The following is a 288358-nucleotide window of genomic DNA, read 5'->3' as shown; positions in this document are numbered from 1 at the left end:
ATACCAGAGATCAGTGAACAACCCTTATGCACCCACATATAACCCAGGATGGAGAAATCATCCAAACTTTTCATGGTCAAAGAACTTGAATGTAGGCGGTCCTAGCTTTAACCAGCAAAATCCAAGGCCTAACTCTGTGATAAATAATCCACTAGGCTTCAATAATAATTAGAAGAAACATAGTTCTCTAGAGAAAATCCTAGAAGTCCTGGTCAAATCCAATACTGACACCAATGTCACATTGAGCAATTTCATGCAAACCATGGGTCAACTCATAAATACTAACACCTAGGCCATTGCTCATTTGAAAATGCAAATGGATCAGCTAGTCTCTGCCATAAGGAGCAAGAATGAGGTAGGCTACCTAGCCAACCTGAGCCAAACCCAAGAAACCAAAGTGGTCCATGATCCCAACAAGGAAACTAAGTCAACCATGTGAATGCTATGCACACTTTAAGATCTGAAAAATAATTGGACAATAAGATAGGTATATCTGATGATAGAGAGAACTCATCTACTGAGTCACTTTATGAACAACCCACCATACAAACTCAAGCTCTTGAAACTAATAGTACACCAAGTGTAAAACCCACAATTCCTAGAGCTCTTTTTCCAAATTGACTAACATCTAATAAAAAATTAAAATATTTGGATAAAATTTTAGAGGTGTTTAAGTAAGTCCAAGTGAATATTTCTCTTCTAGATATGATTAAATAAGTTTCGATCTATGCTAAATTTTTAAAAGATCTCTGTATCAAGAAAAAGACCACTAATGTACCCAAGAGAGTATTTTTTAGCAATAAGTGTGAGCTCGTACTTGTCTAGTCATGTGCCAATAAAATATAAGGATCCAAGATCTTCGATAATTTTATGTGATATTGGAGAAATCCACATTGAGAAGACCTTGCTAGATTTAGGGACTAGTGTAAATTTTTTCTATTTTTAGTTTATAAGCAAATAGGATTGGGAGAACTACTATCAACAATGATCACGTTACAATTAGCAGATATATCTCTTAAGATGCCTAAGAAAATGGTAGAGGATGTTTTAATCAAGATTGGTAATTTTATCTTTTCTATTGACTTCATCATTTTAGAGATCGAACTAGTTGCGAATCTCAAGAATCATATCCCAATTATTTTAGGAAGACCATTCTTAGCTACTGTGAATGCTAAAATCAACTGCTAGAATAGACTTATAAAGCTATTTTTTGAAAATATGACTATTGAACTGAATATATTCAATCTAGAATAGAAATTCATCCAGTATGCTGATATAAATATAATTCAAAAAAAAATTTATGAACCCATTGACATTAGCAACGAGAAAGTTGACTTCGAGTCTAGTTTTGAAGGGCAACGTGGTGGGTGATGTGCATGCACTTTTAAGAATTTTTATAGTGAAACATATATAGATTAAATAATTTAATCTATAATGCATGTATAGATCAAATCTAAATCACCATACAGGATCTATGACATAAACTAATATACATGTATACACATCTGAAATCTAAAATTCAGTAAGTACAGGACATATCTAATCTATATTTAGATCATATCTAAATATTAATTGACTATAAAACTTTATACCAGAGCATGGGTAGCAGATCATGGTATCTAAAATTTATGATAGATAGTTCTTCATGATGCTTGGCAGCCACACACGCATCTGGCCTCTACAGGTATCCACACGAAGTCCTTGTGCTGACTGATCTCCCGAGAGTGCTAGCTTGCGAAGACACCATACATTGGCTAATTTGAGAGGAACATGATGAAAATAAAGAATAAAGAGATCCTCTCCCTTTCTTTCTAAATTCATGCATCTGATCTCTACAATAGAGATCAAGAGAAGAATCTTTTCTTCTTAATTTTTTATGCATAAGAGAGAACCTTTCTCTCTTCCTTTCACGTCCTTAAGAAAAACTTTTTTTCTTTGATTTTTCATGATAAAAATCAGATATAATCTAATTTTTTATACAAAAAATCATATAAAATCTTAAGATCTAGAAAAATTCAAAAGAAGGATCAAGAAAAGAACCGTTCTTCTCTCTTCTTCTTCCTTTTCTTCTTCGATCTAGAACTCTAGGAAGCCCCAAACATCCAACCAAATTTTTTTAATATTTTTTCTCTAAATATTTATATTAAAAATTAAATTTAATCTAATTTTTATTTTTTAAAAAAATTAAAAAAAAATTAAAAGAAGAACTTCTTCTTCTTCAAGGCTGCGCACAAGAAAGAAGATCCATCTTCTTCCTTGATCTAAAATTTCAAGAAGCCCTAAACCTCAATCAAATTTTTTTTAGTATTTTTTTTTTAAATATAAATATTAAAAATTAGATCTAATCTAATTTTTATTTTGAAAAAAAATAAAAAAAAATATGAAAGAAGAACTCCTTCTTCTTTGAGGCTGCGCACAAGAAAGAAGACCCTTCTTCTTCCTTGATCTTTCTCTCCTTGAGAAGAACATTTCTTCTCTAATTTTTTGCTGTATAGCCAGCAGAAAAGAATTTATTTGATGCCCAAAAATTAGTAGAAAAATCTCACAAAATCCTTTCAAGAAGGGAGGAGAAGAGGAGAGATGGTGTGTAGATGTTGGAGCGTCTAACTCTTGGATGCCCCTTCTATTTTTGGCGACAAGAAAGAGATGGAGAGATGCCCTATTTTTCACGAAAGAGAGGAGAGGGCACACCCCTCATTTGGGGCATGGGATCTCATGTTAAAAGTAATTGAGACATGGAGAATTAATAGCACATGGGTTGGTTCCAAGTTGGTTAGGTCCTATTCCAAATAGGATTCAAGATCTTTGTCAAATTCTAACTAATTCTTGGATCCAATCCTAACCAATTTAGGAATTAGTTATAATAAACTAACTAATTAGATCCTAACCTAATTAGGCCCTAATCTAAATTAGAATTAGTTAGATTAAAACCCCATTAATTTAGGAATTGATTCTTAATGGATATCAGGGAAGTTTTTTAGTAATAGGGCTTGATCAAATCAAGCCTATTATCAAATGGCATTTGATCAAATCAAAGCCTATTATCCAATAGGGTTAGATCCAATCCAAGCCTATATAAAATAATTTCATATTCATGCATCCCTAAGATCAATTGGAATAAGTCCTGTTATTCAATAGGGCTGCATCCAATTAATCCAAATCCAATCTAATTGAATCCAATTCAATTAGATCTAATCCAATCTCCATTGCTCAATCAAATTGAGCTAATTAATAATTATATTATTAATTAATTATTTTTTTAATTTACTAATCATTAGTAAATATTTATTACAACTTTTACATAAGATTAATCATCAATCAAATTGATAATTAAGTCCTTCTATGATTCATAATTATCGATCAGCCATTTGATTAGATAGGTACTTCCATGTGTGTAATCTCATAGGTTCAAACCTAAGCCGATAGCATAAGAATAATTTTTATAGTAATCGATGTAACCATCTAGCAATGGGACCCGATGTCTAGATAGGCCGAGTGTATGCCTAGCAACACTCTAGAACCTATGTGGATATAGTTACCATATAATTTATCCCTTTGACACTTGATGCTCAAAGATGACTTTGGATTAAACTCTGAACCCAAGAAGAGTGGTCCACATTGTGTCTCAATCTCAAAAATCCTGTGACTCTTCACTAGGACTACTTTGGTCAAAGTTTTGCTAAATTGAAACATAATGATGCATCATCTTCAATTTTACTTGGAGCGGTCAATCCCATCTTGACTCGCACTCAGACTTCATAAGTACTTGACTGTGCCCAAAAATCTTCCATCATCAAATTAAAAATTCAGATAGTCTGACATCAAAGCATAGTGAGTTTCTTGCAAGTCACTGAGACTGCTTCAAGTTCGAGGGACACATATACCCATATTCTATCAAAGCAATCTTTGACAGCAAAGTGCTCCGAAAGTGGTCATGCTCAGTGAAATATACTCCTATATATCACTCGTATACCATATCTGTATCACTACACGTCTTGATTAAGAAGACAACCAACTAATATGGCATACAACGACCTATACTTGATACAATTATCATCCTTGTGATAATTGTATCATTTGTTTGCGAGCAGGATTTAAGAATCACATGATAAATCTTTCTTTATCATTTTGGAAGTAGTTCTAAGGACTTCATCATAATATATGAGTTCTATTTTAAAAAATATATTTCTTATGATAAATCTGCTAGATAATATTTATCATTTTATAATTCATATACTTATATAGAGCACAATCATCTATAACCTTGATGATTGGCTTTAGGATATATTTTTCAACAACTCCAATTAGACTAAAGCTAATCAGATTGGTATCAAATATCCATCTTCCATTTTAGATCATCGAACTCATTAGATCTGATTGCTCTAGTCAATGGGTCAGTCAAGTTCTCTTTTCAGTCGATCTTCCTAAGTTCGACTTTATTTCGATCTTACTAAACAAGTTGACTACAATGCAGAAAATATTTGATTCTTAGATGGAGCATCAATTCTTCAGCTTGAGCTATAGCTCCAGTACTGCTGTCAATATAGAAAGACTGGACCATCAATGGAGGATGCCACTCTATGCTCGTTGATGAACTTCCATAACCAAATTACTTCTTTGCCAGCATCAAATGCTACAAAGAACTCCGTATCGCAAATAAAATTGGCTACTAACTATTGCATGGAATCTTTTTAGCATGTCGCTCATCATTTTAGAATAAAAATACAATTTGACATAACTTTATCATTTTCATCTGACTAAAAATTGGAATCAGTATTCTACAGGTTTTAAGTCAGATTCTCCATAAACAAGCCATTGGTCCTTAGTATTTCATAAATATTTAAGGATGGTTCTCATAACCTTCCAAATTTTTATGGAGAACAAAGATGACAACCAAGCTTTTATTTTCTATAATGTAAGGATGTCATTCTTGATTAAGAAAATTTCATCCAAACTGCACAAAGAATGATTTTACAGAACTATTAGCCCATTTGTACATTCAGGATTCTACTTTATTCTTAATGAAGCAATATATTCAAAATATATATTCTAACTCTGAGAAGCTTGATTCAATCTGAATGGACTTGAGGATTGCCACAAGGAAACCATTTCATCATAGTTAATACTATAACTTCAATGAAATCCTTTGACAATCAGATAGAATTAATAGGTCTCCACCTTTTCATCTGCATCTCTTATCCATCTAAAATCCACTCATACCTTATGAGTCTTATCCTTTCAGGTGAACCAACGAATGTCCATACATTGTTGATCTGTATGGACTTCATTTCAGATTTAATGGCTCCAAGCCACTTCTCAATGTTAGATCCCTGTATTACATCGGTATGGGAGATCAAATCTCTATCTGAAATTTAGAAACCAAAGTATCTGTTCGGCTGATATGGTACTCTACTATATCTATTCAAGGATACCTTTACATCATGTTTCGAATTTGATCTAATCAACTCTGGTTCTGTTGGTTTGTGTCAGAGTTGGTTCTTCTACCTATCAAGCTTCCTAAGCTTGCTCTTAATGGTATCAGTTTCTTCATCAAGAAATTTTTTTTCTAAAAAGAATGCCTTAAGATTTATGAACATCTCTTGTCCATCAGAAAGGTAGAAAAAATTTCTTTAAATAATATTTATCAGATCAAGATCCAAGATAATCGATTTGTGAATATTTCACACAAATTCGATACCCCAAATCCTAAGGTAAGAGAGTATCAAATTATCCAAGTTCATATCTCATATGGAGTTTTGGTGATCGATTTGCTCGAAACGTTCTCGAGCACATATCAAGTAATCTCTTAAACATGACCTCAAGCAGACCAGCAAACCCCATAGTGGACTGAACCATGTCTAACAAGATTCAATTCTCCTTGTCAGACATCTTTTTAAATAGTGATGTCTCAGGAGAGGTCCATTAAGAAAGAATTTAATTTTTTCCAAGATATGTCAAAACTTACTGTAAAGTTATTCACTTCATCAGTCAAACCGATAAGTTCTAACACTCTTTGCAGTTTATTTTTCTATCTCATTGCAGAATCATTTGAATATTTCAATTAATTTGGATTTATGCTTCATAAGCAAGACACACCTATACCAAGATAGGTCATCAGAGATTTAATAAAGTAGTAAAGCCCTCTTTTGACACTAATATTCATGAGTGTAAATGCATCAATATATACTAAACTCAGAATATCGCTGGCTTATTCATCCTTTTCAATAAATGGCGACTAAGTCAACTATACCAAAAGCATGCTTTAGTGACATTATCTAATCTAGGGTGCTAGTCAGATGTGTACATAAAACTAACAGGCTATGGTACTGAGTTTATATCATTTTCAATTGTCTACTCATTATTGTAGTATCATTCACAATGATATTACAATAATCATACTTATTGACACCATCAATAAGATTTGACAAAAGTAACAATCACTTAAAATGACATCTTTAGGGTTGAAAATAAGTTCGATGATTCCTAATGTAAAGACTAGAACAGACTTCCATGTCTTGCATTCAGGAGTCTCTTGTCATTTTCAAACCTTCTACTATCCTGAAGTTTTTTACAACTATTTGCAAATATGACTTATACTGTTGGTATTCTATACCCCGATAGCAGGATTATCAATAGAGAAACTTCAAAGAATTATTATATAGCTATCTTGACCAGTAACCATTTACTGATTTCTCTTTTAAGTCTATTTGGATTAGCCTGAGATTTCTTGATTAATTTGCTCAAAAACTATATTCAACTTCTGATATTGACTATTGAAGTTAGGTCTGATAATATTTTCACTATCTAGTAGTGAAAAGAGTGATTATTTTTTAGTCATTTTTAAAAAAAGAATAATTGACCTATTAGTATATGAATTATTTTAAGCTTAAAGATTTAGACTTTAGTCTAAAGATTCTCCCACTATTTTATATGAATTGGTAGCCTCTACCTCCAATCCAAGGAATTACTTTAATTCTTTAACGGGTGCTAAAATCCACACAGACTGTATTTAAGCCTGAGTGTGGCTCGGCCAACCTTAGTGCATCCATGGATAGGTTCACAATCAATTGTTTGTCCAAATAATTTTTAGCAATCAGATTTTGCCTCAGGCATCCCTACAGCAGGCGTGTGGTGCCTCCACTGAAAATCCTGGTTGGATCCAATCATTAATATGACAACATCAAGTGCATCCAATAAAATAAATATTCAGACTCGAATATGGCTCAACCAACCTGAGCATTGGTTTGAAGGTACAATAAGATGATCATATAATGAATGATAATTTCAATACGTAATAGACACCAGGCGTGTGGCATCTCCAATGCCTATTTGGGATATTGGACTCATTATCACGCACCTTAATGGGAGGCTATGATCTAGTTATCCCCATAACTAGCTCATTTTATGGATGTAATAATTTAGAGGATTTGGTTAATATATCTTAAAGGATATTAGTCGACCTATAAGTCATAATCCTCCCACTGACTTCATCAAGTAATGAGAAGAATTAGTGACTAGTGGATCCAACCGATATATTGTAGATCCTCCCACCAACTTTATCAAGTCATGAAAAGGATTAGAGATAAGTCAATCCAGGGTACGTAAATCAGTCATACTGATTAACCTTAACAATATGGGTCAACTCAAGTCACCTAGCAATCTAATCAGCCTAATGACTCGGGCTTAATCTTTGAGCTTGAATTAAGGTCCATTTCGTTTGATCAAAGATATGGACTTGATCAACTACAACTATTATTTTTGATCTAGAGTACCCTTGATCTAATTTAAGTCAACTATTGGTTAGATTGGATCAACTACTCTATTTAGTCCATTAAGTCTTTGATTCTAACTTTAGATCTAAAGCAATTAAAAAGACCTGATTTGAGTTATCCCATACCCCATGTTTTATACAATATCATTAGATCTTTAATCATAATTCTAGATCTAAAATATATTTCTTAATTCTTAATTAAGTATAACATAAACATGGGTTAAGGTTATGAAATAATTTCTTATGTAAACCTTTTACATTAAATCATAATTTTTTTTAGATCAAATCTAAATTTTTATGATTTTCAATCAAAATATTTTGGATGAATCAAGATTAGATGTAACTAGTTTCTTCACAACTTGTATCACATACAACAACACCTAGGGTTTCAAGATCTAGGATTTTGCAAGAAAGTAAATTTTTTCTTTTCACTTTCTTCTTTATGGGACCTCACAGTGGCACCTCTACACGCCATGAAGAGCACCCCATTGAATGGAAAGAGAGGGTCGTGTAATCCTACTTGCTCTTATGACCGGACGGCCTGGTGATTATCCAATCCGAGTACTTTGCTACTCAGAATATCTAATCTTATTCACATATCATATATGCAAAAATTTAGATCAAATCTGAATTGTATTAGATCTGATTTTATATTAGATCATATCAAAAATCAGATCATAACACATCTCATGCATTGCTAAATTTAGATTTCAATTCTACATGCATATATGTTCATGTCATAATGAACTTGACTCTGATACCATTTGAAGGGAAATATGATGGGTGATGTGCATGCATTTTTAAAAATTTTTATAGCAGAATATATATAGATTAAATAATTTAATCTATAATACATGTATAGATCAAATCTAAACCACTATATAGGATCTATGACTTGAACTAATATGCATGTATGCACATCTGAAATCTAAAATTCAACGAGTACAAGACATATCTAATCTATATTTGGATCATATTTAAATATTAATTAAATATAAAATTTTATACCTGAGTGTGGATAGTAGATCACTACATCCAAAATCCATAGTAGATGATTCTTTATGATGCTTGGCAGCTGCACACGCGTCCGGCCTCTATGGATATCCACATGAAGTCTTCATACTAATCGATCTTCCCAGGAGTGCTAGCTCACAAAAATACCATCCATTGACTGATTTAAGAGGAATATGATGGAAATAAATAATAAGAAGACCATCTCTCTTTCTTCCTAAATCCATGCATCTGATCTCTATAATAGAGATCAAGAGAAAAAATCCTTTCTTCTCAATTTTCCATGCATAAGAGAGAACTTTTCTCTCTTCCTTTTATGCCCTTAAGAAGAACTTTTTTTCTTTATTTTTTTATAATAAAAATTAAATCTAATCTAATTTTTTATGCAAAAAATTATATAAAATTTTGAGATCTAAAAAAATCCAAAAGAGGGATCCAAGAGAAGAACCATTTTTCTCTCTTCTTCTCCCTTTTCTTCTTCGATCTAGAATTTTAGAAAGCCCCAAACACCCAATCAAATTTTTTTAATATTTTTTATTTAAATTTTTATATTAAAAGTTATATCTAATTTAATTTTTATTTTAAAAAAATAAAAAAAATTTGAAAGAAGAACTCCTTCTTCAAGACTGCGCACAAGAAAGAAGATCCATCTTCTTCCTTGATCTAAAACTTTATGAAGCCCCAAATCCCAACCAAATTTTTTTGATATTTTTTCTCTAAATTTATATATTAAAAATTAGATCTAATTTAATTTTTATTTTGAAAAAAATAAAAAAAATCTAAAAGAAGAACTCCTTCTTCAAGGCTGCGCGCAAGAAAGAAGACCCTTCTTCTTCCTTGATCTTTCTCTCCTTGGGAAGAACTTTTTTTCTCTAATTTTTTGCTGTATAACCAGCAGAAAAGCCTCTATTTGATACCTAAAAATTAGTAAGAAACTCTCACAAAATCTTTTCATGAAGGGAGGAGAAGAGGAGAGATGGCGTGTAGATGTTGGGGCGTCCAACTCTTAGATGCCCCCTTCTATTTTTGGCAACAAGAAAGAGATGGAGAGACGCCCTATTTTTCACAGAAGAGAGGAGAGGGCACACCCCTCTTTCGAGGTGTGAGATCTCATGTTAGAAGGAATTGAGGCATGGAGAATTAATAGCACATGGGTTGGTTCCAAGTTGGTTAAGTCCTATTCCAAATAGGATTCAAGATCTTTGTCAAATTGTAACTAATTCTTGAATCCAATCCTAACTAATTTAGGAATTAGTCATAACAAACTAACTAATTAGATCCTAGCTCAATTAGGCCCTAATCCAATTGGGAATTAGTTAGATTAAAACTCCATTGATTCAGAAATTGATTCTTAATAGATATCTGGGAAGTTTTTTAATAATAAGGCTTGATCCAATCAAGCCTATTATCAAATGGCATTTGATCAAATCAAAGCTTGTTATCTAATAGGGTTTGATCCAATTCAAGCCTATATAAAGTAATTTTATAATTCATGCATCCCTAAGATCAATTAGAATAAGCCCTGTTATTCAATAGGGCTGTATCCAATTAATCCAAATCCAATCTAATTGAATTTAATTCAATTAGACCTAATTCAATCTCCATTGCTCAATCAAATTAAGCTAATTAATAATAATATTATTAATTAATTATTTTTTAAATTTACTAATCATTAGTAAATATTTATTGTGACTTTTATATAGGATTAATCATCAATCAAATTGATAATTAAACCTTTAAATGATTCATAATCATCGATCAGCCATTTGATCAGACAGATACTTTTATGTGTGTGACCCCATAGGTTCAAATCTAAGTCAGTAGCACAAGAGCATTTCTTGTACTAATCGATGTAACTATCTAGTAATGAGACCCGACGTTCGGATAGACCGAGTGTATGTCTAGCAACACTCTGGAGCCCATGTGGATATAGTTACTGTATAATTCATCCCTTTGACACTTGATGCTCAAGGATGACATTGGGTTAAATTGTCAACCCAAGAAGAGTGGTCCATATTATGTCTCAACCTTAAAAATTCTATAACTCCTCACTAGGACTACTTTGACCAAAATTTTGCTGAATTGAAATACAATGATGCATCATCTCCAATTTTACTTGGAGTGGTCAATTTCATCTTGACTCGCACTCAGACTTCACAGGTACTTGTCTGTACTCAGAAACCTTCCATCATCGAATTAAAAATTTGGATAGTTCAGTGCTAAATACAGTGAGTTACTTGTAAGTCATCGAGACAGCCTCAGATCTGAGGGACACATATACTCATATCCCATCAGAGCAACCCTTGACAGCAGAGTACACTGAAAGTGGTCCCACTCAATGAAATGTACTCCTACATATCACCAGTATGCCATACCCGTGTCACCACACATCTTAGTTAAGAAAACAACCAACTAATATGGCATACAACAATCTATACTCGATACAATTATCGTCCTTATGACAATTGTATCATTTGGTCGCGAGCAGGATTTAAGAACCACATGATAAATCCTCCTTTATCATTTTGGAAGTAGTTTTAAAGACTTCATCATAACATATGAGTTCTATTTTGGAAAATATATTCCTTATGATGAATCTGTCGGATAACATTTATCATGTTATAATTCATATACTTATATAAAGCACAATCATCTATAACCTCGATGATTGGCTTTAGAACACATTTCCTGATAAGTTTCTGGCCAATCAATGAACCTGAGGACATCAATGAAATTCTTATAGACAATAGAACTAGCCAAAGATAAGAGTCTCCTACTGAATCAATCATGAAAATGGTTAAACCATCATCCAAGCCATCAATAGAGGAAGCATCCAAATTAGAATTGAAATCCTTCCCCGAGCACCTTAAGTATGCATATTTGGGTCTAGCAAAAATCTTGCCTGTAATTATCGCATCTGACCTAAATCTTAAACAAGCAGAGGAGTTGTTAGCAATCCTAAGATAGAATCGTGAAGCAATAGGCTGGACCATGGCTGATATTAAGGAAATAATTCTTTCCATAGTTCAACACATGATACACCTAGAGGAAGAGGCCAAACCAACTAGAGATGCTCAGAGAAGACTTAACCCAGCCAAGAAGGATGTAGTCAAAAAAAAAATCTTAAAGTTACTTGATAATAGAATTATCTACCCTATCTCTGATAGCTCGTAGGTAAGTCTTGTACAAGTGGTACCTAAAAAGTCTGGGATAACAGTGGTTCAAAATAAAGTGAACGAACATATCCCAACTAGGACTCAAATAAGATGGAGGGTCTGTATAGACTATAGAAAACTGAATGCTGCAATAAGAAAAGACCACTTTTCATTGCCATTTATTGATCAAATGTTAGAAAAATTAATCAGACAAGAGTTCTACTATTTTCTTGATGGATATTCTGACTATAATCAGATCCCCATAGCCCTCGAGGATCAGAAAAAGACTACATTCACTTATCCATTTAGAACCTTCGCTTATAGGCGTATGCCCTTTGGATTATATAATGCACTGACAACCTTCCAGAGATACATGATTAGCATTTATTTTGATATGGTTGAATGATTTTTTGAGACTTTTATGGATAACTTTTCTAGCTTTAGCCCTACCTTCTTCAAATACTTAAATCATCTGAGATTAGTCCTAGAAAGATATAAGGAGAAGCACTTAGTTCTCAACTGAGAAAAATGCCAATTCATGGTTAGAGAAAGGATAGTTCTTGGCCATGTAATTTCAAAAAAAGAAATTGAAGTAGACAAAATCAAAGTAGACCTGATTACAGATCTTCCACCACCCAAGTCTGTCAAAGAAATATGTTCATTTTTAGGACATGCTGGATTTTATAGAAGATTCATTGCTAATTTCAGCAAAGTGGCTTACCCATTAACAAATCTGTTAGCAAAAGAAATCAAGTTTGAGTTCACTCTTGAATACCTAGAGTCTTTTGAATTTTTTAAAAAGGTACTCATTTCAGCTCTCATCATGCATCCTCCTGTCTGGTTTGAACCTTTTGAACTGATGTGAGATGCGTCTGATCATGCTGTGGGTGCAGTTTTAGATCAAAGAATTAATAAGCTTCCTAAAGTTATTTACTATGCGAGCAAAATATTAAATGATGCATAGCATAATTATACTACCACTGAAAAGGAGTTCCTGGCCATTGTTTTTGTCTTAGAAAAATTTAGATCCTATTTGGTTGGGTCACACACCATTGCCTATACTAATCACTCAGCTATTAGACTGTAAGAACCAGATCTAGAATTTCAGGGTTAGATCTTGAAACTTTTTCAAGATCAGACAGCGGAAGACTAAAATAAATCAAAATTTATTTTTTAAAATTAGAAAATCTCTAGATCTAAGATTCTATTACATGATTATTATATAGCATTAAATCAAAAATTAAAATATATAGAGCATGAACTACATGTTGATCATATCAACATGTTTTTATACTACATCTAATGTATGTATTAAACAATAGATCAGATCTATTACCTTGCTAGTTAGATATTCTAACCTTGCTGATCAGGGCTTGAGGATGATGTTGCAAACTGCACACATGTCTGATCTCTAGGAGTCATCCACATGAGCCTACGAATCTCGACCAGAAGTCCTGCTTCAGGAAATCAGCACAGTATGCTAGTACTGCGCTGATCCTTCTTCGATGCTTGATCAGGTGCCTCCTTCTTCTTGATTTGGGCTCTTCCAAAGATAAGAAGTAGGAGGAGGAGTTTTATATCTGGGATGCTCTCAGAAAACTCAAGATGGAGGAAGGGAAGAGATGAAACTAACAACCCTAGAAGAAGACCCTCTTCTTCTTCTCTTTACTCTCTCCTAGACACCCTATCTTGTGTCAATTATATCTCCATGACCCAAAAGTTTTTCTCTCTAATTTTTGGATGGCCTAAAGGACTCTCAAATCTATATAATCTATCAAAATTTTATAAATGAAATCATTTTATAGAGAGAGATATGATAGAATCCTTTCTAGGTCAAATACCTAGTCAAGGCTTATCCAAACATGGCAAGATATGGGGCACACAACTCTTGGGTGCCTCCTCCTTATTTTTGTCCATGGACCACCAACAAAGGGTTCACAATATGTGCCCTAAAAGTCATAAAAATCTCAAAAAAAATTTGTATAAATTTGGTGCAAAAATAAAATTGTTTTGGATTTCTAAAACTCTATCTCATAGAATTTGAAATCCAAACTTATTCCTACTTTGATTTGATCCACAACCACTTTCCATGTATGAAAGAAGAGAGAAAACCTTTTGGATATAGAAAAGACCTGGGAGAGGGCTTTTATTGAACAAAATAAGAGGGGATTGGTGTGGAATAAGAGAGAGGGCGGGGGGGGGGGGCTTATGTGGCGCAAGGTGGAATCCTAGTCTTACTAGGATTCTATCTTATGACTTGTTTTAATTTGATTTCTCAAACCAAATCAAATCAAAATTAGATCAACCCAATTAAAATAGGTCTTAATCTAATTAAGAATCTAATTTAATCAGATTAAATTAGATTTAAATTTTATTTAATTTTTTAATCAAATTAGAAATTAGGTTAACCCAAGTCCTAATTGAACTAGGACTAGTTTTTTCCTTGCACTTGGCATCCAATAAATCAATTGGACTTGATCCAATCAAGCCCAAATTAAATTTAATTAAATCATATTCAATTAGACTTAATCTCAACCCATTGGCTTAATCAAATTAAGTCAATTAGCAATCAAATTGCTAATCGATCCTCCTGCAACACTTGCACTAGATTAAATGTCAATCGTATTGATCATTTAACCCTAGAATGATTCTTAATCGTTGATCAACCATCCGATCGGATCATGAACTCTAATATGTGTGACCTCATAGGTCCGAACCTAAGTCAGTAGTATAGGAATAAATTTTTATACTAATCGAAGTGACGATCTAGCAATGGTACCCGATGACCGGATAGGTCGAATGTGTAGAATAACATCCTTAGAACCCATGTGGATATAGTTTTCATATAATTCATCCCCTTGACCAAAATGATCATAGGACACCTCAGAGTTCAACTGTCAACTCTGATCAGGTTGTCCACATTGTATTTCAAAATATCAAATCCATCTGATGGATTACCCTGGCCAAAGTTTTGCTAAATTGAAATACAGTGACTCATTCTTCTCCAACACTTGGAGTGGTCAATCCCATCTCGATCACACTCTGAATTTGTAAGTACTTGACTATACCCAGAAGCCTTTCATCATTGAATTAAAAATTCAGTTAGTCTAGTATCAAAGCATAGTGAGTTACTTGCAAGTCATTGAGGTGATCTCAGGTCTAAGGGACACTTATACCTATATCCCATCAGAGACATTCTCGACCGCAGAATGCTCTAGAGTTGGTCATGTTCAATGATGATGTACCCTTACATCTCACCTGTATGCCATACCAGTGTCTCCACACTCTTTGGTTAAGAGGACAACCAACCCATATGGCCTACAGCAACCTATGCTCGATAGAAGCTGTCGTCCTTATTAAGAGCCTATCATTTGGTCGTGAATAATTTTAAGGACTAATCGATAAATCCTCTCTTTATCGAATCTAAATAGTCCTAAGGACTTCATCATAACAATGGAGTTCATTAGAAGATGAAAGCTTATGATGAAAATATCAAATATATTTTATTTATTAACAAATCAATTACCATACTTGGTTGCTCAATCGTCAACAGCTTGACGATTGACTTTTGGGATATATTTCTCAACAACTCCCACTTGTCCTAAAGCTACTTGGCATAGTATCTAATACCCATCTTCGACTTGTGGTTGTCAAACTCCTTTATCGCCAGGGCTTTAATGAAGGGGTCGGTCAGGTTCTCCTTTCCATCGATCTTCTGAAGATCGACATCACCTCGATCCATAATCTCCCGAACCAAGTGGAAGCGGCACAAAATGTGCTTCGTCCGCTGGTGTGCTTTGGGTTCCTTCGCCTGAGCTATGGCACCAGTGCTGTCACAGTTGGGCAGGACTGGACCATCGAGAGAGGGTGCTACTCCAAGCTCAGTGATAAATTTTTTTAGCCACACAGCTTCCTTCGCGGCATCCGATGCTGCGATGTACTCTGCTTTACAAATAGAGTCTGCCACAGTATGCTATTTGAAACTCTTCCAACATATAGCTCTACCATTCAGAGTAAAGATATAACCCGACATGCTTCTACTGTCATCATGGTCATATTGAAAGCTGGAGTCTGTGAATCCCACAAGTTTTAGATTTGACTCGCCATAAACCAACTATTGATTTTTAGTATTTCTCAAATACTTAAGGATGGTTTTAACCACTTTTCAGTGGTTTTCTCCAGGATCAGATTGGTATCCACTCACTACTCCTAGTGAGTATACCACATCTGGTCTTGTACATGTCATGACGTACATGATAGATCCCATGATCGAAGCATATGGGACTCTATTCATACGCTCTCTCTCTTCAGGAGTTATCAGACAATCCTTCTTAGAGAAAAAATTTTCATGGCCTATCGGTAGATAGCCCTTCTTGGAATTCTCCATGCTGAACCTCTTCAGTACAGTGTCTATGTACGTGGACTGGGATAACCCAAGCATCTTTTTAGATCTATCTCTATAGATTTTCATCCCTAGGATGTAGGATGCTTCACCCAAGTCCTTCATGGAGAACTGTGATGACAATCAAACTTTTATTTCCTGTAGTACGGGGATGTCATTCTCGATTAAGAAAATATCATCCACATACAAGATAAGGAATACCACAACTAGACCATTTGCCCATTTATAGATGCAAGGCTCTTCTCTATTCTTAACGAAGCCATACATTTTGATCACCTTATCAAAATGCATGTTTCAACTTCGAGAAGCTTGCTTCAATCCATAAATAGATCTCTAAAGCTTGCACACCTTGGACTCATCTATGGATGTGAACCCTTCAGGTTGTATCATATACAGCTCTTTGGTCAGCTCTCCATTCAGGAAAGTTGTCTTTACATCCATTTGTCAGATTTTATAATCCAGATGGGCAGCTATTGCAAGCATTATCTGAATTGATTTGAGCATTGCCATAGGAAAAAATATCTCATCATAGTCAATACCATAATGTTGACGATACCCTTTGGCAATCAGACGGGCTTTATAGGTCTCCACCTTTTTATCTGCACCCCTTTTCCTTTTGAACACCCATTTACACTCAATGGGTTTAACCCCTTTAGGTGGGTCAACCAATGTCCATATATCGTTGACCTTCATGGACTCTATTTCGGATTTCATGGCTTCAAGCTATTTTTCAGAATCAGATCTCTGCATTGCATCCATATAGGTGATCGGATCCTCATCATTCTCATCAAGTTCGATGGGATCACCATCTCGAATCAAAAAATTATAGTATCTGTCTGACTGATGCGATACTCTATCGAATCGCCTTAATGGTGCAGGTACATTGGGCTCCAGATCTGATCTAATCAAATCCGACTTAGGTTCAGCTATTGGTGTCGGTCCTTCTACTTGTTGAACTTCATCAAGTTCAACCTTAGAGGCAACAGTTCCTTCACCAAGGAACTCTTTTTCTAAAAAAATTGTCTTAAGGCTGACGAACATCTTTTGTTCATCAGCATGGTAGAAAAAATATCTTTTGATCTCTTTGGGATACCCTATGAATGTGCATTTGTCAGACCTAGGTCCAAGTTTGTCTGTGACTAATCATTTGACATAGGTCGGGCACCCCCAGACCCTAAGGTGTGAAAGTGCTAGCTTATGTCCTATCCATATCTCATATGGAGTCTTAATTACAGACTTATTTGGAACCCTATTTAACAGATAACAGGCCAATTTGAGTGCATATTCCCAGAAGGATATCGGCAAGCTGGCAAAACCCATCATGGATCGGATCATGTCTAATAGAGTCCGATTTCTCCTTTCAGACACACCATTATGCTGTGGTATTCCTAGAGGAGTCCATTGGAAGAGAATCTCATTCTCTCCTAGATATGTGAGAAACTCACTAGAAAGATATTCCCCTCAGTCAGATTGAAGAGTTTTAATGCTCTTCCCAGTTTATTTTTCTACTTCACTTCGGAATTGTTTAAACATTTCAAATGAATCTGACTTATGTTTCATCAGATAGACATATCCATATCTGGATAGATCATCCGTGAAAGTTATAAAGTAGAAATATCTACCTCTAGCACTTGTGCTCATGGGCCCGCATACATCAGTATGTACTAGGCCCCAAGAGCTCAGTAGCTCTCTCACCTTTTTCAGTAAAAGGTGACTTGGTCATTTTACCAAGAAGACAGGACTCACAGGTTGGAAGTGATTCACAATCACTGACTTCGAGGATTCTCTCTTGAGTCAATCTGTTTATTCTGTTCTTGTTTATATGACCTAGCCTATAGTGCCATAAGTAGATATCTGACACACTATCTAATCTAGGGTGCTTGCCAATAGAATAGACTCTTATCGGGCTTGATCTTTCTGGTCTGGCCCCACATTGATGTCCCATCCTGAACTTGCACCTTCTTCACTTTTTTCTTCTTATTCTTCTTCTCTTTCTTAAAGGGTCGAGAACCAGAAGACGAACCTCCCACTAAGTTCACTGACTCTTTGTGGAGTTGGTGATCCTTCTCAAAGTTCTGAAGCAACCCCAGTAACCCGTGGTAGTTTACTTCAAGCTTTGTCATTCTATAATGAGTGAAAAATGGGAGATAAGACTTGGGCAGCGAGTTCAGTATTGCATCTTTCCCAAGCTGCTCATGCAAGAGAAAGTCAAGCTTGCTCAATCATTCCATCAGCTCGATCATGTACAATACATGATCAGTGATAGAGGCACCATCCTGCATTTTGGCATTCAAGATGGCACAACTAGTCTTGTGCCTCTCCACGTCATCGGGTGTGCCAAAGGCATCCTCCAACACTTGAAGCATGTCCTTTGGCTGAGCCATCTCGAATTTGTGACTGAACTCATCACTCATGGCAGCCAGCATGATACAGCGCACCATGGTCCGGTCACTAAGCCACTTCTGGTAAGTGTCTCTGACTGTTCCACGTGCATTGGCAGCTGGCTCCTCAGGTGCAGGATCCATTATCACATATAGGATTCATTCATGCTTCAGGACTATCTTCAACTTTCGGTACCAGCTATCGAAGTTGGATCCCACCAACTTATCATTGTCCAACAATGATTGGAGTGATAGGGAAGTGGCCATATCTGCTCAAAAAAAAAAAACCTTAACCTATTTAGTAATTGATTCATAAAACCTAAAGATTTGGACTTTAATCAAAAGGTTTCTCCCACTATTTTATTCGAATTGATAGCCTCTACCTCCAATTCGAGAAATTATCCTAATTTCTTAATGGGTACTAGAATCCACTTAGACTACACACAAGCCCAACTTTGGTTGGCCAATTCATGTACATCTAAGGGTAGGTTCATAACTAATTATTTCTCTAAATAATTTCTAGTAATTTTAATTTTGCCCCAGAAATCTAATCAGTAGGCTTTGGCCTCCACTGTAAGGATCCGGTTAGGTCCAACCATTAACATGACCATACTTGGTGCATCTAACCAACGAATGATTAAGCCCAACTTTAGTTGACTCACCTAATCACCATTAGAGAGATACTTTCAAGTCATCATATGATGAGTGATAATTTCATTAGTCAACAAGCATCAGGCCTTTGGGTCTGCAATGATTATTGAGTTAGTGGACTCATTATCAAACACCTTAATGGGAGGCTATGACTCAGTTATCTCCATAACTTTATCATTTTAAGAACCTAATAATTTTAGAAGATTTAAATGATTTAGAAGATGAGATCAGATGAACCAGCTTATCATGATCCTCCCACTGACTTCACCAAGTCAGCTTAAGGGAGACCATTAAAAGGGTTGGTCTAGGAGCACCTAAATCAGTCACACTTATTTACCTAGCTGACATGAGTCAGCTCGAATAGTCAAGTGATCTGATCAAAATATAATTTCATCAAGAGGCCAAGTAAGTTCGATCAGTGGGAGGGTCGGCCAAAGCTTGCCTTAGACACCATCAAAAATGGCCAGGTAAGCGGGCTCCCAATTAAAAACCATCGGTCTGGTTTACCTTAGATACCAACTAGTTTAATTAGTTTCGATTAGATCAACCTAACAGTTCGTGCTAGACCGTTTAGCCAAGAATCAAATCCATTTGGTTCTCGTTAAAGATATAGACTTGACCAACTACAACTATTGTAATTGATCTAGAGAATCTTTGACCTAATCTAAGACAACAATTGATTAGATTTAGTCAATTCTCTAATTAAGTACATCTTTAATCTAACCATAGGTCTAACCCAATTAATGGACCTAATTTCCACTAACCCATTAACCCAATGTGTTATGATTTCTGTCTTAGGTTCTTCAATTCACAATCCTAGAACCTAATCAAACAACTTCTTAATTCTTAATTAAGTTTTGGGCTGAGGGTTAGATTCGGCTTTTTGAAAATAATTTTTATGTTTGTAAAATAATTTTACAATATGGTTCTACCAATCATATTATATGTTTGATTCATAATCAAGATGCAAATGAAATAAATATGAAACTACTTTAGATCTAATCTAAACAAGTTCATGTAATTGAAATAATTTTAACTTTAAATAATTTTTTTGCACAAAAATTATTAATAAAAAGATTTTATTTTAGATTTAAATATCTTTTAAATCTAATAAATTATAAATTTAATCTAGATCATATCTAATAAATTTATGATTAAAGATAGATCTACACGAACTAGGATAACTTTTGCACTATAAGGGATAAACCTTACAGCAGGACAACCTTGTAGTTTGTGATTGATCTAAAATTTTAATTTTAGATTTAATAATTAGATTATAAATTATATCTAATCTAAGAGATAATCTAAGTATGTATAAATAATCATATAATAAACAACCTAGGCTCTGATACCAATTGTAAGAACCAGATCTAGGGTTTTAGGGTTAGATCTTAAAACTTTTTCAAGATTAGACAGCGGAAGACTAAAATAAATCAAAATTTATTTTTTAAAACTAAAAAATTCTTAGATCTAAGATTTTATTACATAATTATTACATAGCATTAAATCAAAAATTAAAATATATAGAGCATGAACTACATGTTGATCATATCAACATGTTTCTATACTATATCTAATGTATGTATTAAACAATAGATCAGATCTATTACCTTGCAAGTTAGATGTTCTAACCTTGCTAATCTGGGCTTGAGGATGATGTTGCAAACCGCATATATGTTCGGTCTCTAGGAGTCATCTCCACGAGCCCATGAATCCCGATCAGAAGTCCTCTTCAGGAAATCAACACAGTATGCTAGTACTGCGCTGATCCTTCTTCGATGGTTGATCAGATGCCTCATTCTTCTTGATTTGAGCTCTTCCAAAGATGAGAAGTAGGAGAAAGAGTTTTAGATCTGGGATGCTCTCAGAAAACTCAAGATGGAGGAAGGGAAGAGATGAAACTAACAACCCCAGAAGAAGACCCTCTTCTTCTTCTCTTTACTCTCTCCTAGACACCCTGTCTTGTGTCTATTATATCTCCACGACCCAAAGGTCTTTCTCTTTAATTTTTGGATACCCTAAAGGTATTTCAAGTATCTATAACCTATCAAAATTTTATAAAGAAACTCATTTCATAGAGAGATATATGATAGAGTCCTTGTCTAGGTCAAATACCTAGTCAAGGCTTATCCAAACATGGCAAGATAAGGGGCGCCCAACTCTTGGGTGCCTCTTCCTTATTATTATACATGGACCACCATCAAAGGGTGCACAATATGTTCCCTAAAATCTATAAAAATTTCAAAAAAAATTTGGATAAATTCGATGCAAAAAGGAAAGAGTTTTGGATTACTAAAACTCTGTCTCATAGAATTTGAAATCCAAACTTATTCCTACTTTGATTTGATCCACAACCACTTTCCATGTATGAAATAAGAGAGGAAACCTTTTGGATGTAGGAAAGACCTAGGAGAGGGCTTTTGTCACACAAAATAAGAAGAGAATGGTGTGGAATAAGAGAGAGGGCATGGGGGGGGGGCTTATGTGGCGCAAGGTGGAATCCTAGTCTTACTAGGATTCTATCTTATGACTTGTTTTAATTTGGTTTCTCAAACCAAATCAAACCAAAATTAGATCAACTCAATTAAAATAGGTCTTAACCTAATTGAAAACCTAATTTAATCAGATTAAATTAGATTTAAATCTTATTTAATTTTCTAATCAAATTAGAAATTAGGTTGACCCAAGTCCTAATTGAACTAGGACTAGTTTTTTCCTTACACTTGGCTTATCCAATAAACCAATTGGACTTGATCCAATCAAGCCCAAACCAACTATAATTAAATCATATTCAATTAGACTTAATCTCAGCCTATTGGCTAAATCAAATTAGGCTAATTAGGAATCGAATTACTAATCGATCCTCCTACAACACTTGCACTAGGTTAAATATCAATCATATTGATTATTTAACCCTAGAATGATTCTTAATCGTTGATTAACCATCCGATCGGATCATGAACTCTAATGTGTGTGACCTCATAGGTCCGAACCTATGTCGGTAGCATAGAAATAAATTTTTGTACCAATCAAAGTGACCATCTAGCAATGGTACCCGACGATCGGATAGGTCGAATGTGTAGAACAACATCCTTAGAACCCATGTGGATATAGTTTCCATATAATTCATCCCCTTGACCAAAATGATCATAGAACACCTCAGAGTTCAACTATCAACTCTGATTAGGTTGTCCATATTGTATTTCAAAATATCAAATCCATCTGATGGATTACCCTAGCCAAGGTTTTGCTAAATTGAAATACAATGACTCATTCTTCTCCAACTCTTAGAGTGGTCAATCCCATCTCGATCACACTCTGACTTCACAAGTACTTGACTATGCCCAGAAGCCTTCCGTTACTGAATTAAAAATTCTGTTAGTCTAGTACCAAAGCATAGTGAGTTGCTTGCAAGTCACTGAGGTGATTTCAGGTCTAAGAGACACTTATACCTATATCTCATTAGAGACATTCTCGACAGTAGAATGCTCTGGAGTTGGTCACGTTCCATGATGATGTACCCTTACATCTCACCTGTATGCCATATTAGTATCTCCACACTCTTTGGTTAAGAGGACAACCAACCCATATGGCCTACAGCGACCTATGCTCGATAGAAGCTGTCGTCCTTATTAACAACCTATCATTTGGTCGTGAATAATTTTAAGGACTAATCGATAAATCTTTTCTTTATCGAATCTAAATAGTCCTAAGAACTTCATCATAACAACGGAGTTCATTAGAAGATGAAAGCTTATGATGAAAATATCAAATATATTTTATTTATTAATAAATTAATTACCATACTTGGTTGCTCAACCGTTAATAGCTTGACAATTGGCTTTTGGAACATATTTTCCAACATAGACATCTCCTAGTAAAGAAAGATGCCAAGGCACGCTTAATACGATGGATCTTACTCCTTCAAGAATTTAACCTAGAAATCAAGGATAAAAAAGAAACAGAGAATGCAGTAGCTGATCCCTTGTCTCATATTATAGTCACACTATCTAGTGAACCACCTATCAATGAATTTTTTTCTTGATGAATAGCTCATGTTCGTGTCCACTGAACCATGGTATGCCGATATTGTCAACTATTTAGCCATTGATAAAGTCTCTTCTCACTAGACCACTCAGGAGACATAAATTTTTTGTCCAATTGAAGTATTTTATTTGGGATGATCTATACCTTTTTAAACAGTGTCCTGATCAAATCGTTAAAAGGTATGTTCCAGATAATGAGGTTAGAAGTATTTTATCTTTCTGTCATGACCAAGCATGTGGTGGTCACTTTGCATCCAAGAAAATAGCTACCAAAGTCCTCCATTATGAATTTTATTGGCCCAATTTATTTAAGAATGTACACGAGTACTATAGAAGTTGTGCTCAATGTCAACAAATGAGGTGAATCATTAAGAGAAACATGATACCTCTCAACCAAATCTTAGTGGTTGAAATTTTTGATGTGTGGGGGATCGATTTCATGGGTCCATTTCCAAACTTATTTCGAAATGAATATATTTTAGTAACTGTCGACTATGTCTCAAAGTGGGTAGAAGCTATTCCCTATAGATCCACAGATAACAAAGTGTTATAAAATTTTTGAAAGAAAATATTCTCTCATACTTCGGTACTCCTAGAGCAATCATTAGTGATTGGGGGATATATTTTTGCAACCAACCCTTTGCCATATTAATAAAAAAATATAGTGTCCCCCACAAGTTAGCCATACCTTATTACCCTCAAACTAGTGGACAAGAGAAGTGTCCAACAGACAGATTAAACAAATCCTAGAGAAAACTGTTAATGCCAATAGAAAGGACTGGTCCTTGAAACTAGTTGATGCACTATAGGAATGTCTCCCTATAAAATTATGTTTGAAAAATCTTGTCACTTGCCAATTGAGCTAGAGCATAAAGCCATGTGGGCCATTAAAAATTTAAATATGGACTTGGACATAGTCAAAAATCACAGGAAGCTTCAAATTAATGAATTAGAAGAACTTAGAAATAAAGCTTATAAGAATGCTAGGATGTACAAGGAATGAACCAAAATTTTCTATGATCAAGTAATTATGAGAAAATCTTTTACTTCTAAACAAAATTTTTTTTGTATAATTCTAGATTACACCCTTTTTCTAAAAAGCTTAGGTCTAGATGCACAGGTCCACTCTTTGTTAAAGAAGTCTTCTCACATGAAGCTATAGAAATTGAGAATCCAAGTAATGGTGCTGTGTTTAAAATTAATGGTCAAAGATTAAAATCATTCTTGAAACTGTCCAAAGAATCTATTGATGAAGCCATGGTTCTCTATGAACTAACTTATCTCAATTAATTTGCTTACAATATTTTGTCTGACTGAAGACATTAAACTTAATGCTTCTAGGAGGCAACCCAATTTCTTTAAACTAATATATTTTCTATTGAATAAATAGAGATATCAATCTTCAGACTTCGGACTTTTAAGCCAACATCATATCAGATCACCTTCAAAATAAGAACACATATTCATCAAGTGACATCTTTCATTTTCTTTCTCACAATGCATTGGAGATAATGATATTTAAGTTGGGGGTTGGAAAAATCTTCTAAAAATATTTTCAAAAAATTTTTAAAAAATATACCCCCCAAAAATCTTTGAAATTAAAAAAAATCTTTTAAAAAAAAATTGAATAAACTGTGAGTCAAGAAAGAGAATCTTGAGGAAAATAGACTAAAAAAAGAATAATAAGAGTTAGAGAATATTTTCTAATTACTATAGCGAGTTAAGGAGTAGATTAGTTGGGCAGACTTTTAGCGGCTTACTTAGATCACCTAAAGGCTATTAGCACTTTTAATTGCATATGCACACTGACAAGATAAAATAGGTACTGATTATAAGGCCAACTGAAGATTCAGTTATCATTTAAAATTGATGATTAATATACACTCCAATCAAAAGTTTGAATTTGAGGAAATAGCTACTTACCTAAAATAAAAGTGTAAAACACAGAGTATATATCACACCCTTGACCCGAGATCGCAAGCAAGAGGTCACGGTAATCGTCGCATACTTATGAAGAACTCTCTTCATAAGCATGCAAGGCATCTCATCATGATATCAAATGCATCGCAGCAGAAAAAAATTCAAATAATTATTATTCAACTTTAATTTAAATAACTAAATCAAATGTCTTACATCTAATAAAGTTCTACTAAAAATAAAATAATAGATCTAAGTTCAATGAAGTTGACAATACTAAATCTCGTCTCTAAAAGCTCTATCCAAATATTATTACCCACGCTCGCAATTAATTATCTGAATCTGAAAAATAAAAAGAAAGATAATGAGCTAGACAGCTCAGTAAGTAACAAATATTTCAACTAGATATTTTAGATATTATAGATATTATATAATTTTCAAGAATAATACTGTAAATAAACATAAAAATATATTTCATGCTAATTTAATGTAAATCCAATCTTTTCAAATATTCATATATAAGATAATCATAAATCTGATTCGAATCAAAACACTCATAACTCAACAGTCGTGACTATGACCAATGTTTAACTGCCATTGGCGGGGTCCATCGAATACCAGTGCATAACCCCCACTGGCAGGGTCCATTGAATACCAACGCACAACCTCCTGCCAGACCCCCACTGGCAGGGTCCACTAAATATTAGCACATAACCCCCACTAGTAGGGTCCACTGAGTACCAAGGTATAATCTCCATTGGTGGGGCCCACTGAAAATAGTTAGGCTGAGAGCATAAATTCGATCTGTATTAAAATACTTTTGTATCATAACATATCATAATTTTTACTGAGCATATGCATAATCAATAAATCATAGTATTTCAAAATCACTTTTTGCTCAAAATATAATTTCAAAAATCATGTATAATTTCAAAGAATAATTATTTATTTACAGAATAAATATAAAATATCTCGAGAAGATGATTCATTACTTATCTTTCATAGACCACTGAATGAACAGATCGACTAACTTCTAGAAGATTCTTCAGTGTCTATTATTTAAAATTATATTCTTGCAGTAATTTTAATTCAAAATTAAATCTAAACAAATCCCAAATCAAAATCTCACTTAAGATCAGATCCTTCACTAAGCTCGATCAAAATTATCAAAAGAAAGTCTTTCACTATGCTAATCTTAGAAAGATGACTTTGAGAGAGAAAAATCCATCAAGAGAGAGAAATAATCTAGAGAGAAAATTTTAGAGAGAAAGTAGAGAGAAAAAGTTCAATTCTAGAGAGAGAAAGCAATGGTTCAGGTTGAAGGGAGAGAGAAGAGAGAGAAACTTTCTCTCATATATTTTTTCTTTTTCCTTTTTTTCTTTTCTTTTTTTCTTTTTATTTTCTTTTTTCTTTTTTTTTTTTTTTTTTTTCTTTTTCTTTTCTTCCTTCTTCCCGTGGCTCTCTTTTGGGTGAAACAGGGGACCGAATGGTCCCCCCTTTTGACCAACTGATTAGGGCCGCAGCTGGCACGGTAGTGGCCGGTGGCAGGAGGACAACCCACCCATGGCCCGGAGGGACCAAAGCTGACGATCGGTGGTGACCACCGACGTCGAAAAATCAAAAAAAAGATGGGTGAACAGAGGATATTTTCCCAACAAAATCCAACGACTTCGGTCGCTGGCAATCATGCACATAGGTACGGAAAGAAAAGGAGAGAAGAGAGGGAGAGAAGCCAGGGCTTACCTTGAGCTCCGGTGATGTCTTCGATGAGAAATCAAGGTGAGCACAGTGGCAAGCTTCTGCGAGCAAATTTCGACGATCCTTGCCATTTCGCTTCGAGATTCTTTGGTGGGAAGAAGGGAGAAGGGTCTCCCCCTTAAATAGAGCTAGAGGAGAGGAGTTTGACTCCTTCCCATCGAGGTTTCCGACTCCGATTAGGAGTCGGTCGGGAGAAGAAGAAGACTCTCAGGAGTCTTCTTTGATTTTTTTTTTGTTGGGCTTTATGGGCTAGGTTTAAAGCCTACATGGGCTGGGTTCTACAGTATATATGGGTTGCCCTAAGCTTAGTAACTAGATCTCTGCACCTAAATCAAGTATGGAGGTTCGCGTCAAATGGTGAAGGGAAGGCCAGAATGCTCAGCACATAAAAAAAAAAGAGCAGTATGAAAGCTACCTTAGTTCATGAACTTTATTTAGGAGTATATAGAAAATTATTCAAAATAAGGTGATAAGAGAAGATATATTTATTCTTTACAAGCCAGCACTCAAATGCTAAGTTGATCATCACAAACACAAATGCTGTAGATCTTTCGATGTACTCTAAGAAAGTTTTTAATTATACTAACTACAAAATTTACTTCTAAAACTCAATATTTAATTAGTGATACTTGCTAAACTTTTTGACTTTCAATTTCAGATCTACTTTTGTAAAAGATGATCTTAATAAAATATTATTAAAAAAATTAATTAATTATATATATTGCATTGCTAAGGGACTAGCAATAGATAAGTTGGGAGGTGTGATAAGTGCATAAATTTGCCCATAGAAATATTAATTTATGGATCAAATTATCTTTATTTTTTTTAAAATTAATGCTTGTTCACATATTTTGCAGGAAAGAGGTGCAACAACATGAAGAGTCCGATCTACAGACTTAAAAAGATTAAATAGGATAAAAAATAAAGTTAAAATAGATTTAAATTCTAAGCTGAAAGCAAATTCGATCCAATTTACAAGCTAGTGGTCCATCATGGACCACTTAGTCTATAAAAAGATGGGTGAGCCACGTGAAAAGCAATATCTTAATGGCTCAGGGAGAGTTTTTGGTGGACTTCACTGATGAAAAGGTTGCCTGGGTCTTTAAATGAGTGATTTTGGTCCTTGACGCACGTGGATGTTGCTGGACGTGCTATGGACTCCATGGTGAAGAGAACAAGCGTGTGGATGCTGAATGGTGCGTGGACGCTGATGCGGCTTGATGCATGATCATAAAAGCAGGAAATGGATCTTATCAAGTTGAGGAGGATTTCAAACCAAAATCAATCGGGATTCCAACATTTTGAATGAGAGATATCCTTCTATTTTTGTTAATCCCATATCGACAAAACAAAAAATTCTCCCCATCCTAACATCTATAAATAAAGATCAATATCTTTACTCTAGAGATATCTCTCTCTTCACAACATTATTCTTGCAAGGGGTCAGCGTGACAGGCAGACATACTCACCTTTTAAATTTTTTTAGCCATCTTGTTTCTACTTTCTTCTACCCTTCCAACATACAAGAAAGAAAGCCAGCCAGAGGGAGGTCGGCCCCAAGCCAACAAAGGGAGAGAAGTTAGGATCTGTAAGAGGTTTATTTTATTTTTTGTTCCAACTCCAAGCCTTGTTAATGGCTTAGGAGTTAAAAATTTTATATCAAATTTTTTTCAGCAATAAATTAGTTTTTCTTTTTCTATTTCTGAAATTTTAATTTCTACAATAGAGTAGTTTAAATTTTTACATCTTTTAATTTTGTAATTTTTAATTTCTGCAAGTTAAATTTTAGTAAGTAGAATAAGATTTTATTTTATTTTTTTAAGATTTCAAATTAACTATGTCTTGCTAAGCAATCCTTCTAGAATTTGTGATGAAGCTAGACCATGAATAGAAGCCTTTTTCTTTAAATTTTTTTTTCAAGTTTTTAATTTTTAGAGTCTTTCTCCCTTCATCTCTCTTGCCAAAGAGTTGATGGGCTATCGTTGGATCAAAATCTCTTCATACTCCATGCTTGATTCGGTGCAAGAGGGGATAATTGGTAAAAGGCTCACAAATTTTTAAACCCTTTCTTCTCTTTCCATGTGGAAATCTTGATGGGTTATAGTTGGATTAGAATTCCTTCATAGCCCATACTTGGGTAACACAAGAGAAAAAGGAGAAAGAAAAAGTTTTTTAATTAAGGTGAAAGCGAAATGCTTGATGGATCATAGTTGAGTTAAATCTCTTCATGATCTATGCTTGTTTATGTTTTACACCTTAATCAAAGGACATTATAAGAGAAACCATAGAAAAGCTCTCTAATTCATTGGTCTAGTGGATTCAAAAGTCCTAGATTTTTTAGATTATTTAGCTTTATAATTAACTAATTTACTGCTTTGATAGTTAGTAATCTAATAAACAATCTCTCCTCTCTTTCTTTAAAGCTTACCTGAGCAAGTATTTGCATACAATTTAAAACCCAATTCCTTGTGGGATCGATCCGTACTCATCGGATGTGCTACATTGCATACCATATGCTTGCAGTAAATTTAAGAAATATCACATGCCTACCAACAAATATCTTTTATTGAGTAGGGTGGTAGAAGTAGTATCCTATACTTTTTTTGGGATAACCCATAAATCTGTATTTATCTGATCTAGCACTATGCTTATGTTCATCAATATTTTTCACATAAGCAGGGCAACCCTAAATCTTAAGATGTTTAAAACTAGGTCTCTTTAATTTTCATATCTTATATGGAGTGCTAGAAACAGACTTGGATGGCACTTTGCTCAAAACATATGCTACGGCCTCAAGAGATATCTCCAAAAGGAGATCGAAAGATCTGTGAAACACATCATGGACTGCACCACATCTAATAAGATGTGATTCCTTCTTTTCGCAATATCATTTAATTGTGGAGTGTAAGGAGGTGTCCACTGCAAGATTATACCATTTTATTTTAAATGATAGAGAAACTCACTAGTCAAGTATTCTACTCCTCGATCAGATCAAAGAGCTTTAATACTTTTACTAGTTTATTTTTTAACTATTGTTTGATACTTTTTAAATTTATCAAAGACTTTAGATTTATATTTCATTACATACACATATTCAAATCTAGACACATCATCAAAAAATATGATGAAGTAGGAGTATCCACCTCTGGCTTGAGTCGACATTGGACTACAAACATTAGTATGTATAAGGTCCAAGATGTCACTCGCCCTTTCTTCATGTCCAATAAATGGAGTTTTAGTCATTTTACTCATTAGACAAGATTTACAAGTTTCATATAATTCAAAATCATAAGGATCAAAAAATTTATCTATGTATAACTTGTTAATTCTGGACTCATTTATATGACCAAGTCGACAATGCCAGAGGTATGTGACATTCACATCCTCTCTCTTCTTTTTCTTCATATTATCAATAAGTGATAGAAATAGAAGATCATTATCAATAAAAGTATTTTCATAAAATTTATTAAAAAAATAGAGAGAACAGCCATTGTTCTTAGCTTTTATTTCAAAATCTTGTTCTAATAATAAGGGTACAGAAATAATATTTCTAACAACTTTAGAAAAATAATAATAGATCTTTAGTTTCAAAATTTTATCTACAGGCAACTTCAAAATCTTGGTTCCCATGACTTTGGCTTAAATTGACTCTCCACTAGCACCTAACATCTCAAAGTCATCTTTATTCAATCTCTTTATTTCCTACAAAGCTTACAACGATTTGCAAAGATGTGAGCCATAGGTGGTATCCAATATCCAAGAATCTAAATTTGAAGTTTTTAACGATAAGTTTGTCTGTATTATATATAATTTTTTAGCAATATTTGCTTGTTTTATAGTTACAAGGTATTCCTTGTAATTTCTCTTCCAATGCCCTTTCTTGCCATAGTGATAGCAAGTACCTTTGGTGGAGACCTTCTTCGCCTTCTTCTTGGAGATGCCAACCTTAGGATTCAATTTTTTCTTGAAACCCTTCTTATTTTTCTTCTTATTGATCTTATCAACAAGAAGAACTAGAGCCTTTTCACCTTTGAAATGTCTCTCTACTATTTTTAGTATATTAAGCAGTTCAGGCAGGTTGATATTAAGTTTGTTCATATGGTAATTAATAACAAACTGAGAGAAAAAATCAGGAAGAGACTACAGAATCAAATCTTGGCTAAGTTCACCATGTTGGGAATAGTATACCAAAGCCAATCATCAGCCTGTTGATGGTTATGCTCTTTCTTGTATTAGTATATGAATTATAAATTAATAAAAGTTATTTTGGTATTTTTCATCATAAATTATTTCATCTTCTAATGAACTCCTGTATTGTGGTGAAGTCCTTAGGACTATTTAGACTCGATAAAGGAGGATTTATCATTTAGTCCTTAAACCTGTTCACGATCAAATGATACGTCGTTACCAAGGATAACAATGTTTATCAAGCATAGGTCGTTGTGTGCCATATGGGTTGGTTGTCCTCTTAACCAAGGAGTGTGGAGACACTGGTATGGCATACAGGTGAGATGTAAGGGTACATCTGCACTGAACGTGACCGACTTCAGAGCTTTTTTGCTGTCAAGATTTGCTCCGATGGGATATGGGTATAATTGTCCCTCCGACCTGAGACCGCCATGGTGACTTGTAAGCAACTCACTGCACTTAGGCACTGGACTACCTGAATTTCTAATTCAGTGATGGAAGGCTGCTGGGTGTAGTCAAGTACTTGACTTGTCGGTGCGTGTGTCATGATGGGATTGACCACTCTAGTTCAGGAGCTATGTACAATCATGTTTTAATTTAGCAAAACCTTGGCTAGGGTAGTCCTAGTGAGGAGTCACAGGACTGTTTGAGTTGAGCACGATTCGGATGATCTGATCAGGGTTGACAGTTTAACCCTGAGTCATCCTAAACACAGGGGTCAAAAGGATGAATTATATAGCAACCATATTCACATAGATTTTGAGTGTTGCGATTGCGACTATTCGACCTATCCGGATATTGGGTACCATTGCTAGATGGTTACTTCGATTAGTACAGGAATTGGTTCATATGCTATCGGCTTAGGATCGAACCTGTGGGGTCACACACATTAGAGGTTTCTATTTGATCTGATGGCTGGTGAAGAGTCCTAAGTATCTGAGATTCTATGATCGAGAATCAAGATTCTCTGATCATGAGTTCCATACATTTTGGGTACCGGGGTCAAAAGTCCCACTGGTTTGGGACTTTTCGATCAGGATTTCATATCGATGAATTCTGATGCCCGATTGCCCATCGAATTTGGACTCAGTATTTATGAAAAATTTAATTAGTAATTTAATCACTAATTAACTTAATTTAATTGAGTAATTATTTTTAGATCAAGTCCAATTGAATTGGACTCAGTTGGGTTTGACCCGATTAGGTTAAGTGTTGACCTTATCGCTAAGGTGTTTTGGTCACTGATTTGATCAGGGGTTGGGCTTAGTCAATTCTTGATTTGATTAAGATTTTATTAAGCTTAATTAAGTCTAATTAAGTTAGGTTTAACTTAGTCTAATTATGCCTAACCTATTTTGATTAGGTTGGCTCAATTAGGTTCAAACCACCTTAACTAATCTCCCTGCGCCACCTCACTTCTCATGCGCCCATTTGAATTCACGAGAAACAACTTCTCATGAATTTTCTCCCACACAGAAGGCATCCCACGCCCATCCTTGTGCACCAATTATCTGGATAAAAATAAGTTAGTTGGCCATTCAAATTCAAAGGATGTTTGAATTTGAATGGGCAACCAACTAATCCATGTGCTACCCACCTTATCTTGTGCGCCCCTTGCTTTACACGAGAAAGAGTTTCTCGTGTAAACTCTCCACACACAAAGAATCCATGCCTCCTCTCTTCTCATGCCTAGAGTGGATAAGGATGAGTTGGTTTGCATTTGAATTCAAATTTGATTTGAATTCAAGTGTGCAACCACTTATCTTTATTCTTTCACGCGGATAAGACACATCTTGCACTATTTTAAAAGAGAAAGGGAGGTGGGGTGTGCGTAGAAATTTTTTGAGAGAGAATAGTGGGCGTGAAGAAGCCTTGTGCATGAGTAGGAAGTTTAAAAACTTTCAAGAGAAAAAGAAAGAAAAGAAACAAGAGTGGGCGCAGGGTTTTCAGTGAGTAACCTAGGGTTTTTGCCTAGGGTTCGGGAAGTGAGAAGGTGTGCTACGAGTGTTGTGAGCCCACCAAACTTTAGGGAGAGTTTCATCAACCACTCTACCATCTTTATTGATAATCTAGAGCATCTGAAGAGTTAGCAGACATCGATCGAAGGAGTTTGATCAGCATCGACGTCGAAAGGGCTCTACAACAAACTAGTATTCGTGAGGAGCCGATCAGATCGAGAGCTTCGTGTGGACGATCCGCAGAGGCCAAGCATACTATGTGACTGCATTGCAATGATCAGACCTTCTAGACGGTGATCAGATTACAGCGATCGACTACCTGCACGAAGGTAATATATTCTGAACACATAACAGTAAATTATTTACTGTAGAAGTTTGAATTTTAAATTCAAATGCATGCTATGTATCATATTTAGATTTTAGTATAGGATAAATACATATTAATTAATTAGATTAATTAATATTTTCTACTATAAAATTATAATTTTGAAAAAGTTTTAAAATTATCATTTTACCCCTGTACTGAAATTCACTTCAAATGGTATCAGAGCAGGTTCTAAAATATGATATACATTTGCATGCATAGATTAAGGTGTAATCTAAAAGTTTAAATTTGAAATTCAAAATTTAAAATTTAAAATTTGAAATTTGAAATTTAAAATTTAAAATTTGAAATTTGTTTGAAATTTCAAATTTGAAATTCAAAATTTGAAATTTGGTTGAAATTTGAAATTTGAAATTTGAAATTCAAAATTCAAAATTCAAAAATTAGAAATTCAAATTTCAAAATTTGTTTGAAATTTAAAATTTAAAATTTGAAATTTGAAATTTAAAATTTAAAATTTAAATTTTAAAATTAGTATATTTAGATATACTTGATCCAAGTAGTAAGTAGTCTAATTGGGTTGGTTGCCATGGTCATCCGGTCATAGGAGAAAAGAAGGGTTTAAAGGCCCTCTCCTCCTATTCGATGGGGTCTCCTATGACGGTAGGGGTGCCGATGCAATTATATCCCATAAAAATAAAGCAGCAAAAGGACTTAATTGTAAAGGTTCAATTGTAAAATTTATCATGAATGTGTTAAATTAGATCTAAAGGAATATTCATGATTTATTTTGATTGAGTTATTTTCTATTATGTAATTAGCAATAGGATTGCTGTTTATGAAATGTGCTGATCCGTTTGTGAAATAAGTCAACACATTTGGTGAACAAAAAATAAAATCTTTTAAATTTAAAAATTATTTTCGAAATACCAAACCCTGACCCATCAGCCCAAATACTTAATTAAAAGAATTAAGTATTGTCTAGTTGGTCTAGAATTATGAATTAAGACCTATTACAATTGCATAAACTTGTGGGTCAATGGGTTAGATGAATTAAGTCCATAATTGGGTTAGACCTAAGGTTAGCTTAAAGAAATGGACTAAATTAGAGTAATTGGTCAAATCTAATCAAAAGTTGAATTAGATTAGGTCAAGGATACTCTAGACTCAACTCCAATAGTTGTAGTTGAATGGGTCCATGTCTTTAACTAGACCAAGATGGACTTAATTCATGGCTACGCGGTGGAACCCTATTTACTAAGTTGATCAAATTAAAACTAATAAACCGGTTGGTGTCTAAGGTAAGTTCGACAGTTTGACCAGTGGTTCTTAAGTGGGAGCTACTCGCATTGATTCAATCTCTGATGAGTTAATGGCATATCTCCATCACTGATTCACTTACCTGGCCAACCAGGTGAGTTAGATTTTGATTAGATCACTTGGTGATTAGGGCTCACCCATGTCATTAGGTAAATCAGTGTGACTGATTTAGGTGCTCCTAATACCGGCTTTAATTAAATCTTTTTTAATCTGATTTGGTGAAGTCAGTGGGAGGATTAAAATTAGCTGGTTAATTTCTTCTTTTCTATCCTTTCATAAAAATCCTCAAAAATTATTAGGTCCCTAAAATGATTAAGTTATAGTGATAACTAAGTCATAGCCTTCCATTAAGTGAGTGATAATGAGTCCATTAGTTTAATAATCACTGGAGGCCTAAAGGCCTGGTGCTTATTGACTAATAGAATTATCATTCATAGTATGATTATTTGGTTGAGTCTTTCTGATGGTGGTCAGGTTGGCCGGCCAAAGTCGGACCTGATCATTTATTGGTCCGATTCACCAAATCAAGTCATGTTAATGGTTGGACCTAACCAGATCTTTTCAGTGGAGGCCAAAGCCTACTGATTAGGTTCTGGGGCAAAATTAATTACTAGAAGTTGTTCAGAGAAACAACTGGTTATGAACCTACCCATAGATGCACATGGGTTGACCAACCAAAGTTGGGCTCGTGTGTAGTCTGTGTGGATTCTAGTACCCACTAAGAAATTAAAGTAATTCCTCAAATTGGAGGTTGAGGCTACCAGTTCGTAAAAATACTGGAACAAACTTTAGACTAAAGTCCAAGTCTTTAGTATTAATTTATATACTAATAGAGGTCTGATTTTTCTTTATGCAGCTATGGCCACTACCCCATCGCTCCGATCATTATTAGGTAATGATAAGCTCATGGGACCTAATTTTGATAGCTGGTATCAAAAATTGAAAATCATCCTTGAGCATGAGCGGATCCTTTATGTAGTAACGGATCTGACACCTGAGGAGCCAGTCCTGAATTCTAGAGAGATGGTCTGAGATACTTACCTGAAGTGGCTCAATGATCGTACCACCATTCGGTATATAATGCTGGCGGCAATGAATGATGAGTTCAGCCACAGATTCGAGAATGTCCAGCTGCAGGAGATGCTTCAAATGTTGAACGACTCCTTTGGCACACCTGACGATGTTGAAAGGCACAAAACTAGTTGTGCCATTTTTAATACTCGGATGAGGGATGGGGCCTCAGTCATCGATCATGTATTGTACATGATCGAAATGATTGAGCACCTAAGTAAACTGGGCTTTTCCTTGCATGAGTAGCTTGGTAAAGATGAAATCCTTAATTCTTTGCCCAAGTCCTTCCTCTCCTTCCTTATTTTTGAATGACAAAGCCTGCAGTGAACTACCACGGCTTGTTGGGGTTGCTGCAGAACTTTGAGAAGGACCACCAGCTCCATAAGGAGTCGGTGAATGTTGTGGGAGGGTCTTCTTCTGGTCGTCGACCCTTTAAGAAAGGGAAGAAGAACAAGAAGAAGAAGAATAAGAAGGTGCAGTCGCATGCTGGGATGTCTGCACAGGGTCAGACCAAGAAGCGCAAGCCCGACCAGAGCCAGGCGGAGTGTTTCTTTTGCAAGAAGTAGGGGCACTGGAAGAGAAACTATCCTCTATACATTGCCTCCCTAGACCCGAACAAACCGAAGAAGAAGCAAGATAATTATATGATAACACCTTGCAACTTTTTCATTTGTGATACTACTGCCTGGGTATTAAATATTGGAAGCCCTTATCATATTTGCAATTCGATGCAGGGTCTACAGGTCAATAGGAGATTTGATGAAGGCCAGGGATTCCTAAACGTTGGAGATGGAAGCAAAGTTTCAGTTCTAGCTTTAGGAATCATGAACCTTGCAATCAATTCTCATAATATAATTTTGAGTGAATGTCACTATTGTTCAAGCTTTTTATTAAATATTATTTCTGTAGACCTTTTGGTCATGTACGATTATAATTTTTTAATAAAAAAAAAATATTTACAATATCATTTTGAATGATGTTACAATGTTTGTTGGATAACTAAATAATAGAATTTACTTACTATCACAGCCTGTTAATGTGGTTCAAACCTCCGGTAAACACCCTAGAATAGTTAATATGTCAGAAATCTATCTTTGGCACTGTAGGCTAGGTCATATCAATAAGAACCAGATAAACAGGTTAGCTCAAGAAGGAATTCTTGAAGTTGGTGATTGTGAATCACTTCCAACCTGTGAGTCCTGTCTTCTTGGGAAGATGACCAAGTCACCTTTTACTGGAAAAGATGAGAGAGCCAGTGAACTCTTGGGTCTGGTACATTCTGATGTATATGGACCCATGAGCTCAAATACAAGAGGTGGATATTTCTACTTCATAACCTTCACAGACGACCTATCTAGGTATGGGTATGTCTACTTAATGAAGCATAAGTTGGAGTCATTTGAAATGTTCAAACTATTCCAAAATGAGGTAGAAAAATAAACTGAGAAGTGTATTAAAACTCATCGATCTGATCGAGGAGGTAAATATCTTTTCAATGATTTTTTGATATATCTTGGGGAGAATGGACTTCTCTCTCAGTGGACTCCTCCTGGAACACCACAGCATAATGGTGTGTCTGAAAGGAGGAATCAAATCTTGTTGGACATGGTTCGATCCATGATGGGGTTTGCTAGTCTGTCGATCTTTCTCTGGGGATATGCGCTCGAATCGGCTTATTACCTTCTAAATAGGGTCTGAGTAAGTCTGTAACCAAAACGCCATATGAGATATGGATAGGACGTAAGCCAGTACTTTCGCACCTTAGAATTTGAGGGTGTCCGGCTTATGTTAAACGTTTAATTACGGACAAGCTTGGACCTAGGTCTGACAAGTGTAATTTCATAGGGTACCCAAAAGAGATCAAAGGGTATTATTTCTACCTAGCTGATGAGCAAAAGGTGTTTGTCAGACTTAAGGCAATCTTTTTGGAAAAGAAGTTCTTTGGTGAAGGGACTGTTGCCTCTAAGGTCGAACTTGAGGAAGTTTGACAGGTGGAAAAACCAACACAAGTTGCTGAACCTGAACCGGATTTGGTTAGATCAGATCCGGAGCCCATTGTTTCTGCACCCTTAAGGCGGTCCGGTAGAGTACCACGTCAACCGGATAGATACTATGATTTCTTGGTCTGGAACGGTGATCCTGTCGAACTTGATGAAAACGATGAGGATCCGATTACCTACATGGATGCAATGCAGAGACTTGACTCTAAGAAATGGCTAGAGGCCATGAAATCCAAAATGGAGTCCATGAAGGTCAATGATGTGTGGACATTGGTTGACCCACCCGAAAGAGTAAAACCCATAGGGTGTAAGTGGGTCTTCAAGAGGAAGAGGGGTGCAGACGAAAAGGTGGAAACCTATAAAGCCCATCTGGTTGCCAAGGGATATCGTCAACGTTATGGTATAGACTATGATAAGATGTTTTCTCCTATGGCAATGCTCAAATCCATTCAGATTATACTTGCGATAGCTGCCCATCTGGACTATGAAATCTGGTAGATGGATGTGAAGACAGCTTTTCTAAATAGAGAGCTGGACGAAGAGGTATATATGATACAACCTGAAGGATTCACATCCACAGATGAGTCTAAGGTGTGCAGGCTACAGAGGTCCATTTATGGACTTAAGCAGGCATCCCAGAGATGGAACATATATTTTGATAGGACGATCAAGATATATGGCTTCATTAAGAATGGAGAAGAGCCTTGCATTTATAAGTGGGATAATGGTCCAGTAGTGGTATTTCTTGTATTGTATGTGGATGACATTCTCTTAATCGGGAATGATGTCCCTGCATTACAGGGAATAAAGATTTGGCTGTCGTCACAATTCTCCATGAAGGATCTGTGAGAAGCTTCCTACATCCTAGGGATTAGGATCTATAGGGATAGATCTAAAAGGTTGCTTGGCTTATCCCAGTCCACGTACATTGATACTATGCTGAAGAGGTTCAACATGAAGAATTCCAAAAAAGGCTATCTACCGATAGGCCATGAAATTTCTCTCTCGAAGAGGGATTGTCTGACAACACCTTAAGAGAGAGGGCGTATGGGTAGAATTCCATATGCTTCGGCAGTGGGATCTATCATGTACGCCATGACATGTACACGACCAGATGTGGCATACTCACTAGGGTTAGTGAGTAGATACAAATCTGATCCAGGGGAGAATCACTGGAAGGTTGTTAAAATAATCTTGAAGTATTTGAGAAATACTAAGGACCAGTGGCTTGTTTATGGTGAATCGGACTTGAGACTTATAGGATTTACAGACTCTAGTTTCCAGTCTGATCATGATGACAGCAAGAGTGTGTCGGGATTTATTTTTATCCTTAATGGTGGGGCTGTCTGCTGGAAAAGTTTCAAGCAGCACACAGTGGCTGATTCAGTTTGTGAGGCAGAGTATGTCGTTGCATCAGATACTGCCAAAGAAGCAGTGTGGCTGAAAAAATTCATCACCGAGCTCAGAGTAGCACCCTCCCTTATTGGTCCAGTTCTGCTCTACTGTGACAACTCTGGAGCCATTGCTCCGGCGAAAAACCAAAGGCACACCAGCGGACGAAGCATATTCTGCACCACTACCATCTCATCCAAAAAATCGTGGATCAAGGTGACGTCGACCTTCTGAAGATCGATGGGAAGGAGAACCTGGCCGACCCATTCACTAAAGCCATTGTGGTGAAGGAGTTCGATGACTTCAAGTCAAAGATGGGTATTAGATACTGCACCGATTGGCTTTAGGCCAAGTGGGAGATTATTGGGAATAGTATCCCAAAGTCAATCATCAGCCTGTTGATGGTTGTGCTCTTTCTTGTATTAGTATATGAATTATAAATTAATAAAAGTTATTTTGATATTTTTCATCACAAATTATTTCATCTTCTAATGAACTCCTGTGTTATGGTGAAGTCCTTAGGACTATTTAGACTCGACAAAGGAGGATTTGTCGTTTAGTCCTTAAACCTGTTCGCAACCAAATGATACGTTGTTACCAAGGACAACAATGTTTATCAAGCATAGGTCGTTGTGTGCCATATGGGTTGGTTGTCCTCTTAACCAAGGAGTATAGAGACACTGGTATGGCATACAGGTGAGATGTAAAGGTACATCTACACTGAACGTGACCGACTTCGAGCCTTTTCTACTGTCAAGATTTGCTCCGATGGGATATGGGTATAACTGTCCCTCCGACCTGAGACCGCCACAGTGACTTGCAAGCAACTCACTGCACTTAGGCACTGGACTACCTGAATTTCTAATTCAGTGATGGAAGGCTGTTGGGTGTAGTCAAGTACTTGACTTGTCGGTGCTTGTGTCAAGATGAGATTGACCACTCCAGTTCAGGAGCTGTGTACAGTCATTTTTCAATTTAGCAAAACCTTGGTCAGGGTAGTCCTAGTTAGGAGTCACAGGACTGTTTGAGTTGAGCACAATTCAGATGATCTGATCAAGGTTGACAGTTTAACCCTGAATCATCCTAAACACAGGGGTCAAAAGGATGAATTATATAGTAACCATATTCATGTAGGTTTTGAGTGTTTCGATTGTGACTATTCGACCTATCTGGATGTCAGGTACCATTGCTAGATGGTCACTTCGATTAGTACAGGAATTGGTTCCTATGCTACCGGCTTAGGATCGAACCTGCGGGGTCACACACATTAGAGGTTCCTATCTGATCTGATGGTTAGTGAAGAGTCCTAAGTATCTAAGATTCTGTGATCGAGAATCAGGATTCTCTGATCACGAGTTTCACACATTTTGGGTACCGGGGTCAAAAGTCCCACTGGTTTGGGACTTTTCGATCAGGATTTTATATCGATGAATTCTGATGCTCGATTGTCCATTGGATTTAGACTCAATATTTATGAGAGGTTTAATTAGTGATTTGATCACTAATTAACTCAATTTGATTGAGTAATTATTTTTGGATCAAGTCCAATTGAATTGGATTCAGTTGGGTTTGACCCGATTAGGTTAAGTGTTAACCTAATCGCTAAGGTATTTTGGTCATTGATTTGATCGGAGGTTAGGCTTAGTCAATTCATGATTTGATTAGGATTTTATTGAGCCTAATTAAGCCTAATTAAGTTAGGTTTAACTTAATCTAATTGTGCCTAACCTATTTTGATTAGGTTGGCTTAATTAGGTTCAAACCACCTTAACTAATCTCCCTGCACCACCTCACTTCTCATGCGCCCATTTGAATTCACGAGAAACAACTTCTCATGAATTTTCTCCCATGCAGAAGGCATCCCATGTCCACCCTTGTGTGCCAATTATCTGGATAAAAATAAGTTAGTTGGCCATTCAAATTCAAAGGATGTTTGAATTTGAATGGGCAACCAACTAATCCATGCGCTACCCACCTTATCATGTGCACCCCTTGCTTTACACGAGAAAGAGTTTCTCGTGTAAACTCTCCACGCACAAAGAATCCATGCCTCCTCTCTTCTCATGCCCAGAGTGGATAAGGATGAGTTGGTTTGCATTTGAATTCAAATTCAATTTGAATTCAAATATGCAACCACTTATCTTTATCTTTTCATGCGGATAAGACACATCTTACGCTGTTTTAAAAGAGAAAGGGAGGTGGGGCGTGCGTAGAAATTTTTTGATAGAGAATAGTGGGCATGAGGAAGCCTTGTGTGTGAGTAGAAAGTTCAAAAACTTTCGAGAGAAAAAGAAAGAAAAGAAACAAGAGTGGATGTAGGGTTTTCAGTGAGTAACCTAGGATTTTTGCCTGGGGTTTGGGAAGTGAAGAGGTGAGCTACGAGTGTTGTGAGCCCACCAAACTTTAGGGAGAGCTTCATCAATCTCTCTACCATCTTTGCTGATGATTCAAAGCATTCGAGGAGTCGACAGACATCGATCGAAGGAGTTCGATCAGCATCGACCATCGAAAGGGCTCTACAATGAACTAGCATTCGTGAGGAGTTGATTAGATCGGAAGCTTCATGTGGATGATCCACAGAGGCCAGACACATTGCGTGGCTGTGTTGCAATGATCAGACCTTTCAGATAGTGATCAGATTGCAGTGATCGACTATCTGAATGAAGGTAATGTGTTCTGAACACATAACAGTAAATTATTTACTGTAGAACTTTGAATTTCAAATTCAAATGTATGCTATATATCATATTTAGATCCTAGTGTAGGATAAACACATGTTAATTAATTAGATTAATTAATATTTTTTACTATAAAATTATAATTTTTAAAAAATTTTAAAATTATCATTTTATCCCTGCACTGAAATTCACTTCACACCATCCATAACAAAATCCAACTATCTCAGACGAGTGATCAAATCAATCATCTTAAGGATATGAGTTTGCACAGACATGCCTTCTGTCATCCGGGCATGGAACACTACAAGAAAAGAATATTTTTGTGATAGAATTATTTATGATGTAAATATTTTCGTCACCACTAATTATATTTATGATAAAAAAAATTGATCGTAAATAATAGAATATTTATGATGAAAATAATTTTTCATCACAAATAGTTGCCTATTAGCGATAAAAAAATTATTTCATCATAAGTATATATTATTTATGATGAATAGTTTTATCATAAATATATATTATTTATTTTAATTTTAAATTTTTAAATATTCATGATAAAAATATTTTTATTATAAATAATTTAAATATTTATGATGAAAAATATTTTTCATCAAAAATAAGATTATTTCCAATGCAAATATTATCATCAATAATATTTAAAAAAATAAAAAATTTAAAAATTCAAAAATTATAAATTATTTGTGATGAAAATATGTCATCATAAATAATTGAGTATTTAAGATAAAAAAAATTTATCATAAATACTTGATTATTTATAATGAAAATATTTTCATCACAAATAGTTAAAAAAATTAAGAATTTAAAAAAATCAAAAATTACTCATTATTTATGATGAAATATTTTTTCATAAATAAAAACTTTTTATGATGAAAAAAAATTTATCATAAATACTTGATTATTTATGATGAAAATATTTTCATCACTAATAGTTAAAAAAATTAAAAATTTTAAAAAATAAAAATTACTCATTATTTGTGATAAATTTTTTTATCATAAATAAGTTATTTTTATGATGAAAAAAATATTCATCATAAATAGTCGATTATTTATGATGAAAATATTTTTATCACCAATATTTTAAAAAAATCAATAATTTAAAAAAATCAAAAGTTATTTATTATTTATGATAAAAAAATTTTCATCATAAATGATCGAGTATTTATGATGAAAATTTTATTTTCATCATAAATACTTTTATTTACGATGAAAATTTTTTTATCATCAATATATAGAAAAAATTAAAAATTTAAAAAAAATATAAAATTTAAATTTTTGATTTTTTGTAAGGTAACTGCATCTATTTTTTATAGTAGCTATATACATCTTTTGTTCTTTTATGTAGTAAAAAAGTAAATATGAGTTATCATCCAGACCAAACTTTTTGTTTAAAAAAATTATATGAAAGTGGACGATATTCATGGATTAGAATGAATAGATCTTTTTGAATGAAATAAGCTATATATTTATTTGCGATGTAAAATTTATCTGTTCATTGCTGTCACTATTACTAGTGATAGTAATAAATCTTTCTGATGGAGTGTTTGTCTTAAGCTACATAAAAGAAGCCTCTTTTATGCAGAAATCATATAGTTAAGCAGCGCATTCTAGCATAGCTTTCACGATCTCGAAAGATACTGTACTTTTTGCATCGATCGACGTTCAAATATATCTCGGTAGGAGTTTCAATCATGAGAAGATAAATAATACGAGCACTCATCTTTCTAGCAATGCAAAACATAAATATGAGCTTGTGCTTTATAATACAACTTGCACTACCTGAAGATCTACTTTGATTCTGGTTAATTGCTAGATCTTTGATGCTCACACAATTCTTCGTAAATTTTTCAAACCAATCCTCACATGCATGCAATATATGAGCTTTTGGACCTCTAACTTTCTATCCCAACCCTATCGTCTATATCTCAATCTTAATGGATTTCTCTCACGATCTCAAAATCATCGTGATATTCTCGTACTCTAACTTTTCGAATGAAAACTCCAAGAAGAAGACGAGCTCCTTGGAGATTGAAGATCTTAAAGCTATCGATCTCCCATAGTGCTTATTCCATTGCAGAAGCCGAAGAGCTGTTCTTATAATAATTATTAGCAATGTAAATTAAACTTTTCATCATAATTATATTTTTTATGCATGTAATTTTTTTAAAGAAAAAAGCTTTTTATGAAGGAAAAATCATAAATTAAATTTTTATGTAAAATTATTTTGATTAATAAAAAATTAATTTTTTTAATGAAATTATTTTGAAAAAATTTTTTATATCAAAATTTTTTTAGATTAAAGAAAATTAATTTTATTTTTCATCATGAATATTTTTTTAATGTTATTTTTTTTGTTAAATATTTTGAATAGAAAATTTTCTTAATGAAAAAAATTCAAAATTAATTTTTTATGAAATTATTATTGAAAAAATATTTAATTATTAGTGATGTAAAATAAATTTTCATTGTAAATAGAATTTAAATTTTTTATAAAATTTTTTATAAAAATATATTTGCAACATAAATTTATTTTTCATCGATAACCATATTTTAAAAATATTATTTTAATCAATTTTTTGAACAAAAAACTTGTTAATGAAAAGAAAAATTTATTAGCAATGAAAATGTGTTTTCATAAAAAAAACCATTTTAAAAATATTTTTTTTTATTTTTTGAAGAAAAAATTGTTAGAAGAAAAAATAATTTTTTGGACGGTATATATTAGTGATGGAAACTAGATTTTTGTTGTTAATAGACTTATTAACAATGAAATTTTTTTTCATCACCAATAATTTATTTTTGGATGAATTTTTTTTAAAAAAAATTTAGTGAAAAATTTTTTTGACAGAAATTATTGGTGATGAAAATAATTTTTCATCGTTAATAATTGTATTAGTGATGAAAATTTTTCATCGCTAATAGTTCTGTATTAATTGGAGATCAACTCAACATCCCTTCATACGAAATCCTCTTCCTCCCCCCTCTCTCTCCCCTCTCCCCTCTCAGACCGAGCTCTCCCTCTCCCCTCTCCCTCTCCAAGCTCTCCCCCGTCTCTTTCCACCGGTGAATGCATCTCCACCATCGCCACCGCCATTGCTGTCTGCACTGTTGTTATGGGCTTCTCCGACACCGTCGTTGCTGTCCGCCAGAGGTAAAGGTTCTTCCCATCCTTTTTTTTTCGATTGATCGGGTCACCAAGGGGCGGAGGGGGTTGCGGGAGTGAGGGTGGGCGGCCAGGGGCGACACAAGGTACAGGGGTTCGGGGTGTGGAGGGGGTTGTTGGGGTGGGGGTGGGCGATCGAGAGCGACATGGGGGTGGGGAGGGGGTCGGGGGTGGTCGAGGGCAACATGGGGGCGGGGAGGGGGCCGTGGGCGATTGGGGGCGACACGGGGGTGGTGAGAGGGTCGGCCGACGGAGGGGTTATAGGGTGGGGGTGGGCAATCGAGGGTGACACCGGGGCAATTAGGGGGCCATGGGCGGCCGAGGGCGACATGGGGTCGAGGAGGGGGTCAGTCGGTGGAGAGGGTTGCAGAGGTGGGGGTGGACGGTTGGGGGCAACATAAGGATGGGGATGGGGTCGGGGGGCAGCCGAGGGCGATACTGTTGGAATTCTAGATTTGGTGCATGCATATATATTTCAAAACTTTTATTTTCTAAATATCACTGTGGAGAATAAGATTAAAACATTTTTAATCTAAATTTTGCATACATAAAAATATAAAACCACATGGATTTATTTCATATGCAGAAATTGATATATGCTGAAATTCAGATTGTGATCAAATCACATACCTATTTTGCAATCTCTTTGTTCAAAACTAGATCTGAAAGAGATGAGTATCCACTTGGCTCTCTGTTAGCTGCACAAGTGTCCAACCTCTATGAGTATCCACTGAGGATTAGCCTGAAACAGTCCTCTATAATCTGAATTTTGATTCTCCAAAATTCAGCCTACTGAATCTGAACGAAGTCTGGATCGTGATCAGTACTTGATCTTTCTCTTTGATCTTCTTTTCTCCACTTTTCTAAAGTTTCTTTTTGCTATGTGCTGCTACCAGATGGTAGAAACCAGTAAGGAAGAGGCACTCAAACTCTTTTGGGTATGGAACTCCTTGGGATGTGCATCCTAAGGAAGGGATGTATAGAACACCCAAGAGAAGAGAAAGGGAGAGAAAGAGAGGATGTGGGGAGAGCCTTTGGGTGTGATGGGCTGCTAGTTTTGATGCTCTAGAGATCATAGGGGAGGTCCCTTTAAATAGGCATAAGGATTGAATTCTATTCAATCTCATAATATAAGTCTTGCTTGCATTAGGATTCTTATTAACTTAAGTTATCCAACTTACATTAGGAAGCCCATTAGGCACTAACTATTGGAGCCCTTGCACCCATAACTAGACACCATCTTTTGCACCCAAGAGACACCCCATATGAAAATCAAAGGTCTTCTAATTAATAGACATGCCCAAATTGATCAAATTAAAGTGGCGCCTCATAATAACTATCAAGGAGATTGATAAAGGACTTGCACCCTTAATTTATATGATCCGTAACCTTAGACACCCAACAATTAGAGTCTCATGAATCTTAATCATGTAGGTTATTTACAGGTAATTAAGTTAGAATTATCTTATCAAATAAGTAATCCCAATAAAAAGAAGAATTGGATCCAACCATGTGCTAGCAAGGTTACCATGAACCTAATGGGTTTCTTTAAACCCAATTGACACTTCATAAGCTCAATTTTTTATTCTAGGCCTAATCTCTTTTTTGTATGATCCCATAGGTTTAATTTTATTTGATAGTGAGATATACAATGATCTCTAATATTATATCATTGAAACTTGTTGGGTATAAAATACCCACAGCCGAAACCCTCAACGGAATCGACATCAGCACAGCTCTGCCCGGACTCCTACGGGAGCCGGGCTCCACCGCCGACAACAAGTGCAGCTCTGCCCGGACTCCTACGGGAGCCGGACTCCACCGTCGACAGCAAGTGCAGCTCCGCTCGGACTCCTACGGGAGCCGGGCTCCACCGCCGACAGCAAGTGCAGCTCCGCCCGGACTCCTACGGGAGCCGGGCTCCGCCGCCAACATCAGAACAGCTCCGCCCGGACTCCTACGGAGCCGGGCTCCGCTCTCAGTATCAACTGCTGGTAAGCTCCATCCGGACTCCTACCAGAGCCGGACTTCACCCTTAACTTTGATTGCAGCACAGCTCTGCCCGGACTCCTACGGGAGCCGGGCTCCACCGCCGACAGCAAGTGCAGCTCCGCCCGGACTCCTACGGGAGCCGGGCTCCACCGCCGACAGCAAGCACAGCTCTGCCCGGACTCCTACGGGAGCCGGGCTCCACCACCGACAGCAAGTGCAGCTCCGCCCGGACTCCTACGGGAGCGGGCTCCACCGCTGACAGCAAGTGCAGCTCCGCCCGGACTCCTACGGGAGCCGGGCTCCGCCGCCAACATCAGAACAGCTCCGCCCGGACTCCTACGGGAGTCGGGCTCTGCTCTCAGTATCAACTGCTGGTAAGCTCCATCCGGACTCCTACCAGAGCCGGACTTCACCCTTAACTTTGATTGCAGCACAGCTCTGCCCGGACTCCTACGGGAGCCGGGCTCCACCACCGACAGCAAGTACAGCTCCGCCCGGACTCCTACGGGAGCCGGGCTCCACCGCCGACAGCAAGTGCAGCTCTGCCCGGACTCCTACGGGAGCTGGGCTCCGCCGCCAACATCAAAACAGCTCCGCCCGGACTCCTACGGGAGCCGGGCTCCGCTCTCAGTATCAACTGCTGGTAAGCTCCGCCCGGACTCCTACGGGAGCCAGGCTCCACCGCCGACAGCAAGTGCAGCTCCGCCCGGACTCCTACGGGAGTCGGGCTCCACCGCCGACAGCAAGTGCAGCTCCGCCCGGACTCCTACGGGAGCCGGGCTCCGCCGCCAACATCAGAACAGCTCCGCCCGGACTCCTACGGGAGCCGGGCTCCGCTCTCAGTATCAACTGCTGGTAAGCTCCATCCGGACTCCTACCAGAGCCGGACTTCACCCTTAACTTTGATTGCAGCATAGCTCTGCCCGGACTCCTACGGGAGCTGGGCTCCACCGCCGACAGCAAGCGCAGCTCCGCCCGGACTCCTACGGGAGCCGGGCTCCACCGCCAACATCAGAACAGCTCCGCCCAGACTCCTACGGGAGCCGAGCTCCGCTCTCGGTACCAACCGCTGGAGGACTTCACCCGTGCTCTTAAGGGAGCCGAGCCTCATCTCTGACGCCAACGACTACAGTCGCAAGCAGACTCCGCCCGGACTCCTACGAGAGCCGGACTCTACCTGCAACTTCGGCTCCAAGAGGGTTCCGCCCGGACTCCCCCGGGAGTCGGGCTCCGCTCACGACCCCTACCGCCAGGAGGACCTCTCCCGAACCTCAACAGAAATCGGGCTCCGGTCATTGCCGAGCTTCAATCGACAGATCCACGCTCCCTGACAGGCCCTCAAAACGGCCACGACCCTGCTCCACTTCCTGTGGCGGACTCCGCGCAGTGCCATCATTCCCTGACAGGCCGCAGTAACCATAGCCACCCTGCTCCACTTCCTGTGGTGGACTCCGCACAGCTCCACTATCCCCTGGCAGGCCACAGTAACAGCCACGAACCTGCTCCACCTCCTGCGATGGATACCATGCGATTCTCCTATCCGCTGACAACGGACGCTGCTCCACCCCTCATAACAGATTCCACGTGACGGGCCGAGGTGATGGCCATGTGTCTGCTCCATTATCTTTCGCAATCAATTCCCCTGACCATGGGCGGCCCACTACCAGGCGGTTACAAACGTCGCCATCAATCTGTTGCCTCCTCCGTCTATAAAAGGGGGATCCAGATACGTTATTCTTTAAGCCCATTTTCCTTATCTCAAAACTCTGCTAAATTCTCCGTTCGAGCACTCCATTCTTGTTGAGGCAGAGAACTGACTTGAGCGTCGGAGGGTCTTGCCGGAGCAACCCCACCTCCGGTTTAGACTTCCCTTGCAGGTCCCGACGGGACTGCGGCTTCCCTGACTCCAGCTTCTCCGGTGCAAGCGAATTTTTGCACCAACAGGATTGGCGCTAGAGGAAGGGGGGCTTGTGTCTTCGCAGCACCCTTGTTCTTAAAGGAGTGTTCAACGGAGCTGCCTCCGACCGTCTCTCCGTCATCCACTCCTAATCCCCCCCCGCAAGATCGACACCCGATGCCTCCGTGCAGGGCGTCCACCCGACGGTCCACGGCCTTCGCGGCCAGATCTCAGGCTCTGACCTCCCCTCCCATTTCTTAGCCTCCTCCTCCCCCTCTGACGACGGCGGTCGGCGCGGAGCAGTTTGACTTGCTGGCGCAGCAGGTCAAAGGCCTCGTCGAAGCCGTACAAGCAATGCAGCAGCAGCCACCGCAGGCGTCGGCGCATCCGGAGGGGGCATCTCCGGAATGCCAGAACCCGGCGGCGGGGCGGGCCACCTGGGCCAGCCGCCCCATCCTTCCCGGGAAGGCGAATCCGAGGGTAGAGAGCCCTCAATCGGACCACGACTCCACCCCTGGAAGATCCCTGCCCCCGTTCTGCCAAAGGACCCTCGAGACTCGAAGTCGAGAGGATTTCCTGGACCGGAGGCTCCAGGAGATGAACCGACGGATCGAAGAACTCCGCCACGCGCCTCCCGCTTATGGTGAGGATATTTGCACTGACCCTCCCTTCTCCCAAATGATTATGCAGGAACCGATCCCGCCGAATTTCAAGCTTCCCCAGTTCGAAAGCTACGATGGGACGTCAGACCCGGTTGATCATCTGGAGGCCTTCCGAACGATGATGCTGCTTCACGGTGCCCCCGACGCCATCTTGTGCCGGGCTTTTTCGTCTACTTTGAAGGGAGCAGCAAGGAACTGGTACTCGGCCCTGAAGCCGGGTACCATATTCTCCTTCGATCAAATGAGCCACCAATTCGTGGCCCATTTTGTCAGCAGCCGACGTCCCCGGAAAGGTTCGGAGTCCCTCATCAACATCAAGCAGAGGGAAGGGGAGTCCATAGGGCCTACGTCAACCGCTTCAACATCGCGGCGTTGGAGGTCCGGAACTTGGACCAGTCAGTTGCCATGGCTGCCCTGAAAGGTGGCCTTCAGAAGAATGATCTCTTGTATTCCCTGGAGAAGAAGTACCCCAGGGATTTTGCTGATCTGCTGGCTCGGGCTGAAGGATACGCCCGAGCGAAAGAGGCCTTCAGAATGAAGGACGAAGAGACTGCGAAGGAGCGTCAGGCGGGAGATTCTGGTAAGCCCGCAGTTGAGAAGAGGCCAAAGGAAGTCCGACCTCCCCGTCAATCCCCTCCTGGACATAAGCGTGCCCATACTCCCCCCGAGCACACAGGCAGAGAAGCCCGGACAACAGGTTTCGGCAGGGTTCCTGTGTAGGATCTTCCAGATTTCACCAAATCTGGGGCGGAATAAATTTTATTTTTTTTTATCCTATACTATTTCAGATCTAATATGTTGGAGCATGATCCCGACTCCTCCCACGAACCTTGGGTGTAGCAAAACCAGCAACGAACAAATCTGGAGACTTCTGGACTCGATCGAAGGCCCTTGACGAAATCAGTCGGGTTGCTGTCTTCTTCGTCAGCCTTTCGTTCCAGATGAAGAACGCCTCTAAGATCATCTTTAAAAAATTTAAGATCTGGTACCCAACCAGATCAGGCCTGGGCCAAGATCTTTTAATTTGTAGATCTTAAATCAGGGTGTTCTAGATAGGAAAGAAGATAGATAGAACCAGACCTTACAGATCTGTCCTGCTACAGCCTTTCCTATAGATCTGTTGATGGAAATCTCACCTGCACCTCAAACGACCTCAGATCAACTCCAGATCTGAAAGAAACTTGTACCAACCTCGTAGCAAGAGATTTCAAGTCCTGGACCTGATGTTTGGATGGCTACAAGAGAGGGAGAGGCAATATGGTTGGCGGCACAAAGGGGGAGGGGCTCAAAACCCTAGCACCTCCCCTGCTTTTCCTGCCTTCTATGGACCTGGCGGCAAGAAACCCTAGGGTTTCTTGCTCCTGGGGCATGGAGAATAGCTGAAGAGAGAGGGAGAAGAGAGAGAGAGACTTGGGAGAAAGGGTTTTCATATTTTTTGGCTTAATCAAACCTATACAGTGCATGTATATATAAACATAGGGTCAAGTGACCCAAACCCAAAACTCCCTTGACCAACTCTATGGGAGATTAGGTTAACCCAAGCCCATGTACACCCATGACTCGACCTAATCTCACCTATCCTAGGCCCAGACCTGGCCCATAAAGAGTTGATCCCTTGAGGCCCACATAACCTAGACCTCAAGAACCCGAAAGGCCCACAGCCTTTCAACCTAGGGCCCAACTAGCCCTAGAGCCTCCATGAAGCCCTCATGAATGATGGACCTTGTGTAGGAACCAGATCTAGGGTTTCAGGATTAGATCTTGAAACTTTTTCAAGATCAGGCAGCGGAAGACTAAAATAAATCAAAATTTATTTTTTAAAACCAGAGAATCCCTAGATCTAAGATCCTATTACATGATTAATACATAGCATTAAATCAGAAATTAAAATATATAAATATAGCATGAACTACATGTTGATCATATCAACATGTTTCTATACTACATCTAATGTATGTATTAAACAATAGATCAAATCTATTACCTTGCAAGTTAGAAGTTCTAACCTCACTGATCTGGGCTTGAGGATGATGTTGTAAGCCGCATATGCATCTGGCCTCTAGGAGTCATCCACACGAGCCCACGAATCTCGATCAGAAGTCCTGCTTCAGAAAATCAGCACAGTATGCTAGTACTACGCTGATCCTTCTTTGATGGTTGATCAGGTGCCTCCTTCTTCTTGATTTGGACTCTTTCAAAGATGAAAAGTAGAAGGATGAGTTTCAGATCTGAGACACTCTCAGAAAACTCAAGATGGAGGGAGGAAAGATATGAAAATAAATAACCCTAGAAGAAGACACTCTTCTTCTTCTCGTTTCTCTCTCTAAACACCCTAACTTGTATCTTTTATATCTCCACACCCCAAAGGTTTTTCTCTCTAATTTTTGGATGGATAAAAGGTCTCTCAAAGCTCCATCTTCTCCAAAAATTTCATAAAGAAACTCATCTTATATAGAGAGATATGATAGAGTTCTTGTCTAGGTCAAATACCTAGTCAAGGCTTATCCAAACATGGCAAGTTAAGGGGCGCCCAACTCTTGAGCACCTCCTCCATATTTTCATACATGGATTACCAGTAAAGGGTACATAATGTGTACCCTAAAATCCATAAAAATTCCAAAAAAAATTTGAATAAATTTGGTGCAAAATTGAAAGAGTTTTGGATTTCTAAAACTCTATCTCATAGAATTTGAAATCCAAACTTATTCCTTTTTGATTTGATCCAAACTACCTTCCATGTAAGAAAGAAGAGATGAGACCTTTTGTGAACGTAGGAGAGACCTGGGAGAGGGCTTTTGTCACACAATATAAGAGGAGATTGGCATTGAATGAGAGAGAGGGCGTGGGGAAGGCTTATGTGGTGCAAGGTGGAATCCTAGTCTTACTAGGATTCTATCTTATGACTTGTTTTAATTTGGTTTCTCAAACCAAATCAAACTAAAATTAGATCAACCCAATTAAAAACCTAATTTAATCAGATTAAATTAGATTTAAATATGATTTAATTTTCTAATCAAATTAAAAATTAGATTGACCCAAGTCCTAATTGAACTAGGACTAGTTTTTTCCTTGCACTTGGCTTATCCAATAAATCAATTGGACTTGATCCAATCAAGTCCAAACCAAATCTAATTAAATCATATTTAATTATACTTAATCTCAGCTCATTGGCTTAATCAAATTAAGCCAATTAGTAATCGAATTGCTAATCGATCCTCCTGCAACACTTGCACTGGATTAAATGTCAATCGTATTGATCATTTAACCCTAGAACGATTCTTAATCGTTGATCAACCATCTGATCGGATCATGAACTCTAATGTGTGTGACCTCATAGGTCTGAACCTAAGTTGGTAGCACAGGAATAAATTCTGGTACCAATCGAAGTGACCATCTGGAATGGTACCCGACGATCGGATAGGTCGAACATGTAGAACAACATCCTTAGAACCCATGCGGATATAGTTTTCGTATAATTCATCCCCTTGACCAAAATGATCATAGGACTCCCCAGAGTTCAACTGTCAACTCTGATCAGGTTGTCCACATTGTATTTCAAAATATCAAATCCATCTGATGGATTACCCTGACCAAGATTTTGCTAAATTAAAATACAGCGACTCATTCTTCTCCAACTCTTGGAGTGGTCAATCCCATCTCGATCACACTCTGACTTCGCAAGTACTTGACTGTGCCCAGAAGCCTTCCATCCCTGAATTAGAAATTCAGTTAGTTCAGTACCAAAGCACAGTGAGTTGCTTGCAAGTCACTAAGGCGATCTCAGGTCTAAGGGACACTTATACCTATATTCCATCAAAGACATTCTCGACAGCAGAATGCTCTGGAGTTGGTCACGTTCAATGACGATGTACCCTTACATCTCACCTGTATGTCATACCAGTGTCTCCACACTCCTTGGTTAAGAGGACAACCAACCCATATGGCCTACAGCGACCTATGCTCGATAGAAGCTGTCATCCTTATTAACATCCTATCATTTGGTCGTGAACAGTTTTAAGGACTAATTGATAAATCTTCTCTTTATCGAATCTAAATAGTCCTAAGGACTTCATCATAACAACGGAGTTCATTAGAAGATGAAAGCTTATGATGAAAATGTCAAATATATTTTATTTATTAACAAATCAATTACAATACTTGGTTGCTCAACCGTCAACAGCTTGACGATTGGCTTTTTGGGACACATTTCCCAACAACTCCCACTTGTCCTAAAGCCACTCGACACAGTATCTAATACCCATCTTCAACTTGTGGTTGTCGAACTCCTTTATCGCCAGGGCTTTAGTGAAGGGGTCGGTCAGGTTCTCCTTTTCGTCGATCTTCTGAAGGTCGACGTCACCTTGATCCATGATCTCTCAGACCAGATGGAAGCGGCGCAAAATATGCTTCGTCTGCTGGTGTGCTTTGGGTTCCTTCGCTTGAGCTATGGCACTAGTGCTGTCGCAATAGAGTGGGACTGGACCATCGAGGGAGGGTGCTACTCCGAGCTCAGTGATAAATTTCCTCAGCCACATAGCTTCCTTCGCGGCATCCGATGCTGCGATGTACTCTACTTCAAAATAGAGTCTGCCACAGTATATTGCTTGAAACTCTTCCAGCAGATGGCTCCACCATTCAGAGTAAAGATATAACCCGACACGCTCCTGCTGTCATCATGGTCAGATTGGAAGCTAGAGTCTGTGAACCCCACAAGTTTCAGATCTGACTCGCCATAAACCAACCATTGGTCCTTAGTATTTCTCAAATACCTAAGGATGGCTTTAACCACTTTCCAGTGATTTTCTCCAGGATCAGATTGGTATCTACTCACTACTCCTAGTGAGTATGCCACATCTGGTCTTGTACATGTCATGGCGTACATGATAGATCCCATGGCTGAAGCATATGGGACTCTACTCATACGCTCTCTCTCTTCTGGAGTTATCAGATAATCCTTCTTAGAGAGAGAAATTCTTGGCCTATCGGTAGATAGCCCTTCTTGGAATTCTCCATGCTGAACCTCTTTAGCACAGTGTCTATGTACATGGACTGGGATAACCCAAGCATCCTTTTAGATCTATCCTTATAGATCTTCATCCCTAGGATGTAGGATGCTTCACCCAAGTTCTTCATGGAGAACTGTGATGACAACCAAACTTTTATTCCCTATAGTGCGGGGATGTCATTCCCGATTAAGAGAATGTCATCCACGTACAAGATAAGGAATACCACAACTGGACCATTTGCCCATTTATAGATGCAGGGCTCTTCTCCATTCTTAATGAAGCCATACGTTTTGATCACCTTATCAAAATGCATGTTCCAACTCCGAGAAGCTTTCTTCAATCCATAAATGGATCTCTGAAGCTTGTACACCTTGGACTCATCTATGGATGTAAACCCCTCAGGTTGTATCATATATACCTCTTCGGTCAGCTCTCCATTCAGGAAAGTTGTCTTTACATCCATCTGCCAAATCTCATAATCCAGATGGGCAGCTATTGCAAGCATTATCTGAATGGATTTGACCATTGTCACAGGAGAAAATGTCTCATCATAGTCAATACCATAACGTTGATGATACCCCTTGGCGACCAGACGAGCTTTATAGGTCTCCACCTTTCCGTCTGCGCCCCTCTTCCTTTTGAAGACCCATTTACACCCAATGGGTTTAACCCCTTCAGATGGGTCAACCAATGTCCATACATCGTTGACCTTCATGGACTCCATTTCGAATTTCATGGCTTCAAGCCATTTCTCAGAATCAGGTCTCTGCATTGCATCTATATAGGTGATCGGATCCTCATTATTCTCATCAAGTTTGATGGGATCACCGTCCCGGACCAAGAAACCGTAGTATCTATCCGGTTGACACGGTACTCTACCAGATCGCCTTAATGGTGCAGGTACATTGAGCTTCGGATCTGATCTAATCATATCCGACTCAGGTTCAGATATTGGTGTCGGTCTTTCTACCTGTTGAACTTCATCAAGTTCAAACTTAGAGGCAAGGGTTCCTTCACCAAGGAACTCCTTTTCTAAAAAGATTGCCTTAAGGCTGATGAACACCTTTTATTCATCAGCATGGTAGAAAAGATATCCTTTTGTCTCTTTGGGGTACCCTATGAAGGAGCATTTGTCAGACCTAGGTCCAAGTTTGTCTGTGACTAATCGTTTGATATAGGTCGGGCACCCCTAGACCCTAAGGTGTGAAAGTGCTGGCTTACGTCTCGTCCATATCTCATATGGAGTCTTAATTACAGACTTACTTGGAATCCTATTTAACAAATAACAGACCGATTCGAGTGCATATCCCCAGAAGGATATCGGCAAGCTAGCAAAACCCATCATAGATCGGACCATGTCTAACAGAGTCCGATTCCTCCTTTCAGACACACCACTATGCTGTGGTGTTCCTGGAGGAGTCCATTGGGAAAGAATTCCATTCTCTCCTAGATATGTGAGAAATTCATTAGAAAGGTATTCTCCTCCTCGATTAGATCAAAGAATTTTAATACTCTTCCCAGTTTGTTTTTCTACTTCACTTCGAAATCGTTTGAACATTTCAAATGAATCTGACTTATGTTTCATCAAATAGACATATCCATATCAGGATAGGTCATCTGTGAAAGTTATGAAGTAGAAATATCCACCTCTAGCACTGGTGCTCATAGGCCCGCATACATCAGTATGTACTAGGCCCAAGAGCTCAGTAGCTCTCTCACCTTTTTCAGTAAAAGGTGACTTGGTCATTTTGCCAAGTAGACAGGACTCACAGGTTGGAAGTGATTCACAATCACTGACTTTGAGGATTCCCTCTTGAGTCAACCTGTTTATTCTGTTCTTGTTTATATGACCTACCCTACAGTGCCATAAGTAGATATCTGACACACTATCTAATCTAGGGTGCTTGCCAGTTGAATAGACTCTGATCAGGCTTGATCTTTTTGGTCTGGCTCTGCACTGATGTCCCAACCTAAACTTGCACCTTCTTCACTTTCTTCTTCTTGTTCTTCTTTCCTTTCTTAAAAGGTCGAGAACCAGAAGACGAACCTCCCACTAAGTTCACCGACTCCTTGTGAAGTTGGTGATCCTTCTCAAAGTTCTGAAGCAACCCCAGTAACCTGTGGTAGTTCTCTTCAGGCTTTGTCATTCTATAATGAGTGAGGAATGGGAGATAAGACTTGGGCAGCGAGTTCAGTATTGCATCTTTTCCAAGCTACTCATGCAAGGGAAAGTCGAGCTTGCTCAATCGTTCCATCAGCTCGATCATGTACAATACATGATCAGTGACAGAGGCACCATCCTATATTTTGGCATTGAAGATGGCACTAGTCTTGTGCCTCTCCACATCATCAGGTGTGCCAAAGGCATCCTCCAACACTTGAAGCTTGTCCTTTGGCTGAGCTGTCTTGAATCTGCGACTGAACTCATCGCTCATAGCAGCCAGCATGGTACAGCACACCGTGGTTCGGTCATTGAGCCACTTCTGGTAAGTGTCTCTGACTGTTCCACGTGCATTGATAGCTGGCTCCTCAGGTGCAGGATCCATTATCACATATAGGATCCGTTCATGCTCCAGGACTATCTTCAACTTTCGGTACCAACGACCGAAGTTGGGTCCCACCAACTTATCATTGTCCAACAATGATCGGAGCGATAGGGAAGTGGCCATATTTGCACAAAGGAGAACCATAACCTAATTAGTAATTGATTCATTAAACCTAAAGATTTGGACTTTAATCAAAAGGTTTCTCCCACTATTTTATTCAAATTGGTAGCCTCTACCTCCAATTCGAGGAATTATCCTAATTCCTTAGTGGGTACTAGAATCCACTTAGACTGCATACAAGCCCAACTTTGGTTGGCCAACCCATGTACATCTAAGGGTAGGTTCATAACTAATTATTTCTCTAAATAATTTCTAATAATTTTAATTTTGCCCCAGAAACCTAATCAGTAGGCTTTGGCCTCCACTGTAAGGATCCGGTTAGGTCCAACCATTAACATGATCATACTTGGTGTATCTAACCAACGAATGATTAAACCCAACTTTGGTTGGCTCACCTAACCATCATTAGAGAGACACTTCCAAGTCATCATATGATGAGTGATAATTCTATTAGTCAACAAGCACCAGGCCTTTGGGTCTGCAATGATTATTGAGTTAATGGACTCATTATCAAACACCTTAATGGGAGGCTATGACTCAATTATCTCCATAACTTTATCATTTTAAGGACCTAATAATTTTAGAGAATTTAAATAATATAGAGGATGAGGTCAGATGAACCAGCTTATCATGATCCTCCCACTGACTTCACCAAGTCAGCTTAAGGGAGACCATTAAAAGGGCTGGTCTAGGAGCACCTAAATCAGTCACACTGATTTATCTAGCTAACATGGGTCAGCTCGAATAGTCAAGTAATCCGATCAAAATATAATTTCATCAAGAGGCCAGGTAAGTTCGATCAGTGGGAGGGTCTGCCAAAACTTGCCTTAGACACCATCAGAAATGGCCAGGTAAGCGGGCTCCCAATTAAAAACCACCGGTCTGGTTTACCTTAGACACCAACTGGTTTAATTAGTTTCGATTAGATCAATCTAACAGTTCGTGCTAGACCGCTTAGTCAAGAATCAAGTCCATTTGGTTCTCGTTAAAGACATGGACTTGACCAACTACAACTATTGTAATTGATCTAGAGAATTCTTGACCGAATCTAAGACAACAATTGATTAGATTTAGTCAATTCTCTAATTAAGTCCATCTTTAATCTAACCATAGGTCTAACCCAATTAATGGACCTAATTTTCACTAACCCATTAACCCAATGTGTTATGATTTCTGTCTTAGGTTCTTCAATTCACAATCCTAGAACCTAATCAAACAACTTCTTAATTCTTAATTAAGTTTTGGGCTGAGGGTTGGGTTCGGCTTTTCAAAAAATAATTTTCATATTTGTAAAATAATTTTACAATATGATTCTACCAACCATATTGCATGTTTGATTCATAATCAAGATACAAGTGAAATAAACATGAAACTACTTTCGATCTAATCTAAACAGGTTCATGTAATTGAAATAATTTCAACTTTAAACAATTTCTTTGCACAAAAATTATTAACAAAGAGATTTTATTTTAGATTTAAATATCTTTTAAATCTAATAAATCATAAATTTAATCTAGATCATATCTAACAAATTTATGATTAAAGATAGATCTACACAAACTAGGACAACCTTTGCACTGTAAGGGGTAAACCTTACAGCAGGACAACCTTGCAGTTTGTGATTGATCTAAAATTTTAATTTCAGATTTAATAATCAGATTATAAATTAGATCTAATCTAAGAAATAATCTAAGCATGTATAAATAATCATGTAATAAAGAACCTAGGCTCTGATACCAATTGTAGGAACCAGATCTAGGGTTTCAGGGTTAGATCTTGAAACTTTTTCAAGATCAGGCAGTGGAAGACTAAAATAAATCAAAATTTATTTTCTAAAATCAGAGAATTCCTAGATCTAAGATTCTATTATATGATTATTACATAGTATTAAATCAAAAATTAAAATATATAAATACAGCATGAACTACATGTTGATCATATCAACATGTTTCTATACTACATCTAATGTATGTATTAAATAATAGATCAGATCTATTACCTTGCAAGTTAGCCTGTCTAACCTCACTGATCCGGGCTTGAGGATGATGTTGCAAGCCGCACACATGTCTGGCCTCTAGGAGTCATCCACACGAGCCCACGAATCTCGATCAGAAGTCCTGCTTCAGGAAATCAGCACAGTATGCTAGTACTGCGCTGATCCTTCTTTGATGGTTGATCAGGTGCCTCCTTCTTTTTATTTGGACTCTTCCAAAGATGAAAAGTAGAAGGAGGAGTTTCAGATCTGTGATGCTTTCAGAAAACTCAAGATGGAGGGAGGAAAGATATGAAAATAAATAACCCTAGAAGAAGACCCTCTTCTTCTTCTCGTTTCTCTCTCTAGACACCCTAACTTGTGTCTTTTATATCTCCATGACCCAAAGGTCTTTCTCTTTGATTTTTGGATGAATCAAAGGTATCTCAAAGCTATATCTTATCCAAAAATTTTATAAAGAAATTCATCTTATATAGAGAGATATGATAGAGTCCTTGTCTAGGTCAAATACCTAGTCAAGGCTTATCCAAACATGGCAAGTTAAGGGGCGCCCAACTCTTGAGCACCTCCTCCATATTTTCATGTATGGATCACTATCAAAGGGTGCATAATATTTACCCTAAAATCCACAAAAATTTCAAAAAGAATTTGGATAAATTCGGTGCAAAATTGAAAGAGTTTTGGATTTCTAAAACTCTATCTCATAGAATTCGAAATCCAAACTTATTCCTTTTTGATTTGATCCAAACCACCTTCCATGTAAGAAAGAAGAGAGGAGACCTTTTGTGAACGTGGGAGAGACCTGGGAGAGGGCTTTTGTCATACAAAATAAGAGGAGATTGGCATTGAATGAGAGAGAGGGCGTGGGGAAGGCTTATGTGGTGCAAGGTGGAATCCTAGTCTTACTAGGATTCTATCTTATGACTTGTTTTAATTTGGTTTCTCAAACCAAATCAAACCAAAATTAGATCAACCCAATTAAAATAGATCTTAACCTAATTAAAAATCTAATTTAATCAGATTAAATTAGATTTAAATCTGATTTAATTTTCTAATCAAATTAGAAATTAGATTGACCTAAATCCTAGTTGAACTAGGACTAGTTTTTTCCTTGCACTTGGCTTATCCAATAAACCAATTGGACTTGATCCAATCAAGCCCAAATCAAATCTAATTAAATCATATTTAACTAGACTTAATCTCAGCCCATTGGCTTAATCAAATTAAGCCAATTAGCAATCGAATTGCTAATCGATCCTCCTGCAACACTTGCACTGGGTTAAATGTCAATCGTATTGATCATTTAACCCTAGAACGATTCTTAATCGTTGATCAACCATCCGATCGAATCATGAACTCTAATGTGTGTGACCTCATAGGTCCAAACCTATGTCGGTAGCATAGAAATAAATTTTGGTACCAATCGAAGTGACCATCTAGCAATGGTACCCGATGACCGGATAGGTCGAATGTGTAGAACAACATCCTTAGAATCCATATGGATATAGTTTTCATATAATTCATCCCCTTGACCAAAATGATCATAGGACACCCCAGAGTTCAACTGTCAACTCTGATCAGGTTGTCCACATTGTATTTCAAAATATCAAATCCATCTGATGGATTACCCTGGCCAAGGTTTTGCTAAATTGAAATACAGCGACTCATTCTTCTCCAACTCTTGGAGTGGTCAATCCCATCTCGATCACACTCTGACTTCGCAAGTACTTGACTGTGCCCAGAAGCCTTCAATCTCTGAATTAAAAATTCAGTTAGTCCAATACCAAAGCACAGTGAGTTGCTTGCAAGTCAATGAGGCGATCTCAGGTCTAAGGGACACTTATACCTATATCCCATCAAAGACATTCTCGACAGTAGAATGCTCTGGAGTTGGTCACGTTCAATGATAATATATCCTTACATCTCACCTGTATGCCATACCAGTGTCTCCACACTCCTTGGTTAAGAGGACAACCAACTCATATGGCCTACAGCGACCTATGCTCGATAGAAGCTGTCGTCCTTATTAACAGCCTATCATTTGGTCGTGAACAGTTTTAAGGACTAATCGATAAATCCTCTCTTTATCGAATCTAAATAGTCCTAAGGACTTCATCATAACAACGGAGTTCATTAGAAGATGAAAGCTTATGATGAAAATGCCAAATATATTTTATTTATTAACAAATCAATTACAATACTTGGTTGCTCAACCGTCAACAGCTTGATGATTGACTTTTTGGGACACATTTCCCAACACCTTGGCCTTAGCCTTGGTCCCCTGGGCCTTGGGCACACCACCTGGATCACAACAATCTCCACCTTGGTGTCCCAAGGCCTCAACCAGCTCCACTCTGTCCATCAGCCGAATCAGCTCAACACATCTCTAAAAGCTATCCCATGGAAGTACCTTCGTAAGTGCATCAGCTGGGTTCTCCTTGGTATGTACCTTTACCAGCTCCACCTCGCCATCCTCCACAAGCTCCCAGATCTGATGATATCGAATGTCGATGTGCTTTATCCTTGCATGATAGACTGGGTTCTGTGCTAATAGAAGTGCACTCTGGTTGTTCAAGTGCACTCTAATGGCCTCTTGAGAAAGGCCTATCTCCGTCAACAAACCCTTCAGCCAAATTGCCTCCTTAGTTGCTTTTGTCAGCTCGATGTACTCCACCTCTGTAGTGGATAGGATCGTGATAGGCTGCAGACTCGATCTCCAAGAAATAGGACCTCCATACAGGTTAAAGATGAAGCCTATCGTAGACCTCCGGGTATCCACATCTCCATCGAAGTCTGCATCTACATAACCACCAATCAGCCCTTGAGCCTCCCTGGACATGTCAGAGTATCCCACTGCACCTCCTCACTGTTCGTAGCAGATGCCAACTCCAACTGAACCCGCCAGGTATCTGAATATCCACTTCAGAGCTCTCCAGTGCTCCCTGCCAGGCTGCGCCATGAACCTGCTAACCTGACTCATTGCATGAGTGATGTCTGGCCTACAATAGACCATCGCATACATCAAGCTCCCAACTCCTGAAGTATAAGGAAACATCTCCATCTCCTGAGCCTCCACGTCAGTCTGTGGCACCATGGTCTTCGAGAGTCTGAAGTGACCGGCAAGTGGCAGCTCCACCGGCTTTGCTCCCTTCAACCCGAACCTCTCTAAGACCTTCTGTATGTAGCCCCCCTGAGATAGATGCAGCACCCTCTAGGCTCGGTCTCTGAAAATCTCCATGCCTAGGATCTTCCTTGCAGGGCCCAAATCCTTCATCTCAAACTCCCGAGATAAGGATGCCTTCAGATCCTGCACAACCTTCCTACTCTTGCATGCTATAAGCATGTCATCCACATATAAGAGTAGGAACACCCTAGAACCATCCTCAAGAGACTGAACATAAACATAGGGATCAAACTCACACCTGGAAAGTCCAATGCTGCGCACATAGGAGTCGAACCGCTTGTACCATTGCCTCGACGACTGCTTTAGCCCGTACAGCAACTTCTGCAACAAACAAACCTTTCCCTCTGATCCTGGATCCCTGAAACTGGGTGGCTGCTCCATGTAAATCCTCTCCTCCAAATGCCCATGGAGGAACACCATCTTGACATCCATCTGCTCCAGCTCTAAATCCTGAGCTGCTACAATGCTCAGCAACACTCTGATGGAAGTATGTCTGACGATGGGAGAGAAGACCTCGCTGAAGTCGATGCCTTCCTTCTGGAAGTATCCCTTGGCCACTAACCTCACCTTGAATCTGATACCTCCCTGCTCTGAAGGCCCTTCCTTACGACTGTAGACCCATTTACAGCCAATGGGCTTCTTCCTCTGTGGCAACTACACCAATCGCCACGTCTGGTTCTGGTGGAGAGACTGCATCTCCTCGGACATCGCCTGGACGAACCGCTCTCTATCCTAGCTCTCAATATCCTCCTGATATGTATATGGGTCTCCATTCACTATCATCAGGGCATATGACAGTGTCTCCTCGAAGCCATATCGGTCCGATTGCCTGATGGTCCTCTTGGGCTTGTGTAGGGCAACACCGATATCAGTCCTCAGTCTAGCTCGCTCCTGCTAGACCTCTTTGCCTCGATCATCCGTCTGAGTCCTCTCCACCTGTGGAGATACCTTAGGTAGGTTCTCCACCTGAATGTCATGTCCTCCCGTAGTACCTGCAAGAGGCAAAATCAAAGAGGTAAGCTATCCAGCAGCGCCCTGCTGGACCTCCTCCTGCTCCTGCTGCTCCTCCATGCCTGCTCACCTCCGTAGGATTGACTCCTCATCAAAAGTCACATTCTGACTAATGGTGACCTTCTTTTCCAAGGAATCCCACAGCCTGTATCCCTTAACTCCTCATGGATAGCCTAGAAACACTGTCTTGCGTGATCTGACGTCTAGCTTGCTCTGCTCACCAGCTCCAATGTGCACATAGGCCGTGCACCCAAATACCTGTAGATGGCCCAGCCCAACTGTCCTTCCAGACCACACCTCCTCTGGAAGCCTACCATCCAACTTGGTGTGAGGTGATCGATTGACCAAGTAACCCGCTGCGTCAACTGTGTCAATCCAGAACGCCTTTGGAAGCCCTGCCAGCATCCTCATGCATCATGCCTTTTCCAGAAGTGTTCTGTTCATTCTCTCGGCCATCCCATTCTGCTGTGGAGTCTCCTTAACTGAGAAGTATCTCCTGATCCCACACTCCTCACAGTAGTCCTGGAACTCTCTACTGGTGTACTCCCCGCCATTGTCTGACCTCAGATACTTCACACTCCTCCCCTGCTCCTTCTCCACCTCAGCTCTCTAGATCTTGAACTTGGTGAAGACCTCTGACTTCTCTCTCATGAAGTAAATCCAGAGTTTTCTTGAGAAATCATCAATCAGGGTCATGAAGTATCTGGCCCCATTCCTAGCTGAAACTGGGGCTGGTCCCCACACATCTGTGTGTACTAACTCCAGAGGGGCTGCACTGCGGGTTGTACTGATGTTGAACTGAACTCTCCTCTACTTTTCCATCTGGCAAGGCTCACAGATCTCCCCGGTAGCACCATCCTTCAGATCAAAGATGAGTCCTCTCCTGCTCAACTCCCTCAGCCCCTTGTCACCCATGTGGCCTAGGCGGTAGTGCCACATCCTGTAAGCCCTCTGCTGGTCCTGTGCTGCGGCTGCTGCATCAGACTCTTCGATCACCACAGATCTCTCCATGCGATAGAGGTTATTGTCCAACCTCCTGCCTCTCATCACCACCATAGCTCCATTGGAGATGTTTAATACTCCGCTTCTAGCCCTACTGCTGAAGCTATATCCACTACGCTCCAAGTAGCCTAGTGACACCAGATTCTTTTCTAGCTCTGGGACATGCTTTACATTTGTCAATATCCTCACAATCTCATCAAACACCCTCACCCTGACTGTCCCTATCCCAGCCACCTTGCAAGGATGATTGTCGCCTAGAGTCACTGATCCCTTATCTGTCTTGGTGTATGTCGCAAACCAAGACCTGTGTGGTGTGTAGTGATGTGAGCACGCAGAGTCTAGTGTCCACTCCTCTGTGTAATGCCTGTGACCATCTAATACCACAAGTGGATCATCCTCCACCTACTGCCCAGCAACTGCACTCACTGATTCTGAGCCACTTCTTTCTCCCTTCTTGCTCTTCCATAGTGGACATTCTCGCTTGAAGTGCCCGAACTCTTGCACTTGAAGCATTTCTTCTCTTTCTTTCCCTTCCTGGACTTGGACCGCCCCCTGGACTTGCTTCTACCTCTGCCTCTACCTGTCCTCTCCCCTACTGCCAAACCCTCCTGGGGAGCCCGATCTCTGGTCAACTTTTTCTTTTGCTCATTAGACCTCAGCACCGAGACCATGTCCTCATATTCCAGAGTCTCCTTGCCATAGAGCAGTATAGTCACCAAAGAGTCATATGATCCTGGCAGCGAACACAAAAGCAACAGGGACTTGTCCTCCTCATCCAGCTTCACCCTGATATTCATCAACTCCATGCACAACTGGTCGAACCTCTGAATTTAGCCAATCACATCAGATCCCTCCTGCATCCGAAGACTGTACAACCTCTTCTTCAGCATTAGCTTGTTGCACATATTCTTCCCCATATATATGGTGTGCAACTTTGACCAAAGGCCCTTCGGGGTCTTTTCTTCCAGCACCGAATACAACGCCACATCCGCCAAACATCCTCTGATCATCGAGCATGCTTTCTTCTCCAATGATGCCCACTGTCTATCTGTCATTCCCTCAGGCTTCTCATCCAAAGCTTGATCCAGATCTGCTTGCACCAGAAGATCCTCCACCTAGACTTTTCACATGAAAAAATTTTTCTTGCCATCAAACTTCTTAAAATCGACCTTCATATTGCTGCCCATGACTGGATCCAAGCCAAACAAGCAATATAAAATCAAGAAATGTAGAATATACCTTGATGGTACCTTGCTGAAAATTTTCAGCACTTGGGATCTTTAACTTCTCATGCTTGAAACCGCTTCCTCACCACCGTGGCTCTGATACCAACTATTGAAGCATGATCTTGGCTCCTCCCATGGATCTTGGGTGCAGCAGAACCAGCAACGAACAAATCTGGAGACTTCTGGACTTGATCGAAGGCCCTTGACGAAATCAGCCTGGTTGCTGTCTTCTTCATCAGCCTTTCGTTCCAGATGAAGAACGCCTCTAAGATCACCTCTAAAAAATCCAAGATCTAGTACCCAACTAGATCAGGCCTGGACTGAGGTCTTCTAATTTGTATATCTTGAATTGGGGTATTCTAGATAGGGAAGAAGGTAGATAGAACTAGACCTTACAGATCTGTCCTGCTGTAGCCTTTCCTGTAGATCTGTTGATGGAGATCTCACCCGCACCTCAAACGACCTCAGATCAACTCTAGATCTGAGAGAAACTTGTACCAACCTCATAGAAAGAGATTTCAAGTCTTAGATCTAATGTTTGGGTGGTTGCAAGAGAGGGAGAGGCAATATGGTTGGCGGCACAAAGGGGGAGGGGCTCAAAACCCTAGCGCCTCCCCTGCTTTTCCTACCTTCTATGGACCTGGCGGCAAGAAATCCTAGGGTTTCTTGCTCCCGGGGTATGAAAAATAGCTGAAGAGAGAGGAGAAGAGAGAGAAAGACTTGGGAGAAAAGGTTTTCATATTCCTTCGCTTAATCAAACCTATACAGTGCATGTATATATAAACACAGGGTCAAGTGACCCAAACCCAAAACTCCCTTGACCAACTCTATGGGAGATTAGGTTAACCCAAGCCCATGTACACCCATGACTCGACCTAATCTCACCTATCCTGGGCCCAGACCTGGCCCATAAAGAGTTGTTCCTTTGAGGCCCACATAACCTAGACCTCAAGAACCCGAAAGGCCCACAGCCTTTCAACCTAGGGCCCAACTAGTCCTAGAGCCTCCAGGAAGCCCTCATGAATGATGGACCTTGGCCTTAGCCTTGGTCCCCTGGGCCTTGGGCACACCACCTAGATCACAACATAATATTTATTAGATATAATTTTATTATCTGATATTTAAAATCTAAAATTAAATCTAAAAATATGAGAAATATAGACATACCTTAAGGGTAATCTAATTACCCTGTAGATGATCGCAGCACTGCATGAGGTTCTGATATAGCCACGCAAGTGCCTAGCCTCTACTAGTATCCACTCAGGTAGGATCTAGAATATCTTCTCCTCTCAATTCTATACTCCAAAAATTAGATCAATATCTGATTTGAAAGTACTTCAAAACTCCTTCTGAAGTTGGATCAGCAGCCTGTCGAAGATGTCCTGCAGCCTTCTGTTTCAGGCATCACCAATCCTTGTACCTTTGCCAGATTAATGTCCAACTTCTTGGACGTGAAGAGGGGAGAAAGGAGAGTAGGGAGGACATGGAGAAGAGGGGAGGGGGCAGCAGCTCATAGGTTTTTGCATAAAATAAGTTCTATCTCGAAACCCTAGGTGCAGCAGGGTTTATATAGATCCTGTATGCTGCGCAGTGCCACATCATTCGACCAATCAAAAAATTCCAATAAATTTTGAAAAAATTTTGATTGGTGGAGTGATGTCATTTGATCACATCAGATAAGAATCTCCATGCTCTCTTTTATGTTGGCACCAACATTGGATAAGCACAAATAAGGTGGCACCAAAGAGTCCAAGTTTATCAGAACTCTTTCGTTCTTATCCATTTGGGGCACCCACTTAAATCCAATTGAGCTCATGCCATAATCTGATTATGACACCCAATTTGAAGTGGTTTGGACTTGTGGACACTCTACAAAAATCCTCCAACGAATCCTCTTCAGTTTAAGACCCATATGTCAATTTTTTACAGATGTCCTAAAATGAAATTGACAGGTGCTAGAAATTAGCAGGTGTTGTCTTAAATTCATCTAATGAATTAAGACAAGCCTTTTTTGAGCTGGACAAGCTTCAATTAGACTGAGAGAAATCTTTCCAAGGTTCTCTGGATGAGCCAGATCACATTTGGCTCAGTAGAGACAGAAAAAATTACACGAGGAGAAAGTTAGGCTCAATCGAGTGCTAGCACGATTTCCTTGAACCTAATTGGATCTTATCCAAATCAATTTGGGTAGCCCAATTGATGACATCCAGATCCTAACCCTTATTTGTGTGACCCAATTAGGTTCAATTCTGTATGGTAATGAGATATGTCATGATCTCATCATCGACATCATCGAAACTCCTTTCGATGGACCAGAACTCTTCTGATTCAGACAATTAGAATGATCGATCATCAAAATCATTCTAATTACTTCCAAAATCCACCAGTGAAACCTAGCAGTATATGGTGGCAACCCATCAGAACTAAAGATGAACCTCTTGGTGCAGCTACCTGTGTGATTGAGTTTCTCTATCATGAGTCCCGACTGAATTAGGGTTAAGGTGAACTCGTCAAATCCAACATCAGTCATATGAATCAATCAATCGATCCGAGTCCGATGTGAAATCCAATGGAAAATTCTTTTCCATTATTTCACTCTGCCATGTCCATGGGCTTAAGGGCTCAATCTTTCGATCATCATAGGACTACTCCTTTTATCTATCGAGGTTGATAGATCCCATCTTGGGGCGATCTGGTTCCTATAATGGATATGCTACAGCCAACATACACCTTAGGGTTCCGAATGGCTAGGAGACCGAGTTATGATGTAGTCAAACTATAGCATACTCAAGGTGAACCGTCGATGTACCTCAGATCAAAAAACTAGACACACAACTGTAGCATCAAGCTAGTCATCGACGAGAAGGTAGACTTCCTTATGACTGCTCGAGGTGGTCACGCTCAGTACTCTCGTTCTCAACGAATACCTGTACTCTCGCTCCGATGTCTCCACACCGTAGACTCAAGACTCATCTATCCTAAGGAAGTGATCGTACACCAACCTTCCAGATCGATCACCATCCTCGTGATGATCCTATGATCAGGAGCAGTTTATGAGTTAGTTATGTAAATTCATGCCTTAAATTTTCAACTCTTGAAAATATGAATTTACATTCCCACTAACTCAAAGGATATATCACAGACACAATGTACACAATGTGATAGAAGAATAACCCTTTTATTCATTTCTAGTCAAAATTATAAATTTGTCCTTAGTTCTGTACAGGAATGTGTCAGCCGATTTGGCATCTAGGACACACATCTAACAAACTCCCACTTGACCTAATACCAATTGGCGACATATCTAAGTCCCATCTTCTTAAGGTGGGCTTCGATCTTCTATTGGCCCAATGGCTTAGTCAGTGGGTCTGCCACATTGTCTGTGGAGTCGACTCTCTTGACCTCAACATAACCTTTTTCCAGGTAATTACGGATCAGATGGAATCATCACTCGATGTGCTTGGACTTCTGGTGAGATCTTGGCTCCTTAGCTAGGGCTATGGCACCATTATTATCACAGTAAAGAGGAATGGCATCCGATGATATTACTCCAAGCTCTGCGGCAAACTTCTTGTACCAGAATGCCTCCTTTGCAGCTTTCGATGCAGCAATATACTCTGCCACCATGGTGGAATCTGCAATTACCGATTGCTTGGAACTCTTCCAGCTAACTGCACCACCATTACAAATTAACAGACTCCTAGATGTCGACTTTTGATCATCTATATCAGACATAAAGTCTGAGTTTGTAAATCTCTGAATCTGGAGTTCTCCATTCCCAAAGATTAGAAACATATCCTTAGTCCTTCTCAAGTACTTAAGGATACATTTCACAGAAGTCCAGTGCTCTTCGCCTAGATTCGACTGATATCTGCTTGTGACATTCACAGCATGGGCTATATCAGATCGTGTACATAGCATGGCATACATGAGGCTCCCTATTGTCGAAGCATAAGGGATCTTGCTCATGCGTTCAATCTCCTCAGGTGTGCTAGGGCACATCTTCTTGGAGAGATGAATGCCATGTCTAAAAGGCAATAAACCTCTTTTGGAGTTATCCATGCTAAACCTTTTTAGCATCTCCTCTATGTACATCTTCTGTGAAAGTCCTAGCATCCTATTTGGTCTATCTCTATAAACCTTAATACCCAGTATAAAAAATGCCTCTCCTAGATCTTTCATAGAGAACTCCTTAGACAACCATACTTTGACTGAGGTCAACATGGGAATGTCATTCCCAATTAGGAGGATGTCATCCACGTACAATACGAGGAAGACAACTGCGCTCCCACTGACCTTTTTGAACACACATGGTTCCTCATTCTTGATGAAACCAAATATTTTGATCACATCATTGAAATGAGTATTTCAACTCCGAGATGCTTGCTTAAGTCCATAAATGGACCTTTGCAGTTTGCAGACCTTGTGATCATCATCACTGGATGTGAAACCAAGCGGCTGTTCCATATGGATATCTTTCTCAAGATATCCATTTAAGAACGTCGTTTTCATATCCATCTGCCATAATTTATAATCAAAATAGGCTGCAACAGCAAGCAATGTGCGGATGGATTATAGCATGGCTACAGGCGAGAAGGTATCCTGATAGTCAATGCCTTTGCGCTGACTATAACCTTTCGCTATGATCCTAGCCTTGAATGTCTCCACATTTCTATCTGCACCTATCTTTCTCTTGAAGATCTATTTACACCCAATAGGTACAATACCTTCAGGTGGATCTACCAAGGTCCAGACTTGATTTGAGTGCATCGAGTCAATTTTTGATCTCATTACCTCTAACCATTTCTCGGAGTCGATATCTGATATCGCCTCATCATAGGTCTTGGGATCATCACCATGAACCCCATTTCTTGTGAGGAATATTTTCTCTACATTCTCTTATATGGTACCTAAGTACCTTTCAGGAGGATGGAAAATCCTAGTCGATCTACGAGGTGGAAGAGGTTGTGTTAGGATTGGTTCTGATTGATTAGGTTTCTCAGGTTCTTTAGCTCATTGCTCTTGGGAGACATTCTCCTTGAGCTTAATTATTCTTCCGATGCCACCATCTTGAATAAACTATTTTTCAAGAAAAATAGTATTTTGACTCACAATCACATTGTGATCTTTTGAAATATAAAAATAATATCCTAATGACTCTTTAGGATATCCTATGAACCAAGCTCTAAAAGACCTGAACTCTAACTTGTCCGTCTGCTATCTCTTGACATGAGCCGGACAACTCCAAATTCTGAGATGATTTAGACTTGGCTTCTTACCATGCCATATCTCATACGGTGTGGTAGGAACGATTTTAGAGGAAACCCTATTCAATACATAAATTGCTGTCATGAGACAATGTCCCCAAAAAAATTCTGAGAGGTCTGTGAAGCTCATCATGGAACGGACCATATCTAATAGGGTCCGATTTCTCTATTCTGAAACCCCGTTGAGTTGAGGCGTTCCAGGTGGAGTCCATTGAGAGACTATACCATTGTCCTTAAGATAGTCTAAAAATTTTTGACTAAGTTATTCACCTCCTCGATCTGATCGAAGAACCTTAATGGGCTTTCCTATTTGTTTTTCTACCTCATGTCTGAATTTTTTGAACCTTTCAAAGGCTTCAAACTTGTGTTTCATTAGAAACACATACCCGTACCTAGACATATCATCGGTAAAGGTAATGAAGTAGAGAAAATTGCCTCTAGCCGGTACATCAAATGGGCCACACACATCCGTATGTACTAGGGAAAGTAGGTCTGTGGCCTTTCCCCCATGTCCCACAAAAGGGAGCTTGGTCATTTTGCCTTGAAAGCATGATTCACAAACTGGATATGACTCGAAAGTCAACGGACTCAATAGTCTGAATTTCTTCAATTTGTTAACCCTATCTTCCGCTATATGACCTAGCCTTAGGTGCCATAAATACTTATCATTTAGACTATCTCTAGGCCTTTTAATTCCTATGGCATTCATATTTTGCTCAATATTAAAAACAGATATATCAATATGTAACTGATAGAGACCATTAATAATAAAACCATTTGTAACTTTATTATTTTCATAAAATATGTTACAATGGTCCTTATGAAAGCTAATCACATAGCCTTCTTGTGCTAAACATGGAATAGAAATCAAATTTCTGCTTGCTGCAGGCACATAATAACAGTCTCTTAAAACTAAATCTAATCCTAACGGTAATCGTAGAGGGTATGTTCTTACGGCTACAGCAGCAACTCTTACTCCATTCCCGACACGTAGGATCATCTTCCCATCCCTCAACCTCCTGCTCTCCTCAAGACCCTGCATTGACGTGCACAAATGAGCACTAGAACCAGAGTCAAGCATCCAACTGGATGCAGAAGAAACCATAAGATTAGATTTGATAATGACCATACCTCCAGAAGAACCATCCTTCTTGTTCTTTAGGGTGGACAGGTACTAAGGACAGTTTCGCTTCCAATGGCCTTCTGACTGATAGTGGAAACACTTTCTCTTTTCAGAAGCCTTCTTCTTCAGTCCTATCTTCTTGTTCTTGCCATCCACCTTCTGCTTCTTCACGGACTTCTTTTTCTTTCCAAAAGACTTTCTCTTGGAAGAAGTCCACTCCATAGTAAGAATTGAGCTTTTTGAACCTTTCATTGAAAGCTCAACCGTAACCAGCATATTCATTAACTCGGCCAAGGTACATTGCATCTTATGCATATGGAAGTTCATGATGAACTGACCATATGCATCGGACAAAGACTGAAGGATCATATCAATCTGAAAATCCTTGTCTAAGATGATATCGAGCTTCTCAAGCTCCTCAAGATCCTTAATCATTATCAAACAATGATCTTGGACTGACTGCCCATCATGCATCTTGGCCTTAAAAAGTCTTTGACAGACTTGATACTTGGCCGCGCGACTCTGTTCACCAAACAACTCTTGTAGGTGAGCCAATATTTGGTGGGTAGTCAAAATATTTTCATGTTGATGCTGCAAATCATCAGACATTGCACCCAATATGTAGTACGTATCTTTGTTATCATCCTTCGTCCACTTTTTAAGAGACACTCTCTGTTCAGTAGTCGGACGTGCTGGCATGGCAGGTGGGTCCTGGTCCAAGATATGAGTTAATTTTTTGAAATCTAGAATAATTCTATAGTTCCTCAACCAGTCCTTAAAATTTGATCCAGTCAGTCTATGAGTGTCTAGAATTTTGGTCAGGGGGTTTGAGGCAGACATGTTTTCTGTAGAGAGTCAAAAGTTTCTAGTTAGATTTTGTAATCAGACTCAACCAATTTGTTTAAGGTTTTTATTTTTAGATAAATTAAGCTTTCACTATTTTCTCAAATCCCTACACTCCCTTGGTAGAGATGTGAAAATCTCCATGATTAGTGATTTCTAGTGGATGGTGCAGTCTCACCGACTGGCTCATCACCTCACCTAACAGTTATTGGTGATGGGTCAACCGATGAGTGGACAACTCTTGTCCAATGATTCTCTAATCATGGTGCACCCAAAACTTGGTCTCTAATTCATGAAGCTCACCGTATCCAGGATATTGCTCCAATCCTTAGTTAAGCCAAACCCACCATTTGCATGAACTAGATTCCTGATTGGATCCCTCACCGTATCCAAAATATTGAGTCCAACCCATCCTCTAATCCATAGCATCCAATGCTTAATGGACATGGTTGCATCTTCTCAGTGTAACTAAGCCACTGTAACCAGTCGAGAACAATCAACCCTGAGAAGGGCCCGCACATCCACAATGGTGGAAGATCTAGACTTAATATTTTCTTAGGGAGATTTGATTTAGGTCTCTTTAAACTTGACTTGATATAGTCATAACAATTATGACTAACCTAGTGGCATGGGTCAGCTCGAATTGTTAGCCACCTCAAATCAGAACTGGGTCGACACATATGGCCAGGTAAGTGAGACCGATGGGAGGGATATGCCATTAACTTGACAAGAATGCATTCGACTTGAGTAGCTCCCAATTAAAAATTAGTCGTTTGCATCTGCCCAACTTACCTTAGACACCAAATTGTTGAACCAGAACTAATTGAGTTAGTCTACAATCCAAGCTCTAACCACTGAGCCAAATTAGGTCTTAACTTAATCAAGTCACATCTAAATGTGATTCGACCTTGACCCAGACTTAATCCTATTAGGTTGGTCAATTATTAGCTTTCATGATCTCACCTAACCAACTCTTGATTCGATTTGATCAATCGCTAGACCTAATTAAGCTACCCAAGCCCGAACCCAATCTTATGAAAATATCTTAGATCTAAAATTCTCAATTTTAGACCTAACATAATTTCATAAGCTCAATACATTAATTAAGTTTGGATAAATAAACAAAGCATATAAAATAAATCCTAGGGTTTCAGGATCTAGGATTTTGCAGAAAAGTAAGTTTTGATTTCTGATTAAGGATGAACGCACGGCACCCCTACATATCATATGACAATCCCATTGAATGAGAAGAGAGGGTCTTAAAACTCTACTTTATTCTTATGACCAGACGGTCATGAGGAACACCTTAATCAGAAATATAAATTTAACTACAAAACTAGTTAGATCTAAATTAACATATCACATATATAATTTAAGATCTAAATAATACATGCTTTGCATACATCTCATGTATCAAAAATTAATATAATTAATATACTCTCAGATCTGATACATCACATATAATATCTAAAAAATAGAATTTAAATTAAACTATTCAAAATAAAAATTATTCTAGACAAGTTACTAGAACAATTCTACAACTAGTCTAGGCATGCAACAGATCAATTTTATGATATAATTAAAATTTTATTTTCTATTTTTTGATCTGATTATAATAATTATAATATAAAAAAAATAGAGAATAAATTATATTTAATTCATATTTTAATCTCATTAAAATATAAAATTTAAGACTATTCATGGATTCAATTAATCCTAGTCTAGTTATGCATCTCATGCATGTTAGATCTTCTTAAATTTAATTTTAAATATTTTGATTTCAGATCCTATCATATCTGATGTGACATCTGAAATTATTTAATATTAAATAAATTAAAATTAAAATTAAATCTAAAATAGATCTAAAATAGAGCCAACAACCTGGCTCTGATACCACTTGAAGGAAAAACTACCTTTTTCCTATGTAGGATCTTCCAGATTTCACCAAATCTGGAATGAAATAAATTTTATTTTTTTTTATTCTATACTATTTTAGATCTAACATTTATTAGATCTAATTTTATTATCTGATATTTAAAATCTAAAATTAAATCTAAAAGTATGAGAAATATAGACATACCTTAAGGATAATCTAATTACCTTGTAGATGATCGCAGCACTGCCTGAGGTTCTGATGTTGCCACACAAGCACCTAGCCTCTACCAATATCTACTCAGGTAGGATCTAGAACATCTTCTCCTCACAATTCTATGCTCTAAAAATTAGATCAATATCTGATTTAGAAGTACTTCAGAACTCCTTCTGAAGTTGGAGCAGCAGCCTGTCGAAGATGTCCTGCAGCCTTCTGTTCCAGGCGTCACCACACCTTGTACCTTTGCCAGATGAACGTCCAACTTCTTGGATGTGAAGAGGGGAGAAAGGAGAGCAGGGAGAATGCAAAGAAGAGGGGAGGGATCAGCAGCTAATGGGTTTTTGAATAAAATAATTTCTATCTCGAAACCGTAGGTGTAGCAGGGTTTATATAGATCCTGTATGCTGCGCAGTGCCACATCATTTGACCAATCAAAAAATTCTAATAAATTTTGAAAAAAATTTGATTGGTGGAGTGATATCATCTGATCATATTAGATAAGAATCCCCATGCTCTCTCATATGTTGGCACCAACATTGGATAAGCACAAATAAGGTGGCGCCAAAGAGTCCAAGTTTATTAGGACTCTTTGGTTCTTATCCATTTGGGGTGCCCACTTAAATCCAATTGAGCTCACGCCATAATCTGATTATGACACCCAATTTGAAGTGGTTTGGACATGTGGACACTCCACAAAAATCCTCCAATGAATCCTCTTCAGTTTAAGACCCATATGTCAACTTTTGACAGATGTCTTAAAATGAAATTGGCAGGTGCTAAAAATTAGCAGGTATTGTCTTAAATTCATCTCATGAATTAAGACAAGCCTTTTCTGAGTTGGACAAGCTTTAATTAGAGTGAGAGAAACCTTCGCAAGGTTCTCTGGATGAGCCAGATCATATTTGGCTCAGTAGAGATAAAAAAGATTACATGAGGAGAAAGTTAGGCTCAATCGAGTGCTAGCACGATATCCTTGAACCTAATTGGATCTTATCCAAATTAATTGGGGTAGCCCAATTGATGACATCCAGACCCTAACCCTTATTTATGTGACCCAGTTAGGTTCAATTCTATATGGTAATGAGACATGCCGTGATCTCATCATCGACATCATCGAAACTCCTTTCGATGGACCAGAACTCTTCTGATTCAGACAATTAGAATGATCGATCATCAAAATCATTCTAATTGCTCCCCAAATCCATCAGTGACACCTAGCAGCATATGGTGGCAACCCATCAGAACTGAAGATGAACCTCTTGGTGCAGCTACCTATATGATTGAGTTTCTCTATCATGAGTCCCTACTGAATTAGGGTTAAGGTGAACTCGTTAAATCCAACATCAGTCATATGAATTAATCGATTGATCCGAGTCTGATTTCATGCATGTATTTCAAAATTTTTTCAAATAAATTATAATAAAAATTTGATAGATTAATCAAATTAATCTAATATGTATATTATTTAATCATCAAATCAAGCTACTCTAGGATCTATGATATGATATATTGCATATAAAATTTTAAAAATATTGAAGATAAAATCAGCATGCATGCATGTGAGCAGTAGATCATATGTACTTCTAATCTGAGTTCAAAACTTGATACCTAAGCATGGGTCGTCGATCACCATTGCTGAGAGATATGGTAGAGAGGGTCTTCACTAGTTGTTCACAGTGGCACACGCATCCGACCTCTATGAAAAACTCACTCGAAGCTTTGATCTGATCGATCCTTTCGGGAGTGCTAGCTCGCATGAAGACCTTCTTCTCGACTGCTCTGGATCTTTTTTCTAAATTACTCAAATTTTTTCAGAGATTGAAGATGGACTTCTAGAGGAGATGAAGATGTGAAAGAAAGATAGAGAAGAAAATAATTTTTTTCTTATTTTTTTCTCTTCCCAAATCCAAAGATATAAAATCTTAGAAAATAGATTTTGCACACACCCTAAGAAGAAAGACTCTCCTCTTCTTTTTCATGCCATGAACCCATGCCCAACTCCTTTCAACATGAAGGCCTCTCTCTTTGGTCTCTTACATGCATAAGAATGAAATAAAACTCTTTTTATTTCAACATGTGAAGAGGTGGGATGAAGAGTCCTAGAGATCATGGACTCTTGATGTGTTGTCATCCCTACTCAAAAATTCATGCCAAAATATGCCAAAAAAATATAGGATGTCCCTTTCCATATTTTTTTATGATAAATCAATTCTCTTAATCTCCCATAAAAAACCTCTCCAAAATGTTGCACATATAAAGAGAAAAAAATAAGTTGGTGTGGAGAGGTTGATTTGGATAAGAACAGATTCTCTTGATAAGAAATATTTTGAAATTTAATTTTAAAATCTTTCTTTTATTAAAACTAAATCAAATTTGGATGTGACATAGAGAAGGAGAAGAGCTCTTTGGTGTAAAAAAATCTCATGCAAAAATTATTTGTGCATGAGGATATATGGCATCAAAGTAGGAGGCACAGGGAGAAGAGTCCTATTCCAATAAGGACTCTTAATTTTCTTATTTGAATCCAAACCAAATCACACCTGGTTTAACCTAAATAAAATATATAAAATCTAATCTAATTAGATTTATAAATTATTAATCAAATTTTAATTAAATTAAAAATTGATTGAACTAAAATTCTAATCAAATCAGGGATAATTCTCCCTTAGCGATTAGGTCATCTCGTAACCTAACGGGTCAAACCTAATTGAATCTAATTCAATTAGATTTTATTTAATCTTCTTTGCTCAATTAAATTAAGTTAATTAAAAATCTAAATATAAATTAATCTTCTATTAATTCATTAATATTTGGTGAATTAATTTATTAAAATTTTTGCATAAGGTTAACCATCAATCGAATTGATGATTGAGCCCTTGAACGATTCTCAATCATTGATCAGCCACATGATTAGTCAGAAACTTCTTTTGAGTATGACCTCATAGGTTCGAATCTAAATTGATAGCATAAGAATAACTTTCTGAACCAATCAACATAACTATCTAGCAATGGTGATCCGATATCCAGATAGGTCGAATGAAAGTGATGCAATATTCAAAAACTATTGGCGTATAGTTACCGTATAATATATCCTTTTGATCTTAATGCTCAAGGATGACCTAGGATTTAACTATCAATCCTAGATAAATCATCTACATTATATTTCAATCTTTTTCAAATCCATTATATGGATTATCCGAGCTCAGATTTTACTAAATTGAAATATATTGATATATTAACTCCTACTAATTCAGAGGGGTCAATCCCATCTTGACTCACACACTGACTTGACAAGTAGTTGGTTGTACCCATAAATCTTCCATCATTGAATTAAAAACTCAGTTAGTCCGATATCAAAGTACAGTGAATTACTTGCAAGTCACCATGGTGATGTCAGGTAGGAGGGATACTTATACCCATACCCTTCGCGAGCTATCCTTGACAGTAGAGTGCTCTGTAATTGGTCACATTCAGTGACGATGTACTCCAATATCTCACCTGCATGTCATACTAGTATCTCCATACTATTTGATTATGAGGACAATCAATGTATATGACATACAACGATCTACACTTGATATCGCTATCATCCTAGTAATAGCATATCGTTTGGTCGCAAACCAGTTTAAGGATTACATGATAAATCCTTCTTTATTGATCAAAGTAATCCTAAGGACTTAATCACTACATAGGAGTTCATTAAAAGATGTAATCTTATGATAAATAAGGCTAAATAATTTTTATTATTTATTAATTCATAAATAATTATAATTAGCACAATCATCAAATGATTGACTTTAGGACACATTTCCCAATAACTCCCACTTGAACTAAAGCCAATCAGTATAGTATCATATACCCATCCTCGATTTATCATCTCAGAACTCTAAGATATTCGAGGCTTTAGTAAATGGGTTGGTCATGTTCTCCTTTCTATTGATTTTCTAAAGTTCGACATCACCTTAATAGATTTTTTGAATAAGGTGATAGCGATACAAAATACCTGGTAAGCTAATGGGACTTCAGCTCCTTGGCATAAGCTATGGCTCCAGTGCTGTACAATATAGCAGGACCATCATTAGAGGATGCCACTTCTAGCATGCCAGTGAACCTATACAATCACATAGCTTCCTTGTAAGCATCGAATGCTGCAATGCATTCTACCTCGCAATTTGAATTTGACTATATTGCTCTGCTTGAAACCTTTCCAACAGATTGCTCCATTATTTAGGATAAGGATGTATTCTGACATGTTCTTACTATTATTATATCCAACTAAAAATTGAAGTTATACTCTAAAATTTTTAAGTCAGATTCTTCACAACCGAGTCATCGGTCCTTATTATTTCTCAAATACTTAAGGATGACTTTCCAGTGATTCTCAACCGGATCTTACAGATATCCACACACTATCTTAACAAGTATACCATATCCAGTCTCATACATGGTGTACATGATAGAACAAATTTTAGTCATAAACACTCTATGTATGTTGGACTGAAAAAATCCAAGCAGCCTCTTAGATCTATATAAATCTTCATCCCTAGGATGAGAGGTGCCTTTTCCTAAGTCTTTTATGGAGAACAATGATAATAGTGAAACCTTTATTCCATGTAATGTAAGGAATGTCATTTTTGATTAAGAAAATTTCATTCATATACAAAATAAGAAATACACTCATAGAACTATTAACCCATTTGTATTTACAGGATTCTTCTTCATTCTCAATGAAGCCATGCATTTTGATCACTTATCAAAATGCATGTTCCAACTCCAAAATATTTAGCATTGCCTTAAAAAAAATATCTCATTATGGTCAATACCATAATATTCATGATATCTTTAAGCAACTAGATGAGCTTTGTAGGTCTCCACCTTCTCGTCTGCACTCTTTAATCCTATTGAAGATCTACTTACACCCTATGGGTTTTATCCCTTTGAGTGGATCAATGAGTGTCCGTACACCATTGACCTTTATAGACTCCATTTCAAATTTTTTGGCTCCAAGCCATTAATTAGAGTCGAACCTCTGCATCGCATCCATGTAGGTGATCAGATCCTTGTTGTTCTCATCGAGTTCTACAGCGATCATATTTCGGATCTAGATATCAAAATATCTATCCGATGGATGTGGTACTCTACCAGATTTTTTTAATGGTGCCTCTACAATGGGTTCTAGATATGATCTAATCAAATTCAGTTCTATAGATTCATTAGATTGATTCGGTTCTTCTACTTGTCGAACTTCATAAGTTTGACATTAAAAGTATCAATACCTTCACCAAGAAACTCTTTTTCTTAAAAGGAATGCTGAACAACTTTTGTTCTTTAGCAAGGTAGAAGATATATCCCCTAGATTCTTTGAGATACCCTACAAAATAATATATATAGGATCGAGATCCAAATTAATCGGTATATAAATGTTCGACATAAACTGAACACTCCCACATCCTAAGGTAAGAAAATATCGGCTTACACCAAGTCCACATCTCATATGAAGTCATTGTGACTGATTAGTTTGGAATCCAGTTTAGAACATGATAAGTAATCTCAAGAGCATAATCCTAAAATAAGACTGGCAGATTTGTAAACCCCATCATGGATCGAACTATGTCTAACAAAATCGATTTCAATAAGAAAGAATCCTATTCTCTTCTAGATATGTTAAAAATTCATCGAAAAGGCATTCTCCTCCTTGGTCTGATCGAAGAGTTTCAATACTCTTCCCAGTTTGTTTCTCTACCTTATTATGAAATTATTTGAATATTTCAAATAATCCAAATTTATAGCAAATATGTTCATAGATCTAATACATCAGTATGTATCAGATTCAAAATATCATTAGCTCGTTCACCTTTTCCAGCAAAAGATGACTTGGTCATCTTACTAAGGAGATAGGATTGGCAGATTGACAATGATTCATAATCATTGATTTTGAGAATTCTTTCTTATTGATGCTATTCTTATTTATATGACCGATCTTAAATTGCCAAAGGTAGGCTTCCATGACATTATCTATGCTAAGGAGTTTGTTTGTTATGTATAGTATACTAACAGGCTGTGTAAATATCATTTCTTAGTGGCCCACATGATTTTAATATCATTCATAATGATATCACAAAAATCATTAGATAATAGTGACAATCGCTAAAATGACATTGTTAGAATTGGAAATAGGCTCAAGAATTCCTAAAGTCAGGATTGAAACATAACTTTCATCTCCAATGTTCAGAAATCTCTTACGATTTTCAGTCTTTCTACTAATCTGAAATTATTGCAATAATTTGCATGGACTTTCGATATCCAATACTCAGATATTAGTGTCATGATAGAGAAATCATAAGGTGTTATCATATAAGTACCTTGTCCAGTAATCCTTTATTGATTTCTCTTCCTTAGCCTGTTCGGGTCAAGGAACTCTGCCAGACCAGATTAACTTTAGACTCTTTTGTCAGTTTGGGCTCATCAGCCCAAGCATGACTCTCTTATACTTTCTTTTTCTTTCTTAAAAGATTATTGTCCTACTGAAGACACATCTTGAGAGGTGCGAAAGTACTCTTTCAATATTTGAAAGATTTTCTCTCACTGAGCATCATCGAGTTTACAACTAAATTCATATTCTTTGCTTCTCTCAATAACACTACATAGTGATTTGATTATTCAGCCACTTCTGATAAGTGCCTTTGATCGCATCACATATGTTGGATGTGGGAATATCAGGTGCTGGATCTGTAATCATATATAGAATCCGTTCGTGCTCTAGAACTATTTGTAACTTCCAATACCATCTATCGAAGTTGGATCCTATAAATAAATCACTGTCAAATAGTGAATAGAGCAATGGATATTTAGCCATAATTGAAAGAAAAATATATGACCTCTATATTTATGAATTGATTAAGCCTAAAGACTTAGACTTTAGTCTAAAGGTTCTCCCACTATTTTAGTCGAATTGGTAGCCTCTACTTCCAATCTGAGGAATTATTTTAATTTCTTAGCGGGTACTAGAATCCACACAGACTACACATGAGCCCGACTTTGGCTAGCTCACCTATGTACATCTATGGGTAGGTTCTAAACGAATTATTTTACCAAATAATTTTTAGTAATTGATTTAGCCCTAGATAACTTTTTAGTTGACTTTGGTCTTCTCTGCAAGCCCTAGTTAGGTCCAACCATTAATATGTTCATACTTATGAATCTACCTACCAAATAATCAGGCTCAACTTTGACCGGCTAACCTGATCACTTGATAGAGAGACTCGACTAAGTCATCATATTATGAATGATAATTCCAATAGCAGATGAACACCAGATCTTTGGGCCTCCAATGATCATCATACTAATGGATCCATTATCATCTAACTTAATGGGATGCTATGATCTAGTTATCCCCATAACTAGCTCATTTTAGAGACTTAATAATTTAGAAGATTTAATTTATAAGTCAAGAGAAGAGAAGAGATCAATTAGTAAACCACAATCCTCCCACTAACTTCATCAAGTCATTGAATTGGATTAAGGTCATGCTGGTTGAACTGACATCTAGATCAGTCACACCGATCAACCTTAATGGCGTGGGTCAACTTGAATCACTTAGCAGTCTAATCAAGACATAATTCATCAAATTGGCTAGACAAGTGAGATTGATGGGATGGTCTGCTAAGCTTGCCTTAGACACCATCGAAATAATCAGGTAAGCCACTCCCAATTAAAAACCACCAATTAGAATATCGAGCTTACCTTAGATACCAATTGATTAATTAATTTTAATTTGACCAACCTAATGATTTGGATTCAACCACTGAGCCATAATCAAGATCTATTTGGTCTAAACAAAGATATGAACTTGACCATCTACAATAATTGTATTGATTCTAGAGAAATCTTGATTTAATCTAATTCAATATTTGATTAGATTTAATCAATTTCTCTAGTTAGTCTATTAATTCTTTGATTCTAACCTTAGATTTAACCTAATTAAAAGGACCTGATTTGAGCTAACCCATGACCCTATGTTTTATGCAATGTCATTAGATCTTTAATTCATAATTCTAGATCTAATTGATTCTATATACACTTAATTCTCAATTAAGTTTCAGCATTAATATGGGTTTAGGTTTAGGTTTGAAATAATTTCAATATTTTTATTTTGTCAACAATTTACAACAAATGTTATACAAAAATTTTTTATTTTGAAACTGGGTCGACTCAATCACCATTGAGCCGGCTATACAAGGGGCCTAGGTCAACTCAGTTCAAAATTGGATCGGCTTAATAATTATGCAAGCACGATTCAATAAGTTTCAGATCTAAAAATTCTTGCATACCATTAAAATAAAATTAATCATAATACTTTTAGATCATATCTAAAATTTTTATAATTCAAGATTTTATTTTTTTATGATTAAAATAATTTTAATCATATAGATTAGATACTTTATTTTTCATACAATTTTATATCACATACAACAAACTTAGGATTTCAAGATCTAGGACTTTGCAGAAAAATAAGTTCTTTCTTTTGTATTTTTCTTCATAGGATCTAATCATATGGCACTCCTACATGTCATAAGAGCACCCCACCGAATGGAAAGAGAGAGCCTTTAAACCCTTTTTTCTCCTATGACTGAACGGCCTGGCGATCAACCCAATCTAAGTATTTGCTAATCGAATTATCTAATCTAATCATATATCATATATGCATGAATTTATATCTAATCTAAATTATATCAGAGCTAATTATAATTTTAGATTACATCTTAATCAGATCATAAGCATCATATGCAACACATAAAATCAGATTTTATCAACAATCAGCATAAACTAGGATAACCTTTTCACTGTAAGGGATAAACCTTACAATAGGATAACCTTATATCAGTTTGTGTGATCAATAATTAATTAAATTTAAATTAAAATATCATATATTATATTTAAATAAAATTAAAATTAAAATTTAATATGCACATAAATCATGTCATAACGAACCTAGGCTTTGATATCACTGTTGGTTAACAAAGGCAATTTCATGCATGTATTTTGAAATTTTTTTAAATAAATTATAGTAAAAAATAAATAGATTAATCAAATTAATTTAATATGCATATGATCTAATCATCAAATCAGCCTACTCTAGAATATCTATGACATGATATGTTGCATATAAAATCTAAAAAGCACTAAAGATAAAATCAGCATGCATGCATGTGAGCAGTTGATTACATCTACTTCTAATCTGAGTCAGAACTTGATACCTGAGTGTGGATCAATGATCACCACTACTGAGAGACATAGTAGAGAGGGTCTTCATTGGTTGCTTGTAATCACACATGCATCCGGCCTCTACAAATAATCCACTTGAAGCCCTAATTTGATCAGTCTTCTCGGGAGTGCTAGCTCACGCAAAGATCTTCTTCTTGGCTAATCTAAATCATTTTATTAAATCTCTAGAATCTTTCTAGAGATTAAAGATGGGCTTCTGGAGGAGATAAAGTGGTGGAAGAAAGATAGAGAGGAAAATAATTTTTCTCTTATTTTTCTCTCTTCCCAAATCCAAAGGTATAAAATTCTAGAAAATAGATTTTGCAGACACCCCGAGAAGAAGGACTCTCCTCTTCTTTTTCACACCATGAACCCATGCCCAACTCCTTTCAACGTGAAGGCCTCTCTCTCAAGTCTCTTACATGCACAAGAATGAAATAAAACTCTTTTTATTTCAACATATAAGGAGGTGGGATGAAGAGCCCTAGAGATCATGGACTCTTGATGTGTTGTCACTCCTACTCAAAAATTCATACCAAAATATTCCAAAAAAATATGGGACACTTTCTTCCCAAACCCAAAGGTATAAAACCCTAGAAAATAGATTTTGCGCACACCCCAAGAAGAAGGACTCTCCTCTTCTTTTTCACACCATGAACCCATGCCCAACTCCTTTCAACATGAAGGCCTCTCTCTCAAGTCTCTTACATGCATAAGAATGAAATAAAACTCCTTTTATTTCAACATGCAAAGAGGTGGGATGAAGAGCCCTAGAGATCATGGACTCTTGATGTGTTGTCGCCCCTACTCAAAAATTCATACCAAAATATTCCAAAAAAATATGGGACACCATTTTCCATATTTTTTCATAATAATTTAGTTCTCCAAATAATCTCCCATAAAACATCTCCTCAAAATGTCACATATATAAGGAAAAAAAAAGTTGGCATGGAGAGGTTGATTTGGATAAGAACATACTCTCTTGATAAAGAATATTTTGAAATCTAATTTTAATTTTTTTTTATCAAAACTAAATCAAATTTGGAAGTGAGATAGAGAAGGAGAAGAACTCTTTGGCATGAAAAAATCTCACACAAAAACTATTTGTGCATGAGGATATATGGCATCAAAGTGAGAGGCGCATGGGAGAAGAGTCCTATTCCAATAAGGACTCTTAATTTCCTTATTTGAATCCAAACCAAATCACATCTGGTTTAACCCAAATAAAATATATAAAATCTAATCTAATTAGATTTATAAATTTTTAATCAAATTTTAATCAAATTAAAAATTAATTGAACCAAAGTTTTGATCAAATCAGAGATAATTCTCCCTTAGCGATTAGGTCATCTCATAACCTAATCGGGTCAAACCTAATTGAATCCAATTTAATTAGATTTTATTTAATCTTTACTAATTAATCTTTTATTAATTTACTAATACTTGATAAATTAATTTATTATAATTTTTACATAAGATTAACCATCAATTGAACTGACGATTGAGCCCTTGAATGATTGTCAATCATTGATTAGCCACATGATCAGTCAGAAATTTCTTTTGAGTGTGATCCCATAGGTTCGAACCTAAGCTGATAGGATAAGAATAACTTTCTGAATCAATCAATGTAACCATCTAGCAATGGTGACCTGACATTCTGATAGGTCGAATGAAGGCAAAACAACATTCAAGAACCTATTGGCATATGGTTACCGTATAATTCATCCCTTTGATCCTAATGCTCAAAGATGACCTAGGATTTAACTATCAATCCTAGATAAGTCATCCATATTATATTTTAATCTTTTTTAAATCCATCACATGAATTATCTGGGCTCAGATTTTGATAAATTGAAATACGTTGATACTTTAACTCCTACTAATTCGGAAGGATCAATCCCATCTTGACTCACGCATTGACTTGACAAGTACTTGACTCCATCCATAAATCTTTCATCACTGAATTAGAAACTCAGTTAGTCTGACATCAAAGTACAGTGAGTTGTTTGTAAGTCACCATAGTGATCTTAGATCGAAGGGACACTTATACCCATACCCTTCGTGAGCTACCCTTGACAGCAGAGTGCTCCACAGTTGGTCATGTTCAGTGACGATGTACTCTTGTATCTCATCTGCATGTCATATCAGTGTCTCCATACTATTTAATTATGAGGACAATCAACGGATATGGCATACAATGACCTACACTTGATATCACTTTCGTCCTAGTAATAGCATATCATTTGGTTGCGAACCAATTTAAGGATTATGTGATAAATCCTCCTTTATCGATCAAAATAATCCTAAGAATTTCATCACAATATAGAAGTTCATTAGAAGATATAACCTTGTAATGAATAGGGCCAAATAACTTTTATTATTCATCAATTTATATACAATTATAATTAGCACAATTATCAAACGATTGACTTTAGGATACATTTTCCAACACTCACAATCCACTAATGATATGTAGCAATATATAGTGGCAACCCAGCAGAATAAAAGGTGATGAATCTTTAAGTACAGTTAATGTATGATACAGTCCCTCTATTATGAGTCTCGATCAGATGGCAGGTCATGGATAAATCATCAAACCTCATCATCGATCATATAATACATTCAATTAGCTCGAGTCCATATATGATTCTCAAAAAAAAAAATTTCCATCAATCACATTGCTATGGCCATAGACTTAAGAACTCAGCTTTTTAAATTTCATAGGACTACTCCCCTCTGCTAGGGTCAATAGATTCCATCTAGGTATACACCCTACTCCTATAGTGGATCAATTGTCACCAACATTCACTACAAGGACTCACTGAGTCAATATTTATATATAGTTAAACTCCAGCTGCCACACTATGAGCAACTATAGCACCATAGGTCAAAAGACCAGTCATACTATTGCAGTATCGAGAAAGTCACTAACAGTGAGCAAACATCTATGTGACTTTTCGTGTTGGTCACACTCAGTTCTAGTTGTTCTCTAACAACCACCTGCACTCTCGCTCCAGTGTCACTATACTGTAGACTCGTGACTCATCTATCCGAAGAAAATGATTCATGCACTGGTCTATCTGGATCAATCACCATCCCCATGATGATCCTATGATCAGGAATAATTTAGGAATTAACCATCAATGACATATGTCTCAAATTCTCAACTCTTTGAGAATATGTGTCATCATCTTATTAATCTCTTGGATGATTTATGGACACATAAAATATGAATGGTATTATAAATATCCTTTAAGTACAAAATCATATCTTAATAATATGATATGCATCAGCTAAGATTAGCTTCTAGGGCATACATCTAACATCAATATGATATATTATCATATAATACTTATTGAGGAGCATCTGCTATGTAATGGTATGGATAAGAAGTATACTTGTTGGATATGGCATGGGGAGGGTGATCCGAATGAAGTTGTGCACGATGATGACAGTATTGAAGATGATAGTGATGCTGCTGAACCTGTCAAACATGATGGTATAGGAGAACTATTGGATGATTTACATCAGGGTGTTTGTTCAAATGTACGCATGAGTACTAGTGCATCTGAAGGCAATGCTGATCATAAACATAATATCCGGTTTGAGGTAGAAGGGACTTCTAAACAGTTTGTAAAGCTTGCAAGAGATGCACGAGAGCCACTCTATCCAAATTGTGCAAAATTTTTTGAGTTAGAGTTTTTGATAAAATTGCTTCATATTAAAATCGTGAACCGATGGAGTCAGAAGTCATTTGATCAAAATTTGATATTGATTAAAGCAACTCTTCCTGATGGAGAGAGACTTTCGAAATCATATTCTGAAGTAAAAATATACATACATAAATTAGAACTTAGCTATATTCATATATATGCTTGCAAAAATGATTGTATATTATTTTATAAGGATAGTAAACAGGTAATTAAATATCTAAAATGCAGTGAGCCTAGGTACAAAATTGATAACAAAAAAGGAAAGAAGATACCTTAAAAGATTTTGAGGTATTTTTTATTAATTTTAAGACTTCAAAGGTTGTATATGTCCACAAAGATAGCTGAAAAAATGAGATGGCATCATGAGCAATAGGTTCCAGAAGAGAACATACTTAGCCATCCGATCGACTCCATAGTGTGGAAAGACTTTGATGCAAAACATCCGCACTTTGCAAGTAACTCATGCAATATCCAGCTTGCTCTAGCGACAGATGGATTTAATCCCTTTGGTAATTTGAGTACTTCCTATAGCATGTGATCTGTGATGCTAATTGTATATAATGTGTCACTTTAGAAGTGCATGAAAGAACTATTTATTTTTATGTCACTATTGATTTCGGGTTCCAAAGCATCAGGTAATGAAATTGATGTATATCTACGATCATTAATCGATGATCTGAAGGAGCTATGGGAAAATGGAGTACAGACATACGATTCTGTGAGTCAAAAAAATTTTAAGTTGCATGCTTCGATTTTATGGATCATAAATAATTTTTCTGCATATAAAAATTTATCTGGATAGAGCACCAAAGGATATCTGGTATGTCCAATATGCAACAAGGATGCATCCTCCTTACATTTAAAGCATGGATGATAAATATGCTTCATGGGTCATTGATGGTTTCTACCTGATAATCATTCTTGGAGGAATGTTACAACCAATACTTTGATGATAAGTCTGACCGACGTCTGCCACCTAAAGAGTTAAGTGGAGTAGAAGTTTTAAAATAACTTGAATTCATTAGAAACATCTAATTTGAAAAAACATCGGATACTCACAAGTGAAAGCATACTGAAGCTGAGCTAAATTGGATGAAGCGAAGTATTTTTTTCAAACTACCGTATTGAAAATAGCTATTACTTCATCATAATCTAGATGTAATTCATATTGAAAAAAATATTTGTGATAATATCATCGGTATAGTATTGAACATCTCAAAAAAAATAAAAGATAGTACAAAAGCTCATCTTGATATGCAAAAAATGAGAATCTAGCCAGAGTTGCATTTAGTTCATCGAGGTGATAAATTTTTTATGCCACCTGCATGTTATTCGCTTTTTGGTAAGAAAAAGAAGAGTTTTTGTGGATGGTTCAAAATCATAAAATTTTTTGATGCATACACTTCCAACGTATCATGGTGTGTTAGCAACAATGATGGCAATATCTCTGGCATGAAAAGTCATGACTCCCATGTGATGATGCAACACTTGCTTCTTATGGTCATGCATAGCTATTTGGGTGGTGATGTTCTAACTGCATTGATTGAGTTGGGAGTGCTCTTTCAAGAACTGTGTCTCAAAAATTGAAAATTAACTTACTAGAAAAGTTTGAGAAGAATATCATGCTCATTCTTTGTAAGTTAGAAAAAAATATTCTATCATCATTTTTTGATGTTATGGTGTACCTGGCTATTCATCTTCCAAAAGAAGCTCTTTATGTACCCTAAAAATATATGTGCACAATAAAGCACGACCTGAAGGGACTATAGCGAAAGCATATGTAGCTACAGAGTGTGTCACATTCTGCTCGATATATCTTGACAATATTGAAATAAATATCAATCATATAGATCGTAATGCAGACCGTGAATGGGGTGACAATGAATCGATACTATTTATATTTAAACAAACGGTTCGACCCATTGGTGGAAGGAGATTTATAGACATGAATGAGCTATCCAAGGTGCACTTTTACATTCTAAATAACTGTGAAAAAATTAAAGATTTTATTGAGTAAATATCATTTTAGCATACTGTTTAATGTTCTAACCAATTTTTTCATATCGATGTAAAATTAAAAATTATGACTTGTTGTAGTGAGCATAAGAGTATACTATGCAGAGAGAATAATATGGATGCTGATGATCGACATAGGAGAAAATTTATAAAATAGTTTGGTGACCTTGTAAATTGTACTAGTAATACATTATTTTTAATAATTATAGAAAAAAATTATTGGAACCAATATAATTTTTTATATTATGGTGTAGATGAAATATAAGTATTTCAATAAAGAAGAGGATGCGACCGATGTGTTGTACAATTTAGCATGTGACTCCGATCGAAAGGTTAACCACTATGCATCCTGTATCATTGGAGGAATGAGATTTCACACAAGGGAGCTTGAGATGTAACAATAGATCTAGAATAGTGGGATTGCTACGATAGGATATGAAGGAGAAGAAGAGATTGAATATTATAATGTACTGATAGATATCATAGAACTAAAATATGGGTCCGATAATTATGTATTCTTATTTCAGTGTGAATGGTGGGATATTAGCAATAAAAAGATTGATATTCATATCGATCCACACTTTATCAGTGTAAACTTTGCACGAATATGATGCCAGAATGAGCCATATATATTAGCAACTCAAGCAAAATAAGTTATATATTTGAAAGATCTAAAGTATCGAGGTAATTGGCATGTCATATAAAAAATAACACCTAGAGACATATATGATATACCAATCCGACTAGAGATGGATAAAAATTCAGATTTACATAAAGAAGAAGCTTTTTAAGGGGAAGAACAAATATTAGCCGAGCTTCTTATTGATGAAGAACTTGTAACAGCTCCTTTGAATAGAGCTGATCTATCGTCCAACGATGTTGAAGCTGATTTTGTATTTAATCTTGGTGAGTCAGAGAGCAAAGATCAGTTCATAAATGATGATGAGATAGAAGACGATACATTAGTCGATTATTGTGATTCAGAGGAGGACCTACACATCGAGGAAGATACGAATATTGATGAGTAGATCAATATTCTTTATTCAATTTTCTCTTACAATAATGGTATGCGATATAATTCTATTCATTAGAATGTAATTTATTTTTTGCTATTATTATTTAATATTATATTCATTTATATGTCAAAAATTGTAAGTATGACATCAGGAGACAGACGATGACATTTGCATTCATAGTCTATCCTTAAGGCTGAGGCACCTTCACCCATTTCCACTGCCACATCAGCTCCGTCGCCAGAGGGTCCTGCATTGGCAGATCCCAGTGAGGCAGATTCGAGTGAGGTAAGTCTGAGTGAGGTGGATCCAAATGGTATTATTATACTTTTTATATAATAAAATTTATTTTTTTTTATTTAGATAGCTATCATACTAATGATTTATTTATTGTTGTTTCAGACCAGTCTCTATCGATGGTGAGACGAAGGTGAGATCCACCAAAGAACCTCACTCTAGAGTGTTGGAGATGCAAGCACCCAAGACAGCATCTCTATATTGAGAAACCATCTGGCTACACCAGGCCCATGATGGTGCGAGCCATGATAGACCAAGCTGGGCATCATATGCCGCAGTTATGCCCCTGTGATATTTTTCAATTGGCGTCACATTGTACGGGCTCAGAGAGAAATTTTTTACACCTAGTTATAGATAAAATAAATTATACTATGAATATTTAATTAGCATGATATTCTTCTAATATTTGTTATTGGTTTGGTATATTTGATATTATTGATTTTGAGGAGGATCAGGCATGATTAGCTGTGGATGCTCATTTATGTTTGCATTTCAAAGAGTATTGCCACTGCATCCATTAGCATTGGTAGCATGTGATGCAGGATCATGAGGTGGAGGCAGCATGGTAGTGGTCCTATGACAGTATCACTATGGATGATTGGGCTCTCATATGCCGACATTACGAGGATCTGGTATATCAGATTGCACATTCAAACTTCTTTTTTTAAGAGTTTAATGATTGAATCATTTATTCTTAAATTTAGTTTGTTACCTACTAATTTGACTGCTAACTGTACAGAGATGATGTATCCAAAATGCTGTGAATCGGGTGAGATTGACCTTTTCGCATTGTGGGGGTTTGAGGTCGTTCGCTCATCATATGGAGCAAATGGTAAGTAATTTTTAATTAATATATTTTAACTCTCTAACTATTTAAAAAATTTTTAATTAATTATTCTCAAATTATAGAGAGATGCAGAGAGTGACGAGCTTTCTGGTAGGATCGATATCTACCAACGGACCCACCAATGACAGTCAGGGGAGTAGACAATGGGGAGCCAAGAGCTTTTTGTAAATTTTTTCAATTATTTTTTTCATTCGTAGTTTGATTTTTAGTATGAAATTAAAATAGTTATAACTTTAATTTTCAAGATCATATGATAGGCATCAGATTCCAGCCTACCCTTGAGGGCTCAACCGCATCCACAGATGACGAGATTTGTGATCAGATGCTTGGTATAAGATCCTGTTATGTTAGAGGTCTAGGACATGGGATTAGTGCTCCCTCATCCTCACGCTCATCCAGGGCTGACATTCATGCTGCCAGTGATGCTCGACTAGCGGAGGTGCAGAGGCAGGCTACTGAGGATTGACAGTGGACTGAGCAGCGAGTTGGTGAGTTGGCTACATGCATCAATGAGTACCAGCTACTCCAGATTCAGATGATGGAGCAGATAGCGTAGATGGAGTGGATGATGCAGCAGCAGACCGATTCGAGCTCTTTCGAGCACTCTCCTTCCCCAGTTCGTTCCCCTTCTGTAGATGCCGATACTTGATAGCCTCTTTATGTAGCTTTTTATTTTTATTTTAGATCTCTTATAATTTTAATTTAATAAAATAAAATAATAAAATTTATTTATAGATTTATTATGTAAATTTTTTATTTTAATTTTATATATTTAATTTATAAAAAATATTATAAATATAAATTAAAAATATATATTCATAAATTATTTTTAAAATAATATGTGTAAATTTTTAGTAGTAGAATTATTTTTGATGAAATATTGGTCACCAAAAAATATATTGGCAATAAAAAAATTGATCATAAATAATTTTTTAATAAGTTTAAAATATTAAAATTTTATATTATATTAATAATGATAAAAATATTTTCATCATAAATAATAGATAATTTATTCAATAAGAATTTATGTTAAAAATTATCATATTTGTGATGAAGAATTTACATCGCTAATATTTTTTTAAATTGAATTTTATAAAATTTTTTAATTAAATTAATTATGATGAAAGTATTTCATCATAAATAATTATTTTTTATTAGCGATGTAATATTTCATCATAAATAATTTTTTTATCATTAAAATTTTTTATCATAAATAATTTTTGAAAAAAATATTTTTTAACAATGAAAAATTTTCATCGGTAATATCATTATTGGCGATGAAAATTTTTTTTCTTCATAAAAAATTATCAATGATGTTATTATTTGTGACTAAATATTATCGATGATAATTTCATCGCTAATAACTATTATCAATAAAAATTATTAGCGATGAATTTTTTACGTCGCTAATATCCTGTTCTATTGTAGTGGAACAACTGCTTAGATATCTTATATCTAGTAGTTCAACTTTATTTCTCATATAACTCCTTAAGATTAATGAGTATAAAAGGAACATCCATATTCTCTTGCTGCCTCTGAAGCTCGTTGTTTATCGAGACAAGCATGATGCACTTGATAGTGATACTGCCATCCTTCCACATCTTATATATGGCCATTTTCTCCTCAGATGCATCTTCTCCGATCGTATTGGGTGCAGGTGAATCCAGTATGTAGGAGACTTTCTCTTGTGTGATAACTATTCTCAGATTTCTCAACTAGTCCACATAGTTTGGTCCAATCAATTTGTTAGCATCTAGTATGCCTCGTAGTGATAGTGAGGATGCCATATATATAGTTAATCTATAATAACAAGAACACAATATAAGCAGACAGCTCATAATGACATGCACAATTAGATTAGAACTTTTATCTAATTATGTCTCCCACTATTTTAACGAATTTCATAGCCCTCAAGTATAAAAAATGAGAAATATCCTAATATTTCAAAGTGGGGTTGAGATCCCTATTCCTTACAAACACCTTGTGGATAGCACAACAAGTATTCATGAGTTCAAGAGTAGATAACTCTTTACCAATTGTACTTCATACAATTCTCAATATTTTTTTCTCTTGCCTTTAAATCACTCATAGTCTTATGGATAGCATAACAAACTATAGTGTTCTAGTTGAGTTATCCCTTTAATCCCATATAGTCATATTTAAACAATGCTGTCCTTATGGATAGCACAATAAAGCAATATCATTCAAATATGCCATAAGCATCAATATGCACTTAGTCAACATCATATAAATTTTTATAGTAAAATTTGTGGATAGCACAACAAGCTCACTAAGATCTTGACATACTCTATTGACCAAGCATGAAGCAAGGCCCTTGTAGTGTCACATCACTAATCAATCTATGTTCGAAACTCAATAAGACCAAATTGGCTAGGTCAGTAGATGGAAGGCTCCCTGTAGCTTTTTTTAGACACCAACAAAGTTGGCCAAGCCAGCATACAAACTTAATTAGAAACCACCTTTAATACTTACCTAGACACCAATTGATCAAATGAATTCGACATTTGATTTGAAAGTGAATCTCGACATTACAACTTAATATAATTTTTTAAAGAATCTTTGAACTGATCTCGACACATCCTAACTACTACATAAAATGTACTGTACAAATTATGTAATTCAACATGCTTTTACAAGTTATAATATCAATCATATTGACATGCCAAAAATCATAAAGGATGCACAAATGACTTAACATACATAAATAAGTTTAGTCAAAATTGAAACAAACCCTAATTGAATTAGGCATGCATTACACCCTTAATCAAAAATTGATTTAAGCATCAAAAAACCATGAGTAAATAAATTTTATATTATCACCAATTCAAAAATTTTAATAACTAAAATTTAAATCCATGGTTTAAATAAAGTCAAAATTAGTTTTTGTTTTTAAGATCGATGCTAGAAATCGATGCAATATTTTTGGCAAGATATGAACAAGAACAATTCTATATTATAACTTTTGCACTTGCTTGGTCGAATCTAATAAGGGTGGCTCTGATACCACTGTTGGATTTCAATCACACAATAGAAAATAAATTTTAAAATTTTTTTAAAATATGCATATCAAAAGCTTTAACAATTAAAACTGTCGAACCAAAATCCAAACTGTAGAATCACCTTGTAGATGTTGAACAAAACAAAATCAAGGATGCAATGAGATAGAAATTTATACTTTCTTCAATGAGTAGTATAATAAGATGGTGATCTCCATAAGACTCTAAAATAGAAGTTCTCTAATGGTGATCTACACGAAAGTTGGCCAAAGTCCTTCCTAACCGGTGCACTGCCACAGCTTCTTCTTCACAAGAATACTATCGACTTCAAACTCAAAGAATCAATACTCAATTGCCTTTGATTTTGCCACCAGGATCATGCCATGAGAATTCTTTCCAAAAGTCTCACAACTTAGGATTTAATTTTATACTCCAACACATGAAAAAATCAAACCATAGGACAAGATGGCAACACTTGCTATTTTTCTCACCACCCTTCTTACTATTTTTTCTCTCAATTTTTTCTTATCTTTTTCTCAAATTTTTTCTAGAGTTTTTTTTCCTTATCACACACCAAATAGCTCTAATTTTTATCTAAAATCCATCCCTTAGCCTATATGGGACTTCCTATATAAATAGGCCAAGAGGGGATGTGAAGAAGCACTAAGGGATGCCAACTCTTGGCACTCCAAGTCTTCACGCAGAGAATTTATTCTCTGTGATTTAAGTGATGCAGAAGAGTCTTCACATAGAAACACTCCTCCTCTTCTATGCCCCGTAAATCTCTCTTAAAAATTTAGCATGTAATAATTAGGAATCTGGAGAAAAATGAGGAGATGGATAAGATTCTTCATGAAGAAGAACTCTTCCACTTCTCAACATAATTAATGGTGGGCGGCATTTATTTTTGGATGTGAAACCTAGTGGGCATGGAGGTCTTCATCCACACTTGAAACACTTTCAAGTTGGATGAGAGTCCAATTAAAATAGACCCAATCAAATTAGGTCAAAGGCAATAGGTCAAGTTTAGCTCAAACACTTTGAGCGTAATCAAATTAGAAACTTGGGTTAACATAATATGCTAGCATATCAAATTAACTCTTAAAATATATATTAAATTTAAATTAAATCATATCAAGATCAAATCTTAAAGTGTGTGATCCATTGAGTTTCAAATCTAGCCAGCAGTGGACGTAAATGCTTGACCTAACCCTAATCCGATCAGATTAAGTCAGCTCAATAGTCTCAATCAACTAGGATTCTTTCTAATTAATTCTTGAATTAAATTTTTTTAATTTTGATAAGTTTACAAGTTAAGATTGATGTCTAGCAATATGTCATGACTATCCAAAAGATTTAAAATTTTAATAAAAAATTATCAAAATATCCTTCAGTGGTAAGTTATCGTGTAATTCAATCCTTCAGTCAAACAACATTTCGAATGAGCTGTGGGTATGAAATCATGTCAAATCTAATTACTTATCTATATATATCTTGATTAAAAAATATTAATTCAGTTGATGATATATTAATTTTTTTTTTAATTATCATCCTGCTTTGGCCAAAGACTTTTAGAATCATCGACCTATGAGATCATATAGGATGTTCGCTCCCCTTATTAAGAGTGATTGATCTGTTATTGATCACTCACAACCTTCATGAATACTTCATCACATCTAGAACATCTCACATAAGAATCAGAGAACCAAGTTAGCAAGTGAACCAAAATATAGATTTATATATACAAGGTACCATGATGATCTCAGATCAAAGAATCACTTGCACAACTCCTACTAGAGAATCATCAGCTGACATATAAATAAGACTCTATCAGATGTGCTCTCATAGGTCTATTTAGTGAACTCATTCTCTAATGAGTACCCACATCCTTGTATTAGTATCACCACACAAGTGGTTGTGAGATCAAGTACCCTCATCATTGAGCATACATAGGACATGCCAGTCTTACTGGTATCATTGATCTCCGACTAAATGAGCTAATGACTGAGAATATTTTAGGTCATAGCTATCAAGGATTTAGGTTGTTATAAAATATGTGCCAAAGCCAATCGTCAGCCAGTTAATGATTATGCTCATAATTATAATTGTATATGAATTTTTATTAATAAAAATTATTTAGTTTTTCCATCATATTTTATCCATCTTATTTGAACTCCTATGATTGTGATGAAATCTTTAAGACTATAATTAATCGATAAAGGAAGATTTATCATTCAGTCCTTAAAAGTGTTCGCGATCGAATGAATGCTGTTAATAAGACGATAGCAATATCGAGTATAGGTTGTTATATGCCATATGAGTTGGTTATTCTCTTAACCAAAGAGTGTGGAGATACTGTTATGGTATGCAGATGAAATGTAGGAGTACATTCACATCGAACGTGATCATTTATCGAGTATTTTACTGTCAAGAGTAGCTCATAAAGGGTATGGGTATAAGTGTCCCTCAGACTTGAGATCACCACGGTAACTTGTAAGCAACTCACTATACTTTAGTATCGGACCATCTGAGTTTCTAATTCCATGATGGAAAGTTACTGAATGCAATCAAGTACTTATCAAGTCGATGTGTGTCAAGATGGAATTGACCTCTCTAAATTAGTAGGAGATATGCATCAGTGTATTTTAATTTAGTAAAATCTTGGCTAGAGTAATAAAGGGAAGAAAATAGTTTCCCTCCAGAATGCCCAGGTTGTATCTAAATTTTTTTTTTAATATTCTACTTATTTAAGAATCAAATTCTTATCTGAATCACAGTAGAATCAGGGATCAAATCCTGAATTATCTAATATAAACCTTCACGGAAACCTAGATATGCAGACCCTCTACTTCGCATGTACGTCAGATGCCGTAGAAAAACAGAATGAACTCCAATCCAATTGGCTTCACAACTCAATCAATCGAGGGATAAGATGTGATGATGTGACACCTCATACCAATAGGTAGGATGCCCAAGAAGGATCCACACCCAAGAAGAGAAGGCGGCAACAAAGGGAGAGATATAGAAGATGAAGGACCTCTCTCTTCACACGCCTATCTCTCTTTCTTTCTCTCTTCTGTTAATTTGATTTATTTTCTATTCTATTCTCTTCTCTCATCTATAGGTAGAGATCCTCTCTATTTATAGATGATTCTCATGACCCAATGAGAGGAGGACTCTTTATTCAAATCTGATTAGAATTGGTTTAATACTCATGAAAGAAGGACTCCTACATGAGATATAATTGCTACCACTTATGACATCCACTTTGCACCCACTCCCATACCCACTTGGGACACCCCAAATAAGTATCAAACTAATTTTTGGTCATGCTTCATGAGTGAATATTCCCAGTGCAAGTAGGAATACTCATATCTCATCCAAAACAGGTTCGATTCGAAACCGAGTCGAAGCCATTTTGATATAATTTCGAAAGACTGTCAATCCTAAACTCTTTAGGACTTTTGTACCAAGTCTAACTTAGATTTTGAACCTATTTAAGTCTAATTAATTTAAATCTAATCTAAAATTAATTAGTACTTAAATCCAATTTTCATATATTCCATGGATCATAGATAAAAGTTGTTCATCTCCGGGATTGAACCTGAATCTCATGTGTAGTGCTAGCTAGATATAGTCAACTCTTCAATCTTGTTTGACCCATAACTCAATTCTCAATCAAGTTAGCTTATATGTTCAATCAAGTCAAGTACTTTCAGATTGGACATATAAACATAGGTCAATTCTTTCCTACTTTGTCTGACTTGTGTGCGTGACTCCATTGATTCAAACACTAAGCCGATAGCACAGGAACCAATTCCTACACTAATCGAGATACCATCTAGCAATGATTTTCGATGTCCAGATAGGTCAAATTATCACAAAAAAATATTTTAGAACCCATACTCATGGTTATCGTATAATTTATTCTTTTGACCCTGGATGATCTAGGATGGTCTCAGGTTAACTGTCAACCGAGATTGCTTCATCCACATTGAATTTCAACCTTTCAAATTTATCTCGTAGATTACCCTGGCCAAGGCTTTACTATATTGAAATACAGCGATATATCAACTTCAATAATTCAGAGGGGTCAATCCCATCTTGATCTACACACAGACTTCGCAAGTACTTGACTGTACCTAGTAGCCTTCCGTCACTGCATTAAAAATTCAGGTAGTTCGGCACCACAGCACAGTGAGTTACTTGCAAGTCACTATAGTGATCTCAAGTCTGAAGGATATTTATACCCATGTGTTTCACGAGCAGCTCTTGATAGCAGAATGCTCAGCAGGTGAGTCACTTGTTCAATGATAATATATCCTTATATCTCACCTGTATACCATACCAGTGTCACCACACTCTTTAGTTAAGAGGACAACCAACCCATATGGCACATAATGACCTTCACTCGATAAACATCATCATCCCGTAATGACGTATCATTTGGTCATGAATTTGTTTAAGAATATAATAAATTCTCTCTTTATCGTATACTAGCATAGTTTTAGGGATTTCATCACGGTACAAGAGTTCAAAGAAGATGTCACTTTGTGATGAAAAATATCAAAATAACTATTATTAAATAATCAATAATTTATATACAAAGATGAACTCAATCGTCACATGATTGGTTTTAAGACATAATTTTCAAGAACTCCCACTTGGACTAAAGCCAATCGGAGCAGTATCTTATACCCATCTTCCATTTGAAGTCATCGAACTCTTTGATCTCGAGAGCTTTAGTGAAGGGGTCGGCTAGGTTCTGCTTTTCGTCGATCTTCTGAAGCTCGACATCACCTCGGTTCACGATCTCTCAGACTAGGTGATAGCAGCACAGAACATGTTTAGTGCGATGGTGCGACTTAGGATCTTTTGCCTGAGCAATGACACTAGAGCTGCACAATACAGCAGAATGGGATCATCAATGGAAGGTACAACTTCCAGTTCGATAATGAACTTTCGCAACCACACCGCCTCCTTTGTAGCATCCGATGCAGCAATGTATTCCAATTTGCATACAAAATCGACCACAGTATGTTGCTTGAAACTTTTCCAGCAAATAGCTCATCTATTCAAGGTAGATACATAGCCCGACACGCTTCTACTGTCATCAAAATCTGACTGAAAATTGAAATCAGTATATCCCATAAGTTTCATATCAGAGTCTCCATAGATAAGCCATTGATCTTTAGTATTTCTCAAATACTTAAGAATTACTTTTGCAATCTTTCAATTCTTCTCATCTAGATCTGACTGGTACCTACTCACTACCCCTAGTGAATAGGCCACATCCGACCTTGTACATGTCATAACGTACATGATAGATCTCACTGTTGAAGCATATGGTATTCTACTCATGCACTCTCTCTCTTTAGGAGTTGTTGAACAATCCTTCTTGAAAAGAGTAATTTCATGACCTATCGAAAGATAGCCTTTCTTAGAATTATCCATGTTGAATCGTTTCAACAAGGTATCAATGTACGTGGATTGGGACAATCCAAGCAACTTTCTAGATCTATCCTTATAGATCTTCATCCCTAGGATGTAGAATGCTTCTCCCAAGTCCTTCATGGAGAACTGTGATAATAACCATAGCTTCACACTCTGCAAAGCCGAGATGTCATTTTCTAGTAACAGTATGTCATCTACATACAGCACAAGAAAAATGACCACAGAATCGCAAGCCCATTTGTAGGCGCAAGGCTCTTCTCCATTCCTAATGAAGCCATATGTTTTGATTACTTTATCAAAACACATATTACAACTCTTCGATGCCTGTTTAAGTCCATAAATTGATCTTTTCAGCCTGCAAACTTTCGACTCGTCTGTGGATGTGAACCCTTCAAGTTGTATCATATACACCTCTTCTTCCAACTCTCCATTAAGAAAAATAGTTTTGACATCCATCTGCTAGATCTTATAAACTAAGTGTGCAGCGACAGCAAGTATAATCCGGATGGACTTGAGCATTGCCATAGGAGAGAACGTCTCATCATAGTCAATTTCATAATGTTGACGGTAACTCTTAGCAACTAGACGGGCTTTATAGGTCTCACCTTCCTATCCGCTCCTCTTTTTTTTTGAAAATCTATTTACACCTTATGGATTTTATCCCTTCAGGCGGATCAACTAGTGTCCAGACACTATTGATCTCCATGGACTCCATCTCAGACTTCATGGCTCAAATCATTTTTGAGAGTCGGGCCTTTGCATGGCCTCCATATAGGTGATCGGATCCTCATCATTCTCATCAAGTTCAATAGTATCACCAATCCAGACCAAAAAATTATAGTATTTGTCTCGCTGATGCTGCACTCTATCGGATCTCCTTAATGGTACCTCTACTGGCTCTGAATTCGATTCACCAATCAAATCTAATTCTATATGTGTCGGTTCTTTTACCTCATGAACTTCATCAAGTTCAATTTTACAGGCATTAGCTCCTTCACCGAGGAACTCCTTTTTCAAAAAGACTTTCCGACTGCTAACAAACACCTTTTATTCTGTAGCGAGATAGAAGTAGTACCTTTTAGTTTCCTTTGGGTACTCTATGAAAAAGCATCTATCGAACTTTAGTCCAAGCTTATTTATCTTTAAACACTCGATATAAGATGGACACCTTCAAACCCTAAGATGTGAGAGCTCCGACTTACGCCCAGTCCATATCTCATATGGAGTTTTATCGACAGACTTGCTGGGCACCTTATTCAAAATATAGCAGGCAATCTCTAGAGCATATCCCCAAAAGGATATTGGTAGACTGAAAAAGCCTATCATGTATCGGACCATGTCTAACAAGGTTCGATTCCTCCTCTCGGACACACCATTATGTTGTAGTTTTCCCAGAGGGATCCATTATGAGAGAATCCCATTCTCTTCCAGATATGTCAGAAACTCGCTGGTGAGGTATCACCTCCCCAGTCTGACCAAAAGATCTTAATACTCTTTCTAGTTTGTTTCTCTACTTCAGTATGAAATCATTTGAACATTTCAAATGATTCTGACTTATGCTTCATAAGATAGACATACCCATACCTCGATAGATCATCTGTAAACGTAATGAAGTAGTAGTATCCTCCTCTGGCACTTATGTTCGTAGGCCCACATACATCAGTATGTATTAGACCTAGGACATCACTGGCTCTTTCACCTTTTTCTTTAAAAGGTGACTTAGTAATCTTACCAAGTAGACAAGATTCATAGGTAGGCAATGATTCACAATCACCTATCTCAAGAACACATTCCTTGATCAACCTGTCAATCCTATTCTTGTTCACATGACCAAGCCTACAATGCCAAAGGTAGGATTCACTGACATTATCTATTTTGGGGCATTTACTAGGTGTGTACATTACACTAATAGGCCATGATATTATGTATATACCATATTTTAATTGTCCATACATAATTATAGTATCATTCATAATGATATCGCAAAAATCATCTTTTATTATAAACTTGTAACCAAGTTTAGCCAAAAAGCCTACAAAGATGACATTCATCATAAAGGAGGGACAATAATGACAATCATCTAACATGACACTACTGGACTCGAAGACGAGCTGCAAAGTTCTCAAGGTCAGAATTGGAACAAGGCTTCCATCTCCAACATTAAGGGACCGCTCATCCTCTCAAAATTTTTTACTTACCTACAGTCCCTGCAATAAATTACATATATTAATAGGACTTTCGATATCTAATACCCAGGTAACAGTATCACAAATAGAGAAATTACAAAATTTTATCATATAAATACCTTGTGAAGCAACCACTTGCCTCTTTCTCTTGTTCTTAGGCCTGTTTGAGTCAAGGGTGGCTATATAAGCAGGACAATTCATTTTCCAATGATCCAGCTTCTTACAGAAGAAGTACTTTGCCTAGCTCTTGTCAACTTTTGATAGTTTGCTCTGCTTGAGATCGGTGGCATGAGATTTTTGTACCTTTTTCTTCTTTCCTCTCCTAGAGGATCGATGCCTTGCAGATGAACCTCCCACTAAATTCACTGGCTCCTTTTGATGCTGGTGATTTTTCTCAAAAGTCTGCAGTAACCCTAGCAAACCACGGTAGTTTACTGTAGGCTTTATCATTCTATAATGATTGAGAAAGAGTAGATAGGATTTCGATAGCAAATTGAGGATAGTATCCTTGCCTAACTGTTCATGCAACAGAAAGTCAAATTTGCTAAGGCATTCAATTTGCTCAATCATGTATAATATATGATCGATGACTGAAGCTCTCTCTCGCATACGGACATTGAACACTATGCAAGAGATTTTATGTCTCTTCACATCCTCAAGGGTGTCGAAGGACTCATTCAACATTTGAATCATCTCCTCAGGCTGCACATCCTCAAACTTATGACTAAGTCATCATTCATAACTACCCTCATCATGCAATGCACAGTCATGCAATCATTGAGCCACTTCATGTAAGTGTCTCTTGCAGCACGAGGAGCATTGGCTACAGGTTCTTCAGGTGCCTGATCCGTAAGGACATACAAAATTCTCTCATGCTCCAATATGATCTTCAACTTTCAATACCAGCTATCGAAGTTGGGTCTGGTGAGCTTGTCACTGTCCAACAGCGAACGGAGGGATAGTATGTTGGCCATAACTAAAAGGAGAAAATATTAGCCTATTAGTATATGAATTATTTTTTTTTTAATCTTAAAGATATAGACTTTAGTCTAAAGATCCTTCCACTATTTTTGCAAATTGGTAGCCTCTACCTCCAACTTGAGGGATTACATTAATTTCTCAGTGGGTACTAGAATCCACACAGACTGCATTCGGGTCCGAGTGTGGCTCGGCCAACCCTAGTGCATCTATAGATAGGTTCATAACTAATTATTTCTCCAAATAATTTTTAGCATTGGATTTTGCCTCAGACATCTCTTCAGCAGGCATGTGGCACCTCTTTTGAAAATCCTAGTTAGGTCCAACCATTAACATGACACATCAAGTGCATCCAACAAATGGATGTCCAGGCTCGAGTGTAGCTCAACCAACCTGAGCATTGATCTAAAGGTACATCATGATGGTCATATGATGAATGACAATTTCAATACTAATAGACACTAAGTGTATGGTGCCTCCAATGCCTATTTGGAATATTGGACTCATTATCACACACCTTAATGGGAGGCAATGATCAAGTTATCTCATAACTTTATCACTTTATGGACCTAATAATTTAGAAGATTTGATTTCATTGACCTGAGAATAAGAGAAGAAGTTGACTTGCAAGCTGCAAATCCTTCCACTGACTTCACCAAGTCATGTATAGGATTAAACACAAGCTGATCTCAAGATACCTAAATCAGTCACACTGATTCACCTTAATGGCATGGGTCTATACGAATCAACTAGTGACCTAATCAAAATATAATCTAACATATTGGTCAGGTCAGTGAGATCAGTGGGAGGGATCTGCCCTTAACTCACCATAGATGCATCTAGGTGAATAGCTCTCAATTAAAAACTACTTGATCGAATCTTCCAAACTTACCTTAGATACTAACTAGTTAATTAGTTTCGATTTGGCACACCATAAGATTTGGACTCAACCACGGAGCCATGATCATGGTCCATTTATTAGGATCAAATATGTGGACTTGATCAAACTTCAACTATTAAGATTGATTTAGAGAAATACTGATCTAATCTAATTCAATACTTGATTAGATTTAATCAATTTTTCTATTTGGTTCATATGTATTCCTAATCCTAGGTCTAACCTATTAAAAGGACCTGACCATGCTAACCCTTTGCTCATCATATTATATGGTGTCTTAATGATCTTCAATTCTCAATTCTAGATCATTCAAACTTAATTTAAAATTAAGTGTGTGAAACATATGTTTCAGTTTGTAGGACTATTCTACAAGAGTTTCAAATAAAGCATACTATATGTTTCAATATATGAAAATAAATTTTTATAATATATTTAATAATTAAATATATATAGGTATGATCTAAACTTCATTCGTACATCTCATGTATCATGATAACTTTTAGATCAATACCAATTACATCATATGTAATATATAATTCAGATCTAAAATAATTTTATATCAAAATTTTATCCTGTTATAATGAATCATAAATCATTTTTGATCAAATCTAAATATATTTATGATCAAAATAATATATAAAAGTCTGTTCACTTTTTTTCTTCATGAAACTGGATCACAACGACACCCCTACACATCATAAGAGAGCCCATCGAATAGGCAAAAGAGAAATTAATCTCTTCAATCTCTTATGATCGGATAGTCTAGTGATCTCATCAATCTGAGTACTAGGCTACAAAGATCTAAAATCTAATTTTATATATAATTACATCAACATGCAATTATTGATAAAACTATTTTATGTCTTGAACATATCCTTGATCTCATCAATTATGTTCTTCATCTAATCCAATTAGATTTGATGTATCATATACATCATATCAAATATAAAACTTATCTTATACTGATTATAAAATATTAATTTTAGATTTGATATCAAATAGTAAAATAATTAGATGCAAATATGAATGCATAAGAAATTAATTTCTGGTAAAATCTATTTTCGTGCAGTACTGAATTATGATAGGATTCAGATCTACATATGCATCGAAACAGATCTAATTTAAATCTAAAATAATCCTCACTTCATAAAAAAAATAACAAAATTAAAATTTTATTAAAATAGATTTAAAATAAATTTTTAATTCATATTGTTTTTTATTAAAAATCTGCAACAGCAGAATTCTGTTATAACAGATTTATAACAACCTCAATCAACCACTGATTAGGCACCTCTAATCCAATCAAAATTAGATAAAAAATTTTATATAAATAGATTTAGATGAGATTTAATGTCATATAATAAATTTTAATTATATCTTATATAAATAATTATAAAAAATTTAATTTTATATGTATATATTTCAAGCCTGCTCTGATACCAGTTGAAGGGAAAGAAAAATTTCCCTTCAGAATACCCAGGTTGCATCTAAAATTTTTTTCTAATATTCTACTTATTTAAAGATTAAATACTTATCTAAATTAAGTAGAACCAGAAATTAAATCTCAAATTATCTGATATAAACCTTCACATAGGCATGGATATGCAGACCCTCTACTTCGCATGCACGTGAGACGCCGCAAGAAAGTAGGATGCACTCCAATCCAATTGGCTTCGTAACTCAATCAATCGAGGGATAAGATGTGATGATGTGATATCTCACACCAGAAGATAGAATGCCCAAGAAGGATCCATGCCCAAGGAGAGGAGGCGGCAACAAAGAGAGAGATGTAGAAGATGAAGGACCTCTCTCTTCACATGCCTCTCTCTCTCTCTTTCTCTCTTCTCTCAATTTGATTTATTTGCTATTCTATTCTCTTTTCTCATCTATAGATAGAGACCCTCTCTATTTATAGATGATTCTCATGATCCAATGAGAGGAGGACTCTTTATTCAAATTTGATTTGAATTGGTCCAATACTCATGAAAGGACTCCTACATGAGATATAATTGCCATCACTTATGACATCTACTTTGTATCCACTTCCATATCCACTTGAGATGCCCCAAATAAGCACCAAACCAATTTTTGGTCATACATCATGAGTGGGTATTCCCAATGTAAGTAGGAATACTCATATCTCATCCAAAATAGGTTCGATTCGAATCCGATTCGAAGTCGGTTCGAAATAATTTCGAAAAACTATCAATCCTAAACTCTTTAGGACTTTTGTACCAAGTCTAACTTAAATTTTAGACCTATTTATGTCTAATTAATTTAAATCTAATCTATAATTAATTAGTACTTAAATTCAATCTTTCATATATTCCATGGACCATAAATAGAAATTGTTCATCCCCAGGATTGAACCTGAACCTCATGTGTAGTGCTAGCTAAACATAGTCAACTCTTCAATCTCATTTGACCCATAACTCAATTCTCAATCAAGTTAGCTTATATATTCAATCAAGTCAAGTACTTCCAGATTGGACATATAAACATAGGTCAATTCCTTCCTACTTTGTCTGACTTGTGTGCGTGACTCCATAGGTTCAAACATTAAGCCGATAGCAAAAGAACTAATTCCTACACTCATCGAGATACCATCTAGTAATGGTTCTCGATGTCTAGATAGGTCAAATTATCACAAAAAAATATTTCAGAACCCATACTTATGGTTACCGTATTATTTATCCTTTTGACCCTGGATGCTCTAGGATGGTCTCAGGTTAACTGTCAATCGAGATTGCTTCATCTACATTGTATTTCAATCTTTCAAATCCATCTCATGGATTACTCTAGACAAACTTTACTAAATTAAAATATAGTATACATCAACTCTAATAATCTGGAGGGGTCAATCCCATCTTGATCCACACATAGACTTCGTAAGTACTTGACTATACCCAGTAGCCTTCTGTCACTGTATTAAAAATTCAGATAGTTCGGCATCAAAGTAGAGTGAATTACTTGTAAGTCACTATGGTGATCTCAGGTCTGAAGGATATTTATACCCATATGTTTTGCGAGCAGCTTTTGATAGCAGAATACTCAGCAGGTGAGTCACTTATTCAGTGATGATATACTTTTACATCTCACCTATATGCCATACCAGTGTCATCACACTCTTTGGTTAAGAGAAAAACCAACCCATATGGCACACAACGACCTTCACTCGATAAACGTCATCGTCCCGTAATGACGTATCATTTGGTCGTAAACTTGTTTAAGAACTATATAATAAATTCTCTCTTTATCGTATACTAGCATAGTTCTAGAGACTTCATCATAGTACAAGAGTTCAAGGAAGATGTCACTTTGTGATGAAAAATATCAGAATAACTATTATTCAATAATCAATAATTCATATACAAAGATGAACTCAATCATTACACGATTGGTTTTAGGACACAATTCTTCACAAGTAATCCATGTGATGGATTTGAAAAGTTGAAATATAATATGATCAACTAAATTAGGGTTGACAGTCAAACCTTAAGTCACCTTGAGTATTAGGGTCAAAGGGATAAATTATATGATAACCATATGCCAGTAGGTTCTAGAATGTCACTTTGCAATCCTTCGACCTTCCCAAACATCGGATCCCATTGCTAGATGGTTACATCGATTAGTATAGAAATTATTCCTATGCTACTGGCTTAAGTTCGAACCTATGGGGTCACACACATTAGAAGATTCAGTCAGATTTGATGGCTGAGGAGTCCAATTTGATTGTGACTCTGGTGAGGAGTCCCACTAGGACAGGGACTCTGGAGGAGAGTCTCACTGGATTGGGACTCTACTATTAATAAAAAATTAATTAATAATTAAATTACTAATTGACTCAATTTGATTGAGCAAAGAGCTTTGGATCAAGTCTAATTGAATTAGATTTAGTTTGACTTAGATTGGGTTTGATTTGATCAGAACTTAGGCTCAGCTAATTCCTAGTTAGGTTAGGAATTTATTGAGATAATTAAGCTTCTAATTAGATTAGCTATATTTCTAACATTGGATTCAAATCAGATTTGATTTGATTAAGAATTAATTTGAAAATGAAGAGTCCAAGCCAGTAGGGACTCTATCTCTTTATCCTTGCACCACCCCTGGACCCATTCACCTAATCTCAATGCCATATTGGATTTGGCTTGAGATTTTTGGCATGATAAGAGTGAGCCCAGTAAGGGTAGACAACAATGCATGATGAGTCATGATCTTATTTTCTGCCACTTCGAATGCGATCCAAATTATAGATAAGGAGATAAGAAGGAAAGGGATTTTTCAAACTAGGAAAGATAGGAGGCACCAATTGATTTTTTTCTTAAATCTTTTGAGGAGTTTTTGGGTATGAGAGACTTTTGATCTCCTCCTCATGCCAACCAACATTTTTTAGAAATTTTTGGATGCCAAAAATTTAGGATTGGTGTGGAGATATGGGCGCCTCTCCTCTTGACCTAAACCCTAATCCCTTTCCTATATAAAGGGGTCTCCAATAGTGGATGCCTCATCCTAAAACCTTTGCTAGTTTATTTTTTCTCTAGAGCTTCTTCACCTCTCCTCTTCCTCCTTCAGATATTCTCTTCCTTTGAAAAATCCAGGGTCTTTAAAGAAGAAGAAAGAAGTCAGCCTCAAAGATCCTTGCAAGGTAGCACTTTCAAGGAGCCTGATCTGTGCCAGTCTTTGTGTGGACATTCTGTAGAGGTCGGATGACTTTGTATAGCTGCGAGCAACCAGAAGAGATTCTCTCCTATGTGAGTTATTTATGGAGATCAGCTTCCCACAATCAGGTAACAAGTTTTGAACTTGTTAGAGTAGTTTTTGTGGATCTAAGAGTTAGATCTAGAATTGCAGAATTGATCAAATCGATAGAAATTTTATTTTTAGATTTTATATGCATATTAAATTATATTATAGATCTTGGCATGGTAGTTTAGATTAGATCTTATGCATGTAAATTAGATTAAATAGTTTAATCTAATAGTTTCACTGCATAAAATTTTTAAATTGCATGTATAGTACTACCTAAGTGTTCTTCAATTGGTATCAAAGCCATGTTCCTCTATGATATGATTTAATATACTTTTAAATCTGATAATATATCTTTAGATCTGATTATTTGCTATTTAGATCAGATCTAAATATATTTTATTTTCAGATCTAATTTTTTATATATTAGATTAGATGATCTGAGAAGCAAAGTATTCGAATTAGGTAATCACCAGGCTGTCCGATCATAAGAGCAAATAGGATTATATGACCCTCTTCTCCCATTCAATGGGATGCTCTTATAGCATATAAGGATGCCACTATGTGGTCCCATGAAAAAGAAAGCAAAAAAAAAAAAACTTACTTTCTTGTAAAATCCTAGATCTTGAAACCTTAGGATTTGTTGTATGTGATGCAAGTTGCAAAGAAAATCAATAACATCTAATCTTGATAATCAAAATTATTTTGATTTAAAATCATAAAAATTTAGACATATTTTAAAAAAAATTTATAATTTAATGTAAAAAGTTTACATGAGAAATTATTTCAAAATCTAAACCATGTTGATGCTAAACTTAATTAAGAATTAAATATTGAATCGATTAGATCTAGAATTGTAATTTAAGATTTAATGACATTGCATAAAATATGGAGCATAGGTTAGCTCAAATCAGGTCTTCATAATTGGATTAGACCTAAGGTTAGAATCAAAGAGTTAATTGACTATGTAGAGAAATTGATTAAGTCTAACCAAATATTGAATTAGATTAAATCAAGATTTTTCTAATACAATAGTAGTAAATGGTTAAGTCCATGTCTTTGATTAGACTAAATGGACCTTGATTGTAGCTTAGTGGTTGAACTCAAATCATTAGGTTGGTCAAATCAAAACTAATTAACCAATTGGTATCTAAGGTAAGTTTGGCATTTCAACTGGTGGTTTTTAATTGGAAGTGGCTTATCTGACTATTTCGACGGTGTCTAAGGCAAGCTTAGCGGACACTCCCATCGATCTCACTTACTTGGCCAATTTGATGAATTATGTTTTGATTAGATCGCTAAATAATTCGAGTTGACCCATGTGTTGGGATGCGTAGGGGTTTCATGCATGCATTTTAAAAATTTTTCAGTAGAAGAATATTAAATTAAACTATTTAATCTATAAATACATGCATAAGATCTGATCTTAAAACTCCTACAAATAGATTGATGACATGAATTTATATGCACAAAAATCTAAATCTAAAATGACAAGCATGTGAACCAAAAATAGCATTTAGTAATAGATCTAATCTACCACTTCTAGGGTTCTGAACCCAATACCTAAGCATGGATAGTCAAACTTCATAATCGAGAATGTAGATCTAAAAGTCTTCTCTGGTTGCTCGTAGCTGCACAAGCATCCAGCCTCTACGGATGGTCCACACGAAGCCCCTCGAATCGATCAGCCCTCTGTAGGAGTGCTAGCTCGCGCAGTCGACTTCTGATGGTAGATCTGACTTGATCTCCTTCTTCGATTATCTCAAACCTTTTTGATGTCGAAGATGGATCAGAGGATGCTGGATGGTAGAGAAAAATCAAATGAAGACTCTATTCTCTTTGATTTTTTCCTTATCCAAAAACTTAGAATAGTTCTAGATCTCTCACCGGAGAGGAGAACGGTCCCCTCTTTTGTTCATGCCAAGGAAGAATGAAACCCACCCAAAGATCATGTCCCAAAGAAGAATTTTCACCCCACTTTCTCTTTGATATCTCACAGTGAAAAGCTCTCTTAGTTTGGCACACAAAAATATGGCTTTTTTATGATTGTCACACAAACTAGATAAGATAGGATAAGGGCTGGATTTTATTATAATTCAAATCATTTTAAATTTTAATTTAACTCTAACTTTTTCTCACCTTTGTCTAACTTAAAGAGAGACTTACCAAAAAAAAATTAGATATAAAAATCAATTAGAAAGACTTTTTTTTTTCTCATACACAATGGGTACCTTCAGAAGTTACTAACGTGTAGAAGGATATGGATAAGATTTTAAGTTGAAATTCAAACCACTTTGAATTCAAATCAAAACCAACCAATTTTTATCTTTAATGGATAAGAAAAGAAATATTATTTTTTGATTTTCTTATATACAAATTGATTTTATGTGGTGAGAAAAGGTGTGAGATAATTAGGGAGGTGCAAGGGAGAGAATCTCACTCATTTGGGACTCTAAGGTTTAACCAATTAGATTTCTTTCAAATCTAATCCAATTAAATTCAAATAAAATATGATAAATCTAATCTAATTAGGTTTCTATAATTTAATTAAATTTAATCAAATCAATAAATTAATTGAGCCATAGATCCGTTCAAATCAGGATTATTTCTTCCTTACCGATTAGGTCATCTCATAACCTAATCAGACTTGACCTGATTGAATCCAATTCAATCAAACTTGATCTAGACTTTAATGCTTAATTAGATTGAGCTAATTAGTGATCAAATCATTAATTAATCTTCCATTAATGATAGAGTCCAAGTCTAGTGGGACTCTTCTCTAGAGTCCCCATCCAGTGGAACTCTTCACCAGAGTCTCTGTCCACTGGAACTCTTCAGATTAGCCATGCAATCAGAGAGAAACTTCTAATGTGTAACTCCATAAGTTCGAACATAAATCAGTAGCATAGGAACTAATTTCTGTACCAATCAAAGTAACCATCTAGCAATGATACTCGACATCCGGATAGGTCAAATGTATGCAAAGCAACACTCAAGAACCTATGTGGATATAGTTACCATATAATTCATCTCTTTGACCCTTGATGTTAGGATGACTTAGAGTTTAAACTGTCAACTCTTAACAGTACATCCATTATGTGTCTCAATCTGATAAATTCTGTGACTCCTCACAAAGATTATCCTGGCCAAGGTCTTACTAAATTGAAACATAATGCATTCTCTCCAATCTCTTGGAGTGGTCAATTTCATCTTGACTCATGCACTGACTTCACAAGTACTTGACTGTGCCCATAAACCTTCCGATCCTGAATTAGAAATTCAGGTAGTCTGGTACCAAAGCACAGTGAGTTGCTTGCAAGTCACTATGGTGATCTCAGGTCGGAGAGACACTTATACACATATCCTTTCAGAGTGACTCTTGACAGCAGAGTGCTCTGGAGTTGGTCACGTTCAGTGAAATATACTCCTACATTTCACCTGCATGCCATACCAACATCTTTATGCTGCTTGGTTAAGAGGCCAACCAACCTATATGGCATACAACTACCTAAACTTGATATGTCTATCATCCTAGTAATAGCATATCATTTGGTCATGAACTCATTTAAAAACTAAACAATAAATTCTCCTTTATCGATTTAAAATAGTCTTAAGGACTTTCATCATAACACAGAAGTTTGATATAGAAGATGCACAAGCTTATGATGAAAATTATCAAATAAATATTTTATTAATTAATTCATATACAATTATATCAAATAGCACAACCATCAACAGACTGATGATTGGCTTTGGGATATATTTTCCAACAAATCCCACTTGTACTAAAGTCAGTCGGTACATTATTGTATACCCATCTTCATTTTATGATCTTCGAACTCCTTTACTGCAAGAGCTTTAGTTAATGGGTTGGTTAGGTTATCCTTTTCATCGATCTTCTGAAGGTCAACATCATCTCGATCCATGATCTCTCGGACATGATGGTAGCAATGCAGAATATGCTTTGTCCGCTAATGTGCCTTCGGCTTCTTTGCCTGAGCTATGGCTTCAATACTATCGCATAAAGTAGAAATGGACTATCGATGGAGGGTGCCACTTCAAGCTCGGTGATAAACTTCCTCAGCCATACAGCTTCTTTTACAGTATCGGATGTCACGATGTACTCCACCTCGCAAACAGAATCAACTATGACGTGCTGCTTAAAACTTTTCCAGCAGACAGCTCCACCATTTAGGATAAAGATGTATCCTGACACGCTTTTGCTATTATCACGATTTGACTGAAAATTGAAATTAGTGTATCCCATGAGGTTCAAGTCAGATTCTCTATAAACGAGTCACTGATTTTTGGTATTTCTCAAATTCTTAAGGATGCTTTTTGCAACCTTCCAATAATTCTCATGATTGGTATCTGCTTACTACTCCTAGTGAGTATGCCACATCCAGTCTTGTACATATCATGGTGTACATTATAAAATCTACTATCTAGGCATATGAAATTCTACTCATACGCTCTCTCTCTTAAGGAGTTGTCAGACAATCCTTCTTCGAGAGAGAAATTTCATGGCCTATCGAAAGATAGCCTTTTTTAGAATTCTTTATGTATGTTGATTGGGAGAGTCTGAGTAGCCTCTTAGATCTATCTCTATATATCTTCATCCCTAGGATGTAGGCTGCTTCTCTCAGATCCTTCATGGAGAATTGTGACGATAGCTACACTTTTATTCTCTATAATGTAGGGACATCATTCTCGATTAAGAGAATATCGTCCACATACAAAATAAGAAATATAATTACTGAACCATTAGCCCACTTATATATATAGGGTTTCTCTCTATTCTTAACGAAGCCATACATTCTGATCACCTTATCAAAATGTATGTTCTAACTCCGAGATGCTTGCTTCAATCCATAAATGGATCTTTGAAGCTTGCACCTTGGACTCGTCTGTAGATATAAACCCTTCAGGTTGCATCATATACACCTCTTCATTCAACTCTCCATTTAGAAAAGCTGTCTTCACATCCATTTGCCAGACTTTATAGTCTAGGTATGCGGCTATCGCAAGCATGATCTGAATGGACTTGAGCATTACCACAGGAGAGAACATCTCATCATAGTCAATACCATAACGTTGATGATACCTCTTAGCAACCAGATGGGCTTTATAGGTCTCAACCTTTCCATCTGCACCCCTTTTCCTTTTGAAGATCCACTTACACCCTATGGATTTTACCCCTTTAGGTGGATCAACCAATGTCCACACTTTGTTGATCTTCATGGACTCTATTTCGGATTTCATGACTTCAAGTCATTTCTCAGAGCCGGACCTCTGCATTATATCCATATAGGTGACTGGATTCTCATTGTTCTCATCGAGCTCAATAGGATCTCCATCTTGGATCAAGAAACCTAGGTATCTATCCGATTGATGTAGTATTCTACCGGATCGCCTTAAGGGTGTTTGTATATCGGGCTCTGGATTTGATCTTATTAAATTTGGATCAGATTCAGTTACTGTTGTTGGTTCTTCTACCTGTCAAACTTCATCAAGCTCAACTTTAGAGGCACTTGTTCCTTCACTAAGAAACTCTTTTTTCAAAAAATATGCTTTACTACTGATAAATACTTTTTGTTCAATAGGAAGGTAAAAGTAATATCCTCTCATTTCCTTGGGGTACCCTACTGTTGCTCCAAGATTGATTTTGATGATTACAAAGCAGATTGAAGGGATACAAAATTTTAAAATGAAAAAGTCCTTATGCTCTTCAAGGGCAAAATCATAATTTTACTAAAATCCTGATTTGATAGTACCATTTGGTAGAACAAATGATTTGAAATCTATTGGTGAAAATTTCATTGTGTTTGGACTTATATTTTTGAAGTTATGAAGGTTTGAAGTGCATGAGTCGACTCATGAGTCAACTCATGGCACTGTGAGCTGATTGGCACGCAAAAATTCTCCTTGGCACGCTAGTTTTCTGGCTTGGCACGACCTGTGAGTCGACTCATGAGTCGACCCACAAGGCATGAGTCGACTCATGAGTCGCCCCCTGCTAATTTGAGCCAAGAAATTCCAGAAAAGCATTCTCTGGTTTTTGCAACAGAGGTCGACTCATGAGTCGACCCCTGAAGCATGAGTCGACTCATGAGTCGACCCCTGCGACGGGAAATGTCAGCAACGGCTATTTTTTTGCCCATTTTAATTGCCATTTATGCTTCCTAAAAATCCTCTAACGGCTCTTTATCTGCCTAAATTATTTTCTCTTGCTTCTAATGCTACAAAATGCTTAATTTGATGAAAGAAATTGCAGATTAAATAGCGGATCAAATGTGAAATCAAACAAGAAGAGAAAGAGAGGAAAAAGAGAAGAACAGAAGAGAGGATCCAAAATTTGCAAGAAAAAGCCTGAGATCAACGAAATATCCATAGAGAAAAAGAGAGAGGATCCACAATATACCAGAGAGATTGTGAAAGAGAAAAGGAAGATCTTTCAAGGAGAGAATTCTTCACGCCTATCGTTTCAACCTTGATCTAGAGATCGTTCAAAGCTTTCAAGAGATCTTCAATCAACAATCAACCTCTTCTCAAGCGTTCAACCGTTCATTCATCTTGAGAAAATCTGAAAAAGGGGTTCTTCATTTGAGTAAAGCTTTTATTGTTATATTTGCTCATTTAAGGAGCTGTTATTGTATTCATCTGTGCTCTAAATATTCTTACTCTTTGTGAGTTTTTTGCTCTTGTTTTTGGAGGATTTCCAAAACAAGGAAAGGTTGATCCGAACCTGAAATCAGAGTGTTTTGGGTTTGCTTGTACCCGGGAAATAAGTGTTCTAGCTTGGGATAGCTAGGGTCGGAGTTTCCGACGTCTTGTATTCTAGCTTGGGATAGCTAGTGTCGGAGTTTCCGACGTTTTGTATTCGGGTTGAATACAAAGGATAGTGGATTGAAATTCCCAAGTGGGATCTTGGGGAGTGGATGTAGGTGCAAGGTTAGCACCGAACCACTATAAATCCTTGTGTTTGTGGTGTGCTTTATCGCTTTATCTTATTTCTTTATTATATCCTTGCAATACTACTTTAGGTAATTAATATTGATTTAAAGCCATTATTTTGTTCTTCATAAGTTATTTGTTGGGCTTAAAATTTTTAGAAACCCAATTCACCCCCCCCTCTTGGGTTGCATAGCTGGGCAACAAGTGGTATCAGAGCCAGTGCTCTAGCCCTTCTTTGATCTAACAATCAAAGAGCCAAAGATCTATGGCAACCCATGTTGGAACTTCTCTAGCCGAGGGGCAATCAACAAACCGACCTCCACTTTTCAATGGGTCTAATTACACCTATTGGAAAGCTCGGATGAAGATTTTTATACAAGCACTCGACTATGATATGTGGAGTATCATAGTGAATGGTCCTCACACACCCACCAAGATTATAGATGGTGAGGAGTCAACCAAACCCGAGAAAGAATGGGATGAGGTTGACAAGAAATTGGCACAATTAAATGCCAAAGCTATGAATGTTCTTTATTGTGCACTAGATGCTAGTGAATTTAATCGCATTTCTACTTGTGCATCTGCTAAAGAAATATGGAATAGGTTAGAAGTCACCCATGAGGGAACAAATCAAGTAAAAGAGTCTAAAATAAACATGCTTGTACATAAATATGAATTATTCAAAATAGAGCATGATGAGTCCATAACTGCTATGTTTACTCGTTTTACTGATATAATCAATGGTTTAAAGAGTCTTGGCAAATCTTATACTAACAGTGAACTTGTAAGGAAGATTCTCAGGTCACTGCCAAGAACTTGGGAAGCCAAGGTGACTGCCATCCAAGAAGCAAAGGACTTGAACACTCTACCTCTAGAAGAGCTTCTTGGATCCTTGATGACTCATGAACTTAGCATGATGCAACATCAAGAGGATGAAATCAAAAAGAAAAGAACCATTGCCCTCAAATCCACAACTTCACCTGATTATGAAATAGATGACTCTGAAGATGAAGATCAGGATGAGGAGATGGCTCTCATCACCCGGAAATTCAAGAAGTTTCTAAGAAAAAGGAAACAGGGGATGAGAAAGAAATTTACAAAAGGGGATCAAAGCATAGAAAAGGAGAAAGATCAAACCCCTATATGCTATGAGTGCAAGAAGCCAGGACATTTCAGATCCGAATGTCCTCAATTGAAGAAAGGTCCAAAGAAATTCAAAAAGAAGGCAATGATGGCGACCTGGAGTGCGAGTGATGACTCAAGCTCCGACGAGAAAATCTCAACCGAACAAGCCAATCTGTGCCTGATGGCACATGAAAATGAGGTAACTTCTGAATCCACTAGTGAATTTACTTTTGAAGAATTGCATGAAGCTTTCTATGATTCAATTGATGAATTAAAGAAACTAGGGAAGAAAAACAAAGAGCTGAAATTGGAAAATCAGTCCTTAGTGAAACAAGCTGAAATTCTTTCAATTGAAAAATTCACATTGATTCAAGAAAATCAAAACTTTAAGGATGAAATTAACAGGCTGAAATCTATGGTAGATAAGTTCACCTTAAGTTCAAACAAGCTAAATATGATCCTTGATAATCAGAAAGCTATATATGATAAGGCTGGACTTGGTTATAAACCCCTGAAGAAACAAAAATTTTTGAAGGATATTTATGCAAATTATCCAAGCAAAAAGCCTACAAATATTACTTGTTTTAAATGTGGAAGAATAGGACATAAATCATACACATGTCTTATTAACAAATATGCAAACACAAAGAAAATATGGGTTCCAAAAGGAACCATTCTGACTAACCTGAAAGGACCCAAGAAAGCTTGGGTACCTAAGACAGAAACTTGATCTGTGCTTGCAGGTGTGTCTAGCATCCCAAGAAGGAAACAGGAAATGGTATCTTGACAGCGGATGCTCGAGACACATGACTGGTGATGAATCACAATTCATCACACTTGATGCTAAGGATGGAGGGATGGTCACCTTTGGAGATAATGGCAAAGGAAAGATCATCGGGATAGGTAACATTGGTATCACTCCCTCCAAATACATTGAGAATGTTTTACTTGTTAAAGGTTTAAAGCATAACTTACTCAGCATTAGTCAATTCTGTGATAAAGGGTATAAAGTAAGTTTTGAATCATCTGTATGCATTGTGACGAGTCCTATTAACGATGGCATTAAATTTATAGGACATAGGCATGGCAATGTTTATATGGTAGACTTGAATGATTTAACTAAATTAGACATGCAATGCCTAGTTTCCTTAAATGCTAAAATAAATGAGACTAGTTGGCTGTGGCATCGTAGACTTGCACATATTAGCATGCATTCTCTTTCAAAATTAATCAAAAAGGATTTAGTTCTCGGTTTGCCAAAATTGAATTTTGAAAAGGATAAAATTTGTGATGCATGCCAATTAGGTAAACAAACTAGAGTATCATTTAAATCCAAAAATACTATTTCAACTTCTAGACCTTTAGAGCTCTTACATATGGATTTATTTGGACCAACTAAAACCACTAGTCTAGGAGGAAAATGATATGGATTTGTAATAATTGATGATTACTCTCGTTTTACTTGGGTTTTCTTTTTAGCTCACAAAAATGAAACTTTTCAAATTTTCACAAAATTTCATCGAAAAGTCACTAATGAAAAAGGGTTTTCAATTCAAAATATTAGAAGTGATCATGGAACAGAATTTGAAAATCATGACTTTGAAAATTTTTGTGATGAAAATGGAATTGGCCACAACTTCTCTGCTCCTAGGACACCCCAACAGAATGGGGTAGTTGAAAGAAAAAATAGAACCTTAGAAGAAATGGCCCGTACCATGCTCTGTGAAAGCAATCTTCCAAAATATTTTTGGGCGGAAGCTATTAACACAGCATGTTACATTTTAAATCGTGCTTTAGTAAGACAATTTTTAAAGAAAACCCCCTATGAACTTTGGAAAGGAAGAAAACCAAATATTGCCTATTTTCATATTTTTGGTTGCCGATGTTTTGTATTAAATAATGGCAAAGAAAAACTTGGTAAATTTGATGCAAAATCAGATGAAGCAATCCTTCTAGGTTACTCCTCCACTAGTAAAGCATTTAGAGTGTTCAACAAAAGAACCTTAGTAGTTGAGGAGTCCATACATGTTGTCTTTGATGAATCTAACGATCTTCCTTCAAGGAAGAATGAGGGTGTTGATGATGCAGATCCACTAATAGAAGGTATGAAGGAGATCACTCTGAAAGATTCAGCAACTCCAGAAGACAAGGATCAAGAAGATGAACAAAATGAGAAAGGTGAAGAAATTCAAGAACAACCTCAAGACTTTGCTAAGCTTATGCAGGGAGAGTTCGAGATGAGCATGATGGGAGAACTCACTTTCTTTCTCGGACTCCAAATCAAACAATCAAAAGAGAGAATCTCCATCACCCAAAGCAAGTACACCAAGGAACTACTCAAAAGATTTGGAATGGAGAACTGCAAACCTATTGGCACACCAATGAGTCCCTCAAGTAAGCTTGACAAGGATGATGAAGGTAAAAGCGTAGACTTAAAATACTATAGAGGTATGATTGGCTCATTATTATATTTAACTGCAAATAGGCCTGATATCATGTTTAGTGTTTGCTTATGTGCAAGATATCAATCTAATCCTAAGGAATCTCATTTGAATGCTGTTAAAAGAATCCTTAGATACTTAAATGGTACACAAACTATAGGGTTATGGTACTCTAAGGACTCACAAATTAATTTGTTAGGATATTCTGATGCTGATTTTGCTGGATGTAAATTAGATAGAAAAAGCACAAGTGGAACTTGCCAATTTCTTGGAGTTAACCTAATCTCATGGTTTAGCAAGAAACAAAATTCGGTGGCACTGTCTACGGCTGAGGCCGAATACATTGCAGCCGGAAGTTGTTGTGCTCAAATCTTGTGGATTAAGCAACAACTCGAAGATTTTGGAATCAAACTTAATGAAACACCAATAAAATATGATAATACAAGTGCTATAAATCTATCTAAAAATCCAATACAACACTCAAGATCTAAACATATTGAGATAAGACATCATTTCATAAGAGAACATGTTCAAAACAAAAATATAATTCTTGAATATGTTAGCACTGAAAATCAATTAGCCGATATCTTTACAAAGGCCCTTAGTGAGGATAGATTCTGTGAAATTAGGAGAAATCTAGGAATTCTAGATCCATTTGCCTAAACTTCTCTTAATTATTATCAAATATTCTTAGAGCTCAATTTCCAACAACTATCCTGGTTCCAAAAGCTCAATTTTATGACCCTAAAAACTTATCATTGAGCAAAATTCCTTCACTCAAAATTTCAAATTTTTCTGGAATTTATTCATATTTTTCCTGATTTTCTGAACTTCATGAGTCGACCCCCATGAGTCGACTCAATGGCAAACTTGTAAATCCCACCAACTTCCATCGGGTTCATTGTTTTTAAAACGGGAAACCCTGTTTATGAGACGACTCATCTTCTCGTCGTCTTCCTTCCGAAAGCCGTCCTCTCCAACTCTTTTTGCTCCAAATCCAAGGATCAATTCTGAGGCAATTCTCCCTCCTTCTCTCCACCAAAAATCGCCTCCTTGAAAAAGGATTTGTCTGTGCTTTCTCGCATTGCTTGGCGTGGTTGGAACGTGCCCTAGAACTTCACCGTTCATTCAAAATCTACTTCTTTTCTCCACCAAAATTCTTCTTTACTCTTTTGTGATCCCTCCTCCACTGAATTCAAGTCTTCTTGTCTGCTACTTTATTGGATATGGCTCCAAAGATGAAACTTCCCCAAAGGAGGAAATCAATCCGAGAGCCTGAGGAAATTATCCAAAAGAAAAGGCATGCTCAGTCTTCCACTGTTCCCAATCCAGTTTCAGTACCTGCTCAAGGTCCCTCTCAATCCTCCATAAGCCCCAGTGTAAATCTTCTTTCTGATAGAAAAGTAGAAATCGGAAAAATATAGATTTTCGGTTCTTTGAGAAAGAAGGCTTTACTTTTGCTACCAAGATCAAAAATCAAGGATGGGAACTTTATTGCTCTCTTAAGGAAGTCACCTATGTTGATCTAGTCAGAGAGTTCTACCAGAACCTACATTATGGAAACGGATCTGTGACTTCAACTGTAAAGGGGATTGACATCTGTTTGGATTCTAGGATATTGGGAGAAATACTTCAGTTGCCTAGTGAAGGATACTCATATATGGAACTCCCAATTAAAGAAGAAGGGATCAGAATTATCTTAGGAGAAGATTTTTCAGGAAATTTAAACAGATTGGAAGCAAAGCTATTATCCATTGAGATGAGGGTCCTGCATCAGATTGTGACAAAACTTTTCTTTCCTAGGAGTGGTAGACATGACTTACTATCTGGCAGAGATGTATGTGTCATGTTTCATATCATCACTCAGACCCCCCTAAACCTCCCTACACTTATGATAGAGGCCATGAGAGAAACTTTGAACAGATCCAAGGCACACTTGCCTTATGGTATGGCCCTTACTAGAGTATTTAGGAGGTTTGGAGTTAGCTGTGAGGGGGAGACACCTACCAAGCTCTCACATGTGGACACTTTCAACCAACACAGCCTGCACCGAATGGGAACTACAAAGACTGTTGGTGGTTGGATCAAGGGCTCTGAAGAAAGAGCTGAGGAGAGAGCTGAGGAAAGAGCTGAAGACAGAACTGAAGGCAGAGTAGAAGAAGAAGGTCCATCTTCTCCTGTACATGATTTCAGGGCAGCATCACCAGATACCCAGTTCATTCCTGATACTGAGGCTGGCCCTTCTGAGTTTACTAGGATGCCCACACCAGTGTATCAGCCAGAGAGCAGAGCACCTCCATCAGAGTTCAGACTGGCTGATGATCAGATCGAGCATATATCTCAGCGTGTGGCTTCTTTGTTGTCTAGCCAGTGGAGTAGTACTTCTTTTGCACCTGGAGCTACTTCTTCTGATCAGACCATTACTCCCCACATCTCCACTGTATTTCAGATGATTTCAGATCAGTCCGTCAGGATACAGCAGCTTGAGGATACAGTCTGGAGACTTACTGGCAGAGTTCTTGACTTGCAGGGGCAAGTTCTTGCATTGGCCCATCCCCAGCCACAGGAGTCTACTATTGAGGTCACAGACCTCACTGTAGAGGCTGGAAGGCTCAGAGGAGCATTAGAAGGTGGATATGAGCTACTGAGGAAAGAGATCAGAGGATCGAGTGAGCATGCTACCACCCAGTTCACTGCTCTACTTCAATCTGTTTCCAGAGCACTGAACGTACTTGATTCTATCAGACTCACCCTTTCTGTTCAGTCCCTAGTATCTCAGCGTTCTCAGCCTCCCAGTTCATCTCGTTCTCCTACTCGTGGCAGAGGCAGACGGGGTAGAGGACGCATTTCTGATCCATCATCTCCTCACCCTATATCTGATGACTCTGATCATTGACTTATCTAGATCTTAGGAGTTAGTATCTTGTTCTAGGATCTATACCTTGGGGCCATGTATTGACATTTAGCTGGTTGACTTTTATGTATTGAAATAATTATGATATTAATGGAATCATCTTTTACCTATATCTTTGTAATGATTATATTTTGGTTATATTTCAATCTCCGATACATCTGTTGAAATATTATCTTCTCCTTGTTGTTGTTTGCTGTTGATAATTGCTATATTAAGGGGGAGCAAATATTTATGAAAAACTCTAAAGAGGAAGAAATTAAAGAATATTTCAGAAAAAGAAAAGGAAGAGTTAACTATGTTTGATGATGTCAAAAAGGGGGAGAAATTAAAATTAAACAAAAATTGAAATTAGACAAAAAGCAAAACCCTAAATTATGAGAAAAAAGGGGAGAAATTAAATTAAAATAAATATTGAAGAAATTAAACAAATATTGAAGAAATTAAACAAATATTGGAGAAATTAGACAAAAACAAGGATTGAAAGATTAAACAAAACTTTGAGAAATTTTGGTATCAAAATTTGGTATCAGACAGAACTTTAACAAAAAGTTATCCATCAAAAGCAAAATCATGAGTACAATGCAAATAAGTATTTTTTTTATATATATAAGCTCTGATATTCAAACTTGCTTTTGAAATTTTACTCACCTTGATACATCAATAAGAAATTTGTTTTACTCTGATACATCCTACAATTTCTTTCAACTTGATCTGATACATGATAACATTTGATCCGATACAGTGTGAAGGTTTCTTTAATATATTATAACATTTGCTCTGATACTGTATGAAATTTTCTCTGATACATTAAAAATTTTCTTGCTCTGATACATTATAAAATCTTTTCTGATATCATTGTAAAAATTATTTTTGCTCTGATACATAGAAAAAGTTATTTATCTTCTCTTGCTCTGATATATCTTGAACTCAAAATGATCTAATACCCTTTTCAAATCTTTAAGAAAATGGACAAACTATTTTTGCATTTATATTACATGCTAAAAGAATCATACTCTTTTCAAGCATATACACCTATAATGGATTCTTTTGAAATTAATGCATTAACATAAATATTTTTGTTCATATGTTTTGTCATCATCAAAAAGGGGGAGATTGTTGCTCCAAGATTGATTTTGATGATTACAAAGCAGATTGAAGGGATACAAAATTTTAAAATGAAAAAGTCCTTATACTCTTCAAGGGCAAAATTGTAATTTCACTAAAATCCTGATTTGATAGTACCATTTGGTAGAACAAATGATTTGAAATCTATTGGTGAAAATTTCATTGTGTTTGGACTTATATTTTTGAAGTTATGAAGGTTTGAAGTGCATGAGTCGACTCATGAGTCAACTCATGGCACTGTGAGCTGATTGGCACGCAAAAATTCTCCTTGGCACGCTAGTTTTCTGGCTTGGCACGACCTGTGAGTCGACTCATGAGTCGACCCACAAGGCATGAGTCGACTCATGAGTCGACCCCTGCTAATTTGAGCCAAGAAATTCCAGAAAAGCATTCTCTGGTTTTTGCAACAGAGGTCGACTCATGAGTCGACCCCTGAAGCATGAGTCGACTCATGAGTCGACCCCTGCGACGGGAAATGTCAGCAACGGCTATTTTTTTGCCCATTTTAATTGCCATTTATGCTTCCTAAAAATCCTCTAACGGCTCTTTATCTGCCTAAATTGTTTTCTCTTGCTTCTAATGCTACAAAATGCTTAATTTGATGAAAGAAATTGCAGATTAAATAGCGGATCAAACGTGAAATCAAACAAGAAGAGAAAGAGAGGAAAAAGAGAAGAATAGAAGAGAGGATCCAAAATTTGCAAGAAAAAGCCTGAGATCAACGAAATATCCATAGAGAAAAAGAGAGAGGATCCACAATATACCAGAGAGATTGTGAAAGAGAAAAGGAAGATCTTTCAAGGAGAGAATTCTTCACGCCTATCGTTTCAACCTTGATCTAGAGATCGTTCAAAGCTTTCAAGAGATCTTCAATCAACAATCAACCTCTTCTCAAGCGTTCAACCGTTCATTCATCTTGAGAAAATCTGAAAAAGGGGTTCTTCATTTGAGTAAAGCTTTTATTGTTATATTTGCTCATTTAAGGAGCTGTTATTGTATTCATCTGTGCTCTAAATATTCTTACTCTTTGTGAGTTTTTTGCTCTTGTTTTTGGAGGATTTCCAAAACAAGGAAAGGTTGATCCGAACCTGAAATCGGAGTGTTTTGGGTTTGCTTGTACCCGGGAAATAAGTGTTCTAGCTTGGGATAGCTAGGGTCGGAGTTTCCGACGTCTTGTATTCTAGCTTGGGATAGCTAGTGTCGGAGTTTCCGACGTTTTATATTCGGGTTGAATACAAAGGATAGTGGATTGAAATTCCCAAGTGGGATCTTGGGGAGTGGATGTAGGTGCAAGGTTAGCACCGAACCACTATAAATCCTTGTGTTTGTGGTGTGCTTTATCGCTTTATCTTATTTCTTTATTATATCCTTGCAATACTACTTTAGGTAATTAATATTGATTTAAAGCCATTGTTTTGTTCTTCATAAGTTATTTGTTGGGCTTAAAATTTTTAGAAACCCAATTCACCCCCCCCTCTTGGGTTGCATAGCTGGGCAACACCTACAAAATTATACTTATTGGACCAAGGTCCGAGCTTGTCGGTTTGTAATTGTTTGATATAAGTCGGACACCCCCAGACCTTAAGATAAGTGAGGTTTGGCCTACGTTCTGACCATATCTCATATGGTGTTTTACTAACTGACTTGCTCGGAACATTATTGAGCACAAAACAAGCTATCTCAAGTGCATATCCTCAAAAAGAGATTAGTAGACTTGCAAACCCCATCATAGACCGAGCCATGTCCAATAAAGTTTGATTCCTTCTTTATAAGACACCATTATGCTGTGGTGTCCCTGGAGGAGTCCATTATGAGAAAATCCTATTCTTACCAAGATATGTTAGAAATTCACTGAAAAGGTATTCACCCCTTCGATCAGATCAAAAAGTCTTAATACTTTTTTTAGTTTGTTTCTCTACTTCATTACAAAATCATTTGAATATTTCAAATGATTCGGACTTGTGTTTCATCAAGTAGACATACCCATACCTAGATAGGTCGTCTGTGAATGTAATGAAATAGTTATACCCTCCTCTAGCACTAATGTTCATAGATCCACAAATATCACTATGTATTAGACCTAGAACTTCACTAGCTCATTCACCATTTTCAGTAAAAGGTGACTTAGCCATCTTTCTAAGAAGACAAGAGTCACAGGTCAGAAATGATTCACAATAATTGTGTTACTCCTTGAATTAATTTTGATGATTACAAAGTATTTGAGGGGGTTACTAATGATTTTGGCTTGAAAAAAGATTCATTGTATTTCAGAGGCAAAATAGTAATTTTACCAAGTTCTGATTCGGAAGCCTCAAGAGCAAGAACACAAGATTTGTAATCTATTGGAGGCAATTTTAATATTTTTGGATGTGTATTTTGAAAAAAAATTATATTTATAAATTTGAGTCGACCCCATGAGTCGACTCATGGCAAAAGAGGATAAACGGCACATTATTTTTAGCTGGCACATCCAATTGAGTCGACCCTTATGCATGAGTCGACCCTATGAGTCGACCTTTGTTGCTGTGCAAGCCAAAAATACAGAACTGTCAATTTCTATTCTGTGCCATATGAGCTGACCCCATGAGTCGACTCCTGTGACCCCATGAGTCGACTCATGAGCATGAGTCGACCCTATGAGTTGACCCCTGCAATGGAAAAGGTTTTGCAATGGCTAGTTTTTTGCTCGTTCTGGCTGCATTTAATATTCATTTAATATGCTCTAATGGCTCTATTTCAGTTCAGATTACTCTCCACCATTATTTAAAGTTATAAAAGACACTTAAAGGAGGGAATCAAGAATAAGAGAGTGGTTTTGAAAAGGATTCTTCAAGCATTCATTTCAGCCCTAACAAAAGAGTCCTCTTGAAGTTAAAGAAGCTTTTATTTCAAGTTCACCAATCCCTCAAGAGCTCATTCAAGTCTTCAACCACTTTGAGAAAAATCAGAAAAGCTTGCTTCTCTTTGTGTAAAGTATATTTAAAGCTTTATTTGCTTATTAAAGGAGTTACATCTATTTTTCTGTGTAATTAACTGCTATACTCTATTTTGAGTTGATAGTTTGTTTTGGAAGGGTTTCAAAACGTGGAAAGGTTAATCCGAACCTTAAATCGGATTGTATTGGGTTAGCTTATATCTGAAAAATAAGTGTTCTAGCTTGGAATAGCTAGAGTCAGAGGTTTCGATGTTGTATTTGGATTGAATACAGTTTAGTGGATTTGAATTTTCAAGTAGGAGCTTGGAGAGTGGATGTAGGTGCAAGGTTGGCACCGAACCACTATAAATCTTCTTGTTTGTGTTGTGCTTACTTACTCTCCTTTTAAATTTCTTTATCCTCTTGCATTCTTGCATCCAACTTCTATACCTTGCATAAATTATACTCTCCATACTTATCTTGGTCATTATTAAATATTCTTTATAGTTGTAAGTTAAGTTTAAATTTTTTAAAAACTCAATTCACCCCCCCTCTTGGGTTGCATAGCTGGGCAACAAGTGGTATCAGAGCTCGATGCTCTAGCCCTACTTTGATTTAACCATCAAAGAGCTAAAGATCTATGGCAACTCAAGTTGGTGCTTCATTAGCTAAGGGGCAGTCCACTAACCGACCTTCACTTTTCAATGGGTCAAACTATACCTATTGAAAAGCTCAGATAAAAATCTTTATTCAAGTACTTGACTATGATATGTAGAGTATCATAGTAAATAGACCACACACACCCACTAAAATAATTGATAGTGTGGAATCAACCAAACTCGAAAGAGAATGGGATGAGGTTGATAAGAAAATGGCTCAACTAAATGCAAAAGCCATAAATATTTTATATTGTGCTCTAGATGCTAATGAATTCAATCATATTTCAACATGCATGTCTGTTAAGAAAATCTGGGATAGATTAGAAGTAACTCATAAAGGAACTAACCAAGTGAAGGAATCAAAAATCAACATGCTTGTGCATAAATATGAATTTTTTAAAATAGAGCTTGATGAGTTAATAACTGAAATGTTTACTCATTTTACTGATATTATTAATGGTTTAAAAAGTCTTCGTAAGTCTTATTCTAATAATGACCTCGTGAGGAAGATTCTTAGGTTTTTATCAAGGACTTGGGAGGCCAAAGTGATCGCAATTCAAGAAGCCAAAGATCTGAACATCCTACCTTTGGAAGAGCTTCTAGGATCGCTGATGACTCATGAGCTGAGCATAAAACAACATCAAGAAGAAGATGTCAAAAAGAAGAGGATAATCGCCCTCAAATCAACTGCTCAACCTGATGAGGAAACTGATGATACAGAAAATGAAGAGCAAGATGAATAAATGGCTCTCATTACTAGAAGGTTTAAGAAGTTTTTGAAGAAAAGGAGACAAAGAATGAGGAAGAGGCCACCTACAAAAGGAGAACATAGCAAAGAGAAGAATAAAGACCAACCCCTTATTTGTTATGAATGCAAGAAACTGGAATACTTTAAGTCTGAATGCCCACAGCTGAAGAAGGGTTTCAAAAGGTACAAGAAGAAGGTCATGATGGCTACATGGAGCGAAAGCGATGAGTCAAGCTCCGAAGAAGAAGAATCAAATGAACAAGCCAACTTGTGCCTTATGGCACATAAAAATGAGGTAAATATTGAAATTCCTATTGACTTTACCTTTGAAGAACTTTATGAAGCTTTTTATGATCTAATTGATGAACTAAAGAAGCTAAGAGTAAAGAACAAAGAATTCAAGTCAAGAAATCAATCTTTACTAAAAGAAATTGAGAACATTTCAAATAAAAAATCTATCCCATCTCAAAAAAATTTGAATTTAAAGAATGAGATTGTCAAGTTGAAACCAATGGTTGAAAAATTTACTTTAAGCTCAAATAAACTTCACATGATATTTGATAATCAAAAAATTATTTATGATAAAGTCGGTCTTGGATATAACCTTTTAAAGAAATAAAAATTTTTGAAAAATATCTTTGTAAACTCATCATACAACAAGTTTTCAAATATAACTTACTTTAAATGTGGTAAAACATGACACAAATTCTACTCATATTTTTTTAAAAAATCTAAAAATTCTAATGTAAAGAAAATATGGGTTCCAAAAGGAACCATTATGACTAACCAAAAAGGATCCAAGAAAACTTGGGTACCTAAAGTCAAAACTTGATTCTTATGTGTAGGTGTGTCTAGCATATCAAGGAGCAAACCGAAAATGGTATCTTGATAGCGGGTGCTCAAGACACATGACTAGTGATGAATCCCAATTCATCACACTTGATGCTAAAAGTGGAGGGATGGTCACCTTTGGAGACAATGGCAAAGGAAAGATCATCGGTATAGGTAACATTGGTATCACTCCCTCCGAGTATATTGAAAATATTTTATTAGTAGACAGTTTAAAACATAATTTATTAAGCATCAGTTAATTTTGTGATAAAGGATACAAAGTCATTTTTGAATCTTCAGTTTGCATTGTAACTAGTCCTATTAATGAAGGCGTTAAATTTGTTGGGTATAGACATAGTAATATTTATATGGTAGATTTGAATGATCTTTCTAAAATAAACATGCAATGCCTAGTAGCCTTGAATGCCAAGATTAATGAGACTAGTTGGCTTTGGCATCGTAGACTTGCACATATTAGCATGCATTCTCTTTCAAAATTTATTAAAAAGGAATTAGTTATTGACTTATCCAAACTGAATTTTGAAAAGGATAGAATTTGTGATGCATGCGAAATGGGTAAACAAACTCGAGTCTCATTCAAATCTAAAAATATTGTTTCAACTTCTAGGCCATTAGAACTATTGCACATAGATTTATTTGGATCCACTAGAACTACTAGTCTAGGTGAAAAATGATATGGTTTCATAATTATTGATGATTTTTCTTGTTTTACATGGGTCTTTTTTTTGGCACATAAGGATGAAACTTTTCATATTTTCTCAAAATTTTATTGAAAAGTCACAAATGAAAAAGGATTTTCAATTCAAAATATTTGAAGTGATCATAGAATCAAATTTAAAAATCAAGATTTTGAAAAATTTTATAATGAAAAAGGTATTGACCATAACTTTTCAGTACCTAGGACACCCTAACAAAATGGGGTAGTAGAAAGAAAAAATAGAATTCTTGAAGAAATGGCCCGTACCATGCTATGTGAAAGCAACCTTCCAAGATATTTTTGGGCGAAAGCAATTAACATGGTATGTTACATATTAAATCATGCTTTAATCAGACAAATTTTAAAAAAAAACTCCCTATGAGCTTTGGAAAGGAAGAAAATCAAACATTGCATATTTTCATATTTTTAGTTGTCGATGTTTTGTTTTGAACAATGGTAAAGAAAGACTAGAAAAATTTGATGTAAAATATGATGAAGCAATTTTTCTTAGTTACTCCTCTTCTAGCAAAGCTTTTAGAGTTTTCAACAAAAGAACTTTAGTAGTAGAGGAGTCAATACATGTTGTTTTTGATAAAACTAACGATCTTCCTTCAAGGAAGAATGAAGGTATTGATGATGCAGATCCTCTTATAGAAGGAATAAAAGAGATCACTCTAAAAGACTCAACCATTCAAGATGATGAAGAATATGAAGACAAATAGGATGAGGAAGGTGAAGAATAACCTGCAGGTATAAATGATCTATCCAAAGAATGGAGGTATGATCACAATCACCCCAAGGAACTAATCATTGGTGATCCTACACATGGTGTAAGAACTCATTCTTCACTTAAAGATACATTCAATCATTTTACTTTTGTCTCTCATCTTGAACCTAAAACCATAGATGAAGCTGAAAAAGATTATAATTGGATAAATGCAATGCAAGAAGAACTTAATCAATTTAAAAAAAAATAATGTATGGACCTTAGTTTTAAGATCTAAAAATTATTCAATAATTGGTACAAAATGGGTATATAGGAATAAATTGGATGAACATGAAAATATGATAAGAAATAAAGCAAGATTAGTTATAAAAGGTTATAATCAAGAAGAAGGAATTGATTTTGATGAGACCTTTGCACCTATTGCTAGATTAGAAGCAATTAGACTTCTACTTGCATATGCTTGCTTTATGAATTTTAAGTTATTTCAAATGGATGTCAAAAGTGCTTTTCTAAATACATATATTACTGAAGAAGTTTATGTAGAACAACCTCCAGGTTTTGAAAATCATGCTTTTCCTAATCATATTTTTAAATTAAATAAAGCATTATATGGTTTGAAACAAGCACCTAGGGCTTGGTATGAAAGGCTAAGCAAATTTTTGCTCAATAATGATTTTTCAAGAGGAAATATAGACATAACTCTTTTTATTAAAAAAAATTAAGATGATATCTTAGTTATTCAAATATATGTCGATAACATTATTTTTGGATATACTAATGAGACTCTTTGTCAAGATTTTGCTAAGCTCATACAGGGAGAGTTCGAGATGAGCATGATGGGAGAACTTACATTCTTCCTCGGACTCTAAATCAAACAAACAAAGGAAGGAATCTCCATCATCCAAACCAAATATACAAGAGAACTACTCAAAAGATTTGGAATGGAGGGTTCCAAAGCAATTGGTACACCCATGAGCCCATCATGTAAGCTTGACAAGGACGAAGGAGGTAAAAATATAGATTTAAAATTTTATAGAGGCATGATTGGTTTTCTACTATATTTAACTGCTAGTAGACCAGATATTATGTTTGGTGTTTATCTTTGTACTTGCTTTCAATCAAATCCAAAAGAATCACATTTAAATGCTGTTAAAAAAATCTTTAGATACTTAAATGGTACACAAACTCTAGGACTATGATATTCTAAGGACTCATTAATTGACTTAATAGGTTATTTAGATGCAGATTTTGCTGGATGTAGATTAGATAGAAAAAGTACTAGCGGAACTTGCCAATTTTTTGGAGTTAACTTAATCTCTTAGTTTAGCAAGAAACAAAACTCGATAGCACTATCTATGGCCAAAGCCGAGTACATTGTAGTCAGAAGTTGTTGTACTCAAATCTTATGGATTAAGCAACAACTTGAGGACTTTGGCATCAAACTCAATGAAACTTCCATAAGATGTGATAACACTAGTGCTATAAACCTAACTAAAAATTTAATTCAGCATTCTAGATCAAAACATATTGAGATAAGACATCATTTCATAAGAGAATATGTCCAAAATAAAGATATAATTTTTGATTATATTTGTACTGAAAAATAATTGGCTGACATCTTTACCAAGGCCTTAAGTGAAGATAGATTTTATAAAATTAGGAAAGAACTAGGAATCCTTGATCCATCAACTTAAGTATCTCTCTGATTCCAATTCTTAATGCCAAAAATTTATTGAACCAATTTTTGAGAGCTCAAATTTTTTTTTGTTTTGAGCTCAAAAGCTCAAATTATCATTCACATGATCAATATTTGGGTAAACATCTTTCTCCTAAAGTTTCAATTTTTTTTCAAAATTATTTCATTATTTTTTAAATTTCTCTGTGCCATGAGTCGACCCCTAGGATCGACTCTAGGGCAAACTTATAATTATGTCAAAATTCTTCGAGCGCTCTCTTCTTATTGAGAATTTTTCCTTGAGCCGACCCAGCTCTCCACCTTCTTCCTCCCTCTGAACCTAAGGCTCTCCATCTCTTCTCCCTCAAACCTAGATTACTCTCAAATCTTTTCTCTCACTCATTTTCATCCTTCAAATCAACCATTTAGGAACCAAGTTCCTTTCCTCTCCCTTCTTTATTTGGGACGGTTCGAGCTTGCCCTAGACTCTATCCGTCTTCTCCAAATTAGCACATCACCTCTCCGAAATCTTTGCCTTTCCACTAGAATCTTTTCCTCTCTCCCTCACATTTAGTCTCCAAAGCTCTGTGCAAGTCCTTCTTGTGCAAATGGCTCCCAAAATGAAGCTTCCACAGAGGAGAAAATCTATTTGCGGGTTGGAAGAGAGTGTGCGCAGAAAGAGATTAGCAGCCAAACCCTCTCCTGCTCCAATTCCTGCTCCAGATCCTGCTTCAGCTTCAACTCAGTCTCCAATCAGCCCAGACAAGGTACCCCTCTCTGATAGAAAAGGGGAACCCAGAAAAAATATTGATTTCAAGTCTTTTGAAAAAGAAGGGTTCACTATTGGATCAAAGATTAAGGACCAAGGATGAAAATTTTACTGCTCTTTAAAAGAAAATACATATGTTGATCTAGTCAGAGAATTTTATCTAAATTTGGGGTATAGCAATGAAACAATAAAATCTACAGTAAAGGGTGTAGATATTAGCCTAGATCCAGTGCTTTTGGGACAGATCCTACATTTGTCTTGTGAAGGGTATACCAACATGGAACTCCCTATTAAAGAAGAAGGAATCAATGTTATCTTAGGGAGAACCTTTACTGGAAATCTAAATAAATTAGAGGCAAAGATTCTTTCTATTGAGATGAGGCTGTTACATTACATGGTAACCAAATTATTCTTCCCTAGAAGTGGTAGACAAGATCTTCTTTTTGGTAGGGACATCTGTATTATATACCATGTGTTCACACAAACCCCCCTGAACCTCCCTGCATTGATGTTTGAGGCTGTGAGAGAGACCTTGAACAGGTCTAAGGCACACTTGCCTTTTGGTATGGCTCTCACCTTAGTTTTTAGGAGGTTCGAAGTTAGTTTTGAGGGGGAGGCAGTTGCTAGACTATCTCACTCTGACACTATCAACCGCCACACACTGCATCGTATGGGATTTTCTAAGACTGATGGTGGTTGGACAAAAGGTGTGGAAGAGAGAGTTGAGGATAGAGCAGAGGACGAAGGACCATCCTCACCTCTTCGTGATCACAGAGCAGCATCTTCAGATATTCAGTTTGTATCTGATCATGAGACTGGCCCTTCAGAGTCTGTTAGGAGGTATACTTCATCTCCACAGTCAGAGAGCAGGGCACATCCTTCAGAGCTCAGATTGGTAGATGATCAGATTGAGATGATGTCCCAACGTGTAGCCTCCATTCTATCTCAGCAGTTTGCCACTTCAGTCTTTGCATAGAGATCGATATCCCAGATTGACTCAGACCAAACTCTGATCCCTCATATTTTTACTATTTTTCAGATGCTCACTAATCAGTCGGTACGTATTGAACAGCTTGAGGGATGTATTCTGAGATTGATAGGTAGAGTTTTGGATTTACAGGGATATGTATTAGCTTTAGCCCATCCTCAGCCGCATGAGGACATCACAGAGGTCTCAGACCTATCTGCAGAGGCGGCTAGACTTCGAGGAGTCTTAGAGAGTGGTTTTGACTTCTTGAGGAGAGAGATCAGGGGATCTAGTGAGAATGCTTCTACTCAGTTCAGTGCCCTGATGCAGTCTGTTTCGAGAGCTTTGGATCTTTTGGACACCGTCAGACTTTCTCTTATTGCACAGTTCGTAGCTTCTCAGGCTCCAGGATCTTCTCACCCCTCTACCCATGCTGGTACCTCTACCCGTGGCTGAGGCAGATGTGGTTGAGATCGTGCTCGTGGACTTGATCCTACATCTCCTCACCCCATCTCTGATTCTTCAGACATTGATCCATCCAGCCATGACATCTATTAGATCTAGATTAGTTAGACTTCTAAGTCTAGGATCTATCTTTTGGCCTTTGTACTTTGTTAGCTGATTGACTCTTAGATAGTTTCTATCCATGACTTTTGTATTAACTCATATGTATTGAAACATCTATGTATTCAGTCACTTTTTGAATATATATATGTGCTTTGACTTTCAATGAATGTTTATGATTGAAATCAAATTGAATTGTTTTAATTATGAGATATAAAAAATAACTCATATTAGTGCTGAGAAATACTATGAATTGCAATATCTTCTAGATGAGCAAGTTGATATATCCTTTATGTTTGCTATATTGAGGGGGAGTAGAGAAATAAAAAATCAACGAAGGGGGCTAAAGAAGTAAAATATGGTATCAAAAAGGAGGAGTAAAGAAAATATATCCTTTTTGTCATCTTTCTTTTCTTTTCTCTATCCTTAAAATCCCTTAAGATCTTAATTGATGCTATCAAAAAGGAGAAGTAAAAAAAATTTGTCCTATCAAGATTCCTTAAAAGGAAGAGTAGAGAATTTTAATTGATGCTGTAAAAAAGAGGAAGTAGAGAATCAAAATCGAGATTGAGCAATAAGCAATAAAGAAATGAGCAATAAGCAAAATTGTTAAGCAAATGTGTCAAAGAACCAAAATCATCAGCTCCTTTTTTATCTAATTTTCAAAGCAAATGAACTTATAAGTAAATTTCAAATTGATCTTCAAACTGCTTATGATGTATTTCATTCAAATACTTGGCTATGATATTAAAGTGATGCATCTTCATAAATTTAAAATTCATATTCAATGCTTTATATATGCTTTTGCTCAAGTATTTTGTCATCATCAAAAAGGGGAAGATTATTGCTCCTTGAATTGATTTTGATGATTACAAAGTATTTGAGGAGGTTACTAATGATTTTGGCTTGAAAAAAGATTCATTGTATTTCAGGGGAAAAATCATAATTTGTAATCTATTGGAGGAAATTTCAATATTTTTGGATGTGTATTTTGAAAGAAAATCATGTTTATAAATTTGAGTCGACCCCATGAGTCGACTCATGGCAAAAGAGGCTGAACAGCATGTTATTTTTAGCTGGCACACCCAATTGAGTCGACCCCAAGAGTCGACTCCTGTGCATGAGTCGACCCTATGAGTCGACCTCTATTGCTGTGCAAGCCAAAAATACAAAACTGTCAATTTTTATTCTGTACCATATGAGCTGACCCCATGAGTCGACCCCTGTGACCCCATGAGTCGACTCATGAGCATGAGTCGACCTTATGAGTCGACCCCCACGACAGAAAAGTTCTGCAACGGCTAGTTTTTTGCTTGTTCTGGCTACATTTAATGCCCATTTAATGTGCTCTAACGGCTCTATTTCAGTCCAGATTACTCTCCACCATTATTTGAAGTTATAAAAGGCACTTAAAGGAGGAAATCAAGAATAAAAGAGTGGTTTTGAAAAGGATTCTTCAAGCATTCATTTCAGTCCTAACAAAAGAGTCCTCTTGAAGTTAAAGAAGCTTTTATTTCAAGTTCACCAACCCCTTAAGAGCTCATTCAAGTCTTCAACCACCTTGAGGGAAATCAAAAAAGCTTGCTTCTCTTTGTGTAAAGTGTATTTAAAGCTTTATTTGCTCATTAAAGAAACTACATCTATTTTTTCATGTAATTAACTGCTATACTCTATTTTGAGTTGATAGTTTATTTTGGAAGGGTTCCAAAATGTGGAAAGGTTAATTCGAACCTTGAATTGAATTATATTGGGTTGGCTTGTACCCAAAAAATAAGTGTTCTAACTTGAAATAGCTAGAGTCGGAGGTTCCGACGTTATATTCGAGTTGAATACAGTTTAGTAAATTTGAATTCTCAAGTAGAAGCTTGAAGAGTAGATATAGGTGCAAGGTTATCACTGAACCACTATAAATCTTCTTGTTTGTGTTGTGCTTACTTGCTCTCCTTTTAAATTTCTTTATCCTCTTGTATTCTTGCATCCAACTTCTACACCTTGCATAAATTATACTCTCCATACTTATCTTGCTCATTGTTAAATATTCTTCATACTTACAAGTTAAGTTTAAATTTTTCAAAAATTCAATTCACCCCCCTCTCTTGGGTTGCATAGCTAGGCAACACATTGATATTGAGGATACCCTCTTATGCTAACCTGTTTATCCTGCTTTTGTTAATATGATCGAGCCTGCAATGCCAAAGGTAGGTATCTGTGATATTATCTAACTTTGAACGTTTATTTGGAGTGCACATTACACTCATAAGCTGTGACAATACATAGATGTCATTTCTTAATTATCCTCGCAATATTGTAACATCATTCATAATGATATCACAATAATCATGCTTTATTGATAAATTATAACCATCTTTCGTCAAAAGATCAATAGAGATTATATTTATCAAGAAAGATAGATAATAGTGACAATCACTTAAAATGATACTATTAGACTTGAAAACAAGCTCGACGACTCCTAAAGCTCGGGTTGGAACTTGACTTCCATCTCCCATATTTAAGAATCTCTCGTCATTCTTAAATTTTCTACTAACTTGAAGTCCTTGCAACGAATTGCATATGTGAATTGGACTTTCGGTATCCAATACCTTGATAGTAGTGTCACATATAGAAAAATTACAAGATGTTATCATATAAGCACCTTGATCAGCAACTAATTGCTTGTTTCTCTTTAGCCTATTTGGGTCATAGTCTGCTTGACTCGATTCAGTCCTAAATTTTTTAGCTAGATTGGGCTCAAGACCATTATTCAACTTTCGATATTGGCTATCGAAGTTGGGTCCAATAAGATCATCACTGTCAAACAATGAGTAGAGCGATAAATTACTAGCCATTTCTAAAAAGATAAGAAAAACACAGACCTAATTAGTATATGAATTAATCAAGCCTAAAGACATAGACTTTGGTCTAAAGATTCTTCCATTATTTTATACGAATTGATAGCCTCTACCTCCAATTCAAAGAATTACATTAATTTCTTAGTGGGTACTAGAATCCACACAGACTGCATATAGGTTCGAGTATGGCTCAGCCAACCCATATGCATCTATTGGTAGGTTCTTAATCAATTATCTTTTTAAATAATTTTTAGTAATTAGTTTTGCCTCAGATTTTATTTCAGTAGGCTATGGGCCTCTACTGAAAGTCTTGGTTAGGTCCAACCATTAACATGAATCTACTCTGTGATACTAACTAATGAATAATCAAGTTCGAGTATAGCTCGACCAACCCAACCATTCATCAGATAGTACAATAGAGTCATCATATGATGAATAATAATTTCATCATTTAGAGAAACACCAGACGGATGGCGCTTGCAATGTCAATCAGAAATAATGGATCTATTATCATTCACCTTAATGGGAGACTATGATCTAGTTATCATCATAACTAGCTCATTTTATGGACCTAATAATTTAGAAGATTTGATTAATATAATTTATCAGAATTAAATACATAGACCAACTAATCTCAATCCTCTCACTGACTTCACCAAGTTGATCAGTGTGCACTAGAAACAAGACAGTCCAATTGACAAGTCATCAATCCTCCCACTGACTTCACCGAGTCATGTCAAGGATAAAGACAAGTTAAACTAGAGGCACCTAAATCAGTCAAACTAATTTTCTAGTAAGCATGAGTCAACCCTAGTCATTAAGCGATCTGATCAAAACTTGATTCACCATGTTGGCCAGAAAAGTGAGATTGGTGGGAGGAATATGCCATTAACTCATCATAGACTCAATCTATACGAGTAGCTCCCAATTAATAACCATCGATCAAGAGTGTCAAACTTACCTTAGACACCAACTGATTAATCGAGTTTAATTGAATCTACTTATGGATTTGGGTTCGATCGCTAAGCTCATGATCAAAGTCCATTTGGGTCTAATCAAAGACATAGACTCGACCAACTACAACTATTGTATTGGCTCTAGAAAAATTTTGATTTAATCTAATTTCTCTTTTTAATCCATTTGATCTTTGATTCTAATCCTAGGTCTAACCCAATTAGGAGGATCTGATCAAGCTAACCCATCACTCATGTTTTATGTGAATGACATTATATCTTTAATTCATAATTCTAGATCTAATAGGTTCAACTTAATTCTCAATTAAGTTTGAGGCTGTGGGTTGGGGTTCGATATTTAAAAATAGTTTCAAATTTTTTAAAATATTTTTGTAATTAATTTTATGCCCAATTATTTAGATTTGAAACTTGAATCGGCTCACCTCTGGAATGAACCTACTCATCACAATGGGTCGACTAAGTTCTAAGACTTAGTTGACTCATTCATAATAAATTATTAATCATAATTTTTAACCTGTAACAATGAGTCAGCTCAATAGAAATTGAGCTGAGGAACCAGGGTCCTGAGTCGACCCAAATAACGCTGAGTTGACTCAACAGGCGAACTACAATAATTACATTAATTTCAAATCAAAGTAATTCTATATAAATAGTAATAAAATCAATCATAAATTATTTTAGAACTATTCTAAATATGTTCATGATTCTAAATTTTATTTGTAAAGATTAGATGCAGCTACTTTTCATACAATGTATTACATACACAATCTTAAAATTTTGAGGAAAATAATATTTTTTTTTTGCATTCATCTTTATGTGATATAGTCATAGTGGCATCCTTACACATCATAAGAGGATCCAATTGAATGAGAAAAAGAGAGATCTAATCTCTAGTACCTCCTATGACCGGACAGTCTGGTGACAAACCCGATCCGATTGTTTCGCTACTCAGATCATTTAATCTAAATAATTTAGATCTAATATAAATTATTTTAGATCTAATTATTATATTTTATTCATACTAAAATCGAATAATAATTATCATAAATAAATTTTATATACATCAAATTAAAATTAGATTTTATAAAGATCAGTACAAACTAGGACAACTTTTGTACTTAAGGGGTAAACCTTACAGCAGGACAACCTTATATCAATTTGTACGATCAGATATATAACTAATTTTAAATATAAATATCATATATCAAATCTAAACTAAATTAAATTATAGATCTAAATACATATAATATCATGTCATATCGAATCGTGGCACTGATACCACTGTTGGGATGCACAGGGATTTCATGCATGCATTTAAAAAAATTTTTAGTAAAAGAATATTAAATTAAACTATTTAATTTATAAATATATATATAAGATCTAATCTTAAAACTCCTATAAATAGATCGATGACATAAATTTATTTGCATAAAAATCTGAATCTAAAATGACAATCATATGAACCAAAAATAGTATTTAGTAATAGATATAATCTACCACTTCTAGGGTTTCAAACCCAATACCTGAGCATGGATAGTCAAACTATATGAGTGAGAATATAGATTTGAAAGTCCTCTCTGGTTGCTCACAGCCGCATAAGCATCCGGCCTCTACGGATGGTCCACACAAAGCCCCTCGAACCGATCAGCCCTCTACGGGAGGCTAGATCGTGCAGTCAGCTTCTGATGGTGGATCTGACTTCATCTCCTTCTTTGATTGCCTCGAACCTTTCTGATGTCAAAGATAGATCAGAGGAGGATGCTGGATGGTGAAGAAAAATCAGATAAAGACTCTCTTTTCTTTGGTTTTTTTCTCATCTAAAAATCTAGAACAGTTCTAGGTCTTTCACCCGAAAGGAGAATGGTCTCCTTTTTTGTTCACACCAAAGAAGAATGAAACCCTCCCAAAGCTCACATCCCAAAGAAGAATTTTTATGCCACTTTCTCTCTGGTATCTCACAGTGAAAATCTATCTTAGTTTGGCACACAAAAATATGGCCTTTTTATGATTGTCACACAAACCAGATAAGATAAGAAAAGGGCTGGAGTTTGTTGCAATTCAAATCATTTTGATTTTTAATTTAACTTTAATATTTTATCACCCTTATATAACTTAAAGAGAGACTTACCAAAAAAAATTAGGCCTAAAAATCAATTAGAAAGACTTCTTTTTCTCAGACACAATGGGCACCATCAGAAGCTACCAACGTGTGAAAGGATATGGATAAGATTTTAAGTTGAAATTCAAACTAATTTGAATTTAAATCAAAACTAATCAATTTCTATCCTTAATGGATGACAAAATAAAAATTATTTTATAATTTTCTCACATACAAACTAATTTTATACGATGAGAAAAGGTGTGAGATAATTTGGATGGTGCAAGGGAGAGAATCTCACTCATTTGGGACTCTAGGGTTTAACCAATTGGATTTTTTTCAAACCCAATCCAATTAGATCCAAATAAAATATAACAAACCTAATCTAATTAGGCTCTTATAATCTCAATTAAATTTGATCAAATTAATAAATTAATTGAGCCATAGATCCAATCAAATCAGGATCATTTCTCCCTTACCGATTATGTCATCTCATAACCTAATCAGACTTGACCTGATTGAATCCAATTCAATCAAACTTGATCCAGACTTTAATACTCAATCAAATTAAACTAAGTAGTAATCTAATCACTAATTAATCTTCTATTAATGATAGAGTTTAAGTCTAGTGGGACTCTTCTCTAGAGTCTCCATCTAATGGGACTCTTCAGTAAAGTCCTCGTCTAATGGGACTCTTCACCAGAGTCCCCATCCATTGGGACTCTTCAAATTAGCCATGTGATCAGAGAGAAAATTCTAATGTGTGTGACCCCATAGATTCAAATCTAAGTCGATAGCACAGAAACTGATTCCTATACCAATTGGAGTAACCATCTAGCAATGGTACCCGACGTCCGGATAGGTCGAATATATGTAAAGTAACACTCAAGAATCTATTTAGATATAGTTACCATGTAATTCATCCCTTTGACCCTTGATGCTAGGATGATTTAGAGTTTAAACTATCAACTCTTAACAGTACATCCATTATGTGTCTCAACCTGATAAATCCTGTGACTCTTCACAAAGATTGCCCTGGCTAAGGTCATACTAAATTGAAATACAAAGCATTCTCTCCAATCTCTTGGAGTGGTCAATTCCATCTTGACTCATGCACCGACTTCACAAATACTTGATTGTACCCAAAAATCTTTCGATCTTGAATTAAAAATTCAAGTAGTCCGATATCAAAGTACAGTGAGTTACTTGCAAGGCACTATGGTGATCTCAGGTCTGAGAGACACTTATGTCCATATCCTTTCAGAGTGAATCTTAATAGCAAAGTGCTCTGGAGTTGATCACATTCAGTAAAATATACTCCTACATTTCACTTGCATGCCATACCACCGTCTCCACGCTCCTTGGTTAAGAGGCCAACCAACCTATATGGCACACAACGACCTACACTTGATATGTTTATCGTCCTAGTAATAGCATTTTATTTGATCGCGAACTCATTTAAGGACTAAACAATAAATTCTTCTCTATCGATTTAAAATAGTCCTAAGGATTTTCATCATAACACAGAAGTTAGATGTAGAAGATGTACAAGCTTATGATAAAAATTATCAAAAAAATATTTTATTAATTAATTCATATATAATTACATCAAATAGCACAACCATCAATAGACTGACGATTGACTTTGGGATATATTTTCTAACACCATGCCATTAAGGTTGATCAGTGTAACTGATCTAGGTGCCATTTCAATCAGTATGACCCTAATTTGATTCAATGACTTGGTGAAGTTAGTGGAAGGATTGTGGTTTGCTGATTAATATTTTCTCTTCTCTTCTTTTAATTCATAATTAAATCCTCTAAATTACTAGGTCCTTTAAATGAGATAATTATGGTGATAACTAGATCACAGCCTCCTATTAAGGTGAATAGTAATGGATCCATTATTTCTGATTGACATTGTAGGCATCATTGTTTGGTGTCTCTCTGAATGATGGAATTTGAAGAAAAAATAGGTAGTTCAAAGCATGTATTTTTAAAATTTATAGTGAAATAATAAAAGATTAAATATTCTAATTTTTTAAATATATCTTAGATCAGATCTAAACTACCATTAAGAATCTATAATATAAAGAATTTATATATAAAATCTAAAATAAAATAAAAAACTACATCGATCACATCGATGCCCTAAATTTGATCGAACCCTTAGATTATGTCGGTAAAGTTCAGAACTCATCATCTTTTCATGGATTGATAATTTTTACTACTGATAAGTATGGCATGAAGCTCTCACTGATGTTGAGCAGTCGCACAAGCATCCGGCCTCTACGGATGGTCCACACGAAGCCCCTCGGACCGATCAGCCCTCCACAGGAGTGCTAGCTTGTGCAGTCAACTTCTGATGACAGATCTGACTTGATCTCCTTCTTCGATCATCTCAAATATTTTTGATGTCAAAGATGGATCAGAGAAGGATACTGGATGATGGAAAAAATTTAGATGAAGACTCTTTTCTCTTTGGTTTTTTTCTCACCTAAAAATCTAGAACAATTCTAGGTCTCTCACCCAAGAGGAGAACGGTCTCCTCTTTTGTTCACGCCAAAGAGGAAGGAAACCCACCCAATCCTCAGATTCCAAAGAAGTATTTTTAACCCTATTTCTTTTTGATATCTCATGGTGAAGAGCTCTCTTTTTTTGACATATAAAATTATGGCCTTTTTACGATTGTCGTACAAACTAGATAAAACAGGATAAGGGTTGGAGTTTGTTGTAATTCAAACTCTTTTGAATTTTAATTTGACTTCACCTTTTTCACACCCTTATCTAACTTAAAGAGAAACTTACTAAAGAAAATTGGGTATAAAAATTAGTTGGAAAGACCTCCTTTTCTCATACACAATAGACTCCTTTAAAAGCAGCCAACGTGTGGAAGGATATGGATAAGGCTTTAAGTTGAAATTCAAACTAATTTGATTTCAAATCAAAACCAACCAATTTCTATCCTTAAGAAGTGACAAAAGAAAGATTATTTTTTTTTTTCTCATATACAAACTGATTTTGTGTGGTGAGAAAAGATGTGAGACAATTTAGGTGGCACAAGGGATAGAGTCCTACTCATTTGGGACTCTAGGGTTTAACCAATTGGATTTCTTTCAAACCCAATCCAATTAGACTCAAATAAAATATGGTGAATCTAATCTAATTAGAATCTTATAATCTTAATTAAATTTGATTAAATCAATAAATTAATTGAGCCATAGATCTGATCAAATCAGGATCATTTCTCCCTTACCGATTAGGTCATCTCATCACCTAATCAGACTTGATTTGATTGAATCAAATTCAATCAGATTTGATCCAGACTTTAATGCTCAATCAAATTGAGCTAATTAATATTTTAATTACTAATTAATCTTTCATTAAAGATAGAGTCTAAGTCTAGTTGGACTCTTCTCTAGAGTTCCCGTCCAGTGGGACTCTTCAGCAGAGTCTCCATCCAGTGAGACTCTTCACCAGAGTCCCTGTTGATTGGGACTCTTCAGATAAGCCATGTGATCTGAGGGAAACTTCTAATGTGTGTGACCCCATAGGTTTGAACCTAAGCCGGTAGCACAGAAACTGATTTCTGTACCAATCAGAGTAACTATCTAGCAATGGTACCCGATGTTCGGATAGGCTGAAAGTATACTAAGCAACACTCAAGAATCTATTTGAATATAGTTACCATATAATTCATCTCTTTGATCCAAATACTCAAGGTGACCTAGGATTTAACTTCTAACCCTGATATAGTCATCCATATTGTATTTTAATTTTTAAAATCCATCACGTGGATTACTCCAGCCAAGATTTTACTGAATTGAAACACACTGATACCTTAACTCCTTATTTGGAGGGGTCAATTCCATCTTGACTCACACACCGACTTCACAAGTATTTGACTATGCCAAAAAAATTTTTATCACTGAATTAGAAATTTAAGTAGTCCGACACCAAAGCATAGTGAGTTGCTTGCAAATAACCATGATGATCTTAGGTCGGAGGGATACTTATACCTATATCCCTACAGAGTGACTCTTGACAGCAGAGTGCTTTGGAGTTGGTCACATTCAGTGAAATGTTCTCCTATATTTCACCTGCATGCCATACCAGCATCTCCACACTCCTTAGTTAAGGGGATAACCAACCTATATGGCACACAATGACCTACACTTGATATGTCTATCGTCTTAGTAATAGCATATCATTTGATCGCAAACTCATTTAAGGACTAAACGATATATCCTCCTATATCGAATCAAATAGTCCTAAGGACTTCATCACATAACAGGAGTTCAAAATGAGATGTACACAGTGATGAAAAATCAAATAATATTTATTAATTTAATAATTCATATATAGTTACAATAATAAGCACCACCGTCAATAGGCTGATGATGGCTTTGGGACATAATTTTTAATAACTCTCACTTAGACTAAAGTCAATCGGTGCAGTATCGTATACCTATATTTGATTTGTAATCTTCGAACTTCTTGATGTCGAAGGCTTTAGTAAATGAGTAGGCTAGGTTCTCCTTCCCATCGATCTTTTAAAGCTCGACGTCACCTCGATCCATGATCTCTCAGACCAGGTGGTAGCTATTAGATGTGTGCCCTAGATGCCAGATTGGCTGACACATTCCTGTACAAATATAAGGGCAAATTTATAATTTTGACTATAAATGAATAAAAGGGTTATTCTACTATCACATTGTGTACATTATGTCTGTAATACATCCTTTGAGTTAGTAGGAATGTTAATTCATATTTTCAAGAGTTGAAAATTTAAGGCATGAATTTACATAACCTACTCATAAACAGCTCCTGACCATAGGATCTGTTAGATGTGTGCCCTAGATGCCAGATTGGCTGACACATTTCTGTACAAATCTAAGGGCAAATTTATAATTTTGACTATAAATCAATAAATGGGTTAATCTTCTATCACATTGTGTACATTGTGTCTATGATACATCCTTTGAGTTAGTAGAAATATCAATTCATATTTTCAAAAGTTAAAAATTTAAGGCATGAATTTATATAACTAACTCATAAACAGCTCCTGACCATAGGATCATCATAAGGATGGTGATTGATTCGGAAGGTTGGTATACGATCGCTTCCTTAGGGTAGATGTGTCTTGAGCTATGGTGTGGAGACACCGAAGTGAGAGTACAGGTATTCATTGAGAATGAGAGTATTGAGCGTGACCATATCGAGCAGTCATAAGGAAGTCTACCTTCTCATCGATGACTAGCTCGATGCTGCAGTTGTGTGTCTAGTTCTTTGACCTGAGGTGCATCGACAGTTTACCTTGAGTGTGTTATAGTTTGACTACACCATAACTCGATCTTCTAGCCATTCGAAACCCTGAGGTGTATGTTGGCTGTAGCGTATTCATTGTAGGAACTAGGTCGCACCAAAATAGAATCTATCAACCTCGGTAGATGAGAGGAGTAGTCCTATGATGATCGAAAGATCGAGTCCTTAAGCCCATGGCCATGACAGAGTGAAATAATAGAAAAAAATTTTTCATTAGGGTTTCACATCGGACTCGAATCGATCGATTGATTCATATGACTGATGTTGAGTTTGACGAGTTCACCTGAACCCTAATTCAGTCGGGACTCATGATAGAGGAACTCAATCACACAGGTAGCTGCATCGAGAGGTTCATCTTCAGTTCTGATGGGTTGCCACCATATACTGCTAGGTGTCACTGGTGGATTTTTAGAGCAATTAGAATGATATTGATGATCGATCATTTTAATTGTCTGAATCAAAAGAGTTCTGGTCCATCGAAAGGAGTTTCGATGATGTCGATGATGAGATCACGATATGTCTCATTACCATATAGAATTGAACCTAACTGGATCACACAGATAAGGGTTAGGATCTGGATGTCATCAATTGGGCTAACCCAATTGATTTGGATAAGATCCAATTAGGTTCAAGGAAATCGTGCTAGCACATGATTAAGCCTAACTTTCTCCTCGTGTAATCTTTTTTATCTCTACTGAGCCAAATGTGATTTGACTCATTCAAAAAATCTTGAGAAGGTTTTTCTCAGTCTAAATAAAATTTGTCCAGCTCAGAAAAGGCTTGTCTTAATTCATGAGATGAATTTAAGACAAGCACCTGCTAATTTCTATCACCTGCCAATTTCATTTTAGGACATCTGTCAAATGTTGATATATGGGTCTGAAACTAAAGAGAGCTCATTGGAGGATTTTTGTGGAGTGTCCACATGCCAAAACCACATTGAATTGGGTGCCATAATCAGATTATAGCATGAGCCCAATTGGATTAAAATGGGCGCCCCAAATAGATAAGAATGAAAGAGTCCTGATTAACATGGACTCTTTGGCGCCACCTTGCATGTGCTTATCTAAAGTTGGCACCAACATAAAAGAGAGGGTAGGGGTTCTTATCTGATGTGCTCAAATGATATCACTCCACCAATCAAAATTTTTTTAGAATTTATTAAAATTTTTTGATTGGTCTAATGATGTGGCACTGCACAGCATATAGGGTCTATAAAATCCCTGTCTGCACCTAGGGTTTGAAGTCTCTGCTCAATACCCAGTCAAAACGAGAATTATCTCTGCTTCTCTACATCCTCCCTACTCTCCTCTCTCCCCTCTTCACGTCCAAGGAGTTGGACATCCATCTGGCAAAGGTCCAAGGCATGGTGATGCCTGGAACAGGAAGGCTGCAGGACATCTTCGACAGGCTGCTGCTCCAACTTCAGAAGGAGTTCTGAAGCACTTCCAAATCAGATAGAGATCTAATTTTTGGAGCATAGATTTGTGAGGAGAAGATGTTCTAGGTGCTGCTTGAGTGTATTCTGGTAGAGGCTAGGTGCTTGCGTGGCTACATCAGAACCTCGGGCTGTGCTGAGATCATCTACAGGGTAATTAGATTACCCTTGAGGTATTACTTATTTTCTCATCCCTTTTAGATTTATTTTAGACTTAATATTAGATATGAAGATTAGATATAGAGACTTAGATCTGAAATAAATATAGGATAATTTTTTTTCAAATTATTTCATCCCAAATTTGATGAAATCTGAAAGATCCTACAAAAGAAAAAGGTGATTTTTCCTTCAACTGGTATCAGAGCCAGGTTGATGGCTCATTTTAGATCTAATTTAGATCTGATTTTAATTTTAATTTATCTAATATTAAAATATTTCAGATGTCACATCAGATATTATAGGATTTGAAATTAAAATATTTAAAATTAAATCTAAGAAGATCTAACATGCATGAGATACATGACTAGACTAGGATTAGTTGAATCCATGAATAGTCTTAAGTTTTATATTTTAATGAGATTAAAATATGAATTAAATTTAATTTATTCTCTATTTTTTTGATATTATAAGTATTATAATCTAATCAAAAAATAAAAAAAAAATTAATTATTCTATAAAATTGATCTGTTGCATGCCTAGACTGGTTGTAGAATTTTCCAGTAACTTGTCTAGAATAGATTTAATTTTGAATAGTTTAATTTAAATTTTATTTTTTAGATATTACATATGATGTATCAGATCTGAAAGTATGTTAATTAGATCAATTTTTGATACATAAGATGTATGCAAAGCATGTATTACTTAGATCTTAAAATGTATATGTGATATGTTAATTTAGATCTAACTAGTTTTGTAGTTAAATTTATATTTCTGGTTAAGGTGTTCCTCATGGCTGTCCGATCATAAAAATAAAGTAGGGTTTAAAGGCCCTCTTCTCCTATTCAATAGGGTGTTCTTATGATGTGTAGGGGTGCCGCGTCTTCATCCTTAATCAGAAATCAAAACTTACTTTTTTACAAAACCCTAGATCCTAAAATCTTAGGATTTATTTTATATATTTTGTTTATGAATCCAAACTTAATTAATAAATTAAGCTTATAAAATTAAGTTAGGTCTAAAATTGAGAATTTCAGATCTAAGTTATTTTCATAAAATTGGGTTCGGGCTTGGGTAGCTCAATTAGGTCTAGCGATTGATCAAACCGAATCAAGAGTTGGTTAGGTGGGATCATGAAAGCTAATAATTGACCAACCTAATAGGATAAAGTCTGGGCCAAGATCGAATCACATTTAGATGTGACTCGATCAAGTTAAGACCTAATTTGGCTCAGTGGTTAGATCCTGGATTGTAGGCTAACCCAATTAGTTCTGGTTCGATAATTTGGTGTCTAAGATAAGTTGGGCAGATTCGATCGATTGGTTTTTAATTAGGAGCTACTCGACTCGAATGCGTTCTTGTCGAGTTAATGGTATATCCCTCCCATCGGTCTCACTTACCTGGCCATATGTGTCGACTCAGTTCTGATTAGAGGTGGCTAATAATTCGAGCTAACCCATGCCACTAGGTTAGTCATAATTGTTATGACTATATCAAGTCAAGTTTAATGAGACCTAAATCAAATCTTCCTAAAAAAATATTAAGTCTAGATCTTCCACCATTATGGATGTGCGCGCCCTTCCCGGGGTTAATTATTCTCGACTAGTTACAGTGGCTCAGTTGCATCGAAAAGATGCAACCTTGTCCATTAGGCATTGAATCTATGGATTAGAGGAGGGTTGGGCTCAATATTTCGGATACGTTGAGGGACCCAATCAGGAATCTAGTTCGTGCAAATGGTGGGTTTGGCTTAACTAAGGATTGGAGTAATATTCCGGATATGGTGAGCTTTATGAATTAGAGACCAAGTTTTGGGTGCACCATGATTAAAGAATCATTGGACAAGAGTTGTCCACTCATTGGTTGACCCATCACCAATAACTGTTAGGTGAGGTGATGAGCCAGTCGGTGAGATCGCACCACCTACTAAAAATCACTGATCACAGAGATTTTCATATCTCTACCAAGGGAGTGTAAGGATCTGAGAAAATAGTGGGAGCCTAATTTGTTTAAAAATGAAACTCCTAAACAAATTGGTTAAGTCTGATTACAAAATTAAACTAGAAACTTTCGACTCTCTACAGGAAACATGTCTACCTCCAACCCCCTGACCAAAATATCGAACACCCACAGATTGACTGGATCCAATTTCAAAGACTGGTTGAGGAACTACAAAATTATTTTGAATTTTAAAAAATTGACTCATGTCTTGGACCAGGACCCACCTGCCATTGCAGCACGTCCGACTGCTGAACAGAGAGCATCTCTGGAAAAGTAGACGGATGATGATAACAAAGAAAGGTACTACATATTGGGTGCAATGTCTGATGACTTACGGTGCCAACATGAGAACATTTTGACTACCCACCAAATGTTGGCTCACCTACAAGAGTTGTTTGGTGAACAGAGTCGCACGGCCAAGTATCAAGTCTGTCAAAGACTTTTTAAGGCTAAAATACATGATGGACAATCAGTCCAAGATCATTGTTTGACAATGATCAAAGATCTTGAGGAGCTTGAGAAGCTCGGTATCATCTTAGACAAAGATTTTTAAATTGATGTGATCCTTCAGTCCTTGTCTGATGTATATGGTTAGTTCATTATGAACTTCCATATGCATAAGATGCAGTATACCTTAGCCGAGTTAATGAACATGCTGGTTACGACTGAGCTTTCTATGAAGGATTTAAAAGGCTCAGTTCTTACTGTGGAGCGGACTTCTTCCAAGAGAAAGTCTTTTGAAAAAAAAAGAAGTCTGCAAAGAAGCAGAAGGTGGATGGCAAGAAGAAAAAGATAGAACCGAAGAAGAAGGCTGCTGATAAGGGAAAATATTTTCACTGCCAATCAGATGGCCATTGGAAGCGGAACTATCCTCAGTACCTGGCCACCTTGAAGAACAAGAAGGATGGTCCTTCTGGAGGTATGCTCATTTTAGAATCTAACCTTACGGTTTCTTCTGGATCCAGTTGGGTGCTTGACTCTGGTTCTAGTGCTCATTTGTGCACTTCTATGCAAGGTCATAAGGAGAGCAGAGGCTGAGGGATGGGGAGATGATCCTACGCATCGAAAATGGAGCAAGAATTGCTGCTGTGGCCGTGGGAACCTATCCTCTGCGATTACCATTAGGATTAGATTTATTTCTTAAAGATTGTTATTATGTGCTTGCAGCAAGTAGGAATTTGATTTTTGTTTCATGTTTAGCACAAGAAGGCTATGTGATTAGTTTTCATAAGGACTATTGTAATATTTTTTATGAAAATAATAAAGTTGTAGATGATTTTCTTATTAACGGTCTCTATAAGCTATATATTGATGTATCTGTATTTAATATCGAGCAAAATATGAATGCCATAGAAATTAAAAGGCCTAGAGATAGTCTAAATGATAGGTATCTGTGGCACCTAAGGCTAGGTCATATAGTGGAAGACAGGGTTAACAAATTGAAAAAATTCGGGCTATTGAGTCTGTTGACTTTCGAGTCATATCCAGTTTGTGAATCATGCCTTCAAGGCAAAATGACCAAGCTTCCTTTTGTGGGACATAGGGAAAGGGCCACAAACCTACTTGCCCTAGTACATACGGATGTGTGCGGCCCATTTGATGTGCCGGCTAGAGGCAACTACGTCTACTTCATTATCTTTACCGATGATATATCTAGGTACGGGTATGTGTTTCTAATGAAACATAGTCTGAAGCTTTTGAAAGGTTCAAAGAATTCAGACATAAGGTAGAAAAACAAACAGAAAAGCCTATTAAGGTTCTTCGATCAGATCGAGAAGGTGAATACCTTAGTTGAAATTTCCTAGACTATCTTAAGGACAATGGTATAGTCTCTCAATGGACTCCACCTGGAATGTCTCAACTTAACGGAATTTCAGAATGGAGAAATCGGACCCTATTAGATATGGTCTGTTCCATGATGAGCTTCACAAACCTCCCTAAATTTTTTTGGAGATATTGTCTCGTGATAGCAATTTATGTATTGAATAGGGTTTTCTCTAAAATTGTTCCTACCACACCGTATAAGATATGGCATGGTAAGAAGCCAAATCTGAATCATCTCAGAATTTGGGGTTGTCCGGCTCATGTCAAGAGACAACAGGCAGACAAGTTAGAGTTCAAGTCTTTTAAAGCTTGATTCATAGGATATCCTAAAGAGTCATTAGGATACTATTTTTATATTTCAGAAGAGCACAATGTAATTATGAGTCGAAATGCTATTTTTCTTGAAAAATAATTTATTCAAGATGGTGGCATCGAAAAAATAATTAAGCTCAAGGAGAATGTCTCCCAAGAGCAATGAGCTAAAGAACCTGAGGAACCTAATCAAATCAGAACCAGTATTAACACAACCTCTTCCACCTCGTAGATCGACTAGGGTTTTCCATCCTCCTGAAAGGTACTTAGGTACAATACAAGAGGATGTAGAGAAAATATTTCTCACGGGAAATGGGATTCATGGTGATGATCCCAAGACCTATGATGAGGCGATATCAGATATCGACTCCGAGAAATGGTTAGAGGCAATGAGATTAGAAATTAACTCGATGCACTCAAACCAAATCTAGACCTTGGTAGATCCACCTGAAGGTATTGTAGCTATTGGGTGTAAATGGATCTTCAAGAGAAAGATAGGTGCAGATGGGAATGTGGAGATATTCAAGGCTAGGCTCATAGTGAAAGGTTATAGTCAGCGTGAAGGCATTGACTATCAGGATACCTTTTCGCCCGTAGCCATGCTAAAATACTTCCGCACATTGCTTACTGTTGCAGCTATTTCGATTATGAAATATGGTAGATGGACATGAAAACGGCGTTCTTAAATGGATATCTTGAAGAAGATATCTATATGAAACAGCTACTTGGTTTCACATCCAGTGACAATGATCATAGGATCTACAAGCTACAAAAGTCTATTTATGGACTTAAGCAAGCATCTCGAAGTTGGAATACTCATTTCAATGATGTGATCAAAATGTTTGGTTTCATCAAGAATGAGGAGGTGAAGGAGGAAAATCACTTTTCCTCGTAGGATCTTCCAGATTTCACCAAATCTGGGGTAGAATAAATTTAAAAATTTTTTATCCTACATGTATTTCAAATCTAAATCTCTAGATCTAATCTTATTATCTGATATTTCAAATCTAAAATTAAATCTAAAACTATGATGAAAGAAGAAATACCTCAAGGGTAATCTGATTACCCTGTAGATGATCTCTGTATAGCCCGAGGTTTTGATGTAGCCACGCAAGTGCCTGGCCTCTACTGGTATCTACTTAGATAGGACCTAGAACATCTTCTCCTTATAAATCTATGCTTCAAAAATTAGATCTAAATCTGATTAGGAAGATCTTCAAAAGTCTTCCTGAAGTTAGAGCAGCAGCTTGTCGAAGAAGTCCTGCAGCCTTCTGTTCCAGGCGTCACCACGCCTTGGATCTTTGCCAGATGGATGTCCAACTCTTTGGATGTGAAGTGGGGAGGAAGGAGAGAAGGGAGGATGTAGAGAAGAGGGGAGGGGGTAGTAGCTATTGGGTTTTGTACATAAAATAATTTCTTCCTCGAAACCCTAGGCGCAGTAGGGTTTATATAGACCCTGTATGCTGCGCAGTGCCACATCATTCAACCATAAAAAAATTCCAATAAATTTTGAAAAAAAATTTGATTGGTGGAGTGATATTATTTGATCATATCTGATAAGAACCCCACCTTATCTCCAAAAGATGGCACCAACATTGGATAAGCACAAATAGAGGTGGCACCCAAGAGATTAAATTGATCAAGACTCTCCAATCCTTATCCACTTGGGGCGCCCACTTTAATCCAATTGGGCTCACACCATAATATGATTATGGCACCCAATTTGATATGGCTTGGCTTATGGACACTCCACAAAAATTCTCCAATGAGCCCTCTTCAGTTTAAGACCCATATGTCAACTTTTGACAGATGTCCTAAAATAAAATTGGCATGTGCTAGGAATTAGCAGGTGTTGTCTTAAATTCATCTCATAAATTAAGACAAGCCTTTTTTGATCTGGACAAGCTTCATTTAAACTGAGAGAAATCTTCCTAAAGTTCTTTGGATAAGTCAAATCATATTTGACTCAGTAGAGATAGAAAAGACTACACGAGGAGAAAGTTAGGCTCAATCGTGTGCTAGCATGATTTCTTTGAACCTAATTGGATCTTATCCAAATCAATTGGGGTAGCTCAATTGATGACATCCAGATCCTAACCCTTTTTTGTGTGACTCAGTTAGATTCAATTCTATATGGTAATGAGATATGTCGTGATCTCATCATCGACATCATCGAAACTCCTTTCGATGGATCAGAACTCTTCTGATTCAGACAATTAGAATGATCGATCATCAATATCATTCTAATTGCTCCTAAAATCTACTAGTGACATCTAGCAGTATGTGGTGTAACCCATCAGAACTGAAGATGAACCTCTCGGTGCAGCTACCTGTGTGATTGAGTTCCTCTATCATGAGTCTCGACTGAATTAGGATTAAGGTGAACTCATCAAACCCAACATCAGTCATATGAATCAATCGATCGATCCAAGTCCGATGTGAAACCCTAATGAAAAGCTCTTTTTCATTATTTCACTTTGCCATGGCCATAGGCTTAAGGACTCAATCTTTCAATTATCATAGGACTACTCTTCTCATCTATCGAGGTTGATAGATCTCATCTTGGTGCGATCTAGTTCCTACAATGAATATGCTACAACCAACATACATCTCAAGGTTTCAAATGGCTAGGAGACTGAGTTATGGTGTAGTCAAATTATAACACACTCAAGGTAAACTGTCGATGCACCTCAGGTCAAAGAACTAGACACACAACTGCAGCATCGAGCTAGTCATCGATGAGAAGGTAGACTTCCTTATGACTGCTCGATATGGTCACGCTCAGTACTCTCATTCATAACGAATACCTATACTCTCACTCCAATGTCTCCATACCAAAGACTCAAGATACATCTATCCTAAGAAAGCAATCGTACACCAACCTTTCGGATCGATCACCATCCTCGTGATGATCCTATGGTCAGGAGCTGTTTGAGTTAGTTATGTAAATTTATGCCTTAAATTTTTAACTCTTGAAAATATGAATTTACATTCCTACTAACTCAAAAGATGTATCACAAACACAATGTACACAATGTGATGAAGAATAATCCTTTTATTCATTTATAGTCAAAATTATAAATTTGCCCTTAGATCTGTACAGGAATGTATCAGCCGATCTGGCATCTAGGGCACACATCTAACAGGAGGAACCATGTGTGTTCAAAAAGGTCAGTGGGAGTGCGGTTGTCTTCCTCATATCGTATGTAGATGACATCCTCCTAATTGGGAATGACATTCCCATGTTGACCTCAGTCAAATTATGGTTGTCTAAGGAGTTCTCTATGAAAGATCTAGGAGAGGCATCTTTTATACTGGGTATTAAGGTTTATAGAGATAGACCAAATAGGATGCTCGAACTTTCATGGAAGATATACATAGAAGAGGTGCTGAAAAGGTTTGGCATGAAAAACTTTAAAAGAGGTTTATTACCTTTTAGACATGGCATTCATCTCTCCAAGAAGATGTGCGCATACCTAAGGAGATTGAACGCAAAAGCAAGATCCCTTATGCTTTGGCAATAGGGAGCCTCATGTATGTCATGCTATGTACACAACCTGATATAGCCCATGCTATGAGTGTCATAAGTAGATATAAGTCAAATCCAGATGAAGAGCACTGGACTTCTGTGAAATATATCCTTAAGTACTTGAGAAGGATAAGGATATATTTCTAGTCTTTGAGAATGGGGAACTCCAGATTCAGGGATATATAGACTCAGACTTTATGTCTGATATAGATGATCGAAAGTCGATATTTGGGAGTCTGTTCATTTGCAATGGTGGTGTAGTCAGCTGGAAGAGTTCCAAGCAGATGGTGATTGCTGATTCCACCATGGAGGCAGAGTACATTGCTATATCGAAAGCTGCGAAGGAGGTATTCTGGTACAAGAAGTTTGCCGTAGAGCTTGGAGTGATGTCATCGGATGCCATACCTCTTTACTGTGACAATAATGGCGTCATAGCCCTAGCTAAAGAGCCAAGGTCTCACCAGAAGTCCAAACACATCGAGCGGCGATTCCATCTGATCTGTGATTACCTCGAAAAGGGTTATGTCGAGATTAAGAGAGTCAACTCCATAGACAATGTGGTAGACCCACTGATAAAGCCATTAGTCCAGCAGAAGATCGAAGCCCACCTTGAGAAGATGGGACTTAGATATGTAGCCAATTGGTGTTAGATCAAGTGGGATACATCCTTTGTGTACATTATGTCTGTGATACATCCTTTGAGTTAGTAAGAATGTCAATTCATATTTTCAAAAGTTGAAAATTTAAGGCATGAATTTATATAACTAACTCAAAAATAGCTCCGACCATAGGATCATCATGAGGATGGTGATCGATCCGAAAGGTTGGTGTACGATCGCTTCCTTAGGGTAGATGTGTCTTGAGTCTATGGTGTGGAGACACTGAAGTGAGAGTACAGGTATTCGTTGAGAACGAGAGTACTGAGCATGACCATATCGAGCAGTCATAAGGAAGTCTACCTTCTCATCGATGACTAGCTTGATGCTGCAGTTGTGTGTCTAGTTCTTTGATCTAAGGTGCATCGATAGTTCACCTTGAGTGCGTTATAGTTTGACTACACCATAACTTGATCTCTTAGCCATTTGAAACCCTGAGGTGTATGTTGATTGTAGCATATTCATTGTAGGAACTAGGTCGCACCAAGATGGGATCTATCAACCTCGGTAGATGAGAGGAGTAGCTTATGATGATTGAAAGATCGAGTCCTTAAGCCCATGGCCATGGCAGAGTAAATAATAGAAAAAGTATTTTCCATTGGAGTTTCACATCTGACTCGGATTGATCGATTGATTCATATGACTGATGTTAGATTTGACGAGTTTACCTTAACCCTAATTCAGTCGAGACTCATGACAGAGGAACTCAATCACACAGGTAGCTACACCAAGAGGTTTATCTTCAGTTCTGATGGGTTGCCACCATATACTGCTAGGTATCACTGATGGATTTTGAGAGCAATTAGAATGATATTGATGATCGATCATTCTAATTGTCTGAATCAAAAGAGTTCTGGTCCATCGAAAAGAGTTTCGATGATGTCGATGATGAGATCACAACATGTCTCATTACCAGACAGAATTGAATCTAACTGGGTCACACAAACAAGGGTTAGGGTCTGGATGTCATCAATTGGGCTAACCCAATTGATTTGGATAAGTTCCAATTAGGTTCAAGGAAATCGTGCTAGCACACGATTGAGTCTAACTTTCTCCTCGTGTAATCTTTTCTGTCTCTACTGAGCCAAATATGATTTGACTCATCCAGAGAACCTTGAAAAGATTTCTCTTAGTCTAAATGAAACTTGTCCAGCTCAGAAAAGGCTTGTCTTAATTCATGAGATGAATTTAAGACAAGCACCTACTAATTCCTGTCACCTGCCAATTTTATTTTAGGACATCTATCAAATGTTGACATATGGGTCTTAAACTGAAGAGAGCTCATTAGAGGATTTTTGTGGAGTTTTCACAAGCCAAAACCACATTAAATTGGGTGCCATAATCAGATTATGGCTTGAGCCCAATTGGATTAAAGTGGGTGCCCCAAATGGATAAGAATGAAAGAGTCCTGATTAATATGGACTCTTTGGCGCCACTTTGCTTGTGCTTATCTAAAGTTGGAACCAACATAAGAGAGAGGGTGGGAGTTCTTATTTGTTGTGATCAGATGATATCACTCCATGAATCAAAATTTTTTTAGAATTTATTAGAATTTTTTGATTGGTTGAATGATGTGGCACTGCACAGCATACAGGGTCTATAAAATCCCTATCTACACCTAGGGTTTGCAAGTTTCTACTCAATACCCAGACAAAATGAGAATCCTCTCCTCTTCTCTATGTCTTCCCTACTCTCCTCTCTCCCCTCTTCACATCCAAGGAGTTGAACATCCATCTGGCAAAGGTCCAAGGCGTGGTGACATTTGGAACAGGAAGGCTGCAGGACATCTTCGACAGGCTGCTGCTCCAACTTCAGAAGGAGTTCTGAAGTACTTTCAAATCAGATAGAGATCTAATTTTTGGAGCATAGATTTGTAATGAGAAGATGTTCTTGGTCCTTCCTAAGTAGATATCAGTAGAGGTCAGGCACTTGCGTGGCTACATCAGAACTTTGGGCTGTGCTGAGATCATCTACAGGGTAATCAGATTACCCTTGAGGTATTACTTGTCTCCTTATCCCTTTTAGATTTATTTTAGACTTAATATTAGATATAAAAATTAGATTAGAGACTTAGATCTAAAATAAATATAGAATAAATTTTTTTAAAATTATTCCACCCCAGATTTGATGAAATCTAGAAGATCCTACAAAGGAAAAAGGCGGTTTTTCCTTCAGGATCATCATGAGGATGACGATCGATTTGGAAGGTTGGTGTATGATCGCTTTCTTAGGATAGATGTGTCTTGAGTCTGCAGTGTAGAGACACCAGAATGAGAGTACATGTATTCATTGAGAATGAGAGTACTGAGCGTGACCACCTCGAGCAGTCATAAGGAAGTCTACCTTCTCGTCGATGACTAGCTCGATGCTGTAGCTGTGTGTCTAGTTCTTTGACCTGAGGTGCATCGATACTTCACCTTGAGTGTGTTATTGTTTGACTACACCATAACTCAATCTCCTAGCCATTCAAAATCCTAAGGTGTATGTTGGCTGTAGCATATTCATTATAGGAACCAGATTGCACCAAGATGGGATCTATCAACCTTGGTACATGAGAGGAGTAGTCCTATGATGATCGAAAGATTGAGTCCTTAAGCCCATGGCCATGATAGAGTGAAATAATGGAAAAGAGTTTTTCATTAAGGTTTCACATCGAATTTAGATCAATCGATTGATTCATATGACTGATGTTGGGTTTGACGAGTTCACCATAACCCTAATTCAGTCGGGACTCATGATAGAGGAACTCAATCACACAGGTAGCTGCATCAAGAGGTTTGTCTTCATTTCTGATGGGTTGCCACCATATACTGCTAGGTATCACTGGTGGATTTTGAGAGCAATTAGAATGATCTTGATGATCGATCATTCTAATTGTCTGAATCAGAAGAGTTTTGATCCATCGAAAAGAGTTTCGATGATGTCGATGATGAGATCATGACATGTCTCATTACCATATGAAAATGAACTTAACTGGATCATACAAATAAGAGTTAGGGTCTGGATGTCATCAATTGAGCTAGCCCAGTTCGATTGATTTGGATTAGATCCAATAGGATCAAGAAAATCGTGCTAGCACACGATTGAGCCTAACTTTCTCCTCGTATAATCTTTTCTATCTCGACTGAGCCAAATATGATTGACTCATCTAGAGAACCTTGAGAAGATTTCTCACAGTTTGATTGGAGTCAGTCCAGCTTAGAAAAGATTTGTCTTAATTCATGAGATAAATTTAAGACAACACCTGCTAATTCTTGTCACCTACCATTTTCATTTTAGGACATTGGTCAAACGTTAACCCATGGACCTTGGACTGAAGGCCACTTGGCAAGAGGTCATTGGAGATTTTTTGTGGAGTGTCCACCTGCTAAATTGGGCCTCAAAGTGGGTGCCATATTCATATTGGGCATGCACCCCAAGTGGATAAGGATAGAGTCCCATGAGATGAGGACTCTGATCCCTTGATCAACTTGGACTATGGGGCACAAATCTCACTATGCTTATCCAATGTTGGTGCCAACAGTAGGAGAGATTGTGGGGATTTTTATTTGATATGATCAGATGACATCACTCCACTAATTAGAATTTTTTCAAAATTAATTGGAATTTTTTGATTGGTCGAATGATGTGGCACTGCATGGCGCAGCAGGGTCTATTTAAACCCTGTCTGCGCCTAGGGTTAAGAGACTCTGTGCAATAACCAGCAAAAGCTTGAATCCTCTCCACTTCTCCATGCCCCCTATACTCATTTCTCTCCCCTCTTCACATCCAAGAGGTTGGGCATCCATCTGGTGCTTGTCCAAGGCATGGTGGCTTCCTGATTAGAAGGCTGCAGAGATTTATCGAGAAGCTGCTGCTCTAGCTTCAGAAGATCTTTTGAAGATCTTTCAGATCAGATCTAGATCTAATTTTTGGAGCAAAGATTCATGAGGAGATGATGATCTAGATCTTACTTGAGTGGATACTGATAGAGGCCAGGCGACTGCGTGGCTATTTTAGAACCTCGGGCATTGCTGCGATCATCTACAGGGTAATCTAGTTACCCTAGAGGTATTTCTCTATTTCTCATATTTTTAGATTTAATTTTAGATTTAATATCAGATAATAGAAATTAGATCTAATAGATCTTAGATCTAAAATATCATAGGATAATTTTTTTTTTAAAATATTCCGCCCCATATCTCATTAGATCTGGAAGATCTTATAAGAAAAAAATTGATTTTTCCTTCAACTGGTATCAGAGCCAGATTGATGGCTCTATTTCAGATCTAATTTAGATCTAATTTTTATTTTTATTTATCTGATATTAATAGATTTTAGATGTCACATCAGATGTGATAGGATCTGAAATCAAAAAAAATTTAAAATTAAATCTAAATAGATCTAACATGTATGAGATACATGACTAGACTAGGAGTAGTTTGATCTATGAATAGTCTTATAGTTTTATATTTTAATATGATTAAAATATAAATTAGATATAATTTATTTTTTATTTTTTGATATTATAAATATTATATTCAGATCAAAAAATAGAAAATAAAATTTTAATTAATATATAAGATTGATCTATTGCATGCCTAGACTAGTTGTAGAATTATTCTAGTAACTGTCTAGAATAGATTTTATATTGAATAGTTCAATTTAAATCTTATTTTTTAGATATTATATGTGATGTATCAGATCTGAAAGCATGCTAATTAGATCAAATTTTAATACATGAGATGTATGCAAAGCATGTATAAGTTAGATCTAAAATTATATATGTGATATGTAACTTAGATCTAACTAGTTTTGTAGTTAAATTAATATTTTTGATTAAGGTGTTCCTCATGGCCGTCTGGTCATAAGAATAAAGTAGGATTTTAGACCCTATCCTCCCATTCAATAGGATGTTCTTATGGCATGTAGGGGTGCTATGCATTCATCCTTAATCAAAAATTAAAATTTATTTTTCTATAAAACCCTAGATCCTGAAACCCTAAGATTTATTTACATGTTTTGTTTATGAACCCAAGACTTAATTAATGAATTAAGCTTATGAAATTAAATTAGGTCTAAAATTGAGAATTTTAGATCTAAGTCATTTTCATAAAATTGGGTTCGGGCTTGGGTAGCTCAATTAGGTCTAGCGGTTGATCAAATCGAATCAAAAGTTGGTTAGGTGGGATCATGAAAGCTAATAATTGACCAGCCTAATAGGATTAAGTCTAGGTCAAGGTCGAATCATATTTAGATGTGACTCATCAAGTTAAGACCTAATTTGGCTCAGTGGTTAGAACCTGGATTGTAGACTAACCCAATTGGTTCTGGTTCGATAATTTGATGTCTAAGGTAAGTTGGACAGATATGACCGAATGATTTTTAATTGAGAGCTACTCGACTCGAATGCGTTCTTTTTGAGTTAATGGCATATCCCTTCCATCGATCTCACTTATCTGGCCATATGTGTCGACCCAGTTCTGATTTGAGGTGGCTAAAAATTCAAGCTAACCCATGTCACTAGGTTAGTCATAATTGTTATGACTATGTCAAGTCAAGTTTAATGAGACCTAAATCAAATCTTCCTAAGAAAATATTAAGTCTTAGGTCTTCCACCATTATGGATGTGCGGGCCCTTTTCGGGGTTGATTATTCTCGACTGGTTACAGTGGCTCAATTGCATCGAAAGATGCAACTATGTCCATTAGACAGTGGATGCTACAGATTAGAGGATGGGTTGTGCTCAATATTCTGGATACATGAGGGACTCAATTAGGAATCTATTTCGTGCAAATGGTGGGTCTGACTTAACTAAGGATTGGGGTAATATTCTGGACACGGTGAGCTTCATGAATTAGAGACCAAGTTTTGGGTGCACCATGATTAGAGAATCATTGGACAAGAATTGTCCACTCATCGATTGATCCATCACCAATAATTGTTAGGTGAGGTGATGAGCTAGTCAGTGAGACCGCACCACCCACTAGAAATCACTAATCACGGTGATTTTCACATCTCTACCTAGGGAGTGTAGGGATCTGAGAAAATAATGGGAGCCTAATTTGTTTAAAAATAAAATACTAAATAAATTGGTTAAGTCTGATTATAAAATCTAACTAGAAACTTTTGACTCTCTACAAGAAACATGTCTGCGTCCAACCCCCTGACCAAAATACTAGACATCCACAGATTAACTGGACCTAATTTCAGGGACTGATTGACGAACTACAGAATTATTCTGGGTTTCGAAAAACTGACACATGTCTTGGATCAGGACCCACCTACCATACCAGCACGTCCGACTGCTAAACAGAGAGTGTCTCTGAAAAAGTGGACGGATGACGATAACAAAGCCAGGTACTACATGTTGGGTGCCATGTCTGATGACTTGCAGCACCAGCATGAGAATATTATGACTACCTGCCAAATGTTGGCTCACCTACAAAAGTTGTTTGGTGAACAAAGTCGCACAGCCAAGTATCAAGTCTGCCAAAGACTTTTTAAGGCTAAAATACGTGATGGGCAGTCGGTCCAAGATCATTGTTTGTCAATGATCAAAGACCTTGAGGAGCTTGAGAAGCTCGATGTCATCTTAGACAGGGATTTTCAGATTGATGTGATCCTTCAGTCTTTGTCTGATGCATATGGTCAGTTCATCATGAACTTTCATATGCATAAGATGCAGTGTACCTTGGCTGAGTTAATGAACATGTTGGTTACGGCTGAGCTTTCTTTAAAGGATTCAAAAGGCTCAGTCCTTACTGTGGAGCAAACTTCTTCTAAGAGAAAGTCTTTTGGAAAGAAGAAGATCTGTGAAGAAGCAGAAGGTGGATGGGAAGAAGAAGAAGACGGAATCGAAGAAGAAGGCTGCTGAAAAGGAAAAATATTTTCACTGCAATTCAGACGGCCATTGGAAGCGAAACTGTCCTTAGTACCTGGCCACCCTGAAGAACAAGAAGGATGGTCCTTCTGGAGGTATGCTCATTATAGATCTAATCTTACGATTTCCTCTGCATCCAGTTGGGTACTTGACTTTGGTTCTAGTGCTCATTTGTGCACTTCTATGCAAGGTCTTGAGGAGAGCAAGAGGCTTAGGGATGGGGATATGATCCTACGCATCGGAAATGGAGTAAGAGTTGCTGCTGTGGCCGTGGAAACCTATCCTCTGAGATTACCGTTAGGATTAGATTTAGTTCTTAGAGACTGTTATTATGTGCCTGCAGCAAGCAAAAATTTGATTTCTATTTCATGTTTAGCACAAGAAGGCTATAAGATTAGCTTTCATAAGAACCATTGTAACATATTTTATGAGAATAATAAAGTTGCAAATAGTTTTTTTATTAATGGTCTCTATCAGCTACATATTGATGTATCTGTATTTCATATCGAGCAAAATGTAAATGCCATGGGAATTAAAAGGCCTAGAGATAGTCTAAATGATAGGTATCTATGGCACCTAAGGCTAGGTCATATAGCGAAAGACAAGGTTAACAAATTGGAGAAATCCAGACTATTGAGTCCGTTGACTTTCGAGTTATATCCAGTTTGTGAATCATGCCTTCAAGACAAAATGATCAAGCTCCCTTTTGTAGGACATAGGAAAAGGGCCACAGACCTACTTGCCCTAGTACATATGGATGTATGCGGCCCATTTGATATGCCGGCTAGAGGCAACTATATCTATTTCATTACCTTTACTGATGATATGTCTAGGTACGGGTATGTGTTTCTAATGAAACACAAGTCTGAAGCCTTTGAAAAGTTCAAAGAATTCAGACATGAGGTAGAAAAACAAACAAAAAGCCCATTAAGGTTCTTCGATCAAATTGAGGAGGTGAATACCTTAGTCGAGAGTTTCTAGACTATCTTAAGGATAATGGCATAGTCTCTCAATGGACTTCACCTGGAATGCCACAACTCAATGGAATTTCAGAACGGAGGAACCAGACCCTATTAGATATGGTCCATTCTATGATGAACTTCACAGACCTCCCTGAGTTTCTTTGGAGACACTGTCTCATAACAGCAATGTATGTATTGAAAAGGGTTCCCTCTAAAACTGTTCCTACCACACCGTATGAGATATGGCATGGTAAGAAACCAAGTCTTAGTCATCTCAGAATTTGGGATTGTCCGGCTCATGTCAAAAGACAGCAGGTGGACAAGTTAGAGTTCAGGTCTTTTAGAGCTCGGTTCATAGGATATCCTAAAGAGTCATTAGGATACTATTTCAATATTTCGAAAGATCACAATGTGATTGTGAATCAACATGCTATTTTTCTTGAAAAATAGTTTATTCAAGATGGTGGCATCGGAAGAATAATTAAGCTCAAGGAGAATGTCTCCCAAGAGCAACGAGCTAAAGAACCTGAGGAATCAAATCAATTAGAACCAGTCCTAACACAACCTCTTCCACCTCGTAGATCGACTAGAATTTTTTGTCTTCCTGAAAGGTACTTAGGTACTATACAAGCAGAAGTAGAGGAAATGTTCCTCATGGGAAATGGGGCTCATGGTGATGACCCCAAGACCAATGATGAGGTGATATCAGATATTGACTTTGAAAAATGGTTAGAGGCAATGAGATCAGAAATTAACTCGATGCACTCAAACCAAGTCTGAACCTTGATAGATCCACCTGAAGGTATTATACCTATTAGGTGTAAATGGATCTTCAAGAGAAAGATAGGTGCAGAAAGGAATGTGGAGATATTCAAGGCTGGACTCGTAGCGAAAAGTTATAGTCAGTGCGAAGGCATTGACTATCAGGATACCTTTTCGCCCGTAGCTAAGCTAAAATCTATCCTCACATTACTTGCTGTTGCAGCCTATTTCGATTAGGAAAATATGGCAGATGGATGTGAAAATGGCATTCTTAAATGGATATCTTAAGAAAGATATCTATATGGAACAACCGCTTGGTTTCACATCCAGTGATGATGATCACAAGATCTGCAAGCTGCAAAGGTCTATTTATGGACTTAAGTAAGCATCTCAGAGCTAAAATACTCATTTCAATGATATGATCAAAATGTTTGGTTTCATCAAGAATGAGAAGGAACCATGTGTGTTCAAGAAGGTCAGTGGGAGCGCAGTTGTCTTTCTCGTATTGTATGTAGATGACATCCTCCTGATTGGGAATGATATTTTCATGTTGACCTCAGTCAAAATATGGTTGTCTAAGGAGTTCTCTATGAAAGATCTAGGAGAGACATCCTTTATACTGGGTATTAAGGTCTATAGAGATAGAACAAATAGGATGCTGGGACTTTCACAGAAGATGTACATAGAGGAGGTGCTAAAAAGGTTTAGCATGAAAAACTCCAAAAGAGATTTAGTACCTTTTAGACATGGCATTCATCTCTCTAGGAAGATGTGCCCTAGCATACCTGAGGAGATTGAACGTATGAGCAAGATCCCTTATGCTTCGGCAATAGGAAGCCTCATGTATGCCATGCTATGTACACGACCTGATATAGCCCATGCTGTGAGTGTCACAAGCAGATATCAGTCAAATCCAGGCGAAGAGCACTGGACTTTTGTGAAATGTATCCTTAAGTACTTGAGAAGGACTAAGGATATGTTTATAGTCTTTGAGAATGGAGAACTCCAGGATCAGAAATTTACAGACTCAGACTTTATGTCTAATATAGATGATCGAAAGTCAACATCTGAAAGTCTGTTCATTTACAATGGCGGTGCAGTTAGCTGGAAAAGTTTCAAGCAAATGATAATTGCTGATTCCACCATGGAGGTAGAGTATATTACTGCATCGGAAGCTGTGAAAGAGGCATTCTGGTACAAGAAGTTTGTCGCAGAGCTTGGAGTGATGTCATCAGATGCCATCCCTCTTTACTGCAACAATAATGGCACCATAGCCCTGGCTAAAGAGCCAAGGTCTCACTAGAAGTCCAAGCATATCGAGTGGCGATTTCATCTGATCCGTGATTACCTCGAAGAAGGTTATGTCGAGGTTAAGAGAGTCGACTTCACAGATAATGTGGCAGACCCACTGACAAAGCCATTAGGCCAGTAGAAGATCGAAGCCCACCTTGAGAAGATGGGACTTAGATATGTACCTAATTGGCGTTAGGTTAAGTGGAAGTTTGTTAGATGTGTGCCCTAGATGCCAGATTGGCTGACACATTCCTGTACAAATGTAAGGGCAAATTTATAATTTTGACTATAAATGAATAAAAGGGTTATTCTACTATTACATTGTGTACATTATGTCTGTGATACATCCTTTGAGTTAATAGGAATATTAATTCATATTTTCAAGAGTTGAAAATTTAAGACATGAATTTACATAACTAACTCATAAACAACTCCTAACCATAGGATCATCATGTGGATGATGATCGATCCGAAAGGTTGGTGTACGATCATTTTCTTAGGATAGATGTGTCTTGAGTCTACGGTGTGGAGACACCAGAGTGAGAGTACAGATATTCATTGAGAATGAGAGTACTGAGCGTGACCACCTCAAGCAGTCATAAGGAAGTCTACCTTCTCATCGATGACTAGCTCGATGCTGCAGCTGTGTGTCTAGTTCTTTGACCTGAGGTGTATCGACAGTTCACTTTGAGTGATTTATAGTTTGACTATATCATAACTCGATCTCCTAGCCATTCGAAATCCTGAGGTGTATGTTGGCTATAGCATATTCATTGTAGGAACCAGATTGCACCAAGATGGGATCTATCAACCTCGGTAGATGAGAGGAGTAGTCCTATGATGATCGAAAGATCGAGTCCTTAAGTCCATGGCCATGGTAGAGTGAAATAATGAAAAAGAGTTTTTTATTAAGGTTTCACATCGAATTTGGATCGATCGATTGATTCATATGACTGATGTTGGGTTTGACGAGTTCACCTTAACTTTAACTCAGTCGGGACTCATGATAGAGGAACTCAATCACATAGGTAGCTGCACCGAGAGGTTCATCTTCATTTCTAATGGGTTGCCACCATATACTGCTAGGTGTCACCGATAGATTTTGAAAGCAATTAGAATGATCTTGATGATTGATCATTCTAATTGTCTGAATCTGAAGAGTTCTGGTCCATCGAAAGGAGTTTCGATGATGTCGATGATGAGATCACGACATGTCTCATTACCATACAGAAATGAACCTAACTGGATCATACAAATAAGAGTTAGAGTCTAGATATTATCAATTGAGCTAGCCCAGTTCGATTGATTTGGATTAGATCCAATTAGGTTCAAGAAAATCGTGCTAGCACACGATTGAGCCTAACTTTCTCCTCGTGTAATCTTTTCTATCTCGATTGAGCCAAATGTGATTTGACTCACTTAGAGAATTTTTAGAAGATTTCTCATAGTCTGACTGGAGTCAATCTAGCTCAGAAAAGATTTATCTTAATTCATGAGATGAATCTAAGACAACACCTGCTAATTTCTGTCACCTGCCATTTTTGTTTTAGGACATTGGTCAAACGTTACCCATGGACCTTGGACTGAAGGCCACTTGGCAAGAGATCATTAGAGATTTTTTATGGAGTGTCCACCTGCTAAATTGGGCATCAAAGTGGGCACCATATTCAAATTGAGCGTGCGCCCCAAGTGGATAAGGATAAAGTCCCATGAGATGAGGACTCTGATCCCTTGATCAACTTAGACTGTGGAGCGCAAATCTCACTGTGCTTATCCAGTGTTGGCACCAACAGAAAGAGGAATTGTGAGAATTCTTATTTGATATAATCAGATGATATCACTCCATCAATCAAAATTTTTTCAGAATTAATTAGAATTTTTTGATTGGCCGAATGATGTGGCACTGCATGGTGCAGTAGGGTCTATTTAAACCCTGTCTGCGCCGAGGGTTAAGAGACTCTGTACAATAACCAGTAAAAGCCTAAATCCTTTCCACTTCTCCATGCCCCCTCTACTCCTTTCCCTTCCCTCTTCATGTCCAAGAGGTTGGGCATCCATCTGGTGCTTGTCCAAGGCATGGTGGCTTCCTGATTAGAAGGCTGTAAAGATTTGTCGAGAAGCTGCTGCTCCAGCTTTAGAAGATCTTTTGAAGATCTTCCAGATCAGATGCAGATCTGATTTTTTGAGCAAAGATTCACGAGGAGAAGATGATCCAGATCCTACTTGAGTAGATATCCGTAGAGGCCAGATGACTGTGTGACTATTTTAGAACCTCGGACCATTGCTGTGATCATCTACAGGGTAATCTAGTTACCCTAGAGGTATTTCTCTATTCCTCATGTTTTCAAATATAATTTTAGATTTAATATCAGATAATAAGAATTAGATCTAATAGATCTTAGATCTAAAATATTATAGGATAATTTTTTTTTTAAAATATTTTGCCCCAGATCTCATTAGATCTGTAAAATCCTATAAGGAAAAGCTGATTTTTCCTTCAGTAGCGGTGCAAAATGTACTTGGTCTGCTGATTTGACTTCAGTTCCTTTGCTTGAGCAATAGCACCAGTACTATCATAGTATAACAAGATGGGGCCATTAAGGATGGGTGCCACTCCGAGCTCATTGGTAAACTTTCATAGCCACACAGCTTTCTTCATAGCATCGGATGCCGTGATATATTCTGCGTCACAAGTAGAGTCGGCCACAGTGTGCTGCTTGAAACTTTTTCAGTAGATTGCTCCACCATTCACGGTATAAATATATCTCAACATGCCTTTGCTGTTATCATGATCTGACTAAAAATTAGAGTCTGTAAACCCCACAAATTTTAGGTCAGATTCTCCATAGATAAACTACTGATCCTTAGTATTTTTCAAATACTTAAGGATGGTCTTTACGACCTTCTAATGATTCTCACTTAGATCGGATTGGTATCTGCTTACTACTCTGAATGAGTATGTCAAATCCGATCGCATACATATCATGACGTATATAATAGATCCTACTGTCGAAGCATATAAAATTCTACTCATATGCTCTCTCTCTTGAGAAATTGTCGGACAATCACTCTTTAAGAGAGAAATTCTTTGGCCTATCGGAAGATAGACTTTCTTGAAATTCTTCATGCTAAACTTTTTTAGAACAGTATCAATATACGTTGACTAGGATAATCCAAGCAACCTTTTAGATCTATCTCTATAGATCTTCATCCCAAAGATGAAGGATGCTTCTCTTAAGTCTTTCATGGAGAACTGTGATGACAACCAAACTTTTATTCCCTGTAATGTAGGGATGTCATTCTTGATTAAGAGAATATCATCGACATACAAAATAAGAAATACTACCACAGAGTTATTAACCCATTTGTATATGCAGGGTTCCTCTCCATTCTTAATAAAGCCATACGTTCTGATCACTTTATCAAAATGCATGTTCCAACTCCGAGATGCCTGCTTTAGTCCATAGATGGACCTTTGAAGCTTGCACACCTTAGACTCATCTGTGGATATGAAATCTTCAGATTGTATCATATATACCTTTTCTTCTAACTCTCTATTTAAGAAGGCTATTTTCACATCTATTTGCCAAATTTCATAGTCTAGATATGCTGTTAAGCATAATCCGAATAGACTTGAACATTACCACAGGAGAAAGCATCTCGTCATAGTTAATGCCATAATTCTGATGGTAACCCTTGGCAACCAGATGGGCTTTATAGGTCTCCATCTTTCCATCTGTGCCCTCTTCTTTTTGAAGATCCACTTACACCCTATAGATTTTTTTCCTTCAGGTGGGTCAACCAATATCCATACGTTGTTGATTTTCATGGACTTTATTTCAGATTTCATAGCTTCCAGCCACTTATCGGAGTCAGACCTCTGCATCGCATCCATATAGATGATCGGATCCTCATTATTCTCATCGAGTTCAATTGGATCCCCATTCCGGACTAAGAAACCATAGTATCTATCCGATTGATGCGGTACTCTACCAGATTTCTTTAAAGATATTTCTATAATAGATTCTAAATTGATCTAATCAAGTCCGACTTTATGAATTTATTAGATTGTGTCAGTTCTTTTACCAATCGAACTTCATCAAGTTCAATCTTTGAGACATTAATTCCTTTACCAAAGAACTCCTTTTCTAAAAAGATAGCCCTATTACTGACGAACACCTTCTGTTTGTCAGTAAGGTAGAAGTAATATCCCTTGGTCTCTTTAGGGTACCCTATAAATAGATATTTGTCAGACCTAGGTCCAAACTTGTCAGTTTTCAATCGTTTGACATAAGCCGGACATCTCCAAATCTTTAGGTGAGAGAGTGCTGGCTTACGCCCTGTCCACATCTCATGTGGTGTTTTACTTACAAACTTACTCGAAACTTTATTTAAAATATAACAAGCCAACTCGAGTGTGTATCTCCAAAAAAAAATCGATAGACTTGCAAAGCCCATCATGGACCGAATCCTGTCTAACAGGGTTCGATTCTTTCTTTTTGATACACCATTATGCTGTGGTGTTTCAAAAGGGGTCCATTATGAGAGAATCTCATTCTCTTCTAAGTATGTCAGAAACTCACTAGAGAGGTATTCTCCTCCTTGGTCGGATCAAAGAATTTTAATACTCTTTTCAATTTATTTCTCTACTTCATTACAGAATCATTTGAGCATTTCAAATGATTCTGACTTATGTGTCATTAAGTAGACGTGCCCATACCTCGATAGGTCATCTATAAATATAATAAAATAATAATATCCACCTCTGACACTAGTGTTCATAGGTCTATTATACATCAGTATGCATCAGACTTAGAACTTCACTGGCCCACTAACCTTTTCCAGTAAAAAGTGATATGGTTATTTTTTCAAGAAGACATGACTCATAGGTTGGGAGTAATTCACAATCACTGACTTCGAAGATTTCCTCTTGTATCAACCTGTTTATTCTATTCTTATTAACATGACTTAACCTACAATGCCAAAGGTAGATATCAGAGACATCACTAATTTTAGAGTGTTTGTTGGATGTGTACATTACACTAACAAATTATGATAATACGCACATACCATTGTTCAGTTGTCCATTCATCACATTAACACCATTTATAATGATATTAAAATTATTTTTTTATTAAAATTTTATAACCGTACATGGCTAAAAGGCTTACAGAAATAATATTCAATAAAAAGGAAGGACAAAAGTGACATTTATTTAGAACAATTACATTAGACTTGAATACAATCTTAATAGTCCCTAACACTAGAACTGGAACTGGTCTTTCATCTCCAACATTAAGGAATCTTTCACCTTCTTCAAATCTCTTACTGACCTGCAGACCCTGCAATGAATTGCAAATATTAAAAAGACTTTCAGTATCTAATACCCAGATAGTGGAATCACAAATTGAGAAATTACAAGGTGTTATCATATAATTACTTTGTCCAGCAACAACTTACTTCTTTCTCGATCTGTTCAGATCCAGAGAGGCAATGTATTGAGGATAATTTTTTTTTAGTACCCCTGCTTCTTGTAGTAGAAGCATTCCGTCTGACTTTGATCAGACTTGAGTTTCTTGGTCTGACTGGGCTTGGGTGCCCTAGCACTTTGCACCCTTTTCTTGTTCTTCTTGTTCTTCTTTCTTTTCTTAAAAGATCAACATCCAGAAGAAGACCCTCCCACAATATTCACCGACTCCTTTTGGAGCTGGTGATCTTTCTCAAGGTTTTGCAGTAACCCCAGCAAACCGTGGTAGTTAACTGTAGGCTTTGTCATTCGAAAATGAGTAAGAAAAAGGAGGTAGGACTTGGACAGAGAGTTCAGAATGCATCTTTTTCCAACTACTCATGTAGAAAAAAGTTGAGCTTGCTTAGGCACTCAATCATCTCGATCATGTACAATACATGATCAGTGACTAATGCTCTTTCCCTCATTCAAGCATTGAAGATAGCATAACTAGTCTTGTGTCTCTCAACATCATCGGATGTGCCAAAAGACTCGTTCAACATTTGTAACATATCCTGTGGCTGAGCATTCTCGAAACGATGGCTAAGCTCATCATTAATCGCCACTAGTATAATACAATGAACCATAGTTTGATCGTTGGGTCACTTCTGATAAGTGTCTCGATCGTGCTAGCACATTCAGAGCTGGTTCCTTGGGTGTCGGATCTGTCAATACATACAAGATCCATTCGTGTTCTAGGACTATTTTGAGCTTTCGATACCAGCTATTGAAATTTTGTCCCATCAATTTATCACTATCTAATAGTGATCGGAGTGACAAGGTGGTGGCCATAGCTGCAAAAGAAAAACTAGAACCTAATTAGTATATGAATTGATTAAGCCTAAAGATATAGATTTTAGTCTAAAGGTTATTCCACTACTTTATTCAAATTGATAGCCTCTACCTTCAATTCGAGGAATTACACTAATTTCTTAGTGGATACTAGAATCCACATGGACTGCACATGGGCCCGAGTGTGGCTCGACCAATTTTTGTGTACCCATGGATAGGTTCTTAATCAATTATTTTATGAAATAATTTTTAGTATTCAATTTTGCCCCAGACACCTCTTAAGCAGGCGTGTGGCTCCTCCACTGAAGGTTCTGATTAGGTCCAATCATTAATATGCTAGAATTTAGTGTATCTAACAAATGAGCGATCAGGCTCGAGTGTGACTCAGCCAACCTGACCATCATCAGAAAGACACAACTAAAATAACATATTATGAATGATAATTCCGACAGTCAGATGAGCACCAGGCGTGTGGCACCTCTAATGATCATCTAAACCATTAGACTCATTATCACCCAACTTAATGGGAGGTTATGATCTAGATATCACCATAACTATTTCATTTTAGGGAGCTAATAATTTTAGAAGATTTAATTAGTTAAATTTAGAGATGAGATGAGACTTGACCAGTTAATCTTAATCCTCCCACTGACTTCACCAAATTAGATTTAGGAAGATCAGGCATAAGCTGGTTTAGCCAACCAATCATGAATCCTCCTACTGGCTTCACCAAGTCATAAAGAGGACTCAAGATAAGTTGAACTAGGGATACCCAAATCAGTCATATTGATTTTCTAGTTAGCATGGGTCAACTCCAATCATTAAATGATCTAATAAAAATATGATTCACTATATTGGCCAGATAAGTGAGATCGATGGGAGAGATATGCTATTAACTCAACATAACTCAATCTATGTGAGTAGCTCTCAATTAATGACCATCGATCAAAGCTACCTTACTTACCTTGGACACTAACTGATTAGTCATTTTCAATTTGATCAACTTATAGACTTGGATTTGACCATGGAGCTACGATCAAAATCCATATTGGTCTAATCAAAGATATGGACTTGACTAACTACAACTATTGAAATTGATCAAGAGAAAAAATTGATCCAATCAGAATTAACTTTTAATTAGATTTGATCAATTACTAACATAGTCTATTATCAATGATTTCTAACCCTAAGTCTAACCCAATTAAATGGACTTGACTCGAGCTAACCCATTAACCCATGAGTTATGAAATTAATGCCTTAGATCTTTGATTCTCAAATCTAGATTGCTTAATTCTCAATTAAGTTTTGGGCTGATATGGGTTCGGGTTCGGTGTTTGAAAATAGTTTTTAATTTTATAAAATATTATTACAATCAATCATCTAATAATCAAAACTTTAATTTTAGATCTAATATATATTATTTTAGATCTAAAATAAAATTTTAAATTTTTTTTTATTGTTCATTATCATGAAAAAGATCGTACAGCACCCCTATACGCCATAGGAGATCCCATCGAATGAGTAAATAGGATAGTGAAATCCTGATTTTTTCTATGATCGGACGGTTATGAGGATCTATCCAATCAGATTACTATACTACTCAGATTCAAAATTAACTATTTAGATCTAATCTAAATAATTAAAATTAGATTATATGCAAAAAAATTTATGTCATAAGAAACCTGGCTCTGATACCATTTGAAGAAAAAAAGGATAGTTCAAAGTATGTATTTTTAAAATTTTACAGTAGAATAATAAAATAATTAAATATTTTAATCTTCTAAATATATCTTAGATCAGATCTAAACTATTATTAAAGATCTATGACTTAAAAAATTTACATATAAAATCTGAAATAAAATAAAAAATTATATTGATCACATCAATGCTCTGAATTTGATCTAACCCTTAGATTATATCGGTAGAGTTTAGAACTCATCACCTTTTCATGGGTTGATGATCTCCGCTATTGGTAAGCATGGTATGAAGCTCTCGCTGATGTTGAGCAGTCGCACAAGTGTTCGACCTCTACGGATAGTCCACACGAAGCCCCTCAGATCGATCAGCCCTCCATGGGAGTGCTAGCTCATGCAGTCGACTTCTGATGGCAGATCTAACTTGATCTTCTTTTTTGATCACCTCAAACCTTTTTGATATTGAAGATGGATCAAAAAAGGGTGCTGGATAGTGGAGAAAATTTAGATGAAGACTCTCTTCTCTTTAGTTTTTTTCTCACCCAAAAATCTAAAATAGTTTTAGGTCTCTCACCCAAGAGGAGAATGGTCTCCTCTTTTGTTTACACCAAGAAGGAAGAAAACCCACCCAATCCTCACATCTCAAAGAAGTTTTTTTGACTCTATTTCTCTCTATTATCTTATGGTGAAGAGCTCTCTTTTCTTGGCATACAAAATTGTAGCCTTTTTATGGTTGTCGTACAAACCAAATAAAATAGGATAAGGACTGGAGTTTATTACAATTCAAACTCTTTTGAATTTTAATTTGACTCTAACTTTTTCTCACCTTATCTAACATAAAGAGGGACTTATTAAAAAAAATTGTGCATAAAAATCAATTGGGAAGACCTTTTTTCTTGTACATAATAGACCCCTTCAAAAGCAGCCAACATGTGGAAGGATATGGATAAGGTTTTAAGTTAAAATTTAAACTAATTTGAATTTAAATCAAAACCAACCAATTCTTATCCTTAATGAGTGACAAAAGAAGGATTATTTTCTAATTTTTTCATGTATAAACTGATTTTGTACTGTGAGAAAAGGCATGAGATAATTTAGGTGGCGCAAGGGATAAAGTCCTACTCATTTGGGACTCTGGGGTTTAACAAATTAGATTTCTTTCAAACCCAATCCAATTAGATCCAAATAAAATATAATGAACCTAATCTAATTAGACTCTTATAATTTTAATTAAATTTGATCAAATCAAATAAATTAATTGAGCTATAGATCCAATCAAATCAAGATCATTTCTCCCTTATCGATTAGGTCATCTCATAACCTAATCAGACTTGACTTGGTTGAATCAAATTCAATCAGACTTGATCCAAACTTTAATGCTCAATCAAATTGATCTAATTAATGATCTAATCACTAATTAATATTCTATAAAAATAAAGTCCAAGTCTAGTGGGACTCTTCTCTAGAGTCCCCATCCAATGGGACTCTTCACAGAGTCTTTGTCCAGTGGGACTCTTCAACAGAGTTTTCATCTAGTGGGACTCTTAAGATAAGCCATGTGATTGGAGAGAAACTTCTAATGTGTGTGATCTCATAGGTTCGAACCTAAGCCGGTAGCACAGGAACTGATTTCTGTACTAATCGAAGTAACCATCTAACAATGGTACCCGATATCTAGATAGGCAGAAAGTATGCTAAGCAACACTCAAGAACCTATTTGAATATAATTATCATATAATTTTTTTTTTGACCCAAATGCTTAAGATGACCTAGAATTTAACTGCCAACCCTGATATGGTCATCCATATTGTATTTCAATTTTCAAAATCCATCACATGGATTACCCCGGCCAAGGTTTTAATGACCTGAAACACACTAATACATTAACTCTTACTTATTCGGAGGGGTCAATTCTATCTTGACTCACACACCAACTTCACAAGTATTTGACTATGCCCAGAAACCTTTCATCATCGAATTAAAAATTTAGATAGTCTGGCACCAAAGCATAGTGAGTTGCTTGCAAGTCACTGTGGTGATCTCAGATCGGAAGGACACTTATACCTATCCCTTTAGAGTGACTCTTGATAGCAGAGTGCTCCAGAGTTGGTCACGTTTAGTGAAATGTACTCCTATATTTCACCTGCATGCCATACCGGTATCTCCATGCTCATTGGTTAAGAGGACAACCAACCTATATAGCACACAACGACCTACACTTGATATACCTATCATCCTAGTAATAGCATATCATTTGGTCGTGAACTCATTTAAAGACTTAACAATATATCCTCGTATAACGAATCAAATAGTCCTAAGGACTTCATCACATAATAGGAGTTCAAAATGAGATGTACACAGTGATGAAAAATCAAATAATATTTATTAATTTAATAATTCATATACAATTACAATAATAAGCACAACCGTCAATAAGCACAACCATCAACAGGCTGATGATTGGCTTTGGGATATAATTCTCAACAGAATTATCATTCATCATATGATGACCCTGATGTACTATCTGATGAATGGTTGGATTGGCCAAGCCATACTCGGGCAAGATCATTCATTAATTAGAATCATTTAGTAGGTTCATGTTAATGGTTTGACCTAATCGAGATTTTTAGTGGAGGCCCATCACCTACTGAAATAAAATTTGAGATGAAATTAATTACTAAAAATTATTTAGAGAAATAATTAGTTAGAAACCTACCCATAGATGCATATGGGTTGATCGAGCTGTTGGTGAATGTAGGCGATTTCATGCATGTATTTTGAAATTTTTTTGAATAAATTACAGCGAAAGATAGTTAGATTAATCAAATTAATCTAATATGCATATGATCTAATTATCAAATCAACCTACTCTAGGATCTACGACATGATATAATTGCATACAAAATTTGAAAAATACTAAAAATAAAATTAGCATGCATGCATAAGAGCAGTAGATCACATCTACTTCTAGTCTGAGTTCAAAACTCGATACCTTTGCACGGGTCGATGATCGCTGCTGCTGAGAGACATGATAAAGGAGATCTTTACTAGTTTCTCACAGCCACACATACATCTGACCTCTACAACAAATCTACCTAAAGCTCTGATCTGATCGTTCTTCTCGAGAGTGCTAGCTCACGCAAAGACCATCTTCTTGACTGATCTGGATCTTTTTTTCAAATCTCTAGAACCTTTCTAGAGATTGAAGATGGAGTTCTGAGGAGATGAAGAGGTAGAAGAAAGATGGAGAAAAAAACTATTTTTTCTCTTGTTTTTCTCTCTTCCCAAAATATAAGGTAGAAACCCCAGAAATCAGCTTTTGTGCTAACCCAAAGAGAAAGGACTCATGCAAAAACTATTTGTGCATGAGAATATATGGCGTCAAAGTGGGAGGTGCATGGGAGAAGAGTCCTATTCCAATAAGGACTCTTAATTTTCTTATTTGAATCTAAACCAAATCACATCTGGTTTAGTCTAAATAAAATATATGATATCTAATCTAATTAGGTTCATAAATTTTTAATCAAATCTCAATTAGATTAGAAATTGATTGAATCAAAATTCTGATCAAATTAGAGATAATTCTCTATGAGGGATTAGGTCATCTCATAACCTAATATGGTCAAACTTAATTGAATCTAACTCAATTAGATTTTATTTAATCCTCTTTGCTCAATCAAATTGAGCTAATTAGCAATCTAATTATTCAATAATCTTTCATTAATTCACTAACACTTGATAAATTAATTTAGTATAATTTTGCATAAGGTTAACCATCAATCAAATTGATGATTAAGCCCTAAAATAATTCTCAATCATTGATCAGCTATATGATCAGTCAGAATTTTTTTTTGAGCGTGACCCCATAAGTTCAAACCTAAGCCAGTAGCACAGGAATAATTTTCTAAACCAATCAATGTAACCATCTAGTAATGGTGGCCCGACGGCCGGATAGGTCGAATGAAGGCAAAGCAACATTCAAGAACCTATTGATGTATGGTTACCATATAATTCATCCATTTGACCCTAATGCTCGAGGATGACCTAGGATTTAACTATCAATCCTAGATAAGTCATCCACATTATATTTTAATTTTTTTTAAATCCATCACATAGATTATTCGGGTCTAGATTTTGTTAAATTGAAATACATTGATACATTAACTCCTACAAATTTAGAGGGATCAATCCCATCTTGACTCACGCACCTGACAAGTATTTGACTGCACTCAGAAATCTTTTATCACTGAATTAGAAATTCAATTAGTCCGACACCAAAGTATAGTGAGTTGCTTGAAAGTCACTGTACTAATCTCAGATCGGAGGGACACTTATACCCATACCATTCGCGAGCTACTCTTGACAGCAGAGTGCTCCGCAGTTGGTCATGTTCCATAACGATGTACTCCTACATCTCACTTGTATGCCATACCAGTGTCTTTACACCATTTGATTATGAGAACAACCAACATATATGGCGCACAATGACCTACATTTGATATCGCTATCATCCTAGTAATATTATATCGTTTGGTCATGAACCAATTTAAAGATTATGCGATAAATCCTTCTTTATCGATCAAAGTAGTTCTAAGGACTTCATCACAATATAGGAGTTCATTAGAAGATGTAATCTTATGATGAAAAAGATTAAATAACTTTTATTATTGATCAATTCATATACATTTATAATTAGCACAATCGTCAAACGATTGGCTTTAAGACAAATTTTCCAACAACTCCCACTTAGACTAAAGTCAATTAGTATAGTATCATATACCCAATTTTGATTTATCATCTCAAAACTCCTAAATATTGAGGCTTTAGTAAATGGGTTGGTCAAGTTTTCTTTTCCATTGACCTTCTAAAGATTGACATTACCTTAACAGATTTTTTGAATAAGGTGGTAGTAATGTAAAACACCTAGTAAGCTAATGAAACTTCGGCTTCTTGGCATGAGCTATGGCTCCGATGCTGTACAATATAGCAGGACCATCATCGAAGGGTGTCACTCCTAACTTGCCAGTAAATTTGTACAATTACGTAGCTTTTTTGCAAGTACCGAATGCTACAATGCATTCTGCCTCATAATTTGAATTTAGCTATATTGCTTTGCTTGGAACCTTTCTAGCAGATTGCTCCATTATTTAGGGTAAGAATATATTTTGACATGTTCTTGCTACTATTATATCCAACTAAAAATTAAAGTCATACTCTATAAGTTTTAAGTTGGATTCTTTATAATTGAACCATTGATCTTTAGTATTTCTCAAATACTTAAGGATGATCTTCCTGTGATTCTAACTTGGATCTTGCAATTCTCCACTCACTACCCTAGTGAGTATACCATATCCAGTCTCATATATGGTATACATGATAGAAAAAATTCTACTCATAAACACTCTATGTACGTTAGACTGAAAAAACTCAAGTAGCCTCTTAGATCTATCTTTATAGATCTTTATCCCTAGGATGAGGATGCTTTTCCTAAAGTCCTTTATGGAGAATAATAAAAATAGCAAAATCTTTATTCCTTGTAATATAAAAAATATCATTTTTGATTAAGAAAATTTTATTTACATACAAAATAAGAAATACCCTTATGAAACTATTAATCCATTTGTATTTGCAATGTTTTTCTTCATTCTCAATGAAATCTTGCATTTTGATCACTTATCAAAATATATGTTCCAACTCTGAAATATTTAGCATTGCCACAGGAGAAAATATCTCATTCTGATCAATACCATAATATTGACAATATCCTTAGGTAACCAAATGAGCTTTATAGGTCTCCACCATCTCGTCTGTGCTTTCTGATCTTATTGAAGATCCATTTATACCCTATTAGTTTTATCCCTTTGAGTGAATCAATGAGTGTCCATACACCATTGACCTTCATGGACTCAATTTTAGACTTTATGGCTCCAAGCCATTAATCGAAGTCAGACCTCTGTATGGCATTCATGTAGGCGATCAAATCCTTGTTGTTCTCATCGAGTTCAATAGAATCACATCCCAGACCTAGATACCGAAGTATCTATCCGACGGATGCGGTATTCTACTAGATCTCTTTAATGGTGCCTTTACACTGGATTTCAAATTTAATCTAATCAAATCTACTTTTATGGGTTCATCAAATTGTGTCAGTTCTTCTATCTATCGAACTTCATAAGTTCTACATTAAAGATATCAGTACCTTCACTAAGGTACTTTTTTTCTAAAAGCAATGCCGAATAACTCTTATTCTTTAGCATGGTAGAAGTTATATCCCCTAGATTTTTTGGAATATCCTATAAAATAATACATATAGGATCGAGATCCAAGCTAATTAGTCTATAATTACTTGGCATAAACTAAATACTCTCAAACCCTAAGGTAAGAGAATATTAGCTTATGCCTAGTCCATATCTCATATGGAGTCCTTGCAACTGATTAATTTGGAATTCAGTTCAGAATATGACAAGTAGTCTCAAAAGCATAACTTTACGAGGAGACTGGTAGACTTGTAAACTTCATTATGAATCGAATTATGTCTAACAAAGTCGATTCCAACAAGAGAGAATCCTTATTCTCTTCTAGATATGTCAAAAACCTCACTGAAATGGTATTCTCCTCTTTGGTCTGATCGAAGAGTTTCATTGCTCTTCCTAATTTATTTCTCTACCTTATGATGGAATCATTTGAATATTTTAAATAATCTAAATTTATGATAAATATGTTCATAGATCCAATACATTAGTATGCATCAGACTCATAATATCATTGGCTTGTTTATTTTTTCTAGCAAAAGATGATTTGATAATCTTACTAAGGAGATAGGATTGATAGATTGACAATGATTCACAATCATTAACTTCAAGAATTATCCTGTTGATCCTATTCTTGCTTAATAATTGAGCCTAAACTGCCAAAGGTGGGCTTCTTGGACATAATCTACTTTAGGAGTTTGATTGTTATGTACTATACACTAACAGGCTATAATTATTTGTAAATACCATTTCTTAATTATCCACATGATTTTGACATCATTCATAATGATATCACAAAAATCATTAGATAATAGCGATAATCACTCAAATGATATTGGTAGAATTGAAAATAAGCTCGATGATTCCTAAAATCAGGATTGGAATATGATTTCTATTTCCAACATTTAGAAACCTCTTGCTGTTTCCAATCTTTCTACTAATCTGAAGTCATTGCAACAATTTACATGGACTTTCAATATTCAATACTGAGATAGTAGTATCATAGATAAAGAAATTACAAGGTATTATCATACAAGTATCTTGTCCAGCAATCCTTTACTGATTTCTCTTTCTGAGCCTGTTCGGATCAAGGAACTCTGCCAAACTAGGTTAACCTTAGACTCTTTTGTCAGTTCAAACTCATTAGCCCAAGCACGACTATTTTGTACCTCCTTTTTCTTTTCTTTCTCAAAGAATTGTTGCTCCACTAAAGACACATCTTCAGAGGTGCAAAAAGAACTCCTTCAATATTTAAAAGATTTCCTTCCACTGAGCATCAATGAATTTACAACTAAAATCGTGTTCTTTGCTGCTTTCAAAATACAACACAAGGTGATATAATCATTTGGCCACATTTGATAAGTGCCTTTGATCGCATCATATGTGTTGGACGTGAGAACTTCAGGTGCTGGATGCATAATCACATGTAGGATCTATTTGTGCTCTAGAACTATTTGCAACTTTCGATACTATCTATCGAAGTTGAGTCCTATAAATAAGTCACTGTCCAGCAGTGAATGGAGCAACAGACATCTAGCCATAACTGAAAGAAAAATTCAAGATCTCTATGTTTATGAATTGATTGAGCCTAAAGATTTAGACTTTAGTCTAAAGGTTCTCTCACTATTTTATATGAATTGGTAGCTTTTACCTTCAATTCGAAGAACTACCTTAATTCCTTAGTGAGTACTACAATCCATACAGACTGCATACAGACCTGAGGATGGCTCGATCAATCCATATGCATCTATGGGTAGGTTCTCAATCAATTATTTCTCTAAATAATTTTTAATAATTAATTTAGTCCTAAATTTTATTTTAGTAGGTGATGGGCTACCGCTGAAAGTTTTAGTTAGGTCAAACCATTAACATAAACCTACTCAGTGATTCTAACTAATAAATGATCAGACCCGAGGATGGCTTGGTCAATCCAACTCTCATTAGATAGTACAATAGTGTTATCATATGATGAACAATAATTTCATCATTCAAGAGAACACCAGATGGATGGCACCTGCAATGTCCATCAAAAATAATAGACCTATTACCATTCAACTTAATGGGAGACTATGGTCCAGTTATCCCCTAACTAACTCATTTTATGGACCTAATAATTTAAAAAATTTAATTTATGTATTAAGAGAAGAGAAGAGATCAACCAGTAAATCACAATCCTTCTACTGATGTTACCAAGCTATTGAATTGGATTAAGATCATGCTGGTTAAACTGGCACCTAGATCAGTCACACTGATCAACCTTAATGACATGGGTCAACTCGAATCACTTAGCGGTCTAATCAAGATATAATCCATCAAATTAATCAAATAAGTGAGATCGATGGGAGGGTCTACTAAGCTTGCCTTAGACACCATCAAAATGGCCAAATAAGTCACTCCTAATTAAAAATCACCGATCGAAATGCCAAACTTACCTTAGACACCAATTGGTTAATTAATTTTGATTTGACCAACCTAATGATTCGGGTTCAACCATTAAGCCTCAATCAAGATTCATTTGGTCTAATCAAAGACATAGATTTGACCATCTATAATTATTGTATTGGTTCTAGAGACACTCTGATTTAATCTAATTCAACATTAAGTTAGATTTAATCAATTTTTTTAGTTAGTCCACTAACTCTTTGATTCTAACCTTAGGTCTAACCCAATTAAGAAGATCTGATTTAAGCAAACTCATACCCTCATATTTTATGCAATGTTATTAGATCTTAAATCACAATTCTAGATCTAATCGATTCTACACATAATTCTCAATTAAGTTTCAGCATTAACAAAGATTTAGGTTTAAGTTTAAAATAATTTTAATCTTTTCATTTTGTAAACAATTTACAACAAATATTATGCAAAAATTTTTTGTTTTGAAACTAGGTCGACTCAATCAACATTGAGCCGGCTACACAAGGAGACTGGGTCAACTCAGTTCAAAACAGAGTCAGCTCAGTGATTGTGCAAGCACTTCTCAAAGAGTTTCAGATCTGAAAAAAATCTTGCATAATACTAAAATAAAATTAATCATAAACACCTTTTAGATCATATCTAAAACTTTTATGATTTGAAATTTTATTTTCTCATGATTAAAATAATTTTAATCATATAGATTAGATACTTTATTTTTCATACAACTTTGTATCACATACAACAAATCTAGGGTTTCAAAATCTAGGGTTTTGTAAAAAAGTAAGTTCTTTCTTTCACGTTCTTCTTTATGGGATCTACTCACATGGCACCCCTACATACTATAAGAGCATACCATCAAATGAGAAGAGAGGGCTTTTAAACCCTTCTTGCTCCTATGACCAGACGGTCTGGTTATCAACCCAATCTAAGTACTAGCTAATCGGATCATCTAATCTAATCATATATCACATATGCATGAATTTAGATCTAATCTAAATTACATCAGATCTAATTACAACATTAGATCACATCTAAATTAAATTATAAATATCACATATATGACATAAAATTAAATTTTATCAAGGATTAGCACAAACTAGGATAACCTTTTCACTGTAAGGGGTAAACCCTACAGTAGGACAACCTTATGTCAGTTTGCGCAATCAACCAATAATTAAATTTAGATTAAAATATCATATATCAGATCTAAATAAAATTAAAATTCAAATTTAATATGCACATAAATCATGTCATAATAAATCTGGCTCTGATACCACTATTGGTGAACATAGGCAATTTTATGCATGTATTTCAAAATTTTTTTGAATAAATTATAGTAAAAGATAATTAGATTAATCAAATTAATTTCATATACATATAATCTAATGATCAAATCAATCTACTCTAAAATTTATGATATGATATGTTGCATATAAAATCTAAAAAATACTGAAGATAAAATCAGCATGCATGCATGTGAGTAGTAGATCACATCTACTTCTAATCTGAGTTCAGAACTCGATATCTTTGCATGAGTTGATGATCACCACTACTGAGAGATATGGTGAAGGAGATCCTTGATGGTTGCTCACAGCCACACATGCGCCTAGCCTCTATGAAAAATCCACTCGAAGCCTCGATCTAATCGATCTTCTCGGGAGTGCTAGCTCGCATGAAGACCTTCTTCTTTATTGATTTGGATCTTTTCTTCAAATCTTGAAATCTTTTTAAAGATTGAAGATTGACTTCTAGAAAAGATAAATAGGTGGAAGAAAGATGGAGAGGAAAACTATTTTCTCTCTTATTTTTCTTTCTTCTCAAAACCTAAGGTAGAAACCCTAGAAATCAGCTTTTGCACTAACCCAAAGAGAGAGGACACTCCTCCTCTTTTTCACGCCATGAAACTATGCCCCAAAACCTCCTCACATAGAGGACTCCTTCTCTACTATCTTACACATACAAAAGAAACAAATAAAGTCCTTTTTATAGGTGTGCAATAAGGTTGGGATGAGGAGTCCTAGAAATCTTGGACTCTTTTAAGAGATGTCGCCTCCTCACAATTCCACATCCAAAATATGTCCAAAAAATATGGGATGCCCCTTCCCATATTTTTTTGTGATAAATCAATTCTCCAACAAATGTTTTGTAAAATATCTCCTCAAAATGTCACATACATAAGGAGAAAAAAATAAGTTGGCATAAAGGGGTTGTAGATAATGTCAAACATTATCTTTAAGGTATCCAATTTCAAATCTGATTTGAACATACCAAATAAAATCAGATCCTCCCTAAATTTGGATGTAACATAGAGAAGAGAAAGAAATATTTGGCATAAAAAATATCATATAAAAACTATTTTTGCATGAGAATATATGGTGTTAAAGTGGGAGGCACATGGGAGAAGAGTCCTATTCCAATAAGGACTCTTAATTTCTTTATTTGAATCCAAACCAAATCATATCTGGTTTAATTCAAATAAAATATATAAAATCTAATCTAATTAGATTTATAAATTTTTAATCAATTTTTAATTAAATTAAAAATTGATTGAACCAAAATCTTGATCAAATCAGGGATAATTCTCCCTTAGCGATTAAGTCATCACATAACCTAATCAGGTCAAACCTAATTGAATCCAATTCAATTAGATTTTATTTAATCTTTTTTACTCAATCAAATTAAGCTAATCAATAATCTAATTAGTAATTAATTTTTTATTAATTTACTAATAATAGATGAATTAATTTATTATCACTTTTGCATAAGGTTAACCATCAATCGAATTGACGATTAAGCCCTTGAATGATTCTCAATCGTTGATCAGCCACATGATTAGTCAGAAACTTCTTTTGAGTGTGACTCTATAGGTTCAAACCTAAGTTAGTAACACAAAAATAACTTTTTGAGCTAATTGATGTAACCATCTAGCAATAGTGACCCGACGTCCCAATAGGTTGAATGAAGGCGAAGCAACATTCAAGAACCTATTGGCATATGGTTATCGTATAATTTATTCTTTTGACCCTAATGCTGGAAGATGAACTAGGATTTAACTATCAATCCTAGATATGCCATCCATATTATATTTTAATCTTTTTTTAAATCTATCATATGAATTATTCGGGCTCAGATTTTGCTAAATTGAAATATATTGATACATTAACTCCTACTAATTCGGAGAGGTCAATCCCATCTTGACTTACATACCGACATGACAGGTACTTGACTACACTCACAAACCTTTCATCATTGAATTAAAAATTCAGTTAGTCCGATACTAAAGTACAGTGAATTGCTTGCAGGTCACTATGATAATCTTAGATCAAAGGGATACTTATATCCATACCCTTCACAAGCTACCCTTGACAGTATAGTGCACCGTAGTTGGTCATGTTCAGTGATGATATTTTTTTACATCTCATCTGCATGCTATACCAGTGTCTCCATATTATTTAGTTATGAGAATAACTAACGCATATGACATACGACAACCTACACTTGATATCACTATCGTCCTAGTAATAGCGTATCGTTTGGTCGCGAACCAATTTAAGGACTACGTGATAAATCCTTCTTTATCGATCAAAGTAGTCCTAAAGACTTTATCATAATGTAGGAGTTCATTAGAAGATATAATCTTGTGATGAAAAAGATCAAATAACTTTTATTATTGATCAATTCATATACATTTATAATTAGCACAATCGTCAAACGATTGGCTTTAGGATATATTTTCCAACACGAGCCATACTCGAACCTTTGTGCAGTCTATGTGGATTCTAGTACTCATTAAAGAATTATGGTAATTCCTCAAATTGGAGGTAGAAGCTACCAATTCGTATAAAATAGTGGGAGAACCTTTAGACTAAAATCTATATCTTTAGGCTTAATTAATTCATATACTGATTAGATTTTGATTTTTTTTTTATGCAGATATGACCTCAAACTTGTCGCTCTGATCACTATTGGATAGTGAAAAATTAACAGGATCAAATTTTGATAACTGGTATCAAAAACTTAAAATCATCTTAGAGCACGAGCGGATCTTGTATATTATCATAGATCCAGCACCTGGGGAGCCTGCTCTCAATGCTCGTAGCACGATTCGAGATACTTATTTGAAGCTGCTCAATGACTGCACCATAGTTCGTTGTATAATATGGGTTTCAATAAATGACGAGTTTAGTCAAAAGTTCGAAGAGGCTTAGTTAGAGGACAAGCTCAAGGTGTTGAGAGAGTCCTTTGGTACTCCCAATGATATTGAGCGGCACAAGACTAGTTGTACCATTTTCAATGCTCAGATGAGGGAGAGAGTATCGATCATGGATCATGTATTATCATGATCGAACAGATTGAGCGACTGAGCAAGCTCGACTTCTCCTTGCACGAACAGCTGGGGAAGGATGTGATTCTGAACTCCCTACCCAAATCCTACCTATTGTTTCTCAATCATTTTAAAATGAGGAAGCATGTAGTCAATTATCATAGTCTGTTGGGATTGCTACAGACTTTTGAGAATTATCATCAGCTCCACAAAGAGATGGTAAATATAGTGAGAGGATCTTCTTTGGATGGATGTCGTCCCTTTAAGAAAGAAAAAAAGAAGAAAAATAAAAAATGCAAAGTGTTGGGAGCCAGACACAAAAGCCCAAGTTCAAGGCTGACCAGAGTCAGATAGAGTACTTCTATTGTAGGAAGTAGGATCACTGGAAGAGGAACTGTTCTCAATATATAGCTTTGCTTGACCCGAACAAGCCAAAGAAGAAGAAGCAATCGGTTGCTGAACAAGGTAATTATATGATAACACCTTGTAACTTCTCTATATTTTATACAATGATCTGGGTATTGGACAGCGATAGCCCTATTAACATATACAATTCATTGTAGGATCTTCAGATCAGTAGGAGATTTGGAGATTGAAAGATTCCTGAACATTGGAGATGAAAGATCAATTTCAGTTCTAGCTTTAGGAATTATCAAGCTTGTATTCGAGTCTCATTTTATTATTCTAAATGAATATCATTATTGTCCCAATTTTTTTTTAAATATTATTTTTATAGGCTTTTTAGCCAAATAAAATTATGAAATATCAATAATTTTTTTTTTTGTAATATCATTTTGAATGGTGTTACTATAATGTGTGGATAGTTGAACAATGGTATCTATGTTGTATTAGGCCTAATGTAATGTATATTTCTAATAAATATCCTAGGATAATCGATGTCACAGATGCCTATCTTTGGCATTGTAGGCTAGGTCATATTAACAAGAATAGGATGAACAGGTTAGCTTAAGAAAAAATTTTTGATGACAATAATTATAAATTATTGCCAATCTATGAGTCCTGCTTACTCGAAAAAATGACCAAATCACCTTTTACTGGAAAAGATAAATGTGCCAGTGATATTCTGGGTCTAGTACATGCTGATGTATGTAGACCCATAAGCACAAATACCAGAGGAGGATATAGCTATTTCATTATATTCACAAATGATCTATCTAGGTATGGGTATGTCTACATGATGAAATACAAGTCCGAATCATTTGAAATATTCAAATGATTCCACAATGAAGTAGAGAAACAAACTGAAAAAAGTATTAAAACTCTTTCGTCTGATCGAGGAGGTGAATACCTTTTCAGTAAATTTTTGATATATCTAGGAGAGAATATGATTCTCTCACAATAGACCCCTCCAGGGACACCACAGTATAATGACATCTCAAAAAAGAAAAATCAAATCTTGTTGGACATGGTTCGATCTATGATGGGGTTTGCAAGTCTATGGATCTTCTTTTGGAGATATGCACTTGAGACAGCCTGTCTTGTGCTCAATAATATTCTGAGCAAGTCAGTTAGTAAAACACCATATGAGATATAGTCAGAGCGTAGGCTGAACCTCACTTACTTTAAGGTCTGGGGGTGTCTGGCTTATATTAAATGATTACAAACTGACAAGCTTGGACCTAAGTTCGATAAGTAAAATTTCATAGGGTACCCCAAAAAAAATGAGGGGATATTACTTTTACCTACTTGCTAAATAAAAGGTATTTGTCAGCAGTAAGATACACTTTTTAAAAAAGAAGTTCCTAAGTGAAGGACTAAGTGCCTCTAAAATCGAACTTGATGAAGTTCGATAGGTAGAAGAACCAACACCAGTGACTGAATTTGAACCATGATAAGATCAAATCTGGAGCCCAATATACAAATATCCTTAAGACGATCTAGTAGAGTACCGTATCAGTCGGATAAATACTTAGGTTTCTTGATCCGAGATGGGATCCTGTTGGGCTCGATGAGAACAATGAGGATCCAATCACCTATGTGGATGCAATGCAGAGGTCTGACTCTAAGAAATATCTTGAAGCCATGAAATCTGAATTGGAGTCCATGAAGATCAACAATGTATAGACATTAGTTGATCTACCTGAAGGGATAAACCCATAGGGTATAAATAGGTCTTCAAAAGAAAAAGGGGCACAGATGGAAAGGTGAAGACCTATAAAGTCCATCTGATTGCAAAGGGGTATTATTAGTATTATGGTATTGACTATAACGAGATATTTTCTTCGATGGCAATGCTCAAATCTATTCAGATTATGCTTGCAATAGCGGCACACATGGACTATGAAGTCTGGCAAATGGATGTGAAGACATCTTTTTTAAATGAAGAGTTAAATGAAAAAGTGTATATGATACAACCTAAAAGGTTCACATCCACAGATGAGTCTAAGGTGTGCAAGCTTTAGAGATCCATTTATGGATAGAAGCAAGCATCTCAGAGTTGGAACATACATTTTGATAAGATAATCAGAACATATGACTTCATTAGAAATAAAGAGGCACCTTGTATATATAAGTGGGCTAATGGTTCAATAATTATATTTCTTATTTTATATGTGGACAACATTCTCTTAATCAAGAATGATGTCCCTGTATTACAGAAAATAAAAGTATGGCTATCATCGTAATTCTTCATAAAGAGTTTGGAAGAAGTAGCCCACATCCTAGGGATAAAAATTTATAGGGATAGATCTAAGAGGCTGCTAAAGCTCTCTCAATCTACGTATATAGATACCATGCTGAAATAGTTTAGCATGAAAAATTTCAAAAAAGGCAGTCTTCTGATAGACCATGAAATTTTTCTCTCAAAAAAAGATTATTCGACAACCTCTCAAGAGAGAGAGTGTGTGAGTAGAGTTTCATATGCTTCGGTAGTAGGTTCTATAATGTACACCATGATATGTACAAGATCAGATGTGGCATACTCACTAGGAGTAGTGAGCAGATACCAGTTTGATCCAGAAGAGAACCACTGAAAGTCGTAAAGACCATTCTTAAGTATTTAAGAAATACTAAGGACCAGTGGCTTATATATAGTGAAACTAACTTGAAATTAGTGGGGTTCACCAACTCTAGCTTTCAGTCAGACTATGATGATAGTAAGAGCGTGTCAGATTATATTTTTATCCTAAATAGTGAAGTAATCTATTGAAAAAATTTCAAGCAGCACACCATGGCCGACTCTATTTGTGAGGCAGAGTATGTCACGACATCTGATGCTGTGAAGGAAGCTGTATGGTTATGAAAGTTTATCGATGAGCTCGAAGTGGCACCCTCTGTCGATGGCTCTATCTTGTTATACTGCAACAGCATTGGAGCCATGGCTCAAGCCAAGGAGTCGAAGTCCCATCAGCATACCAAACATATTCTGCACCGCTACCACTTTATCCGAGAGATCGTGGATCGAGGTAATGCCAACCTTTAGAAGATCGACGGAAAAGAGAACCTAGCCGACCCATTTACTAAACCTCTCAGAATTAAGGAGTTTGATGATCACAAGTCGAAGATGGGTATTCAATACAATATCGATTCATTATAGTCCAAGTGGGAGTTATTGAAAAATATGTCCCAAAGCCGATCATCAGCTTGTTGACGATTATGCTCATAATTGTAATTGTATATGAATTTTTATTAATAAAAATTATTTATTTTTTTATCATATTTTATCCATCTTATTTGAACTCTTATGATTTTAATGAAGTTCTTCGGACTATAATTAATCAATAAAGGAAGATTTGTCATTTAGTCCTTAAAAGTATTCACGATCAAATGATAAGCTGTTAATAGGATGATAGCAATATTGAGTATAGATCATTGTATGCCATATGAGTTTGTTATCCTCTTAATCAAGGAGTGTAGAGATACTATTATGGCATGCAGACAGAATGTAGGAGTACATTCACATTGAACGTGATCATTTGTTGAGCATTCTACTATCAAGAGTAGCTTATGAAGAGTATGGGTATAAGTGTCCCTCAGACCTGAAATCACAATGATGATTTGTAAGCAACTCACTATACTTTAGTATTGACCTATCTGAGTTTCTTATTCAATGACAGAAGATTATTGCGTACAGTCAAGTACTTATCAAGTCGGTGTGTGAGTCAAGATGGTATTGACCCCCTTGAATTAGTAGGAGATATGTATCAATATATTTTAATTGAGTAAAATCTTGGTCAGAATAATCTATGTGATGGATTTGAAAGGTTAAAATATAATATAGTCAATTAAATTAGGGTTGACAGTCAAACCCTAGGTCTTTTTGAGCATTAAGGCCAAAGGGATGAATTATACGGTGACCATACACCAATAGGTTCTAGAATGTTGCTTTGCAATCCTTCGATCTATCCAGACATCGGGTTCCATTGCTAGATGGTCACATCGATTAGTATAAAAAATTATTCCTATGCTACTAACTTAAGTTAAAATCTATGGGGTCACACACATTAGAAGATTCGATCAATCTGATGGCTGAAGAGTCCAATTTGATTGTGACTCTAGTGAGGAGTCCCACTAGGACTAAGATTCTAGAGGAGAGTCCCACTAGACTGGGACACTATTATTAATTGAAAATTAATTAATAATTATATTATTAATTGACTTAATTTGATTGAGTAAAGAGATTTGGATCAGATCTAATTAAACTAGATTCAGTTTGATTTAGATTGCGTTTGATTTGATCAAGCCTGATTACAAAAAAAATTTGATCTTGATTCAATCAGAACTTGGACTCAGCTAATTTCTAATTGGATTAAAAATCTATTGAAATAATTTAGCTCCTAATTAGATTAGATTTATTTCTATCATTGAGCTTGAATCAGATTTGATTTGGTTTAGAATTAATTTGAAAATTAAGAGTCCAAGCTAGTAGGGACTCTATCTCTTTATCCTTATGCCACCCTTGGACCCATGCACCTAATCTCGATGCCAAATTGGATTTGGCTTGAGATTTTTAGCATGATGAGAGTGGGCTCAGTAAGGGTGGATGGCAATGCATGGTGAGTTAAGATCTTATTTTTTGCCTAATTCGAATGCGATTCGAATTAGAGATAAGAAGATAAGAAGGAAAGGGATTTTTTTAACTAAGAAAGATGGGAGGCATCAATTAATTTTTTTCTTAAATATTTTGAGGAGTTTTTAGACATGAGAGACTCCTAATCTCCTCCTCATGCCAACCAACATTTTTTGAAAATTTTTGGATGCCAAAAATTTGGGATTGGCATGGAGATATGGGCGCCCCTCCTTTTAACCTAAACCCTAATCCCTTTCCTATGTAAAGGGGTCCCTAATAGTGGATGCCCCATCTTGAATCCTTTGCTAGTTTATTTTTTTTCTAGAGCTCCTTCTCCTCTCTTCTTCCTCCTTTAGATATTCTCTTCCTTTGGAGTGTCCAAACTCTTTGAAGAAGAAGGGAGAAATCATCCTCAAATATCCATGCAAGCTAGCACTTCCAAGGAACTTGATCTGTGCCGATCATCATGTGGATATTCTGTAGAGGCCGGATGACTTCGTGTGGCTGTGAGAAATTAGAAGAGACTCTCTCCTACATAAGTTATTTGTGGAGATAAGCTTTCCACAATCATGTAGCAAGTTTGGAACTTGTTAGAGTAGTTTTTATGAATTTTAGAGTTAGATCTAGAATTGCAGCATCGATCAGATCGATGCAAGTTTTATTTTCAGATCTCATGTGTGTATTAAGTCATATTATAGGTCTTGATATGGCAGTCTAAATTAGATTATATATATATAAATTAGATCAAATAATTTAATTTAATAGTTTCACTGTATAAAATTTTTAAATTGCATGCATAACACTACCGTTGTTTCCTTCAATTGGTATTAGAGTCATGTTCCTTTATGATATGATTTAATTTATTTTTGGATTTGATAATATATCTTCAGATCTGATTATTTGCTATTTAGATTAGATCTAAACATATTTTATTTTTAGATCTAATTTTTTATATGTTAGATTAGATGATCTGAGTAGCAAAGTACTCGGATTGGAAAATCATCAGACCGTCCGATCATAAGAGCAAGTAGGGTTACATGATCCTCTACTCCCATTCAATGGGGTGCTCTTATGGCATGTAGGGGTGCCACTATGAGTTTTCATGAAAAAAGTGAAAAGAAAAAAACTTACTTTCTTGCAAAATTCTAGATCTTGAAATCCTAAGATTTGTTGTATGTGATGTAAGTTGCAAAAAAAATTAGTTATATCTAATCTTGATAATCAAAATTATTTTGATTTAAAATCATGAAAATTTTGATATGATCTAAAAAGATTTTATGATTTAATGTAAAAAATTTATATGAGAAATTATTTCAAAATCTAAACCATGTTGATGCTAAACTTAATTAAGAATTAAGTATTGAATCGATTAGATCTAGATTGTGATTTAAGATCTAATGACATTACATAAAACATGAGGTATGAGTTAGCTCAAATCAGATCCTCTTAATTGGGTTAGGCCAAAGGTTAAAATCGAAGAGTTAATTGATTATCTAGAGAAATTGATTAAGTCTAACCAAATATTGAATTAGATTAAATTAGAATTTTTCTAATACAATAGTTGTAGATGGTCAAGTCCATATCTTTGGGTAGATCAAATGGACCTTAATTGTGGCTCAGTGGTTGAATCTGATGTTAGAAAACTCGCTATGATTTCGTACGTGTAGTTCAAAATTTTTTCTAGACATCTATGTAATAAAAATAAATAAATAAAAATAATTTTAATTTATTTATGTACTAGATCAGATCTAAAAATCATAGTAAAGATCTTGATACAAACATATACCCATGATCCAATATCTAAAATAGAAAAAATAAATCATTAGAAAAATAAAATAGAGATCGAATCTCCATACCTCGGATCCTGCGGATGTCTCAAGTTCTGATTATAGCTGCGCACGTGTCCGACCTCTACTGATATCCACATGAAGCTATCTGATTGGAGCATCAAGATCATCGGTGTGCTAGCACCTTTCAGATCTTGCTCCTCATCCATGGATCTTGATCTCTTCTTCCAAATCTTGAAGAAGCAGATCGCTGCACGAACTCTTTTGTGCAGATCCGATGGGATCTTAACTAGATCACCATGCAGAGTTGAAGAACCATTCTTCTTCTCTTTTTCTCTCTCTTTTTCTCTCTTAGATTTGATCTCTATCAGATCTGGGCATGGACATGAAGTGGAGAAGAAAAGAAGAGGCATTGGGGAGGAGAGAAAGATGTAAGAAAGAAGCCTCTCGCATCTAACTTATGCCACCTCCCTTCACGCATCCTCTTTTAATTTTTTGTCACACCACATTTCAAATCCCATGCACAACTCCTTCTTAACACCCAAGAGATCTCATCTCTTTTAGTCCAAGGCATTCAAAAATAAATCAAAGGATAGATGTGCATTGAGACAAGGGAAGAAAGAAGGAGAGATGTCTCCCGCCAATAATTAGTGCACACCCTCATTCTCTAATTTTTTTATCACATAAAAAAATATTTTTATATCTCAATCTGAGATATTTCTATCTTATTTTGAATTAAATTCAAATAGAAAAAAATTTAGATGAAAAAGACTTCAAGATAAGGCGGGGCACCAACTATTGGCACCCCGCTCCTTTCACGCGCGTGAAGAAAGAAGGATGAAAAAAATAATACTCTTCTTCTCTTTTTGGCATGATTTTGGGAGAAAAAGTTCAAATAACTTGGGATCTTCGAGTCATGGCTTATCTGGTTCAAATAGAGCCTCAATCGGGTTCAAATCGAGTCCGAAACGAGCTAAATTCGAAAAGACTGTCAAGTCTGATCTAATCAGGCTTGAAATTCAAATCTGATTTGGATAATTGAATCAAATTAATACTAAATTAAATTAAATCTAATTAAATTAAATTTGATTTAAATTAATTAAAACTTAATTCATAATTTAATCAATTCAAAAAAAATTACAACACTTGCAATTACGTCCCTGCGCTAATAGTTAGCAGCTGTCAAAACTATAACGCTTACAAATTTGCAATTTCTAAAATTCAAACTATCAATCCAATTGATAATTCAAATATAATCTAAACCATTGATCAGGTCAAGCTCCTTTTGTATGTAACCCCTTAGGTTCTATTCTATCTGGTAGTGAGACATACTGTGATCTCCATCACAGTATCATCGAAACTCTTTTCGATGGGTTAAAACAATTCTAACCCAACAGAATAGAAAAGTGAACCCCTAGATACAGTTATCATATGATACAAGCCCTCTATCAAGAGTCCCGACTTGATGGAGGTCATGGAGAACTCATCAAATCTCATCATCAGTCATATGCTAGATTGGCTCGACTCAAGTTTATTTGTGAATCTCGTAAAAAAAATTTTCTTATATACACACTTACTCTGACCAAAGATTTTTCTGAACTCAGTCTTACAAATTGTATAAGACTTCTCCTTTTTTATCAAGGTTGATAGATTCTATCTAAGTATATCCTACTCCAACAACAAACCTGAACCTACATAGCCAACATACACAGCAAGGACCCATATGGCTAGGGACCAAGGGAATGTATAGTCAAACTATATAGCTTCGCTGCGAATAGCCAACATACCATAGGTCAAAATATCAGTCACACCACTGCAGCATCAAAAAAATTACTAACGAGTGAGTAGACATCCAAGTAGTTTCTCGTATTCATCATGCTCAGTGCAAGTTATTCTCTAACAACCACCTGCACTCTCACCCCAGTGTCTCTACACCACAGACTCGAGACTCATCTATCCTAAAAGGAGGTGATCTGTGCACCGATCTCGAATAGATTGATCACTATCCTTCATGATAATCCTTTGATCGAAAGTATTTAGAAATTAACCACTAATGATGTATGTCTCAAATTTTCAATACCTTAAAAATATATAAAATCATCTTTATTAATTTCTAAGATAAATCATGGATACATAAATATGATTGGTTATTAAGACTGTCCAACAAGTACAAAACATGTCTTAGAGAAAAGTATGTGCCAGTCAAGATTGACTTCTAAGGCTCACATCCAACAAACTCCTACTTGCACTAAAGCCAATCTGCCATATACCTGAGCTCCATCTTCTGAAGACATGCTTTGGTGTTGAGCTGGCTAAGTGACTTGGGCCTACCACTATCATGTGGAGTCTACTCTCTTCACCTCCATATATTTTTACTTGAGGTAATCACGTATATCCCTGCTCTATGTGCATGGACTTCTGGTGAGACCTTATCTCGTTAGCAAAGGCTATGGATCATTATCTTTACAATACAATGTCATAGCATCTAATGGTATGACATATAGTTCCGCAACTATCATAAGAATCAGAACATATCCTACACATCTACAGCATATTCAGCTTCCTTTGGTCGATTGCCTGGAACCCTTCTATCATATCGAACCAACATAACTTTAGAATATATGCTGATGTAGACATTCTATCATCAGCATCAGTATATCTTCCCACTCTTAGCTCTAATCCTTATTCAAAGATGAGGAATAATCCCTTAGTGCTTCTCAAATACTTAGGGATATTTTCACAGCAATCCAATGCTTCTAGCCTGGATTTGACTAATATCTACTCATGACTTTCACAGCAAGATATACAAAGTCAAGTACATAGCATGGCATACACTTATGCCTAAGAGGATATTGGATCCCTCTTAAAAGTTTCAGTGCTGAACTCTTTTAGCACCTCTTCTATGTACTTATATGTAAAAACCAAACATCTTTTTAGGATTTATCTCTATAGACCTTTTATTCCCAGAATGTTTGACCTAGGTCTTTGAAAAAAAAAATTTATATATAACCACATCATAACCGATGTCAGCATGGGACCCTCCTACTGACCTTCATGTAACTACATGATTCCTCATGTCGCATCGTTGTAGGTTTTGGGATCATCTCTATATTCCCAATCTCCCTTGAGAAATACTTTTTCTGAATCCTTTGTAAGAATACTAAGTACCTTTCTAAAGGATAGGAGATCCTACTAGATCTATGAGGTGAAAAAAGTACTACATATACTAGCTCATCTTAAATAGGTGGTACAGGTCCTGTGACTCATTATTCTTAAGAGATTTCTTTTTGATTTCATCCTCCCACTATTTTCAAGAAAATAGTATGATTGCTCACAATCACATTATGAACCATTGGAAAGAGAAAGTGATAACTCAAACACCTTTTGGGATATCTTATAAATGAGTTCTCATAGACCTATCCTCTAACTTGTCCACCATATCATATCTCATATGGTACGGTGAAACCAATTTTAGAGGAAACCTAATTTAAATTTCAAAAATTAAATATTGCTCCTAAAGAAACAATAATTAAATTAGTGATATTCATGATGGACCGGACCATATCTCATATAGTGCCATTATTCCTCACATATACATTGTTGAGCTGAGATGTACAAGGAGAATTCCATCATGAAACTATGCCATTCTTTCTAGATAATCAATAAATTTTCTATTTGGTATTGCATCCTCGATCCATTTGAAGTACCTTTAGAAATTTTTTGATTTATCTTTTCTACTTCATATTTGAATTCTTTGAATCTTTCAAAATCTTTCAGATTGGTATCTCACATCCATACCTATACCATGATGCTCATCGATAAAGGTGATGAAGTAGTGACAACCTCCTAGTCTGGCTCATCAAATGAGCCATACACATCATATATGTACTAGGACAAGTATCTCAGTTGTCCTAATCTTTTAACTCATAAAGGACAACTTGGTCATTATCCTCAAAGAGATAATTTACAGACTAAATATGACTTAACAGTCAATGACCCAAAATCCCATTTTGTCCAGTCGGCAAATTATTTTTTTCATACATAATCTAGCCAAAATAACTATCTATATACTTCAGGTTATCTAGTTCTGAATCTCTCAGACTCAATGGCATTCACTATTTTGCTCAAATAATTTTTACAAATGCATCACATCATGTAAATGATAGAAATTAAATCTAAACGATAATCACCGAGATTAGGTGCTTACAGCTTCAGTACAACTTTTGCATAATTGCTGACTCAAAAAAGTCACTTCACCTTTCCTCGGTCCTCTTCCTTCCTTAGACCTTATATTAAAGTGTGTAATATGCACTAGAGTCTAATGAAAATGAGAAAACTAAAAGATTAATTTTGAGCAATTCGATATACTTTCCAAAAATATGTCAATATTTCTTTAGGTTCTCCAGGTATGTACCTCTGAACTTTTCAAGGTCCCTTAGTTACCAGCATATCAACTAATTCAGTTAAGGTGCTATAATATTTATTCATATAATAGTTTCACAAACTATCTGTATGAATTAAAAATTACAAGATCAAATCCATTAGTAATTTTCTATGCATGGTTATGTTGAGCTTTTCAAGCTCTTTAATGTCCTTGATCATCGATCATGGACAAACTGCCCATCACGCATCTCATGCATTATGTGACTCTGATCATCTTGCAACTATTGCAGATGAATCAGCATGTCATTGACAGTCTATATGTCCTTATGCACATATTGGATCTCATCGACTATGGAATCCAATTTATAGCACCTAACCTAATTGTCAATGTCCAACCATTTATCAAGTATAGCTCATTGATTACGGATTGGATAGCTGATGATATTGGGTCAACCTGATCAAGAACATGGTTTAATTTCTAAAAGCTAAGAACTATTCTTAGATTTTGAGCTAGAATATGTAATTAATTTCGATTAAGTGATAGATATCTAAGATTCGAGCTAGAGTGTTGGAAGCTGAAAGAATTGATCACAGAGAGTAAAGATTTAATTAGATGATTGTACTTATAATAGTTTATTCTAGGGATTTTAAAAATAAATAAAAAAGCTTCCACTAATTTTTCAAATCTCTCACACTCCTCAGGTAGAGAAATAAAAATCCTAACATGATAAATGATTCTAGTGGGTGCTGCGGTCCCATCGATGTTTGACACCTCACCTAACAGTCATTGGTGATATGTATATCAATGCATGGACAACTCTTTATCTAGATACTTCTCTAAGCATATTGCAGCGACTTGGTCTCTCAGTCCTGTGGCCTCATCTAACAGTTATTAGCATATTCCTTAGTTAAGTCCTACCCACCGTTCACCAGCGAGAGCAAAGCCATCATTGGGTCCCTCACCTAATAGTTATTGGGCCCAACCCCATCTTTACCTCAGGGCATCTAATGCCAATAGAGTGGTTGTGCCTTTTCGATACAACCGAACCACTGTAACCAGCCGAGAATGATCAACATCAGAAAAGGCATCCGCATCTTTACAATGGTGGAAGACCAGTAGACTTAATATTTAGTAAGGAGATTTGGGTTCAGGTCTCTTCTAATTAGTCACATATATCTGATGTAATGACTAATCTGGTTTAGGTCAACACATTTCACGTCTGACCAACCTAGTCGGCATGGGTGAACTCGGATCAACAAGGAACCTAATGCAAAACATAATCTACCAAAATGGTCAGGTAAGTAAAAATGAGTGGGGTCTCCTCGTTGCTTTCCTTAGACACCAATGAATTAGCCAGATCAAACAATAAAACTAATTAAATAACCACCATCTAATACTTAACTTAGATACCAAATTGGTTTATTAGAATTAATTAAGTTAACCTATAGACCCAGGCTCGAATCGCTGAGCTAAATTCGATCTTGACTTAATCAATTCACATCACATGTGAATCAATTTGACCAACTACAAGTAAATTCAATTTTGAGCCCCTTTGACCTAATCCCAATCAACTCTTGATTAGCTTTGATCAACTACTCAAAATAAAAAAAGGTTCTAACTTGATCTAATCAATGATCATAGTTGTAGTTTAGTCTCTAAACCTAATTTGTTCAACCCATACCCGAAGCCCATGTTTTATACATTGAAATTTAGATCTTAAGTTCATAATTTTAGATCTTATAATTTTAAATCTTAATTCTTAATTAAGTACATTATGTACATAGATTTGGGTTTAGATCTAAAAATATTTTCTAATCAAAATCATTTATATTGTATCCCATACAATATGATTGTTTGCATAGTCGAATCGATTCATCCTGTTACATGAATCGATTTGTCACAGTGAGTCAGCACACACTGAGACAAATAGAAATCTATAGACCTATAATGTGCAATTGAGTCGGTTCATCAGCAAATGAGCCGATCTATTAGGGTCTTGAGTCAACTCCAACAAAAATGAGTCAACCCACCAAGCACTCAAGTCGACCCAATTAAAAATTGAGCCGACTCCACAGGCATACCAGTCATAGTTTCATGCTCTCATGCAAGCAAAACCTAGGGTTTTGGATCTAGGGTTTTGCAGAAATTAAGTTTTAGATCATGTATCAAACAATATATCAAATATAATATTTTAATGATCTAAAATATATAAAAATATATGCATAATCTAATTTAAATTAAAAAATATAATAATTATAATTTTTTATTTACTATTCATCTACATAGAAAATATCACAGTCGGCATCCCTACATGTCATAAGAGACAACCCATCGAATGGGCAAGAGAGGAACTTTGATCTCTTCATCATCTTATGACCGGACGGCTATGGTGACTATCCTAATTCGATTATTAAGCTACTAAAAATTTAATCTAATATATCACATATGTAATCAATTAAAAAATCATATCAAAATATCTTTCACATGTCAAATAATGAACCATAACTTTGAATCTATGCATGTAAGAAAATTTCAGCAATCATACTAGATCCAAATTACATCCTAATTAAAATTTTCAGTTCTAAAATCAATTTCAGATCTGAATAACTCATGATTTATTTTAGATTTAAAATAATTTCAAATCCAAAATAAACCTGTAATCATGTTACAGCATGCAAAAAATTCAGATCTAACTTTAATCGACGTTCTACATCATTCTAGGACAACCGTTAACATAACAGAGGTTATGCTAGGGAAACCTTATTTTAGAATGATATGATTATCTTATTAACCTTTAGATCTAATTTCTACAAACCAGATATCAGATCTAGGGAGGTTTCATATTCATATCAGAATCTGGCTCCGATACCAGTGTTAGAAAACTCACTACAGTTTCGTACGTGTAGTTCAAAATTTTTTTTAGACATCTATGTAGCAAAAATAAATAAATTAAAATAATTTTAATTTATTCATGTATCAAATCAGATCTAAAAATTATAGTAAAGATTTTGATATGAATATATACCCATGATCTGATATCTGAAATAGAAAAATAAATTGTTAGAAAAATAAAATGGAGATCGAATCTCCATACCTCAGATCCTGCAGATGTCTTGGGTTCTGATCATAGCCGTGCATGCACTTGGCCTCTGCTGGTATCCACATGGAGCCACCTAATTAGAGCACCAAGATTATCGATGTGCTAGCACCTTACAGATCTTGCTCCTTATCTGTGGATCTTGATCTCTTCTTCTAGATTTTGAAGAAGTAGATCATGGTGCGAACTCTTTTGTACAGATCCGACGGGATCTAAATCAGATCACCATGAAGAGAAGAAGAATCCTTCTTCTTCTCTTCTTCTCTCTCTTTTTCTTTCTTAGATTTGATCTGTATCAGATCTGGGCATGGACATGAAGTGGAGAAGGAAGGAAGAGGCATTAGGGAGGTGAGAAAGATGTAAGAAAGAAACCTCTCGCATCTAACGCATGCCACCTCCCTTCATGTGTCCTCTTTTAAGTTTTTATCACACCACATCTCAAATCCTACACACAACTCCTTCTTAATGCCCAAGAGATCTCATCTCTTTTAATAAGAATAGATGTGCGTTGAGATAAGGGAAGAAAGAAGGAGAGATGTCTCACGCCAACAATTAGCGCACGCCCTCTTTCTCTAATATTTTTATCGTACAAAATAATACTTTCATACCCCAATCTGAGAGATTTCTATCTTATTTTGAATCAAATTCAAATAGAAAAAAATTTGGATGAAAAAGACTTCCAGATAAGGTGGGGTGCCAATAGCTCCTTTCATACGCGTGAAGAAAGAAGAACGAGAAAAATAATGCCCCACTTTCTTTTTTGGTATAATTTCTAGAAATAGAGTTTTAGAGAACTTGGGTTCTCTAAATCATAGTTCATCTAGTTTAAATAGAGCCTCAATCAGGTTCAAATCAAGTCCGAAATGAGTTGAATTCGAAAAGGCTGTCAAGCATGATCCAATCAGGCTTGAAATCCAAATCTGATTATAATTGAACCCAATTAACATTAAATTAAATTAAGTATAATAAACTAAATCTAATTTAAGTTAATTAAAATTTAATTAATAATTTAATTAGTCCAAATTGTAACACTTGCAATTAAGTCCCCGCACTAACAATTAGCAGTCGCAAAAACTGTAACGCTTATAAATTAGCAGTTTCTAAAATTCAAACTATCAATCTAATTGATAATTCAAATATAATCTAAGCTATTGATCAGGTCAAGCTCTTTTTGCGTATGACCCCTCAGAGTATATTCTATTTGATAGTGAGACATACCGTGATCTCCATCACAGCATCATCGAAACTCTTTTCGATGGGCTGAAATGATTCCAACTCACCTCAACAAAGATCGTTGATCCAAAAATGATCTTAGTGAGTTCTCATGATCCACCAATGACGTCTAGCAACATGTAGTGATAATCCAGCAGAATAAAAAAGTAAACCCCTTGGTGCAGTTATCATGTGATACAATCCCTCTATAGAGAGTCCCGACTTCATGGAGGTCATGGAGAACTCGTCAAACTCCATCATTTGTCATATGCTAGATTGGCTCGACTCGAGTTTATTTATGAATTCCATGAAAACTCTTTTCTAGTATTCATACTTACTCTGACCATAAATTTTTTTGAACTCAGTCTTACGATTTGCATAGAACTTCTCCTTTTTTATCAAGGTCGATAGATTCCATCTAGGTGTATCTTACTCCAAACAGCAAACTTGAACCTATATAGCCAACATACACAGTAAAGACCCATATGGCTAGGGATCGAGAAAATGTGCAGTCAAACTATATAGCCCCATTGCGAATAGCCAACACACCACAGGTCAAAGGATCAGTCACACCACTGCAGTATCGAGAAAACCACTGATGAGTGAATAGACATCCAAGTGATTTCTCGTGTTGGTCACACTTAGTGCAAGTTATTCTCTAACAACCACCTGCACTCTCACCCTAGTATCTCTATACCACAGACTCAAGACTCATCTGTCCTAAAGGGAGGTGATCCATGCACCGATCTCGAATGGATTGATCACTATCCTCAGTGACAATCCTTCGATCGGGAGTATTTAAAAATTAACAACTAATGATGTATGTCTTAAATTTTCAAGACCTTGAGAATATACAAAATGATCTTTGTTAATTTTTAGGATAAATCAGGGACACAAACATGATTGGTTTTTAAGATTGTCCAACAAGTACAAAACATACCCTAAAGAAAAATATGTGTCAGCCAAGATTGGCTTCTAGGGCAGACATTCAACACCTGAATCATTAAGTTGGTCAAATCATAACTAATTAACTAATTAGTATCTAAGATAAGTTTGGCATTTCGACCGATGGTTTTTAATTGGAAGTGGCTTACCTGGTCATTTCGATGGTGTCTAAGGCAAGCTTAGCAGACCCTCCCATCGATCTCACTTACCTGATCAATTTGATGAATTATATTTTGATTAAATCGCTAAGTGCTTTGAATTGACCCATGCCATTAAAGTTGATCAGTGTGACTGATCTGTGTGCCATTTCAATCAGCATGACCCTAATCTGATTCAATAACTTGATGAAGCCAGTGGGAGGATTATAGTTTGCTGATTAATATCTTGTCTTCTCTTTTCTTAATTTATAATTAAATCCACTAAATTATTAGGTCTCTTAAATGAGATAGTTATGGTGATAACTAGATTATAGCCTCCCATTAAGGTGAATGGTAATGGGTCCATTATTTTTGATTGATATTGCAGGTGCCATCCGTATGGTGTCTCTTTGAATGATGAAATTATCATTCATCATATGATGACTCTGATGTACTATCTGATGAATGGTTGGATTAGTCGAGCCATACTCAGGTCTAATCATTCATTAGTTAGAATCATTAAGTAGGTTCATGTTAATGGTTTGACCTAATCAGGACTTTCAGTGAAGGCATATCACCTATTAAAATAAAATTTGGGATAAAATTAATTACTAAAAATTATTTAAAAAAATAATTGATTGAGAATCTATCCATAGATGCAATGGGTTGGTCGAGCAATACTTTGGCCTATATGCAGTCTGTGTGGATTCTAGTACCCACTAAAGAATTAAGATTATTCTTCAAATTGGAGGTAGAGGCTGCCAATCATATAAAATAGTGAGAGAACCTTTAGACTAAAATTCATATCTTTAGACTTAATTAATTCATATACTAATTAGGTTTTAATTTTTTTTTTGTGCAGATATGGCCTCAAAATTGTCGCTCTGATCATTATTGGATAGTGAAAAATTAATGGGACCAAATTTTGATAACTGATATCAAAAACTTAAAATGATCCTGAAGCACGAGTGGATCTTGTATGTTATTATAGATCCAGTACCTAAGGAGCCTGCTCCCAATGCTCGTGGCATAGTTCGAGATACTTATTTGAAGTGACTCAACGACCGTACTATAGTTTGTTGTATAATGCGGGCTTCAATGTATGACGAGTTCAGTCAAAAGTTCGAAGAGACTCAGCCAAAGGATATGCTCAAGGTGTTGAGAGAGTCCTTTGGTACTCCCAATGATATTGAGCGACACAAGACTAGTTGTACCATTTTCAATACTCGAATGAGGGAGAGAGCATCGGTCACAGATCATGTATTGTACATGATCGAACAGATCGAGCAACTGAGCAAACTCGACCTCTTTGTTAGGAATTATATCCTAAAACCAATCATGTGATGATTGAGTTCATCCTTATATATAAATTATTGATTATTGAATAAAATTTTTTTTGATATTTTTCATCACAAAGTTACATCTACCATAAACTCTTGTACTGTGATGAAGTCTTTAGAACTATGCTAGTGTGTGATAAAGAGAGAATTTATCATATAGTTCTTAAACATGTTCGCAACCAAATGATATGTCATTACAGGATGATGATGTTTATCAAGTAATAGTCATTGTGTGCCATATGGGTTGGTTGTCCTCTTAATCAAGGAGTGTGGTGACACTAGTATGGCATACAGGTGAGATGTAGGGATACATCGTCACTGAATAAGTGACTTACCTACTGAGCTTTTTGCTGCCAAGAGCTGCTCATATAATACATGGGTATAAGTATCCTTCAGATCTGAGATCACCATAGCAACTTGCAAGCAACTCACTGTGCTTTGGTGCCAGACTATCTGAATTTCTAATGCAGTGACAAAAGGCTACTGGGTAGAGTCAAGTACTTGCAAAGTCTTTGTATGGATCAAGATGAGATTGATCCCTCTAGATTATTGAAGTTGATGTATCGCTGTATTTTAATTTAGCAAAATCTTGGTCAGGGTAATACATGAGATGAATTTGAAAGGTTGAAATACAATACAGATGAAGCAATCTCAGTTGACAGTTAATCTGAGACCATCCTAGAGCATTAAGGGTCAAAAAGAAGAATTATGCGGTAACCATATATATGGTGAAAGGAATATGCCCTATAAGCCAATCAAAATGTATAATTTGATGGATATTCTTTTGTCTCCCGACAACTCATGTACTGATGTTTTAAATAAATAAAGGCATTTAGTTCATCATATGCTGTGTCTTATTTTTTGATTATGATGAATCCCATAAATTAGGGCTATAGTTTTAGGGTTATGATGCGATCATACCAGTGAGACATAAAATCTTAAAATCCTAATTTTAAATATTCCTAGTCAATGGAACATTGAGTAGGAGATCAATATTTTTGGTAAGACTGGTACATCCTGTGTATGCTCGGTGGAAAGGGTAATTGATATCATAATTACTTATGTATGACACTAATATAAGGATGTAAGTGCTCATTAGAGAATGAGCTCACTGAATTGATCCAATTAAAGAACATCTGATGGAGTCTTATCTACATGTCAATAGATGTTTCTCATAGTGGAAATTGTGCATGTAAATCTTTTGACCTGAGACTGCCATAGAATCTTATAAGCATGAATCCATATTTTGGATCATACTCATTCATGATTTAATCATGTACGGGGTGTTCTGGATATGGTGGATTACTTATGAAGGTTTTGAGTAGGTCAATATGGAAACGATCACTCCTAGTAAGAAGAGATCGCATCCTATCTGCTTCGATCGAATAATGATTCAAGAAGACTTTGATCAGAGCATTATGAAAAATTAAAAATAGTTTTTAATATTTTATAAATCGAATCATTATTATCTAATTGAGAAAAATATGGATATAAAATTAGATTTGATATTTTTTCATACCCAAACTTATATTCGAGATGCAGGATGATCGTAAGATCAAGTTGCACGATAATTTTCCACTGAAGGGTATTTTTGGTATTTTCATCAAAATTCTATATCTTCCAAGTAGACATAATACATTGCTAGATGTCAATCATGTCTTGTGAGTTTGATCAAATTAAAGAGTTTAATTTGATCGTTAATTAGAAGCTATTCTGATTGATCGAAACGGGTCAGCTTGATTTGACCTAAATCGGCTCGATTATGTTCTAACCAAATTAGGTTAAATTGCACTTGGACACACTGTTGGCTAGATGTGGAACCCAATGGGTCACCCACAAAGAGAATTGATCATGGGTTTAATTTGATTAAACCATGTTTGCAAGTTGAACATGCTAGCACATGTTGCAAACCCTAGCATCTAGATTCTAATTGTATTCGAATCAGGTTCCGATTTGGGCTAATTTAGAACCAATTTGAGCCAAATTAGATTTGGTCTTGAAATGAGTTTGAAGTATTCTGATTGGGCTTGCTGTTGGGTGCCAAAAACCAGGGAACCACATGCCTAAGAGTCTCTCTCTTGGCGTGTGGATTTAAATCCATGTGCATGTGCCACATGGTGCATGGATGGGAATTGGCGCCCCCTTGACTTGGTCTTATCTATTTTCTCTATGGCTTTTATTCTACGAAAGGTTTTCAAAACTCTTAGGAGGTGCCTAAGAGTCCTTCTGAGTATTAAACTCTTTGTAGAATAGTTAGGAGAAGAGATAAGGATGAAGCCATGCGCCACCCTTTGGAAGCGTCCCTTGGACCAAGTCAAATCTCAAGGTTGTTTTGACTTGTTCTATGCCCCTTATCTCTTGCACCCTTCCTGAAGTTGGCACCCTCTATCTTGGCCATTGGATGGGCTTCCTTCTAGATCCAAAGGCATGGGTTGATGGTGGCAAAAAGAGAAGCATTGCGACTTCTCATGTGAACACCGTAAGTTGAGTTCGAAGAGTCCTTCTGAAATAAGGCACCTCTTCAACCCAACTTTGATATCCACATGGCTTTTTCTCATCAAATGGGGTGTGAGAAATTGAGAGGAGGCTTGAGATGAGGTGTGAGCAGGCATGAGATGCTTGGTTTGCACCTCTACATGCAATATAAATAGGGGTGCACGCCAAGGAGTCATTGCTCATTCCAAACTCTTCCTTCTTTCTTACAATAGGCTCATCTTGTCCAATTCTCTTTATTCTTTTTCTCTAGCCTAGACAAGGTTTTGATAAAGGACAAGAAGTCTTCCAAAAGGCTTAGAGAATTATAATAAAAATTAAGGTGACAAGGAGCAAGAAAGGAAGGCAAGAAAAGGTCCAACAGGGTGACAGCAAAGCCAAGAAAGGAGGTTCTGCCCAAATAGCATTTAAATTTTGATAAATTAGAATTTAGTTGCAGAGAATTTTTAAATAGGTGCTAGTGGGTTGATCGAGTCCTCGTGTGGATCAACGTTGGAGGGTGAACACGTGGGCACCTGGTGGAAACCCTGACGGACTGCTGCCGGCGATCGAGCACAAATTAGGGTTTAGCGATAAGAGGTATGTTTCTATGCCTTATATTATGATATTAATGCATATTATATGGTTTAAATTCTGATAAGGTGATCTTGGAGTTAGGTTTTGGTTTTATGATTTCATAATAATTGCCTTGAAATTCATGCTTCCGCCTTGACACCAAACCTCACAGTGGTATCAGAGCGACCTTGTTAGAATTAAATCATATGATGATATGTTAATGATTTAATGGCAATATTATAAATATGATATGATCATAATTTATAATTTTTATATGATATTAATATGATGAGATCATATTCATTATTTCATAATTAAATTATGATGTATATAATTATGAAATGTTGCCCTGTCATATTGAATTGTGTTCACTATGATGCTAATTTTTTTTATTCATGTATTTAGTATGATATAGAAATTAAATATGCATTGAGACCTGAAAAGCCCTCTGTAAAATGATATTAAGTTGTAGTGTAATTAACCAATAGCAGAACCAGTCCAGATATCTAATTGATCAATCAGAGTCTAAGAAAGTGGTTCATGATTGGTAAAGAGAATGTGGTTTCTAATTGGTTTCGTTGTCTGATCTGGCTAATTTATTGGTGTCTAAGAAAAGCAACGGGGGGACCCCCATCTCTCTCCCACTTACTTGGCTGATTAGATTAATTTAATTCTTGGCTGGGATGCTTGGTGTTATATTCACTACATTATCTCCTTCCTTCATGCTAGGACATTATTATGTCACGAACCATATTAGGTTTGTTGTATAACGACAAGATCGATTATGGAAACTGACATAATATTGTTCTGGTGCATCGAGATGCTTACAGTATTTTTGAGTATAATGCTTTGTTATGTAACCACAAGAGCATTTATATTCTATTTTGACTATATTGAAATGAATGGTCCTACTTAACTAAAATATTATGGTTTGTTGTGTAAACACATGGCTATTAATGTTTTAGAGGCCAGGGTTTTTATTGAGAATTGCATGAGATACAATTGGAAAGAGTTTCCTACCTTTAAACTTATAAAAGATTTATTATGCAACCACAAGATCTTTTATAAGGAATTAAGATCTCAATCCCACTAAGAAAATCAATCAGGGTTTTCTCGAACATCATACTAGAGGGTTATGATGTCTGATAAAATAGTGGGAGACATAATTAAATTAAAGTCCTAATTTAATTATGCATATCATCTTGAGTTGTTTGCTTATGTAATGTTCTTTATTATGTAGATTAATGGCTTCATCACTTTCACTTCGCTCCATTTTGGATACAAATAAATTGACTGGTCCCAACTATGTGGACTAGTTGAGAAATCTTAAAATAGTACTTAGTCAAGAAAAGCTTTCTTACATCCTTGATACCCCTGACATTGAGCCAGTTGGGGAGGATGCCACAGAGGAAGAAAAAGCCACATATAGGATGTGGCAAAATGATTCTTTAACTGTCAAGTGTATTATACTTGCCTCTATGACAAATAAGTTGCAGAGGCAGCATGATAGCATGGACACTCATTCCATATTGCTCAATTTAAAAGAGCTTTATGGGAAATAGAGTAGGACTGCTAGATATGAGATATCTAAGCAGTTATTTCATGCCAGAATGGCAGAGGGGTCATCCGTACAAGACCATATTTTGATGGTTATTGACCTGATCACTCGATTAGGTCAATTAGGTTTTGTTATGGATGGGGAGTTGAGTCAGGATCTAATCCTGCAATCACTCCCAGAATCATTTTCTCAGTTTGTCGTAAACTATCGCATGAACAAACTAAATTCTTCCTTGCCTGAGCTGTTAAATATGCTCAAGACAGTAGAGAGCCATATCAAGAAGGATAAGGCTCCTCTTCTTCTTGTGGATGGGATCTCCAAGAAGAAGGCAGGCAAAAAGGGTTCTAAAAGGAGGCTGAACCCTAAAGGTGGTATAAATAAGAGGAAGAAAGGAAAGAAGACCTTTAGACAGTCGACCTGCTTTCACTGTGGCAAGGCAAGTCATTGGAAAAGGAATTGCAAGGTTTACCTTGCAACAATAAAGACTGGTGCAAATAATGCACTAAAAGGTATGTATGAGATACATACAATATTATCATTGAGTTCTTTCATTTCAAACTCTTGGGTATTGGATACCGCCTGTGGTTTTCATATCTGCAAATCATTGCAGGGGCTGCAGAAAATTAGAAGTTTGAGGAAGGGAGACTTTGAGCTCTACGGTGCTAAAGGAGAGTCCATCCAAGCAAAAGCCGTCGGGACAAATTGTTGGGAATAGTGTCCCAAAGCCAATCATCAGCCTGTTGACGGTTGTGCTCATTTTTATATTTGTACATGAATTATGAATTAATAAAAATTATTTTGATATTTTTCATCACAAAATGTTTCATCTTCTATTGAACTCCTATGTTGTGGTGAAGTCCTTAGGACTATTTAGACTCGACAAAGGAGGATTTGTCGTTTAGTCCTTAAATTTGTTCGCGACCAAATGATACATTGTTACCAAGGATGACAATGTTTATCAAGCATAGGTCATTGTGTGCCATATAGGTTGGTTGTCCTCTTAACCAATGAGTGTGGAGACACTGGTATGGCATACAGGTGAGATGTAAGGGTACATCTACACTGAACGTGACCGACTCTGGAGCTATTTTTGCTGTCAAGATTTGCTCCGATGGAATATGGGTATAAATATCCCTCCGACCTGAGACCGCCACGGTGACTTGCAAGCAACTCACTACACTTAGGCACTGGACTACCTGAATTTCTAGTTCAGTGACGGAAGGCTGCTGAGTGTAGTCAAGTACTTGGCTTGTCGGTGCGTGTGTCAAGATGGGATTGACCACTCCAGTTTAGGAGTTGTGTATAGTCATATTTCAATTTAGCAAAACCTTGGCCAGGGTAGTCTTTGTGAGGAGTCACAAGACTATTTGAGTTGAGCACGATTCGGATGATCTGATCAGGGTTGACAGTTTAACCCTAAATCATCCGAAACACAAGGGTCAAAAGGATGAATTATACAATAACCATATTCATGTAGGTTCTGAGTGTTGCGATCGACTCTTCGACCTATCCAGACATCGGGTACTATTGCTAGATGGTCACTTCGATTAGTACAGGAATTGATTCCTGTGCTACCGGCTTAGGTTCAACTTGCGGGGTCACACACATTAGAGGTTCCTATCTAATCTGATGGCTGATGTAGAATCCTACATGTTTGAGACTCAGTGATCAAGAATCAGGATTCTCTGATCACGAGTTCCACACATTATGGGTACCGGGGTCAAGAGTCCCACTGGTTGGGACTTTTCGATCAGGGTTACATATCGATGAATTCTGATGTCCGATTGCCCATCAGATTTGGACTCAATATTTATGAGAGGTTTAATTAGTGATTTAATTGCTAATTAACTCAATTTGATTAAGTAATTATTTTTGGATCAAGTTCAATTGAATTGGATTCAGTTGGGTTTGACCCGATTAGGTCAAGAGTTGACCTAATCGTCGAGATGGTTTGGTCCCTAATTTGATCAGGGGTTGGGCTTAGTCAATTTCTGATTTGATTAAAATTTTATTGAGCCTAGTTAAGTCTAATTAAGTTAGATTTAAATTAGTCTAATTGGACCTAACTTATTTGGTTCAATTAGGTTGGTTTAAATAATTAAACCACCTTGACCCAATCTCCATGCGCCACCTCACTTCCATTGCACCCATTTGAATTCATAAGAAGAAACTTCTCATGAATTTTTTTCTAATGCCAAGCCCTCTCCACGCCCCACTTTAATGTGCCATTTGAATGGATAAGGATGATTGGTTGGCCATTCAAATTCAAAATAAAGTTTGAATTTGAATGGGCAATCAATCTTTGCACCTTATCTCTTTTTTTACGCCCCATTTATTACATGAGAAAAGGTTTCTCATGAAATCACTCCATGCATAATTTAAGCCATGCCTCATGCCTTTAGTGGATAAGGGATGAGTTGGTGTCCATTTGAATTCAAAATTTATTTGAATTCAAATGTGCAATTACTCATCTTTATCCTTTCTTTTGGATAAGATGTTTGACGTGGTTATAAAAGGAGGAGATGAGTGGGGCATGCAGGAAGAAAAATATTTTTGGAGAAAAATTTTGGGGCGTGAGAAGTCTTATGCGTGAGAAGGAAGTCCATATCTTTCAAAGAGAAAAAGAGAGAAAAGAAAGAAAAGTGGGTGCAAGGTTTCTGGTGAGTTCCCTAGAGTTTTAGCCTGGGGTTCGGGAAGTGAGAAAGTGAGCTACGAGTGTTGTGAGCCCACAAAATCTCAGGGAGATCTTCAACATCCTCTCAAGCATGTCTGTTGATAATCTAGAGTATCCGAAGAATCGACAGACATCGATCGAAGGAGTTCGATCAGCATCGACCGTCAAAAGGGCTCCACAACGAGCTAGCACTCATGAGGAGTCGATCAGATCGGGAGCTTCATGTGGACGATCCATAGAGATCAGGCACACTGTGTGGCTGCATCGTGATGATCAGACTCTCCCGATGATGATCAAATTACGACGATCTACTATCCGCACAAAGGTATTGTGTTCTGAACACATTACAGTAAAGTGTTTACTGTTCGAATTTGAATTTCAAATTTAAATGCATGCATACTATATATCATATTTAGATCTTAATGTAGGATAAATTTATATTAATTAATTATATTAATTAATATTTTTTCACTATAAAATCATAATTTTGAAAAAGTTTTAAAATTATCATTTTACCCCTGCACTGAATTTTCCCACAAATGGTATCAGAGCGGGTTCTTAGATATGATATATATATTTGCATGCGTAGATTAAGTTGTAATCTAAAAGTTTAAATTTAAAATTCAAAAATTTGAAATTTTGAATTTTGAAAGTTGTTCGAAATTCAAAATTCAAAAATTTGAAATTCAAAATTTGAAATTTGAATTTTGAAATTTGAAAGTTGTTCAAAATTCAAAATTCAAAAATTTAAAATTCAAAATTCAAAATTTGAATTTTGAAATTTGAAATTCAAAATTCAAAATTCAAAAATTTGAAATTCAAAATTTGAAATTTAAAATTTAAAATTTGGTTGAAATTTCAAATTTGAAATTCAAAATTTAAAATTCAAAATTTGAAATTCAAAATTTGAAATTCAAAAATTTGAAATTTGAAATTTGAAATTTAGTTAAAATTTAAAATTTAAAATTTAAAATTTAAAATTTGAAATTTAAATTTTGAAATTGGTATATTTAGATATACTTGATCCAAGTAGCAAGTAATCGAATTGGGTTGGTTGCCATGGCCGTCCGGTCATAGGAGAAAAGCAGGGTTTAAAGGCCCTCTCCTCCCATTCGATGGGGTCTCCTATGGCGGTAGGGGTGCCACTGTAATTATATTCCATGCGGATGAAGCAGCGAAAGAAATTAATTGTAAAGGTTCAATTATGAAATTTATCATGAATGTGTTAGATTAGATCTAAAGAAATATTCATGATTTATTTTGATTGAGTTATTTTCTATTATGTAATTAGCAATAGGATTGCTATTTATGAAATGTGCATATCTATTTATGAAATGAGTCAACATATTTGGTGAACAGAAAATAAAACCTTTCAAATTTGAAAATTATTTTTGAAATGCCAAATCCTGACCCATCAGCCCAAATACTTAATTAAAAGAATTAAGTATTGTCTAGTAGGTCTAGAATTATGAATTAAGACCTAAGACAATTGCATAAACTTGTGGGTCAATGGGTTAGATGGATTAGGTCCATAATTGGGTTAGACCTAAGGTTAGCTTAAAGAAATAGACTAAATTAGAGTAATTGGTCAAATCTAATCAAAAGTTGAATTCGATTAGGTCAAGGATACTCTAGACTCAACTCCAATAGTTGTAGTTGAATGGGTCCATATCTTTAACTAGACCAAGATGGACTTAATTCATGGCTACGTGGTGGAACCCTATTTACTAAGTTGATCAAATTAAAACTAATGAACCAGTTGGTGTCTAAAGTAAGTTTGGCAGTTTGACCAGTGATTTTTAAGCGGGAGCTACTCGCAGTGATTCGATCTCTGACGAGTTAATGGCTTATCCCCACCACTGATCTCACTTACCTAGCCAACCTGGTGAATTAGGTTTTGATTAGATCACTTGGTGATTAGGGCTCACCCATGTCATTAGGTAAATCAGTTTGACTGATTTAGGTGTTCCTAATTTCAGCTTTAAGTAAATCGTTTTTAATCTGACTTGGTGAAGTCAGTGGGAGGATTGAAATTGGCTGGATATTTTCTTCTCATCTATTCTTTAATAAAATTCTCAAAAATTATTAGATCCTAAAAATGATTAAGTTATAGTGATAACTAAGTCATAGCCTCCCATTGAGTGATAATGAGTCCATTAGTTTAATAATCATTGGAGGCCCAAAGGCCTGGTGCTTATTGACTAATGGAATTATCATTCATAATATGATAATTTGGTTTGAGTCTTTCTGATGGTGGTCAGGTTGGCCGACCAAAGTCGGGCCTGATCATTTATTGGTCCGATTCATCAAATCAAATCATGTTAATGGTTGGACCTAACCAGATCTTTTCAGTGGAGGTCAAAGCCTACTGATTAGGTTCTGGGGCAAAATCAATTACTAGAAGTTGTTTAGAGAAACAACTGGTTATGAACCTACCCATAGATGCACATGGGTTAACCAACCAAAATTGGGCTCGTGTGTAGTCTGTGTGGATTCTAGTACCCACTAAAAAATTAAAGTAATTCCTCAAATTGGAGGTTGAGGCTACCAATTCACTAAAATACTGAGAAAAACTTTAGACAAAAGTCCAAGTCTTTAGTATTTATAATTTATGTACTAATAGAGGTCTGGTTTTCCTTTATGTTGCTATGGCCACTACCCTGTCCCTCCGGTCATTATTAGATAATGACAAGCTCATGGGACCTAATGTTGATAGCTGGTATCAAAAATTAAAAATCATCCTTGAGCATGAGCGGATCCTTTATGTAGTAACGGATCCGACACCTGAGGAGCCAGCCTTGAACATTAGAGGGACGGTCTGAGACACTTATCAGAAGTGGCTCAACGACCGCACCACCGTTTGGTGCATTATGCTGGCGGCAATGAATGATGAGTTCAGCCGCAGGTTTGAGAACGTCCGGCCACAGGAGAAGCTTCAAATATTGAACGACTCCTTTGGCACGCTTGACGACGTTGAAAGGCACAAAACTAGTTGTGCCATTTTCAATGCTCAGATGAGGGATGGAGCCTCAGTCACTGATCATGTACTGTACATGATCGAAATGATTGAGCGTCTAACTAAACTGGGCTTTTCCCTACACGAGCAGCTCGGTAAGGATGCGATCCTTAATTCATTGCCCAAGTCCTTCCTCCCCTTCCTTACTCATTTTCGGATGACAAAGCCTGCAGTGAACTACCACGGTTTGTTGGGGTTGCTGTAGAACTTTGAGAAGGATCACCAGCTCCATAAGGAGTTGGTGAATGTTGTGGGAGGGTCTTCTTCTGGTCGTCGACTCTTTAGGAAAGGGAAGAAGAAGAACAAGAAAAGAATAAGAAGGTGCAGCTGCATGCTGGGACGTCTGCACAGGGTCAAACCAAGAAGTGCAAGCCCGACCAGAGCCAGGCGGAGTGCTTCTTTTGCAAGAAGTAGGGGCACTGGAAGAGGAACTGTCTTCTATACATTGCCTCCCTAGACCCGAACAGGTCGAAGAAGAAGCAAGGTACTTATATGATAACACCTTGCAACTTTTTTCATTTGTGATACTACTGCCTGGGTATTGGATATCGAAAGCCCTTATCATATTTGCAATTCGATGCAGGGTCTGCAGGTCAGTAGGAGATTTGATGAAGGCGATAGATTCCTGAATGTTGGAGATGGAAGCAAAGTTCCAGTTCTAGCATTAGGAATGATGAACCTTGTAATCAATTCTCAAAATATAATTCTGAGTGAATGTCACTATTGTCCAAGCTTTTTATTAAATATTATTTCTGTAGGCCTTTTGGCCATGAACGGTTATCAATTTTTAATAAAAGGAAACGTTTGCAATATCATTTTGAATGGTGTTACAACGTTTGTTGGACAACTTAATAATGGAATTTACTTTCTATCACAACCTGTTAATGTGGTTCAAACCTCCGATAAATGCCCTAGAATAGATAATGTGTCAGAAATCTACCTTTGGCACTGTAGGCTAGGTCATATCAATAAGAACAGGATAAACAGGTTGGCTCAAGAAGGAATTCTTGAAGTAGGTGATTGTGAATCACTTCCAACCTGTGAATCCTGTGTCACGCCTTCGATTCGAGATTTGAATCGAGGGTCATGGCAACTGTCGCATACTCATAGAAAATTTTTTTCATAAGCATGCAAGACATCTCATCATGATATCTTACACATAAAGTTAAATTATTTTTTAAATTATTAACAAATCAAACCTTAATTCAAATAACAAATCAAAACTCAGTGTCCAAAAGAAAAATAATTGTCTGACAAAGTCAACACTAAAAAAATAAAAGTCTTGAATCAATTTTGAGAAAATTCTAAATCAATGAGCTAACTCCATCTCTAATCGCTCTCTCAACCGAAATCTCGCATTACGCTAATTTTCTTGATCTGTAAGAAAAATATAAAAACTCATCATGAGCTAAACAGCCCAGTAAGCAGTGTATACCTTTAACTAAATAAATCAGGCAAATAATACTATACATATCGATTTACTGATAATAACAAAATCAATATGTAATTTCATAAAATCATAATCATACTATCAATCATATATAAAATTCAATTCATCATAATTTTAAATTATGTTTATCATCTTAAATTCATCAATTTCTTAAGTTCTTCTTACCAACCATGACTATGACCACATTATCCCTGTGGCAGGGTCATAATACCGCGTATCTGCTTGCGGTGGGCTGTGAATCATCTGGCAGCCAAGTCCTTTGGAACCGCTGGTCTCGCTGATGGTTTGTCACTAGTCTCTCTGGTGACATGTCGCTGGTCTCGCTGGCGACATAAACCCTCAGGACAGTCAATTGCCAATGTATATGCCCCCATTGGCGGGGTCCTTAATACAGTCAGGTTGTCAATTTCATATTGTCTTTCAATTCATATATTATTTTCAAAAATAATATAAATAAATAATATTCAAGTCAAATCAATCATATCATTCTTTATGATCATACATCATCATAATAATTTTTTCAACAAATAACTTCAATCATAAATAGTTTCTACAATTAACTTTAATCATAAATAATTTCAACAATTATTTCAATAAATAATTTCAATCACAAGCATACATAAATTTATTTAATTCAGAATTTATAATTTACTAGATAAATTCTGTAAAAGTAAACACTACTTACCTCAAAAGAAAATCTAAACTAAAAATTCTAAAAATCTTAAAAATCCTTCTCTGAACCTGATACGTCAAATATCATATTTTTAATCAAAATTTTATCAAATTAAAAATAATTAAATTTTATTAAAATCTAATATCTCCACATGGATCAACTTGACGACAACATCCAGGATTTTCGGACTAATCCATTGAAACCCTCCTTATATTTCTTTTAATTATTATTATTATATTATTATTACTTATTTATTTATTTATTTATTTATTTATTTTTATTTTCTTCTTTTTCTTCTTTTTCTTTTCTCTTTTTCTTCTTTTTCTTCTGTTTTTCTTCTCGGGCTCCTTCCAGGCTGGAACAGGGGACGGCAGGGCCCTTCCTTGGCCGGGCCATTCAGGCCGCGGCCGTCACGATGGAGGCCGGTGATAGAGGGGGGCCACTCCCCCGATTATGGAGAGGCATGGCCGGCGGTCGATTGCGATCGTCGGTGCCAAAAAATCCAAGGGAAAAGAGGCCAAAATAGGGGTCTCTTTTCTGACCAAGAATCGACGACACCCGTCACTGGCAGTCACGCACAAAGGCATGGGAAGAAGGGGAAAGAAGAGAGGAAGAGAAGGAGAACTCACTTCGGCCTCCGATGACCCCACCGACGAGCAATCACGACGAGAATGAGATGAGTGTCTGCGACTCCAATCAAAAAATTAGGGAGAAAGAGAGGGGTAGCGGTCCGGTGATTGGCTTCTAAGGAGGGGGAGGGTCTTTTTATAGAGCGCCCTAGGTCTCTGGGAGGTCCTAGGACTCCTGATTCTGAGGTTTGATCGGAGAAGAATACCACCTACTGCTCTTTCTGTATTCTGACACTTCGGGAGAAATACTGGTCAAAGAATTCATCTCGAAATCTCTTCCAAGTGAGTGGTATCCTATCGTGCTCATATTTTTGTTCCAGTATATGCCACCAATTGTATGCCTCGCCTTGTAACAGATATGCTGTGAAGCAGATCTTTTCTTCATCATGGCATTCTTGCACAGCGAATGCCTTCTCCATTTCCATAATCCAGTTATCTGCTTCCAGTGGCTCAATGGTCCCTTTGAAGGCTGGAGGGGCTAGCTTCTTAAATTCGACGATATTGTTTCTCTGCATCGGATGTTCTTCATGTCCAGGTGTCGGTAGAAAATACTGACGTGGCTGTGCATGTTGTTGTTGAAGTAACTGTTGCTGTATTTGAACTACTCTGATCAGAGTTTGCATTAGTTGAGTCATATTCGGCTCCTCTTGTACTGTCGGAGTATTTTTGGTAGGATCAAGGATTCCCTCATGCTGAGTTGTGCCGCTATTTAATTGGGGAGTGTTATCGTCAAGTGGATTTGATGTCTCTCCTACCGCTCCTTGAGTATTCTTCGCTCGTCGTGGAGGCATATTGACCTATGATAAATTTGAGATAATAACTTATCCTTAATAAGGTTATAAACTTACTCGAGACAGGTCAGATCATAATCATCATAACTAACCTTTCAATTTCCTAATATCTACCCATCACTCGCTCACTCTATTCTACATGTCTTTATCTATCTACTTATGCTCTGATACCATATTAATTGTCACACCCCTGACCCGAGATTTGAATCGAGGGTCATGGCAACCGCCGCATACTCATAGAAAATTTTTCTCATAAGTATGCAAGGCATCTCATCATGATATCTTACACATAAAGTTAAATTATTTTTTAAATTATTAACAAATCAAATCTTAATTCAAATAACAAATCAAAACTCAGTGTCCAAAAGAAAAATAATTGTCTGATAAAGTCAACACTAAAAAAATAAAACTCTTGAATCAATTTTGAGTAAATCCTAAATCAATGAGCTAACTCCATCTCTAATCACTCTCCCAACTAAAATTCTGTATCACGCTAATTTTTTGGATCTATAAGAAAAACATAAAAACTCATCATGAGCTAAACAGCCCAGTAAGCATTGTATACCTTTAACTGAATAAATCAGGAAAATAATACTATACATATCGATTTACTGATAATAACAAAATCAATATGTAATTTTATGAAATCATAATCATACTGTCAATCATATATAAAATTTAATTCATCATAATTTTAAATTATGCTTATCATCTTAAATTCATCAATTTATTAAGTTCTTCTTACCAACCATAACTATGACCACATTATCCCTGTGGCAGGGTCATAATACCGCGTATCTGCATGCGGTGGGCTACGAATCATCTGACAGCCAATTCCTTTAGAATCACTGGTCTCGCTGGCGGTTTGTCGCTGGTCTCTCTGGTGACATGTCGCTGGTCTCGCTGGTGACATAAACCCTTAGGACAATCAATTGCCAACGTATATGCCCCCATTGGCGGGGTCCTTAACACAGTCAGGTTGTCAATTTCATATTGTCTTCTAATTCATATATTATTTTTAAAAATAATATAAATAAATGATATTCGAGTTAAATCAATCATATCATTCTTTATGATCATACATCATCATAATAATTTTTTCAACAAATAACTTCAATCATAAATAATTTCTATAATTAACTTTAATCATAAATAATTTTAATAATTATTTCAATAAATAATTTCAATCACAAGCATGCATATATTTATTTAATTCAAAATTTATAATTTACTAGATAAATTCAGTAAAAGTAAACACTACTTACCTCAAAAAAAATCCAAACTAGAAATTCTAGAAATCTTGAAAATCTTTCTCTGAACCTGATACGTCAAATATCATATTTTTAATCAAAATTTTATCGAATTAAAAATAATTAAAATTTATTAAAATCTAATATCCCCACATGGATCAACTTGACGACAGCATCCAGGAATTTCGGACTAATCCATAGAAACCCTCCTTATATTTCTTTTAATTATTATTATATTATTATTATTACTTTTTTTTATTTATTATTTTTTTCTTTTCTTCTTTTTCTTCTTTTTCTTTTCTCTTTTTCTTCTTTTTCTTCTTTTTCTTCTGTTTTTCTTCTCGGGCTCCTTCCAGGCCGGAACAGGGGATGGCAGGGCCCTTCCTTGGTCGGGCCGTTCAGGCCGCGGCCGTCATGGTGGAGGCCGGTGGTAGAGGGGGGCAACTCCCCCGGTTATGGAGAGGCATGGTCAGTGGTCGATTGTGATCACCGGGACCGAAAAATCCAAGGGAAAAGAGGCCAAAATAGGGGTCTCTTTTCCGATCAAAAATCGACGACACCCATCACCGGCAGTCGCGCACAAAGGCATGGGAAGAAGGGGAAAGAAGAGAGGAAGAGAAGGAGAACTCACTTTGGCCTCCGGTGACCCCACCGACGAGCAATCACGGCAAGAACAAGATGAGTGTCCGCGGCTCCAATCGGGAAATTAGGGAGAAAGAGAGGGGTAGCGGTCTGGTGATCGGCTTCTAAGGAGGGGGAGGGTCTTTTTATAGAGCGCCCTAGGTCTCCGGGAGGTCCTAGGACTCCCGATTCTGAGGTTTGATCAGAGAAGAAGACTCCTATCGGAAGTCTTCTTCCCGATCCCCTATTTCTCTCTTTGTTTTTTTTTTTTTTTTGGGCTTGGCTTGGGTCTCGACAGTATGGGCTTGGGCTTTGGGCTATAACATCCTATCTTCTTGGTAAAATGACCAAATCACCTTTTATTGGAAAAGGTGAGCTAGCCAGTGAACTCTTGGGTCTGGTACATTCTGATGTATGTGGACCCATGAGCTCAAGTGCAAGAGGTGGATATTTCTACTTCATAACCTTCACAGATGATCTATCGAGGTATGGGTATGTCTATTTAATAAAGCATAAATCGGAGTCGTTTGAAATGTTCAAACTATTTCGAAATGAGGTAGAAAAATAAATTGGGAAGTGTATTAAAACTCTTCGATCTGATCGAGGAGGTGAATATCTTTCCAATGATTTTCTGACATATCTTAGGGAGAATGGGATTCTCTCTCAATGGACTCCTCCTGGAACACCACAACATAATGGTGTATCTGAAAGGAAGAATCAAACCTTGTTGGACATGGTTCGATCCATGATGGGGTTTGCTGGTCTGTCGATCTCCCTCTGGGGATATGCACTCGAATCGGCTTGTTATCTTCTAAATAGAGTTTCGAGTAAATCTGTAACCAAAATGCCATATGAGATATGGATAGGATGTAAGCCAACACTCTCTCACCTTAGGGTTTGGAGGTGTCTGGCTTATGTTAAATGTTTAATTACGAACAAGCTTGGACCTAGGTCTGACAAGTGTAATTTTATAGGGTATCCAAAAGAGACCAAAGGGTATTACTTCTACCTAGCTGATGAGCAAAAAATATTTGTCAGCCTTAAGGCAATCTTTTTGAAAAAGGAGTTCCTTGGTGAAGGGACTGTTGCCTCTATGGTCGAATTTGATGAAGTTCGACAGATGAAAAAGTCGACACAAGTTGCTGAACCTGAACCGAATTTGGTTAGATCAGATCTGGAGCCCATTGTTCAAGCACCCTTAAGGCGATCTGGTAGAGTACCACGTCAATCGGATAGATACTATGGTTTGTTGGTCCAAGACGACGATCCTATCGAACTTGATGAAAACAATGAGGATCCGATCACCTACATGGATGCAATGCAGAGACCCGACTCTGAGAAATGGCTAGAGGTCATGAAATCCGAAATAGAGTCCATGAAGGTCAACGATGTGTGGACATTGGTTGACTCATCCAAAGGAGTAAAACCCATAGGGTGTAAATGGGTCTTCAAGAGGAAGAGAGGCACAGACGGAAAGGTGGAAACCTATAAAGCTCATTTGGTTTCCAAGGGATATCATCAACGTTATGGTATAGACTATGACGAGATATTTTCTCCTGTGGTAATGCTCAAATCCATTCGGATTATGCTTGCGATAGCTGCCCATCTGGACTATGAAATCTGGTAGATGGATGTGAAGACAGCTTTCCTAAATGGAAAGCTGGACGAAGTGGTGTATATGATACAACCTGAAGGATTCACATCCACAGATGAGTCTAAGGTGTGCAGACTACAGAGGTCCATTTATGGACTTAAGCAGGCATCTTGGAGTTGGAACATACATTTTGATAGGACGATCAAGACGTATGGCTTCGTTAAGAATGGAGAAGAGCCCTGCATTTATAAGTGGGCTAATGGTTCAGTAGTAGTATTTCTTGTATTGTATGTGGATGACATTCTCTTAATCGGGAATGATGTCCCTGCATTACGGAGAATAAAGATTTGGCTATCGTCACAGTTCTCCATGAAGGATCTGGGAGAACTTCCTACATCCTAGGGATGAGGATCTATAGGGATAGATCTAAAAGGTTGCTTGGTTTATCTCAGTCCATGTACATTGATATTATGCTGAAGAGGTTCAGCATGGAGAATTCCAAGAAAGGCTATCTTCCGATAGGCCATAGAATTTCTCTCTCAAAGAGGGATTGTCCGTCAACACCTCAAGAGAGAGAGCGTATGGGTAGGATTCCATATGCTTCGACAGTGGGATCTATCATGTACGCCATGACATGTACACGACCAGATGTGGCATACTCACTAGGGGTAGTGAGTAGATACCAATCTGATCCAGGGGAGAATCACTGGAAGGTTGTTAAAACCATCCTGAAATATTTAAGAAATACTAAGGATCAGTGGCTTGTTTATGGTGAATCGGACTTGAGACTTATAGGGTTTACAAATCCTAGTTTCCAGTCTGATCACGATGACAGCAAAAGTATGTCAGGATTTATTTTTACCCTTAATGGTGGGGCTATCTGCTGGAAAAGTTCCAAGCAGCACACAGTGGCTGTTGCCCAGCTATGCAACCCAAGAGGGGGGGTGAATTGGGTTTCTAAAAATTTTAAGCCCAACAAATAACTTATGAAGAACAAAACAATGGCTTTAAATCAATATTAATTATCTAAAGTAGTATTGCAAGGATATAATAAAGAAATAAGATAAAGCGATAAAGCACACCACAAACACAAGGATTTATAGTGGTTCGGTGCTAACCTTGCACCTACATCCACTCCCCAAGATCCCACTTGGGAATTTCAATCCACTATCCTTTGTATTCAACCCGAATACAAAACGTCGGAAACTCCGACACTAGCTATCCCAAGCTAGAATACAAGACGTCGGAAACTCCGACCCTAGCTATCCCAAGCTAGAACACTTGTTTCCCAGGTACAAGCAAACCCAAAACACTCCGATTTCAGGTTCGGATCAACCTTTCCTTGTTTTGGAAATCCTCCAAAAACAAGAGCAAAAACTCACAAGGAGTAAGAATATTTAGAGCACAGATGAATACAATAACAGCTCCTTAAATGAGCAAATATAACAATAAAAGCTTTACTCAAATGAAGAACCCCTTTTTCAGATTTTCTCAAGATGAATGAACGGTTGAACGCTTGAGAAGAGGTTGATTGTTGATTGAAGATCTCTTGAAAGCTTTGAACGATCTCTAGATCAAGGTTGAAAACAATCGACTTGAAAGATTCTCTCTTTGAATGCTCTTGCTTTTCTTTTTCACAAACTCTCTTGAATATTGTGGATCCTCTCTCTTCTTCTTGAATATTTCGTTGATCTCAGATTTAGGATCCTCTCTTCTCTTTTGATCTCACGTTTGATCTCCCGATTTCCACACTTTTTCTTTGCAATTTGATCTGCTATTTAATCTGCAATTTCCTTTCACCATTTTAAGCATTTTATGGCATTAGTAGCAAGAGAAAAAATTTAGGCAGATAAAGAGCCGTTAGAGGATTTTTAGGAAGCATAAATGGCAATTAAAACGGGCAAAAAAATAGCCGTTGCTGACATTTCCCGTCGCAGGGGTCGATTCATGAGTCGACTCATGCATCAGGAGTCGACTCATGAGTCGACTTCTGTTGCAAAGACCAGAAACTTGGATTTCTGGATTTTTTGGCCCAAATCAGCAGAGGTCGACTAATGAGTCGACTCATGCCTTGTGGGTCGACTCATGAGTCGACTCACAGGTCGTGCCAAGCCAAAAATCCAGCGTGCCATGAGAATTTTTTGCGTGCCATTCAGCTCATAGTGCCATGAGTTGACTCATGAGTCGACTCATGCACTTCAAACCTTCATAACTTCAAAAATATAAGTCCAAACACAATGAAATTTTCACCAATAGATTTCAAATCATTTGTTCTACCAAATGGTACTATCAAATCAGGATTTTAGTGAAATTACGATTTTGCCCTTGAAGAGCATAAGGACTTTTTCAATTGTTTGTATCCCTTCAATCTGCTTTGTAATCATCAAAATCAATCTAGGAGCAACAATCTCCCCCTTTTTGATGATGACAAAACATATGAACAAAAATATTTATGTTAATGCATTAATTTCAAAAGAATCCATTATAGGTGTATATGCTTGAAAAGTGTATGATTCTTTTGGCATGTAATATAAATGCAAAAATAGTTTGTCCATTTTCTTAAAGATTTGAAAAGGGTATTAGATCATTTTGAGTTCAAGATATATCAGAGCAAGAGAAGATAAATAACTTTTTCTATGTATCAGAGCAAAAATAATTTTTACAATGATATCAGAAAAGATTTTATAATGTATCAGAGCAAGAAAATTTTTAATGTATCAGAGAAAATTTCATACAGTATCAGAGCAAATGTTATAATATATTAGAGAAACCTTCACACTGTATCGGATCAAATGTTATCATGTATCAGATCAAGTAGAAAGAAATTGTAGGATGTATCAGAGTAAAACAAATTTCTTATTGATGTATCAAGGTGAGTAAAATTTCAAAAGCAAGTTTGAATATCAGAGCATATATATAAAAAATACTTATTTGCATTGTACTCATGATTTTGCTTTTGATGGATTAAAGTTCTGTCTGATACCAAATTTCTCTGTCTGATACCAAATTTCGATACCAAAATTTCTCAAAGTTTTGTTTAATCTTTTAATCCTTGTTTTTGTCTAATTTCTCCAATATTTGTTTTAATTTAATTTCTCCCCTTTTTCTCATAATTTAGGGTTTTGCTTTTTGTCTAATTTCAATTTTTGTTTAATTTTAATTTCTCCCCTTTTTGACATCATCAAACATAGTTAACTCTTCCTTTTCTTTTTTTGAAATATTCTTTAATTTCTTCCTCTTTAGAGTTTTTCACAAATATTTGCTCCCCCTTAATATAGCAATTATCAACAGCAAACAACAACAAGGAGAAGATAATATTTCAACAGATGTATCGGAGATTGAAATATAACCAAAATATAATCATTACAAAGATATAGGTAAAAGATGATTCCATTAATATCATAATTGTTTCAATACATAAAAGTCAACCAGCTAAATGTCAATACATGGCCCCAAGGTATAGATCTTAGAACAAGATACTAACTCCTAAGATCTAGATAAGTCAATGATCAAGATAAATCATGGATCGGAGTCATCAGATATGGTATGAGAAGATGATGGATCAGAAGTGCGTCCTCTACCCCGTCTGCCTCTGCCACGAGTAGGAGAACGAGATGAACTTGGAGGCTGAGAACGCTGAGATACTAGGGCTGATACCATGAGTCTGATAGAATCAAGTACGTTCAGTGCTCTGGAAACAGATTGAAGTAGAGCAGTGAACTGGGTGGTAGCATGCTCACTCGATCCTCTGATCTCTTTCCTCAGTAGCTCATATCCACCTTCTAATGCTCCTCTGAGCCTTCCAGCCTCTGCAGTGAGGTCTGTGACCTCAATAGTAGACTCCTGTGGCTAGGGATGGGCCAATGCAAGGACTTGCCCCTGCAAGTCAAGAACTCTGCCAGTAAGTCTCCAACGGTATCCTCAAGCTGCTGTATCCTGACGGACTGATCTGAAATCATCTGAAATACAGTGGAGATGTGGGGAGTAATGGTCTGATCAGAAGAAGTAGCTCCAGGTGCAAAAGAAGTACTACTCCACTGGCTAGACAACAAAGAAGCCACACGCTGAGATATATGCTCGATCTGATCGTCAGCCAGTCTGAACTCTGAATGAGGTGCTCTGCTCTCTGGCTGATACACTGGTGTGGGCATCCTAGTAAACTCAGAAGGGCCAGCCTCAGTATCATGAATGAACTGGGTATCTGGTGAAGCTGCCCTGAAATCATGTACAGGAGAAGATGGACCTTCTTCTTCTATTCTGCCTTCAGTTCTGTCTTCAGCTCTTTCCTCAGCTCTCTCCTCAGCTCTTTCTTCAGAGCCCTTGATCCAACCACCAACAGTCTTTGTAATTCCCATTCGGTGTAGGCTGTGTTGGTTGAAAGTGTCCACATGTGAGAGCTTGGTAGGTGTCTCCCCCTCACAGCTAACTCCAAACCTCCTAAAAACTCTAGTAAGGGCCATACCATAAGGCAAGTGTGCCTTGGATCTGTTCAAAGTTTCTCTCATGGCCTCTATCATAAGTGTAGGGAGGTTTAGGGGGGTCTGAGTGATGATATGAAACATGACACATACATCTCTGCCAGATAGTAAGTCATGTCTACCACTCCTAGGAAAGAATAGTTTTGTCACAATCTGATGCAGGACCCTCATCTCAATGGACAGTAGCTTTGCTTCCAATTTGTTTAAACTTCCTGAAAAATCTTCTCCTAAGATAATTCTGATCCCTTCTTCTTTAATTGGGAGTTCCATATATGAGTATCCTTCACTAGGCAACTGAAGTATCTCTCCCAATATCCTAGAATCCAAACAGATGTCAATCCCCTTTACAGTTGAAGTCACAGATCCGTTTCCATAATTTAGGTTCTGATAGAACTCTCTGACTAGATCAACAAAGGTGACTTCCTTAAGAGAGCAATAAAGTTCCCATCCTTGATTTTTGATCTTGTAGCAAAAGTAAAGCCTTCTTTCTCAAAGAACCGAAAATCTATATTTTTCCCGGTTTCTACTTTTCTATCAGAAAGAAGATTTACACTGGGGCTTATGGAGGGTTGAGAGGGACCTTGAGCAGGTACTGAAACTGGATTGGGAACAGTGGAAGACTGAGCATGCCTTTTCTTTCGGACAATTTTCTCAGGCTCTCGGATTGATTTCCTTCTTTGGGGAAGTTTCATCTTTGGAGCCATATCCAATAAGGTAGCAGACAAGAAGACTTGAATTCAGTGGAGGAGGGATCACAAAAGAGTAAAGAAGAATTTTGGTGGAGAAAAGAAGTGGATTTTGAATGAACGGTGAAGTTCTAGGGCACGTTCCACCCGCGCCTATCACTGCGAGAAAGCACAGAAAAATCCTTTTCAAGGAGGCGATTTTTGGTGGAGAGGAGGAGGGAGAATTGCCTCAGAATTGATCCTTGGATTTGGAGCAAAAAGAGTTGGAGAGGACGGCTTTCGGAAGGAAGACGACGAGAAGATGAGTCGTCTCATAAACAAGGTTTCCCGTTTTAAAAACAATGAACCCGATGGAAGTTGGTGGGATTTACAAGTTTGCCATTGAGTCGACTCATGGGGGTCGACTCATGAAGTTCAGAAAATCAGGAAAAATGCAAATAAATTCCAAAAAAATTCAAAATTTTGGGAGAAGGAATTTTGCTCAATGATAAGTTTTTAGAGTGATAAAATTAAGCTTTTGGAACCAGGATAGTTGTTGGAAATTGAGCTCTAAGAATATTTGATAATAATTAAGAGAAGTTTAGGCAAATGGATCTAGAATTCCTAGATTTCTCCTAATTTCACAGAATCTATCCTCACTAAGGGCCTTTGTAAAGATATCGGCTAATTGATTTTCAGTGCTAACATATTCAAGAATTATATTTTTGTTTTGAACATGTTCTCTTATGAAATGATGTCTTATCTCAATATGTTTAGATCTTGAGTGTTGTATTGGATTTTTAGATAGATTTATAGCACTTGTATTATCACATTTTATTGGTGTTTCATTAAGTTTGATTCCAAAATCTTCGAGTTGTTGCTTAATCCACAAGATTTGAGCACAACAACTTCCGGCTGCAATGTATTCGGCCTCAGCCATAGACAGTGCCACCGAATTTTGTTTCTTGCTAAACCATGAGATTAGGTTAACTCCAAGAAATTGGCAAGTTCCACTTGTGCTTTTTCTATCTAATTTACATCCAGCAAAATCAGCATCAGAATATCCTAACAAATTAATTTGTGAGTCCTTAGAGTACCATAACCCTATAGTTTGTGTACTATTTAAGTATCTAAGGATTCTTTTAACAGCATTCAAATGAGATTCCTTAGGATTAGATTGATATCTTGCACATAAGCAAACACTAAACATGATATCAGGCCTACTTGCAGTTAAATATAATAATGAGCCAATCATACCTCTATAGTATTTTAAGTCTACGCTTTTACCTTCATCATCCTTGTCAAGCTTACTTGAGGGACTCATTGGTGTGCCAATAGGTTTGCAGTTCTCCATTCCAAATCTTTTGAGTAGTTCCTTGGTGTACTTGCTTTGGGTGATGGAGATTCCCTCTTTTGATTGTTTGATTTGGAGTCCGAGAAAGAAAGTGAGTTCTCCCATCATGCTCATCTCGAACTCTCCCTGCATAAGCTTAGCAAAGTCTTGACAAAGGGATTCATTAGTAGACCCAAAAATTATGTCATCAACATAAATTTGTATAATTAGCATATCATTTTGGTTTCTTCTAATAAATAGGGTTGTGTCTACATTGCCTCTTGAGAAACCATTATTTAGTAGAAATTTGCTTAGCCTTTCATACCATGCTCTAGGTGCTTGTTTTAGACCATATAAAGCTTTATTTAATCTAAAGACATGATTGGGAAAAGCATGATTTTAAATCCAGGGGGTTGTTCTACATATACTTCTTCAGAAATATATCCATTTAAAAATGCACTTTTAACATCCATTTGAAATAGTTTGAATTTCATAAAGCAAGCATAAGCAAGTAGAAGTCTAATGGCTTCTAATCTAGCAACAGGTGCAAAGGTTTCATCAAAATCAATTCCTTCTTCTTGATTATATCCCTTAGCAACCAGTCTTGCTTTATTTCTAATTACATTTCCATGCTCATCTAATTTGTTTTTAAAGACCCATTTTGTGCCAATTATTGAATAATCTTTAGGTCTTTTCACTAAGGTCCAAACATTATTTCTTTCAAATTGACTGAGTTCTTCTTGCATAGCATTAATCCAGTTATGATCATTTTCAGCTTCTTCAAAAGTTTTAGGTTCAAGTTGAGATACAAAAGCACAATGATTAAGTACATCTCTAAGTGAAGAACGTGTTTTTACCCCATGCATAGGATCACCGATAATTAATTCCTTAGGGTGGTTGTGAACATACCTCCATTCCTTGGGTAAGTCATTTGTACCTTGAGGTTGTTCTTGAATTTCTTCACCTTTCTCATTTTGTTCATCTTCTTGATCCTTGTCTTCTGGAGTTGCTGAATCTTTCAGAGTGATCTCCTTCATACCTTCTATTAGTGGATCTGCATCATCAACACCCTCATTCTTCCTTGAAGGAAGATCGTTAGATTCATCAAAGATAACATGTATGGACTCCTCAACTACTAAGGTTCTTTTGTTGAACACTCTAAATGCTTTACTAGTGGAGGAGTAACCTAGAAGGATTGCTTCATCTGATTTTGCATCAAATTTACCAAGTTTTTCTTTGCCATTATTTAATACAAAACATCGGCAACCAAAAACATGAAAATAGGCAATATTTGGTTTTCTTCCTTTCCAAAGTTCATAGGGGGTTTTCTTTAAACATTGTCTTATTAAAGCACGATTTAAAATGTAACATGCTGTGTTAATAGCTTCCGCCCAAAAATATTTTGGAAGGTTGCTTTCACAGAGCATGGTACGGGCCATTTCTTCTAAGGTTCTATTTTTCCTTTCAACTACCCCATTCTGTTGGGGTGTCCTAGGAGCAGAGAAGTTGTGGCCAATTCCATTTTCATCACAAAAATTTTCAAAGTCATGATTTTCAAATTCTGTTCCATGATCACTTCTAATATTTTGAATTGAAAACCCTTTTTCATTAGTGACTTTTCGATGAAATTTCGTGAAAATTTGAAAAGTTTCATTTTTGTGAGCTAAAAAGAAAATCCAAGTAAAACGAGAGTAATCATCAATTAATACAAATCCATATCGTTTTCCTCCTAGACTAGTGGTTTTAGTTGGTCCAAATAAATCCATATGTAAGAGCTCTAAAGGTCTAGAAGTTGAAATAGTATTTTTGGATTTAAATGATACTCTAGTTTGTTTACCTAATTGGCATGCATCACAAATTCTATCCTTTTCAAAATTCAATTTTGGCAAACCGAGAACTAAATCCTTTTTGATTAATTTTGAAAGAGAATGCATGCTAATATGTGCAAGTCTACGATGCCACAGCCAACTAGTCTCATTTATTTTAGCATTTAAGGAAACTAGGCATTGCATGTCTAATTTAGTTAAATCATTCAAGTCTACCATATAAACATTGCCATGCCTATGTCCTATAAATTTAATGCCATCGTTAATAGGACTCGTCATAATGCATACAGATGATTCAAAACTTACTTTATACCCTTTATCACAGAATTGACTAATGCTAAGTAAGTTATGCTTTAAACCTTTAACAAGTAAAACATTCTCAATGTATTTGGAGGGAGTGATACCAATGTTACCTATCCCGATGATCTTTCCTTTGCCATTATCTCCAAAGGTGACCATCCCTCCATCCTTAGCATCAAGCGTGATGAATTGTGATTCATCACCAGTCATGTGTCTCGAGCATCCGCTGTCAAGATACCATTTCCTGTTTCCTTCTTGGGATGCTAGACACACCTGCAAGCACAGATCAAGTTTCTGTCTTAGGTACCCAAGCTTTCTTGGGTCCTTTCAGGTTAGTCAGAATGGTTCCTTTTGGAACCCATATTTTCTTTGTGTTTGCATATTTGTTAATAAGACATGTGTATGATTTATGTCCTATTCTTCCATATTTAAAACAAGTAATATTTGTAGGCTTTTTGCTTGAATAATTTGCATAAATATCCTTCAAAAATTTTTGTTTCTTCAGGGGTTTATAACCAAGTCCAGCCTTATCATATATAGCTTTCTGATTATCAAGGATCATATTTAGCTTGTTTGAACTTAAGGTGAACTTATCTACTATAGATTTCAGCCTGTTAATTTCATCCTTAAAGTTTTGATTTTCTTGAATCAATGTGAATTTTTCAATTGAAAGAATTTCAGCTTGATTCACTAAGGACTGATTTTTCAATTTCAGCTCTTTGTTTTTCTTCCCTAGTTTCTTTAATTCATCAATTGAATCATAGAAAGCTTCATGCAATTCTTCAAAAGTAAATTCACTAGTGGATTCAGAAGTTACCTCATTTTCATGTGCCATCAGGCACAGATTGGCTTGTTCGGTTGAGGTTTCCTCGTCGGAGCTTGAGTCATCACTCGCACTCCAGGTCGCCATCATTGCCTTCTTTTTGAATTTCTTTGGACCTTTCTTCAATTGAGGACATTCGGATCTGAAATGTCCTGGCTTCTTGCACTCGTAGCATATAGGGGTTTGATCTTTCTCCTTTTCTATGCTTTGATCCCTTTTGTAAATTTCTTTCTCATCCCCTGTTTCCTTTTTCTTAGAAACTTCTTAATTTCCGGGTGATGAGAGCCATCTCCTCATCCTGATCTTCATCTTCAGAGTCATCTGTTTCATAATCAGGTGAAGTTGTGGATTTGAGGGCAATGGTTCTTTTCTTTTTGATTTCATCCTCTTGATGTTGCATCATGCTAAGTTCATGAGTCATCAAGGATCCAAGAAGCTCTTCTAGAGGTAGAGTGTTCAAGTCCTTTGCTTCTTGGATGGCAGTCACCTTGGCTTCCCAAGTTCTTGGCAGTGACCTGAGAATCTTCCTTACAAGTTCACTGTTAGTATAAGATTTGCCAAGACTCTTTAAACCATTGATTATATCAGTAAAACGAGTAAACATAGCAGTTATGGACTCATCATGCTCTATTTTGAACAATTCATATTTATGTACAAGCATGTTTATTTTAGACTCTTTTACTTGATTTGTTCCCTCATGGGTGACTTCTAACCTATTCCATATTTCTTTAGCAGATGCACAAGTAGAAATGCGATTAAATTCACTAGCATCTAGTGCACAATAAAGAACATTCATAGCTTTGGCATTTAATTGTGCCAATTTCTTGTCAACCTCATCCCATTCTTTCTCGGGTTTGGTTGACTCCTCACCATCTATAATCTTGGTGGGTGTGTGAGGACCATTCACTATGATACTCCACATATCATAGTCGAGTGCTTGTATGAAAATCTTCATCCGAGCTTTCCAATAGGTGTAATTAGACCCATTGAAAAGTGGAGGTCGGTTTGTTGATTGCCCCTCAGCTAGAGAAGTTCCAACATGGGTTGCCATAGATCTTTGGCTCTTTGATTGTTAGATCAAAGAAGGGCTAGAGCACTGGCTCTGATACCACTTGTTGCCCAGCTATGCAACCCAAGAGGGGGGGTGAATTGGGTTTTTAAAAATTTTAAGCCCAACAAATAACTTATGAAGAACAAAACAATGGCTTTAAATCAATATTAATTATCTAAAGTAGTATTGCAAGGATATAATAAAGAAATAAGATAAAGCGATAAAGCACACCACAAACACAAGGATTTATAGTGGTTCGGTGCTAACCTTGCACCTACATCCACTCCCCAAGATCCCACTTGGGAATTTCAATCCACTATCCTTTGTATTCAACCCGAATACAAAACGTCGGAAACTCCGACACTAGCTATCCCAAGCTAGAATACAAGACGTCGGAAACTCCGACCCTAGCTATCCCAAGCTAGAACACTTGTTTCCCGGGTACAAGCAAACCCAAAAACTCCGATTTCAGGTTCGGATCAACCTTTCCTTGTTTTGGAAATCCTCCAAAAATAAGAGCAAAAACTCACAAGGAGTAAGAATATTTAGAGCACAGATGAATACAATAACAGCTCCTTAAATGAGCAAATATAACAATAAAAGCTTTACTCAAATGAAGAACCCCTTTTTCAGATTTTCTCAAGATGAATGAACGGTTGAACGCTTGAGAAGAGGTTGATTGTTGATTGAAGATCTCTTGAAAGCTTTGAACGATCTCTAGATCAAGGTTGAAAACAATCGACTTGAAAGATTCTCTCTTTGAATGCTCTTGCTTTTCTTTTTCACAAACTCTCTTGAATATTGTGGATCCTCTCTCTTCTTCTTGAATATTTCGTTGATCTCAGATTTAGGATCCTCTCTTCTCTTTTGATCTCACGTTTGATCTCCCGATTTCCACACTTTTTCTTTGCAATTTGATCTGCTATTTAATCTGCAATTTCCTTTCACCATTTTAAGCATTTTATGGCATTAGTAGCAAGAGAAAACAATTTAGGCAGATAAAGAGCCGTTAGAGGATTTTTAGGAAGCATAAATGGCAATTAAAATGGGCAAAAAAATAGCCGTTGCTGACATTTCCCGTCGCAGGGGTCGACTCATGAGTCGACTCATGCATCAGGAGTCGACTCATGAGTCGACTTCTGTTGCAAAGACCAGAAACTTGGATTTCTGGATTTTTTGGCCCAAATCAGCAGAGGTCGACTCATGAGTCGACTCATGCCTTGTGGGTCGACTCATGAGTCGACTCACAGGTCGTGCCAAGCCAAAAATCCAGCGTGCCATGGGAATTTTTTGCGTGCCATTCAGCTCATAGTGCCATGAGTTGACTCATGAGTCGACTCATGCACTTCAAACCTTCATAACTTCAAAAATATAAGTCCAAACACAATGAAATTTTCACCAATAGATTTCAAATCATTTGTTCTACCAAATGGTACTATCAAATCAGGATTTTAGTGAAATTATGATTTTGCCCTTGAAGAGCATAAGGACTTTTTCAATTGTTTGTATCCCTTCAATCTGCTTTGTAATCATCAAAATCAATCTAGGAGCAACAGTGGCTGATTCAGTTTGTGAGATGGAGTATGTCGCTGCATCAGATGCTGCCAAAGAAGCGGTGTGGCTGAGGAAGTTCATCATCGAGCTCGGAGTAGCACCCTCCCTTGTTGGTCCAGTTCTGCTCTACTGTGATAGCTCTGGAGCCATTGCTCAGGCGAAGGAACCAAAGGCACACCAGCGGATGAAGCATATTCTACGCCGCTACCATCTCATCCGAGAAATTATGGATCAAGGTGATGTCAATCTTCAAAAGATCGATGGGAAGGAGAACCTGGCTGATCCATTCACTAAAGCCATTATGGTGAAGGAGTTCGACGACTACAAGTCGAAGATGGGTACTAGATACTGCATCGATTGGCTTTAGGCCAAGTGGGAGATTGTTGAAAATAGTGTCCCAAAGTCAATCGTCAGTCTGTTGACGGTTGTGCTCATTTTTATATTTGTACATGAATTATGAATTTATAAAAATTATTTTAGCATTTTTTCTCACAAAAAGTTTCATCTTCTAATGAACTCCTATGTTGTGGTGAAGTCCTTAGGACTATTTAGACTCGACAAAGGAGGATTTATCATTTAGTCCTTAAATCTGTTCGTGACTAAATGATACATTGTTACCAAGGATGATAATCTTTATCAAGCATAGGTCGTTGTGTGCCATATAGGTTGGTTGTCCTCTTAACCAATGAGTGTGGAGACACCGGTATGGCATACAGTGAGATATAAGGGTACATCTGCATTGAACGTGACCGACTCCGGAGCTATTTCTGCTATCAAGATTTGGTCTGATGAAATATGGGTATAAATATCCCTCTGACCTGAGACCGTCACGGTGACTAGCAAGCAACTCACTGCACTTAGACACTGGACTACCTAAATTTCTAATTCAGTGACGGAAGGCTGCTGGGTGTAGTCAAGTACTTGACTTGTCGGTGCGTGTGTCAAGATGGGATTGTCCACTCTAGTGTAGGAGCTGTGTACAGTCATGTTTCAATTTAACAAAACCTTGGCCAGGGTAGTCCTTGTGAGGAGTTACAGGACTGTTTGAGTTGAGCACGATTCGGATGATCTGATCAGGGTTGACAGTTTAACCCTGAATCATCCTAAACACAGGGGTCAAAAGGATGAATTATACAGTAACCATATTCATGTAGGTTCTGAGTATTGCGATTGAGACTCTTCGACCTATCCGGATGTCGGGTACCATTGCTAGATGGTCACTTCGATTAGTACAGGAATTGGTTCCTGTGCTACCGCTTAGGTTCGAACCTGCGGGGTCACACACATTAGAGATTTCTATCTGATCTGATGGCTGATGTAGAATCCTACATGTTTGAGACTCAGTGATTGAGAATCAGGATTCTCTAATCATGAGTTCCACACATTATGGGTACCGGGGTCAAGAGTCCCACTGGTTGGGACTTTTCGATCAGGGTTACATATCGATGAATTCTGATGCCCGATTGTCCATCGGATTTGGATGCAATATTTATGAGATATTTAATTAATGATTTAATCACTAATTAACTCAATTTGATTGAGTAAGTATTTTTGGATCAAGTCCAATTGAATTGGATTCAGTTGGGTTTGACCCGATTAGGTCAAGAGTTGACCTAATCGTCGAGATGGTTTGGTCCCTGATTTGATCAGGGGTTGGGCTTAGTCAATTCCTGATTTGATTAGAATTTTATTGAGCCTAATTAAGTCTAATTAAGTTGGATTTAAATTAGTCTAATTGGACCTAACTTATTTGGTTCAATTAGGTTGGTTTAAATAATTAAACCACCTTGACCCAATCTCCATGCGCCACCTCACTTCCATTGCACCCATTTGAATTCATAAGAAGGAACTTCTCATGAATTTTTTCCTCATGCTAAGCCCTCTCCACACCCCACTTTAATGTGCCATTTGAATGGATAAGGATGATTGGTTGGCCATTCAAATTCAAAATAATGTTTGAATTTGAATGGGCAATCAATGTTTGCACCTTATCTCTTTTTTTATGTCCCATTTATTATATGAGAAAAAGTTTCTCATGAAATCACTCCATGCATAATTTAAGCCACGCCTCATACCTTTAGTGGATAAGGGATGAGTTGGTATCCATTTGAATTCAAAATTTGATTTGAATTCAAATGTGCAATTACTCATCTTTATCCTTTCTTTTGGATAAGACGTTTGACGTGGTTATAAAAGGAGGAGAAGAGTGGGGCATGTAGGAAGAAAATATTTTTGGAAAAAAATTTTGGGGCGTGAGAAGTCTTGTGCATGAGAAAGAAGTCCATATCTTTTCAAGAGAAAAAGAGAGAAAAAAAAGAAAAGTAGGTGCAAGGTTTCTGATGAGTTCCCTAGAGTTTTAGCCTAAGGTTCGGGAAGTGAGAAAGTGAGCTACGAGTATCGTGAGCTCATAAAATCTCTGAGAGATCTTCAACATCCTCTCTAGCATGTCTATTGATGATCCAGAGTATCCAAAGAATTGACAGATATCGATCGAAAGAGTTCGATCAGCATCGGCCGTCAAAAGGGCTCCACAACGAGCTAGCACTCGTGAGGAGTCGATCAGACCGAGAGCTTCGTGTGGATGATCTACAGAGGCCAGACATGCTGTGTGGCTGTATCGCGATGATCAGACTCTCCCGACGGTGATCAGATTACGATGATCTTCTACCCGTACAAAAGTATTGTGTTCTGAACACATTACAATAAAGTGTTTACTGTTCGAATTTGAATTTTAAATTTAAATGTATGCATGCTATATATCATATTTAGATCCTAGTGTAGGATAAATTCATATTAATTAATTAGATTAATTAATATTTTTTTACTGTAAAGTCATAATTTTGAAAAAGTTTTAAAATTACCATTTTACCCCTGCACTGAATTTTCCCACACAAATATCTTGAAGTTTCCTTTTGGGAAGATCTTAGAGCTAACAAATTGTTATTATATGCCTAAGATCATTAGAAATATTGTATCTGTATTCTTGTTGATAAAACAAGGATATCAAATATTTGTAATGAGCAGTGGTTGCTCGATTAATTTTTCTAATGAAATAAATTGCCATGGTATTTTTGACAATAGTTTGTTGACTCTATGTTCTCAACCATGCCTAAGATCATTTTTGACAATAGTTTGACAATAGTTTGTTCTCAACCAAATATTCACATAAATAAGGAAGAACCAGAACACATAACTCCTATCCATAGGTCAGATAGGGTACGATATGTACCTATAAGGTATGGGTTCATTATTGAGAATAATGAAGCCCAAGTCATTGAGAATGACGAACTTTTGATCTATACGGAAGCTGTCATGAGTAAGAACTCAGACAAATAGCAAGATGCCATGAAATCCGAGATGGACTCCATGTACACCAACAAAGTATGGACTTTGGTTGATGCACCAGAAGGGGTAAACCCTATTGGGTGCAAATGGGTCTATAAGAAAAAGATTGAAGCAGATGGTCAAATAGAAACCTATAAAGCTAGATTGGTAGCTAAAGGTTTCAAGCAAAAATAGGGTATTGATTATGATGAAACTTTTTCACCTGTTGCCATGCTCAAATCTATTCGGATTATGCTTGCAATAGCAGCATACTGTGATTATGAAAAATGGCAAATGGATGTGAAGACCGCCTTCTTGAATGGTTTTCTAGAAGAGGAGGTCTACATATCACAGCTAGAGGATTTTGTCTCAAATGACAGACCAAATCAAGTATGCAGGCTTAAGAAATCCATTTATGGATTAAAGTAAGCCTCAAGGAGTTGGAACATATGCTTTGATGTAACAGTCAAAGAGTTTGGCTTCATCAAGAATGTGGATGAACCTTGTGTGTATAAGAAGACTAGTGGGAGTGCCCTAGTTTTCTTGGTTCTGTATGTAGATGACATACTCCTTATTGAGAATGATATCCCAATGTTACAATCAGTCAAATTATGGCTATCCAATAAGTTTTCCATGAAAGACTTGGGGGAAGCATCCTATATACTTGGTATAAAGATCTATAGAGATAAATCTAAAAGGATGCTAGGCTTATCCCAGTCTAGGTACATTGCTTAATACTGAAAAGATTCAATATGAATGGGAGTAAAAGATGTTACTTACCCATGAGTCAAGGCATACATCTCTCTAAGAAGATGTCTCCTAAGACAACTGAAGAGAGAAATAGAATGAGTTCTATTCCTTATGCTTCGACTGTAGGATCAATAATGTATGCTATGTTATATACCAGGCCTGATGTAGCTTATGCCTTAGGCATAGCCAGTAGATTTCAGGCTGATCCAGGAGAGGATCATTGGAAGGCTGTGAAAAATATTCTAAAGTACTTAAGAAGGACTAAGGATATTTTTCTTATATATGGTGGATCTGATCTTAAACTAGAAGGATACTCTAATTCTAATTTTCAATCAGACCCAGATGATAGCAAATCCATTTCAGGGTACGTCTTTACTTTGAATGGTAGAGCAGTGAGTTGGAAGAGTTCTAAGCAGCAGACTGTAGCTGACTTAACCACAGAGGCAGAATATATAGCTGCAAGTGAAGCCAGCAAGGAAGTTGGCTGGATGAAGAAGTTCATCACCGAATTGGGTGTTGTTCCTGAGATTGAGAACCCAGTACCACTTTATTATGATAATACTGGAGCAGTTGCTTAAGCAAAGGAACCCAGGTCTCACCATAAATCCAAGCATATTTTGAGACGCTTCCATCTCATTCGTGAAATAATTGAAAGACAAGATGTTATTATTGAACGAGTAGACACAAAGAACAACATAGCGGATCCGTTCACTAAAGTTTTACCACAGCAGCAATTCGATCGCCACCTCGATTGTATGGGGTAGAAATATAAGGGCGATTGGCTTTAGTGCAAGTTGGAGATTGAAAGAAATATGCCCTATAAGCCAATCAAAATGAGTAATTTGATGGATATTCTTTTGTCTCCCGACAACTCATGTACTGATGTTTTAAATAAATAAAGGCATTTAGTTTATCATATGCTGTGTCTTATTTTTTGATTATGATGAATCCCATAAATTAGGGCTATGGTTTTAGGGTCATGATGCGATCATACCAATGAGACCTAAAATCTTAAAATCCTAATTTCAAATATTCCTAATCGATGGAACATTGAGTAGGGGATCAATATTTTCGGTAAGACTGGTACATCCTATGTATGCTCGATGGAGAGGGTAATTGATCTCATAATTACTTATGTATGACACTAATATAAAGATGTAAGTGCTCATTAGAGAATGAGTTCACTGAATTGATCCAATTAAAGAACATCTGATGGAGTCTTATCTACATGTCAACAGATGTTTCTCATAGTGGAAATTGTGCATGTAAATCTTTTGACCTAAGACTGCCATAGAACCTTATAAGCATGAATCCATATTTTGGATCATACTCATTCATGATTTAATCATGTACGGGATGTTCTAGATATGGTGGATTGCTTATGAAGGTTGTGAGTAGGTCAATATGGAAACGATCACTCCTAGTAAGAAGAGATCGCATCCTATTTACTTCGATCGAATAATGATTCAAGAAGACTTTGATCAGAGCATTATAAAAAATTAGAAATGATTTTTAATATTTCATAAATTGAATTATTATTATCTGATCAAGAGAAATATGAATATAAAATTAGATTTGACATTTTTTCATACCCAAACTTATATTCGGGATGTAGGATGATCGTAAGATCAAGTTGCACGGTAATTTTCCACTGAAGGATATTTTTGATATTTTTATCAAAATTTTATATCTTTCAGATAGACATGATATATTGCTAGATGTCAATCATGTCTTGTGAGTTTGATCAAATTAAAAGAGTTTAATTTGATCGTTAATTAGAAGCTGTTCTGATTGATCGAAATGGGTCAGCTTGATTTGACTTAAATCAGCTCGGTTATGTTCTAACCAAATTAGGTTAAATTGCACCCGAACTCACTACTGGCTAGATGTGGAACCCAATGGGTCACACACAAAGAGAATTGATCATGGGTTTAATTTGATTAAACCATGTTTGCAAGTTGAACATGCTAGCACATGTTGCAAACACTAGCATCTAGATTCGAATTGGATTCGAATCATGTTCCGATTTGGGCTAATTTAGAACCAATTTGAGCCAAATTGGATTTGGTCTTGAAATGGGTTTGAAGTATTCTGATTGGGCATGCTGTTGGGTGCCAAAAACCAGGGAACCACATGCCTAAGAGTCTCTCTCTTGGCGTGTGGATTTAAATCCATGCGCATGTGCCACATGGCGCATGGATGGGAATTGGCGCCCCCTTGACTTGGTCTTATCTATTTTCTCCATGGCTTTTATTCTATGAAAGGTTTTCAAAACTCTTAGGAGGTGCCTAAGAGTCCTTCTGAGTATTAAACTCTTCGTAGAATAGTTAGGAGAAGAGATAAGGATGAAGCCATGCGGCACCCTTTGGAAGCGCCCCTTGGACCAAGTCAAATCTCAAGGTTGTTTTGACTTGTTCCATGCCCCTTATCTCTTGCACCCTTCCTGAAGTTGGCACCCTCTATCTTGGCCATTGGATGGGCTTCCTTCCAGATCCAAAGGCATGGGTTGATGGCACCAACAAGAGAAGCATTGCGACTTCTCATGTGAACACCGTAAGTTGAGTTCGAAGAGTCCTTCTGAAATAAGGCACCTCTTCAACCCAACTTTGATGTCCACATGGCTTTTTCTCAGCAAATGGGGTGTGAGAAATTGAGAGGAGGTGTGAGATGAGGTGTGAGAGGGTGTGAGATGCTTGGTTTGCACCCCTACGTGCAATATAAATAGGGGTGCACGCCAAGGAGTCATTGCTCATTCCAAACTCTTCCTTCTTTCTTACAATAGGCTCATCTTGTCCAATTCTCTTTATTTTTCTTCTTTAGCCTAGATAAGGTCCTGATAAAGGATAAGAAGTCTTCCAAAAGTCTTAGAGAATTATAATAAAAATTAAGGTGACAAGGAGTAAGAAAGGAAGGCAAGAAAAGGTCCAACAGGGTGACAGCAAAGCCAAGAAAGGAGGTTCTGCCCAAATAGCATTTAAATTTTGATAAATTAGAATTTAATTGTAGAGAATTTTTAAATAGGTGCTAGTGGGTTGATCGAGTCCCCGTGTGGATCAACATTGGAGGGTGAACACGTGGGCACCTGGTGGAAACCCTGATGGACTGCTGCCGGCGATCGAGCACAAATTAGGGTTTAGCGATAAGAGGTATGTTTCTATACCTTATATTATGATATTAATGCATATTATATGGTTTAAATTCTGATAAGGTGATCTTGGAGTTAGGTTTTGGTTTTATGATTTCATAATAATTGCTTTGAAATCCGTGCTTCCGCCTTGACACCAAACCTCACATATGGGTTCTGAAATATTCTTTTACGATAATTTGATCTATCTAAAAGTCGAGAATCATTGCTAGATGGTATCTTGATTAGTATAAAAATTAGTTCTTGTGCTACCGACTTAGTGTTTGAACCTATGGAGTCATGCACACAAGTCAGACAAAGTAGAAAGGAATTGACCTATATTTATATATTCAATTTGAAAGTACTTGACTTGATTGAACATATAAGCGAGTTTGATTGAGAATTAAGTTATGGGTCAAATGAGATTGAAGAGTTGACTATGTCTAGCTAGTGCTACATATGAGGTTCAGGTTCGATCTCGGAGATGAACAGTTTCTGATCTATGATCCATAGAGTATATGAATGATTAAATTTAAGTACTGATTAATTTTAGATTAGATCTAAATTAATTAATCATAATTGGATCTAAAATTTAAGTTATACTTGGTATAAAAGCTCTAAAGAGTTTGGGATTGACAGCCTTTCAAAATTATTTAGAACCAGCTTTGAATTAGATTCGAATCGGACCCATTTTTGATGAGATATGAGCATTCCTACTTGCACTGGGATTCTCTTCTATTATGGGCCAACCAACACTTGTAACTTTGCTCAATTGGGGTGTCCCATGTGGGTGAAGGAGTGGGTCTAAATTTATTGTCATATGTGATGGCAATTCTATCTCATATAGGAATCCTTCATGAGTATTGAACTGATTCAAATCAAATTTGAGTTAGGACTCCTATACTTATTAGATCATAGAAATTATTATAAATAGAGAGAATCTCTACCTATGGATGCATAGCAAAGAAATCAGATCGAGAGAAGAGAGAAAGAGAGAGAGAGGTCCCTTCTTCCCCCTTGCTCTCTCCTCTTGTTGCCGCCCCTCTTCCCTTGGGTGTGAATCCATCTTGGGTGTCCCACCTATTGTTGTGAGATGTCACACCAGCATATCTCATCCCTCGATTGATTAAGTTACAAAGGCAATTGGATTGGAGTTCATCCTGCTTTTCTGCGGCATTTGACGTATATGCAAAGTAGAGGGTCTGCACATCCAGGCCTCTGCAAAGTTTTATATTAGATAATTTGAGATTTGATCTTTGGTTCCACTACTAATCAAGTAATGATTTGATCCTTAATCACGTAGATGAATAGAAAAATTTTTAGATGCAATCTGGGCCTTCCGAGGAAAAACAGTTTCTTTCCCTTCAATTGATATCAAAGTAGGCCTGAAATATATACATATGTAATAAAATTTTTTAGAATTAATTACATAAGATATAACTAAGATTTTCTATAAGATATTAAATCTAATTTAAATCTATTTATATAAATTTTTTATCTAATTTTGATCAGATTAGAGGTACCTAATCAATAGTTGATTGAGGTTGTTATAAGTCTATTATAATGGAATTCTGCTATTGCTGAATTTTTGATGGCAAACAACGTGAATTAAAATTTGTTTTAAATTTATTTTAATAAAATTTTAATATTATTATTTTTTTATAAAGTAGAGTTTATTTTAGATTTAAATTAGATCTATTTTGATAGATATTTAGTTATGAATCCTATCAGAATTCAACACTGTGCGAAAATAGATTTTATCAAAAATTTATTCCTTACGCATTCATATTTGCATCTTATTAATTTTCTATATGATATCAAATCTGAAATTGATATTTTATAATCAGTATAAGATATATTTTAAATTTGATATGATGCATATGATACATTAAATCTAATTAGATTGGATGAAGAACATAATTGATAAGATCAAAGATATGTTCATGACATAAAATAATTTTATCAATAATTACATATTAATATAATTATATATGAAATTAAATTTTAGATCTTAGTAGTCTAATATTGGGATTGATGAGATCACTGAATCATCCGATCATAGGAGATTGAAGAGATTAATCTCTCTTTTGCCTATTCGTTGGGTTCTCTTATAACGTGTAGAGGTGTCATTGTGATCTGATTTCATGAAGAAAAAAAATGAATAAATTTTTATGTATTATTTTGATCATAAATATATTTATATTAGATCTAAAGTAATTTATGATTCATTATAATATGATAAAATTTAGATATAAAATTATTTTATATCAGAATTACATGTTACATATGATGTAATCGGTATTGATCTAAAGGTTGTCATAATACATGAGATGTATGTATGAAGTTTAGATCATACCTATATATGTTTAATTGTTAAATATATTATGTATATTTCACACACTTAATTATGAATTAAATTTTGAATGATCTAGATTTGAGAATTTAAGATCATTAAGACACCACATAAAATGATGGGTAAAGGATTAGTATGAATCAGGTCCTTCTAATGGGTTAGACTTAGGGTTAGAAATACATATAGATCATGTAGAGAAATTGATTAAATCTAATCAAATATTGAATTAGATCAAGTCAGTATTTTCCTAAATCAATCTCAATTGTTGTAGTTGTTAGATGTGTGCCCTAGATGCCAGATTGGCTGACACATTTCTTTACAAATCTAAGGGCAATTTGTAATTTTTACTATAAATCAATAAATGAATTACTCTTCTATCACATTGTGTATATTGTGTCTATGATACATCCTTTGAGTTAGTAGGAATGTAAATTCATATTTTCAAGAGTTGAAAATTTAAGGCATGAATTTACATAACTAACTCATAAACAGCTCCTGACCATTGGATCATCACGAGGATGGTGATCGATCTGGAAGGTTGGTGTACGATCGCTTCCTTAGGGTAGATGTGCCTTGAGTCTATGATGTAGAGATATCAAAGTGAGAGTACAGATATTCATTGAGAACGAGAGTACTGAGCGTGACCATCTCGAGCAGTCATAAGGAAGTCTACCTTCTCATCGATGACTAGCTCGATGCTGCAGCTGTGTGTCTAGTTCTTTGATCTAAGGTGCATCGACAGTTCACCTTGAGTGTGTTATAGTTTGACTATACCATAACTCGATCTCCTAGCCATACGAAACCCTGAGGTGTATGTTGGCTGTAGCACATTCATTGTAGGAACTAGGTAGCACCAAGATGGGATCTATCAACCTCAGTAGATGAGAGGAGTAGTCCTATGATGATCGAAAGATCGAGTCCTTAAGCCCATGGCCATGGCAGAGTGAAATAATGAAAAAGAGTTTTTCATTAGGGTTTCACATCGGACTCGGATCGATCGATTGATTCATATGACTGATGTTGGGTTTGACGAGTTTACCTTAACCCTAATTCAGTCAGGACTCATGATAGAGGAACTCAATCACACAGGTAGCTACATCGAGTGGTTCGTCTTCAATTCTGATGGTACCATCATATACTGCTAGGTGTCACTGGTGGATTTTAGGAGCAATTAGAATTATCTTGATGATCGATCATTCTAATTGTCTGAATCAGAAGAGTTCTGATCCATCGAAAGGAGTTTCAATGATGTCGATGATGAGATCATGACATGTCTCATTACCATATAGAATTGAATCTAACTGGGTCACACTAACAAGGGTTAGGATCTGGATGTCATCAATTGGGCTAGCCCAATTGATTTGGATTAGATCCATTTAGGTTCAAGGAAATCGTGCTAGCACACGAATGAGCCTAACTTTCTCCTCATGCAATCTTTTCTATCTCGATTGAGCCAAATGTATTTTGACTCACCCAGAGAACCTTGAGAAAGTTTCTCTCAATCTGACTGGAGCCAGTCCAGCTCAGAAAAGATTTGTCTTAATTCATGAGATGAATTAAAGACAACACCTACTAATTCCTGACACCTGCATTTTCATTTTAGGACATCTGTCAAATGTTGACATATGGGTCTTAAACTGAAGGCCACTTGGGGCCACTTGGCAAGAGGTTATTGGAGGTTTTTTGTAGAGTGTCCACCTGCCAAAAATAAGCACCAAAGTGGGTGCCACAATTGGACAAGGCTTGCGCCCCAAGTGGATAAAGATCAAGAGGAGTCTTGATCAACATAAACTCTTGGGCGCCATCTCCCTTGTGCTTATCCAATGTTGGCGCCAACATAGGAGAGAGGATGGAGGTTCTTATCTGATGTGATCAGATGACATCACTCCATCAATTAAAATTTTTCTGGATTAAATAAAATTTTTTGATTGATCGAATGATGTGGTACTGTGCAGCGCAGCAGGGTCTATATATACCCTGTCTGCGCCTAGGGTTTAAGTGATTCTACTCCCTACCCAGCAAAAGCCAGCCACCCCTCCTCTTCTCCATGTCCTCCCTGGTGCTCCCTCTCCCCTCTTCATGCCCAAGAGGTTGGGCATCCATCTGGTGAAGGATCAAGGCATGGTGACGCATTGAACAAAGGGCTGCAAGAGTTTTTCGACAAGCTGCTGCTCCAACTTCAAGAAGGCTTTTGAAGATCTTTCTAATCAGATTGAGTTCTGATTTTTGGAGCAGAGAGTCATGAGGAGAAGATGATCTAGGTCCTACTTGAGTAGATATTGGTAGAGGCCAGGCGATTGCGTGGCTAAATCAGAACCTCAGGCTTGCTGCGATCATGTACAGGGTAATCAGATTACCCTTGAGGTATTTCATGTTTCCTCATACTTTTAGATTTATTTTAAAATTAATATTAGATAATAAAATTAGATCTAGAGATTTAGATTTGAAATAAATATAGAATAATTTTTTTTTTAAATTATTTCACCCCAGATTTGATGAAATCTGGAATATCCTACAAGAAAAAAGGTAGTTTTTCCTTCAACTGGTATCAGAGCCAGGTTGATGGCTCAGTTTCAGATCTAATTTAGATCTAATTTTAATTTTAATTTATTTAATATTAAATAATTTCAGATTTTATATCAGATATGATAGGATCTAAAATCAAAATATTTAAAATTAAATCTGAGAAGATCTAACATGCATGAGATGCATGACTAGACTAGAAATAGTTTGATCTATGAATAGTCTTGTAAGTTTATATTTTAATGAGATTAAAATATAATTTAGATCTAATTTATTCTCTATTTTTGATGATATAAATGTTATATTCAGATCAAAAATAAAAAATAAAAATTTAGATAATACATAAGATTGATCTATTGCGTGCCTAGACTAGTAGAATTGTTCTAGTAACTGTCTAGAATAAATTTTATATTGAATAGTTCAATTTAAATTTTATTTTTTAGATATTACATGTAATGTATTAAATCTAAAAGAATATTAATTAGATCAAATTTTGATACATGAGATGTATGCAAAGCATGTATTAGTTAGATCTTAAATTGTATATGTGATATGTAAATTTAGGTCTAACTAGTTTTGTAGTTAAATTTATATTTCTGATTAAGGTATTCCTCATGGCCGTCCGGTCATAAGAACAACGTAGGGTTTAAAGGTCCTCTCCTTCCATTCAATGGGTGTTCTTATGACGTATAGGGGTGCTGCGTGTTCATCCTTAATCAGAAATCAAACTTACTTTTCTGCAAAATCCTAGATCCTGAAATCCTAGGATTTATTTTATATATTTTGTTTATGAACCTAAGACTTAATTAATGAATTAAGCTTATGAAATTAAATTAAGTCTAAAATTGAAAATAGGATGTTAGACCCTATCCTCCCATTCAATAGGATGTTCTTATGGCATGTAGGGGTGCTATGCATTCATCCTTAATCAAAAATCAAAATTTATTTTTCTATAAAACCCTAGATCCTGAAACCCTAAGATTTATTTACATATTTTGTTTATGAACCCAAGACTTAATTAATGAATTAAGCTTATGAAATTAAATTAGGTCTAAAATTGAGAATTTTAGATCTAAGTCATTTTCATAAAATTGGGTTCGGGCTTGGGTAGCTCAATTAGGTCTAGCGGTTGATCAAACCGAATCAAAAGTTGGTTAGGTGGGATCATGAAATCTAATAATTGACTAGCCTAATAGGATTAAGTCTAGGTCAAGGTTGAATCATATTTAGATGTGACTCGATCAAGTTAAGACCTAATTTGGCTCAGTGGTTAGAGCCTGAATTGTAGGCTAACCCAATTGATTCTGGTTCGACAATTTAGTGTTTAAGGTAAGTTAGGCAGATGTGATTGATTGGTTTTTAATTGGGAGCTACTTGACTCGAATGCGTTCTTATCAAGTTAATGGCATATCCCTCCTATCAGTCTCACTTATCTGGCCATATGTGTCCACTCAGTTCTGATTTGAGGTGGCTAACAATTTGAGCTAACCCATGCCACTAGGTTAGTCATAATTGTTATGACTATGTCAAGCCAAGTTTAATGAGACCTAAATCAAATCTCCCTAAAAAAATATTAAGTCTAAGATCTTCCACCATTGTGGATGTGCGGGTCCTTCCCGGGGTTGATAGTTCTCGGCTGGATACAGTGACTCAGTTGCACCGGAAAGATGTAACCATGTCGATTAGGCATTGGATGCTACGAATTAGAGGATGGGTTGGGCTCAATATTTTGGATATGGTGAGGGACCCAATCAGGAATCTAGTTTGTGCAAATGGTGGGTTTTACTTAACTAAGGATTGGAGCAATATTTCGGACACGGTGAGCTTCATGAATTAGAGACCAAGTTTTGGGTGCACCATGATTAGAGAATCATTGGACAAGAGTTGTCCACTCATCGGTTGATCCATCACTAATAACTGTTAGGTGAGGTAGTGAGCCAGTCGGTGAGACCGCACCACCCACTAGAAATCACTAATCATGGAGATTTTCACATCTCTACCTAGTGAGTGTAGAGATCTGAGAAAATAGTGGGAGACTAATTTGTTTAAAAATAAAATTCTAAATAAATTGGTTAAGTCTGATTATAAAATCTAACTAGAAACTGTTGACTCTCTACAGAAAATATGTCTGCGTCCAACCACCTGACCAAAATACTAGACACCCACAAATTGACTGGATCCAATTTCAAGGACTGGTTAAGAAACTACATAATTGTTTTGGGTTTCAAAAAATTTACCCATGTCTTAGAGCAGGACCCACCTGCCATGCCAGCACGTCCGACTGCTGAACAGAGAGCGTCTCTGAAAAAGTGGATGGATGATGATAATAAAGCAAGGTACTACATGTTGGGTGCAATGTCTGATGACTTGCAGTGCCAACATGAGAATATTATGACTACCCACCAAATGTTGGCTCACCTACAAGAGTTGTTTGGTGAATAAAGATGCGCAGCCAAGTATCAAGTCTGTCAAAGACTTTTTAAGGCTAAAATGCGTGATGGGCAGTCAGTCCAAGATCATTGTTTAACAATGATCAAGGATCTTGAGGAGCTTTAGAAGCTCGGTGTCATCTTAAACAAGGATTTTTAGACTGATGTGATTTTCAGTCTTTGTCTGATGCATATGGTCAGTTAATCATGAACTTCCATATGCATAACATGTAGTGTACCTTGGCCAAGTTAATGAACATACTGGTTACGGCTGAGCTTTCTATGAAGGGTTCAAAAGGCTCAGCTCTTACTGTGGAGTGGACTTCTTCCAAGAGAAAGTCTTTTAGAAACAAAAAAAAGTCTATGAAGAAGCAGAAGGTGGATGGAAAGAAGAAGAAGACAAAACTGAAGAAGAAGGCTGCTGAAAAGGAAAAATATTTTCACTGCCAATCAGACGGCCATTGGAAGCAGAATTGTCCTTAGTACCTGGCCACCCTGAAGAACAAGAAGGATGGTCCTTCTGGAGGTATGCTCATTTTAGAATCTAATCTTACGGTTTCTTCTGCATCCAGTTGGGTGCTTGACTCTAGTTCTAGTGCTCATTTGTGCACTTCTATGCAGGGTCTTGAGGAGAGCAAGAGGCTGAGGGATGGGGAGATGATCCTACTGTTAGATGTGTGCCCTAGATGCCAGATTGGCTGACACATTCCTGTACAAATCTAAGGACAAATTTATAATTTTGACTATAAATCAATAAATGGGTTATTCTTCTATCACATTGTGTCTGTGATACATCCTTTGAGTTAGTAGGAATGTCAATTCATATTTTCAAGAGTTGAAAATTTAAGGCATGAATTTACATAACTAACTCATAAACAGCTCCTGACCATAGGATCATCACGAGGATGGTGATCGATCCGGAAGGTTGGTGTACGATCACTTTCTTAGGGTAGATGTGTCTTGAGTCTATGGTGTGGAGACACTGGAGTAAGAGTACAGGTATTCATTGAGAACGAGAGTACTGAGCGTGACCATATCGAGCAGTCATAAGGAAGTCTACCTTCTCGTCCATGACTAGCTCGATGCTGCAGTTGTGTGTCTAGTTCTTTGACCTGAGGTGCATCGACAGTTCACCTTGAGTGTGTTATAGTTTGACTACACCATAACTCGGTCTTCTAGCCATTCAGAATCCTGAGGTGTATGTTGGCTGTATCATATTCATTGTAGGAACTAGGTCGCACCAAGATGGGATCTATCAACCTCGGTAGATGAGAAGAGTAGTCCTATGATGATTGAAAGATCGAGTCCATAAGCCCATGGCCATGGCAGAGTGAAATAATGAAAAAAGAGTTTTTCATTGGGATTTCACATCAGACTCGGATCGATCGATTGATTCATATGACTATTGTTAGGTTTGACGAGTTCACCTTAATCCTAATTCAGTCGAGACTCATGATAGAGGAACTCAATCACACAGGTAGCTGCACCAAGAGGTTCATCTTCAGTTCTGATGGGTTGCCACCACATACTGCTAGGTGTCACTGGTGGATTTTGGGAGCAATTAGAATGATATTGATGATCGATCATTCTAATTGTCTGAATCAGAAAAGTTCTGGTCCATCAAAAGGAGTTTCAATGATGTCGATAATGAGATCACGACATGTCTCATTACCATACAGAATTGAACCTAACTAAGTCACACAAATAAGGGTTAGAATCTAGATGTCATCAATTGGGCTAACCCAATTGATTTGGATAAGATCCAATTAGGTTCAAGAAAATTGTGCTAGCACACGATTGAGCTTAACTTTCTCCTCGTGTAATCTTTTCTATCTCGACTGAGCCAAATGTAATTTGACTCATCCAGAGAATCTTGAAAATATTTCTCTCAGTCTAAATAAAGCTTGTCCAGCTCAGAAAAGGTTTGTCTTAATTCATGAGATGAATTTAAGACAACACCTGCCATTTTCATTTTAGGACATCTGTCAAATGTTGACATATAGGTATTAAACTGATGGTCACATGGCAGGAGCTCATTGGAGGATTGTTGTGGAGTGTCCATATACCAAACCACATCAAATTGGGTGCCATAATCAGATTATGGTGTGAGCCCAATTGGATTAAGTGGGCGCCCCAAGTGGATAAGGATTGGAGAGACTTGATAAGATTGGACTCCTTGGCGCCAACTCTTTTTGTGCTTATCCAATGTTGGTGCCAGCTTTTGGAGATAAGGTGGGATTCTTATCTGATGTAATCAGATGATATCACTCTACCAATCAAAATTTTTTTAGATTAAATAAAATTTTTTGATTGGTCAAATGATGTGGCACTGCGTAGCATACAGGGTCTATAAAATCCCTGTCTGCACCTAGGGTTTAAGATTTTCAGCTCAATACCCAGCCAAAATGAGAATCCTCTCCTCTTCTCCACATCCTCCCTACTCTCCTCTCTCCCCTCTTCATGTCCAAGGAGTTGGACATCCATCTGGCAAAGGTCCAAGGCATGGTGATGCTTGGAACAGGAAGGCTGCAAGACATCTTCGAAAGACTGCTGCTCTAACTTCAGAAGGAGTTCTGAAGCACTTCCAAATCAGATAGAGATCTAATTTTTGGAGCATAGATTTGTGAGGAGAAGATATTCTAGGTTCTATCTAAGTGGATACTGGTAGAGGCCAGGTGCTTGCGTGGCTACATCAGAACCTCGGGCTGTGCTGAGATCATCTACAGGGTAATCAGATTACCCTTGAGGTATGTCTATACTTCTTATACTTTTAGATTTAATTTTAGATTTTAAATATCATATAATAAAATTAAATCTAACAAATATTAAATTTGAAATAGCATAGGATAAAATTTTTAAATTATTCCATCCCAGATTTGATGGAATCTGGAAGATCCTACAAAGAAAAAAGGTGGTTTTTCTTTCAATTGGTTTCAGAGCCAGGTTTTTGGCTCTATTTCAGATCTAATTTAGATCTAATTTTTTATATTTATTTATCTAATATTTAAAAGATTTTAGATATCACATCAGATATGATAAGATCTAAAATCAAAATATTTAAAATTAAATCTAAGAAGATCTAACATGCATGAGATGTATGACTAGACTAGGATTAGTTGAATCCATGAACAGTCTTAAGTTTTATATTTTAATGAGATTAAAATATAAATTAAATCTAATTTATTATCTATTTTTTTGATATTATAAGTGTTATAATTAGATTAAAAAATAAAAAATAAAATTTTAATTTTTCCATAAAATTGATCTGTTGCATGCCTAGACTAGTTGTAGAATTATTTCAGTAACTTATCTAGAATAGATTTAATTTTAAATAGTTCAATTTAAATCTTATTTTTTAGATATTACATGTGATGTATCAGATCTGAAAGTATGTTAATTAGATCAATTTTTGATACGTGAGATGTATGCAAAGCATGTATTAGTTAGATCTTAAATTGTATATGAGATATGTAAATTAAGATCTAACTAGTTTTGTAGTTAAATTTATATTTCTGATTAAGGTGTTCCTCGTGGCCGTCCGATCATAAGAACCAAGTAAAATTTTAAGACCCTCTCTTTCTATTCAATGGGGTGTTCTTATGACGTGTAGGGGTGCCACGCGTTCATCCTTAATCAGAAATCAAAACTTACTTTTCTGCAAAATCCTAGATCCTGAAATTTTAGGATTTATTTTGCATGTTTTATTTATGAACCCAAACTTAATTAATGAATTAAGCTTATAAAATTAAGTTAGATCTAAAATTGAGAATTTCAGATCTAAGACATTTTCATAAAATTGGGTTCGGACTTGGATAGCTCAATTAGGTCTAGCGGTTGATCAAACTGAATCAAGAGTTGGTTAGGTGGGATCATAAAAGCTAATAATTGACCAGTCTAATAGGATTATATCTGGGTCAAGGTCGAATCACATTTAAATGTGACTCGATCAAGTTAAGACCTAATTTGGCTCAGTGGTTAGAGCCTGGATTGTAGGCTAACCCAATTAGTTCTGGTTCGATAATTTGGTGTCTAAGATAAGTTGGGCAGATACGACCGACTAGTTTTTAATTGGAAGCTACTCGACTCGAATGAGTTCTTATCGAGTTAATGGCATATCCCTTCCATCGATCTCACTTACCTGGCCATATGTGTTGACCCAATTTTGATTAAAGGTGGCTAACAATTCGAGCTAACCCATGCCACTAGGTTAGTCATAATTGTTATGACTATGTCAAGTCAAGTTTAATGAGACCTAAATCAAATCTCCCTAAGAAAATATTAAGTCTAGGCCTTCCACCATTGTGGATGTGCGGGCCCTTCTCGGGGTTGATTGTTCTCGACTGGTTACAGTGGCTCAGTTGTACCGAAAAGATGCAACCATGTCCATTAGGCATTGGATGCTATGAATTAGAGGATGGATTGGGCTCAATATTTCGGATACAGTGAGGGACCCAATCAGAAATCTAGTTCGTGCAAATGGTGGGTCTGACTTAACTAAGGATTGGAGCAATATTTTGGACACGGTGAGCTTCATGAATTAGAGATCAAGTTTTGGGTGCACCATGATTAGAGAATCATTGGACAAGAGTTGTCCACTCATCGGTTGATCCATCACCAATAATTGTTAGGTGAGGTGATGAGCCAGTTAGTGAAACCGTACCACCCACTAGAAATCAATGATCACAGAGATTTTCACATCTCTACCAAGGGAGTGTAGGGATCTGAGAAAATAATGGGAGCTTAATTTATTTAAAAATAAAACCCCTAAACAAATTGGTTATGTCTGATTATAAAATCTAACTAGAAACTGTTGACTCTCTACAGAAAACATGTCTAATCCAACCCCCTGACCAAAATACTAGACACCCACAGATTGACTGGATCCAATTTTAAGGACTGGTTAAGAAACTACAGAATTATTTTGGGTTCTAAAAAATTGACTCGTGTCTTGGACCAGGACCCACCTGCCATGCCAGCACGTCCGATTGCTGAACAGAGAGCATCTTTGGAAAAGTAGATGGATGATGATAACAAAGCAAGGTACTACATGTTGGGTGTAATGTCTGATGACTTGCAGCACTAGCATGAAAATATTTTGACTACCCACCAAATGTTGGCTCACCTACAAGAGTTGTTTGGTGAACAGAGTCGCACGGCCAAGTATCAAGTCTGTCAAAGACTTTTTAAAGCCAAGATGCGTGATGGGCAGTCAGCCCAAGATCATTGTTTGACAATGATCAAGGACCTTGAGGAGTTTGAAAAACTTGGTATCATCTTAGATAAGGATTTTCAGATTAATGTGATCCTTCAGTTCTTGTCCGATGCACATGGTCAGTTCATCATGAACTTCCATATGCATAAGATGCAATGTACCTTGGCTGAGTTAATAACATGCTGGTTACGGCTGAGCTTTCTATGAAAGGTTCAAAAGGTTTAGTTTTTATTGTGGAGCGAACTTCTTCCAAGAGAGTCTTTTGGAAAGAAAAAGAAGTCTGCGAAGAAGCAGAAGGTGGATGGCAAGAAGAAGAAGACAGAACCGAAGAAGAAGGCTGCTGATAAGGAAAAATATTTTCACTGCCAATCAGACGGCCATTGGAAGCGAAACTATCCTCAGTACCTGGCCACCCTAAAGAACAAGAAGGATGGTCCTTCTGGAGGTATGATTGTTATAGAATCTAACCTTACGATTTCTTCTGCATCCAGTTGGGTACCTGACTCTGGTTCTAGTACTCATTTGTGCACTTCTATGCAGGATCTTGAGGAGAGCAGGAGGCTGAGGGATGGAAAGATGATCCTACACATCGGGAATGGAGCAAGAGTTGCTGCTGTGGCCGTAGAAACCTACCCTCTGCGATTACCATTAGGATTAGCTTTAGTTTTAAGAGACTATTATTATGTGCCTGCAGCAAGCAGGAATTTGATTTCTGTTTCATGTTTAGCACAAGAAGGCTATGTGATTAGCTTTCATAAGGACCATTGTAATATTTTTTATAAAAATAATAATTTTATCATTAACACTCTATATCAATTACATGTTAATGTATCTGTATTTAATATCGAGCAAAATGTGAATGCCATAGGAATTAAAAGACCTAGAGATAGTCTAAATAATAGATATCTGTGGCACCTAAGGCTAGGTCATATAGCGGAAGACAGGGTTAACAAATTGAAGAAATTCGAGTTGTTGAGTCTGTTGGATTTTGAGTCATATCCAGTTTGTGAATCATGCTAAAGGCAAAATGACCAAACTCCCTTTTGTGGGACATGGGGAAAGGGCCACAGACCAACTTACCCTAGTACATACGGATGTGTGCGGCCCATTTGATGTGCTGGCTAGAGGCAACTATGTCTACTTCATTACCTTTACTGATGATATATCTAGGTACGGGTATATATTTCTAATGAAACACAAGTCTGAAGCTTTTGAAAGGTTCAAAGAATTCAAACATGAGGTAGAAAAATAAACAGGAATGTCCATTAAGGTTCTTCGATCAGATCGAGGAGGTGAATACCTTAGTCGGGAGTTCCTAAGCTATCTTAAAGATAATGGTATAGTCTCTCAATGGACTCCACCTAGAATGCCTCAACTCAATGGGGTTTCAGAATGGAGAAATCGAACCCTATTAGATATGGTCCGTTCCATGATGAGCTTCACAGACCTTCCTGAATTTCTTTGGAGACATTGTCTCATGACAGCAATTTATGTATTGAATAGGGTTTCCTCTGAAACTATTCCTACCACACCGTATGAGATATGACATGGTAAGAAGCTATGTTTGAATCATCTCAGAATTTGGGGTTGTCCGGTTCATGTCAAGAGATAGCAGATGGACAAGTTAGAGTTCAGATCTTTTAGAGCTTGATTCATAGGATATCCTAAAGAGTCATTTGAATACTATTTTTATATTCTGAAAGACCACAATGTGATTGTGAGTCGAAATGCTATTTTTCTTGAAAAATAGTTTATTCAAGATGGTGGCATCGGAAGAATAATTAAGCTCAAGGAGAATGTCTCCCAAGAGCAACGAGCTAAAGAACCTGAGGAACCTAATCAATTAGAACTAGTCCTAATATAACCTCTTCCACCTCGTAGATCGACTAGGGTTTTTCGTCCTCTTGAAAGGTACTTAGGTACTATATAAGAGGATATAGAGAAAATATTTCTTATGGAAAATGGGGTTCATGGTGATGATCCCAAGACCTATGACAAGGCGATATCAGATATCGACTCCGAGAAATGGTTAGAGATAATGAGATCAGAAATTGACTTGATGCACTCAAACCAAATCTGGACCTTAGTAGATCCACCTGAAGGTATTTTACCTATTGGGTGTAAATGGATCTTCAAGAGAAAGATAGGTGTAGATGGGAATGTGGAGACATTCAAGGCTAGGCTCGTAACGAAAGATTATAGTCAGCACGAAGGCATTGACTATTAGGATACCTTCTAGCCCGTAGCCATGCTAAAATCCATCCGCACATTACTTGCTGTTGTAGCCTATTTCGATTATGAAATGTGGTAGATGGATGTGAAAACGGCATTCTTAAATGAAAATCTTAAGGAAGATATCTATATGGAACAGCCATTTAGTTTCACATCCAGTGATGATGATCACAAGGTCTGCAAGCTGCGAAGATCCATTTATGAACTTAAGCAAGCATCTCGGAGCTAGAATACTCGTTTCAATGATGTGATCAAAATGTTTGGTTTCATCAAGAATGAGGAGGAACCATGTGTGTTCAAAAAGGTCAGTGGGAGCGCGGTTGTCTTCCTCATATTGTACGTAGATGACATCCTCCTAATTGGGAATGATATTTCCATGTTAACCTCAGTCAAAGTATGGTTGTCTAAGGAGTTCTCTATGAAAGATCTAGGAGAGGCATCCTTTATACTGGGTATTAAGCTCTATAGAGATAGACCAAATAGGATGCTCGAACTTTCACAGAAGATGTACATAGAGGAGGTGCTAAAAAGGTTTAGCATAGAAAACTCCAAAAGAGGTTTAATACCTTTTAGACATGGCATTCATCTCTCCAAGAAGATGTGCCCTAGCACACCTAAGGAGATTGAATGCATGAGCAAGATCCCTTATGCTTCGGTAATAGGGAGCCTCATGTATGCCATTATATGCACACGACCTGATATAGCCCATGCTGTGAGTGTCACAAGCAGATATAAGTCGAATCCAGGCGAAGAGCACTGGACTTCTGTAAAATGTATCCTTAAGTACTTGAGAAGGACTAAGGATATATTTCTGATCTTTGGGAATGGAGAACTCCAGATTCAGGGATATACAGACTCAGACTTTATGTCTGATATAGATGATCAAAAGTCAACATCTGGGAGTCTGTTCATTTGCAATGGTGGTGCAGTTAGCTGGAAGAGTTTCAAGCAGACGGTGATTGCTGATTCCACCATGGAGGCAGAGTACATTGCTGCATCGGAAGCTACGAAGGAGGCATTCTGGTACAAGAAGTTTGCCGCAGTGCTTGGAGTGATGTCATCGGATGCCATACCTCTTTACTGCAACAATAATGGTGCCATAGCCCTAGCTAAGGAGCCAAGATCTCACCAGAATTCCAAGCACATCGAGCGGTGATTCCATTTGATCCGTGATTACCTCGAAAAGGGTTATGTCGAGGTTAAGAGAGTCGACTCCACAGACAATGTGGCAGACCCACTGACAAAGCCATTAGGCCAGCAAAAGATCGAAGCCCACCTTGAGAAGATGGGACTTAGATATGTAGCCAATTGGCATTAGGTCAAGTGAGAGTTTGTTAGATGTGTGCCCTAGATGCCAGATTGGCTGACACATTCCTGTATAAATCTAAGGGCAAATTTATAATTTTGACTATAAATCAATAAATGGATTATTCTTCTATCACATTGTGTACATTGTGTCTGTGATACATCCTTTGAGTTAGTAGGAATGTCAATTCATATTTTTAAGAGTTAAAAATTTAAGGCATGAATTTACATAACTAACTCATAAACAGCTCCTGACCATAGGATCATCACGAGGATGGTGATCGATCCGGAAGGTTGGTGTACGATCGCTTCCTTAGGGTAGATGTATCTTGAGTCTATGGTGTGAAGATACCGGAGTGAGAGTATAGGTATTCGTTGAAAATGAAAGTACTGAGCGTGACCATATCGAGCAGTCATAAGGAAGTCTACCTTCTCGTCGATGACTAGCTTGATGCTGCAGTTGTGTGTCTAGTTCTTTGACCTGAGGTACATCGATAGTTCACCTTGAGTGTATTATAGTTTAACTATACCATAACTCAGTCTCCTAGCCATTCAGAACCCTGAGGTGTATGTTGGCTGTAGCATATTCATTGTAGAAATTAGGTCGCACCAAGATGGGATCTATCAACCTCGGTAGATGAGAGGAGTAGTCCTATGATGATTGAAAGATCGAGTCCTTAAGCCCATGGCCATGGCAGAGTAAAATAATGAAAAAAGAGTTTTTCATTGGGGTTTCACATCAGACTCGGATCGATCGATTGATTCATATGACTGATGTTGGGTTTGACGAGTTCACCTTAACCCTAATTCAGTCGGGACTCATGATAGAGGAACTCAATCACACAGGTAGCTGTACCGAGAGGTTCGTCTTTAGTTCTGATGGGCTACCACCATATACTACTAGATATCACTGATGGATTTTGGAAGCAATTAGAATGATATTGATGATCGATCATTCTAATTGTCTGAATCAGAAGAGTTCTGGTCCATCGAAAGGAGTTTCGATGATGTCGATGATGAGATCATGACATGTCTCATTACCATACGGAATTGAATCTAACTGAGTAATACAAACAAGGGTTAGGGTTTGGATGTCATCAATTAGGCTAACTCAATTGATTTGGATAAGATCCAATTAGGTTCAAAGAAATCGTGCTAGCACACGATTGAGCCTAACTTTCTCCTTGTGTAATCTTTTCTATCTCGATTGAGCCAAATATGATTTGACTCATCCAGAGAATCTTGAGAAGATTTTTCTTAGTCTAAATGAAGCTTGTCTAGCTCAGAAAAGGCTTGTCTTAAGTCATGAGATGAATTTAAGATAACACCTGCTAATTCCTAACACCTGCCATTTTTATTTTAGGATATCTGTCAAATATTGACATATGGATCTTAAACTGAAGGCCACTTGGCAAGAGCTCATTGGAGGATTATTGTGGAGTGTCCACATGCCAAACCACATCAAATTGAGTGCCATAATCAGATTATGGTGTGTGCCCAATTGGATTAAGTGGACGCCCCAAGTGGATAAGGATTGGAGAGACTTGATAAGATTGGACTCCTTGGCGCCAACTCTTTTTTTTGCTTATCCAATGTTGGTGCCAACTTTTGGAGATAAGATGGGGTTCTTATCTAATGTGATCAAATGACATCACTCCACCAATCAAAATTTTTCTAGATTAAATAAAATTTTTTGATTGGTCGAATGATGTGGCACTGCGTAGCATACAGGGTCTATAAAATCCCTATCTACGCTTAGGGTTTAAGATTTTCTACTCAATACCCAGTCAAAATGAGCATTCTCTCCCCTTCTCTACATCCTCCCTGCTTTACTCTCTCCCCTCTTCACATCCAAGGAGTTGGACATCCATCTGGCAAAGGTCCAAGGCATTGTGATGCCTGGAATAGGAAGGCTGCAGGATATCTTCGAAAGGCTGCTGCTCCAACTTCAGAAGGAGTTCTGAAGTACTTTCAAATCAGATAGAGATCTAATTTTTGGAGCATAGATTCATGAGGAGAAGATGTTTCAGGTCCTATCTGAGTGGATACTGGTACAGGCCAAGCACTTGCATGGCTACATCAGAACCTCAGGCTATGTTGAGATCATCTACAGGGTAATCAGATTATCCTTGAGGTATGTCTATACTTCTCATACTTTTAGATTTAATTATAGATTTTAAATATCAGATAATAAAATTAGATCTAATAGACATTAGATCTAAAATAGCATAGGATAAAATTTTTAAATTATTTCATCCCAAATTTGATGAAATCTGAAAGATTCTACAAAGGAAAAAGGCGATTTTTCCTTCACCTACACGTCGGGAATGGAGCAAGAGTTGCTGCTATGGCTATGGGAACCGACCCTCTGTGATTATCATTAGGATTAGATTTACTTCTTAGAGATTGTTATTATGTGCCTGCAGCAAGCAGGAATTTGATTTTTGTTTCATGTTTAGCACAAGAAGGCTATGTGATTAGCTTTCATAAGGACCATTGTAACATATTTTATAAAAATAATAAAGTTGCAAATGGTTTTCTTATTAACGGTTTCTATCTGCTACATATTGATGTATCTATATTTAATATCGAGCAAAATATGAATGCCATAGGAATTAAAAAGTCTAGAGATAGTCTAAATGATAGGTATCTGTGGCACCTAAGGCTAGATCATATAGCGGAAGACAGGGTTAACAAATTGGAGAAATTCAGACTATTGAGTCCGTTGACTTTTGAGTCATATCCAGTTTGTGAATCATGCCTTCAAGGCAAAATGATCAAACTTCCTTTTGTAGGACATGGTGAAAGGGCCACAGACCTACTTGTCCTAGTACATATGGATGTGTGCGGCCCATTTGATGTGCCTGCTAGAGGTAATTATGTCTACTTCATTATCTTTACCGATGATATGTCTAAGTACGGGTATGTATTTCTAATGAAACATAAGTCTGAAGCCTTTAAAGGTTCGAAGAATTCAGATATGAAGTAGAAAAATAAACAGGAAAGCCCATTAAGGTTCTTCGATCAGATCGAGGAGGTGAATACCATAGTCAGGAGTTCCTAGACTATCTTAAGAATAATGGCATAGTCTCTTAATGGACTCTACCTGGAACGCCACAACTCAACGGAGTTTCAGAACGAAGAAATCGGATCATATTAGATATGGTTCGTTCCATGTTGAGCTTCACAGACCCCCCTGAGTTTCTTTGGGGACATTGTCTCATGACAGTAATATATGTATTGAATAGGGTTCCATCTAAAACCATTCCTACCACACCATATGAGATATGGCATGGTAAGAAGCCAAGTCTGAATCATTTCAGAATTTGAGGTTGTCCGACTCATGTCAAGAGACAGCAGGCGGACAAGTTAGAGTTTAAGTCTTTTAGAGTTTGATTCATAGGATATCCTAAAGAATCATTAGGATACTATTTCTATATTTCGAAAGACCACAATGTGATTGTGAGTCGAAATACTATTTTTCTTGAAAAATAGTTTATTCGAGATGGTGGCATCGGAAGAATAATTAAGCTCAAGGAGAATATCTCTCAAGAGCAATGAGCTAAAGAACCTGAGGAGCCAAATCAATCAGAACCAGTCCTAACACAACCTCTTCCACCTCGTAGATCGACTAGGGTTTCCCATCCTCCTAAAAGGTACTTAGGTACTATACAAGAGGATATAGAGAAAATATTCCTCACGGGAAATGAGACTCATGGTGATAATCCCAAGACCTATGATGAGGTGATATCAGATATCGACTCTAAGAAATGGTTAGAGGCAATGAGATCAGAAATTGACTCGATGCACTCAAACCAAGTCTGGACCTTGGTAGATCCACCTGAAGGTATTGTACCTATTGGGTGTAAATGGATCTTCAAGAGAAAGATAGATGCAGATGAGAATATAGAGACATTCAAGGCTAGGCTCGTAGCAAAAGGTTATAGTCAGCGTGAAGGCATTGACTATCAGGATACCTTCTTGCCCGTAGCCATGCTAAAATCCATCCACACATTGCTTGCTGTTGTAGCCTATTTCGATTATGAAATATGGTAGATGGATGCGAAAACGGCATTCTTAAATGGACATCTTGAGGAAGAAATCTATATGAAACAGCCACTTGGTTTCACATCCAGTGATGATGATCACAAGGTCTGCAAGCTGCAAAGGTCCATTTACGGACTTAAGCAAGCATCTCGGAGCTGGAATACTCATTTCAATGATGTGATCAAAATATTTGGTTTCATCAAGAACGAGGAAGAACCATGTGTGTTCAAAAAGATCAGTGGGAGTACAGTTATCTTTTCATATTGTACGTAGATGACATCCTCCTAATTGGGAATGACATTCCCATGTTGACCTCAGTCAAAGTATGGTTGTCTAAGGAGTTCTCTATGAAAGATCTAGGAGAGGCATCCTTTATACTGGGTATTAAGGTCTATAGAGATAGACCAAATAGGATGCTGGGACTTTCACAGAAGATGTACATAGAGGAGGTGCTAAAAAAGTTTAGCATGGAAAACTCCAAAAGAGGTTTAGTACCTTTTAGACATGGCATTCATCTCTCCAAGAAGATGTGCCCTAGCACACCTGAGGAGATTGAATGCATGAGTAAAATCCCTTATGCTTCGGCAATAGGGAGCCTCATGTATGCCATGCTATGTACACGACCTGATATAGCCCATGCTGTGAGTGTCACAAGCAGATATCAGTCGAATCCAGGGGAAGAGCACTGGACTTCTGTGAAATGTATCCTTAAGTACTTGAGAAGGACTAAGGATATGTTTCTAGTCTTTGAAAATGGAGAACTTTAGATTCAGAGATATACAGATTCAGACTTTATGTCTGATATAGATGATCGAAAGTCGACATCTGGGAGTCTGTTCATTTGCAATGGTAGTGCAGTTAGCTGGAAGAGTTCCAAGTAGATGGTGATTGCAGATTCCACCATGGAGGCAGAGTATATTGCTGCATCGGAAGCTGCGAAGGAGACATTTTGGTATAAGAAGTTTGCCGTGGAGCTTAGAGTGATGTCATCGAATGCCATCCCTCTTTACTACGACAATAATGGTGCCATAGCCCTAGCTAAGGACCCAAGGTCTTACCAGAAGTCTAAACATATCGAGCGGCGATTCCATCTGATCCGTGATTACCTCGAAAAAGGTTATGTCGAGGTTAAGAGAGTCGACTCCACAAATAATATGGCAGACCCACTGACAAAGCCATTAGGCCAGCAAAATATTGAACTCCACCTTGAGAAGATGGGAGTTAGATATGTAGCCAATTGGCATTAGGTTAAGTGGGAGTTTGTTAGATGTGTGCCCTAGATGCCAAATTGGCTGACACATTTCTGTACAAATCTAAGGGTAAATTTATAATTTTGACTATAAATCAATAAATAAATTATTCTTCTATCACATTGTGTACATTGTGTATGTGATACCTCCTTTGAGTTAGTAGGAATGTCAATTCATATTTTCAAGAGTTGAAAATTTAAGGCATGAATTTACATAACTAACTCATAAACAGCTCCTGACCATAAGATCATCACGAGGATGGTGATCGATCTGGAAGGTTGGTGTACGATCGCTTTCTTAGGGTAGATGTGTCTTGAGTCTACGGTGTGGAGACATCAAAGCAAGAGTACAGGTATTCATTGAGAATGAGAGTACTGAGCGTGACCATCTCGAGCAGTCATAAGGAAGTCTATCTTCTCATCGATGACTAGCTCGATGCTGCAGCTGTGTGCCTAGTTCTTTGACCTGAGGTGCATCGACAGTTCACCTTGAGTGTGTTATAGTTTGACTACACCATAACTTGATCTCCTAGCCATACAGAACCCTAAGGTGTATGTTGGCTGTAGCACATTCATTGTAGGAACTAGGTCGCACCAAGATGGGATCTATCAACCTCGGTAGATGAGAGGAGTAGTCCTATGATGATCAAAAGATCGAGTCTTTAAGCCCATGGCCATGGCAGAGTGAAATAATGGAAAAGAGTTTTCCATTAGGGTTTCACATTAGACTCAGATCGATCGATTGATTCATATGACTGATGTTAGGTTTGACGAGTTCACCTTAACCCTAATTCAGTCGGGACTCATGATAGAGAAACTCAATCACATAGGTAGCTGCACCGAGAGATTCATCTTCAGTTCTGATGGGTTGCCACCATATACTGCTAGATATCACTGGTGGATTTTGAAAGCAATTAGAATGATCTTGATAATCTATCATTCTAATTGTCTGAATCAGAAGAGTTTAGGTCCATCGAAAGGAGTTTCGATGATGTCAATGATGAGATCACGACATGTCTCATTACCATACAGAATTGAACCTAACTGGATCACACTAATAAGGGTTAGGATTTGGATGTCATCAGTTGGGCTAGCCCAATTGATTTGGATTAGATCCAATTAGGTTCAAGGAAATCATGCTAGCACACGATCGAGCCTAACTTTCTCCTCGTGCAATCTTTTCTATCTCGATTGAGCCAAATATGTTTTGACTCACCCAAAGAACTTTGAGAAGGTTTTTCTCAGTCTGACTGGACCAGTCCAGCTCAGAAAAGGCTTGTCTTAATTCATGAGATGAATTAAAGACAACACCTGCTAATTCCTGACACCTGTCATTTTCATTTTAGGATATCTGTCAAATGTTGACATATGGATCTTAAACTGAAGGCCACTTGGCAAGAGGTTATAGGAGATTTTTTTTGGAGTGTCCACCTATCAAAAATAAGCACCAAAGTGGGCACCACAATTGGACAAGGCTTGCACCCCAAGTGGATTAAGATCAAGAGGAGTCTTGATCAACATAAACTCTGGGGCGCCATCTCCCTTGTGCTTATCTAATGTTGGTGCCAACATAAGAGAGGGAGCGAGGGTTCTTGTCACACCTCCGACTCGAGATTGTGAATCGAAGGTCATGGCAACCGCCGCATACTCATAGAAAACTCTTCCCATAAGCATGCAAGGCATCTTATCATACTATCCTAAAACAACAGCGAAATAATTAGTCAATAATTTAAATTCAAAATATAACGATCTAAATTTTTTTCTTTAATGTCTCAATAAATTCAATAACAATTCAAAGGCTTTATATCAAATTCAATAAGCCTTTCAACCGAAAATAAAAGTATGAAGATTCTGCTTCTGATCACTCTTCCATTCATATCTTGTATCATCTTAATTCCTCAACATCTGTAAAAATAGTAAAATAGGAGGCAATGAGCTACACAGCCCAGTAAGCAATGATCACTTTCAACAGATTTCATCAGGCATTTAAGTAAATAATCATTTATAGAAAATAAGCATATAGAGTTCATCAATTCGAAATCAATTTCAATTATGCAACATAATTCATGCCAAATTCATTTCTTTTTCAAAAATTCAAGTTTCTTTCGAGATTTTAATTTCTTTTGTTCTTCAATTCTTTTCGTCAACCATGAGCTATGATCATATTTTCCCTGTGGCTGGGTCATAATACCGTGTATCTGCTTGCGATAGGCTGCGAATCATCTGGCAGCCATGTCCTTTGGAACCGCTGGTCTCGCTGGCGGTTTGTCGCTGGTCTCTCTGGCGACATGTCGCTGGTCTCGCTAGCGACATAAACCCTCAGGACAATCAATTGCCAACGTATATGCCCCCATTGGCGGAGTCCTTTACATAGTCAGGTTGTCAATTCATAATGTTTCTTATATCATAATTCTTCATAAATCATATTTCATATTCTAATTTCGATAATAAAATATATAATCATGTAATATTAAAATCAATCAATATAATGCATCACGAAATCAATATGTTCAATCATGCTTCATCATAACATTTCAAATAAGATATTTTCATAATAAAATATCATTCATCCAATTCATGCATCGTTTCACAAATCATGTCAGAAAAATATATTATAATTTGCCAATAAATCTAGAAAAAGTGAAACATTACTTACCTCGAACGTATTTCAATAAACTCACATAATTCTATAAATTTTCTTTCAAAAATTCTGTTCGTAGATCATATCGCGATATCCCATGATCAAACATCCACAATCCTATACAGAATCAATTTCAATAATTAGAAAGAATACGAATACTATATTTCAATGATTTAGATTAGGTCCGATCATCTAATTTCATCTAATCAAAATCTAATTAGGACCTAAACAATCCAAAGTTTGACTATCAGTTCAAATCGGATTCAAAGTGATAGGACCGAGGTTTCTTCATTGATTTCATAAAATCAAGTGGAGAGAGAAAATTAGAGGAAAGAGAATTCATGAGGCACAATTTGAATTGATCAGGTGACACAATCCAACATTACAATTGGTCTAATATCTCGATTGATGAAATCAATATAATCAAATCAAGTCATGACTAGATCGAAATCATAGATGATCAAATCTAAAGATTCATGGTTTGATTAATGTGGGTGCCAGTACGCTGTCTGACAATCATGGATCAGGGTTCTTCATTAGAATCAGATCAAAACTATTGAAAGAAATTTTTTCATTGACTAACCTTTTTAGAGAGAGAATCAATCAAGAGAGAGAATATTTTAGAGAGAGAAAATTCTAAAGAGAGAAAATTCATCTTGAATTTTTCAAACAATATGATTCAACAAATCTTGATCGATCAGATCAAATTATGCTAAAATTATCATGTGGATAATTTAATAAAATCATAAGAAATAAAATCTAAAAATACCTGATCTGATCAAAGTGGATGTCGGTGTACCATCCGACGATCACAGATCAAAAATCTATCATGAAGATCATTTAAATTCATCATCATTTTTTTCAAAATTTTAGAAATCTTAGGAGAGAAAAATAATCTAGAGATAGAATTTTAGAGAGAGAAAGTAGAGAGATAAAGTCCAATTCTAGAGAGAAAAAATACTAGTTCAGGCTGAAGGGAGAGAGGGAAGAGAGAGAAACTCTCTTTCTCATATTTTATTATTTATATCATTATTTATTAATTAATTTAATAATTTTTATTTTCTTTTTTCTTCTTTTCTTTCTTTTTTTTTTCTTCACGGAAGAGAGGAGAGAAAATCCTATTATTATTATATTATTTTTCTTCTTCTTTTTCCCCCTTTTTTTTTCTTTTCTTTTTCTTTTTCTTTTCCTTCTTTTTCTTTTCCTTTTCCTTTTCTTTTCCTTCTTTTTCTTTTCTTTTCCTTCTTCTTCTTCTTTTCCCGTGGGTTTCTTTGGGCCAAAATAGGGGATCTCACAATCCCCTATTGGCTGGCCGGCCGGCGGTGCAGCCGGTGTGGGGCGGCCGTCGGCAGGAGGGGAGGCGATCCGATGGCAAGAGGAGGCCAAATCGATGGTCGGCGGTGACCACCGGCATCAGAATCAAAGAGAATCGGTAAAAAAAATGAAAGTTACTTCCGCAACAAAATTCAGTGACTCCGGTTGCCGGCGAGCATGCACACCGGCACAGGAAGGACAAGGGAGAAGAGAGGAAGGGGAGGAGGCTTACCTCCGACGCCGGCGAGGCTTTTTCGGTGAGCAATTAGACGGACACAGTGACGGGTCTCCGTGAGGAATTTTCGACGATTGCCGTCGTTTTGCCTTGGGATTTCTTGATGAGAGGAGAGAGGAGGGATCTCCTCCTTAAATAGGACCGGAGGGAGCTCGTCTCCGACTCTGATTGGGAGCCGGCGAGAGGAGGAAGAAGACTCCCTTCGAGAGTCTTCTCCCCTCTTTTCTATTTTTTTTTTTGGGGCTTTGTTACATGGGCTGGGATTTGTTATCGGGCCGGGCCATCACATTCTTTCCCTCTAAAAGAAATTTTATCCTCGAATTTTTTCTTGCCTGAGTCTTCATAGTTTCTTACTTGAATCTCATCCACAAATATTTCAATATTCTAATTCTTGATATAAATTCATTCTTAAATCTTTTCATAAGGAAAAAGTCAGTGCATCAAATATCTATTTGAAACGGAACCATTCATTTTCTTATTTATCAAAATCAACATCTCAAAGATTTTCAATGTTTCAAGATTTCGAATTTATGATCTCATTTCTTATAAAAGTCATGTTCAATATCTCATGACTCAAATTAAAATTAAATTTATCTCTTGTGAATAGAAAAAGGTCAATGTCTCTATTCTTGCATAAGAACTTTATTCATCATCATTCATTTATTTATTTATTTCAAAATATTAACCACTCTTAATTTCAACCCATCATAAGATAGGAAAACATACTTCTATGAATCATATGATAACATCCTATTCAATCAAAATTCAAAAATATTTTCTCTTATTCGTACTTTCAAAGGTTAAAGATTTATCATTTCAATCTCATTCTCGAACTTTTGATATTTTATTTCTTGATGCAACTTCATCATTAAGTCATTTCATAAAGATTAAATCAATATCACTATTTCTAGTCATCAAAATTTTCTTACTCAAATCCTCAAACTCTTAAATATTCTAATTCTTGAAGTAAATTTTATCATTAAGTCATTCCATAATGAAAATCAATAACTCAAAAATTGATCTAAATCAAAACTATATTTTTCTTATAATCAAAATCAAATCTCTATTCTAAGTAAGTATATCAATTTTCTTTATCTAAACATTAACAACTCTTAATTAATCGATTCATTTTTTATAAATAACTCCAATCCATCTTTTGTAGAACAATCGTCAATATCTATAGATAACCTCAATCTTTTCTATTCAGTCAGAGAAATAATAATGATCACAAGAGTCCAAACTTCAAATTTTATTATACCCTAGAGATAAATATTTGAGTATAATAATCTAAGATCAAAATCATCATTCGATAAATGATCTCAAATTCTTCCTAATAAATAGAGAATTATAAAATTCAATTCTAGGATAGAAAAAATTTATCTCTAAATATTTTAATTCAAAAATCAAAAATCAATGGTCCACTCATCCTAAAATTAGGATGCTAAAAATTTTTGTAGCATAGTAGGTGGAAACACTACTTTTAAAAATCACATTAGGGATATCCAAAATTTATTCTTTCCAATATTAATAAATTTATTATATCAAATCATATTATCTATCATAATTCTTTAACTCAAAAGTCAACATTCCTAACTTACTCAAAGTAATCCAGATTACCATGCTTCCACTGCGCACTCTGATCTAACAATTAAAATTTCTTAGGTTCACCAAAAAAAGTTTGATCAAATTATTTCTTTATCTTATCAATAGAAAAGATCTAAAATTTCAAATTTCAATTGAAGTCAAAGATTAACTTTTGATTCTCATTCATACTTTTACTGATGTACAATAATCTTGATTAACCCTTGAGTCCAATATCATATTTAAACCATCATATAGATTTACTATAATCAATATGAATCAAATTTTAATTCTCATATCAATTCAATTTGATATTTTTTTTCAAATCAAAACCTTTATAAGTTAAATCAATGAGAAAATCCTTCGATGCTCCACCAAATTTGGATATAATCAGAATATATAAGAATTTCAAATCATTATTTTTTTTATATTTTTTTTTCTAAAATTTTTATTATCAGGATCTTCAATATCTATCAAATATCCTTTCATAACAATCATACAAGCTTCAAAAAATCAAATATCCATTTAATAGTAGATTCAATTAGGGATCTCGTTAACAAAAGCAAAGGAACTTCATATCAATTCTTAAATTCAAAATTTTTAAATTGTAAATTCATATGGATCCCTTAATCTGAAATAAATATAAATCAGATCTTTTATCTTAATCTAAAGATATCAATTTTTTCATTAACAACCTCAACAATAATATCAGAAGATCTCTTAATCAACTTAGATACGAAATCTTTAAATTAAAATTTCATACACATCATGTAGTCTCCAAGAGACATAATAAGATTTATTATTTAGATCCAAGAATGATGATTAAAGCTTCCAATACGATGAATATCCTACAATCTTAAAATCAATTTCACCAATAAGAAATAGACTTCTTTGCAATATCTCCAAATATACATTCATCCTAATATGTCACTTTATATATAATCCACATATCAAATTCAATTTCGATAAATATTCAAATCAAGCATCATAAAAAAAATTTTCTTAGTCCATCCTGAAACAATATTTTATTATCAAATCTTTATCTTTTCAATAATAGTCAACTTCTCAACTAGAAGTAATATCATAGTATTATTCTCACATCGAATTTGAACTTATGATTCACTTGAATAACCAATGATCAAATTAATAACCATAATGCACAATAAAATTTTATGTCAATCCTTTTGTGATTACTTTCGATCCAAATCTAACTGATCATATTATGATCAATAGATCATCCATCATATTTCAAATTCTATATGTTATAATCTCTTGTGATCTTTTTATACATAATCATAATATTTAATCAAAATTTTTAAATATTTCTCCCACTACAATCATCAAAGATCTATACTATAATGTCCCTCGTGTCTATCCACTTACACCCATTCTATATCTGATTCTATGTTTCATAATTCATCCACTTATGCTCTGATACCACTATAATTGTCACGCCCCCGACTCGAGATTGTGAATCGAAGGTTATGGCAACCGCCGCATACTCATAGAAAACACTTCCCATGAGCATGCAAGGCATCTTATCATACTATCCTAAAACAACAGCGAAATAATTAGTCAATAATTTAAATTCAAAATATAACGATCTAAATTTTTTTCTTTAATATCTCAATAAATTCAATAACAATTCAAAGACTTTACATCAAATTCAATAAGCCTTTCAACCGAAAATAAAAGTATGAAGATTCTGCTTCTGATCACTCTTCCATTCATATCTTGTATCATCTTAATTCCTCAATATCTATAAAAATAGTAAAATAGGAGGCAATGAGCTAGACAGCCCAGTAAGCAATGATCATTTTCAACAGATTTCATCAGGCATTTAAGTAAATAATTATTTATAGAAAATAAGCATATAGAGTTCATCAATTTGAAATCAATTTCAATTATGCAACATAATTCATGCCAAATTCATTTCTTTTTCGAAAATTCAAGTTTCTTTCGAGATTTTAATTTTTTTTGTTCTTCAATTCTTTTCGTCAACCATGAGCTATGATCACATTTTTTCTGTGGCAGGGTCATAATACCGTATATCTGCTTGCGGTAGGCTGCGAATCATCTGACAGCCATGTCCTTTGGAACCACTGGTCTTGCTGGTGGTTTGTCGCTGGTCTCTCTGGCGATATGTCGCTGGTCTCGCTAGCGACATAAACCCTCAGGATAATCAATTGGCAACGTATATGCCCCCATTGGCGGGGTCCTTTACATAGTCAGGTTGTCAATTCATAATGTTTCTTATATCATAATTCTTCATAAATCATATTTCATATTATAATTTCGATAATAAAATATATAATCATGTAATATCAAAATCAATCAATATAATACATCATGAAATCAATATGTTCAATCATGCTTCATCATAACATTTCAAATAATATATTTTCATAACAAAATATCATTCATCCAATTCATGCATCGTTTCACAAATCATGTCAGAAAAATATATTATAATTTGCCAATAAATCTAAAAAAAGTGAAACATTACTTACCTTGAACGCATTTCAATAAACCCACTTAATTTTATAAATTTTCTTTCAAAAATTCTGTTCATAGATCATATCACGATATCCCATGATCAAACATCTACAATCCTATATAGAATCAATTTCAATAATTAGAAAGAATACGAATACCATATTTCAATGATTTAGATTGGGTCCGATCATCTAATTTCATCTAATCAAAATCTAATTAGGACCTAAACTATCCAAAGTTTGACTATCAGATCAAATCGGATTCGAAGTGATAGGATCGAGGTTTCTTCATTGATTTCATAAAATCAAGTGGAGAGAGAAAATTAGAGGAGAGAGAATTCATGAGGCACAATTCGAATTGATCAGGTGACACAATCCAACATTACGATTTTTTCAATATCTCGATTGGTGAAATCAACATGATCAAATCAAGTCATGACTAGATCGAAATCATGGATGATCAAATCTAAAGATTCATGGTCCGATTAAGGTGGATGCCAGTACGCTGTCTGACAATCATGGATCAAGGTTCTTCATTAGAATCATATCAAAACTATTGAAAAAATTTTTTCATTGACTAACCTTTTTAGAGGGAGAATCAATCAAGAGAGAGAATATTTTAGAGAGAGAAAATTCTAGAGAGAGAAAATTTTAAAGAGAGAAAACTTATCTTGAATTCTTCAAATAATATGATTTAACAAATCCTGATCGATCAGATCAAATTAGGCTAAAATTATCATGTGGATAATTTAATAAAATCATGAGAAATAAAATCTAAAAATATCTGATCTGATCAAAGTGGATGTCGGTGTACCGTCCGACGATCACAGATCAAAAATCCATCACGAAGATCATTTAAATTTATCATCATTTTTCTCAAAATTTTAAAAATCTTAGGAGAGAGAAATAATCTAGAGAGAAGATTCTAGAGAGAGAAAGTAGAGAGAAAAGTTTAATTTTAGAGAGAGAAAATAATAGTTCATGTTGAAGGGAGAGAGGGAAGAGAGAGAAACTCTCTTTCTCATATTTTATTATTTATATCATTATTTATTAATTAATTTAATAATTTTTCTTTTCTTTTCTCTTCTTTTCTTTCTTTTTTTTTCTTTTTCTTTTTCTTCACGAAAGAGAGGAGAGAAAATCCTATTATTATTATTATATTATTATTATATTATTTTTCTTCTTCTTTTCCCCCTTTTTTTTCTTTTCTTTTTCTTTTTCTTTTTCTTCTTTTTCTTTTCCTTTTTCTTTTCTTTTCCTTCTTTTTCTTTTCCTTTTTCTTTTCTTTTCCTTCTTCTTCTTCTTCTTTTCTTCTTCTTTTCCCGTGGGTTTCTTTGGGCCGAAACAGGGGATCTCACAATCCCCTGTTAGCTGGCCGGCCGGTGGCGCAGCCGGTGTGGGGTGGCCGTCGGCAGGAGGGGAGGCGATCCGACGGTAAGAGGAGGCCAAACCGGTGGTCGGCGGTGACCACCGGCATCAGAATCAAAGAGAATCGGCAAAAAAAATAAAGGTTACATCTACAACAAAATCTGGCGACTCCGATCACCGACGAGCATGCACACCGGCACGGGAAGGACAAGGGAGAAGAGAGGAAGGGAAGGAGGCTTACCTCCGACGTCGGTGAGGCTTTTCCGGCGAGCAATTGGATGGACACAGTGACGGGTCTCCGTGAGAAATTTCCGATGATTGCCATCATTTTGCCCCAAAATTTCTCAATGAGAGGAGAGAGGAGGGATATCCTCCTTAAATAGGGCCGGAGGGAGCTCGTCTCCGACTCCGATTGGGAGCCGGCGAGAGGAGGAAGAAGACTCCCTTCGGGAGTCTTCTCCCCTGTTTTCTATTTTTTTTTTTTGGGCTTTGTTACATGGGTTGGGATTTGTTATCGGGCCGGGCCATCACAGTTCTTATCTGATGTGATCAAATGACATCACTCCATCAATCAAAATTTTTTTAGATTAAATAAATTTTTTTGATTGGTCGAATGATGTGGTACTGCGCAGCGTGGCAGGGTCTATATAAACCCTATCTGCGCCTAGGGTTTAAGTGATTCTACTCCCTACCCAGCAAAAGCCAGCCACCCCTCCTCTTTTCCACATCCTCCCTGGTGCTCCCTCTCCCCTCTTCACGCCCAAGAGGTTGGGCATCCATCTGGTGAAGGATCAAGGCATGGTGACGCATTGAACAAAGGGCTGTAGGAGTTTTTCGACAAGTTGCTGCTCCAACTTCAGGAAGGCTTTTGAAGATCTTCCTAATCAGATTGAGTTATGATTTTTGGAGCAGAGAGTTATGAGGAGAAGATGATCTAGGTCCTGCCCAAGTGGATATTGGTAGAGGCCATACGATTGCGTGGCTAAATCAGAACCTCAGGCTTGCTGTGATCATCTACAGGGTAATCAGATTATCCTTGAGATATTTCATATTTTCTCATGCTTTTAGATTTATTTTAGAATTAATATCAGATAATAAAATTAGATCTAGAGATTTAGATCTGAAATAAATGTAGGATAATTTTTTTAAAAAAATTATTTCACCCTAGATTTGATGAAATCTAGAAGATCCTACAAGAAAAAAGATGATTTTTCCTTCAGTAGTTTGATCAAGTCCATGTGTTTTACCCTAATAAATGGACCATGATCATGACTCTGTGGTTAATCCTGAATCTTTTGGTGAACCAAATCAAAACTAATTAACTAGTTGGTGTCTAAGGTAAGTTCAGTAGATTCGATCAAGTAATTTTTAATTGGGAGCTATTTACCTAGATGTATCTACGGTGAGTTAAGGACATATCCCTTCCACTGATCTCACTTACTTGGCCAACATGATAGATTATGTTTTGATTAGGTCACTAGTCGATCCATGCAAACCCATGCCATTAAGGTGAATCAGTGTGATTGATTTAGGCATCTTTAGACCGGCTTGTGTCTAATCCTTTACATGACTTGGGGAAGTCAGTGGGAGGATTTACAGCTTGCATGTCGACTTCTTCTCTTATTCTCAGATCAATGAAATCAAATCCTCTAAATTATTAAGTCCATAAAGTGATAAAGTTATAAGATAACTTGGTCATTGCCTCCCATTAAGGTGCATGATAATGAGTCCAATATTTCAAATAGGCATTGGAGGCACCACACGCTAGGTATCTATTACATATTGAAATTATCATTCATCATATGACCATCATGAAGAACTTTCAGATCAATGCTCAGGTTGGTCGAGCCACACTCGAGCCTGGATATCTGTTTGTTGGATACACTTGGTGTGTCATGTTAATGGTTGGACCTAACCGAGATTTTTAGTGGAGGCGCCACACACCTGCTGAAGGAAAGTCTGGAAAAAAACTAATTACTAGAAGTTGTTTGGAGAAATAATTGATTATAAACCTACTCATGGACGCACTAGGATTGGCCGAGCCACACGGGTCCGAATGTAGTCCATGTGGATTCTAGTACCCACTAAAGAATTAGTGTAATTCTTCGAGTTGGAGGTAGAGGCTACCAATTCGTAAAAATAGTGAGAGAACTTTTAGACTAAAATTCATATCTTCAAAATCAAAATTAATTTATATACTAATAGGCTAATATTTTTTTCTTTCAGTTATGGCCAATACACCATCCCTCCGTATGCTGTTGGACAGCGACAGGCTCATCGGATCCAACTTCGATAGCTAGTATCAAAAGTTGAAGATCATCTTGAAGCACAAGAGGATTTTGTATGTCCTTACAGATCAGGCACCTGAAGAACCTATAGGTAATACTCCTCGTGCCATGAGAGATACTTACATGAAGTGGCTCAATGACCGCACGATTGTGCATTGCGTGATGAGGGCAGTCATGAACGACGAACTTAGTCGTAAGTTTGAGGATGTGCAGTCAGAGGAGATCATTCAAATGTTGAATGAGTCCTTCGGCACCTGTGAGGATATGGAGAGACACAAAACCTCTTACACAGTGTTCAATACCCATATGCGAGAGGGGGCTTCAGTCACCGATCATGTGTTATACATGATTGAGCAGATTGAATGCCTTAGCAAACTTGACTTTCTGTTACATGAACAGTTAGGTAAGGATGCTATCCTCAATTCGCTACAAAAATCCTACCTACTCTTTCTCAGCATTATAGAATGATGAAGTCTATGATAAACTACCATGGTTTGCTAGAGTTACTGCAGACTTTTGAGAAGGATCACCAGCTCCAGAAGGAGCCAGTGAATTTAGTGGGAGGTTCATCTACAGGACATCGATCCTCTAGGAGAGAAAAGAAAAAAAAGTATAAGAATCTCATTCCACTGATCCCAAGTAGAGCAAACCATCAAAAGTTGACAAGAGCCAGATAGAGTGCTTCTTCTACAAGAAGCTGGATCATTGGAGAAGGAATTGTCCTGCTTACATAGCCACCCTTGACCCAAACAGACCTAAAAATAAGAGAAAGAAGCAAGTGGTTGCTTCATAAGGTACATATATAATAACACCTTGTAATTTCTCTATTTGTGATACTACTATTTGGGTATTGGATACCGAAAGTCCTATTAATATATGTAATTCGTTATAGAGACTGCAAATAAATAAAATATTTCGAGAGGACGAGCGGTTCCTTAATGTTGGAGATGGAAGTCATGTTCCAGTTCTGGCCTTGAAAACTTTGTAGCTTATCTTCAAGTCCAATAGTGTCATGTTAAATGATTGTCATTATTATTCCTCTTGTTTAATGAATGTCATCTCTATAAGCCTTTTGGCCAAATTTGGTTACAAATTTATAATAAAAGATGATTTTTGCGATATCATTGTGAATGATACTATAATTATACGTGGACAATTAAAATATGGCATATACATAATATCATGATCTGTTAGTATAATGTACACACCCAGTAAATGCTCTGAATTAGATAATGTCAGTGAATCCTACCTTTGGCATTGTAGGCTTGATCATGTGAACAAGAATAAGATTGACAGGTTGATCAAGAAACATGTCCTTGAGATAGATGATTGTGAATCATTGTCTACCTGTGAGTCCTATCTACTTGGTAAGACGGCTAAGTCATCCTTTAAAGGAAAAGGTGAAAGAGCCAGCGATGTCCTAGGTCTAATACATACTGATGTATGTGAGCCTATGAACATAAGTGCCAGAGGAGGATACTACTACTTCATTACATTTACAGACGACCTGTCAAGGTATGGATATGTCTATCTTATGAAGCATAAGTCAGAATCATTTGAAATATTCAAACGATTCTATACTGAAGTAGAGAAAGAAACTAGAAAGAGTATTAAGATCCTTTAGTCAGATCGAGGAAGTGAATACCTCACCAGTGAGTTCCTGACATATCTGGAAGAGAATAGGATTCTCTCATAGTGGATCCCTCTTGAAACTCCACAACATAATGAGGTGTCAGAGAGGAGGAATCGAACTTTATTAGACATGGTCTGATCCATGATGGACTTTATGAGTTTGTCAATCTCTTTTTGGGGATATGCTCTAGAAACTGCCTGCTACATTTTGAATAAGCTGCCCAGCAAGTCTGTCGATAAAACTTCATATGAGATATAGACTGGATGTAAGCCGATACTCTCACGCCTTAGGGTCTGAGGGTGTCCAGCTTATGTCAAGCATTTAAAGACAGATAAGTTTTGATCGAAGTCCGACAGATGCTTGTTCATAGGGTACCCAAAGAAAACTAAAGGGTACTACTTCTACTTTACTGTAGAACAAAAGGTGTTTGTCAGCAGTTAGGCAGTATTTTTGGAAAAGAAGTTCCTTTGTGAAGGAGTTAATGCCTGTAGAGACGCCCATAAAATTAAACTTGATGAAGTTCATGAGGTGGAAGGACCGACATACACAAAATTAAATTTGATTGGTGAATTGAATCCAAAGTTAGTAGACACGCCATTAAGGAGATCCGATAGAGTATCGCATCAGCCAGACAAATACTATGATTTTTTAGTCCGAGATGGTGACCCTATCGAACTTGATGAGAATGATGGGGATCCGATCACCTATATGGAGGCCATGCAAAGGTCCAACTCTCAGAAATGGCTTGAGGCCATGAAATCTGAGATGAAGTCTATGGAGATCAATGGTGCATAGATACTAGTTGATCTGCCTGAAGGGATAAAACCCATAGGGTGTAAATAGATTTTCAAGAGAAAAAAAGAGCGAACAAGAAGGTAGAGACCTATAAAGCCCATCTAGTTGCCAAAAGTTACTGTCAGCATTATGGTATTGACTATGATGAGACATTCTTATTGAAAATTATGTCCCAAAGCCAATCATCAGCCTATTGACAGTTTTGCTTATCATTGTAATTGTATATGACTTGTTGAATTAAAAAATATTATTTTATTTTTTCATCACTATTTACAACTCATTTTGAACTACTATTATATGATGAAGTCCTTAAGACTATTTGATTCGATATAGAAGGATATATCGTTTAGTCCTTAAATGAGTTCATGATCAAATGATATGCTATTACTAGGATGATAGACATATCAATTGTAGGTCGTTGTGTGCCATATAGGTTGATTGTCTTCTTAACCAAAGAGCGTAGAGACGCTGGTATGGCATGCAGGTGAGATATAGGAGTATATTTTACTGAACATAACCAACTCCAGAGTACTCTGCTATCAAGAGTCACTTTGAAGGGATATAGATATAAGTGTCCCTCTGACCTGAGATCACCATGGTGACTTATAAGCAACTCATTATGCTTTGGTGCCGGACTATCTGAATTTTTAATTCAGTGATGAAAAATTTTTGGGCATAGTCAAGTACTTGTGAAGTCGGTGTGTGAGTCAAGATGGAATTGACCCCTCTGAATAAGTAGGAGTTAATGTATCAATGTGTTTTAATTCAGTAAAATCTTGGTCGAGATAATCAATGTGATGGATTTTAAAAATTGAAATATAATATAGATCACCATATCAGGGTTGGTAGTTAAATTCTAGATCACCTTGAGCATTTTGGTCAAAGGGATGAATTATATAGTAACTATATTCAAATAGGTTCTTGAGTGTTGCTTAGTATACATTCGGCCTATCCGGACGTCGGGTACCATTGCTAGATGGTTACTTCGATTGGTACAGAAATTAATTTTTGTGCTACTGGCTTAGGTTCGAACCTATAGAGTCACATATATTAGAAGTTTCTCTCCGATCACATGGCTAATCTGAAGAGTCCCAGTCAACGGAGACTCTGGTGAAGAGTCCCACTGGACAGAGACTCTGCTAAAGAGTCTCATTGGATGGAGATTCTAGAGAAGAGTCTCACTAGATTTGGACTCTATCTTTAATGGAGGATTAATTAATAATTAGATCACTAATTAGCTCTATTTGATTGAGCATTAAAGTCTAGATCAAGTCTGATTGAATTTGATTCAATCAAGTCAAGTCTGATTAGGTTATGAGATGACATAATCGGCAAGGGAGAAATGATCCTGATTTAATCGGATCTATGCTTAATTAATTTATTGATTTGATTAAATTTAATTGAGATTATAAAAGTTTAATTATATTAGGTTCATCATATTTTATTTGGGTCTAATTAGATTGGGTTTGAAAGAAAGCCAATTGGTTAAACCCAAGTCCCAAATGAGTAGGACTCTATCTCTTGCGCCACCTAAATTATCTCATACTTTTTCTCACCGTATAAAATTAGTTTGTATATGAGAAAACTAAGAAATAATCTTTCTTTTGTCACTCATTAAGAATAGGAATTGGTTGGTTATGATTTGAATTCAAATTAGTTTGAATTTCAACTTAAAACCTTATCCATATCCTTCCACATGTTGGTTGCTTTTGAAGGGGTCTATTGTGTATGAGAAAAGAAGGTCTTCCCAACTGATTTTTATGCCCAATTTTTTTTGGTAAGTCTCTATTTAAGTTAGATAAGGGTGAGAAAATGTTGGAGTCAAATTAAAATTTAAAAGAGTTTGAATTGCAACAAACTTTAGCTCTTATCCTGTTTTATCTTGTTTGTACGACAACCATCAAAAGGCCATAATTTTATGTACCAAAAGAAGAGAGCTCCTCACCACAAGATACCAGAGAGAAATAGGGTCAAAAACACTTCTTTGAGATGGGAGGATTGGGTGGGTTTCCTTCCTCCTTGGCATGAACAAAAGAGAAGACTGTTCTCCTCTTGGGTGAGAGACCTAGAACTGTTCTAGGTTTTTGGGTGAAGAAAAAATCAAAGAGAAGAAAGTCCTCATCTAAATTTTCTCCACCACCCAATATCCTTCTCTAATCCATCTTCAACATCAGAAAGGTTCGAGGTGATTGAAGAAAGAGATCAAGTCAGATCTGCCATCAGAAGTCGACTATGCGAGCGAGCACTTCTACGGAGGGCTGATCAGTCCGAGGCGTTTCATGTGGACCATCCGTAGAAGTCGGATGCTTGTGCAGCTGCTCGGCATTAGTGAGAGCTTCATACCATACTTACCAGTAGTGGAGATCATCAACCCATAAAAAAGTGATGAGTTCTAAACTCTACCGACATAATCTAAAGGTTAGATCAAATTCAGGGCATCGATGTGATCGATGCAGTTTTCTCTTTTATTTTAGATTTTATATATAAGTTTTTTATATCATAGATTCTTAATGATAGTTTAGATTTGATCTAATATATATTTAAAAGATTAAAATATTTAATCTTTTATTGTTCTATAGTAAAATTTTAAAAATATATACTTTGAGCTATCCATTTTTTCTTCAAATGGTATCAGAGCAAGGTTTCTTATGACATAAATTTTTTTGCATATAATTTGATTTTAATTATTTAGATTAGATCTAAATAGTTAATTTTGAATCTGAGTAGTATAGTAATTTGATTGGATAGATCCTTATAGCCGTCTGGTCATAGGAGAAATCAAAATTTTACTATCCTATTTATCCATTCGATGGGATCTCCTATGGTGTGTAGGGGTGCTGCGTAGTCTTTTTCATAATGATGAACAATGAAAAAAAAATTAAAATTTTATTTTAGATCTAAAATAATATATATTAGATCTAAAATTAAAATTTTGATCATTAGATGATTGATTGTAAAAATATTTTATAAAATTAAAAATTATTTTCAAACATCGAACCTGAACCCATATCAACTCAAAACTTAATTGAGAATTAAGTGATCTAGATTTGAGAATCAAAGATCTAAGGCATTAATTTCATAACTCATAGGTTAATGGGTTAGCTCGAGTGAAGTCCATTTAACTAGATTAGACCTAGGGTTAGAAATCATTGATAATGGACCATGTTAGTAATTGATCAAATCTAATTAAAAGTTAATTCTGATTGGGTTAATTTCTTCTCTTGATCAATTTCAGTAGTTGTAGTTGATCAAGTCCATGTCTTTGATTAGACCAATATGGACTTTGATCGTAACTCCATGGTTGAATCCAAGTCTATAAATTGATCAAATGGAAAATAACTAACCAGTTGGTGTCTAAGATAAGTATGGCAGCTTTGATCGATGGTCATTAATTGGAAGCTACTCGCATAGATAGAGTGTATGTCGAGTTAATGGCATATCCCTGAAGGAATCAGATCTAGGATTTTAGGATTAGATCTTGAAACTTTTTCAAGATCAGGCAGTGAAAGACTAAAATAAATCAAAATTTATCTTATAAAATTAGAGAATCTCTAGATCTAAGATCCTATTACATGATTATTACATGGCACTAAATCAAAAATTAAAATATAAAGAGTAAGAACTACTTGTTAATCATATCAATATGTTTCTATACTATATCTAATGTATGTAAAATATAATAGATCAGATCTATTACCTTGCAAGTTAGACATTCTAACTTTGTTGATCCAAATTTGAGGATGATGTTATGAGCCACACATGCATCCGACCTCTAGGAGTCATCCACATGAGCTAACGAATCATGATCAGAAGTTCTGATCCAGAAAATTAGCACAGTATGCTAGTACTGTGCTGATCCTTCTTCGATGATCGATCAGATACCTCCTACTTCTTGATTTGGACTCTTCCAAAGATGAGAAGTAGGAGAAGGAGTTTTAGATGTGAGACACTCTCAGAAAACTCACAGATGGAGGAAGGGAAGGGGTGAACACAGCAACCCTAGAAGAAGACCCTCTTCTTCTTCTCTTTGCTCTAACCCAGACATTTAGTTTTGTGTCTATTATATCTCCATGCCCCAATACCCTTTCTTCTTAATTTTCACACAGCCCAAAGTCTCTCAATGCTCTGTAATCCACAAAAACTTTAAGAAGAAATTTATCTTAAATAATGAGATATGAAGAATCTTTGTCTAGGTCAAATACCTAGTCAAGAAAAATTCAAACAGGGCAAGACAAGTGGTGCCCAACTCTTAGGTGCCCCTCCTTTTTTTTCTACCATGGATCACAAGCAAAGGGCACACAATATATGCCATAAAAACCATAAAAATTTAAAAAAATTCTAAATAAAATCAGTATCATAAGGAAAGAGTTTTGGTTTCCTAAAATTCTATCTCATAGAATTTGAAATTCGAACTAATTCCTACTTTAACTTGGTCCACAACCACATTCCATGTAAGAGAGAAAGAGTGAAAAGCTTTGGGCATGTGTGAAGGCCTGGGAGAGAAGGTTTTGTCACACAAAATAAGAGAGAGTGGGCGTGGGGGGCTTAGATGGCACAAGGTGAAATCCTAGTCTTACTAGGATTCAATCTATGACTTGTTCAAATTTGATTTCTCAAACCAAATTAAACTAAAATCAAATCAACCCAATTAAAATAAGTCTTAACTCATTTAGAAATATAAATTAATCAAATTAAATTAGATTTAAATCTGATTTAATTTTTTAATCGAATTACAAATTAGATTGACCCATCCTAATTAAACTAGGACTAGTTTTTCCTTGCACTTGGCTTATCCAATAAACTAATTAGATTTGATCCAATCAAGCCCAAACCAAATCTAATTAAATTATATTCAATTAATCTTAATCTCAGCTCATTGACTTAATCAAATTAAGTCAATTAGCAATCAAATTGTGAATCGATCCTCCTGCAATACTTGCACTAGGTTAAACGTCAATCGTATTGATCGTTTAACCCTAGAACGATTCTTAATCGTTGATCAACCATCTGATCGGATCGTGAACTCTAATGTGTGTGACCTCATAGGTCTGAATCTAAATTGGTAGCATAAAAATAAATTTTTATACTAATCAAAGTGACCATCTAGCAATGGTACCCGACGATCGGATAGGTCAAATGTGTAGAACAACATCCTTAGAACCCATGCGGATATAGTTTTCATATAATTCATCTTCTTGACCAAAATGCTCATAAGACACCTCAGAGTTTAACTGTCAACTCTGATCAGGTTGTCCACATTGTATTTCAAAATATCAAATTCATCTGATGGATTATTCTGACCAAGGTTTTGCTAAATTGAAATACAGTGACTCATTCTTCTCCAACTCTTGGAGTGGTCAATCCCATCTTGATCACACTCAGACTTCGCAAGTACTTGACTGTACCCAAAAGTCTTTCGTCACTAAATTAGAAATTCAATTAGTCCAGTACCAAAGCACAGTGAGTTGCTTGCAAGTCACTGAGGTGATCTCAGGTCTAAGGGACACTTATACCTATATCCCATCAGAGACATTGTCGACAGCAGAATGCTCTGGAGTTAGTCATGTTCCATGATAATGTATCCTTATATCTCACCTGTATGCCATACTAGTATTTTCACACTCTTTGATTAAGAAGACAACCAACCCATATGGCCTACGACGACCTATGCTCGATGGAAGCTGCCGTCCTTATTAACAGCCTATCATTTAGTCGTGAACAGTTTTAAGGGCTAATCGATAAATCCTCTCTTTATCGAACCTAAATAGTCCTAAGGACTTCATCATAACAACGGAGTTTATTAGAAGATGAAAACTTATGATGAAAATACCAAAAATATATTTTATTTATTAACAAATTAATTACAATACAAGGTTGCTCAACCGTCAACAGATTGATGATTGGCTTTTGAAACATATTTTCCAACAACTCTCACTTGTCCTAAAGCCACTCGGCACAGTATCTAATACCCATCTTCGACTTGTGGTTGTCAAACTCCTTTATCGCCAGGGCTTTAGTGAAGGGGCCGGTCAGGTTCTTCTTTTCGTCGATCTTCTGAAAGTCAATGTCACCACGATCCACGATCTCCCAGACCAGGTGGAAGCGGTGCAAAATATGCTTCATCCGCTGGTGTGCTTTGGGTTCCTTCGCCTGAGCTATAGCACCAGTGTTGTTGCAGTAGAGCAGGATCGGAACATCGAGGGAGGGTGCTACTCTGAGCTCGATGATGAATTTTCTCAGCCACACAACTTCCTTCATGGCATCCGATGCTGCAATGTACTCTGCCTCACAAACAGAGTCTGCCATAGTATGCGGCTTGAAACTCTTCCAGCAGATGGCTCCACCATTCAGAGTAAAGATATAACCCGACACGCTTCTGCTGTCATCATGGTCAGATTGAAAGCTGGAGTCTGTGAACCCCACAAGTTTCAGATCTGACTCGCCATAAACTGATCATTGGTCCTTAGTATTTTTTAAATACTTAAGGATGGATTTAACCACTTTCTAGTGGTTTTCTCCAGGATCAGATTGGTATCTACTCACTACTCCTAGTGAGTATGCCACATCTGGCCTTGTACATGTCATGGCGTACATGATAGATCCCACAGCTGAAGTATATGAGACTCTACTCATACGCTCTCTCTCTTTAGGAGTTGTCGGACAATCCTTCTTAGAGAAAGAAATTCCATGGCCTATCAGTAGATAGCCCTTTTTGGAATTCTCTATGCTGAACCTCTTCAGCACAGTGTCTATATACGTGGACTGGGATAACCCAAGCATCCTTTTAAATCTATCCCTATAGATCTTCATCCCTAGGATGTAGGATGCTTCACCCAAGTCCTTCATGGAGAACTGCGATGACAACCAAACTTTTATTCCCTGTAGTGCAGAGATGTCATTTTTGATTAAAAGAATGTCATCCACGTATAAGACAAGGAATATCATAACTGGACCATTTGCCCATTTATAGATGCAGGGCTCTTCTCTGTTCTTAACGAAGCCATACATTTTGATCACCTTATCAAAATAAATGTTCCAACTTCAAGAAGCTTACTTCAATCCATAAATGGATCTCTGAAGCTTGCACACCTTGGACTCATCTGTGGATGTAAACCCCTCAGGTTATATCATATACACCTCTTCGGTCAGCTCCCATTCAGGAAAGCTGTCTTTACATCCATCTGCCAGATCTCATAATCCAGATGGGTAGCTATTTAAGCATTATCCGAATGAATTTGAGCATTACCACAAGAGAGAACATCTCGTTATAGTCAATACCATAATCTTGACGATACCCCTTGGCAACCAGACAGGCTTTATAGGTCTCCACCTTTTCGTCTGCGCCCTTCTTTCTTTTGAAGACCCATTTATACCCAATGGGTTTAACCCCTTCAGGTGGGTCAACCAATGTCCATACATCATTGACCTTCATGGACTCCATTTTGGATTTCATGGCTTCAAGCTATTTTTCGAAATCAGATCTCTGTATTGCATCTATATAGGTGGTCGGATCCTCATCGTTCTTATCGAGTTCGATGGGATCACCGTCCCAGATCAAAAAATTGAAGTATCTGTCTGACTGATGCAGTACTCTATCAGATCGCCTTAATGGTGCAGGTACATTGGGCTCCGAATCTGATCTAATAAAATCTGACTCAGGTTCAGCTATTGGTGTCAGTCTTTCTACCTGTTGAACTTCATCAAGTTCAACCTTAGAGGCAACGGTTCCTTCACCATAGAACTCTTTTTCTAAAAAGGTTGCCTTAAGGCTGACGAATACCTTTTGTTCATCAGCATGGTAGAAAAATATCCTTCGATCTCTTTGGGGTACCCTATGAATGTGCATTTGTCAGACCTAGGTCCAAGTTTATCTGTAACTAACCATTTGACATAGGCTGGGCACCCTCAGACCTTAAGGTGTGAAAGTGCTGGCTTACGCCCTGTCCATGTCTCATATGGAGTCTTAATTATAGACTTACTTGAAACCCTTTTTAACAGATAACAGGCCAATTCGAGTGCATATCTCCAGAAGGATATCGACAAGCTAGCAAAATCCATCATGGATTGGACCATATCTAATAGAGTCCAATTTCTCCTTTCAGACACATCATTATTCTGTGGTATTCTTGGAGGAGTCCATTAGGAGAGAATCCTATTCTCTCCTAAATATGTGAGAAACTCATCAGAAAGGTATTCTCCTCCTCGATCAGACTAAAGAGTTTTAATACTCTTCTCAGTTTGTTTCTCTATTTCACTTTGGAATCATTTGAACATTTCAAATGAATCTGACTTATGTTTCATCAGATATACATATTCATATTTGGATAGATCATCCGTGAAAGTGATGAAGTAGAAATATCCACCTCTAGCACTTGTGCTCATGGGCCTGCATACATCAGTATGTACTAGGCCCAAGAGCTCAGTAGCTCTCTCACCATTTTCAGTAAAAGGTGACTTGGTCATTTTACCAAGAAGACAGGACTCACAAGTTGGAAGTGATTCACAACCACTGACTTCGAGGATTCCCTTTTGAGTCAACCTGTTTATCCTGTTCTTGTTTAGATGACCTAGCCTACAGTGCCATAAGTAGATATCTGATACACTATCTAACTAGGGTGCTTGCCAGTAGAATAGACTATATTAATAGGTTGTGATAACATATACATACCATTGTTCAAATGTCCACAAAAAATAGTAACACCATTCATAATGATATTACAAACTTGTTTCTTTATTGAAATTTTATAATCATTTTTGGCCAGAAGGCCTACAGAAATAACATTTAAAAAGAAACTGAGACAGAAATGATAATCATTAAGAACAATGGTATGGAACTCAAATACAAGTTTTAAGATTTCTAATGCTAGAACTGAAACTGGTCTTCCATCTCCAATGTTTAGGAACCTCTCATCTTGCTCGAATCTCCTACTGACCTGCAACCTCTGCAATGAATTGCAAATATGATATGGGCTATCGATATCAAATACCCAGTCAGTTATATCACAAATAGAAAAATTACAAGGAGTTATCATATAAATACCTTGTCCAGCAACAGTTTGCTTCTTTTTCTGCCTATTCGGATCCAGGGAGGCAATGTACTGAGGACAGTTTCTATTCTAGTGCCCCCACTTTTTGCAAAAGAAGCATTCAGCTTGACTCTTATCGGGCTTGATCTTTCTGGTCTGGTCCTACACTGATATCTCAGCCTGAACTTGCACCTTCTTCACTTTCTTTTTCTTGTTCTTCTTCCCTTTCTCAAAGGGTCGAGAACTAGAAGACGAACCTTCCACTAAGTTCACCGACTCCTTGTGGAGTTGGTGATCCTTCTCGAAGTTCTAAAGCAACCCCAGTAACCGTGGTAGTTTACATCAGGCTTTGTCATTCTATAATGAGTGAGGAATGGGAGATAAGACTTGGGCAGCAAGTTCAGTATTGCATCTTTCCCAAGCTGCTCGTGCAAGGGAAAGTCGAGCTTGCTCAAACGCTCCATCAACTCGATCATGTACAATACATGATCAGTGACAGAGGCACCATCCTGTATTTTGGCATTGAAGATGGCACAACTAGTCTTGTGCCTCTTCGCATCATCGGGTGCGCCAAAGGTATCCTCCAACACTTGAAGTATGTCCTTTGACTGAGCCATCTCAAATCTGTGACTGAACTCATTGCTCATAGCAGCCAGCATGATGCAGCGCACCATGGTCCGGTCACTGAGCCACTTCTGATAAGTATCTCTGACTGTTCCACATGCATTGGCAGCTGGCTCCTCAGGTGCAGGATCCGTTATCACATATAGGATCCGTTTATGCTCCAGGACTATCTTCAACTTTCGGTACCAACTACCAAAGTTGGGTCCCACCAACTTATCATTATCCAATAATGATCAGAGTGATAGGAAAGTGGCCATATCTACACAAAGAAAAACCATAACCTAATTAGTAATTGATTCATTAAACCTAAAGATTTAGACTTTAATCAAAAAAATTCTCCCACTATTTTATTCAAATTGGTAGCCTCTACTTCCAATTCGAGGAATTTTTCTAATTCCTTAGTGGGTACTAGAATCCACTTAGACTGCACACAAGCTCAACTTTGGTTGGCCAACCCATGTACATCTAAGGGTAGGTTCATAATCAATTATTTTTTTAAATAATTTTTAATAATTTTAATTTTGCCCCAGTCCCTAATCAGTAGGCTTTGGCCCCCACTGAAAAGGTCTGGTTAGGTCCAACCATTAACATGACCATACTTGGCACATCTAGCCAATGAATGATTAGGTCCAACTTTGGTTGGCTAACCTAACCACCATTTAGAAAGATGCAGTCAAGAAATCATATTATGAATGACAATTCCATCAGCCGATAAGCACCAGGCCTTTGGACCTCCAATGATTATCCAACTGATGGACCCATTATCATCCACTTAATGAGAGGCTATGATCTAGTTATCATCATAACTATTTTATTTTAAGGATCTAATAATTTTAGAGGATTAAATTGATTTAGAGGAGGAGGTCAGATGAACTAGCTTATCATGATCCTCCCACTGGCTTCACCAAGTTAGCTTAAGGGAGACCATTAAAAGGGCTGGTTTAGGAGCACCTAAATCAGTCACACTGATTTACCTAGCTGACATGGGTCAGCTCGAATAGTCAAATGATCCGATCAAAATATAATTTCACCAAGAGGCTAGGTAAGTTCGATCGGTGGGAGGGTCTGCCAAAGTATGCCTTAGACACCATCAGAAATGGTCAAGTAAACAGGCTGTCAATTAAAAACCACCAGTCTGGTTTACCTGAGACACTAACTGGTTTAATTAGTTTCGATTAGATCAACCTAACAGTTCATGCTAGATCGCTTAGCCAAGAATCAAGTCTATTTGGTTCTCATTAAAGACATGAACTTGACCAACTATAACTATTGTAATTGATCTAGAAAATCTTTGACCTAATCTAAGACAATAATTGATTAGATTTAGTCAATTCTCTAATTAAGATCATCCTTAATCTAACCTTAGGTCTAACCCAATTAATGGACCTAATTCCCACTAACCCATTAACCCAATGTGTTATGGTTTGGATCTTAGGTTCTTCAATTCACAATCCTAGAATCTAATCAAACAACTTCTTAATTCTTAATTAAGTTTTGGGCTAAGGGTTGGGATTTGGCTTTTCAAAAATAATTTTCATATTTGTAAAATATTTTTACAATATGATTCTACTAACCAAGTTGTATGTTTGATTCATAATCAAAATGCAAGTGAAATAAGCATGAAACTACTTTAGATCTAATCTAAACAGGTTCATGTAATTGAAATAATTTCAACTTTAAATTGTGTAAATTTTTCAGACAAATATATGATGGTTCTTTGCGCAAAAATTATTAATAAAAAAAATTTATTTTAGATTTAAATACCTTTTAAATCTAATAAATTATAAATT

The sequence above is a fragment of the Elaeis guineensis genome, chromosome 9 (assembly GCF_000442705.2).
Source record: "Elaeis guineensis isolate ETL-2024a chromosome 9, EG11, whole genome shotgun sequence".
Classification (NCBI taxonomy): Eukaryota; Viridiplantae; Streptophyta; class Magnoliopsida; order Arecales; family Arecaceae; genus Elaeis; species Elaeis guineensis.
Note: the sequence above shows the minus strand (reverse complement) of the source record.